This window comes from Acartia tonsa, chromosome 11 (assembly GCF_053477335.1).
Source record: "Acartia tonsa isolate MP-2025a chromosome 11, ASM5347733v1, whole genome shotgun sequence".
Classification (NCBI taxonomy): Eukaryota; Metazoa; Arthropoda; class Copepoda; order Calanoida; family Acartiidae; genus Acartia; species Acartia tonsa.
This window is the reverse complement of record NC_137270.1, coordinates 11617222-11872596: the sequence shown is the minus strand read 5'-3', so window position 1 is coordinate 11872596 and position 255375 is coordinate 11617222. Positions and strand designations below refer to the sequence as shown.

The 255375-nt window shown below is 31.0% G+C and overlaps 3 protein-coding genes across 13 annotated transcripts in view; all 3 read left to right on the top strand.

Annotated features, from left to right (window-relative positions):
* Positions 1-51491: 51491 nt before the first annotated feature.
* Positions 51492-237977, top strand: LOC145332236 (pumilio homolog 2-like). Of its 11 annotated transcripts, none has more exons than XR_013884099.1 (33): positions 51492-51554; positions 51965-52022; positions 52402-52512; positions 53086-53161; positions 54643-54722; positions 55616-55716; positions 56139-56208; positions 58245-58282; positions 58975-59039; positions 63165-63302; positions 63664-63725; positions 178237-178327; positions 180411-180473; positions 181011-181139; positions 181773-181894; positions 184363-184417; positions 206216-206279; positions 207813-208123; positions 208321-208390; positions 212918-213056; positions 217543-217653; positions 218236-218340; positions 218660-218758; positions 224098-224206; positions 227960-228073; positions 232505-232674; positions 233213-233295; positions 233718-233851; positions 235077-236104; positions 236726-236779; positions 236924-237248; positions 237530-237697; positions 237828-237977. XR_013884099.1 is itself a non-coding variant. In XM_080177189.1 (29 exons), the coding sequence occupies exons 3-28, from the start codon at positions 52402-52404 to the stop codon at positions 233842-233844; spliced, it is 2703 nt and encodes a 900-aa protein (XP_080033315.1). In that variant the 5' UTR covers positions 51492-51554; positions 51965-52022; the 3' UTR covers positions 233845-233851; positions 235077-237977. The 11 variants fall into 11 exon arrangements, 1 of the variants encoding a protein (XP_080033315.1); XR_013884098.1 differs by having other exon boundaries at positions 235077-236108; XR_013884097.1 differs by having other exon boundaries at positions 235077-236004; positions 236924-237697.
* LOC145331369 (uncharacterized) lies at positions 173359-176786 on the top strand. Its single transcript, XM_080175992.1, has 3 exons — positions 173359-173445; positions 173737-173789; positions 173956-176786. Exon 3 carries the CDS (start codon positions 174536-174538, stop codon positions 175019-175021), a length of 486 nt encoding a protein of 161 aa, XP_080032118.1. The 5' UTR covers positions 173359-173445; positions 173737-173789; positions 173956-174535; the 3' UTR covers positions 175022-176786.
* Positions 237978-249067: 11090 nt separating the features above from the next.
* LOC145331517 (glutamate--cysteine ligase regulatory subunit-like) overlaps positions 249068-255375 on the top strand; it is a 16438-nt gene continuing 10130 nt past the window's right edge. Inside the window, exon 1 of the mRNA XM_080176207.1 lies at positions 249068-249221. Coding sequence (XP_080032333.1) covers positions 249103-249221 — 119 coding nt within the window. The 5' untranslated portion in view covers positions 249068-249102. The remainder of the gene's footprint in view (positions 249222-255375) is intronic.

Sequence of the window (255375 nt, the reverse complement as noted above, 5' to 3'; positions counted from 1 at the left end):
TATCCTTGTATGTACAGTGTACCAACTTATATTCACATTATTGGTTTTCCACAGAACTTGGAACAGAATAATCATTCTTAAAAATGTTTGCAAAGAAAAGAGCTGGTGCATTATTTGCCAAATGTACCACTTTTCTGCACTACCTCTCCGATTTTGTTAATACTCTATAATTTGGTCCGTTGGGTCATTCAAGGATGCTGGATGACCAAAAAAAAGTTTCAGAGTTCCTGGATGTCTAGATATCTAGCTATCTATGAAGGTAGGTAACAAAAATTTAAAAAACACCCATTTTTTCACAATTTTAAAAATTAATTTTTTCATCCATCTTACATCCAACCTATACATTTTATACACCAAAATGATCGTTTATTCATGTAAAAAGCGCACATAATGCTATTTTGGCTAAAACTCTAATTTTACAGGGTGTCCAACAAAAAGTGTATTTTGGATATCTAGTGTAATACCCAAAATACCTGTCCGAAAAAAATCTTTTTTTTTGGCTTAAATCCTGTGTTTAATCCGTGTGCATATGTGGTATATAATGGTTCGGACCACCCGGAACTATAAGGTTGTCAAATTTCACTTTGGGACACCCTGTAAATGTGATTTTTGCGTCTGTAGAGCTAAAACTTGGTCTAAATTGGCTATTTTTTTCATATTACTCTAATATATGTCTTAGTATGTTTGGCCATAGTGTTTTCTGACCAGATCAATATTTTCATATTTTTTGGACACCCTGTATTTTCAAAAAAAGAGAAAAAAAATTTTTGGTTTTTTAAATTTTTTTTTTCTATTTTTAAGTTACTTAAAACTGTCATATAGATACAGGTTTTGACTAATAGCAATAATATTTGCCTATTTTACAAATTTTTACACTTTTGGGACACCCTGTGCATGTTTTTGAAAAATGATGGTTTTTGCCCATTTTTGGGGGGAAGGAGTCGTTTTAGGGCCATAGACTATTTCTTCATTTTTGTAGAACTTTTTAAGACACATCATTTGTTATTTATGCAAAAACCGCAAAAACCGAACCGTTTTGCCGTTATTCACCGCCAAAGGCGGAATTTTTTACGTTTTTGCCGTTCCAGAGGTTGTAATGGGCATTTGTGGTAAGAAAACGTTGATTTATCAATATCCCTTTTATTTAGGTAATATAATTTACTAAATTTCATATTAAGTAAATTTTTTTGTGCAGCGAACTGTTTTTCGTCAAGATGGATTTCAATTGTTAAAACAAGAAAATAAAGTGAATATAACATAAATAATGGAGTGGGGACAAAATACCTAATTTAAAAATGCCTAACTAAAAATGCCTAACTAAAAACACCTAAGTTTAAAAATACCTAATGTTAAAAACACCTACATTAAAAACACCTAATTTATAAATGCCTAATTTATAAATGCCTAATTTAAAAACGCCTAACTAAAAATGCCTAACTAAAAATACCTAATTTTAAAAATGTCTAATTTTAAAAACGCCTAATTTAATAATACCTAATTCTAAACTATCTAAACGCCTAATTCTAAAATATCTATTTTTTTCACTAAAATACTTAAAATTTTGATAACATTTATCCAATTGGCTGATTGTTCTTGCTAAAGGATCTCCCTAGTCATTAGCCAATATGGTTCATCTTTTCTATGAAGCTTCCTGTAGGTCATGGGAAGGTTTATAACGCTTTTGGGGAGGTTACCAACTCCTTCCAATGAGAAATCGCCCTTTGAAAAAATCTCCCCCCTCCCCTTGTTTTTTTTATATTTCTTCAATCTTTTTTATAAAACTAGAACTAAAATGGGGGATGGTCAACTATCACCCCCCCAAGAAAGCGACGCTACGGCTACTTAGGTTAGGGAAGCAACCAATAAAAATTAAAATTCATTTTCTTTGTCCTTCAACCTTTGATTTTACTAATTAATTTATTTTTCATGTGAGGTGCCACGAAGTAATCATAAAATTTTATTTTTAAAATCGAAGCTTTTCTATAATTAGGGTTTGCACGTCCGTCCAGTTTTCTATTTCAAACTATATTTTGAAATTTTGGAGGGGGTCGTACCCCCCCCCCCGACTAATTGAATTTTCCTCCGCACTGCAATTGCCCCTAGAGGACTTTAGGGGGCTTAGCCGCCGGTTTAATATATTCAACAACAGTTTTAAGATATGCTTAAAATTAGGTGTTTTTAAATTAGGTATTCTAAAATTAGGTATTTATAGTTAGGTGTTTATAAAATTAGGCATTTTAAAAATTAGGTGTTTTGTCACATTAGGCATTTTTAAAATTAGGTATTTTTAAATTAGACATTTTTAAATTAGGTATTTATAAATTAGGTGTTTTGTCACATTAGACATTTATAAAATTAGGCATTTTTAAATTAGGTATTTTTAAATTAGGTGTTTTGTCCCCACTCCTAAATAATTGCTATAACATAAGTGATAAAAGAAACATAAATCATGTGCATTTGAAATTCCTTTTGACAAAAATCGGTTGGATACACAAAAAAATTTACTTCGCATGAAATTTAGTAAATTAAAATTCCTAAATAAAAGTATTTCACAGTTATCTTGATAAATCAACGTCTTCTTACCTCAAATGCCCATTAGAACCTCGGGAACGGCAAAAAACGTAAAAAAATCCGCCATTGGCGGTGAATAACGGCAAAACGGTTCGGTTTTTGCGGTTTTTGCATAAATAACAAATGATGTGTCTTAAGAAGTTCTACAAAAATGAAGAAATAGTCTATGGCCCTAAAACGACTCCTTCCCCCAAAAAATGGGCAAAAACCATCATTTTTCAAAAACATGCACAGGGTGTCCCAAAAGTGTAAAAATTTGTAAAATAGGCAAATATTATTGCTATTAGTCAAAACCTGTATCTATATGACAGTTTTAAGTAACTTAAAAATAGAAAAAAAAATTTTAAAAAACCAAAAAATTTTTTTCTCTTTTTTTGAAAATACAGGGTGTCCAAAAAATATGAAAATATTGATCTGGTCAGAAAACACTATGGCCAAACATACTAAGACACATATTAGAGTAATTTGAAAAAAATAGCCAATTTGGACCAAGTTTTAGCTCTACAGACGCAAAAATCACATTTACAGGGTGTCCCAAAGTGAAATTTGACAACCTTATAGTTCCGGGTGGTCCGAACCATTATATACCACATATGCACACGGATTAAACACAGGATTTAAGCCAAAAAAAAAGATTTTTTTCAGACAGGTATTTTGGGTATTACACTAGATATCCAAAATACACTTTTTGTTGGACACCCTGTAAAATTAGAGTTTTAGCCAAAATAGCATTATGTGCGCTTTTTACATGAATAAATGATCATTTTGGTGTATAAAATGTATAGGTTGGATGTAAGATGGATGAAAAAATTAATTTTTAAAATTGTGAAAAAATGGGTGTTTTTTAAATTTTTGTTACCTACCTTCATAGATAGCTAGATATCTAGACATCCAGGAACTCTGAAACTTTTTTTTGGCCATCCAGCATCCTTGAATGACCCAACGGACCAAATTATAGAGTATTAACAAAATCGGAGAGGTAGTGCAGAAAAGTGGTACATTTGGCAAATAATGCACCAGCTACATAAAAATTGTGTATTTATTCTGTTTGCGCTGAAAAATATTTTAATCATCTCTCACTTTTATAAAAAAGACTTTAGATATGGCTCGTCGCCAAATAGAAAAGGAAAAATGCTTTAGCTTATGATGTAAGAAATACTTAATATTTACAGTTTTGGACGCAACCCAATCATTCCCACTTTTGTAGGAACAAGATTCCAGTGACGTCATATTTTTCTTTCCCGAAAAAGGGAAGGGGGGAAGAAAATCTCTTCAAAAGAGATGAGGAAAACCCCCTTTTCTCCCATCTCTTTTTTTCTTCCCCCCTTCCCTTTTTCGGGAAAGAAAAATATGACGTCACTGGAATCTTGTTCCTACAAAAGTGGGAAAGATTGGGTTGCGTCCCAGTTTTGGATCTTGCAACCAATGGGTGGTTGTCTGAGGAATATTTTATACCCTTTGTAGCTATAAGACTGTTGACCTGAAGGTTAAAATGCTTTGAACATTTGGGTATTGTCCCTTTCGTGACAACGCCACTTAAGAGGCGATATGTCTTATTTTCAAAATGGCTTTAGGTTGGTTATTTTAGGTTAGGTTAGATGATTGTCCCGCAGGATTAGGCAATTGGCCCTGCAGGGGCTAGAAGTAGAAAAAAAGCTACTTTCAAAATACAGAGAAACGCCCCTTAAGAGGCGTTGCCACGAAAGGGACTATAACCGAACTTTTTTTTAATGAGTATGAGTTTTAAATTTCTTTTTTCATAAAAGATGCCCCTTTCCCTACATGCAAGACATTTACATATTTAGTCAATTTTCTTGTATATTTGTGAATATATTCTCTGACTAATTGATATATTGCCTAACATTGAGAAAACCATAGTCTCTAGTAAATAAGTAATGTATTAGTTGAGTTATGTGATGGGTGGCAGAGTCTTCCTATAATATAAAGTAGTAGGCTTATTTTTGTCTCGGATCTCGCTAAGCATCAAAAAAGATCCAGGGAAGGTTTCAAAACTAATTTTGAAGAATATCTATCTCCACCCTGCGAAGAAAAATCACCCAAAGAAAAAAAAAATACCCCCCCGGCCCCACACCTCTAATTTATTTTATTTTTCCTTTAATATCATGAATGAAAATGTGGGGAGCGGGTTGAGTCAACTATCAAGCTGGCCGCTAGTATATTAAAAAATACTTGAATTATAAGGCAAAAATAATTACAGTTTACCAATTTTCTTAGAAATCCATAGTGATTATTTCGGATCTTACAATTGAAAGTTTATTATTAGTTGTGTTGTTTATAGCAAAGGATATTAATATCCTTGTTTTAGTTATCAACACAAATTTAGCCAAAAAAAACTTTTTGATTTAGTTAAATATCAGTCTCAAAAGTTTCATGTTGATTGCCTTGATGATATGTAAGTCAGGGTTCTAAAGGGATAAGACAATGGCCGTTAAAATGATGTACATACCCGATGATGTTAAACGAAATTACCCTTTCAATAGATTACGATTAGTGGTTGAAACGTTTGGGAACCCTACTTAATAAACCAACCAATCTAAATGCAATTAAAGTGCCTTAAGATTTTAATCCAACAAATAAGAAAACGGTATAATAAAATTTGGTGACTAGTGTAATAAACAGTCCAAAGACCCTTACCTCCCTGTATGTAAGTCCATTTCACAAAAAAAGTTAATATTTAATGCTTATTTGAGCTTTAATTTTCAGCTTATAAACGATGAAGCTGTCAACCAACTTTTGGCAAAACTAAACTCTCGAAATTATATTCAATATGTAAAGCTATGAAAGAAAAAAAATTATATCTTCTTGATGGCCTGGTTTTTTCTTAGAACCTGTATAACACCAGATCAATTAAGAAACATTCTTCTGCCGCATAACAAAGCTAGTTATCAAATCGTTAGATTGTTATTCTCGAAAATGTACTACAACACAATAATCTTTATATAGATGTAACAGTATCTGTGTCTGTTTGTCTGTACCGAAGGATCTCTGTAACCGCTGAACCGAAATGGGAATAAAGAAAAAAAAATATTTTCAACAATTTAGATAAATAGAATTAACATTAATGAAGCATAATTATTTTCTTTGTTTAAGTAACAAAGATTCTACTTATAAAACAATTACGTAGTAAAGCTTTTTAAAACAATAATCTAAATATCAATGCATATATTATGGGAGAAAAATTTATACTGAGAAAGCAAGAGAACCTGAGTGAAAGAATTTATAGTTACAGACAGACAAAAGGACAGACACGGTAGAGATCAGCCCTCCTTATATTCTAGGGCGGGGATTATTGCAGAAAAGCTACGCTGTTAATTCAACTTGATTGCCCAAACATACAAACATGTTTGTATGTAATGTTCAGGAAGAAATGGACATATAATTTAGAAATTTTGACTAGTAATCAATATACCAAAAACATGCATTTTTAAGTATATTTGTGAACCCTTACAGATCGGGGGGGGGGGGGGGGCTCCAAGAGCCCCCCCCCCTCTAGTTTTTTCAATCTCATTTTTTTTGTAGATAAGATGGAGTGCTGTGACTTCATGACTTTTTAAGTTTAGTAATTATACGTCGGCAAGAGTTGATTTTATTAGGATATCTGGTCTGTGTCGGTCGTGGTGTCCGGTCAAAGTCGGTTGGGTAGCACCAAAATTAGAAAAAAATTCTAAAAAAATCTTAATTTCTACATTATGACTTTTGTGTATAAGGAGAAACCTAAAATTTTTTTGGTGAATACTTAGATATCTGAAAAAAGTTGTGTTATGACCGTTTGACCGCTCCCTGACCGACTTTATGACCGATTTTTGTCCGGCTTTTACTACAGACATATATCATGAATATCGTGGCTTCTATTACAGCTAGAGACCTATAATTTTTTTTGGTAAATCCTTGAGCAACATCAAACAGATAAAAATATAATTTGGCGCCGCCAACCGCCGTTTTACCGCCGTAACCGCCGAAAATGGCGGTTTCCGTTATTTGCCGTTTTTCGGCGATGATTAGAAAAAATAATTTTTTTGTTATGAAAAATAAAAGTTCGTCCTAAAATTTGGTCATCCTAGCTGCAAAATTGGCCGCTCTACAGCTGTTTTGAAATTTAGCGGCTGGCCGCTAAAAAGCGGCTAAGGAGCGGCCTGGCCGCTATGACTAGAAAAAGTAATTTTCTTTAAAAATACACATGAACCACCAGAAAAAAATTTTATGTCTTTATCTGTAACAGGAGCCGAGATAGAGGGGGGGGCTCTTGGAGCCCCCCCCCCCCCCCCGATCTATTAAGGTGGGATTTGGGGCCCGAGCTGTAAGGGGTAATTTTTTGCTAAAGAATTGTACTTTGTTTAAAAGTAACTAAATGTCTATCTATGCCCCCACCCCCGTAAACTGTTTTTATTTAAGGAATAATATTAAAATGAGGGAGAAAATTTCCCCTCCCCCCAATTTAAATTTCTCCTAGAGTCCTCTACAAGCGTTGCCGCTAGTCTTTAATATACTTTGATAACATTTTGATTGCACGACCTTTGTTTTAAAATGATAAATTTATATAGAAACTATTTGCATTCATTTATGTGGTTTTTACAAGGGGCAAAATATTTCTCACAAGAAATGGTGAAATATCCATTGTACTGTCCCTGTGTCCCTGAAAAGAAGAAAACAATATACAGACTATTGATTGGTAATGGTAATTGTAGACATAATCACAAACAAAAATACACAGTAATGTTTTATTGCATAGCTCAAATAGCTGATCTAATCTGATGAATATACCGCACAGGACCGTTTAAGCTTTTTATTTTGAAAAGGGGGTTTAAATGAGGGTTTTCAAAGTTTGAGGGAGGTAATCAACCCTTTACCCCCACAACCCCCAGGACTTCTACGATACCGAAAGTAATTATTATAACAAAATTCACATAAGTATGTGTTAAAAAGATTGAAAACATTGAATATCAATAGTATGTCAGTCAAATGCATTTATTAATGTCGACTATTTATTCATATTTAATGTAAATTTGACTTTAACGAAGCATTTGTTACTATATACGAGTAAGTATTGGTTACAACGCAGCTACTTTTTTAATAGGAGTAAATCAATTTAATTAAATAGGCAATAAACGATGTACATTATACATTTAGAATAACAATGAACAAAATTGTCTATTCTCTAGATTAAAATCATTGATGGAAAAGTTTAGACAATGCTAGATTGAAACAACCAATCGAGATACCAAGATTTTAAAGCTAACAAATGAAAGAGCAGGTGCAATCAAAAACTTTGGGTACCGGTATAATTAACAGTCCGATTCCCTATTCCTCCTCAGGAATAAGTATATATAAGACAGATTGTGATTGACTTACCTTATTGTTATTATTATAGCAGCTTTAATACTAAGGACTAAAGTTACAGAAATATTTGAGTTATGTCATTGTCTGCTTAGTTTTGGACAAAAGAAAACTTTTTGCCATAATACAAACAGTTTAAGGCATTATATTTTTTATTCCTATATTGCTTAAAACTAGGTTGAATATGGGCTAGTAGAACATTTTAATGATAGGGCCGCCTGCAGGGTATAAATATATTTACCCAGCAGTTCTTGACTTGTTCACACAGTGACGTTGTTGTACGTACAGAACACAATTTTAGAGTAGCTTCACTTCTTCTAAATCACAAAATTTAATTCAGATTTCACCAAAAAAAATCCGTGAAATAATATTATTATAAATCACATAAAAATCTGCAAACAAAATTCACGAAAATCCGCGGGCTGCATAAATGGTTTCCACTCCACTGTTTGATCCACAACTAACTGTGGATTCTGTGTGAATATATCTGACGGAATATTATTTGATCCTCTTTGGATCGTGGTGCGACCAGAGAGAATCAAGTAGTATTACAGTCTCTTGGTCGCGATCACGTGTTCATGCAAAACACCACAATTCAAAATATTATGTAATATATTATTTAATAAGATAAAACAATAAACGATTTTCAAACAAATTTATTTGAGGCAGATTTTTTCCTGCTCTTTTCAATATTTTAAGATAGAAAACAAATGTTTATGATAAAATGAATGTAGTTTAAAATATGCTTTTATACGCTTTTTGACAGCAAAATTTTTTCCTATACTTGTTATTAAAGCTTCCGACGGTTCTAGACTTGGTATTTTTTAAAAATGCCAACCAAAGGTTTTAGGCTGTTTACTGTTATAAAATTTAGATTATAGTACATGAACACTCTCTTCATTCTAACCCAAATCCTGCTTTGTAGCGAAGGGAAGGTTAGAAAGAGACAGAAAGAACGAAGGAGAAAGAGAGAGGGAGTAAATAGGGAATAGTCGTATCTTTCGTTGGGAGTAAAATATATGTTGCTCCAAATCTCCCATTCCCACTGTAATACTCCCCTGGTCCTACACACACCCAAAACACACCCATACACCCACTCTCGTTCAACCATTACTCCTCCTAAAGCATGCTTTAAGTCTTACAGTCGCCATTTAAAAAACATTATTTGACATAATCTAAGTTGCATAAATTAGCCCTGTTTCTCCATTTACTCGGCTGAAATCCAAGATAGACTATTGAATGATAGATTATTTCATAATTGTATAAATAAGAAGCGCGACAATAAAAAATATGTATGTTTAAATAAAAAACTCAAATAAAAGTTAGACAAACTGACTTAAGCCATTACTAAAAAAAATTGGGGTAATTATTAAGATTCATGTTAACCAAATTGGATATAATCCATAATTATCCAATTCTCTTTAGTGGGTAGTATCCTTTAAACATTGGGTGGTGTCATAATCAGCCCCCTACCCCTACCACTCTCTTGATTTGTAATACTTATATAAAAGTTACAGAATCTGTGTCTGTAACACCTGCCCCCACCCCTCTTTCAAAAAAAGATACACCCCCCTTGAAATTTTATTTTCAATATTGAAAGAACGGAGTGGGAAAAATAAGGGCCAATTATGCTTAGAAGAAAATTGTGTAGAAATCTCAGTAATGGTATTTAATGCATTTAATGGTTCAACAATATGTAGACCAATTACACTTTTGTCCTCAATAATTGTAATTTATTAACAGTTTATCATAAGCTCAATTGCTCTATTACAGCTATCTGTCCGTACACTATATTATACTAGCGGCTACGCCTCTAGAAGCCTCTAGGTGCAACTTAAGGTAGGGGGGGGGGGGAAAAGTCGACCTCATCCCATTTTAAATTTAAGTTACAAAAGAGTAAAAAATATTTTTTTTGGGGGGGGAGGCCGAGGGGGATGAAGACAACCTCCCCAAAAATAGTTTAAAACCTTCCCAGGACATATAAGAAGCATCACTGTAAAAGAGAACAATATCGGTTCAGCGGTTAGTGAGATCCTTCGGGACAGACAAAAAGCGCTTACTACTTTATATAATAGGATTGTTCTTTCCTTCTGTAATATTCCTTGATTCAATTTCAGCGCTATCCTGTATAGAGCATGATATTTCCTTGTTAAAATACCTTTTAATATTAAGGAAAAGTTTATAGTAGCGGAGCTTCTCTATTATCTTAAATGTCCATGTATCAGTTACTTTAAAGAGGAAACTTGAATTTATCGGCTGCTATTTAAGATAGACAACTAAAAATGTTTGTGAATATAACCTTTACCTTTGTTAAATTTAGATAAAATATTGATCAAATATAATCAAGATTGTTAGTAATGATCTGACGGCCATTTTGATTATTTATACTTAACTTGCTTATATAGATTGATGGCTTATTTTTTGGGGTGACAATTTTTTCTGATCGTTGAGCATCTACTCTATACCTCACTTGTTTTGTTCAGTTAGTCTATACTGGATTACATAAGATTTTTTGATGGAAAATAGTTTTTCTTCTGATATGTAAGGTATGTAAATATATCAAATTGTCAGTCGGTCAATCATTACTTCTCTTAAATGTAACTTAGCTTTTATTAAAGATAAACTGCTATAACTTTGATACAAATTTGAATGAGTATCGTTACTAAATTTCGTTCTGTCTGTCTGTTTCTCCTTTTCTTCTTTTTGCTTTTCTATTTTTACTTTTCAATTAAGATTTTTGCTACTTATGGATTCTGTCTTCCCTGTTTGAATCTCTTTAAATTCGCCATGAAGCCAGAAATATTTCGGTACTTAGTGAACTGACGAACGTATGCCTATTAAAAATATTTCTTAAAAATATATACAGGTTTACAAAATTAAGTTATACTTTTCTTCAAGTGTAATAAAACTCTTACTCTCTCTAAGAGTGTAATTTAATTTCATCTCTAGAATATAGTCATATAAATATAGGAAAAATTGCTATACAAAAAAATTAAACATTTTGATCAAAATTGATTAATTGTGTAAGACATAGCTCCCCTGAAATTATCAGCTGTAGAAATAAATGATAAATTTACTTTATAATTATTCATTTGAAATATATTTCTGTGAACATGGCATCCCCTCTAGTCTTTTACAGTTTAGATGCATGTTAAATAAAGTTTAAACTATTTATCAGAAGGGAAGACGTACCCTCCCTCTTCCAAATAAATAATCAAAAGAAAACAACTAAACCCCAAACCACTTCATTATGCAATCTATATTTTCCTGGATATTTTGTCTATGGTAGTCCATAAGTATACAGTTTTACAGTACATTGTTTCTATTTGTTAAAGCAACACGTATGATAAAAGAAAAAGATTCTTTTTAAAGTAAAATGCTTATATATCAATTGAAATCTATATTTTTTGATTTTCTACTGATCCACTTCATTATGCAAATCAAAATAAAATCAATGGGAAAACGTTTGTTTTGAACTTTTCTCCACTTTTCAAAATTGATTATGATAAAATAACAATTTTTTAAGGGATTTATGCATTAATTATAATGAAAAACAGTTTAAGGTAGATTTTAATGATTTTTCTAACTAATAGATAATTTTAAAAATGAAATTCAATCCCTATCACTTTAGAGGACAGCTGCTGACCCCCAGTCTTATGGATGAAGCTAAATACATGTTAAAGATAAAAATAACCCTCAAATGTACACAAAAATGTTTTTTGATGTGTTAAAAAATTCATTTTAAAATCTTTATTTTGAGGATGATGGCCTTAAAGATGTTTTTACTGGTGGTGATGGTGAGCCAAATGTTATCTAAGTACATGACCATTACAACAAATTGTCTATTAACCTATGTACCATTTTTTGTAGTCATAGCAGCCTCCAATAGAACCTCACGACATGAAACATAACCATTATCAAAAAACTACATTATTTACTTTATGAATTTTAGTAATTAAAATTGTATTTTTTTCTTTTTTAATATTGCGTGGCTGGAGGCTGCTATGACTACAAAAATTGGACCATAGTTCAATATATAAGTATTCATTATGGGCATGCACTTTGATAACATTTAGCTCACCATCCCCACCAGTAAGAGCATCTTAAAGGCCATCGTCCTCAAAATCAAGATTTTAAAATGGATTTTTTTAACACATCAAAAAACATTTTTGTATATTTTTGAGGGTTATTTGTATTTTTAACATGTATTTAGCTTCATCCATAAGACTGGGGGGTCAGCAGCTGTCCTCTAAAGTGATAGGAATAGAATTTCTTTTTTAAAATTATTTATTAGTTAGAAAAATCATTAAAATCTACCTTAAACTGTTTTTCATTATAATTAATGCATAAATCCCATAAAAAATTGTTATTTTATCATAATCAATTTTGAAAAGTGGAGAAAAGTGCAAAACAAACATTTTCCCATTGATTTTATTTTGATTTGCATAATGAAGTGGATCAGTAGAAAATCAAGAAATATAGATTTCAATTGATATATAAGCATTTTACTTTAAAAAGAATCTTTTTCTTTTATTATACGTGTTGCTTTAACAAATAGAAACAATATACTGTAAAGCTGTACACTTATGGACTACCATAGACAAAATATCCAGCAAAATATAGATTGCATAATGAAGTGGTTCGGGGTTTACCTCCCCCCCCCCTAATTTTTTTTATTACTAGACAAAACTAACCAAGAAATGTAAGTAATAATATAAAGCTCTATATCTTTCTCTTTATTCTTGATTTTCTTATCTTCCATTTGCACAATATAAGAGCTGTTTCTTTTTATCAGCTCAATCTAATATAAAATTCTATTACTTCCTTTATTTGTACATTTACATTCAGATGGAAGCATTCTTTTCTTCACAAATTACCAGGCTTAAAATATTGCACAGAGTTTATATTATTTTCCTTAATTCAAGTGTAGTGGCGTGCATAGGGTTTTCAACAAGAAAATTTTGACATCCCACTTAAACCAAAAATGAAGTGTTTTTGAAATACAGACAACAAGTTGAGTGTTATTGTCAGGGGGGTGGACAGACACACAAAATAAATTAAAATTTTTCAAAAAAAATTACTTGTATAAGACTCAAGTGAAGATAGAAGCCATGAAAGGGCTCTGTTTCAATTGGAACAGAATTCCATGTTAGTAAAACTACAGCAGTATCCAATCTCTACCATTCATAGGAAGGTCCATGTAGATTTTCAAATGATATATTTTTTCAATCTCAATGTTTTTTATTTAAGATTTTTATTAGTATCTGAACTTCAATGTTTTCTTTGCTATATATTTATTTTTATACAGAAAAAAGACATACTTTAAATTATATTAATGAATGATGGACATTAACATTTATTTATTAAATTAATGAATAAGTATTTATCTCTTTGTATCCTAGGTATATTGACCATGTTTTACACAAAGCCATACTAACTGTAAAATATGTTGCAAATCTTTACAGGACAACTTTTTATGTTGTTCCTAAGATTAACCAAGGAAAAGTTTGCTAGGTTGTTAGTACAATACTGATAAAAATAGGGCAAATTAAAAGCTTTTAATTTTAAAGATCTATTTTAATTTATCTATACTTATAATTAAAATTATACTATAAACTCTACAAGGATCGATAGTAACAACCATTGTTTAGACATCTATCTTTAATATTTAAGAGGTAAGTAAATTATATTTCCAATATATATTTCTGTCCAGACAGACAGATATTTGATATTGTAGAGTTGCTTTGAAACAAACAAATTGCTTTTAAAGTCTGGTGAGTCATAAGTAACCCAATTTGTTAAATAAATTGAGAAAAAAGAGGCATGACAGTTTGTGCTGTTTGGTATTTCAACACAACGTTTGACATATTCCTTAAAGTGCCTAGTTGAGTATTGAACCCCTCCCCTCATTTATTTAAAAAATAAATTGAAAATAAGGGCGGGAAGTTAATCTTAAGATAGGTTATATTGGGTTCTGGGTAGCCCCCCTCCTACAGGGGTGAGGCATAGGAAAGTAGAGAGAGGGCGGGGTTAAGTGCTCAATAGATAATTTAACGATAGAACCAAAAGTTTTTCTTTGTATATGTAAAACAAGATAATGTTCTTTGCAGAACTATATAATACACCATATTTGCAAGAAGTTTGAATATTAAGAAAAAATAATATTATACTTATTTACACATTTTGAAAGTATCTTGTTATCCTAGAAACCAATTTAACAAATATCAGATGAATAGAATAATTACATCATACAAAAAGTTGTTGTTTAAATTCGGTGTGTTTTAAATGGATGTACAGGCTTTCTGGTAACAATTATAAAGTTTCTACGCTTTCTAAATTGTACCTAACTCTTACAAGAATTATCATCCAAGATGTCAATTTAAAATGTTTGAGGGACTATTCTATCATGCCTAAATTAACGAAAGAGCTGACCATTACGTAAGGATGAATGGACGTACAGTATCTAATTACAAAAAGCTTTGCTTTAAAAGTGTGGTATTTTTTACTAGTCTGAAAGATATTTATACAACACACTAATCAATAGCTATTAATATCAAATAAACCTTTCTATACGTATTTACCCATGTATTAAATAAATATTCAAACACACATATCATTGTAGTGGCGTAGTTAAGTTCTAGATTAAGAATGTCTTGACAAAAACATATTAAAAGTTGAGTTATAAATTAAAAATACAGGTATATTACATTCTTAATAAAAAAAATAGGGGAAGAAATAGAATAAGAAGATAGTATTTTGCATGCTCTTGTGTAAGAGGGATCTTCACAAAAAAAATCAGTCTAAAATAGCAGCCAAGAAAAAAACATTTCCTACATAATAGTCGTGCTATTAAAAATATAAAGGTTAAAAATATTTATGCAAGATTTCAATTACAATGTCAGTAATAATTTGTAATAGAAAAATTTTATATGTAACTATTAAATATTTAACCAATGGTGAAAAGGGGTGTATCCACCCCCTGGAATGATTGTGGGGGAGAGCGATACATCCTCAAAGAGCCTACTCCCCTTGACAAGAGTCTACACTACTCTCAATTCTAGTTTAAGACTTTTTCAAACATTAAAAGGAGGTGTCAAAATTATTACCTGTGTTTGGAATACCCCCTGACAAAAACCTATGAATGTTCCTGTGGAAACAACCTTTTATAACATAGAGCTACATCTATCTTTTTCACATTACAGCCAACATCTTGAAAGTTCTTTTACAAGATTTTGTGACTGTGAATCTAACATTAAGAGGGGGTAACAAGAAAAAGATATTGCATTATCTGCACAACAAAAACCTTACATACACACACACAGCATCTGAATTTATAGCCAACACAACATAAACATTTGTCTTATTCTAAGTTTTCTTACAATAACATTAATTCTTTCTTATTTCCATTTCATTGAAATGAACATTATTAGAATAGAAAAACAAACTTTAATTATTTATTTGATAAAAAAATACCAAAGGTTACTTTTGAGAAATAAAATATAATATCTATTTGACTTTCATATTTGTATAGTAATAGTAAAATGAAAACAATGAAATGGGAGAGAGGCACTAAAATAAACAAAAGTCTAAGAATTAATTACATTCATGGTAATTTAGTCAATCTTATTTTACTTTATAAAATTGGACCAGTAATTGAGTGATCTAAATAACCATATGAATGGCATAATGAATTACCACTAAAATTAAATCTTGACAGCACATCAAAGACCATGTATGTTTTTGTTTTGATTTATCCATGTCCTGACTTAATGACTACAATACAGCGCAGACTTGCAAAACAAAAGCTTCAAAATAGAAAAGAATATTAAATAGTGTCTGTCCGCCTTTGTTCTAACTTTAAGCTTCAACTTTCTGATTTTAAACTTTCCTAAATTAAAATGAGAAATTAAAAAAAAAGTTTGAATGAAAACATTTTCTATAGCAGCTGAATTATTTTTGTTCTAAAGTTAAGGAGACAACAAACAGTTATCTCTCAAGTTTTGATACAAAATGAAAAATCATTTAGAATTATTAGAATTTTTAATGATAAAGTTCTTTAAACAGATTTCTAGATTACTTTTGATATTCAAAAGTAATCTTTTATTGTAAAGCAATGTATAATTGTTATTATTAAACAATGAGGACAACACAGGGATCTAAAGGGATAGAACAATGGCAGATAAATTGATATATCCCCAATCATTAATACACAAGATTATTATCTTCTGTAGATTACATTAGTGGTTAAAATGTTAGAACAATCAACTTTATAACCAACAAATCAAAATTAACTAAAAGTCACCAAAGTTGTTAAGCCAACAAACAAGAAATCGTTATTATAAAACTTTGGAGACTTGCATAATAAACAGCCCATTGTCCCTCTCTCTCTGATGACAACATCCATAATAGCGAAGATCTGAAATGGTACAACAGACAAGAGTGTCAGAACTAAATAAGCAGTATGTAAATGTATAAGTCTAAACAAAAATGTCAGTAAATTTGTTTCAAAACTGAGTCAAAACAGGGTACCATTTAAGGACATACTTATAATCTTAGGACTTGATTATAGAGATGTTGCGCTTATAACATTTTAACTCGTTGTAATGGAAATATTTATTACAAAATCAGATTAATAGAATAATTATATCTTCCAAAGAACACATGGACATTCTAGTAATGACTATTGTGTCACTACGCCTTCAAAATCTTATCTAACTGCTATGGAAAATTTATGTCTAATTTAACTATAGGAGCTATCCGTTACTGACGGATGGATCGACCATATTGAAAGAAAAGCTTAGATTTTAAAGATAGCAAATAAGCAAAATGTATATAGAAAAAAAAATTCAATTCTTTTTTAATAGTTAAAAGGTTGATTAATAAGTTGTTCAAAAATTTGTATAAAGTCTCTACGAGGTTTACTTTAAGTTTAAAGTTTTCTGATCTTGCTAATATCCACTCTATGACAAACATACAAACAACTAAAAAAAAAACTTGCAGACTTGCTGCAATTTGCTTGTCTTGGTGTTCAAATACTTTACTTCTGAAAATATGTAAAGGAATGATAAATTTCACTATTATAGAGTAAAATAAAATCTACATGATTAACTTGTTATTGCTCTATTGTTTTTGGAAAAAATTGTCTGTGCTCTACCTAACTAATGCTATGAATACAAATACTCACTAAATATAACCCATTAGTGCCGAACCGGGTTTTAAAACCCGGTTCCAGAAAATGTAAAAAAAACCGGTTTTCGGCTTCATAATTGCATCATTCTCAGTATGAATCCCCCCTCTACTACCCTGGCTTTCATTTCCCCCTGGAGCAGGTAGTTTTGCTTACTTCCGTTTGCCGGTATAGATCAACAAAGTTTGAAAATCATGAAAATTCAAAATACCCCATCTAACTTTTTTGTTTTTATAGTAAAGTCGCTGATTTTTTTCGTTAAATCTAAAGTTTATTGACAAGTACATCTATTTGTGAATTCGTTTTATTTAAATTATTATTTTTTATATGATTTTTTTATCGTTTTTTTACGCCCTATATAAGCCCGGTTCGGCATTTCCATTTGGAGTCTGAAATTTTTATTACCCGGTTTCACTAATAGATCTTTTTTGACAACAACAACAAAACAGGGTTTTTTTACCCGAAATCGCCGGCTAAACACTAAATTTGAAATAAATCGCTTTGTATTATACTTGTAGCTCTATAGATTACATGAGGTTGTGTAGTTTTCAATTACGGATCGTATCAAAGTTATAAAAAGTGTTCATCTCACTTTTGGCGTTCAAAAATTACATTTTTCGATTTTTGGTCAAAATAACCGGGTTTTTACAGGAAAACCGGGTTTTAACGCCGGGGGAAAGCACCAAAAACGGGTAATAATGCCTGGTTGGTATTTATGGCCGAGCCGAACCGGTTTTTTTTTGCAACTTTCCTGTGCACGCCACTAGAGCAAAACAAAAAAATATGAATTCCGTTTTGACCATTATAAAGCTTCCCTGAAACTTTCAGCTCGATCGGCCCATAAAAGTGGCGCTCGGCACTAATGGGATAATGTACATCCACCTTTTAGAGCATAGTTCAAACATTGCAAAGAAAACATGTATTAGGTCAGTAAATTTTCAACCTGTTTATATATTGTTAGCAGTCAGGTCATGATCTTTCTGCAGAGTATTTTACAACAACTAAATTGGGTTTACTACATAGATACACATTTCTTTTTTTACACACTGGACTGAGTTTATTACATAATGCTCTTTTATTCTGCGTCGCTAGACTCTAATAGCTTTAAACCTGAATGGGTTTACAGGGATCCTAAGGGATAAGACAAAAAATATTCATGTACATTCCCAGTGATGATACACAAAATTTGATTACAATTAGATTACAATCAGTCGTTAAAACGTTTAGAAACTCAAACTACCTAATGAGTAAACCAATCAAACTTTAATAAAAGTTCTCAAAGTTTTTAAGGTAACGAATAAGGAAACATTATTAAAAAACTTTGGGGGCTAGTGTAGTAAAGAGCCTATGTCTACAAGGGGATTTCCCCGGATTTTTTAGAATTTTACTTGGCAAAAGACTTTCCCAAGCTATTTAAACTTTAACACAATGGTTTTCTAATTTAAAGGTATATATTTCCCTAGTAATCTCTGTCTCAGCAATTTACCTTTTTTTGTGCTTATATAAGCATTTTTGTCAGATTTAAGTAGGACGTGCTCACATCGGGAAAGTCCGCACTTTACAACAAAAGTGGCTTACTTAAATCGGACATGTCGGACTAACGAGCCATTTTCGTAGGTTAATTGCTTACTTGAAGAACTATTATTGCCCTATAAACCCCTAAAAAACCCCAAAAATAAGGGTGGCTGATAAGAATCAGCAAAATCGGACGCTTTTGAGGTAAATGTCTTACAGATTAAGATTTTAATCCGGATTATTTTTCCTCAAAATTTAATCCCTTCTCAGCCATTTAGGCTATATTTGTAGTTGATTGCTTACTTAAACAAGCCATTTTTGTGATTAATGTCCTACTTATATCTTCCATTTTTGCTACAAAATCCTTACTTAAACAAGCAATTTTTGTGATTAATGTCCTACTTATATCTTCCATTTTTGCTACAAAATCCTTACTTAAACAAGCCATTTTTGGGGTTGATTGCTTACTTAAATCCTCCATTTTTGCTGCAAAACCCTTACTTAAGTAAGCCATTTTTGGGGTTGATTACTTACTTAAATCATCCATTTTTGTTGCAAAATTCTTACTTAAATAAGCCATTTTTGGGGTTGATTACTTATTTAAGTAAGGATTTTGCAACCAAAATGGATGATTTAAGTAAGTAATCAACCTCAAAAATGGCTTATTTAAGTAAGGATTTTGTAGCAAAAATGGATGATTTAAGTAAGCAATCAACCCCAAAAATGGCTTATTTCAGTAAGGTTTTTGCAACAAAAATGGATGATTTAAGTAAGCAATCAACCCCAAAAATGGCTTATTTAAGTAAGGTTTTTGCAACCAAAATGGATGATTTAAGTAAGCAATCAACCCTAAAAATGGCTTATTTAAGTAAGGATTTTGTAGCAAAAATGGATGATTTAAGTAAGTAATCAACCCCAAAAATGGCTTATTTAAGTAAGGATTTTGTAGCAAAAATGGATGATTTAAGTAAGCAATCAACCCCAAAAATGGCTTATTTAAGTAAGGATTTTGCAACCAAAATGGATGATTTAAGTAAGTAATCAACCCCAAAAATGGCTTATTTAAGTAAGGATTTTGCAACCAAAATGGATGATTTAAGTAAGCAATCAACCCCAAAAAAGGCTTATTTAAGTAAGGATTTTGCAACCAAAATGGATGATTTAAGTAAGTAATCAACCCCAAAAATGGCTTATTTAAGTAAGGATTTTGTAGCAAAAATGGATGATTTAATTAAGCAATCAACCCCAAAAATTGCTTATTTAAGTAAGGATTTTGCAACCAAAATCGATGATTTAAAAAAGCCATTTTTGGGGTTGATTGCTTACTTAAATCATCCATTTTGGTTGCAAAATCCTTACTTAAATAAGCCTTTTTTGGGGTTGATTACTTACTTAAATCATCCATTTTGGTTGCAAAATCCTTACTTAAATAAGCCATTTTTGGGGTTGATTGCTTACTTAAATCATCCATTTTTGCTACAAAATCCTTACTTAAATAAGCCATTTTTGGGGTTGATTGCTTACTTAAATCATCCATTTTGGTTGCAAAAACCTTACTTAAATAAGCCATTTTTGGGGTTGATTGCTTACTTAAATCATCCATTTATGTTGCAAAAACCTTACTGAAATAAGCCATTTTTGGGGTTGATTGCTTATTTAAATCTTCCATTTTTGCTGCAAAATCCTTACTTAAACAAGCCATTTTTGTGATTAATGTCCTACTTATATCTTCCATTTTTGCTACAAAATCCTTACTTAAACAAGCCATTTTTGTGATTAATGTCCTACTTACATCATCCATTTTTGCTACAAAATTCTTACTTAAACAAGCAATTTTTGTGATTAATTTCTTAATTAAGCTAGAAACTAATGACAAAAAGGACTTGTAGATATAAGTGACAAAACTGGAGGACATATGTAAGAAATTAATCACAGAACTAGCTAGTAAGGATTGTATAGTAAAGATAGAGGATATTATTAAGAAATGAATCACAAAACTTGCTTGATTAGGTAAAGGTTTCCAATAATAATAATGAAGGAAATAATTAATAAATTAACCAAAAAGATAGTTTGTTTAGTTAAGGGTTTTATAATATAAACAAAGGACATAATTAAAAAATTAACCAAAACATTTGCTTACTTAATTAGAAGCTTGTAGCAAAAGGGGAAAAACTTAGCCAGTAAATAATGATAAAAATTGCTTGTCTCAATAAAGCTTTTTTAGTAAAATTCTAGGATTTTTACTTTAAAATTAATTAAAACTTGAATTTAAAAAAAATCTTGACTCAATTATGGCTTACTGAATTATAAGACCCCTTATTGCTGTTAAAAAATCAATAAAAAAGCTTTTAAAAGTAAAATTATATTAAATTATATAGTAAAATATTAACAAAATTTAGACTGATGAAAATTAGGTTGAAATTTATACAATTAAATTATATTTCTACTTAAAACTCACTAGTTTTCAGCATAAATCAATCTGATGTTTCTAATTTAATGTTGTGTTATAAAAGGTCCAGCAAAACCACTCCAACAACAGACTGAGACAATCTGCCCTTAAAGTGATCCTAATGTCCTCTAATGATATTTTTGATTGATTTGCTCAGCTCTGTTCTCCACTGAAAAACTCATAAGAAAAAATTATATATATATAATGAATATGATATGATATACATAAAATACTTCTTAACAAACTTTAGTAAATATTTTTTACATAAATATCAATGAATGATTATGAATTTTTAGAATCAATGAATTCTAGTTAAATATAGAAAATATGACCACAAAATATCCCAATAACTTTTTGCTATTGATAAAACTAAATAAATATTTTAAATAGTATTTTTCATTTAGGGTTAGACTTTCATTTTAAAAATTTCAAAAATATAATACAAGTGCAGTGATGTCCAAAGGGGGGGGGGTACTGGGGTGATTACCCTCCCAATTGAATTTGGGGTTGCCTGTAGGCACCAAAACATTTTTAGAAATGTTTTTTTATTTTATTCAAGTTATAGTTTGACCGCTGAGCAGTGAACACCTGGATTAAAGGTTAAATTACAACATATGTGCTAAAGGTTAAACTTATATACAGCGAAATATTTTCAAGTGACAGCAAAAATGCCAGCCCAAAAAATAACTATTAGTGAAGATCAATTAACCAGACTGTCAAATATTCTTCTAAAATTTGGTCTGAAAAAAGAAATAAGTAATGGCAACCAAGCTTTTGAAGGAATTATTTGTGCCTTTGAAACCATCTTTGAGCAGCGTGAGAAGGACTTTCACCCAGACGAACGAGGAGACACAAAGCAACAAATAAGAGGCCTGAAAGATGATAATGACAATCTCTGGCAAAGAAACCTGAAAAGCAACTTTATCTTGCACAGTCCAGACATCCCAACTAAAAATCTACAGACAATAATCAAATCGGACGAGACCCTGAAAAAAGAAAATAAAACCATCCAAGAGCATTCCAAGGAACTTATCCTAGAGCATTATGGCATCGAAATTCCAGACAGCGACTTAGCTGCCTGCCACAGACTGAAAGGGCCGGGTTCTATTCTGATTAAATTCAACAACCGCTGCAATGATAGTGCCTACAGCAAGCTGGTCAAGTCTGTTAAGAAAGGTGGGCTTAAAGGAGATGAAAAGCGAAATGCAAAATCAAAAGAAGAAAAGGCAAATATCAAACTTCCCAACTTTTTCATCTGCTTTCATCTGACGAAGCGAAGGAGTATGCTTATACAACATCTGAAGAAGCTCAAGAGAAATGGAGACATCAACGCATTCAGCTCAGACCAGAACGGGACCATCTGCATGCAGGTCAAGCGGGACGGCGGCTGGGAACCCATCACTAAGCAGTTCGGAGATGATGACAGTAAAGTGACCATGACTGAAAGTGAGGTAGACTTATTAATTCAAAAAATCAAAAAGGACAATTATAATAAAAATTAGGACTTTATGTGAATTATCAGAATATTAAAAAAAAATTGCTATCTATATTACTTCATAGTTACAAAAGATCCAAATTTCATTATTAAAGTTTATAACTTTCCTATTCTCAAATTTTATCAGCATTGTTAAAACATCTTAACTTAAAAATTTTCACATCCCTGTCATGTGAAATATTTTGCCTGTATATATATCCTTGCACATTACCAACTGGAGCATGACTCTCGTATTTTTTTCTATTCTCGTGGCATTAAACTTAGCTTACTGGTCTCATATTGAAAATGATTGATAATTTTGTAGATGAAAATCTTTTTAAATGTTCTTACTTCAGCTTGGAAGAATTTAATGATCTGTATAAGGAAAAGACAGAAATTTGCTCCTTGTTATCATATAATATAAGAAGTCTTAAGAAAAATTGTAAAAGCCTAGAAAGTCTTTTAAAAAATATAGCAAATGAAAAATTTAATTTCTCTGTTATTTCACTTCAAGAATTATGGGCTATAAATAATAGACAGGATGTTAGAATTCATAATTATCAAACTATAGTATACAAAGGGAGGGAGGGGAAAAAAGGGGGCGGTGTCGGATTCTTAATAAGGGAGGGACTTAATTTTCAGGAGTTAAGGGATTTAAATCTCTTTAAAGAAGGTTTTCTTGAGAGCATGTTTATTAAAGTATTTACACAAAACGGCAGATATAAGATAATAGGAAACATTTATCGCCCACCAAATAGTAACATTGATATCTTTCTACAAGACTTAGAACTTATTCTCAAAAAGCTTGACTGTAAGGAATTTAAAAATGCAGAGGAAATTTTAATTTCTGGAGATTTCAACATTAATGTTTTATCACATCTAAATCATGCCCCTACAAATAGGTTTTTATCATTGATGCTTACCCATTCCTTTATGCCTACTATAACTTTACCATCTAGAATAAGTGAAAACACAGCCACTTGTATTGACAATATATTTTCTAACAAACAAAATTTTAATTTTCAAAGTGGGTTAATACTAGAACATATTACAGACCATTTACCTGTCTTTTTAGCACACACATGTGAGGGGAAGGAGGAAAGGGATGGTATAAGTGAAGATAAAGTCAGAAGTATGTCTAAGAAAAATATTAATATTTTTAAAGAAAAATTAGCAAAATCAAATTGGGACAGTGTTATGAATGAAATTAGGCCGGAAGTAGCTTTTGAGTCATTCCAGAATAAAATAGAAATGGAATTTAATGAAAGTTTTCCCTTCTCAAACAGAAGAAAAAATCGAAAAAAACACCCCCAAAATCCATGGATGACACAAGAACTACTTTCTATCAGAAAACAAAAAGATAAGTTATTTAAAAAACGCATAAAATGCCCTAATGAAACTAATTTTAACGATTGGAGGGACTTAAATCGGCTTTACCAAAATAAATTAAGGAAGGCAAAAAAAGATTATTATCACAATAAATTTCTAGAATTATCAAATGATATTAAGAAAACTTGGACTCTTATCAACTCAGTTATAAATGGAAGAAAGCATAAGGAAAGTCTACCTAACATCTTTTATGATGACATAAAATCATATTCAGGGGCAAAGTCAATAGCTGATGGTTTCAACGACTTTTTTTCAAGTATTGGGTCTAAAATTGCAGAAAATATACCAAATTCTGAATCCAATTTTCATAGCTTTCTTGGGGAGAAAAATGATACTAATTTCAATTTTGGTATTGTAACTAAAAAGAACTTGTTGTATGCTCTAAATAAACTTAAAAGCAAAAAGAGTTGTGGGGAGGATAACATCTCAATCTTTCTTATCAAAGAAGTTATAAATGAAATTATTGATCCGTTAGTATACCTATTTAATTTATCATTAAAAACAGGATTCATACCACAAAATTACAAAATTGCTCGTGTAGTACCTATTTTTAAAGCAGGAGAAAGAAATAAGTTTACTAATTATCGTCCAATTTCTATTCTTTCAGCATTTAGCAAAATTTTAGAAAAAGTTGTTGCATTACAAATGATCAAATTTTTATCAGATTGTAATATCCTATATAAATATCAATATGGGTTTCGTCCTAATCATAACACAACACAGCCTTTATTAAATTTACTTAAGCATATCTATGAAAATCTAAATAAAAAGAACCCTGAATATACAATAAACATTTTCTTAGATCTTTCAAAAGCCTTTGATGTCCTAAATATAAAAATTCTTTTAAACAAACTTGAACACTACGGTTTTAAAAATACCTTGAAATGGTTTGAAAACTATTTAATAGGACGGCAACAGTTTGTTACAATCAATGGTGTAAATTCAGCTAAAAAAATCATTCAAACAGGGGTTCCACAGGGAAGTATTTTAGGCCCCCTCTTATTCATTCTATACATAAATGATTTACCAAATGCAACATCCTTTTTAACAAATTTATTTGCTGATGATACTACTTTTAGCAAATCAAACAACAACTTAAATGACTTAATTGCAGATTCTAATTTAGAACTTGATAAAGCAAAAAATTGGTTTAGAGCAAATAAACTAGCCTTGAATGTATCAAAAACTAAATATATGATTTTTCGCCCACATAAAAAGCCATTTGATCCAGAGTTATGCACATTGAAAATAGGAGGGGAAAAAATTGAAAGAATTGGCAGAGATTGTATTACTAAATTTTTCAAGTTTGTTGGTGTTCTTATAGATGATGAACTTAAGTGGGACAAACATATAAACTATGTAGAAAATAAAATAGCAAGCTCAGTCTATGCCCTATCCCAAACAAAAAAGCTCTTTCCAACCACTACTTTAAAAACAATTTACAACAGCCTTGCTAAGCCCCACATAGAGTATGGCTTAATTGTTTGGGGGGCGGCAAAGGATGAGCATATCACAAAAATTCATAACCTACAGAAGAAAGCTGTAAGAAATGTTTTAAATGCTAAGTACAATGTGCATGCCGAGCCCCTGATGGGAAAACTAGATATTCTTAACATTTTTGACCTAAGGGATGCAAATGTAGTTGAATTTGTCTCTAAATATCTAGAAAACAAACTTCCCAAATGTATGCTTAATTTTCTAACACCATTGCAAAATACTAGATCAAAATGTCTTAGAGTAGAGAAGCCAAATTATAAAATCTATGAAACTTTTCCTTCAGTAAAAATCCCGAAAATTTGGAATAGTTGGGCAGGTGAGCTAAGATCATTAAATTCATCCAAAGCTGTTAAAAAATATGTAAAAAATAAGTGTATATCAAAGTACAAAACATTTCAATGCAGGGAAAGAAAGTGTTATCCCTGTGGAAAAATATAAATATAATTTAAATATCGCAACCAGTAAGCTACTTTAATGCCATACCCTGTAAATAGCTAATATTATTTTATATTATTTGTGAAACTTGTAAATATTTTTAAAAAATTAAATGAAAAATGGGCCGAAGGACAGTCAAGATTGACTTTAAAGGCCCTGTAGTACAGTTACCCTAATTATGTCAATATAAATAAATATATCTATAAAAATGATGTAATTTAAAATGTATTTAATTATTTGTAAAATTAATCTGTAATTTACTGCTAATAAATCATATCATATCATCATAAAAAATCTTGTTTTGTTTTGAAAAAGTTTTGATAAAGTGACTAAGGAAAAAGTAACTTAACATGAAAGATTCTTTAAGCAAAATTTAGGTAAAAATAATTTTTTTGTTACTGGCAAAAACTTTTTACAAAATTGTAATTAAAAATCTAAGTTATAAGCACTTCTTTACACATATTGAGTGATTAAAGATTGATGATATTTTAAAAATATTACTTTGGGGTAATAAAAAAATTACACCCCCAATAACTACCCCATTTTTAAAAGTGTATAACTTTTCCTTACATTGTTTTTTTTTAAAGCTAATATACTTTTAGGCAAAATTTTTATCTTTAAATTGCATTAACTACATCTTACAGACTTGCCAACTTGCCAATAACTAATGCATAATACCCTTGATAAATTGGTAATTTTACAGAATCAAAACTTTGAAATGAGAGAAAAGTAACAAAAGTCTTATACTACCTATATACTACAGGGTCATTCAAGAGAAATGATTTTAAAAAAACTAAATTAGGCATGGAAAATAAAAAAAATTATATAAAATGCTTTATAGATTTGGAAAACCCATTCTGGGACATTCATGTTTCAAATATTTAAAAATGATTTTTTTGACAAATTATGCCTACAAAAACGGTTTTTCTAACAATTGTGTAAAATGCTTTGTATATTTTGAAAACCTATTCTGGGACATAAATGTTTCAAATATTTAAAAATCATTTTTGTGACAAATTATGCCTTCAAAAACGGTTTTTCTAAATGCCTCATTTTTGATGATTTTCTGATTTAAACATAATGGAAAAAATGATCACATTTTAAAAATTCAAATTGCGCAGCTTGCTTTAATAGTAGAAAAACGTTATGCATACTGTTAGAATTGTCATAAACTTTAGTTTTTGGATATATAAGAGCCATTCATGTGCTATGTATAGTACAGAAGCTAAGTGTTAAAATGTTCCAACTTACTTAAAACTTTTCAACCTTTCCCACACTTTTCAATGTAGCTCCTAAACTACAAATACCACAAAAATAGTACTTATATTTTCAAAAACTAGAGTTTATGACAATTCTAACGGTGTGTATAACGTTTTTCTACTATTAATACAAGCTGTGCAATTTGAATTTTAAAAAGGTAAGCATTTTTCCCCAATCTTTAAATCCATACATCTTCAAAAATAAGGCCTTTGCAAAAACCGGTTTATAAGGCATAATTTGTTGTAAACATCATTGTTAAATATTTGAAACATAAATGTCCGAGGATAGGTTTTCCAAATATACAAAGCATTTTACACAATTGTTTTATTTTCCATGCCTAATTAAGTTTTTAAAAAATCATTTCTCTTGAATGACCCTGTGGAATAACATTTTTAAAAAACTTTAAAGGATGCCTGCAAGAAATATAACGCTATAACTGCTGAAAGACTGCCACAAGTAGACCCAATATCCCTAAATTTAAAGCCTTCAGCTTCAATAACAAAAAAATTTTTAGGCATTTCAAACTGACATTTTATGTACAATACTCAATGCTCATGTTAGAAATTAAGAAATTAAAGTATGTAACCTAGATTCAAAATTATATTCATATATTCATAAAACAAATTTAGGTTGCCAGTAACTAATTATATATTTTTCCAATAAAAATACCCCTTTTTATGAAATGAAAATTTTGAAAGGTTTCTATTGCTCATAATAGAAATTAAAATATTAAATTATGTGGCATAGACAAAATATTATAACCTTATCTTTTTTCAGTTATTCATAAAATTTTAATATCATGTAGATGCTAAAGTGTTCTCAGAAGAACAGGAAATATCATTTTGCTACTATTATTTACAAAAAAAAACTTTGAAAAATGGACTGAAAACTCCAAAAATTGGGAAATATGTAAAAAATCAAAAAAGCTACTTGTACTTTCATCTTTAAACACTAAAATTGCTTGGAAATTCCTTGAAAATTTATTTTTAATACTGTAATCTAAAAAGAATTTTTAAATCAGACCATAACACCAAAGATATTTAGAAAATGTAAAAAATAAACAAAAATCTACTAAAAAGCAGTCTGATCACCACAGATGTTTTCTTAGAATGACAGGCAATTTTATTTTGTAAATAGAACCAAGAACATTGAAGATATGGGGGAAAATGTGAAAAATATAAAAATAGCTGGGGAAAAAATCGGACTGAATGGATGTTTTATAGTTGATTATGCTTCTTAACAAGAAGTTTCAGCAGTCTATCTTTTATAAGAGCCAAGAAAAAAAAATATTCAAGGAAATTCAACTCTAAAATTATGTGTTAAATCATATTTCAGGCACAGGAAATAAGAGAAAACAGAGGTGGAGGGGATCCTTTGTTAAAATTAGAATAGTATATTGTTGCTTTCCTACTTATGCTTGATAAAATTAGTATGGTATAATGTTTCTGTGCTACTTATGCATATACCTGTCCTTGTTAAAATCAGAATAAAATAATGTTGCTGTACTACTAATAGATATAACTGTCCTTGTTAGAATTAAAATAATGTTGCTGTGCTACTAATGGATATAACTGTCCTCGTTAGAATTAGATTATTATAATGTTGCTAATTCCCCTTGTTAAAATCAGTAATTTACCAAAAAAATACTTGATCACAAGGGGAGAGATTACTAGGGATATTAAGTTATAATACTGCCGCGCTATTTATGAATATACTTAACATTTTTAAAAAACAATATTGTATAATGTTGCATACTTGTCCTTTTTAATACCAGCATGATCTCTGGGGCTCGGTGACGCTATTTAATTGCAGTGTAACATGCTTAATCGCCAAGTGTATTTAGTAATGTAACACCTCTGTAATAGACAACCAACTCTTTGTTTGCACGACCTTTGTCTAGAAGTCCTAACTGTGCATGGTAATGAGTTGCGCGTTTTAGTCCAAGGCATTTCCCCTACTCTAATTATTAATGTCGAACATCTGAAAAGCATCAGTGCAGTAGGAACCATTTTTAACGTCCTTAGTTTTGACGCAGTGTTGAACCGAGACTTGATCCCATCAATTCCTCGACAATGAGTGGATGCCCTACGTGTTAAGCCATGGTTGCGCGTAATATCAGTATAGTATAAAGTTTTTTAATAGAATGTTTGTCTTTCTTTAATGAGAACTAATGGCGTGTCATCACTTCCTCCATAATTTATAAAAAAAACAAGGATGACAACATACATAAAAGCGAAGCACTGTAACGGTAGGGACAAACGGACATTAACACTTGTATAGTTTCAGAACTGAATAATCCTAATATAAATGTATAAGAGTCAAAGCAAAATTGTAAGTTAATTTGTTAAAAAACTGCTTGATACAGGATAATGTTTATGGACATACTTACATTTTTAGGACTTGATTATAGAGTTGCTTCGTTTATTACATTATACTTTGTTGTCCCAGGAATCAATATACCAAAAATCAGATCAATCCGATGATTAGATCACATAAAAATTTGATGTTAAAAAAGTAAAAAAATCAACATGCTTAAAATGAACGTACGGACATTTTGGTAATGATTATAGAGTTGCTACGCTCTCTAAATCGTACCTAACTGCTAAAGGAATCACCATGAAAAATTTGAAATCGATAGGACGATTCTAACATGCCTAAATTAACGAAAAAAGCTATCCGTTACGGACGGACGGAGTGACGGACGGAGTGACGGACGGAGTGACGGACGGACGGACCGACCCTAATTATAGAAAAGCTTCGCTTTTAAAAATCAAACCATTAACATCATTACTGCACAAATAAATTTACTAATTAACCTCTCTCTAATATAGATGTTATTGTGTTATTTGGCGAGTATAAGATTGCAAATATGAGAATATGCGGAAGTGAAGACCCAAAAGATTTTTTTTTTGATAAAGGATATGAAAATGGATGATTTTTGTACAACCTAATCAATTTTTTCTAAGTATTTAAAGTTTACTTCAACAAATGAGAGATTGTGTTTAAATAACGTGGTAAAATCTTCAGTCCAATGCTCCCTCCCTTTACAAAGCTCCTTTAAATTAATTTTTTTACAAACAAACTTGAACATTGATTGGTTGGTTACAAACAGAAGTGTCCAAACTTTTAAACCAATAATTTTATCTGCAGAAGGGTTAATTTGATGACATTAAAATATAATATGGAGGGAGAGGACAATAGCAGATAAACTATGCATATAAAGTGATAAATAAATATAATTGCATCGTATCATAGGCAGCTTTCAGCGGACATGAAAATATAAAAATGAAAAATCTAAGATTAAACCCAGTTTTTTTAGACCCTAGATGCCGAAGGTCCGGCCTATCAAAACTGGTAATAATTTTATGATTCTTATTCAAATATTCGTGAATAATTATATGTAATAAGATGCTATACATAATTTTTCAGTATTATTGAGAACATGTTTTACTTCAGCGGATATTATTCGGTTACGAAGCCATACTGGAAACAACTTGTATTTTAAAAAGGGCTCGGAAGCCGTACAGTAGCCTCAAATACGATTCAAGTTTAAACCTGCTATTGTGACAAAAAATCGAACAAAAGGATGGTGTTTTTAGGAACAGGTTAAGACTTCCAGCTTTATATTAAAGTTGTAATATGACGATTTCACTGAGGTTTACACGCGGCTGCCGAGCCCTGATCTTAAGCTGTGAGGGACAGGCATTTAAAGGGATACGATAATAGAGAAAAATTGTATTACATCCCTTATGACAATAAACAAGATTACTCCTTAAAAATAAAACAAATAAGATAAAGTTGTTATAAAACTTCGGGTATCAATGTAATTAACAGCCTAATGTCCCCTTTCTACCTGGCAAAAGATTATTTATCAAATAATAAAAATTTCAAAATTATTACAAGATTTATCCCAGACTTGCTGGACCTGAGGGGACCGAAGGCCCTGGCTAACAAAACTGGTAAAAAGGGAGATATTGTTTGCTCGAATTTTCCGTAGAGGTGTGACTTTTAAAAATTTCTGTCCCACTTTTGAGCAAGACGATTCCCTTTTCTCCCATCTCTTTTGAAGAGATTTTTCTCCCCCCCCCCCTTCCCTTTTTCTTTTTCTTTTATATGACGTCATATAAGAATCGTCTTGCTCAAAAGTGAGACAGATTAGGCTTCGTCAATACAAACTTATTAAGACATCATTTTTATTATTTATTTGACCTGCACTTAAGTTTTTGGATTTTAATTCTAAGAAATATTATAAAATCATCAGTTGAAAAGTTTGTTAACTAATCTACCAATGATTTAGCCGATAACTAAGATAAAGTTGGTTAAATATAATTTCCTGTCCAATAACACCTTCTTCTTTGTAACTGCTCTATGATATGCATCATATAAAAATGTTTTAAGTAATAATGCCTCCCCCCCCCCCCCTCCCTACTTATATAACCTAACCTAACCCGACCCAAAATTTTCAGGTTCCATTGCTCAAAAAGGTACTTCAAGTGAAAGAACCAATATTTTTGTTTTAAAGCATTGCTTTTATAGATGATTTTTTTCTTTACTTCAAACTTAATTTTCGTTTATAACAAGAATTGTAAGGAATAAGACAATGGACGATAACAAAAAAGTACCCAAACTGACCAATGAGCGTGCGTTTTTCAGGGAGGGATGGTAAATTGGGCTGTTTGTGAAACAAGTCCCCAAAGTTTATAAACTATAGTTTCGAAACGTTTCTAATTCTAATTGTAATCTATTAATTTTTGTTCACTGGGGATGTAAATTAATTTATCGGCCATTGTCATATCCCTTTAGGTTCCTGCGATTATAAAACTTCGATATAAGTACCGAAAGCTTCTGGGCCAACAAATAAGATAACATAATCCTATTATATAAAGTAGTAAGCGTTTTTGTCTGTCTCGAAGGATCTCGCTAACCGCTGGACCGATATTGTTCTCCTTTACAGTGAAGCTTCTTATAGGTCCTGGGAAGATTTTAAACTATTTTTGGAGAGGGTGTGGTTCACCCCCCCCCCTACTTCCCCCCCCCCCAAAAAAAATATGTTTAAAATATTTTGAAACTCAAATTTAAAATGGGATGAAGTCGACTGTACCCCCTCCTACCAGTGCCCTTAGAGGCTTCTAGGGGCGTAGCCGCTAGTTATTAAATATTGTGTGTAACTCGCAATCGTGGCTCAACACGTAGCGCATCCGCTCATTGTCTGGGAGGTGATAGGTTTGAATCTCGACCCGACATCGTGTCATGACTTAAGACGTTAAAAGTGGTCCTTACTGCTGATATGTCAAGTGTTAATGAACATTTACAATTGTAGAGTGTCAGAACTAAATTAGCATGATACTGTATAAGGACATAATTAAATTTATGGGACTTCATTAAAGATATGCTTTGCTTATAACATTGTCCCTTGTTGTCATAGGAATCAGTATTCGAAAAATAAGATGATTAAGATCTTTTAACAATTATAGAGTTGCTACGCTTCCTAAATCGTACCTACTTGTTATAATGTAGTGTGTTTTAAATTGATAGGACAATTCTTACATGTCTAAATTAACGAAAAAAGCTAACCAGTACTGACGGACAGACTGACCCTGACTATAAAAAGGTTTTCTTTTAAAAAGTTACAATCCATTTTCCAGTATGGCTTTGAAACTGATTAACTGCTGGATTAAGACCGGTTCTCAGCCGAGAGATAAGACAATGGGCTTTTTACAATAGTCCCCAAAGTTTTATAATAACTTTTCCTATTCTTTGGCTAAACAACTTTGGGGACTTTTGATTTGAATTTTGATTGGTTGATTCACTAAGGAGAGTGTAACGTTTAAACCACTAATTTTAATATACAATAGGGTAATTTTGTGTTTCATCATTAAGGATCAATTTATCGGCTATACTGAATCATGTTTAGCATCAAATTACAGACATTTTTTCATGAATATTAAAATAAAATCATAAAATTAATACCTTCCAGTTTTGTTTTAATTCCTATATTTTTTACTAGCGGCTACGCCCCTAGAGGCCTCTAGTGGCACTTTAGATGTTTATATTTGTTAAAGTCTCTACATTACTTCTTTATTTTACGATAATTTTCTTTATATTACGTTGAAGTCTCCCATATATTTTTTAAAACTTCGATTTTTTGTCATTTCTCTTGGGAGGGTGGTTGTACCCTCCCCCAAAATAGTTATAAACCTTCCCAGAAACCATGAGAATCTACCCTGATAAGGAGAACCCGATCGGTTCAGCGGTTAGCAAGATACATACACACAGACAGACACACAGACAAACAAACATTCTTTTACTTTAGTGTAAGGATTTTACTTTACACTGAAAGTTGTCTATAATACGATGCAATAATAATGTCAAATCCCGGCCTGGTGATGTAATTTCAATAATCTTATTTGTTTATGATAAGGGTCTGTGCGTCCGTCTGTTCATACACTATGTCGATTTAGAATTGTCCTATCAATTTCAATCTGTAGGTGGTGATTCCTGTGTATTATTTAAGAAGCGTAGCAACTCTATGAACAGGAAGTTTGTACGTCCAATTGAAATATGTTGATTTTTAAATTTTTTTACATTTTTTTTATGTGATTTTAAACCAGTTTCGTTAGCCCGAGATTCCAAAGGCACGGGTAAAAAAAAAATGGTTTTAATCTTATGTACATTTTTGTATTCATAGAAAACAGGATATAATGTTTTTTCAGTATGCCCTAGTACCGAAAATATTCTTTCCAGTATGGCTTCAAAACCAATTAAAATCCGCTGAATTAGAACCGGTTCTAATCCATACTAAAAAATTCTATATAGCAACTTATTACAGACAATTTTCCACGAGTATTAAAATAAAAACCATAAAATTAAAATCAGTTTTCTTTGCCAGGTCCTTCGACCATTCAGAGCTAACAAAACTGGGTTTAAACTTTTAAATTTTTAAATTTAATATCCGCAGAAAGCTAACTATAATACGATGCTATAAATAATTCTAATTTTTAAATTCATATACTGTTTTTAAAAGCGAAGCTTTTCTATAATTAGGGTCGGTCCGTCCGTCCGTAACGGATAGCTTTTTTCATTAATTTAGGCATGTTAGAATTGTCCTATCGATTTCAAACTTTGTATGGTGATTCCTGTAGAAGTTAGGTACAAGTTAGAAAGCGTAGCAACTCTATAATCATTACCAGAATTCCGTACGTCCATTTTAAACATGTTGATTTTTTTTACATTTTTAACAACAAATTTGTATGTGTCCTAATTATCCGATTGGTCTGAATTTTTGTATACTGATTCCTGGGACAACAAAGTGCAATATTATAAGCGAAGCAACTCTATAATCAAGTTCTAAAAATGTAAGTATGTCCATAAATATTATCCTGTATCAAGCAGTTTTTCAACAAATTTACTTACAATTTCGCTTTGACTCTTATACATTTACATTCTGATTATTCAGTTCTGACATTATACAAGTGTTAATGTCCGTTTGTCCTACCGTTTCAGAGCTTCGCTTTTATGGATGTTGTCATCCTTGTTTACTTCAATTTTATTTATCTTTAACTTAAAGTATCACGCTTTCGCAATCTTCAGAAAGATACTGATTTTTAAAACATAATTAGATGATTTAAAAAAAAATTTAGGCGATTTTTCACCATTTTACATACTTCATAAAAAATACTAATTTTGAACAGCTACATTCTTCAGTTTCTGAAGAAGGTGATATTTTCTGTGGATGCACTTTGAGAAAATTTCAAGCCGTTTATTGAGAATAGATTCTTTGTCTGAATATAAGATTGTAACTTTTCAACATATATTATTCCTCTGATAATTTGTTGGGCCAGAAGTTGATTTAAAAATTAATTCCCTGGGGTCTTTGTTTTCATAGCAATAGAGAAAACAAGGATGACAACATCCATAAGTAGCAAAGCTCAAAAATCATGGAAGAACATCCAAAATAAACTATAGAGTTTTTAAACACAAAATAAAAATTTACATAAAATCACGAAACCTTTCATGATTTATAATGCAATGTGGAAATCTAGGAATCGATCTAGCACCACAACCAATAACTAAATCTTAAAAAAACTTTGTGGAATTATGTAAAAGTAACTATGTAACTAAGTAAGTGAGGATACCACCACCCTCCTGAGAGAAATCGCCCCAAACTCCCCCCCCCCCAAAAAAAAAATACAACCACAAAATGACTAATAGTTTCGAAATTGCTAGAGTTTTGAGTAAACGAGTGAGATAAAGATGTAATAAAACTTTTGGTACCAGTGTAATTTACAGACCAATGCCACATCCCTTCTTTAATTACTCATAAACATACATCAAAACGTGATATTAACAAACATTGTTCTTTTTCTTCTATTATCTAAGTGTAATCCAAATATTTCTAGAGAAAACCTCGCACCTTTCTTATATTTGTTAAGTTAAAACAAGTAAATGTAAATAACAAAATACTTAGCTCAAAAAATGTGAAAAGGTTTGTGTCATGTAACGGACACACTACTATATCTTATGTATTTCATTTATACTGAAATAAAGTAAATGCTCAAATGACGTAAAAAAAATTATATAATAATCTTTTAGATTTTTCATACAACATTTGCTGTAAATTAAAGAGTTGTTCCTTATATACAAAAAATGTTTCCTTTCAGCATTACAATAGTTTGCAACGCAAATATCAAATGTTATGTAGTATATAATTGCCAGAATAAAACTAAATATTTGATTTTGACGGATTTTTTAGCATTTACCATATTTCAGTAATATGTATATGATCATTTTAAAATAAAGAAAACAGAGTCTAACCTTGTAATATGAATGCCAAGCATAGTTTCCTTTCAATAAATATTGGCTTGGTTTAATTTGATGCGTAGTTTAATTTTAACTTTACAATTTTCTACAATTCAAATATTCTTTAAAGTATCATTTAATAGTTGAAATTGTTGAAAAAGGTACAGTTAATATGAAATAGAATTCACTTGAGAATGTTTTTTATTTATCAAAACACCATCACTATAAATAAAAAGTACATTGCACAATGCACATACACATAACAATAACATGTTTCTCCCTCGCTAGCCTTAAATGTACTGACGCCTGGTCGGGTCAGCCTAGTCAACCCTCGCGCTCACACCACACACAAACACGCCCACACTCACGCACACACACACACACACTAACACAGTCACACTTAAACACCGATTCCTGGAGTCGGTCGTCACTTTAAAAATCCGAAAAAAGAAATGACGCAAAATTATGCAAATTTTATAAGTCAATTTCCAGTATGGCCTCAGAACCAATTAAGATTCCCTGGATTGGAACCAGTTCTCAACAATACTAAAAAATCATGTATAGCATTATATTTTAGAAAATTTTTGCGAATTTTATAATAAAAATCATAAAATTAATACCTTCCAGTTTTGTTAGCCCAGGGCTTAAAGAAGCTGTCTATAATACTATTCGAAATAACTATTATCCATATCCATTTATATAAAGTAGAAAGGTTTTTTTTTTCTGAAGATTAAAGGGCTAATATAGGTTTGATATAATATGAGCTTATTTCAAAGGTGCCATTATATAGATTATAAATAACTTAAGGATATTGACATATCTAATTGTATAAGTCTGTTTATAGCTTAAAACCTTTCTAACTCAAGATAATATTATGTAATAAGTGTGGTTCCCTAAGAACTCAATTACCCTAGCATCACACAAGGCTTCGTAGCAAGGTTGAATTAAAAAGCTTTCGTTAAAGGATAGTCGTAATAACGTGGAAACCAATTAATCAGGGGTAAATATACCCATCTTCTACCTTAATACAAATTATATAAAGTAAAATATTTAAAAGTTAAAAAAAACATCAAACAATGAAAAAAGTAAAAAAAAATAATTGATAAAATTTTCTTGGAGGAAGAATGATTTCAAATCCCTGTTTTTTTAAGGTTTGTGTGTGTGTGTGTTAAAATTGCGTACATCAGGGTTTTTATATTTTCCAGAATTAACCAATGATCTTTGTACAGAAAATAAACTTTAAGACGTATTATTTACCCTAGTCAAAACTTTTACGCAAATTATTTCTACGCTTTTTAAAAATTGAATTAAAGAGTATATAATCTAAAATAATAAACATTTAAATTATCATTTAAGATGCGTGCCATTGTAATAGTCAATCAAACTTAAGCAAAATAGTCAAAAAAAAGTCTTGTAAAGGGCTAAAATAAACCGTTTGTCGTCAATCTCATTTATCATATGTTCAATTGAAACAGAAAATTGCAAAATTTACTTAAGGATTTTTTTGAATTTTTAAATTTGGCATAGATATTCTAAAAGTATGAAATGGCACCTTTCATATAAGCTCATATCATATCGAACCTATATTCGCCCTTTAAGATTTCAAAACCTTATTGTTGAAATATAAAGTAGGGTTGGGCCGGATATTTTTTTGGCCGGATACCGGATATCCTGCTGATTTCAAATGCCGGATATCCGGTATCCGGCCGGATATCCGGCCAACGCCGGACATCTGGCAAATATCCGGTTACCCGGCCAAATTACCGGATATCCGGCCGGATAACCGGCCAAATTACTACATATTAAAGTATCAAAAAAGGATATAGTTCCTTTCGTGGCAACGCACCTTAAGGGGCGATTCGTTGTATTTTTAAAATTCCTTTTAATAGGTTATTTTAGGTTAGGTTAGGTTATATTTGGTTAGGTGATTGCCCCGCAGGGTTAGGCAATTGGCCCTGCAAGGTTTGAGTCCCCCGCGAGGGGCTAAAAAAAGGAGGAAAGCTACTGTGAAAATACGAATAATCGCTCCTTAAGGGGCGTTGCCACGAAAGGGACTATAATCGCAAAAAAAATTCTTCATAAACTGGTGTTTTATATTATACTAGCGGCTGCGTCCCTAGTATCTAGGGATATTAGAAGGGACATGAAAGTGAAGAAAAATAACTTAAAACTTTACAACGACTTTTTTTATAAAAATTAAACAGCCTAAAACCACCCTGGGACCTATAAGAAGCTTCACACTAAAGGAGAACCATATCGGTTCAGCAGTTAGCGAGATCCTTCGCTACAGACAAAAAAAGCTTACTGCTTTATATAATACTAGCGGCTTCGCCCCTAGCCTCTAGGGGCTTACCCCAAGAGGTTTGATCAACCTAATTTTTCATATTTTAGATTTAAAAAGAGAAAGTAAAAAAAAAATTTTGGGGTATAGTCCTTTCCACGACATCCCTCCATAAGGAGCGATTCTTCATATTTTCACAGTAGCTTTTCTCCTATTTCTAGCCCCTGCGGGGGACTCTAACCCTGCGGCGCCAATTACCTAACCCTGAGGGGCAATCACCTAACACAAAATAACCTAACCTAACCTAAAATAACCTATAAAAAGCCATTTTAAAATTACAAAGAATCGCTCCTTATGGAGAGATGTCGTGGAAAGGACTATACCCAATTTTTTTTTTTTTGGGGGGGGGTTGGGGGTGTACAACCCCCTTAAAAATAGCTTAAAACCATCACAGGACCAGTAGGTATATTCCCTGAAGAGTAGAGCCCAATCAGTTCAGTGGTTACTGAGATCTTAAGCTTCAGACGGACAGACAGACGGACAGACGGACAGACAGACATCGTTCTACTTTGTATTATAGATGATAAAATTAAGGTTAAAACTTAAAAATCAAGTAACTATAAAATGATCCTTCTTCTTAGCAAATAAATCTAATTAACTATTAATACCCTCAATCTGTAATATCAACCCCTAACGGTTGGAGGATGGGCAGGGAGGTGGCGTTGAATGCCTGCCCCACTCCCCTCTGTTTTTTCTATCCCATTTTCTGTGTATAAAAGGTACAGGGCTATAACTGAGATACTTTCGAAATTTGGATATGACACATAACTGAGAGTTGAAATTTTTTTAATACCTCCTTCCTGGCGGGCACAGGATGCCAGCAAATCTGGTAAGGTCATTCAGGTAAAAAGTAAAAATATTTTTTTACTTAAACAAAGCATTTCATGTTATCTAATACTAAAATATCCCATAGTCGTACATCCTCATATATAATTTCAGGTTCCTCCAGGTCTCCAGAAATCTTTAAACGGTTCCTGTGACCACAATTTATTACTTGAAGATTTCAAATTTTTTTATATATCTTCATGGCATATTACAATTTCATAAAATCTGTTTACCTGCCAACCGTCGGTTTGCGGCTGGCAGCAGTCAAGTACTGCTGCCACCGCCAAAACTTATGTTTTGAGATTTCTAATATAAACAAAAAACATAAAGATAAACATATTCAGAAAAATTGTTCTTTTAGCTTCAATAATAAGAAAATCACAGCTATTTAAGATTAAAAAAACAGAGATTTTTGTTAAAAAATATAAAAGATTTTATAGCCGGATATCCGGCTTGATAGTTTCAATATCCGGTATCCGGCCGGATATTCAAAATGGCCGGATATCCGGCCACACCGGATATCCGGCATAACCCTAATATAAAGTAGTAAGTTTTTTATGTCTGTAGAAAATAACCTCAATAACAGCTGAACCTATAAAATTATCTTTTACGGTGAACCTTCCATTAGGTCTTGAGATGGTTTTAGGCTATTTTATTTTTATTCCTTATAACAAAGTAACAGGATCTTTGTATTTATGTATTATGTATGTCTGTCTGTACCAAAGGATTGATCCAACTGCTGAACCAATATGTTTCTCCTATACATGGAAGCTTCCTATAGGTCCTAAGATGGTTTTAGGCTATTTTATTTTTATTCCTTATAACAAAGTAACAGGATCTTTGTATTTATGTATTATGTATGTCTGTCTGTACCAAAGGATTGATCCAACTGCTGAACCAATATGGTTCTCCTATACACTTATAGGTTTAGAGTTTTTTTATGTGGCTTATAAAGACCTTTCTATAGACGCCTTAATAAGATTTCTCACCCAATCCTAGCCAATTTGGCATTCAAAAGACAGACCCATCAAACATAGAGATATGACTGCTCTGTCTAAAAAAAAGAACAGACTGTCTTATGTACTTAAAATCTCGTAGATAAACCCCATGTTTAGAATTTTTGATGGGGCACGTCAATATCTTTCTATAGACACCTTAATCAGGTTTCTAACACAATCTTAGCCATTTTGATATCAAAAAGAAAGATCTATCACACATCAAGAACTGTAGAAACCTGTCATGTCTAAAAGTTTGATGAGTCTATCTTTTTTATGCCAAATTGGCTAGGATTGAGTTAGAAACCTGGTTAAGATGTCTGTAGAAAGGTCTTTACATGCTCCATAAAAAATTCTAAACATTATGGGGCCTTTCTACAAGATTTAAAGTACTTAAGGCAATTTGATTTTTAATCTCCATGTAAGGAAAAATTCTACACAAGGGCTAGGACTCGAGCTGTAGTATTCAGGAGAGGTGAGTAAAAATCAAAATTCAATTCTTATGGGACACCCCTAACCCCCTAAATAATGAAAAATAACCCCCCCCCCCAAAAAAAAAAATTCTCTAAAATAAAAATTTAAATAGTGGGGTCCCCCCAATAAAAAATCAACCCCCCCCCCCTCAAAACAATTAAAAAAAAAAATTTTCTTAAATTTCTTTTCCAATCGGTTCAGTGGTTACAAACACACAGACATCCTGTTACTTTAGTATAAGGATTACTAGCTTATATGACTATTTAATATGTAACAATGTACAGCCATAAGTAAATGAATTTCTATAATAAGGGCCTTTCTGTCCTTACTCATAAAAATAGATAAAAGTTATCATTCATTCCAATGGACAGGCCCCTTTTCAGCGGTTCAGCAATTAGCAAGATCCTTTGATGCAAACAAACAGACAGACAGACACAAAGGGTGTTTTTAAAAAGAACCAATTGCTTCACTCTTTTCAATATAAACCAACAAAAAATGACACAAATCATGTCCAAGCAATGACAATGAGAAAGCACTATTTTGATTTTTACTCACCTCTCCTGAATACTACAGCTCGAGTCCTAGCCCTTGTGTAGAATTTTTCCTTACATGGAGATTAAAAATCAAATTGCCTTAAGTACTTTAAATCTTGTAGAAAGACCCCATAATGTTTAGAATTTTTTATGGAGCATGTAAAGACCTTTCTACAGACATCTTAACCAGGTTTCTAACTCAATCCTTTGTTATAAGGAATAAAAATAAAATAGCCTAAAACCATCTCAGGACCTAATGGAAGGTTCACCGTAAAAGATAATTTTATAGGTTCAGCTGTTATTGAGGTTGTTTTCTACAGACATAAAAAACTTACTACTTTATATATCAACAATACTTGTGAGTTAAAAGAGGGTGGATTAAATAAATACTCAGTCATTTACAGTAAAAGTCGAAGGGAAGAAAGAGAAGGAGGAGTAAAAATTAATCCCTTCCTTCCTGTAAGCAGTTTATGAAAAAAAGAGAAGATTTGGCTGATATAAGCCAAATAAGCAACAAATGTGAGTGATTGCTTGTAAGTAATTTATCAAAAAATTGGATGATTTGGTACATAAGCCAATTAAGCATTTATTGTGATTGATTGCTTGTAACTAATTTATCAAAAAATTGGATGATTTGGTATATAAGCCAAATAAGCAATAAATGTGATTGATTGCTTATAAGTATTCTATCAAAAAATTGCATAATTTGGTATATAAGCCAAATAAGCAATAAATGAGATTGATTGCTTATAAGTTATCTATCAAAAAATTGCATGATTTGGTATATAAGCCAAATAAGCATTTATTGTGATTGATTGCTTATTAGTAATTTATCACAAATTGCATGATTTGGTATGTAAGCCAAATAAGCATTTATTGTGATTGATTGCTTATAAGTAATTTATGAAAAAATAGCATAATTTGGTATATAAGCCAAATAAGTAATAATTTTCATTGATTGCTTATAAGTAGTTTATGAAAAAATAGCATGATATGGTTTGTAAGCCAAATAAGCAATAACTTTCATTAATTACTTATAAGTTATTTATAAAAAAAATTGCTTTATTTGGTATATAAGCCAAATAAGCAACTTTTTTCATTGATTACTTATAAGTTCTAATAAAAAAATTGCATGATTTGGTATATAAGCCAAATAAGCAATAATTTTCATTGATTACTTATAAGTAACTTATAAAAAAATTGCATGATTTGTTATATAAAATGCAATAATTTTAATTGATTTCTTAAAAGTACTTATAATTGTGGAAGGAATTTCATAATTTAATTTTGATATTCTTAACTACAACAATTTTGAAAAGTTAGAAATAAAATTGTTTTTAGAAAACATGAAATTTAACTAATTTAATTACTTATAAGCAATCAATCATAATAAATGCTCATTTGGCTTCTATACTAAATCATGGAATTATTAGACAAAATACTTATAAGCAATCAATGAAAATTATTGCTTATTTGGCTTAAATACCAAATCATGCCATTTTTTCATTAATTACTTATAAGTAATCAATGAAATGTATTGCCTTTTTGGCTTATATCAGCTAAATTTTTCTTTTTTTCATAAACTGCTTCCAGGAAGGAAGGAATTAACACCTATATTTTATATAAGCATGTACTACTAGAGGATAATTTAATAAAATGCTTTGTTTAATTAAAAAATTATTTCTGCTCTTTACCTGGATAACCCTGCATTTTTGCTTGCATCCTGTGCCCGCCTGGATGAAGATATTAAAAAAATTCCAACTCTCAATTATGTGTCATACCTGTGTTTAAAAACTCAGCTATGGGAGGAGCATTTCTTACACACAAAGAAAATGAGAGAAAAAAAACGGAAAGGGGTGTCCTGAATGCCCCTCCCCCCTAACCATAAAGGGTTAACAAGCATAATTAACAACAGTGTGTTTTTTTTTATGAGAATTTTTTTGAAAGCAATTTTACCCCACTTATAGTTATCAGAATTTAATGATTAACAGCTTATTTTCTTCGTTTTTCATAACCATTTATAGAACATCCAAAAAAATATTTCAGTTTTTATTTAAAAAGTACAGTAAAATCAAAAATTCAAAACTTAGGTGTCAACATCTGAAATAGGTTTTAGCGCATTTTTCTTAAGCTAAAATCTTCTACACTTTGCAAGAAAAAAAATGGATTTTGAGTAGTTCACTTTGGGGGGCCAGTACTCCCTCCCTGGTTGAGATATGGCCTTTGATATGTTCTAGTACATGTCCCCAAAAGTATCTGTATCAATTTTTAACTATGTATCTTTACTTTGAAGCGTTTTGGAGCCATTCTTGCAAAGGGAAGAAGATTTGAGCATGAGAAAAATACGCTAAAAACCTATTTTAGATGTTGACACCTAGGTTTTGAATTTTTGATTTTACTGTACTTTTTTAATAAAAACTGAAATATTTTTTTGATGTTCTTTAAATGGTTATAAAAATCAAAGAAAATAAGCCGTTAATCATTAAATTCTGATAACTATTAGTGGGGTAAAATTGCTTTCAAAAAAGTTCTCATAAAAAAAACACACTGTATAAATCATCCAAGCTTTTTAACTATTTTATATTTTTCCTCATATCTTTGGTGTTTATGGTCCAATTTTCAAATTGTTGTAGTTAAGAATATCAAAATTAAATTATGCAATTCCTTCACAATTATAAGTACTTTTAAGAAATCAATTAAAATTATTGCATTTTATATAACAAATCATGCAATTTTTTTATAAGTTACCTATAAGTAATCAATGAAAATTATTGCTTATTTGGCTTATATACCAAATCATGCAATTTTTTTATTAATAACTTATAAGTAATCAATGAAAAATGTCGCTTATTTGGCTTATATACCAAATCATGCTATTTTTTCATAAATTACTTATAAGCAATCAATGAAAATGATTGCTTATTTGGCTTATATACCAAATCATGCTATTTTTTCATAAATTACTTATAAGCAATCAATGAAAATAATTGCTTATTTGGCTTATATACCAAATCATGCTATTTTTTCATAAATTACTTACAAGCAGTCAATCACAATAAATGCTTATTTTGCATATATACATAATCATCCAATATTTTGATAAATTACTTATAAGTAATTAATCACAATAAATGCTTATTTGGCTTGTATACCAAATCATGCAATTTATTGATAGATGACTTGTAAGCAATCAATCACAATAAATCTTCATTTGGCTTGTATACCAAATCATGCAATTTTTTGATAGATTACTTATAAGCAATCAATCACATTTAGTGCTTATTTGGCTTATATACCTAATCATGCAATTATTTGAAAAATTACTTACAAGCAATCAATTACAATAAATGCTTATTTGGCTTATATACCAAATCATGCGATTTTTTCATAAATCACTTACAAGCAATCAATCACAATAAATGCTTATTTGGCTTATATACTAAATCATACAATTTATTGATATATTACTTATAAGCAATTAATGAAAATGCAAATTACTTATAAGTAATCAATCACAATAAATGCTTATTTGGCTTATATACCAAATCATGCAATTTTTTGATAGATTACTTATAAGCAATCAATCACATCTATTGCTTATTTGGCTTATACACCAAATCATACAATTTTTTGATAGATTACTTATAAGCAATCAATCACAATAAATGCTTATTTGGCTTATGTACCAAATCATCCAATTTGTTGATAAATTACTTACAAGCAATCAATCACAATAAATGCTTATTTGGCTTATATACCAAATCATGCAATTTTTGGATAAATTACTTATAAGCAACCAATCACAATTGTTGCTTATTTGGCTTATATCAGCCAATCTTCTCTTTTTTTCATAAACTGCTTACAGGAAGGAAGGGATTAATTATTACTCCTCCTTCTTTTTCTTCACTTCAACTTATATAAGCCACTTTTACTGTAAATGACTGAGTATTTATTTACTCCACCCTCTTTTATCTCACAAGTAAGACCAAATTGTTGTAGAATGCTGATATAAGTAAGCAATTAGTATTCTTTATGGCTTATCAGTAATTTACCACAAAAATGGCACAATGGCACATTTAAGTAAGCCAAAAAAAATGTTAATTGCTTACTTACACGTTTTGAGATTACTAGGGTTTATTTCAGTTGATTTTCTTTTGATTTGCGTAATGAAGTGGATCAGTAACAAATCAAAAAATATATATTTTGATTAATATATAAGCATTTTAGTTTAAAAAGAATCTTTTTCTTTTAGCATACGTGTTGCTTTAACAAATAGAAACAATGTACTCTAAAGCTGTACACTTATGGACTACCATAGACAAAATATCCAGGAAAATGTAGATTGCATAATGAAGTGGTTCAGGGTTTAGGACAGACGGACAGACAGACGGACAGACATCATCCTACTTTGTATTATAGATATGAAGCTAAACTTTTTGGTAAAGATTATTAGGACCTGTGCTTATCCAGTATATGCATTGTCTTGTCTGTCAGTAATGCTACGAAGGTCACTTCATTTCTAAGGGTTAGTAAGATTTACTTGGTAACTATTTAGGAAATTAAGCTGAAATTTTGGGTGAAGCTAGGCGCACCCATTAAAATATTTTGATTAGTATGAATATACATACATTGCCTTAAACTTCCTGTTCAGTCCATCTGTTTGACTTTTCTAGATATTTAGCTAAATGTTTTAACACGCAAAGTGTGTTCTATAAAGTTTACCCCATTGTAAATATATCTGTAGGTTAGGGACAACGTAAAAATCAAAAAAAGTTGTGACTGTGCCTTTTGCAAAATAAGCAATTTATAATTTACTAAAAGATTTTTAAGTACAATTAAACAAGGATGACAACATCCATAAAAGCGAAGCTCTATAATAAAAAGCAAGGACAACCGAACATTAACACTTGTAGAGTATCAGAACTAAATGTATGAGTGTAAACAAAATTTTAAGTACATTTGCTGCAAAATTACTCAAATACAGGATATTGTTAGGGACATACTTACATTTTTAGGAATTGATTATAGAGATGCTACTTTGTTTTCCTAGGAATAAGTAATCCCAAAATTAGTGGGTAAATTTGCAAGAGTGTGTACACCATTTTACCCCATCTCCAATACATATTTTTTTGAAAATAGATGAGAAATCAACATACCTACCTAAATTAAATGATTAAACTTCTAGAAAATTATTATAGCATTGCTACTGTTTAAAATTCAATATACTATAATACTGACTTAATTAAAACATAAAGTGGGTAAAGTAGATTAACAGAAACTTTTATTTATTGTATAAATAATTTACCTACAGACATTGAGTGGGGTGGGAAAAGTAGTTGTAAGAGCTGATGTTCCTTTGTAAGAGCTGATGTTCCTGTAAGAGCTGATGTTCCTTATGGTGACCTTCTTTCTGATTTTGGTGATAATGCTCACTTCATTGCTGCTGGATTTCACTGCAAGCGTGAATGGAGAGTCCATTATAATGACATTGACAGCCCAGATTGGTTCCTGAACACTATGCACTTGGCAGATGGGATGATCTTTAAATCTGGGCTGTCCATTTACAGGTCAATTTGTTTAACAAACGGCGTCAACCCTGACGGCTGGGCCACCAACACACTCTTCTTCAATCAAACAAAGAATACAGCAGCTACAACTCCAAGAAGATTCTATGATATGCGAGAGTATGGCTACCCTATGGCCTCTAATTTTTCGGATCTAGCTAATACTACAAAGATGGATGATTCAGTTAACACCGTCCATATCCATGACAATGAATCCATTTCTGGCTCGTCTGATTCCGGCAGTCTTTCAGACTGGGAGGTCGAGGTGAACAACTTTATAGCTGAATTAGACCAGGGTGCCAAAAACTAAAACTAGCAAGGTGAAATAAGGATTACCTTTTGTTATTTTGTTGTTTTTACTTGTTTTTTTACTTGTTCCTATCATGGCCTTATCATGTTGCCTAAGAAGTTAATCTCCTTCATAATATCTTAAAATTGGAACATTGCTCATTAAAAGGATTGTACATCATATAAATATTGAATTACAACAAAATTAAGTTCTTAAGTCTATAGTTATCTATATGTCTTTGTGAATATTATGGGCCTAAAAATTTGTCTAAATTTGTGTATCAACCAGGATTACCTGTGTCACTCCTTCGTCTACACTTCTATATTTATACTTTCTTTGTTGTTTTTATACTGTATTACTATCCACCGTGAATTTAAATTTCATCTGCCTAACTTAAGTAATGGGTTATGGTAATAGAGTCAAATTAAATTGATTACACTGCTCACTCTATTTTTGTTATCATTTATCCTCAATTAAACTCTCTGATTACTTGTGAGTTAATACCTTATATTTCATTTTTATTACTGTTAATTATAATATTGATGAGGGTCACAGTAAAGTCAAATGGATGTCCTTAGTTTGTGCTTCATAGTAGCGTCTTATTTATGTATGCCATGCCCTCCCATAAGGGTACTAATTGTTTAATCTAGGTGTTTTTTTTTCGTAAATCTGATCCCGCATATTGCCAACCTGGCGGCTACCTCTCTTCCATCAATCTTTCAGGGCTGGTTCTATACCCCATGGTAACATTCTGTTCACGGGTCACCAGCTTTCAACTTATTTTAATCCAGGCCTATTCCCCCCCCCCCCCACTTCCTTATGTTAATATTGTTATTCTCATTTAATTATAAGTATCGCTAGCCTCGCAAGTTATTTTAATCTGTATTTCTCAACAAATCATTACAATATATTGTTATTCCATACCCTGTCTGGATTCGCTGATAATACGGCTTTTTTTAACCTATGCGTCGCCGCTCTTCTTAACACTTTATTACTACGTGCTACACAGTTGCGTCTTATTTATGCATGTCATGCCCTTCTATAAGGGTACTAATTGTCTTATCTAGGTGTCTATGTCTATATCTTGGTTCTAACTGATCCCGCATATTGCCAACCTGGCGGCTGTCTCTCTTCCAGCAATCCTCTTGGGCTGGTTCTACACCCTATGGAAACAATCTACTCTCCGTTCACTGATCAACAGCTTTCAACTTTATTTAACTCAGACTTTTTCACCCTACCTTCTTATGATTTTGTTCTTCAATCTTCTAACTCATATTTTACCTTTCATATACTTTTCCTACCTAAAAATGCTTATGTAATTCTTCTCCCAAGCCACCTCCTTCCCCTCCCCCTTTTTTTTATATAAATTCTTTTTTGCACTATTTAATCATTTTTAATAAAGCAACTTTAATATTTCTGGCTTCTCCTTCCCCACCCCCCATTTCTCGTGTCTCTTAACTACTTTTCTAATTGATTATCCATGTATTGTATATTATATGATATTTTTGTGAATATTGCTGTCATTGGATTATTTGTATGTTCTCTTTATTTTTCAGGTGAAGCTATTCCAATTTTACCATTGTTGTTCTATTGTTAATATGTCATTCTTGGAAATATTGTTAAACTTTATACTTTCTGTACACATAAAAATTAAAAAACCCAATAAATAATTAAACCTTATGTATTTGTTAATACTTGGATCTCACATCAGATTTTCATGTTTTCTCATAGAATGAATTTTGTAGCAGGGTAAATAGCGATCTCCCCAATCCCCTCCCCTCCTACAGGATTAAAGAATTAGCCAATGAATGACAGGGGAAATTGCAACCTAAATTAACGTCAATTTTTCACCTGTCATATTATCCATTCTACATCCATTAGTATTTTTGACTTCTTCAAACCTGTAAAAAGGAAAATATATCCATAATAGAGGTTTTTAAAAAACTTACATACATTTATATTCAATTTATTCAACATTATTCAATGTTTTAGTTAAATAGAAGTTAAGTTAGGGATATAAAAAAAGTGAATAATACAGGCAATCCTTTACTCAGAGGTGTGTGTAAAGTACACCTCCAAAGAACTTCTAGGTGTCGTGATGTTGAACAACATTACATGAAAGAAACTTCACCCTGAAACATTAAAATGGTTGCAATTAATGAACACTAAGAAGTGCATTACACTGCCTCCAACCCCCCCCCCCCCCTCGTTTATATACAGAGATTATATGAGCTTTTCATAGTTAAATGCTTGAGAATTCTAGAAAAAACATAAGATAATCTCATTTAATTAATTGATGATGTGTTCATTTTCTTAAATTACAGCCCTTTATTTATCTTCTGGCGAGTACATTGTTGGATATTAGTAATAGTTTCAACATTTAAATGTTTGTTAAATAGCTGAAGCCTTTCTCCAATTATCTTATCCCCAATCGCATTCGCGACCGGCATATGATTCATATTGTTTATTTACATTGCGCCGAATGCCGCTATAATTATACAGCTTCAATAAATCCGACAAAAACGACGACCTTTTAAAAAGCTGCCTAAAAATTTGGAACAAAATGTCGGACATTCTGACAAATATCTTATTAACAAAACTTTAAAAAGTTTTTTACATTAGTTTTAAACTTAAAATATAAAACTTAAAAAGTTAAAACCATAAAATGTATTGTAAAATTAGTGAAAATTAATCAAATATATGTTTTACGGCTCAGTTCAAGTGGGTTCTTTGACCCTAATGAAAAAACATAGCTGCCAAATTCTATATAAAAAATAACAAATCTAATATTGTTGTTATAAATACTATCAAGGAATTTTATTTTTATTTCTTTTCTAAATTTCAGTGATGAAGAAATTGGATGTATAGCTAAATAAAAAGATAACGAAAAAAAACTTTTAAAATTTGTAATTTTTTATTTAATTCTTTACCAATTAAACAAAACCACCTTAAATTTAAAGAAACATAACCTAAAATACTTTAAAATTTTTAAATTGTTAAAAGTATTACTATCTTTTTGTTTTAGAAAATAAATTATATGTTGGCTATCATGGTCTGAATGTCTGCTTTATTAAACTCGCAATTTTAGCCGATTTTTTTGTCAATCGGAGAATTTTGACGACGAATTCAGAATTTTTTTTCATTATTGCAAAAATATTTCTTATTTCAATTTCCATTTTTATTTCAAAAGTCTGTTTGAAAATGCGCAAAAATAATTTTAGAGGAAAAATTGCGCCAAAAAAAGTGTCGACGACTTTTTATTTCGCGGATTTATCAAATTTGTTGCTCAGTGTCGCCGCATAAAAACAGTTGGATTCTCAATTTTTTGTGGGAAATTTTTATTCGTAAGATTTTCACTCGTCTTTCTTTGCCGCACGTAGTTGTAATACGTAGCAGCGTAGCTGCTCTTCAATATTCTGTGTATGTACAGCATTTTTGTATGTACGTCTTGTACAGATTAGTGATACTTTTTTCTTGTGAAATTTTTAGGGCAGCTTCTTTATAAAGATATACCCAATCTTCTTGTGAATCTATTAATTTATTAAGGAACGTATATAGTTATAATATTCATATCTCAATATTTATATATGTGAAAATATACCATTTAGCTGAATACTTACAGTCAAATACCTCGAAATAACCCTTAGGAAATGTTTTTTGACCAAGATCCAGTCATTAATTTTGGGACAAGAAGAAAATTAAAAGTATCCCCTGTTTAGTAATAAAAACAGCTGATTTATACATAGAATTGAGTTACAGGGTTCTTCTAAAGTTCTAACATTAAAGAATTTTAATAAAGTATGAACAATATAATTATATAATAGTTGGTTGAGAAAGCCTTGTGTTGTTTCGTGCAATACAAATTTAATTCTGCCTTGCTTTATGATTCTCTTTATACACTCTTATGGCTAAAGATTATTAGCTCCACGGGTAACCCAACGTACATTGAACGGACAGATTAGCTAATAAGGCACCCTCAATTAAATTTCACCAACCATCGAAAGTTAATTTACTGAAAAAAACAGTCTCATTTTTTTGTCCAGTCTCTATATTACATTACGTACCATATATTATTCGATCATATATACGATAGAGTCGAATCTTATTACCTATTTTAAACGTAGCTAGTAAAACCAGTATTTATTTATTATACTTATCTTTTGCTCTTTGGGCTTGCTATTTTCTTTGTGATTTTTGTGACTCTTGTTGCAATAGGTAATGTATATGTACTAAAGACCTAGGTAATATTTTTCTAATTTCTACAGTGTACAATATAGGATAAATTTTTCGAAAAACTCACCCTAAGAAAAACTTGCTTGTCTTTCATTTAAGATGCCTAGTAAAAAATGTATTTGAAAATATAGGTAGGTAATCTGTGTTCCATTTCATACAGGCTTGTTTATAAAATTAAGAAAATAGATTTAAGTTATTGGCATCGTTTTATTAACTTACTTGAATGTCAGAAATTTTTAGGTTAAATGTTGTTTTTTCTTCACAAAGTAATATTATGAAGTTTATTTCCTAAACTTCTAAGTTGATGTGTTTAATATTATTTTTTTCAGAATATGTACATAGTGTAAAGTGTTTGTAGTGCCTCTGTAGGTCAGGATAACAAATATTAACAGCTACGATTCTTTACACACATGTTTCCATGTAAATTTGTTGATTACAATTTCAATTCAAATTATTATTTAAAGTAAAAAATTACTTACTACCAATATATACATCCTCTTACCCAAAATTTTTCACCGTTCTTTTATAAAAATACTTTGTCGATCTTCTAATAGGTATATAATATTATTATTCAGTTCATTAGTTTTCAATTTCTTTAACTTGTTAAGTTCTAACCGTAAATACCTTATAGTTTGTTTTAAGGGACACCTGTCATATTGTGTCATTTTCTTCATATTATTATTCTTATAAGACGTGGAGCTTATGCCTTTTCAAATATATTTAAAGATACAAGCCATTTAAATTTTTTCTTAAAATTTTAATATTTGTTAATGATTTAGTGAAACTTTGTGTTCTCGTTGTGTATATTCACCTTTGTAGTTGAGTATTTTAGCCCAGGTTTGCATTTTTCATTATGGCCTTTGCCAAGTTTCTACCTTTATTACTAGGCGGTGTTCGTTGGTAATGATATGTGCTAACCAGTAAGATTGATTATTGCCATAGGCGTCTATATTTTTGTTTTAATTCCCTAAACTAAGCTATGAGGCATAAATAAGCTAAATACAGCCCTTTCGTCTGTCTGAATTATTTTATTTCTTTAAATTAAGATAAGCGAATGCGCCTGTATCATATAGGGACTTTATGTTCTATGTGGTATGAGGGATATAAATAGGTAAGACTATCCCAATTCAACTAGAAGGACATAAGGCTGGATAAACACCTAGAAAAGCTGCACCACTTCAAATAATACCATCTGTAAACTTAAAATTTTATTTAGATGACTGGGGGTAAATTGTGGGCGGAGCTAGATGAGAAAGGGGGCGCAGACCCCCATCTGTTGGCCGCCGACCAGAATCTGAATATGTGGAGGGAAAACTCAAATCAGCAGGTACAGTATTACTGCATAAAAAAGTTGTAATACGATTTATTAATTTTACGATATATTTGTATTATTAGACACCCTGACCCTTTTTAATTTTAGTTAAAAAATAAAAAAATAATTTTGGGGGGTTGGGGGTGTCCCACCTCCAAGAAAATAGTTATAAACCTTCCCGGGACCTATGAGAAGCTACCCTGTGAAGGAGAACCCGATCGGTTCAGCGGTTAGTGAGATCCTTCGGTACAGACACACAGACAGATACACAAACATCCTGTTACTTTAGTATAAGGATTGTTTTTGTATATTAAACATATTTATTGAACAGAAAACAAACACTCTCGTTACGTATATATGCTATTCGTCCAGGGGTGTTATACATTCAGACCAAGTGAAATTTCTACATTTCTTTCAAAGAGCAAATTAATAATATTATATTTTTTTTACCTAGAAATTTTACCTATACAGTATACACCCATTTGAATTAATAATTTCTCTATTATTGTTATTCTAAAAGTCTAACACTCAATTCAACTGGCAAATGTAATATCCACATAGTTAAAAATGATCTTGTATTTATTACAGGGCTGGAATGGAGTTTCTATGGGGCGGAGGTCAGGCGGTCAATACCAAGGCATGGAGCAGCATATGCCCTCCCAAGGTAATTGTTAGTTGTCTAGCGTCAAGTGTAGCATGTGATTTAACTGTCTGGGGGTTTGGGTTTGTATTTAATACACTGTGTCATATTAAGAGATATTTCAAGTTGTGATAAATGCAAATATGTGGGTGTGTATAAGGGATTTTTTTGTAAAAAAAAATTTCTCCTATGTATAATGTATATTGTATATTAGCCTGTCCCGGATTTGAAAAATTTTGTTAAAATTTTTGCCCCCAGCCATAATATAGTTGATTTATGCAAAATATTGACCCATGCAAAATATTTTTTTCTGTAATGCAAAAATTGCGATGGTACAAGCACTGCAAAGTTTTTAAAATTTGCAAAAAAGACCTGTTTTTAAAGCTCTTGTACCATCTCAATTTTAAAGATTTTTACAAAATTTCAATTCTAGTGTGTCTATATAAACCTGAAATTTACCAAAAAAATGGGGGCAGTCTCAATGTTAACATATAATGGAAGAAGGTGTAGCAAGTAATTTTCCAAAGTAAAAATTGCGAGATTTCATACATAAATAATGGGGTTGGGCTGGAATCGATAGATACAGATATCCGGCTGATTCATAATTCTGGATATCAAGTATTTAGGGTTATATTGACACACTAGAATTGAAATTTCGTAAAAATCTTTAAAATTGAGATGGTACAAATTTTTTAAAATCTGCAAAAAGACCGTTTTTAAAGCTTTTGTTTCATCTCAATTTTAAAGATTTTTATGAAATTTAAATTCTAGTGTGTCTATATAAACCTTAATACTTGATATCCAGAATTATAGATCAGCCGGATATCTGTATCCATCCAATCCGGCCTAACCCTATTATTTGTGTATGAAATCTGGCAATTTTTACTTTGAAAGATTACTTGCTACACCTTTGTCCTTCATATGTTAGAATTGAGACTGCTCCCATTTTTTTTTGGTAAATTTCAGGTTTATTTTGACACACTAGAATTAAAATTTTTTAAAAATCTTTAAAATTGAGATGGTACAAGAGCTTCAAAAACAAGTCTTTTTGCAAATTTTAGAAATTTTGCAGTGCTTGTACCATCGCAATTTTTGCATTACAGAAAAAATATTTTGCATGGGTCATTATTTTGCATAAATCAACCATATTATGGCTGGGGGCAAAAATTTTAACAAAATTTTTCTAAAACGGGACAGGGTATTGTAAATATATTATATATGATTCAAAATTGTGTAATTTGTTGAGAAAAAGCAAAAAAATAACCAAATTAAGCTGCGAGAACCAGCGGTTTCGCTGCAGTTTCTCATTTTACCTTATTAAAGCAACTGCCATGACAAATTTCGGTGCTGTAACTTTTTTAGTTAAGTTCCTTTGAGTTTTAAGTTTGTTTTCAAAAGTGTCTCATTTGCCCTTCCTAGTACAAATACAAAATCAGTACCTAGGAAATTGTATCATAATTTATATTGAGCCTCCCCAATAACTAATATATATTTTTATATTTCAGACCGCCATTCTCTGTCACCCCGTTCCAACCCAATGAACGCGATGCATAATATTGGAGAATACATCTTCGGATCTCACAAGGTAAGCACATGTGGAACAAAGAACGTCCCAAGTTTTCATTCAATATTCTTAAGGGGATGAGTTTTAACAAAACCCATGGGTGTTTATTCTGCACAAGATTAATTTTTTCTCCCTGCTGTAAAATATAAAAATGATCTGGTTTGTAAAAACTAAGGGAATTGAAACTAGGAGCGTAGTTAGGTCAAATTTTTGTCAATGCAATGCTTCTTTTGTGAATTATGTTATTATTTAATCAAAAGGGTTAGCAATCTGTAAATACATGATTAGATTACTACCCAGGGTTTTGGATCCGCATTGATTTTTTGCGGATCCGGATCCTCAAAATTTGGTCAGTGCGGATCCGGATCCGGATCCGGTTCCGGATCCTTGACAATAAAAAAAAAATCACCAAACTTTTCAAAAAATATTTATTCTTTAATTCGAAGTCAAAAATACTTTTAATTTTCAAGTCTGACCCTAAACCTTAAAGATTGGCTCTCATCAAGAGAATGTCTGAGATTTTATATAAATTTAGGTAGATTTTTCCATTTTTTCCGCATTTTTTTGAGTCCAAGGATCCCGATCCACATTTTTTTGCGGATCCGGATCCGAAACCCTGTTACTACCTATATTCAGCATGTGATTTTTTATCGTTTTGTACACATATTAAACGAAGTATTGTACTCAATATTTGCAAAATTCACTTTCTCTTTTTTTTTTGTTAATTAAACCCAATTATTACCTACATATTGAACTGTTTACTTTTGTAAAATAAAGATACTTCCAATACAAAGATACATCGTTGCTGTAAAGTGCTGAAATCCCTTGCTAATGTTGCTATTGCTCTTACAAAGACTTTTTTTTTTGAAGAAAGCTAATTTTGTTTATCATATACCTACATTCTTTTATTTTAGATGGACAACCCCTATGAGAATATGGGTGGACTGGATGGAAGGGGAGGTCCAGGTTCTAGTGCAGATCCAAGCCGTACTGCTCTGGAGGGAAAACTGAACAGGTAAAAGTGAATTGCACGTGTCAGGCCACCTGAATGACCTAAATGCGCCGGTTACATACTAGCATTGATGTAGCTTTACTAAAAATACATTAGAAATAATTTCATGTGCCTTTTATTACCTAACCTTCTAAATGCATGGCAGGTGCCCCAAGTTTAGTCACCGTAAAGAATAACTCTTTCCGCAGAGAAGCTGGATTGAATGATATTACTAATATTTATTATGTATGGTATCCAAACTAATCAATTGTACTAGGTACGACGCCCTTTATTTGTTTCTAACTCGACTTAACTTTAAGTGCCCTTGGAACACACAAATTAGACCTAGTAAGATATATTCCAATCACCTATTTATTCCTTTCTTCTTTTTTAATAGTTTGGTTGTGTTTTTCTTGACAGTTATTTAATATAAAACTTTTCTTTAGGTTGTCCTTGGCTGCTTCAAATGCTGACGACCTTAAGTCTGAGCCCAGCCCTCAGTATAATGAAAATAAGGTATTTATATTATATACTACATAAGGGATGAAATAGTTTACCTCCAACTTTTGCACCTGTCGAACCATATGATTTTTATTACACTTCATAATTCAGTGAAATAATACATTTGTCTCTAGTGTTAATTTTTGACCAACGGAAATGTTTTGATTAAAAATCTATCAATAATGGATGACATTTTATTCTTTCATTCATCTTTTATTGGGAGTAGAAAGGGTTGTAGAATACTAGGTATAATTATCATTTTGCCATCCCTCATTAAAAGTAACAGTGTCATAAATATTTGTTTAGATAGAGTTCACCTTACTTGCTCAACTGTTATTTTTGCTACCATTAAATTGAATGGCTTGCAATGTTAAAAGTATCTTTATTTTGGTGCACCTATCCAAGGATTTTTACTTCAATGTTACAAAATGTTTTAAAAGGGATAGAATTATTATTAGTATGTTAAAAACTATATTACTTAGTGGTGCAAAACTTACGCCCCCCCCCCTCCCACCCCCTCAATTTTAATCTAAATTTTTGGGTGTTCGTATCCAATTTTAGAAATAATAAAATGAAAGGTATTCAATGACTTAATCGATATGCAATGAATTTTGATTTCATTTTAGATGTTTTTAGGAATGTTATCATTCCTAAGGGTTACAAACATTGCGCAATTTGATTTCATGCCAAAACCTTTAAAAGGATTATCTTTGCACCTTCAATACTCTTTTTGTTTCTTTAACATTCCTCTTGGAAAAAAATCCTCCAATCTTAGATTGGAACATATTTTATCTTAAAAATATATTTAAAACCTAAAACAAAGTCAAAGATGAAAGGTCTTTGCTATCAGCTTACATTCATTTTTACTAGGTATATATTTAAATAGCATTGTATTTTTTTTGTGGAATCTTGATGAAAATTTTGGTAGTAAGAATTTGTGTTAAGTTTAATAGTTATTGTAAACTTTCTCTTCATCTAAAGATGACATTATTTCTAAGGACTATTTATTACAGCGGTATAACAGCTCAGTAGCAGGACTAGCAGATGCTGTTATTATAGTGTGATGTTATTGTGTCAAAATTTAGTAGACCCCTGTTAAACCTTAACCTATTTGCTCATGTGCGCCAGAGTTTAGGATCCTGCTGAAAGGTGGAAGGTTATACTTATATACTTCAAACTTTCTTAAAGTAGGTAAGGCCTATGAAAGTTGAAAATCTGCTCACAAAATAGTGTAACACCTGCCATACGTAGGTTAGAGCTTTGTAATAGGGATATTTGATATATATTGTCTAATTTTGCTGTACTTTCCCTCAAGCATCGACTCCCTCTTCTTATTTTTTAGCTAGATTGAAAAAAAATGTTTAACTTAATGTAGTAGGAGGGGGGGGGGGGGGGGAGAACTTAGCCCTGGGGAGCTACCCCTTTAAACCTATTTCTAAGACCAAGGTTTAGGTCCGAACCTCTGGTTTGTGAAAGTTATTTACTTTTATGACATTTTCAGTCAATGGCTGGCATTCTAGTTTGTATTGAAAGCAAAATTTGGGGCTCTCTATAAGTATTTATTTGAACCTAAACTTAATATTTAGGTTAGTTACCTAAGTATTCTATACCTACCAATACCTACCTACATTTTTCGTTGCATTAATTTAAAAATGATTTGTTGGTTTAATTTATTTCTTGGGAAAAGTGCCTTAAGACTACGGCCAATAATCGAATTAATAGGATATGATAAGGTTTTATTAAGCAAATGATATCAGAAACGATTGGGCAGATAATAGTATACTTAATTTTATGCTGGTACTTGGTTTTTCATCAGATTTAAACCCTTTTTAGTAGGTATTAAGCTTATTTTTGGGTATGATGGGTGTCAAACCAATACGGGGGCTTTCCCTCAAATTACATAGTGATCACATAAAAACATTCCCTTTCTTAAAATGTGCCTAAATTAACCACTACGGAAGTGGGGGGGAGGGGATGGCATTAACCCTGCGGGGCTACAGGGTACCTAATTTAACCTAAAAATAATTCCCTTTAATTGTTTTTTTTTTCAGGTTGAAGAGAATGGAAATGATGGCGAATCTGGATTCAGGGATATTTTTAAATACACGTTTTCCTTTTTTATTTTTATATAACCTTAAATTAATAATGCCTCCGGATGCTAGGGGCACAGCTGTTAGTTTTGTAAGGACGTAATTTTTATTTAATCCTTATGAAAAATCACGAAACCTTGTAGGTAAATATTTTGTGTAGAATTTTTGGAAAGGTCTAAAGAGCAGAGTTGTTCAATCTTGAGCACATAACTCGTCTTATTAAAGACATTAAAAGTATTCATGATAGGGTTATTTACTGAAGTAACTTCCGACAGACAACCAACTTGTTTCATGACGTCGTCTGTAATGCACGATAATGTGGTTAATGCTTATCTGCAAAGGCACACTCCTTGCCTAACTATGATTTACACGCTTGACATAACACCAGCAGATATATTTTTAACGTCTCTAGTATAACACAAGCACATTATCCCCTAAAAAGAGGGGTAGGGGTGAGTTTGACACACCACCTTTACTTAGCTTTAAGAAAATTCTTTTAAACATTATTGTCGGATCAATTTTTGTTAGAAAGGAAGATCGGCCGAGCGGTTAACGATGTATTTCGGTACAAACACACCGATAGACACACATCCTGTTTCTTTTATATCATAAATACTTTGATATTTTTAAATGCTATTATTTTTGTAAATGTTGAAAGGACTCGTGTATGAAAATATTGGTTGTAATTTAGAAATCTGGGATCAAAGCAAAATTCTCCCCATAGCTCTGAAAAGGATCACTCCAGTAAAGATCAAGGTACGTAGGCATATAATAGTTAGGTAGTTAAGTAGATAGACAGATATTTATTTTATTTTACAAATCATAATTTTTGTCATTTGTACGCTTTTATCATTTATTTCCATGTTTCATAGTTTGGTTTTAAATTACCTACTGTTTTCGGTGATTTCACTCATAAGTCTAGTGCACTTAAACCTAAACTTCTTTATTACTTGGTCATATTTTAGGCTACTTTACATTATATCAATCTCTTTAAAAAATATCCCTTAGCTACTGAGGACGAAGCCATTAGTAGTCTATATTATACCATGAAAGGAAAGAACAAAAAAGTTTGAATGTTCAAACAGTATTACGGTATTTTAAAGAATAAATTTAAGTGTTCGATTATAGGTTGTATCTAACAAAATAAAGGGGGGGGGGGGGGTGTTTAATGCAACCATATCGTAATCAGTAATTAAATGGCACTTAGAGTTCGAATTTCGATCTGAAATTTTTCATGAGTAATCCTTGGTAGGTCTATTTTCCCTAAATCGAACAAAAAGTTGGAAATGTAACGGCTGGCGGCTCAGCCGTTTAGCCGTTTTTTGCCTATTTTCAGGGCAAATTCATCATTAATTACGTAGGAATCAACTTTTTAAAACATATTTTTGGTTTAATTCATGTAAAATGATAGCAGATGATAGCAATAACCATATTTTAAATTTCTAGTACCAACAGCTACCGGCTAGAACCGTTTGATAAGGTTTTTGAGAGAGAAAAAGTATTATGTGGAGATTGGTTTCGTGACTAATATGCTCTTAAGATTGGCAAAAATTGGCAAAACGGCTGAGCCGCCAGCCGTTAACCGTTACTATTCCAACTTTTTGTTCGATTTAGGGAAAATAGACCTACCAAGGATTATTCATGCAAAATTTTAGGTCGAAATTCGAATTCTAAGTGTCATTTAATCACTGATTACGAGATGGTTGCATTAAAAACTCCCCCCTTATTTCCATACAAGAAGTTATATTTTTTAGAGTAATAATCCAATCCAAATCAGTTCTGAAATAGTTTTACACTGTTTAAATAATTCTTATGTTTTGTTGGTTTTCATGATACCCAAAGTTTTGCCTTTAAGAATAAGAATGAGAGATATGTGAAAACTTTTCTCTTTACCGTAGAGTTAATACCACTTTAAGATGCTTGCTAGCTTTATATATACCTAAGCTAAGTAAGATCAATTTATATTAGTAGTCATACAAACACTTTACTAAGTTACTACTATTGTAAGATGCTTGTTAGAAACTTTATTTTAAACTGAAAATTCTACGGATTATTAACAAATAAAATCTGTATTTATTTAAACCTCAGACTAAAAAAAGATTGAATTGAAAAAATTGAAATTCTTGTCGGTGTCCTCTCTAAAATGACATTTTATCACTTACTCTTATGTTTCTATGGATTTATTATTACTTGGTTCTAACACCAGATTGTCATGTTTTCTAATGAAGTGAAACTTGAAGCGGACTAAAATAAAGATCTACCCCGTTTACCCCATCCCCTCCCCTCCTACCGGACGAACCAAATGACTAATAATTGATGTTCATGTCAGCAACCTATATTGATGACAATTTATTTTTCCACAGTCACATAATATCCACCATATTCTATATCCATTTTTGTATGAAATTTTTATCACCAGAATAGTATTTTAATACATCAAGATAAACTGACGCGTATTTTTTCCTTTATATTATAAAAAGTCCTCCCCGTCATGTTTTTGCTTTTGTGTCCTAAGTTTTGCGATTATATAACACTGCGGATGTAATAATATGTGGAAGTGATTATACATCTTTTCTTTCATCTCTATTAATCAAGTTAACTTTTGATGAATTTGAATGATTGAGAAAGAAAAAAACTCAAGCTAAACTTTATCAGATATTTTAAGATCTTAACTATTTAACATGTCCCGTTATTTAGAAAGTATATAAACAAGGCCAATGTTATCCATAAGTAGCTCTACTCTTACTCTAGGAAATAATTATTATTGTTTTTGGATAGATTATTTTAATTGTATGATATAAGTTTTGCTGAAGGGGGAGTGGTTTTATCCCATGCTGCGTTAAAATGGAAATCTCCAAGTATTTACCCGGGGGAAATTTCAAACTTTGTATCCAAGAAGAATTTCATACATTTTTCTATATAATTTAAATGAGGCATTAACCCCCCGCCCCCTCTCAAACCCCACACCTAACCCAACACGCTTTTCCACTTTTGTTAAATCAGCAAGGCACTTGATATCTATTTCATTGAAGTTAAATGATAAGGAATGCTTTAATCGATTTTGCCTTATTCTAAAAACTTCTATTATATCTAGTGAATTTATATTTATTAAACATCGATATATAGAAAAGCATTGTTAAAATATTAAAAGAGTGGGTTGAGGTCTTTTTAAATTTGAGGAATATTGTCGAATTTTATTCTCTGATGAGATGGGAAAATATTTTGATATTTACCTGAAACTTTGATATTGGTATGCTTCGAAATAGCAGGGGAGTACATATGGGGAGTGTAGTGGAGACAAATAATGTAAATACAAGGGGGGTGGGGTCGTATTTTTTTTTTGATTGTGTGGAAATAAAAAACTCACATTTTTAATTTTGCTTTAAAAAGTAAAAAATAAAGAATAATTCGAGTTAATTTGATTTTTAGTTGGTAATTGGTAGATGTAATCTACAATATTCTAAACTTAAAGGGCATTTGGCTATTATTTTTAAGGCTTAATTTACCATGATAACTTAATTATAATTTATTTTAATTAAGCAAAGGTAACTATGCGCTAACAAGAGCAAGTGATTTTAAGCACCTTCCAGCTTTCAACATTTATAAGTTTTATTCATAGAAAACCATAACGAAACTTAATTTTTTTAGTCGATATCTATAATACAAAGTAGCTTGATGTCTGTCCGTCTGTCTGTCTGTCCCTTAAGATCTCGGTAACCACTGAACCGATTGTATTCTACTCTTCAGGGAATATACCTACTGGTCCTGTGGTGGTTTTAGGCTATTTTCTTGGGGGGTGGGACATCCCCAACCCCACCAAAAATAAAAAAAACCAACCCCCCAAAATTCTTTTTTTACATTTTTTGTAAAATCTCAGTAACTGCTGATCAAATTGGGCTCTACCCTTCTGGGAATATACCTACTGGTCCTTTGGTGGTTTTAAGCTATTTTCTTGGTGGGTGGGACACCCCAACCCCCCCAAAAATAAGAAAAATCCCCACTTCCAAAATTTTTAATTTTTTAAAATTTTTGTAAACAAAAACCAGTAATTAGGGTGGGGGAACCCTACTGCAACATGGGGCGAAACCCCCATGAATCCACCCTCCCCCCCCCGACAAAAAAAAAAAAAAAATATTTTTTTTTTCAATTTTAATTTTTGTGTATGCGAACAACCTAGGTTTAATTTTTACGAATTGAAATTTATGTGTATACGGCAAACAACCTGGGTTTAATTTGTACAAATTAAAATTTTTGTGCATAAAGCGCACAACCTGGGTTTAATTTTACCACAGAGTAATTAAACAAAGAATATTTTTTTTGAATATTTCTATTAAGGAGGGTTGACTTACCATAACTATATAGGGCGAAGCCCCTAGAGGCTAGGGGCGAAGCCGCCAGTAACTATATAAAACATAACCCTAGTATATTCACCAAAAAATATTTAGATTCTCTGCTGGAAGGTGCTTAGAATCACTTGCTTTCGTTCGTGTTTAGTCCCCTTTTTTGCTCTGGCTTAAAAAAACAGAATGGACCCCAAAGAAAAATGATGTGCACATCCTTGCTTCAAAGTATACCTATAGATTAAGGAGAATATCTCTAAATATAGCAAACCTAAATTTAATCTCAATTTCTGAATTAAGTGCATTCAAAATTTTGAGGAAAATTTACATATAACTTTTAAATATTATAATGTTGAAATATTCTTTAATATTTTATTTTAGTTCGTTTTTAAGAATGTTTTACCTTAGGAAATGCTTTGGTGCATAAACAGCAAGTATTTCAACATTAAGTGCTTGCTCTTAAACTGTTTGTCTTTTGATTTATGATTTTATGAATCTCCAAGATGGTAACTCTCAATTCTGAAAATAATATTATTTGCAGGTCATGACAGTGGATTTCCTAGCGGCCTTCTGGAGGCCGGCGGACCGGGCGGTCACGGACATGGCCATGGCCACGGTCATCAGAATCATCAGTTTGCGGAGCAGGGAGCCGGTCAGGATCACCTGTCGGGATTCCCAGGTATCATTTTCTTTAATATTTCATTTTGAAAATATTTCTTGTTCTTCATTAAAAAAAACACTAGAGGTTCTGCCCCTAGAAGTCTCTAGAGGAGATTTCTCTTGGGGAGGGTGGAGATACCCTCCCTCAAATAGTTATACACCTTCCCTGGACCTTAAAGAAAATTTACTGTAAAGGAAATCCATATCAGTTCAGCGGTTAGTGAGATCCTTTTCTAAACACAGCACACTCCTTACTTTTATTAAGGATAATTTATGAAAGTTTCGCAGTGGCTTTAAGAAGTAAATATCCTTTAGTTCGGCCTGCAATTATAACATGAAACAAAATGTTAGGCCTTAATAATAATAACGTACTTTTTCAGGTGGGCCGCTGCAGAATCTGCCAGGCACGCCCACCCCGGATCCTGGCTTTCCAGATGATCAGGTAAGCGATTTAGTTCTTCACCATGTTCAATAACACATTTTTTAACAAATTGTACTAAAAAAACATATGTTTTGGCGATATATTGATTGATATTAAAGATATATTTTATATTTATTATTGATATTATATACCGCATATGATGTTATAAAAGTCACCAAACCTAATTAAGTTTTCGTGTTACTTATTATATCCAAGTTTTACCTCCCATGGCCATTAAGATTTTTAGTTTTAAAGGAGTAGGTACTATTAATAATTTCTGTAACGTTGAAAAATTGCCAAAGTACTTACCTATTTCATTGTATTGTAAAATATTAGAAATGTGAGATTAAAAAAATAATTTCTCTTAATTTTTAAACGGAACCAACGAACGTACATTAAATTGGTATTTCAATTATGTTAGATCTAGATACCTAACCAAAAATCTATTAAAAAAATATATCCTTTACCTAATATGAAATAAACCTTGTGTATTTGTCGGCCTATTTCTCTGCCTGTCTTATTTTATCTTTACTTTTCTCAAAATGCAATCGATAGCTTAAAATACAAAATACTGAGGCTTATATAGGATTTATCCATTATAATAACAAATCCAATATAATTCTAAGTGGGTTGGTATTAGATATTAGTCCCGTAGGAATAACATATCAAATAAAATGTTCCCTCGTTTCAACATAATAAAATAGTAGAACAGGACAAACAAAGCTTTACTTGCACTTTCTAGTTTACACTAGCGGCTACGCCCCTAAAAGCCTCTAGGGGCACTTAAGGTTTGAGGGGTAAAAAAATGATTCCCAACTAATTCCATTTGAGTTTTAAAAACAAAGAGTATTTTTTGGGGGTTGGGGGCATTTTTACTGGGAGTGTTTAGATTCGAAGCTTCACTGTAAAGGATAACCATATAGGTCCAGCGGTTAGCGAGATCCTTCACTACAGACAAAAAAAGATTACTAACTTATCGTATAGAGGAAGAAAGTTCTGGTTGGTTCTGGTAAGGATTTGGTCTGATCTAAAGTGGGGGAAATTCACTATAAAAGGTGTCCCCTAGTAAAACTGCTGAAATGTAGCAACTCTCTGAGTCTATGACTCTATTCCCTTAACTATCTCTTTGAAATCTCAGATGATATTTTGGACGACTAAAGTATTCAGAATAATATTATTAAAACATAAAATAGTTTGGTATGAATTTTCTATCTTAATTTTTAATTTATAACATACCTACTATTAATAATACGTCTGTCCAAACTTTTTTTTATGTTTTATCTTTCTTACAAAAAATTCTCATTCATCTGTCTTTTCTATCCATCTATCTGATGTTTGAACATTTTATCTAAATTAGGAATTCGTATGCATTTTCCGCTAGAGTAATGATATCAAAAGTTAGGACGTTAAATAGAGTTTTAGAATTGAGTATTAAGGGTGCATACTGCAAATATAAGCAACTTTTTATTTTCATTGATTAAAATTCCTATTAATAAATGAAACCCATCTTGCGGGGTTATAAGTTATAACCATACGGCGCTAACCCATTATTATCCAATTTAATTCAATTTGCGCTGACTTACAGTAATAGACAAACATAAACCTCTGCAAAATAGCCTAAAACCTGTCTTAGCCAAATACACCGGTTTCCTGCAAAATATGGATCCAATATTGCCGCAGGCATACATTTGTACACAGGATATTGCAAGCCTCATCATCTAAAAGCTTAGAATTCAAAGGATTAAGTAAGCAGGGGGGGAAAAAAATAGCCTAAAACCATCCTTGGATCTAAGTTACTTTAAGCTTCCCTAAAATGTAGAACGTAATCAGTTCAGTAGCTATTGAAACCCTAAGCTTTTTACAAGAAAATCCTTACTACTTTATGCAATAGGATATGGTTATAGATAGAGTGTACAATGACAAAGACTGGCACAACATGAACTCTATTCTAACCACTCTTCTAAGTTTTGATGTGAAGTGGAGATGAGAGGAAAGGATTTATCCTGGGATGTAATTCAGGCATATAGACATTATTAGTTTAAGGTGGATGTTTTTGTCCGTTCCATTTTTAATTTCTGGTGAAAATAACATAACCAAAGTAAAATAGCAGCTGCAGTACTTACATTTTCCAATGTCCTTGCGTTGATCTAATAACATAATAAAGAACTTTTAAAGAAAAGGCGACAAAATTACAAAAAACCGCCACTCCTATCATATTTGTTACCAGTACGTGTTCATTTTTGGCAGCAACAACTCTCAAGCCACTGTTTCTTATTTTCATTTTGTGCAACTGCCATGCTATGTCTCAGAAATGTTGGTTTGAAAAAAAGATACCCAATTTACACAATCGTTTATTTCTGAAGACCAGAAAGAGATGGAAGTTAAATTTTAAAATGATAAAAGTCAAAATTGTTATATAAAGAATAAGATGTGTTTAAGAAACATCTCAGATCTTAGAATAGTAACTATTGGAATATATTTTTTTTGTGGACAAGTAGGTAATTCAAAATTACATTTCAAAAAAATTCTTAAACAAAATTTTTTTTGGACTAGGTACCTAAGCTGGATCTTTAAATCGTTTTTATAGTGCGCTGAATCGGGGCGATTCAGAGGTGAACCGTTGGTGCGCTGGTGGTTAGCCACAGCGCGCCTATAAAACATAGATATTTAAAAGATTTTCGGCACGGTGTTGTTAAATCGCTTGCGACACTCAATAAAATATCGATCCGCGCCAGTACAACTTTATTACATAAGCCGTGTCAGTAAGGCATTTTATGTAAAATTCCGTGTCAGCATGGTATTTTATATAAAACATTAATATATAATTTATTTTAAAAATAACTATAAAAATGTTTTCACGATAGTTTTGCAATAAAATATTAAAGTAATTAAAAAAAAATAGTTATTTATTAAATAAATCACCCCGATTTGAACCGGCAATGACACTCGGTGAAAAACTAAAATAGCCTTGAAGCATCCTACGATTTAAATCTAAAAAATAATTTACCCTTAAACCAACCCGGAACCTGTATGAGGCTTTCATATAAAGGTTGAACTCAAATCAGTTCAATGGTTATTGAAATCGTAAGCATAATAAACTACTACTTTATATCATAGGATATTTTATGATATAAAGCTTTATTAAGAATCAATATGAAGGGCTTGTAAACACACCTACGTACTGCCAGACAAATTTATAATAGAGTAGCTTTGCTACTTTGAATATCATGCTCTAGTTTAATTTTTGTGCAACTTTCAACATGAGATTGGGACAAGATTAATAGAATATATATATGAGAACAGAGCTGGATCTTTAAATCGTTTATAGGTGATTTAAACCGGAGCGATTCATTCAGCGCGCCATCAAATTATTAAATACCAATCTTTAAATTGAAATGGCATGGGCGATTCAGCGCGGTCAGTTGCGCCGAACCGGCGGGGCAATGGTACTCAACTAGTGGCATTGCCGCGCTAAATCGGGGTGATTTATATTTATTAAATAAATATTTTTTAAAATTAGTTTAATATTTTATTGCAAAACTATCGTGAAAACATTTTATAGTTATTTTTAAAATAAATTATATATTTTTTTTTATATAAAACACCTTACTGACCCAGTTTAAGTTAAAAATTGTATCGGCACGTATCGATATTTTAGTGAGTGCGCAGGCGATTTAACAACACCGTGCCGAAAATCTTATATAAATCCATGTTTTATAGGCGCGCTGTGGCTAACCACCAGCGGACCTACGGTTCACCTCTAAATCGCCCCGATTCAGCGCACTATAAAAACGATTTAAAGATCCAGCTCAGGGTACCTTAAGTTTTATAATAAGATAATGATTTTATTATTACTTGTATCTTATACCAGATTATCATGTACTCTGTGAAACTTATAGCAGGGTAAAATAACTATCTTCCCAGTCAACCCCATTACCATATTCCCTCCCCTCTTACTGGATGAACTAACTGATTAACAAATCATGTTCTTATTGGGAATTTAAATTGACAATAATTTTTTCCCCTGTCATAATATCCACGTAGTCGTATATGCTATATCTATTAACGGTATAAAGTAAACGATCAGGCCATCAACGTTATTATGTTTATTCAGGAGATATTAAGTGATTCTATTTGTTACTAATCTAAAACTAAGTAATCCTTGATTAGGAACACTTATTATAAACCATTTACTTTAGTTTTAAGAGTCAATTCTAGAAAAAATTAAAAGAAGGGACATTTACTTTTTATCCGTATAAATGACCCTTGGCATGGGATTAAAATGGTTCTTGATAATTAAGATTGAAATAAATCATTTGAAAAAATTGAAAAGTGTTTTGTCTGTTTCTTTCCTAATGTGTTTTTCTACTTTTTAAAAAGAGACCGCACCTTATTAAAAATTTGATGTATTTAATTCTTTTGAATTATACCTAATAATAGATAATTTCTAAATTCAGAAAAGTTTATTCAATATTTTAAATTAGAATTTAATCTAAAAATTTACATTTATATAAATATGCATGTACTGTACATGAATTTGTAGGGTGTCTAAAAAAATATTATAAAATATGTTTGCAACCTTAGGTTATATTTGTGTTCGCCTAATGATTGGTTTTCAAAGTATCCATATGTCAAAATTTCATTTATATCTTTGGATTTTATTAAAGATTAACCGCAGAAAGTTTCTTGAAGATTCCTATAATCATACTAAGTTCTTACTTTTTAACTAACCTTAGGTATTTGTTTTCTTGCTTATAATTTTACAATTCTTTGAAGTGTTTAAATGTATATATATATTAATCTGAGGTGGATTCTTAAAAATAATTTGAGTCACTTAGTAAGGCAAAATTATTTTTGTGGAAAATCCTCCAAAATCGCATAAAAAATCTACAAAAATTGAATAAAATCACAAAGGGTTATTAACATAAGATTTTGTTTAATTCTTGTAGATTTTTATGTGATTTTGAAAGATTTTTTTACAAAACAATTTTGCCTCACTAAGCGACCCTAATTTTTTTTAAAGAATCCACCTCTAATATTTTTCTTTTGATGATTTCTATGATGCAGAAGAATTTATTTATAAATATCTGCCCCTTCATGTTTAAATCTTATTTATCACTACAAAATACTCTAAAATTTAAGAATATATATATTTATTAACCACCATGTACGTTACCCCGTCCCGGATTTGAAAAATTTTGTTAAAATTTTTGCCCCCACCCAAAATATGGTTGATTTATGCATAAAAATGACCCATGCAAAATATTTTTTCTGTAGTGCAAAAATCGCGACGGTACAAGCACTGCAAAGTTTTTAAAATCTGCAAAAAACCCTGTTTTTATGGCTTTTTTGGGGCTTTTGTACCATCCCAATTTTAAAGATTTTTACAAAATTTCAATTCAAGTGTGTTGATATATACCTGAAATTTACCATATTGTAATCAACAGAAAGGGTAAGTTTGTGTATTATCATGGGGTATTTATCAGCTATTGTCTTCTCTATCTAGATCCCTGTACCCAAAGTTATTCAAAGTTATTCAAAGTTATTCAAGAATTTAAAGGGATAAGACAATGTCTAATAAATTGATATACATCCCCAATAATGATGCAAAAAATTATCCCTTCTGTAGATTAAAACTAGAATTTCTCCAATGTTATAACCCTAATGTAAGAAAACACCGTTATAACACTTTGGGGACTAATTTAATAAACACCTCAATGTCCCCTCCCTTCCTGAACTATACAAGAGTGTATCACAAGTCTAATAATAACTAGGGAGGGAGGGGACATTGGGCTGTTTAATACACTAGTCCCGGAAGATTTATAATAACATTTTTTTTATTTCTTGGCTCAACAACTTTGGAGACTTTTATTGAATTTTAGTTGGTTGGTTCATTAGGTTTAGTGATCAAACGTTTCAACCACTATGTAATCAACAAAAAAGGGTCAGATTGAGTATCATCATGGGATATACAAATAAATTTATCAGCCATTGTCTTATCCCTCTAGATCCCCGTACCCAAAGTCGTATAATAACTTGAACACTTTAATTTTTATTACATAACAAGAAATAACATGTTACCGAGGGATCTAAGGGATGAGACTATGGCTAATGAATGGATGTACATCCCCATTAATAATACACAAAATTAACCCTTCTGTAGATTAGAATTAGTGGTAGAAACGATTGAACATTCAAATTAATAAACCAATCCATCAAAATTTATTGAAAGTCCCTAAAGTTATTAAGTCAACGAATAAGAAAAGGTTATTTTCAAACTTTTGGGACTAGTGTATTAAACGGCCTATTTTGTCCCATCAATTTCTGATACTTAAATGCAAATCTTTTCTATAATATGAGTCTGAACAAACTCCGTAAAGGTTAGCTCTTTTATTTAATCTAAGCAAGTTGAAATTTTTTGATTGAAAACTTTGGTTGATGATTCCAGTAACAATAAGGGTTTAGAAAGTGTAGCAACTCTGCAATCGGTACTTCTGCTTTATAGCTTTCGTTTTTGATATATTGAAGACGTAAGTTTAATTGAAATTATTGCCAGTTTCCCAAGTGCCAAGTCGAGCACATACCCTCCTCCCCCCCATCTCCCGACCTTGAAAAAAGGAAGGGATACTTTCTAGTTTTTTTTTTTTTAATTATATAGGGTCTAGTTTGGATAGTTTATATTGGGTACCAGGGACCCTTGCAAGTTAATATAAGGAGGGAGCGGTTATCAGGGATCAAAAGACACTTTAAGGGAAAGCACCGAACATCTTTTATAATCTAAGACAGTTCTTTCCATTAGGTCAGTACAAAATTAACAGAGATGAACAATGAATAATGACACATAAGAAGATAATGTTAAAAATTATCTAAGTTTCACAAGAAGAGCTTACCCATAGTACTTTCTAGCGGTAACACTTCTAAAGGACTCTTGGGCACCTTAGAGAAGGGTCGATCCTCTAATTTTATCTAAGTGGTAATAACTGAAACATTCCCTGGATCTATCAGAAACTTTACTGTAAAGAAGAAACAATTGCATACATATATAATAGGGTTGGGCCGATACTTTTTTGGCTGGATACCGGATATCCGGTTGATTTCTAATGACAGATAATCGTTAAATGGCAAATTACCGGATATCTGGCCGAATAAAAGAACATCGGCCGAATAACCGGATAACTGGCCGGATTACCGGATATCCGGCCAAATAATCGGATATCCGGCCAAATAACCGAATATCTGGCCAAATAACATATATTTGCCGGATATCCAGCATTGTAAATCAGCCAGATATCCAGTATCTGTCCAAAAAAGTATCCGGCCCAATCCTATTATATATGTATGCAATTTGACAATTTTGTATTTGGAATATTACTTGCTACACCTTCATATGTTATAATTGAGACTGCCCCCTTTTTTTTTGGTAAATTTCAGGTATATATCAACACACTTGAATTGAAATTTTGTAAAAATCTTTAAAATTGGGATGGTACAAAAGCCCCAAAAAAGCCATAAAAACAGGGTTTTTTGCAGATTTCAAAAACTTTGCAGTGCTTGTACCGTCGCAATTTTTGCATTACAGAAAAAATATTTTGCATGGGTCATTTCTATGCATAAATCAACCATATTTTGGCTGGGGGCAAAAATTTTAACAACATTTTTCAAATCCGGGACGGGGTAATGTACGTATCTAAAATATCTTCAATATTTACCAAACTCTAAAATTTGAATTGAGCCTAATGCAACACATAGGTTCGTAATATACATAGAATGCTGAAATATGGTTTGTAGTGCTAAAGTATACATATGTAGCCTTAATATTGGTAAATAGAATGCTTTATATGGTTGCAAAAGACGTTTCAATTGGCATTTCACCTTCACGAGATTGCACTCAATAACCTAACCCATTGAAGGGGTCTGAATCATGCCACTTCACCATCCTAAACTAACTATAAAAACCTTAAAGATCGAACTTAACCTAACGTTTTTTTGTGAAAAGGAAACCTATCAGATAGTAAATATTAACTGTATTGCTGGCCCACTTTTTATTAATTCACCTGTCTATTTAAAATGAAGTAAGTAAAGTAAATATTTAATCATACATAAAATCTCCAATAAAATGCATATGTTTAACTTATATGCTAGATAATCATTTTCTATACAGTCCCACCTTAAATTTTTTTTGACCATATGTAAAGAACATAGTAAAACATTTTTGTCCTTAAATTCGAGGTTGTAGGATTTTGAGTGTTGAAGGTGCATTTGGTAACGCCTGTCTGCATGGTAATGATGTTATTCGTTTTATATTTATGTAGAATCATTTTTACCAAGTCTATATTTTAATTTTGTGAGTATATCTAAACTTTATTTAGACAACTGTTTAGATGCCCAAGTATCTTTCTCTCTTAGATTCGTCTGTACTACTGTCTGTTTATAAAAGTCCTTTCAATATATATCTTTAATTATATTATAAGGGTTTGTCTGTTTCAACATTTTACAAGTAATTTAACTAAAACCCATTATTAAATAGAAAAAGGGGTGCGGAAAATACAGACTATTAAACACCAGAGCAGATCCTGTAGTTTTCAGTAATATTTTGTTTTACAATAAGCTTTCTGTCTGTCAAGTGTTATATCCTGCTGTTATAATATTGGATAGAATTATCTTTGAAAATTGTCTAAAGTTTGAAACCTAGAAACAAGTTGTTTTGAAACATATAAATTTTGTTATGACCGAAAATTAGAGCCAACTAGGATATGATTATTCATTAATAGCGATTTTTTATTAAAGTTAATTGACTATTTTGGCAATAAAGATTAAAAGGATTTTATATTGATACAATAATAATCCGATCATAGAAAGAAAACGAAGTTTCGGGTTTCGTCGTATTTTAACTTTAGCTTATAATAGGTTATTTTAGAATAGGTTAGTTAAATCTTAATAATTGCCCTGGAGGATTGTAGCCTCCGCATGGGCTAGATAGGAGAAATTCTACTCTGAAAATGCAATGAAACTTGCAACTTCGTTTTCTTTCCACGATCCTAATAATCTTTAAAAAATATTTTCTAAAGTAAGATTAGGGCAATAGGCTTAAAGTTTAGGTGTCCAAATTAATACATTCATAAAATGACGTACTTATGTCTGAATTGTTACTAAATACATTTTTAAGAGAAGCTACACCATTAAGGGAAGCTGTAGGCAAAAGGCTTGAAGTTAAGGTATTAAAAACACGCAATAAACAAGTTAGAGGAGGTATTCATTTACAACTATTTTTCATTTCAAAACTTTGATAAGAACTGGGCCAGACATAAACATTCTGAAGTTTTATTGTTCTACTTTGTAGCATGGAAATAATCTTGTTGTTAATCTTTTGATATTTTTTATTACATTAAAGATTTTTCAATTTTTCAAAAATCTCTTTTCCTCAATATACTTTACATTCCTTAATATACTTTACTTTCCTTTTGATAATAATGGCTTATAGACATTCTAAATTAGAAGATTTGTTTAAGAAAAAACCTGAATTTTTTTTAAAAACATAATTTTTTTTTTGGTGGGGGGGGGGGGCTACCCCCTACTCTCATGGACCTCTCCGTTCAGGACATTGTGTATTCTATTATTAGTTGTCTATTCTATTTATCTTTTAGTAGACATAACTAAAGTATAATGTCTACATTTTAATGTTTATTTTAAAAGTTTTAATGGTACTTTACCCCGGTAATTAAAATTAAAAGCTAAAGTAATCTTTCTGCGAATTTTAATTCCTAGTGAAATGGGTGATTAGGTGTATTATTTCATACCAAAGTAATTCGAATTTTTATTTTCCTAAATGGGCTTCTCTTTAATTGAAACCGGTACTAAATCGTCAGAAATTAAACTGAAAATAGAAATATACTATATGGGTCAAATGCAACAACGCTAATTGTCTAAAAACTTTAGAATAAGGGGGGTGGGTGGGTTTAATGCAACCATCTTGTAATCAATGATAAAATGGCACTTAGAATTCGAATTTCGATCTAGAACTTTGCATGAGTAATCCTTAGTGGGTCTATTTCCCTAAATCGAACAAAAAGTTGGTAAAGTAACGGCTGGCGGCTGGCAGCTCAGCCGTTTAATCATGGATTACTAGATGGACACATTAAAACCCTCCCCCTTTAGTCCAGAAATGAAATTTCAATAATGTCAAGTTAAATTTTAGAAAAGCCAACGAAAAGAAAAGGAGGACCAACCCACAGAAAAATTATGTGGAAACTTCGCTGCTAAAAAGGGTTGTTTATCCTGTATTAGATTTCCCACTTTGGATTGTTTCGCTACACTTGAAATTTAATACTTGAAAACAATCCAGGAAAGGGTTACAAATCTAAATAATGAAATAATACTTCAATTGACTTGAAACGCTATGAATCAAAATGTCCTGGCTCTTTAAACAGATAACTATATGCAAAGTTGATAGAGTGCCTTCACTTTGAATTACGAAGTCTCTACAAAAATATCTCCTCCTTTTTTTACCACTATTAATTTTGACACATATGTTAGAAATCATGGTGCTTTCATACTAAGTTTGCAAGTTAAGCACTAATTCTAACCCTTCCTTAATTAAAGAATAAATTAAAATGGGGTGGAGCCGGGTTGATTTTTTTCCTAAGCCTGGCCCTGTGGGATTACCCAGTAAGCAATATAACCTAACCTAACCTAACCTGACCTAAAGGAATAAACAAACTAAACTATTTCCTCTTATTTAAATTTATAAAAAGTAATGGCATGTTGGTTTCAGGGTACTTTGTGTGAAATTACCCTGCTTTAAAAATCTAAAACATTCATTCCTTTCTCTCTGAAGGGTATGTGAGGTATTCTAGATCACATACCAGCTTCAATTTGTCAGATCATACAAAAGATATCAGTATTAAAGGGATATGATCCTGTGAAAAAGACTGATGTAGTAGAATCTTTTTTTAAAAAAGGAGGTTTTTTCTTGAAGGTTAGGTAAAATAATACTGAAGGGGGAGGTAGGTTGTGTTAAAAATCCGTAAAAGTGTGAGTCAGCTGCCAATCAAAAGCGATTATTAAGTCTAATTGTTATTAAAAATGCGTTTAATTCTAATACAATTTTTTTTCAATATTAGGAACAGTTAGACTTAATAATCGCTTTTGACTGGAAGCTTACTCACACTTAAACGGATTTTTTAACACAACCTACATCCCCCTTTTTAATTTCTCTAGTCTGGTATAATGTGTGGACTGCCATTAAAAACAGTAGGTCCCATAAAAAACTAGTGTACATAAACCTTCACATATTAGGGTGATGCCCATAGATATGATTAAGTTGCTATGATTCCTAGTTTTACCTTTTTTTTTCAAATGTCTATACCCCAAATTTCTGTATTATTTTTTCAGATCATAGAAGAGATATGAAAATTAGGAGGGGATAACATAAATATAGGGATAGGTATCTTTTGAATAAAAACTTTTTTTTTTTGCTTCTAACATCAAACTACTTATGAGTGTTATGTATTCACCATAGAGAAAATAGGCTTATCACTGGTTTTCCATAAAGTACCAAGTCGAGTACAGACCTCCCTCCTTAAATTACGTTAGCTCAGGTTAGGTTATATTAATCGGTAGCCCCGCAGGGGTTATTACACAATTTCATATTTTATAAAAAATAATGGGGGTTCAGTGCCCGATAATATCTTTGAAGGAAGGCACCATAATTAAGCCATCACTTATGAATTACTGGAATGAAGTGTTTTTATTCCGAGCATGTTTTGAAATAGGATTCTAATTAAGTTCTAGTGTTTTGTTTTTAAATAACAACTTGAAATTTTATAGTTTTGCCAAATGACTTTACTTAAATTTACAAAAACTTCAAAGGGGGTATTTCCAATAAATGCGTTTTTATTATTTACCTATTTATAGTTTATTAATAAAAATGTATTTCTAAGACCTGTATTTCAAAGATTTTTAGTTTTTTACCACGTTATTTGACAATCGAACATTATAATTTCTAAAATTAATTTAGCATTGATTTGTGTTGTACAAAAATATCAATTCCTAAAAAATCTACCTGAGTGAAAAATACACAATCAAAACTAAATATCACATACAGTTGGCCTACTACAGAAAGTTATATGAAAATAAGGGGGGGTTTTTTGATGCAACCATCTCGTAATCAATGATTAAATGGCACTTAGAATTCGAATTTTGATCAGAAATTTTGCATGAATAATCCTTGGTAGGTCTATTTTCCCTAAATCGAACAAAAAGTTGGAAAAGTAACGGCTAACGGCTGGTGGTTCAGTTGTTTTGCCATTTTATTACTATCTTAAGAGCAAAAAAGTCACGAAACCTATCTTCGCATAATACTTTTTCTCACCCAAAAACCTTATCAAACGGTTCTAGCCGGTAGCTGTTGGTACTAGAAATTTAAAAATTGGTTATTGCTATCATTTAACATGAATTAAACCAAAAATATGTTTTAAAAAGTTGATTCCTACATAATTAATGATAAATTTGCCCTGAAAATAGGCAAAAAACGGCTAAACGGCTGAGCTGCCAGCCGTTACTTTTCCAAGTTTTTGTTCGATTTAGGGAAAATAGACCTACCAAGGATTACTCATGAAAAATTTTAGATAGAAATTCGAATTCTAAGTGCCATTTAATCACTGATTACGAGATGGTTGCATTAAAACCCACCCCCCCCCCCTTTCATAACGGACGGAATGACAGACAGTTGAGTTACAAGTCATACGTACAGAGGAAGATGTTATTTAAGAGAAGCTTTGCTACAAAAAAAATATTTAGCGGATGATTCTATCATTTTTTTGTTTAATGTTAAAATGTTATATTTTGTTGAAAAAGATTTATTGAAGATTAAAAGATGATTTATTTTTTGGTATGTAGCATTTTTTTTTTATCTCATGAATGATTCTAGAATTGTTAAGACTTTATATTATATTTATATAGGTATGAAAGTTTTAGTTGAGTATTATTATCCTTAATGATTTTAAATAGAATCTACAAAGCTCTCATTAAAATTAGAAACTGAATAAAATAATCATTTTCTTTTCTATCCTTTATTCTATAATTCAATGAAATTAAAAGATGAAGGATTGTGGATTAAGGGTTTATATATTTATGAAGCTTAATGACAGGGTGTCGGAGCCGTATAATTTTGATGCGGCTCCGGCTCCAGCTCCGGCTCCGGCTCCTACCTTAAAATTAATATATCAATTTTTTTTTCATTATTGAATTTGATAAAATAAAATAAATAATATAAAATATTTTGCTTTTATTTGATTAAAGCTATATAAAAGTAGAAGGATGTGTGTCTATTTGTTAAGTAACAATAGTTTTTCAGTTTATTATATGGAAATAGACCGTTGCCAAATTATAATATTACTTTAAAAAATCATATTTAGCTAGTCCGGAGCCGGAGCCGTTTTTAACGAAAAATACGGCTCCGGATCCGGCTCCACCAAAAATGTTGCTGCTCCCGGCTCCGGAACACTGCTTATTGATATAACATGCTATCTGGTATCAGTCGAACGCTTTGTTTTAGTCAAAAGAACACCATTAGCGCTAAAAAAATCCCATGCAAGTATTTGACAACTTGTAGATTGCTTTAGTGACATTTGTTTGATCTGCCATGAGGAGATTTTTAATAAAAAAAAATTTTTCTTTATGACCGGTTCAAATAACACCTCGGACTAGCCGTATTAAAAAGTTATTTTTTTTTGCTTTATTAACAATTCATTTTATCCGTGTAACCTTATTCCAATTTCTACATTTGAATATGATAATTTCATATTTTAGAATATTCATTTCTTTCTACTATTCCTGCCCACTGAAGCTCTGTCGCCAACTCTGAGAGGGACTGGAGTAATATGCCTGCTTTTAATTGCTTTAATAAGAGTAAGACACTACTATTTCAAATACCCAAGGATAAATTTTTAGTTTTAAAAAGTTACTTTAATTGTTAATTACTAGGGTAAGGGGGGGGGAAGTTTCGGTAAGGGGCTATTCTCGGTAATTTCGACCTACCTTCATTAAATGACCTTTTTCTCCATGTTCCTTTCAAATGACAGAAAAAAACATAAAAGCAAATTTGTTCCTTATTAAATTGCCTACAAAAAAGTATAAAATGAATTTTTTGTGAGATGAATATTAAGGGTACTTATTGGGTCTCAAAGTCGGACGAAAACATTTTTTTTCCCAAAAATTTTTTAGTAGGTGTGTAAAGATCGACCTACACAAAAATTGGTAAGACCTAGAGCTGATCTGAAAAACTTTTTGAACTAGAAATTGCCCGCTTTTTCAAATCCGTTGAGCTTTAAAATCGGGTTAATATTTTTTTCAAAAATGACCAAAGTTGGCGCCGGGGGAAAAATCGGTAATTTCCAAAAATAATTTACCATATGTATTTCACTAACCTAACCTTAATTTTCTCAGGAACCATTTGACCAATAGAGATGATTTCTTAAACTTAAGCTTTTATGCTTATAAACTACCTTCTAGTTTAGAAGTCACCCCCTTGCCGCCAGCCCCTAGCCCTCCGGGGCTCAAAAAAACCTAAAAATTAACCTAACCTTAATTTTCTCAGGAACCATTTGACCAATAGAGAAAACTTCTTAAACTTAAGCTTTTATGCTTATAAACTACTTTCTAGTTTAGAAATCACCCCCCTGCCACCAACCCCTAGCCCTCTGGGGCTCAAAAAAAACCGAAAAATGAACCTAACCTTAATTTTCTCAGGAACCATTTGACCAATTGAGATGATTTCTTAAACTTAAGCTTTTATACTTATAAACTAAGTTTAAGTTTAGAAGTTGCCCCCCTGCCGCCAACCCCTAGCCCCCCGGGGCTCAAAAAACCCTTAAAATGAACCTAACCTTAACTTTTTCAGAAACTATTTGACCAGTAGAGATGATTTCTTAAACTTTAGCTTTTATGCTTATAAACTAACTTCTAGATTAGAAGTCACCCCCTTGCCACCAACCCCTAGCCCTCCGGGGCTAAAAAAACCCTAAAAATGAACCTAACTTTAATTTTTACTCAGGAACCATTTGACCAATAGATATGATTTCTTAAACTTAAGCTTTTATGCTTTTAAGCTACCTTCTAGTTTGGAAGTCACTCCCCCCCCCCCGCCAACCCCTAGCCCTCCGGGGCTCAAATAAAATTTAAAATTGAACCTAACCTTAATTTTCTCAGGAACTATTTGACCAAGAGAGATGATTTCTTATACTTAAGCATTCATGCTTATAAACTAACTTCTAGTTTAGAAGTCACCCCACTGCCGCTAACCCCTAACCCTCCGGGGCTCAAAATTTAAATAAGAAATTTTAATTAAGGTTAGGTTCAGTTTTAGGGTTTTTTTGAGCCTGAATATCTTACCTACTAACAACCTAGATTAACCCTATTGATGTTATAAACAACATTTTGACACAATATCATGTTATTCCTAGATAAAAATGAACAGAAAGAAATATTTAAAATGAAAATGTATGCAGGGTGAAAATGGTGAATTTTTGTCAAAGATGACACTTTTGCTTCAAATTCAATTTTTGAGGTCAATTTTTAATCAATTTTCACGTTTTTTGGGCTAAATCTATAGTTCAATGTGAGCTTTTTAAGGATCAGGCCTAAAAAGTAATAAAATAAGTTTTTTTCTTATATTAATTTTAAGTTTTTTAAACAAAATTTTTTGAAAAAAAAAATCGAAAATTCGCGTCTTTCAAAAAAATTCATTTTTAACATAGAAGGAATAGTCCGATCATTATGAAACTTTTTGTGGATAATCCCTATAACCTATACTAATTATGATTATTTATGTTCGACTGGCCGTTTGGCCGTTTTTCATCGATTTTTTTTAGGTTGAAAAAAATTACCGATATTTACCCCGGTGGTGGGGAAATATCGGTAACTTTTTTGCGGTCAATTTCGGCCAACTTCTAAAAGTCCTAGGATAATGTCCTTTTAGGACCTGATAGTCCTTTCCGTAAGCTTTCTACTGGTCTTGGTTTCATTTGAAAATATTAATATTTACCCCATTTTTTTTCAAAAAAACCGAAAAAAAACCGAAATTTCCCCCCCTTACCCTAAGTACAGTAATTAGGGAGGGAGGGGACGGTAAATCATACCGGTACCTAAAGTATTATAGACACGAGCTTTCATTACTTTACTTAAAAATATTATTACTTGTTTATATCTTGATTATCTAATAGTATCAAAGTTTTCTATCAATAATTTTTATGTTTCATAATTGGGGATGCACATTATTTTATAGTCCATAGTCTTTTTCATCAAGATTGTAGACATACAGTAATGATAATTTTTCATTATATATTCTAAAATACGGTGTAAAGTCGTTTAAGAGATCTTAACGGATATACAAACAGACAAACGTCGTTTATGGGATCTTAATGGACATACAAGCAGACTTACATAATATTATATGTATGGGATTGTATTATTTAGCTACGTTGCTTTAAGTTATAATTGTTCTTGTTCTTTTTCCATTTATGTTGAATATCTGAATTTTCTTTTCATCTCACTTTTTCCTTTATGGTATTGATTCCCAATTTATATATTTCTATAATTGGAAATTATTCATATAATACATACAATTATTTTTTGTTAGCAAGGCGACCTACTTTATAAAACAAATGACTGTCTGTAAAACCCATACGATGTATATTTCATGTAAAAAATGTCAATGACATGGTTTCTTCAATATGTATATAATAAACCTGGAATAGCAAAGGGCCATTATTTCTCTTAAAGCGCATTGCTAAGCGCTATAAGATGGACTTTGCTTCGCTGTTCACAGCCATGCTTGTTAAGGATGTGGGATCAAGAAAAAAATCTAATCGGGTTTCGTCGTATTTTTATAGTAGCATTTGATAGGTTATTTTAGGTCAGGTTAGGTAAATGTTAATGATTGCCCCGTAGGGTTAGAGCCCCCCGCGGGGCTAGAAATAGGAGTTAAGCTACTGTGAAATTACGACGAAACTCTCTTCTTCGTTTTCTTTCTATGAACCGAGATGTACAACATAAATAGCTGATTTTTTTCTGCTTAAAGCCTTAATAGTTTTTACTTTTTAAAAAGATTACTACTACCTGTACTAATTCCTATATATGTTAATGCTTAAATTATAACTCTGTACTTCCCTGATAAATGAAAATGAGTATCTTAAGCTTCTACTATTTCCTACAGCTAAGATTTTAATCTAGATTAAAAGACACAAAATTGTTAAGCATTATTTAGTTACAGTATATTTCTGCTTATGTAAACTTGCAACCTTGCTGTTACAGAACATCTGCAGGACCTGTCTAGAAAGAGAGTAAGATAGGAACAAGGATTTTAATTAAAATATGTACTCATCAAGTCACAGGGGATGGGGGATGTTTTGTGGGAAAAATATATCTTACCACCTGACTGTCATTATTATTATTTGATTCTTTATTTGTCTTAACTATATACATAAAAAGAGTTATTATAACAATATTAAATAAGGACTAATCCAAGATATTCTCTTATAGAAAGTGTAAGTTCATTGTAAAGCAGAAGTAAGCAATACAAAGAAAGAAATTTTGCCGTTTAACATAAAAAGTGTACATTTAAATTAGGTCAATACTAATTCAACATAATATCTTCTCAAAATATGTCCAATTTATACAAAAAAAAATAAAACTTCAGTAAGTTCCAGAAAGAAAAATAATCGTCATCGAGAAGTAAAATATAATATTCATGATAAAAAATATTAGGTCAATAGGTACTAATCCTTAATATAAAAATGTGTATAATGGATACACAGCTGAACTTAAAATTGCTAAGGAGGGATAAATAAGTGTGGCCTGTTAAATGAAAACTGCAGAATGCTTTAATGGGCAGATCACCAAAAGCTCCACCTCAAGATTATTGTTAAGGTTGTATACTGACCCTCTATTGGATGAGGTAATTTTTCTTGAAGGTCTAAACGTCACCATATGAAAAACAGGCTTAAATTCATATGGTTAAAGTTAAGAATCACAAGAAATAATTATCCTCGGGATCATTCTTTTTTTACTACACTTTATTTATCAATACCCACCTGTAGATTTTACAGGTGAGATGAAGTTGAGGTGAAATACTTAAGTGTGTCTAACGATTTGGTGTGTTTGTTGTAAGTGTAGAGTATAGTATATATATATTACATACGAATTTAAATAAACAAACACTTTTTAAAAATGCCCTCATTTGCAGGTAGTTTTCTTTCTATACTCAAAACATGACATTTATCCCGGGTCAAATTGAAATGTTGTTAATTTTTCATATCCTAATTTATAATTTTTGTTTTTAAACAAAAATTTTCTTTGAAAGGAAATAAATTCAAGTAGATTTGAATTTAATGGAAGCTTTTTTTTCAGTCTTGACTGAAAGATAAAAAATAACACAAGTGTAATTTCAATATTAACTACATTAATAATATTACTGGTGAGCGTTTTTGGGACTCCTAATAACAGCCAGCTTGAGTCGAAATTAAATTCCATATTCTGTAGAAATTCTGTGAAGTAGTTTGTTGTAAAGTTTGTGGTGACGGGACAGTCCAGAAAAAAGTGTTGTGTTGTTTCTCTCGGTGCGGGTAGATTCCGGTCAAGCTTACAAAGTGTACATTCTGGAGATTCTAGCCTAAAATTTGAGATATTAGCGTTAAAATAGTTATAATTGTTTATGGACCTAAATGCAAATTCTCGGATATTTATTGGTAAGAAGGAAAAAGTCCATACTTTTTGCCATTTACACTCTCTCTCTATGTCAAATTCTCTTATTTTCGCCCAGTTATACCTATTTAAGTAAGACTTACACTTTTCTATCCTCTGATCATCATTTGATAAGAAGTAACGAAAATGTTTTGACTTTACTTTTGGCTTTAAAAAAAGTGAACTGATTTTAGTTTGGGGTTTTGAAAGTTTACACCTATATAAAGCAATATTGTGCTGAACAAATCCTCGAAGTCTTAAAAATTCCATGTAATTGAAGTTGACCTTTGATTTGATGTTAAAGTTTCTATAATCTAGACATATATTATCAATATTTAACAGGTCTCCAAAACAAATTGACTTAATATCATTTTCATAGCGTACCCATGTTGTTTCTGTAAAAATTGCCCTGCTTACAATTTGTTTTTCACTATTACAAAAGAAATTATTTTTAAAAATTCTCATATCTTTTATGTTATCATGGTTTAGCCAAAATGAATTTGAAAATATTATATATGATTCAATAATTCTAGATAAAATAGGATTAATATTCTTATCTAATTTTTCATTGAAATAAAATGGATCATTTGCTTGACATCTAGTATTTTTTATTTCTAAAGCCCAAGTATCTACTATAGATAAGGATTTTTTATACATTAAAATATCTAAAGAGCGTAAAAAATCTATTACTTTTGGTATTCCTAAACCTCCATTTTCAACACTTGAAAAGATTTTAGATTTTGCAATTAGTCTACTTTGACATAAGAAGGAAATAATGAGATTTTCAATTTGCAAAATTATATCTTCAGATGGAAAGACAACTGCCCCTACATAATTCAGTAAAGGTAACATGAATCCCTTTATAATTGCAATTTTTCCAGGTGTAGTAAGGTAGAAAAGTGCCCAAAAATTTCTAACTTTTGACATTTTAGCGACAACTTTGTTCCAATTATTTTGCATATTAGACAGTTTTGAATCAAAATGTAAACCTAAAATATCAAAATCATCAACCAATTCAATACCAATTAAATCCAATTCCAGAAAAAAATCATTTGATGGCTTCCTTCCTATAATACAAATTTTGGTTTTGTTTACATTAGTTCTTAAATTAGAAACTTGTGCAAAGTAGGTAAGAATTTGAAAAATAGTTTGTAAAGCAATGGCAGTTGGAGTAAATGCAACATTACAATCATCGGCAAATGCTGATTCAGGGTCTGGCTGTGTATCTGTGTCTGTCAATTTAAAAGGTATAGCTCTTGGTATTACAATTTCATTGTTAATTGATATAATAAGTAATAAAGGGGTTAGGGCAATTTTAAAAATGTTAGGACTTGGCCTATCACCTTGCATATAACCAACTTTCATGGGAAAGTTAGGTGTTATTCCAGTATCGGTCAGAATGTGGGCAAATCTATCATTCATGCATGTTAAAATCATATTTATCATATTTGGGCCAAAATTCATAAATTCCAATACATCTCTTAAATATCCATGTCCAATACAGTCAAAGGCTGAGTGAAAGTCAATTAAAGCAATTGCTAGAGACGAGTTGGAAGCTAAAGTTTTAGAAATTAGTTCATAAATTTGAATCAAATTTTCCTGAATAGTGTATTTAGAAGAATAGGCTTTTTGAGATCTGATATTTATTTTATCAATTACTTTTTTTAACCTATTGTCAATAACCCCAGAGAAAATTTTGTACACAGTAGACAAACAAAAAATTGTTCTCCAAGATTTAATTTTTGAAAGGTCAGAATTTTTTTTGGCTATAAGTCTAATTTTACCACATCTTAGCATGCCTCTTAACTGTTTTTTATTAATCATTTCTTTAAAGCCTCTCAGTAAAGGTAAGCTTAAAATGTCCCAAAACTTAACCAACATTCTATAAGGAATACCATCTGGTCCTACACTAGAATTTAAATTAGCTGAACAAAGTGACTCTTTTAATTCATTAATAGAAATGTCTGCCTCTAATTTTTCTCTATCTGTGTTATTTAATTTATGTTCTAATATTTTTGGGTGATTTACATTATTGCCCAAAAAATCAAAGAGAGAAGAATTGGAAATAAAGGCTGTGCCAAATTTGTTTTTAAAGTGGTTTGTTAAAAACTCATTCCTTTCATTCTCACATGTAAAAGATTCACCTAAGTCATTCTTAATTTGTGAGATAGAGTCAGCTTTTTTTGAATTTTTTAGCAAACTACTAAATGTTTTTGAGGCCTTTTCTGCATTTAAAATGTGGAAATACCCAGAAGTCTCTAACCTACGATAATTTTCTTCATCTTCCATTTTACTCAGACTGTTTTCAATATCAATGATTTTATTAAGTACAGTTTTATCTGTGACATTTCCACACTTCAATGCGTTTAATGACTTTGACAAATCTTTTTGTATTTTTCTACTGCTCTTAAAAAAGTTTGATTGAAAGCTTATTATAGAATTTTTAACACAATTTAACAAAACTTCAAGGAAAGCATCATGACTAATATTTAAAGGCATTTCATACAAGTCATTTAAAGGAGGAAGTAAATCAAAGAGATAATTAATAGCCTTATCTTTTTGTTCAATCCAGAACAATATTAGCCTATCATTTTTAAATTCTGTCAAACTTAGGTCATTCTTTAATCTGAATGCTAAACTTATCTGAGAAATGATGTCTTGTAGATGTAGCTTGTTAGGAACATCACAGTGTTGTAGAACCAGCTCGTAAACATCGATTCGGACACACTCAGTAAGACCATCAATATCTAATAATGAAGAATTAATAGTACATTCACGTTTAGAAGTATTTTGATATGTGTTGAAAAAAACTTGCTTGTGGTCAAATATAGACGCTTTAAATGGCTCATACTTGCATGAGTTAAAAATTGTTGAAAGCTGTGGACTAATAAGAACCTGATCAATTCTACTTCTGTTTGTTTTAGTATTTGAAAAAGGAACATAACTAAATTCTAATTTAGTCGGATGAAGCAATCTAAATAAGTCCACACAAAAATTTTCTTCTATCCACAAAGAAAGTTCTTTACAATGTTCAAAATTTGGTAATGAATTTGTATTTATCAAGTCTAAGTGTTCGAGACCTTGTTCTGGTTGTATAGTTGTAGGTATTGCATTTAAATCCCCTGCAATTATGTAAAATGTATTTCCAATGCTCATTATTTTCTCCCTTAATTGTTTAAAGAAATTTTTGTTGTTATTTTGAATTGGCCCATAGCACGATATCAATGAAATTCTACATTCATTAATTTTTAAATCTAGAATCAAAATATTTTCATCAGTGGAACAAAAGCTTTTAATTATTTCATATTTTAGTGTTTGTTTGATTAAAATCGCTACACCCCTATCTGCCTTTGAACTATTGCAATAAGATATATAACTGCCAGCCATATTAAAACGTGCTTCTTTACTAAAAATACTTTCTTTATTATTTAATCTAATATCCTGAATGAACAGTATATCAGGTTTAGTTAATTTTAAGTTTAAACTTGTTTAATGATGCTTTACCTACATTGTAAGTGCTTATGTTGATTGAATTGCAATTAAGAGAACTAAAATTAATATCCTTAAGTAAAGAAACATCTTGTGTTGAATTAACATTTTGAATATAAATCTTTTCAACGAAACTTAAACTATTCATTAAACATAAATTTATAAATCTTAATAAAAGATGAGCAAGTAACTAAATAAAAATTAACTGAATTTAATCTGTTGTAGATAAGACTAAACCTTGTATAATTGTTAGAAGATGTTTCAAAATAGAGGTTTGAATACATATTAATTAGTAGAGGGGTAGAGAAAAAGAGGGGATAAATTGTTTGAAAAACAGGAATCTTTATTTTATTAGAACTTCTGTTCAATCTAACTAGAACTATGCAAACCATAGCAAAAACAAAAACATTCAATTGAAATAACGGTATTTTTAAAGCTTGAAGTATTCAGAATAGCATGGCTGTTGCTTAAATTGTGAAACAAGTTTAGAATCTGCTGGTACTTTAACATTTTGGAGATGTATCCATGGTTTATTAGAATCTTTTTCACGATAGGAAATAAATAAAGATCTACCAGTTTCAGTATTGGGTCTAATAAGAATATGTTTGTCTGTCAGGTCAATTTTCTCATTCTTAAAGTTAGATAGTTGAACACGTATTTTTGTAATATCGTCAACAATTGATTTAGGCCAATGAAAAGGGGTTTTTAGACCACTTTTGCTTACTTCTTTAACTACCATTGCCCTATCTTCCTTACTTTTAGTCTTAATAATAAACGGAATGGTGTTTTTACCATTGCGCAAAGTTGTTTGTTTAGCAAGTGGTATGATCTGTGCTCTAGCGATGATATCTTTCAATTCAGCAATTTCTTCCAAGGATTCCTTAGCCTTTTTAACTATTTCCCCGTGCTCTTTTAGGTTTGCCCCAAAGTCCAAATCAATAATCTTACATTGAGTGGCTGTTGCCTTTAAGTCTTCACAGCACTTTTTATAGGCAACCGAAGTTTCAACAGAGTTTACTAAATTCCCACATACTACGTTTTTGGTCAAGGTTGCCTTAGTAGAGTCAGCCGCTTTTTCTAGCCCCCCCAACCTTTCTGGCTAGAAGCATAAGCAGTTCTGCTGTATCATTCAAAATAGGCGACAGTTTGCTGACTAAACTTTTAGCTGTTTCTTGGTCAGACCCCATATTATCTGCTTTTTTTTCTAAACTTTCCATGGTAGACGTGACGTTTTGCCAATTTATCATAGCCCTCTCAACAATGTCACTAGGAGGTTGAAAATCACTATCACTTCCCTCTCTAATCCTTTTTGAATTAGCCCTAGGCCTAAATGTTCCATTATTAACAATTTCAGCAAAGGTGTTCTGTGCCATGACTTATTGAAAAAAGAGACAAGGACAAATGCTAAAAATGAATATAAAGGGTAACTAGATAGTTTAATATATTATAATAATAAAAAAAAACTTATCTAGAAAACTTGATGATATTGTTGGTTTGTTGAAACACTCAACTCACGCTGGTCACAACAGGTTTTCTGGCGGTCAAACTCTATCTCACACTTTGAAAGCAGGAGCTTATTAATGACGTCTTGACGACAAGAAGGGTTGAAACCAACTGAGAAGGGTTGAAACCACCTGACTGTCAGTTCTGTTGAAAATAATGAAATATTATATACTGAAACTTTTTGCTTAATATTTTCATTAAATCGATTTATTAGGTACTTGGATCTTACACCATATTTTCATGTTCTCTAATAAGTGAAACTTGCAGCGGGCTAAAATAACGATTACCCTATTCCACTCCCTTCACCCCATCCCTTTCGCTCCGTATATTCGATATCCATTACTGATTTTTACTTTTGTTTTACCTAAAAGTTGGTGGTTGAAACAAAGAATATAGATCTATAATACAAGAGGCTCTATATAAAGATGTGTAAATAGCGAAGTAAAGATATTTTTCAACAGATTAACTTTATTTTTTAAATGATATAGCTAAATAAAAGATATCTTAAGTAAGATTTTAATAAAAGCACAATTAGCAAGAATAGTTATTTCTCGCGTCCTATTATAAACAGCTTTCCGCGGAAATAAAATGTACAATTATAAAATTAAATCAGTTAAATAGCCTCGAGATTCCAAAGGCAGAGGCTAAAAAACTGGTTTTGATCATTTGATTGTACATTTTTATATACGTTGAAAAGTGGATATAATACGATGCTAGACATAGTTTTTTCATATGGATAAAAACCGGTTCTAATCCAACAGATATTAGTCTGTTACTAATGAATACTAGACAAGTAAAGAAGTATATAGTGAGAAATCTAAAACGATGTTTCATGTATTAAAAGAATCAGAAATAAATAATGGAACATCTGAGTAAAACAATATATATTATATTAATATTTTCTAAATTTGCTTTAAATATTTTTCTAGAATATGCCAACCCCATTGTAAACCAATGTGGTATGAAATTACACCTGTGCAACCTATTGGAATATAGGAATTTGTAAATCCTACAAAATTCAAGAAAAACAAGTATGGCAAGTAGAAAAACACGAGAAAATATGGATGATAGAATAGAATAGAATTTATTAACAATGATGAAACAAATTCAGTGTTTGTTTTTTTTGATTTCAAAACCCAGAATAACCTGTTCAGTATTTTTGGATTGTTTTTATACCAACCCTTGATTGAAAATCAGGGTGGGCATACAAAAAAACCCACCCAGGGTTTTTTTAAAAACCCAATGAAAATAAATCCAAGGTTAAAGAACCCCTAGAAAAAAAGCGTACTAATTTTTTTTCACTCCTTTTTATAACTAGACAATAAGGGTCACCAGGACACTCCAATTCTACTTAAACAAATTGGATTTCTAAAAAGTTAACTTAACTTATTAGATACTATATATCTTCTTTTATTCTTGGATAGACGTAAAATGAAACTGCCTAAATTTCCATTCAATGTCAATGGGAAAAGTTACTGTGTTTTGGAGGAGCAAAGCTGCTCTTTTAATTCTGGTATGTCTACTTTTTTCTCATTGTTTTATAATAATAACGGCTACGCCCCTAGATACCTCTAAGAGGCAATTAAGGTAAGGTTGCCTCTCATTTTTGTCTAGTTATAAAAGTTATAAAAAGGAGTGAAAAAAAATTAGTACGCTTTTTTTCTAGGGGTTCTTTAACTTTGACAGTTACCTCTAAAATAGTTAAAAACCTTCCCAGGACCTATGTGAAGCTGCACTATAAAGGAGAACCATATAATATTGGGCCGTGGTTAACGAGATCCTTTAGAACACACCGACAGACAGAGACACAGATCCTTTTACTTTTATATTAGGATTAACTATTATAAAATGTCAAAGCTTTTGGAATTTAATATTATTATTGAAAAAGTTTTGAAGTACCAAAGATAAATAGTCTTAGGTATCCAGAGATTTATTAATATTTTGTTACTTCAGATACACTAGACCTCCCTATATCATATTTTAGAGAAAGTTAGGTCATTCTATTTAAAGATTAAAGTTGGTGAATTTTATTGGAACCAGAAAATCTTATCAACTATTACATAGAAAACCACCAAACTTTTATGTGCTCAATTTTAAAGTACAGGAAATTCAATTTACTGTATGTGTGTATAGCAAGACCTTTTAAATGACTGGAACAATGACTCCAAACTTTTTAATTTTTTTAGGCTATTTTAAGGGAAATGAACCACTCCAATAAAATATAGCCATAGTCTTGTCTTCTTTTTTATATTAAAGCCAAAAAATCTAGTGTATCTCCACTTTACCCTCAAAGGTGCGATGAAATGTTAGTATTTCAAACAGTAAAAGTCACAATCGTCCAAATACGGGTAAAATTGCGTTGTAAGCATGGAAAACTATTAAAGAAAATATAATAGAAAATCACGAAACCTTTATAAAAGAAAAATAGGTAGGTACGCCTTTTGTAGCTTTATCGACGGTCCGAAACCTTATTCAGCATCTTCGCTATTAAAAAGTAAACTTAAGACACAGTATTTTATTTGCTCTGTTAATTTTATTTGATTTCTTCTATATATGACTTAAATATAATAAATCTACTTATCAGCGTGAAGTTTTTAATTCATTTGTCTTGGAGCAAATCAAGTATGAAGTATGAATTTGGATATATATAGGTTAAAAGATGTTATTGTAAAATAATTTGGCTTGTTAGTTTTCTTTCAACCTATTTGTAAAATGATTTCAAATTGCATGGGAAACCGATTTCAACCTGCCCATTAGTTGTAGATGGAGCATATAATTTTAACATTTATTAACATTTTTCACTGTGGGCTAGAATTGAATCAAGACAAAAGTAAGTGCCGAGCCCTGGGACCTATGTAGGGTGAAAATAGACATAAATCCTTGATGATTCCAGGTGGAGACAAAATATTTCAGCGGGGTCTTTTGGTTTTTTTTCAATTTTAAGTTCTGAAAAAAAAATTTAAAAAAATATGAAAATCTTTAATAAAAAACAAACAAAAAATACTTTTTAATACTTTTTTTTATTTAAAGATACAAACAACTTATATAAATACTATAAGCTTTAAAAAAATCACAATTTTCAAATTTAGACTTTCAATATAAAGATTTGTAGAAAAAACCTAACAACAAATTCTAACATATTTCTGATCAACATAGCAATAAAACGTCTTTTGCAAAATCTTTATCATCAAAAATAAATAGCACTTACTAAAGACTTTTTTTCATTTAAACTTATACTTTTCACATTAATTAACTTTAAAGATTGATTTTTTTAAAAAGAAAGGTTGCGTGATTTTTTTTATTCATAATTAATTGCCTAATTTTGAGATTCAGATAAAAAACCTTACTGCTTTATATCATGGGATACTCTACTAGCAGCGGCTACGCCTCTAGAGGCATATAGGGGCCCTTAGGTTGGGGGGGAAGACGAACCCCCCTTACAATTACAGTTTTTTTTAATGAAAAAGTTTAAAACATTTATTTTGGAGAGTTAATTCTCTTGGGATAGTGATGGTACCCTTCCCCAAAATAGTAATAAACCTTACCAGGACATATAAGAAGCTACCATGTAAAGGAGAACCATATTGGTTCAGTGGTTAGTGAGATCCCTTGGTGCACAAAGACTCACATAGAACCTGTTACTTTATTATAAAGATACATATATACACAGAAACTCTACAATCAGAGTATGTCTGTTTGTTCATCCGTCTATATTTATTTGTTACTAGCGGCTACGCCCCTAGAGGCCTTTAGGGGCACTTAGGAGGGGAGGAAGGGGTTGAATTCTACAACTAGATTTTTATTTTAGAAAAAGTTATTTTTTGTGTGTAGTGGTCCTTTTTTAAGGGGCGATTTCTCTTCTCTTTCTCAAAAAAAGTTATAAACCTTTCAAGGACCAATGAGAAGCTACATAGTAAAGTAAAAAAAGAACCATATCAGTTTTTAAGCATCAGAAAGATGGACAAACAGACATCAATCTATTTTGTATCATAAATAATGCTTTAGAGCAGAGAGAGAAATATCATCTGGAAAAAAAAAATTTTCCTATCGTTTAAAAGTTATATCCCTGTATAAAAAAAATAGGATGTCCGTGTGTTTTTTCTGTGTGTGTCTAAAGTTCTTGCTAACCGCTGGACCAATTTGGTTCCTCTTTATTGACCTATCTTTTAGACTGATAATAGGATCAACATATTAAGGATTAGTTTAGTGTCTATTAATCCTTATATAAAAGTAACAGTTTCTGTGTCTGTCTGTTTGTGTGTGTGTGTGTGTGTGTGTGAGGGTGTCTGTCGGGTCCGAAGATTCTTTGTAACCGCTTAACTGATATAGTTCTTCTTGGTTCCAGCTTTTCATGGTCCTGAGAATTTTTTAGTTTAGAAAAAAATGAGTTCCTACCCAACTTTAAAAAAAAAACTTTTTCTTTTACATACTATAAATGAAGATAGGGGAGGGGTCAACTTCCCCCCACTTATCAAGGGCCCCTAGATGCCTCTATGGGCAAAACCGCTAGTGATAAAATAATTTTTATCTTGAATTATGATTAAATTATTCTTTTTCCATTTAATAAAATATAATTGTAATTATCAACCTCAAAGAATATCAAGAATTAGGTAATTGGATTTAACAAGGGAAAAAGACAACATCCATAATTAGTGAAGCTCTCAAGTTTAAACGAATACAAATAAAGAAAATAGCAAATGTAACATACAGATACAAAAATATATTAATCAGAGCAAGATGGGACAATGGGCTGTTTATTAGACTAGTCCCCATAGTTTAATATAGCAATTTGTTATTCGTTGGCTTAACTACTTAGTACTTAGGGGACCTGTTGTGATTTTTGTTTGGTTGGATTATTAAATTAAGTGCCCAACGTTTCAACCATTAACTGAAACATACAGAAGGGTTATCCATGTATCATATTTGGGAATGTAAATCAATTTAGCGGTCATTGTCTTATCCCTTTAGATCCCTGAATAGTAATTAACAATGATCAATGGTTCTTTTTTTCTATGTAGCTTCTCATTGGTTCTTGGAAGGTTTATAACTTTTTTTGGGAGGGTACCTCCACCATCCTAGGAGAAATCACCCCCTAAAAAGGACCCCATTTCACACACAAAAAATAACTTTTTCTTTTTAAGTCTAAAATAAAAATCTAGTTGTAGAATTCAACCACTTCTTCCCCTCTCAAGTGCCCCTAAAGGCCTCTAGGGGCGTAGCCGCTAGTAACAAATAAATATAGACGGATGAACAAACAGACATACTCTGATTGTAGAGTTTCTGTGTATATATGTATCTTTATAATAAAGTAACAGGTTCTATGTGAGTCTTTGTGCACCAAGGGATCTCACTAACCACTGAACCAATATGGTTCTCCTTTACATGGTAGCTTCTTATATGTCCTGGCAAGGTTTATTACTATTTTGGGGAAGGGTACCATCACTATCCCAAGAGAATTAACTCTCCAAAATAAATGTTTTAACTTTTTTATTAAAAAAAAAACTGTAATTGTAAGAGGGGTTCGTCTTCCCCCCCAACCTAAGGGCCCCTATATGCCTCTAGAGGCGTAGCCGCTGCTAGTAGAGTATCCCATGATATAAAGCAGTAAGGTTTTTTATCTGAATCTCAAAATTAGGCAATTAATCATAAATAAAAAAATCACGCAACCTTTCTTTTAAAAAAATCAATCTTTAAAGTTAATTAATTTGAAAAGTATAAGTTTAAATGAAAAAAAGTCTTTAGTAAGTGCTATTTATTTTTGATGATAAAGATTTTGCAAAAGACGTTTTATTGCTATGTTGATCAGAAATATGTTAGAATTTGTTGTTAGGTTTTTTCTACAAATCTTTATATTGAAAGTCTAAATTTGAAAATTGTGATTTTTTTAAAGCTTATAGTATTTATATAAGTTGTTTGTATCTTTAAATAAAAAAAAGTATTAAAAATTATTTTTTGTTTGTATTTTATTAAAGATTTTCATATTTTTAAAAAAATTTTTTCAGAACTTAAAATTGAAAAAAAGACAAAAGACCCCGCTGAAATATTTTGTCTCCACCTGGAATCATCAAGGATTTATGTCTATTTTCACCCTACATAGGTCCCACGGCTCGGCACTTACTTTTGTCTTGATTCAATTGTAGCCCACAGTGTTTTTGAAAATAGACTTAGGGCCGGGTCACAAAATGGTTTAATTTCCTTGAATAATAATATCAACAACAACAATTGTGTCCTTCTTTATAACAATGTTATTTGTTGATGCGCTGCCTGAAATTGTACTTGTTTCATATTGTTAACTGTTATATTTTTTTTGCAAATTGTCATCTTAATTGTCAAAACAACTTTAGCTTTCATATTCACGGTTAAGGGATATAAATGATTTTCATTTCTGTATTGCTCATAATATTTTAAATGGCCTTTCATCATGATTTAATGCGCAAAATTTTACCTTCGTTAGATTATCCAATTTTGAGGGGTTGGGATAGAGTTAAAGGGTATTTTCTTTACCCTTCTGTGTTTTGTAAGAGTTAAATCTGGTTTATAAATGTAACAAACCTGGCTTGAAAAATGGCTTTGCGACAAAAAATATAAAATTGAAGGATACTTAAGTGCATAAGAAGCGCTAAATGCTAATTTATTCTATAAATTAATTTTGCATCTGTTATGCTTAATCTGTAGTAATATAGACATAGATATTAAGAGATATAAGTTTTCCGGAATTGTAATGTAGGGAGTAGATTTGAAATCTGCATCAAATTTTAAGGATTTTTTATAAAATTCGTTTTTTGTATAATTCTTTATCTAAAAGCGGAAATACAAATTAAGTTAATTAATTTTGGCATCTGTGATTGGTGGATTTGAAAAATCTGCGCTCTGATTAGATGTCGTACATCATTCAACTAATTAGAGCGCAGGTAGTTTAAAATCCACCTATCCTATTGGTCAAAATTAATTAACTTAAAATGTATTTTCGCTTTTAGATAAAGAATTTTACAAAAAACGAATTTTATAAAAAATCCTTAAAATCTGATGCAGATTTCAAATCTACTCCCTACATTAAAATTCCGGAAAACTTATATCTCTTAATAGATATGTTAGTTTTAGAGTAGCTGCGCTACTAAAAATAGCTCTTCCTATTAAAGTGGCTGTGAATTTGCAAATAACGTTATATATATAGGTAGATAACTAACAATTGAAGATAAATCTTTAAAAATATTGCCTACAAAAATGAAAAATATTTAATTAGATGAAAAACAATTTTCAAATTTTCTAAACAGAACGATACCGCGCTTATCATTATTATGAAAACTGAATAATAAATGCATTAAATACGAACAATTGCAGTGCATTTATAGGGAATTGTATTCAAAATAGATAAAGCATTGTGTATTTTTTTAAATGTCATTTAAAAGTAACACAACATGATTATCATTTTAATGATAAAAAAAGCAAAAAAGAAAATTAGCCGAAGTTCGAAAAGTAAAATGTTTTTTACTGGCACGACATTTTATTACCTCTCTTTCTATCTATCTGTCTCTCTAACCATCTCTCTCTCTCTCTCTCTCTCTTCTTCTCTCTCTCTCTCTCTCTCTATCTATCTATCTCTATCTATCTCTATCTATCTCTCTCTCTCTCTCTCTCTCTCTCTCTCTCTCTCTCTCTCTCTCTCTCTCTCCTTCTCTCTCTCTACCTAACTCTACCTAGGTTAGTTTTAAATTAAATATTATTTAATGTATAAAAAGATTATCATTCTAATCTTGTAATTTTATATTTAATTTATTTAATTCACTAGCAACTTTTTTAATAAAAATAAAATAGCCTAAAACCTTCGCTACAGACAAAAAAAGCTTACCACTTTATAAAATAGGATATTGTTAAATCTTTTTATTAAAAACTCGACATTCTTTCTATTCTGTATTCAGGGAGGAAATGGATATTTAGCTGTTTATTACATTAGTTCCCAAAGTTAATGACATTTTATTCATTGAATAAATAACTCTGGGGACTTTTATTTAATTTTTATTGGTTGGTTCATTACTTTGTGTGTCCAAATGTTTAAACCACTAAATATAGTTTAAAAAAAGTGTAATTTTGTGTATATTTTCCTTTTGGATATCCATTAATTTATCGGCCATTGTCTTATGCCTCTAATTCCCTGGTTTTTATGTAGCAAGTGGGTTCGTGGGTGGGGCGTTAAGTGTGTGTGTGTGTTATACTACGATAGTGTGTGTGTGCGTGTGTGTGGCAAGATAGGTAAGGTATGTGTGTGTGTGTGCGTGTGTGTATGTGTGTGTGTGTGTGTGTGACAAATTACAATAACTTTTCATTGGAACAAAAAAAATAATGTTTGTTTTTATGGAAAAACTTTAATAAAATGATTGAATTTTTTGCTGAAGTATATAGCAAATATAATACATTTTTACTTTTTAAACAATTTAATTCTTAAATATCATTCTTTCTATAGATTTAAACACTTTTTCTATTGTCTTTATACCAGCTCAAGCATACCGAAATTCGGTTAATAATTTTTTAAAATAAACCAAACTTTTTCATTACATTTTAAAGAAAGTTTGAAGACAAATATTATTAGAGATGTATTATAAAAATATTTCCTAAGTATTGTTTTTTTTGTTTTTATCTGTGAGCGAAAAAATAGCTTATTATTTCATAATTTAATTCTTGCACAGAATTTAACATTATTTTCATGTGGAAATACTCTTTGCATTTTAAACTGATTTTTTTCTAACTTAGTTGAACTTTTAAGGCATTATACTTTGAAAATTACTTTAAAAATACGAAAAGGTAAACGAAAATGCATTTTGAAAAATTAAATTCGCGATCACTTTAAGTACTTAATGTGGTTCGCGTAATCGTACAAGAGTTTCATATTTTAAAGATCAGACAATGTTGTCAAAATTAAAAACAGCAAATTAACATTTCATTTTCTTCTGTGGATTAAGATTTTATCATATTTGCGAAGCTTCACATTAGTCCTCTGAGATGGTCTTAGGTGGATGTTTAGGGCTATTTTCTTTCCTTCTTTATTCCTAAATGCAAGTTGCGCAGCCGCTAAATTTAATATAAACTAACTGTAGTAAAATTTGAATATTAAGAATTCTCATTGATAATAATCAAAAAGAATAATCTCTTGCCATTTGATTTTCATTCTTAAGATTTTTGCTTCTAATCTATTTGTTTGGTGATTATATCTGTGACCGCGCGTGCTGATTGCCTAAATAAATTGTTGGTTTGAATAAACACTAGAAATCATTTTGTTCTGGACTGATGATTTGACTCGAGTCATCTTTCATCTTCTCATTTTACACGTACACAAGGATAATTATGTCCAAAGTACCGCAGCATCTAAAATATTAAAACATTGTTTTTAAACAAACATGTCAGTAAATATTGTTACTTATTGTCATAAGTCAACAAATATGGCATATTCAATAAAGTATTATTTAGTGCAATTTATATAGTTGTTTAAAACCCGTCCTTATCTAAAGAAAAAGTAATTTTATGTTAATTGCAACGGTCTAGTGACATAGATACAGACGTACGAACATGTCCTATTCTTATAGTATTTTCTTAATTTACACTTAAATTGGTGGTCCCAACAAACCACCGAAAAACCCTCAACATAAAAATTACCTATTAAGCTTTACTTGGAAGTTGCAACTTTTTTATTTTTTGAACTTGGTTAAGGTATAAAATTTTTTACCTATTTTAGCCAAGGCTCAATAAGTTACCAGGCTTTTTATCTATGGTCATTTTTTATTCGAAATTTTTATCCGTCTTTTTCAACTTGATTTAAATTATTTTTCATAAATGACAAAACATATTTATCATAATAGCATTATCTTTCCATTTATGATAAGAAAAAAATACTATTTCATTAAAAATATGTTCTTCTATTCGGTTGCCTCTTATGGATTTGGGAAATTTAGTTATACCTAAACAATACACAATTAAAAAGAGAGGGGTTGGTTTCTGGTAGAATCCGTAAAAGTGTGTGTTTTAAGGCTTAAAAATAGTAGTAGAACGATAATATTCACTAAATATGTGTATTTCTTATTGAAAAGAACTATAGACAATTTTTAAAAGCGAAGATAGATAGCTTTCATTCGTTAATTTAGGCATGTTAGAATTGTCCTATCGATTTCAAACTTTGCATGATGATTCCTGTAGTAGTTGGGTACGATTTAGAAAGCGTAGCAACTCTATAATCATTACCAGAATGTCCGTACGTCCATTTTAAACATGTTGATTTTTCTACTTTTTTAACAACAAATTTTCAATTGTTTTAATTATCCGTTTGATCTGATTTTTGGTATATTGATTCCTGGGACAACAAAGAACAATATCATAAGCGAAGCAACTCTATAATCAAGTCCAAAAATGTAAGTATGTCCATAAACATTATCCTGTTTTTAAGCAGTTTTTCAACAAATTTACCTACAATTTTGATTCGACATTTATAATTTATGTTCCGATTTTTCAGTTTAGATACTATACAATTGTTAATGTCCGTTTGTCCTACCGTTTCAGTGCTTCGCTTTTATGGATGTTGTCATCCTTGTTTTTTTAAAGTTAACATAAATTTTTATCTTTTTACTGTTTTTTACTTTACTTTAACCTTTACGGATTTTACCAGAAACCTACCCCTCTCTTTGTAAAATCGCTGTATATCTTTTGCTTCGCCCCTAGCCTCTAGGGGCTTTACCCCATGAGGTAGTTTAAAAAAAATAAAAAATAAAGAAAATTTTGGTGCTCCGAACCATACTCTCCCCCCCCGCCAATTTTTTTTGAGGGGGGGAAATTTCATTTTTTGAGGGTTGGGGGTGTCCAACCCCCCAAGAAAATAGCTTAAATTCACCACAGGACCAATAGGTATATACCCTGAAGAGTAGAATCCGATTGGTTCAGTGATTTTAAGGGACAGACGGACGGACGGACAGACAGACAGACATCAAGCTACTTTGTTTATAGAAATATCCTGGTTGAAATAACTTAATATATTTTTTCTTATTAAAGATTGTATGATAAAAGAAACGCTAATGAAAGAAGTTAACTTTAAGCGTCCCTGGGTTCGTTACTTTAAAGTGTCAAAAGATGATAATCACTATATACATGACAAAATTAAAGTTATGAATAAGGTATAGCCAACAAGCGAAACAATCCTAAACTAATATTTGGTGGGGGGGGGGGGGGGGGGGGCAAATAAAAAGGTTTTCTTTACTATGAAACGTTGCCCTCTGAAATCACGAAAAAATCAACTGAAATTACCTAAATACCTACTTAATATTTTATTCGAATGAATTTAGTTGTTGGTTACAAATTATAAGAATTGAATTATTTTTTTAGTTTCAAAGGGGGGGGGGCGAAAGTGACACTTTTTGAAACCAAAACTAAAAGTCAAAGGAACTCAACTAAAAAAAAGAGTTAAAGGTCTGACATTTTGCATGGCAGTTGCTTTATAGGGGTACAATATGGAACTGTGAAGAAACGGCGTCGCAACCGCCGAGAAAAGGCAAAAAAAATTTCGGCGGGAAACGGCGGTTTTCGGCAGTTACGCCGCCGTTATTTCACAGTTCCATATTTTACCCCTATAAAGCAACTGCCATGCAAAATCTCAGACCTGTAACTCTTTTTTTAGTTGAGTTCCTTTGTTGACTTATAGTTTTTGTTTCAAAAAGTGTCACTTTCGCCCCCCCCCCCTTTTATTCATCTTTATTTGAGTCTGTGTCGACCCTGTTTTCTAGGTAGGTAATTGTTGTAAAAATATTTTAAGAATTGAACTCGAGTTAAAAGATATTTTTGTCCTTTGGTTTTCCAGTTGAATCAAACTATCGTGAAAATAACCACATAACAGTTTAAAAACTGTCGGGAGTGAATCTATGTTTTCTAATATTATTTTTGTAGTGCATTTACTTTAAAATAGGCCATACGTTAATATGTCAGCTATTTCATTGTAATTTTCATGAATTTGCTACTTTTATAGTATAGGTATATAAGAAAGCTAATTGAAGCATAGTATTGTTATGTTATAAGAATTATGTCTTAATTAAACTTTTTTTTGTAAAAATTATGAAGAGTATATAATAGAATATTTAGCCACTTAGAAATTCACTTATGTCCACACTTTTTATTCCTAAATTGATTCTGTTGCAATAGTGTAAAGTATTATAGCAGGAAACCCCTTGTAGTAATTATACTGTTAAAATTGAGAGAAGAAAAACTCGAGGAAGATATTTTTTGTAAAAATATATATAATTAATTTTTATGTGACAAAACTTATTTACTATATTTTTCTTTTATTTTATTATTTTCTTACAATTTTTCTTATGTTATTAAATCTTTATTGATTCTATTCTAATAGGTATTTAAATTTTTGTAACGGAAATTTGTCCTTTGATCAATGTTAGGGAAATTTTAATTAAAAAATGTTAGTTTCCATTTTAAAAAAAAATCTTAAAGTTTTTCTTCAACTTATATGTGCCTATGTGTGTTACAATTACTAATAAAAAAGAAAATTATATAACATAAAAGTTGATGCCAAGAACATGGATAAATTGAAATATACTGAAACCATAAAAGCATTTTGATAGTTTTGAAAGATTGATACATTTTTAGATCAAATTCTAGAATATGGTTTATCACAAAGAAAAATTAGTCTTCATTACTTTTTTGATTTGTACAAACATCAAACGTTTAAAGGGGCAAAAAAATGTGCTCAACCCTAAAGTTTTGACACTGCAAAATAATATATATTTTATTAAAGTGCCCAGAGTTTTTAAGTTAACTAATGATAAGCATCTTTCAGCATTGCGGAGCCCAGGGTGGGCATACAAAAAACCCAACCAAAAAAAACCCACCCAGGGTTTTTCAATAAAACCCCCAAAAAAACCCTTAAAACCCTGGGTTTTTAAGGGTTTTTGGGTCGAGTTTTTAAGGGTTTTTGGGTTGGGTTGGGCTGGGCTTTTTGAAAAAACCCTGGGTTTTTCCCCACCCTGGCGGAGCCGGAGCTGGGAGCTGCCATATTTTGCTGAAGCCGTTATTTTTGCTAAAAAACGACTCCGGGTTAGCTAAAATAAGAGATTTTTTATTGATTATAATTTGCATGGTAACTCTGTTATGTCGTGTGCAAATTCCCCTTTTAAGTTTTTAAAGTCTATTTTGATCAAAATTGAACTTTTAAAACCTTCAAAAGTAAAAAAAGTTTTTCTTGATTTGAGGTTGGAGCCGGAGCCGTTATTTTCACAGGTGGCTCCACGGAACCGGAGCCGCACCAAAATCAAAAGGCTCCGCATCGCTGGCATCTTTATATAAAACTTTGGGTACCAGTGAGATTTATAATCCAATTTCTCATCCCCTTTTGTACATTTTTTTTATATTAAATAAACCTAATTTAAAAATTACCTATTTTATTTCAACTAAGTAAAGTTTGAAGTCGTTACTTATTCCTTTTTCCAACCATATGTAATGCATTTTTGCTGTTTTTAGCATGTAATAATAAGTAATACTTTTTTCCTCATTTATTTTTAGATCAAAAGTTCTAGGTTTTTACTTTTTGCTTTAAAAACTTTTAGTATTCTCATTTTTAAAAGCGAAGCTTTTCTATAATTAGGGTCGGTCCGTCCGTCCGTCCGTAACGGATAGCTTTTTTCGTTAATTTAGACATGTTAGAATTGTCCTATCGATTTCAAATTTTGCATGGTGATTTCTTTAGTAGTTAGGTACGATTTAGAAAGCGTAGCAACTCTATAATCATTACCAAAATGTCCGTACGTCCATTTTAAACATGTTGATTTTTTTACTTTTTTAAATAGTTTTTTTTCGTTAATTTAGGCATGTTAGAATTGTCCTATCGATTTCAAATTTTGCATGGTGATTCCTGTAATAGTTAGGTACGAGTTAGAAAGCGTAGCAACTCTATAATCATTACCAGAAAGTCCGTACGTCCATTTTAAACATGTTGATTTTTTTACATTTTTAACAACAAATTTGTATGTGACCTAATTATCCGATTGGTCTGATTTTTGGTATACTGATTCCTGGGACAACAAAGTACAATATTATAAGCGAAGCAACTCTATAATCAAGTTCTAAAGATGTAAGTATTTCCATAATTATTATCCTGTATCAAGCAGTTTTTCAACAAATTTACTTACAATTTTGCTTTGACTCCTTACATTTTGATACATTCGCATTCTGATTATTCAGTTCTGACATTACACAAGTGTTAATGTTCGTTTGTCCTACCGTTTCAGAGCTTCGCTTTTATGGATGTTGTCATCCTTGTTTATACAAGATCCAACTTGTTTTAATGTTGATATAATAGGTTATTTCATATTACTAAAATGTTTCTGTTGTTTTTGTATTGTAAAGAATTTTAGCTATTTTGGAGTAGTAACTCTTATGATATTGAAACTTAACATTCTGAAAAGAAATACGCATCACAATTGTTTTATCAGAGTGATTGATTTTTTATTATCTTGGACAATACACCAAATTATTGTGTATGCTATTAAAATGAAATTTGTAGCTGGCTGAGATAACGATCTTTACGGTCAACTCCCATTACTCCTTTTCTCCACTCCTACTGGATAAACGAATTGACAAATAAGTAATGTCAATGTTAGCATTCTAAATTGATGACATTTTTTCCTTTGTTATAATATCCACGTACGGTATATTTTATGTACATTCATAGCGTTTCTATGATTATGACCATGTGCTTTCCAGGAATAACCGGTATAAATAGTGAAATAATGGATGGATCTAAGTCAATTAAATGTACATCATAAATTTAAATTATGTTTATTATCAGACGAATTGCATTACCCTAAACATTTATAAGCTTTGCTTTCCGAAGGAAAAAAGAAAACAATGTTTGTGTCTAAATTGAATTTTCGATACACAGGATATTTTGTATAAAATTAAATGTAAAGAAAATAAAATGTAAATTTTCCTGACACGCCTCATAAATATTTTTACCAGCGAAGCTGCTCTTCAAGATGTATCTGTTGGTCCTTTATGTGTGATTAAGAAATTTTATGCTACATTTAACGTCTTTTTTTGTTGTTGCCCTTTACTTACTTTTATTTTCTTACACTCCCCATCAATTTCCTTTTGTATACAGAAACGAAATTTTCTTCCCATCTAAAATTTGCCAAGAACAACCTACTGTTAGACTCCTAAAAATACTTTTTCAGTATTGCTTCGAAACCGATTAATATCCGCTGGATTGAACCATAAAAATCATATGTAAATTTTCCACTAAAATTAAAATAAGAATCATATATTTAATGCATGTCTTTTTAGCCCAGGCTTTCGTCCCCTTTGGGCTAACAGAACTGTTTTTTTTTGTTTTTAATATCCGCGGAAAACTGTCTATAATACGACTAGGTATAAATAACTATCCCTGCCTATCTTTTTGTACACACACATACAAACAGACCCCTCTACATATATACAATTAAAGATTAGCTACGCTATAGTAAAGTTTTTCTTAACTTGTGAACCCTTTTCTAAATTAAAATTCTTTAGTTTTGTTTAGAGCCGACACAAACAAAGTATGTATATAAATTAGAAATAAAGGTATAAATAAATAGAGGTTGAGGTTAATTATTCTGAACTGATTATCCGCAACAAAACTACGTCTTGAAAAAGGGCTTCGCTCAAAATGCTATAAAATATTTTTTTATTTTATGAATTGTTATGAGTTATTGGTTTTCTTTGGTTATTTATCTAGTCAAAGTTGGTCTGTAAAATTTGTAAAATAATCTATAACCTGACCTGGCGGATGCGAGATGGTCGTTATTTTAGCCAGCAACAAGTTTTACTATTAGAGTACATGATTATCTGATGTAAGATTTAAGTAATAATAAATCCATTCTTAAGAACCTTCCTTGAACCCTGAGTAAATAAAATTCAACTCATGCATATCTAATATCTTGGATAACATTGAAAAAAAAAACACATTACAACATCAGAAAGGGAAAATATAATTGGAAAAATAAAATCTAGACCCTGATGCTTAGAATGAGGAGGGAGATAGGAAATCATCTAATTCTTTAATTAAAGCATGTTTATGCTACTTATTTTAATGTTTACTCCTAGGCCATTTTAGAGATTTTAGGTTACAATTCAAGAGAAAATATGATACTTAAATTTCAATTTTCTAACATTTGTCCGTGTTTAACTTTAGAGCTTTAATTTGTCTTAAAATGTATTGTTATTTTAAATATCATAGCTATTCTACAATTTTAAATGTTCACCTGTCTTGTTATTTCAGTAGCAAAGCTACTCTATGATTGTTAATATCCGTCAGTTATAGGTTTATTAGCTACGGTATGGATAAGGTTGGTCTATTGGTAATGTTATACAACACGTTAACCCTTACAGATCGAGGGCGGGCGGGGGGGGGGGGGGGGGTTGGGCTGGGCGGGGCTTAAATAGCGAATTGGGGCCCGATCTGTAAGGAGCAAGGTACTGGTATACAAGACAATTCTATACGAAAAAGGATATTAATTGGATCGAATTTTATCTTGTGTCATTTATATATTTATGGTTACTTTCTTATTCTCGTTTCATGTTTGATATGTTTGATTTGGTCTAAAACAGTCTGTTGTTTATTTTAGGTATGTTCATTTGAGCCTAAATCAAAAGAGTTAGTTACTGTTATTTATTGCATCGTCATATGGACATAATCCACCGGATAATAATCGGATTTGAAGACATTCTGGAAAACTTCCTAATAGTGAATGATTACTTAAATTAAAGCTATAAGAGAGAAAAGAAGAACCCTTATATGTTTTTATGGGATATTGTCAAAAAATTTAAAGTTTTCTTTGAGCTTAGTTTACATATACCTGTAGCGTAGTATAATAAAGACAAACAGTTAATTTACTAATAATAATGTATTAATTCAATTACAGATTATAATATAAAAAGGTTATGATAACTATAACAGTAACAATATGCACTTTTGGTCTGTACCAATTCCCAAAGCAAGTGATCTTGCTCCAAGAGGGTAACACACAAGACTCAAGTTATATTTGTCAAATACATACATTTCTCTGACAGAGAGAAATGTACTTTATATTACATACCTATAAAATATGTAAATATCAGAGTAAATAAAGTTAGATCACTACTAGTTTACCAAATTATTTTGTCCTTTTCATTAGCATTTTTAGCGTGTTTGTGTGAATAACGTATATTTTTCTTGACATATTTCTCCTTTTGAAGAAAACCCCCCTCTTATGTAAATGGGAGCATTTCATTAGAGGTAAACCAAGGGAAAGGTAGGTTGCGGGTAAAATCAGTAAAGGTGTGTGTTTTAAGGCTTAAAAATAGTAGTAGAACGATAATATTCACTAAATATGTGTATTTCTTATTGAAAAGAACTACCTACCTATAGATTTTTTTTTTAAGTTAGCATTATTTTTTATCGTTTAACTTAAAACACACAACCTATACGGATTTTACCCGCAACCTACCTTTCCCTTTATCCTATCCTTCAGCTAATTTTTCTTCTAAAAAGGGATTGGAGGTTATCAGTTTTTTTTATTCCGGGAATCAAATAATCCCAAGTTAAGGTGTGCATTATGCACATTTAAATCAAATGGCTATTTATTATAAAAGATCTATTTTTATAAATGTATAACATAATCTTGTTTGTAGTATTTTTAACTAAAAACAAACTCAAATTTTCCCTATTTTCTAGGGTTTTAACCAGGGATCTAAAGGGATAAAAAAACAATGGCCGCTAAATGTACACTTCCAATGATGTTCACAAAATTACCCTTTATGTAAATTACAATTAGTTTCTGAAACGTTTGGACACTCAACTTAATGAGACACCCTATCAAAATTCAATAAAAGTCCCAAGGTTGTTAGGCAAACAAATAAGAAAACTTTGGGTACTAGTGTAATAAATAGCCCAATGTCCCCTTCATTCCTGGTTTAAAAGGTGAATTTCCTACTAAATATGCAAGGATAAAAATATGCATTAATATTCATTTTTATGAAAAAAGCTTTAAAGTTGAAATGATAACATTTATTTGGAAATCCATAAAGCTAAAAAATTCAAACAAGCAGTACTTTATTTAATTTAATACTTAGATAGGTATTACTTATGGAATTATAAAAATTTTGAATTAGTTTTATGTTTACCTAAACGTTGTTCATTTTTCTGAAAGTGGTAAATAGTGAATACCCTGCCTACTATAATATTTGTTATTTTTATATGTTTCTTCATGAGTGTCATAATTGTCGTTGTCCTTGTCCTAAAGATAACTGATAGGTCTCACATCCGCAAGATCAGAGAAAAATTAATTAAATATTTTTGGGTGTCAGGCACTAAAAGAATCGGAATTTTTGGGCAGGCAACATCAGTCATGAAACTGCTTTATGTTTTTTTTTTGCACATGAGCCCTAACATTGAGCCATGATTCATTACATTTCAAACATTCTTATTTAAGAATTTAGAAAAAAGTTTTTCAAAAATGTGGCACTAACAAGATGTAGGAATAGAAAAGCTTTTCAAGTAAAAATTACTTTTTCCTTTATCTAGCTCTGTAAAATAAATATATCATCAATTTTCAGGCAACAGGACATTGAAAACTTTTTGTGTATAAAATATTATACAGGGTTATAAAATTGTTTTTTACCCTTACTTTTAATCTAAATGTTGGCTTCTCAAAGACTTCTAGAGTGTATCAAAAGAGTCAAATTCTACTATTAACTTTAGTTTTGAAAAAAAATCTTTGTTGATTAGAGGTACTTTTTAACCCCCCCCCCCCCTCCAATCTTTAAAAAAAAACATTCTGGGAACTAGACAGAAAATCAGGAGCCATTTCCAAATTGCCACTTTTGTATAGGAGTATGAAGAAGAATTTTTTTTGTAAATACTGTAAAAGAAAACTTTGCCTACATATTATAAACTGTTAGCTAATGTCAAAGAATAAAAATAAATCTGAAATATCAACACCCTGTAGAAGAATACACGAATATGTAAAATGGTGAAGCATGTTTTGGGAGGAAAAATAAGACAGCTAAGATGAAGTATTATTATTAGTATTATATTTACATAAAATTATATTTTATACTTAAGTTTTATTTTTCGATATTATAACCATAGCTTTCAAAATCAGTTTCTTTTATACATGGTATTTTTAAAATTTTATTTTGCTTATTAAAAAAGCCTTAACTTAGCTTCGTTTTTGGCTTTTTTTTCTATTATTTAAAAATAATAAATACAATACATTACCCCCCCTCAACATAAAAAGCTTGGGCATTCCTGTACTGGATAGTATAATTTAGTTTTTAGATTTAAATCAAATACAGAGCCACACTAGAGCCTAGTGGCGCAGCCGCTGGTTATATAATAATGTGGTGGGAGTGAGATATGATATGCCAAGAAGAAACACAGCAGAACAATTAACCAACTCTTAACAGTCATTCTCTAGTGATACATAATATCATCACAGACTTGGCTACAATTTCTTCACCATTAAGCATCACTAACATTCCATGATATTGCATTATTCTTGCAAACACAGAAAATATAAAATATATTAAGGACGACATAATCTACAAAAGCAAAGATCTAAAATCTGTAGGTAGGATTAACAATAATTAACACTTGTATACGTTAAGACCTAAATTAATGAATTTGTATGCATAGTTTTTGTCTTAAATGCTTAAATGCAGGATACTGTTTAAGGCGATAATTATACATTTAGAACTAGATATTCTTTGTTGTCAACATAGTACCTTTTTGTACGGTTAATCATTTTTACTAATGGGGTAATTAAACTAGACAATGACATTAATCAAAAAACAGTGTTAGTTAATTTTTCTTTGATTATCTACTTGCTTACATAAATTCGTAATATTCTATAAAATAATTAAATTCTTTAATTCTAAAAATGTACTTCATGGGAATATCTTATCTAAAAAAAACATTACTATCATTTCACGATAAAGCATTAATAATGGTAACTAAATTTTAAAGTGTACAACAACATATTCTCTTAATTAAAATGCTTTATAAATTTGAAAACTTCTAATTTAATTTTTGCGGATAATTTTGTTTAAATCGTTTTAACACTCAACTTAATGAGCTGACCAATCAAAATTCATTAAAAGTACCCATAGTTGTTGAACCAACGAATAAGAAAAAGTTATTATAAACCTATGTGGACTAGTGTAGGTATTGAACAGCCCAATGCCCCCTCCCTTCTTGTAAAAAGAAACATACCTATTTGTATCTATATTTAAAAATCTTTGTAAATGCAAGATTATCAATACAGAGCAATAAACAAATTGGGTCTAATAAGAAGGAAGGTTAATTTGTTCAGATTTTCTGGCAAGGTATGATCATTAATATTATCCTTTACCAAGAGTCAAGGAGTATTGGTTTTAGGTCAGGAAATAATAGAACAGGAAAAGAAATATAATAAAGATTTGATATTAAATTAGTTTTTTTTTACAGCCCTAGGAAGAGAAAAAACTCTAAATAAATAAGTAGTCTGTCAATTAGTACCATTATGCCCCTCTGTGAGTCTGAGAAGAAAAAAATGGAAATCTCAAACGCATTTTTATTAGTAACACTTAATTTGATATACGTAACATGCAATAATTTCATGTACGCCATTTTCATCAAATGTTATGTTAAGGTCGTGAAACAAAGTAGGTCTAAAATCATATAGGAAATAAATCAATTTTAGGGTAATAATGTTCACATAAAATACAGTTATCTGAACAAAATAAAAATGATTTTCCATCGTTTTTTATTCATTTTCAAATGTTTTTAAAGATGTTTAATTAGCTTTGAATTAAGATGTATTTTCATTTCTATTCTTTGTTGTAAGTATTCTATGTTGAAAAGTGACCATACTTGAACAGTACTCTCATGCCATAATGAGGGGGGAAAAAGGAACACAAAACCATATATTATAATAAGAGAAAAACAAGACAGCCTTTACGTTCTTCCATTTGTTTAAGAAGATTTTTTCTTAAAAATGAAAAAAAAACTAAAATAGAATTATCCAACCTTTTTCCATTCATTGATTTTTGTTTCCAAAATGTAAACAGAAAAAAGAGGAAGGGGGGGGGGATGAGATGGTTTTTCTAATATTTATTTTTCAACAAGGGATCTTTAGGGGTTCTGGATTAGTTGATAATTATGGAGTTGATTTATGGGGATTGAATATATTATGCAACTAGCCACTTTTTGGGATTAAGATTAATTTATTTTCCATTGTTCTATCCCCAAACCCCAATGGGGGTAATTGTCTTGTATTGGCAATAAGACAAGGGGACACGTTATTAACCTGACTATCAGGGATTCAGGGACAGTAGTGGGAGATACATAATTTTAAATAATAGGTTAGATACCTAGACAAAGTTAATATAAAAAAAAATCTGACACGAAAAACTCTTTAGACCAGGAAGGGAGGGGGCAATTGGCTGTTTATTATACTAGTCCCCAAAGTTTTTAAATAACGTTTTCTTATTTATTTACTAAACAACTGGAGAATTTTCCTTGGATTTTGATGGGTTGGTTCATAAAGTTGAATTTACAAACATTTCAATCACTAACTGAATTTTTGTGCATTATCATGGAGGATGTATATAAATTTATCGGCCATTGTCTTATCCCTTTAGGTCCCTGCTTCAGCCTAACTATCCAAAGTTGAAATGCAGCCCATTCCTTTTCCCTGTAAATAAATGATAATCATCCCATTAATGGTTCCCTCCCGTGCCTGACTACTCAATAAATCAACCAACACGCCTAACCACACACACACCCACACACATAAACACATAAGTTTGCCGCAAAAGAAATTAATAATATTTTTTCACGGTTAATACGTTTTGTTTGGATACCCTTTATAGATAGAAGATACAAAGTACCTTTTTTAGGAGCGAGGCTTTGGTATAATATATCACATAAAAATTATCAATAAATATTATTTTCTTAAAGCAACGGTTAATCAATTAAAGTTTAATATTTCATACAAAGATCTAGTTGGTGTTAAATTAAAGATATTCAATGTTTTCATAATTAAGATAGTTTTTTTTGCTTTAAAATTTAGACAGAAAGGGATGTGAGACATTTAAAGACGAGATTACCTAAATTAAATTGTGCTAATTGTAGCTTAGCTTTTAGCCTTTTTAGGCTTTGTTAAAATAAAGGATAGACTAACCCACCACAATGAATATTTGTTTTGGAAAATGGGTGTAGGAGCCTAATTTTCTCCCAAGAAAATATAGCTTAATTCATAATTGGACCACCAGGTATTTTACCTTATAAGTACAACCTTGTCGGTTCAACGGTTATAGTGTGATCTTTAAGGACTAAAAATACTAAAATAATAGGACGAAATTCAGAAGTTTATTGGGGGGGGGGGGGGGAGGACTTAGTTAAGTTTTGTATAAGTTATTTTTCTTCAATCCATCCAGTTCTGACATCCCTAGCATGTTTTACAGAAAAGTTTTTAAACATAAACAACTGTTTCCCTCGTTGCAAGAAATAAAACTTGAACAGGCAAAAATACTTTTTAAACTTCTAGTGGTCTTTACTAAATCTAACCAAAATCTTGAGCATAACATACTTTATTTATTTTTTGGCGATTATTTTCATCGGTAATTAATTTTGACTTTAATTTGTATAAATTAACACCTGGAAAGTCACAAATAGGTATATTTAGTATAACTCTTATTGCAACGCTCGAATTTTAATTACATTAATTTTCTAACTGATTAAAATATGATTTTGTTAAGCTATTAAAATAGATTTTTGTATGAACACTTTTTAGTTACTTCCATGGCAATCAAAGTTGTGTTCATAGCTCACAAATTTTAACCTTTTTATAAAACAAAAAGCATGAAATTTGTACATTATTTTTTGTCAAAATTTTCATTTTCCCTCTCCTTAGTTTTTTTTCTAATAAATATCTTGCATAAGTATATTTTTTAAAAATCCTTAGCCAATTTCTCTTAAACATAAGATTTGGCGAACTTCGGTTCATTATTGATTGTTAAAAACTGGATCGAAACAGAAATTCGTTCCTTTAAAGACTTTTCAAATCCCTAAGGTCGAATAATTGATGTACATTCAATATGTTGATACATAAATTTACCTATTTTGTTGGTAAATAGTATGGATTCAAAATTAAGGGCTACTAAATTCTATAGATAATTTTACATCTACTACTTACTAAAAACACCGACTAGCTATTTTTTTATTAAATCACAAAAGTTAGGACACGTTCTTTCCTATTTTTTGCAAAACATTACTTTACCAAGTTTTACTAATTCTAACTAAAGCTTATGTTAGCATATTGAACAAAAATATATAGTAGTGAGTAGATTATAGAGTAGCTTTGAAATAAAGAAATATATAACAATGAAGTCAACTTTAGAGTATCTTTACTTCTAATAAAGACAAGAAGCTAATAAAGATTTAACAATTAAGCTTGCAAAACTGCAGACGTATACAGTAAATATGTTTATTCAAAATAGCGAATAATTAGGTTAGACAAAAATGAATTTGTTATATTTACAGTATTTTACAGAAATGTTGGTGGTAGAAATTTTCTTTTCTGTTTTACAGATTTTGCAACCTGATTTAATAGAAAGACGTAAGGATATAACTAAGTTTAGCTATTTTGTAAATACTGCATTTTTGAAGGAACACACTGCCCTAACCCAAAAAGGAATAAAATTGCGACTTTTGCGCATAAAAATTGGCAAATAATTCTGCATTTTAAAGTTCATTGGGAAAGGAACTTGGGTTTGGCGAATTTAACTGCGGTTTTCTATCTTTCTATGGTAGCGAAGGATAATTAAATTTATATTTTAGTCGATATATTATTACTATGAAGTTGCATCAGATTTTAATGTTCTCTGATAAAGTGAAGCTTTCTGCTGGCTAAAATAACAATAACCCCCCCCCCAACCCCTCCCCTGGATGAACGAACTTACCAAATGAGGTCCATATTAGCAAGCAGAATTGACGACATTTTTTTGTTAATACATTCACGTATATCATTTATTCATAATTATATTTAATTTCTTTTCGTGAATTAAAAGATTAGGCTAGATGTATTTTACTAACTTTCATATTCAGAACAATTCTTGTAATCACAATGATTTAAATTTGCTGATTATATGTCTTATGTTTACAAGCAATGTAAGGTATTCCAAGACTTTCACTAGGCTGCATAAGTCATTACAGGGGTAGGGGTTCCTTGTTGAGATATTCAACATAAAATGTGCAAAATTTCATGAAAATAAATATAAAACAATAGAAAAATTAAGATGTCCTGGTGCTACTACGAGTTTCAATTTCTTTGATATATTTTGATATTACAATGACATATGGAAAAAGAAAATTTTTAAGGACTGATAAAAAATGCACATTTTTCCAGGTTTTTTTCCATAAATTCATTACTAGGTACATTTTAAGCTTAAGCTTTATAAGATTTTTTTACCATCGGCTTTTTATTGAAAAGGAATTTTTGCTTTCCCTTTATAAACATTTCAAAAGATTTTGATATGCCAATATTTTTTCCACATCCCTTTCACGTGAAGGTTAAGATGTTAAAGTACTACTTCCTTAATGTGCATTTAATTCAAATTGAATTTTTAAAGAAACAAAGCATCTCATTTATTGTACACCTTAGATTTACTTATCTTTAAGTTTATTTGTATTCTTTTTGCCAGGGAGGGATACTGTTCATTATACTAATCCCCAAATTTTTATATTAACGTCTTCTCATTCGTTTGCTAAACAACTTTGTGGACTTTTATTGAATATGATTGGTTGATTCATCAAGTTGATTGTCCAAATGTTTCATACACTAACAGTAATCTATTAAAGGGTTAATTCGGTGTATCATCATTTATGATTTACATCAATTTATCGGCCATTGTCTTATTCCTTGAGATCCCGGATTTTTAGTAGCGAAGCTACTCTATAATTTGAAATGTCCGTCTGTCCGTATGTCCGTCTGTCCGTATGTCCGTCTTAGTTTGGGGGAAACGTGATTTTCTCGGCTCCTATAAAAGATAAAAGGCTGAAATTTTTTGACAATATTTCCATTATCAAGGAGCACAATTAATTATAAAACATCAATGGCGATAGGACCGCTTTTTAGCAGGTTTTAGGCTATTTTTGTATTTTTCACATTTTTCTCCATATCTTTGGTGTTTATGGTCCGATTTCCAAAATTTTTTCAGTTATAGAATCAGAATTAAATTTTCTGTCGTTTCAAGAAAACAACTATGACGTTCAGACTGCCTTTAAGCAGGTTTTAGGCTATTTTTGTATTTTTCACATTTTTCTCTATACCTTTGGTGTTTATGGCCCAATTTCCAAAGTTTTTCAGTTTTATATATCAAAATTAAATTTCCTTTCATTTCAAGAACACATCAATGGCGGTCAGACTGCCTTTTTGCAGGTTTTTTGGCTATTTTTATATTTTTCACATTTTTCTTCATATCTTTGGTGTTTATGGTCCGTTTTTTTTTTATTTTTGTAGTTAAAAATATCAAAATTAAATTTCCCGTTGTTCTGAGCATCCAGTATGTAATTTACTTTGACCGTCAGTCTGTTAGTCATAGTACTAAAATATAAATAAATATTAAGAAATTAAAAACAAATGTTGAAAAGATTTCGTGATTTTTTCCTAATATACATGCTTTTGTCAACTAATATCTAAATTCTTATTTAATTGTTTATGCTTCGCTACTTATGGATGTTGTCATCCTTGTTCTATGTCTATGTTTATTTTTTGTCATCTTAATGGCTCGGAAAGGATACAACTTAAACTGCATTACACGTTTAAAGGAAGCATGCAAGAAATACCACGCTTTAACTGCTGAAAGACTGCCACAAGTAGACCAAATCCCCCAAATTTGAAGCCTTCAGCTTCTATAACAAAAAAGTTCTAGGCATTTTAAAATGACATTTTATGTACAATGGAAATTTTGAAAGAATTGCAATGCTCATGTTGAAAACTTTGAAATTAAACTACGTGGCCTAGAAACAAAATTATAAGCTTATTTTTGTCATAAATTTAGGTTTCCAGTAACTAATTATATTTTTACAATAAAAATACCCATTTTTATAGTCAAAATCATTAAAAAAAATTAAGTTTTACTTGCGTTGTACCGAATGTACTGTAGCCAATCAGAAGGCTGAATCAGCTTAACAACCAATCACAGCTAAGCTTGTAATAGTTTACCCCTTTGTTTCCGCTATGATTTTCGTTTAAAAATGCAATTTAAATCGAATTTTTTTCATAGATTTTGACTATGAAATGTGGTGTTTTTATTGTAAAAATGTAATCAGTTACAGGCAATCTAAGTTTCTGACAAAGATAAGGTTATAATTTTATGTCTAGGCAACGTAATTTAATATTGTTTTTTCTTTTATGAGCATTGGAAATCTTTCAAAAATTCCATTGTACATAAAATGCTATTTTGAAATGCCTAGAACTTTTTTGTTATTGAAGCTGAAGGCTTATAATTTGGGGTATTGGGTCTTCTTGTGGCAGTCTTTCAGCAGTTACAGCGTGTTATTTCTTGCAGGCGTCCTTTAAGGTATATCAGTCTAAATTTTGATACTCTTGGACTGTATTGTTAAAAATCTTAATTTTCTCTTCTATCCTAGAATTCAATATTATACATTTAAGTACATATACAAAAAGTTAGTTTTAATTTTAGAAAACTTAAATAGAACCAAGAAATATAAATTACTTTCTTTGCTAAATAAAGTTTGTTTGGCATTTTCCCTTATTTTCGTTTCATTGGAATTACTACCTAAGAAAACGCATCTTTTAAAATAAAAGATTATACCTATGCTAGGTTTTAGTTTAATTTAAAGTTTGATTTTTGATATTTAAAACAGCAGTTTAAGGTTTTAATTTGAGTAATAGATTATGTTAGGATAATTTGTGCAGGAAACATTAAACTTTAGCCTCTTTTTCTTCATATGCTACTTTGTTGTGTAATTTATTATAGATCGATCAATATAGAAATACTGATAGACTTGTGTTGAGGTGGAAGGGGGTGGTTCGTTTTCATATGCATTATTAAATGGGGGAGATGAGAAATTGTGTAATTCTGAACAAGAAACTTTGAAATGTTAATGAAGCAAATTTAATTTCAAACTTTACCGTCAATTTTCAACATTTAGTTAGTCACGGAAATATATTTGATCTATTTGAATCATGCATTGTTTATGTAGATTCTGTTCTTTGTGTCACTATTTTTTTGAATGAATATTTTTCTGTAAAATGGCATTAAACTTGACAAATACGGTAAAAAACTTTTGTTTGCTCTTAGCTAATTTAGGCATGTTAGCATTGTCCTATCAATTTTAAACTTGGCATGATGATCTCTGTAACAGTGGGATAGTTTGTACATAAACATTATCCTGTATTTAAGCAATTTTGCAATAAGTTTATATACAATTTTGTTTTGATTAATTGGTATTCTGCTCAATTAGTTCTGACACTACTAGTGTGAACTTTTGTTTACCCTACAGTCTGATTTTGGAGCTTCAATTTTATGCATGTGTTGTTATCATTGTTTCATAGTGTTTGGAATTATTTTGTCATGGATAAGGACTAGAACTTTTGTATATCCACTTGGGGCAGCTTAACATACGATCAATCTAATTATGACTTTACACACGGTCACATGGGTACCCGGGAAAATAGGATATATTTCGTTTTTATCCCGATAACCTACTGAATGCACATTACACACAACCCATTACTTTAGAATTGGACATTATGTCTATATTTACATTGAATAATAACCTAGAAAAGAAAAAGCCAAAAGCAATATAATAAGAACATAATCTTGTAATAATATAGGATTATTAACATAATTATTTCTCTTTTGGGCTCACATATAAGTTAATTAATATGTAGATTAACAAGGATATAAATGTTTATAAGGATGATGGCAATAAGAAGCTTTTATTATTTTTTTTTATATTTTTGACAGTTAATGAATTTGGGTAGTCTTTTCAATAACATTTGCGAATGGAATATTATGAAGCTTCCTTAAAAGTAGATCATTAGAATATTTAGATTTCTAAGATATTTTTTAAGATTTAATACAGGGGGCGGGGGATAATTTTGGAAAATATATAGCCCTGATTTTATATTGTTTTGTATGTGTCCAAAAAATGAGGAATTTTAGAATTAGATTTATTGAATTGAAAGGTTTTATAGAGAGTATGGAAAGAATTTATAATTTTTGACAAAATTTGAAAGATCAATATTTTTGTCATCCTCCGCCCCCTACCCAAAGGTTGTAAGATAAGTAACAAGAACTTCAATTTGAATAAGGAGAAAGTAAACACAAGATAAATTAATTTTTCAGAATACAATTAAAACCTAGGAGCTTATAATATATTTTTAGCAATATTTTAGACTAGATAGTCAAGAATAGTTATTTCTCGTATCGTATTATAAACGGCTTTCCGCGGATATAGAGTGTACAATTATTAGGTTATAACTAGTTTTTTTTAGCCCCGAGGTGCCGGAGGCACCGGCTAAAAAAACTGGTTTTAATCTTATGATTGTACATTTCTATATTCGTAGAAAACTGGATATAATACGATGCTAGACATAGTTTTTTCGTATGGATGAGAACCGGTTCCTATACACCGGATTCGAATGAATACGAGAAATTTCTTTAAAACTTTCTTGATTTTCTTGAACTAATATAGACATTCAGCTTTGATTTAAACAAGGGGTATATATCGAAATATCTGCTACTTTCTTTATTCTATAATGATTCTTTTCTTTTAATATCTTTATTTGTTTCTTCTTAGCTAGCTTAAATCTGTATGATATTGTTGATATTAATCAATATTTATCTGTCTAGAACCAAAGTTAAGCCACCTATTTGTATTTTGGTGTGACATAACTTTCCCATATTTTGCCAAATATCTACCAATAGTCTGTTTTGAATTATTTTAAGTTTAAAAATTTTGAAATTACTGTTTATTGATATTCCTATATAATATGAAGGCCTTTGTGTTATTTTTGTTTTGATGTTTGATGTTATGTGGACTTGCTATTATGGTATTTATTTTTTCTTATGAGCGGTAATGATGTTTGACTTTGTATTCTATATATTCTGTATTTGTAGATAAATATGTTGATCATGTTTATATTATATTTCTATTCATATTAGTAAGTTGGGAGTATAAACATATAGTTGTTGAGTATGGGTATATTTATCTTGTTTATATTATACAGTGTGTTTTTTTTTATGAGCACTTTTTTGAAAGCAATTTTACCCCACTTATAGTTATCAGAGTTTAATGATTAATGGCTTATTTTCTTCGTTTTTTAAGGAAAATTATGAAACAACAAAAAAAATTACAGTTTTTGTTGAAAAAGTACAGTAAAGTTGAAAATTAAAAACTTAGGTGTCAACATCTAAAAATGGTTTTAGCGCATTTTTCTTATGCTCAAATAATCAACCTTTTGCAAGAATGGCTGCTAAACACTTCAAAGTTGAGATATAGAGCTAAAAATGTATACAGATACCATTAAGGGACATGTACTAGAACATATTAAAGTTTGAAGGTCATATCTCAACCAGGGAGGGAGTGCTGGCCCCCCAAAGTCGACTACAGAAAATCCATTTTTTTAAGAAAAATGCGCTAAACCATTTTTATATGTTGACACCTAAGTTTTTAAGTTTCAACTTTACTGTACTTTTTCAACAAAAACTGTAATTTTTTTTGTTGTTTCATAATTTCCCTTAAAAAACGAAGAAAATAAGCCATTAATCATTAAATTCTGATAACTATAAGTGGGGTAAAATTGCTTTCAAAAAAGTGCTCATAAAAAAACACACTGTATTTATATTCAGCATCCATAATACTAGAGATGACAATCCAAATCTGAAATCCGTCCAATTTTTGGACAATTTTGGAGTCCAGAATCTTAATCTGGGATCCGTTATTTTAATAGCAGATTCAGATTGTTAAAATTAGTGTCTCGAGTTTTTTTGGTTGGAATATATGTATAATTTTATTTTTAACGAAGTCATTTTGGCCGTGTAGGGTCTAGAAATAGGAGAAAAGCTACTGTAAAAATATGAAAAAACGCAGCTTTAGATTCTTTCCAGTACCTTCTAAAATTTAATCCCTCAATTTACAACCCTACATAATATACAATTTCTGCCTAAATACTCCACTATATTACTAAAATCTAGCACACAGTTATTTGTAGCTTTCATCTTATCAGAATTAAATAACTTTTTTGGTTACTGCCCGAACAAGATTTAAACATGAACAATCTTGTAGGTAAATCCTCTAACTCTATGGCCCTAACACCATTACCCGTAAAACTACCCAACTATATCACTAATATCTAGCACACAGTTATTTGTAGCTACCTTCTTATCAGAATTAATACCTACCTACACTTTTCCCTTTTGTTTGTTAATTATAGATACATCAAGATTTAGATATGAACTAATATTGTGAATAAATCCTTTAATTCTATGCCCATAATATACCATCACTTGTATAACTACCCAACTATAATACTAATATCTAGCAAACAGTTATTTGTAGCTACCTTATTTTTAGTATTTATCCCCTTTTCTATTGTTTATACTATGAAGATATTATGGGTTGTGCGCCTGTTTACGAGTCGAGGTATTTTCTAATCTTGATTTTAAGCGTGCATAATATACCGTAATTTTGTAGGTACAATGTTTTCAATACCTAATAACGCTGGTTAACAGTTTTGAAAGAAAGAAGCTTGTTAGTCAAATAGAAAAACTTGTTCCTGTAAAAGCATATTTAAGAAAAATAAATCTAACTTAATTTTCTTTTTTAGCTTCTTGCTTCTTCATATCTGCGACTTTCTATATCATAGGGATAGTGGGGGGGGGGGGGTATTTTTTTTCCCATAAAAAATAGGATATTGCCTATTTATTTTCCTTTTACTACACAATACCCAACATTATGAGATTCTTCATATCTTTAATATTCACACAAAAATCATATATTTTCTAATATTTTTAATAGAAATATGAGGAAAAGTACAGAAATTGTTGAATATTTGTGTGGCTTTGTTGCTTATAGTCTCTAAACTGATTGGAAATATGTTTCATGCAATTGTTTAGGGAAGATTTCAAGCCATTTTGCTTTATATTATGAAAAATGGATAATCAAATTATACTACTTTTAGTTTAATAAAAGAATAGTAATGCTTACTAATTATTATCATGAGTGATACTAAAATTTTGCATTTGGTAACATGCACAAAATGGGGGAAGGAAATGGCTGTAGATTAATTTTGCTATTAATGAATGTAAACTAATTTCCCTCCTACTCTCCCAATCAATCTTATGTCCCAAACCAATCTCGATATAATAGATTTATGGAATAGATAAATTTTAATAATATTGGTGATTTATTTGCAATGGCCCGAACGTGATTTGAAAAAAACCCAGCACTTTGTACTATCTGATTGCAAGAAAGTGTGCTTCTTAAACAATTTTATCTTTATTGTAGAGTCTAAATCTATCAACCAGTTTTTTATTTTATTTTGCTGTCTTTACGATCTTATGCAATTTTCCTAGAAAGCAAAAAATATATAAAAAAAAGAAGCATAAGAATGACCATAGCATTATGCTAAAAATAAAGTAGAGCAGTATAATCCTTAAGATTCAATAACTACCAAACTGATTGAGTGTGTTTCTTTTAAAGGATTTACATTAGACTTAGGGCGGTTTAATACTTCTTTATTTTTTGATTAAAGCCTTAGGATGGTTTAAGGCCTTTTTTTATTTCTAACCTAGTCTTAATGAAAAGGGCCCCTAGGAGTTAGGGGCTCAGCTTCTAGTAATAATATGGTTAACTGATGTTAATCATATAAGAATATAACTAAACGTTTATTTTAAAGAATGTGCCCTGTTATTAAAAATTGATAAAATTGGATAAAAACTGTCCTATTGGTGTTGAATATTTACTCAGCAATTTGTTGTATGGTCGACAACAGCCACTCAATTATACAGACCGATTCATCACATGGCGTCCATATTTTCCAGCAAGTATCCTATGGAAATTTGTTAACTCAGAGTGAATAATTTTTAGTATCATCTTATTTAGAAATGAAATATCTAGATAAACTAAAATACTGTTTAAAAGTTTAGTAAAGCTTCCCCGAAATATAAAGTTTCGGAAATCTTGCAGTAGCACAGCCTAGCGGAATTTTAATATAAATTATTTTTTTCTTTCTAGGGGTAATTTATTTTGGGGTGGTGGTGGTTTGAGCCACCCACAAAATAATTAAAAAGCTTCCCATCCCAGCACCTATGTTGTAAAAGTCGGCTCAGAACCTGTTACTTTTATCTAGGTATTAAGTTTTTATTTAAAATTCTGCTCTTTTTTTACGAACAAAATATTTGCTGAACTATTGAGACAAAATTGATCACATATATTCCTTCCCCCTTTTTCTATTACGTAGAGAGAACACAAAATAATAATAATTTCTTTTTCTATTTCCTCGCCTTACAGCCAGGACAGAGATATGTCTTTTATGTGATTTATTTAGCTGATATTCGAGCTAGACATGTCATTTTTTTGTCAACATTCCCATAAGTATGGGGCATATTTGAGTAAGCCATAGCAGTCAGACACATTAAAGCAGCTTTTTATAAAAATAATCAGATCATTGGTGTTTTTCATCCGATTGGCTGGGATTAATACAGCACTTCCCAAAATAGATGATTTTAAACAATTCATTGGTTAGCTAGGTTTTAACGGACATCCATAAAAATTACTGTATGTTAGTTTTGTATAACTTTTTCCCCCATCTAACAAAAATAATAAAGCTAAGCTTTATTAAAAATCGTAGTATTTTTTTTATAAAAGAGAAAGACATTTAACAAAATTTCTGTGTGTATTAGTTAGGTATATGTTAAAAGCTGGATAAGTTGGTCTGTTCTTTAAAATCTCTAAAACGGCTGTCATCTTAAGATAAAAATGCCAATCTTTATTTTTTTTATGTTTAGTGTTTTTAATATACCATGGATCGTTTGATATGTAACTTTTAATTTTGCTAGGTTTTAGGCTATTTTGCGGAGTACAGAGGTTTTAAACCTGATCCTTTATCAACTCAACACACTCCCCCACACCACCAAATGAAATTATATTTTATGGGTTTGGGTTCTTGGTTCACATCTTAGGGGCAGAGCTGCAATTTATAAAATATACTATAACTCAAATTAGGCTATATTGCTTATTATACTTGAGAATTTTCTTTTCCTCCCTATGTGAAGTGTGAAAGCCTTTACCGTTGTCATCCATCACCTGTCATTCATACATTCATGCATCATTCTTTACAGGGTAGAAATGGATATATATTATTTAAATTGGATGTTACACCAGATATTTACCTACTCTAAAAAAGCGATGCTTACATCGGGCTGAAATAACGCTACCCCCCATCCACCCCCTTTACGCCATTCCCTCCCCTCCTACTGGATGAACGAACTGACCAATGAACGAAGTTCATGTTAGCAACCTAAATTAACGACAAATTTTCCATTTTCTTAGTATCCACGTTTATTCTTTATCCATTCTGGTAGAATAATGTAATATAAACTAGGACAATTTATATCCTTATTTAGCGTAGCAACATCTTCAGTGAAAGTAGATTTTTTTATTCGATTAATCAGAGATTTAAATAAGGTACCATGGTAATTTAGTGCTTCTCCAAATTATGATAAACAAAATTACCTAATATGTAGATTAAAATTATCATTGGTGAAATTTTGACACTGTTACTTTATACAATTCAATGAAGATTCAGTTTTTGTATTATTGTAAGCTTGCAAATGGCAGAGCGCGTTTATAATACTTTTTTTTTTAGAAATTCCGCATTGTTAAATGAGCAGAAAAAAGTTTTAGGGAACACTGAAAAGTGTTATTTAATGTCTTTTTGACTTGAGCAAAATGTTTGACAGTTGAGTTTATTACAAAGTACTCGCAAAGTTTGGCTATTAAAATCAGGAATAGGGTCGATCATTACATAATAAGGACAATTATGCTCATTATTAACGTGGATACAACAAACCATCAAAAGCGGGAGGTAGGTTGTTCTAAAATTCCGTAAATGTGTTAGTTTTAAGAATTTAAAATAGAAGTAGAACTCTATGTCAGTTGCTCTAATATAATACAATATAGTACATATCCACGTTATACCCTATTAAAGCAATTCCGAATTTTAGAGTTCTATTTCTATTTTAAATTCTTAATACTCACACATTTACGGAATTTTAGCACAACCTACCTACCCCTTTGTGCTTTAAAGAGGACTATCCACGAACAAGAGCACGTGATTTTAAGTACCTTCCAGCATTGATCCTGAGTATTTTCTTTCAAAATATAATAGGTCACTATTAATAATTAATATATTGACGAGAAAATTTATGTTTCACCACTTCAAGTTGAAGAAAAGTAAAAAAATGTTCAGGTTTTTTAGTCAAAATTCTATCAAACGTTTTGTTGAGTTCGGGGTGTCTTTAATTGTCCATGATGTCAAATGATAAAAATTAAAAAAGTTAAAAGCACTTTTACTATATCTCATATGTATGTTTAAATTAATGCTAGTATGGATTAATTTACAATCAATATAACACGAGTATTCGCATATGTATCATCAAATATCCATTTTATTAAAAGAATTAGCTTCATCAAAGTTTTCAAAATCAATTAAAATACCTAAAAAAAATATGGTAAAACATAAATTTTCTCGTTAATACATTAATGATATATGGTGACCTATTATATTCTGAAAGAAAATACTTAGGATCAATGCTGGAAGGTACTTAGAATCATGTGCTCTCGTTCGTGGATAGTCCTCTTTTTAAGATATTATTTTTCAATTAAAAAAGTTTTAAGTGTATTTTTTCGATTATTTATCCCTTAACGATTTAACTGAACTATTAAACAACTTGTTTCTAGCAAAGCTATTCTATGATTTACATTGTTGTTTTAATATGGATGGAGCTTTAATTTGTCTTATTTAAGAGAGGGAAATATTACTTGAAAATGATGAAATGTTCCCTTTAAAAATTTTAATTTAAATTGAGGCGTTTGTTTAGCTCGATTAAATTTTATTAAAAAATTGACCGGTTAAATAATGCAATTTATCGCTCTTTCCAGCATGATTTTTAATCACTTTACACCCTAGTTTAAAAGTGACACTTAATACTTTCGTTCTTGTTTATTGCAAACCCCACTTATCATACATTTACAAAGCTTAAATACGGTTCCTTGATAAAAATAATACCTTAGTAAGACAGTAAGAAATATAAGTAGGCTAGCATACAACTCTAATGTTATATTAGTGTCATAGAATAAATCTAGGAACAACCCTCAGAACTTTGAAATTATGAAAATTAATGGTGTTCAAGTTAGCTATTTCTTTTCCCTTCTTATTTCCCTCATTTTTTTTTAGATACACATATATACTCTGAAAATCTAAAAGGAAAGAAAAAAGTAGAAATATAGCCTGTAGGGATCTCTCTTTAAGAGGGGGTGTAATTAACACTTAACAAAAAATAAAAATAAAAAAAATCTATGTACATTTTACTAAACACTATTTTTAAAAGATACAAAGGTACCTTATTTATTTTGAAATTGCTTATGTTCTATTCTATCCTTGGTTGTTTATTTTTTCATAAATCGCCTTCCTCCTTTTTTGGCCGGTCATAACACAAGGTTATTCTTATATGTACTATTATATAGTTTAAGTAGTTGGGCTTTTGTTATTCCTTAAATCTTTTTAACTACTTAACCATTTAAGTTTCTCATTTAAGGGAAGATTTTAATACCCAGCCCCAAGATGGGTTTCGGCCATTTTTCTCAGTCTACAATCAACATTCGTTTTCTGCACAGCCACTTGCACAAGATAATATTTAAGAGATGCAGCACTGTAATTTGTTAAGATATGTCTTTTTGATTTAAGGAATATATTTCTACAAAATCTGAGTGTTACAACCACTTGTAATAAATGAGAGTTTTGTAAAGTTTGAGTGTTATGAGTTGTGTTGTACGTAGGTGTGGTATTACTTACACTAAATATATCACCTTAAAAAAACTTTAAAAGTAGCATAAAACATTTCTGAAGCACTGATTACAGGAGGGAACATATGAGTATAATTGAAGTATTATAATAAGGTTTTTTAATTCATTTTCTTTGTGTACCTTTATTAAATATTGATTGGTTGATTTAAAGTTTAAGTGTCCAATTTTTTCAACCAATAATTTAACTCCACAGAAGGCGTAATCATTACTGTTTTTTTATGCGAAAGTGAATACACACGGGTATAAGTTGTGTTGTTTACAATATTTACAGGGTTTTGAGTTGTATGACTCTTTAGTAGTACAGTTGGATTTCAGGGATGTATGTCAAATTATCTCTATTGTCTTATCCCTCAAGATACTTGATTATAAGTGCTGCATACTTGAAAAGTAGATTGTATGTGAGTAAAAATGCAATCTGATGTTAAATTAGAGTTGCTGAATGCCTGTAGAAACCGCGTAAAGGCTGTAAAAGGGTAAAAACATCAAAAGTTTGGCTACTATTTATCTCTTATTTGCGAGTAGAGTCATGTAGGTAGGTAGCATTAAGCTGTTTATTACAAAAGCAAGCAATATAATAAGAATCTTCATAGAACAAGATAATTTGATTTATTAAACCTAGTGTTAAAAACCTTATTATTACCTACTAATTGTGGAGAAATGTTATTATTTTAGATTCTGTTATTAAAGTAGAACATATTAACAATATTGATATTGTTGTTCAGTGTAATGCAAGTCTATTTTTAAAATGATATTTAGTTTACGACTTAATTTCAAACAAATTACCTAAACTCTCGAAAGGGTAGGGGTGCAGGAAAAAGATTGTATTAAAAGTGTATAAAATAAGGTTAATTAGTTTCAATAGCTTTTCATTAACCTAACTCTCTCTCTTTGTTCAAAATTAATTTGATATATTGCTCTGGTTTATATTCTCTAAGGTACAACTTGACTAAGGAATAGAGATTAATATTTAAATAAATAATTATGAACATTTAACAATTAATAGGAAATTAAAAAGTGGTATATTTTCCATACTCCCACCCTAGAAAAACTTATCTTCCTCTGTTTTATTGCTTATGATAATTGCATAGAGAAAAAAATAAAAGAGAGGAATCGAAGCAACTAGAAGACGAAAATAGGCAGTGGGCCTAGAGGCCTACTTAGCGCAGTTGCCGCGCTAAAATTTATTGCTATTCCACTACTTTTCAAATGGGAGGATTAAAAATTATTTTAAAAAATATTTATTTACTTTTTACTATTTCCATATTTAGGGCAAGAATATTAGATTAGATATTTTCGTTTTAATGTTTTAATTAAAAATTACATAGAATTTTATTTTTATTTAAAAAAAATTGTTCATGAAAGATGAATCCTTCTATTTCTAAAAAGGGGGAAATTTTTTTCATAATGAACATTCAGCTGATTCTGACCGCCCACGGCTGTTTGCTAAATATCGCTTTTCTTTTTATTCACATTATTATTTATGATTGACTTACAAAAAGCCCTGGGCGGTTTTTGATTTTCGTCTGCTTCTAAATTTAGGGATGGGGAAGTAGTATTTTACCATGAAAAAGGGGTGAGTATTCATCCTCTTATCCTTTTTCCTTATGGATAATTGGAATTAATGATGAAATTTTAAGTAATCATAAATAAAAAAGGCTTTGAAATTTTTATTGTAAAATTCTGTAGCAAAAGTATTGCGGGCCTTAATGCCTAAGTTTTTTTGGACGGGTATTGATTAAAATCCAACTTTTAAGTAATGAAACCACTTTAGATAGTATCAAAGAACAAAGGAAATTCTTAATTAGAAATTAACAACGTACATTTAATATACTTTTCAGAGACATAATTACTTAACCAAGAAATTCATTTTATTGAGTATAAATTAAAAACATTAATTTGAACAAGCAGATATACCTATAAATAAAATAAATGAGCAGTCCTTTGAAGAAAATAAACAGTTTTTAATTTATTATGAAAATTGTTTCTTATTAAATAAGCAATTGGAAGTTTGTCTAACCTCTGATCTAACCAAAATGTACTTACCTATACCAAAACTTTCATCTTAGAGGTTATGAATGGTTACTAATGAATTGGGTAGAGATAAGGATATCATATACAATTCAGATTGTTAAGGTACCATTTTTTTGTATCAAAAATCTAATACTTGAGATGTCCATGAAAATGCTTGGCTATCAACAAAAATATATAATTCACTAGCTATTCCGTCCCAATGGAAGGGATATGAAAGGACATTTAAATAGCTTCAAACAATCCTAAAACTGAAAGCTAAATATAGATTAGCCTAAAACCATTATTGGGGCTTTTCTGAAAGGGAAGCTTTTCATTCCATTAGATATTGAATTTTGAAAGCTACTGTAAAAATAAAATCTTAATATTTCATATTATATAAGTCTCAAAATTCTTATATCCAACCCTGCTAAATCTAATGAATTGAACTGAACAAGCAGCCGTAATGAGAACTAAGGTTAGAAGTTGAGAAGATTCTTTAAGATTACTGAGTAGGTTTTAACTTTAGAAGTCTGATATTGTTTCAATGGAATTATTATTATTTGGATCTTGTATCCAGATTATCATGCACTCTAATAAAGTGTAACTTGCTGTTGGCTAAATTAACGGCCCTCCTTCATCCACCCCCTTTACTCTATCCCCTACACTCCAGCTGGATGAACGAACTGACTAATAATTGATGATCATGTTAGCAACCTAAATTGATGACAATTATTTGTATATTGTTCTTGTATAGACTAAAAGAAATAAGAAAAATAAAATTTGAGTTAGCTGGTGGGAATTTGGAACATAGGGGCTTAGAGAATTATATTTGACAACATGTCTCAACACTCTAAGACCATATTCAGAAACTAAAGGGATATCTATTTAATATATTAAGTATAAGAAATGATTTTAAATCAGTAATAGGCAATCTTCTACAAATGTCAAATATCTGAATTTTTGTTGAATTTCTATGATTTGTACTTCAAATCTTGTTATTTACACTCCCTTCAACAATTAAATTTTCATGGAATAATACGCCTATATTAGTTTAAAACTTAAAACTTGGTGCGTTCCTAGCGGGTGCGCTCCACCACCAAAGTATTCTGTTCTGAAAGTGGCAGAGAAGGGCTAGAGAAATAGCTGAAAACCATCCAATTTCTTAAATCTGAAAATAAAATATCCTAAAATATTACAGAAATTATGTAAAGCTTTCCTGAAATTATGATCCAGTCGGTTCAGTAGTTAATGAGATCTGAAGATTTAGACAAAAAAAATTCTTACTACTTTATGTAATAGGATTACCTAAAAGATTGATTACTTAAAAGATGATAGCAAAACTACTACAACTTTCGGGTATAGTCCCCTTCGTGGCAACGCACCTTAAGGGGCGATTCTTCGTATTTTTCACAGTGGCTTTTCTCCTGTTTCTAGTCCCTGCGGGGGCTCTTACCCTGAGGGGCCAATTGCCTAACCCTGTGGGGCAATCACCTAACCTAAAATAACCTATAAAATGCCATTTTAAAAATACGACGAATCGCGCCTTAAGGGGCGTTGCCACGAAAGGGACTATTCCCAAAGATTTTAACGAATAATTATCTCTTTATTCCTGAAACTGGAAATTCAAATCTTGTTTATTTACACTCTCCTCTTTCCATACAATATTTGCATCTTATTTCATGGAATAATAGGATATGTTTAAATAGGTTTCGTGGTAAAATAAATATGCTTTTAACACAATATAAATGTACTAGCGGCTTCGCCCCTAGCCTTTAGGGGCTTTGCCCCATGTGGTAATTAAAAAGAAATTAAGTACCTCTGGTGCTGCAACCACCACATTTTTAAGAGTAGAATCAGATCGGTTCAGTGTCTACCGAGATCTTAAGAGACGGACAGACAGCTGGATGGACAGACATCATTCTACTTTGTATTATAGATACAAACATGAATCATGATATGTTTAAAAAATCATAATAGGGGATTGAAGAATACCATAAAAAGATTTTTTTAACTATGAGATAAAAATACCTTTAGATTTAATGGCTTTTAAAGACCTCAATGATATAAAGGTTATCCTTTTTTGTTCCTGATTTTACAATAGGACAAGCCTATTTGTGTTATTTTTTATGAATACCTTGTAGGTATCTTATTTTACAATCATTTCAAATGTTCAATTTAAAAAAAAACTTTATAAGATTGACAATATTCTTTAATAGGACATATAAATTGACTGACGTAGAAAGATATAGTGTAGATGCTCGTCAATGAAATTAATGTCATTAATAATTTTTCTTGTATTCATGCGAAACCGATTAATATCCGGTGGATTATATCAAGTTTTCCACGAATATGAGTACAATTATAAGATTAAAACCAGTTTATTTAGCACGTCGCTTTGGCTTCTAGGGGCTAAGCACAGGTTCTCCGCCATAATAAATATCATGTAGTATAGCATCGCATTAGATAAATTTTCACGAATATTAATATCCGCGGAAATCTGTCGATAATACGATGTAATAAATAACTATTCCAGCCGAGTAGACTTAAAGCTAATCAAATTCTTATAGCAATTTAACTCTTTCTTAGTCTATTAAAATATTCATTATTATGTTTCTTTTTCAGGTTAGTCAATGTGTACTGCCAGTACTAGAGGGAAGGTACATTGTTCATTAAGTGAACTAAAACTGTAAAGGAAATCATATTGTAATTAAAAATGATTTTAACTATTGTTTTTTTCTTTCACGCCAATTCAAAATAGGCTATCCCGCCTAAATTTTGTCTGTGTTATATCATATTTTGAAATTAGTTATTAATAAATCTTAATAGATATTATATAGGTATAATATTTTATACCTATTTCAATTTTGGTTCACTAAATAACGAATGTCTATCCCCTTTTTAATTCATTAATCAGTATTACAGAATTTTATATCAAAACGTACTTTTTTCCTATTGTATTATATAGTCTAAAAAATAAAATGTATATGTTATAAGTATTTTTTATGATATTATAATTAAAAAGTATATGTGTAGATAGCGTGTTATTAAAGTTTTAATTAATGTACTAGTAACAATGCCAAAGGAAAAAATAAAACAGTTTAAAGTATACTAGAAAATATTTAATAGGATTAATGAATTAGTAGCTTAAAAATTAAGTGAGGATTTTAATGATTTTGGTAAAAATCTTACTTAAAAATTTCTATCTTATGTTAAGTCACTTTCTTTATTTCTGATTAGTATATATAATAATTTTATAATTACATCTACTTCTAATATTCTAATTACAGTGCTGTTTTTCCTATTACAACTTAATAAATATTATTTTTTAGTAGGTGAGGGTGTTCACCCTTTTTGCCTTCCTTTCCAACTTAGAGCTTAAAACCCAATAGTACCAACTATTCAGCTACTTTAATTAATAGTTGCTGCGCCTCAACTTCTAGGGGATAACTAAGGTATCAGAAAAATGGCCTAAAACCACTGCAAGATATATATGATTCCATGAAAAATACAAATAATCCGGACTATCAGTTTCCGAGATATTTTGCTTCAGACGAAAAAAATTGTTGGATATAATATATCTTACCTAAATTGGAAAGCTAAACCTGGCCTAAATAAAAATATTAATATTTTGACAAAATGTTTAAAAGGTTTCAGTTCATATTTAACAGTGCTTCAATATACCTAGAATGTTTCCTCAATACCTTTAAAATTTGTAATAACTTTGGCGTTAAGAGTTATTTGCCATCTATATATGGTTTGTGTCTGTTGCGAACAGGGACCTTTAGAGATAAGACCATAATAAAAAAAATAAACATACTCTATAAAAAATATATCCCCTCTGTATATTATTATTATTGGTATAAAAGTTAAGACCATGCTAGATTGTTTGTACAATTAATTCAAGATTTAATTAAAGTTTTTGGGCCAACGATTGAAAGAATGTGTATTCATTTTTTTCTGGGACTAGTATGATTTACAGTCCCAAACCTAAAGGTAGGAAGTTCAAAACGGGTTGGTTTTCTGTACTACTACAAATATTGTTGGAATTATCCATTAGGGTCCAATTCTGTTTGATTAGCTTTTAAAATTTAAGTTTTTTTGTGTCAGAAAAAATGGTTGTTTTCACAAATAACCCACCACTTTAGACCCATATACCTATTCAATATAGTTGACCCAATTTTAAATCAAAATATTGATATACAAAATTATACTTTTAATTTGAAAGTATCTACTTATTGAATTTTATACTTTTCAATAATTTAACAGTAAAGAAAAGGAAGTGGGGTTACATTTCTTTTTTAAAATAAAGAGGTGGGGGGAATTTTATTATCTTAAATTATAGTGATAGCTGACTTTGATCAATAAAGATCTTTTTAATTGATTTAAAGAATTGTACTTGTCGTTTTAGGGTTATTGAGTAGGTAGTAAACATACAAGTAACAAAAGTCTAAATATTTTTGTTTATGATTATTGCAGAGTTGTGGATCCGGATCCGCAAGGATCCGCATCTTTTTGAGTCCAAGGATCCGGATCCGGATCCTGGGGTATAAATTTATGGAAAAATCTACCTAAATTTATATAAAATAGTCACTTACAAAGACATTCTCGTGATGAGAGCCAATCTTTAAGGTTTAGGTTCAGACTTAAAAATTAAAAGTATTTTTGACCTCGAGATTAAGGAATAAATAATTTTTGAAAAATTTGGTGATTTTATTTTTATTGTCAAGGATCCGGATCCGCACTGACCAAATTTGGAGGATCCGGATCCGCATACAATCAATGCGGATCCACAACACTGAATTATTGACTTGTTTTTATATAATAGCAAGTTTTCATATTTCAAAAATATTTTCATATACAGTTCTAATAAACTAATAAATAACTAACATTGAATAGGTATTAAACTGACTGTCGTTGGTTGCCCTTTTATTTTTTAAAATGGACACATATGTATGTACTTGTACAAACATAGTAAAAGAAAGTTGTAGTAGTTTTGCTGGCATCTGTTTACAGACGGACATATCTTAATTATAGAGTAGCTGCTCTAGATATATAAACACGCACCTGTCCCATACATTGCATGACTGCCCAATCTCATATCTTGTCTAATAATCAGTCAATGTGGATATATTGTATGTTCAATTCTCAGGGATCATAGAATTGCCAATTGATTGTTTATTTTATACAAATTATAACACCCTTAAAGGTTATAATAAAGAAACAGGATCGCTGTGTAATTGTACGTGTGTTTGTACTGAAGGACTTTGCTAATAACCAATTTACTGATATAAATCTTCGAAATCTGTGCAATCAAACAAACAAAAATTGACGAATCGCGTTATTAAACTTAGCTGTTACATCTTAAATAATTTTTTTTACTTTTCATACAACATTATGTTTGTCTTTGCCCCTTACAAAAAAAATTTACAATATCCCATATACGTTTGAGTCCTGAGTGCTCCTGATTTTTAAAAGCGAAGCTTTTCTATAATTAGGGTCGGTCCGTCCGTACGTCCGTAACGGATAGCTTTTTCCGTTAATTTAGGCATGTTAGAATTATCCTATCGATTTTAAATTTTGCATGGTGATTCCTTTAGTAGTTAGGTACGATTTAGAAAGCGTAGCAACTCTATAATCATTACCAAAATGTCCGTACGTCCATTTTAAACATGTTGATTTTTACTTTTTTAACAACAAATTTTTATGTGATCAAATCATCGGATTGATCTAATTTTTGGTATATTGATTCCTGGGACAACAAAGTATAATGTAATAAGCGAAGCAACTCTATAATCAAGCCCTAAAAATGTAAGTGTGTCCATAAAAATTATCCTGTATCAAGCAGTTTTTCAACAAATTTACTTACAATTTTGCTTTGACTCTTATAATTTTTTATATTATGATAATTAAGTTCTAACACTATACAAGTGTTAATGTCCGTTTGTCCTACCGTTTCAGTGCTTCGCTTTTATGGATGTTGTCATCCTTGTTGTATAATAATTGTAATTTGGTCCATAGTAATTACATTTACTTAATTGGAATTGTTTTTTCCATATTATGCCAATTATAGTTCTAATGAAAAGGGAGTTTTGATAATACTATTTTGTTTTTTAGTAGATCAGCTACTTTTGAATGAGGGCTTGCCTGCACTTTTATAACAAAAATTGGTCTTATTTTTGTTCTAATTGTATGCTTTAGCTTGTACTTGTTTACTGTGTCAGAGTTTACTTTTCTCTTCTTTGTGCTACTTAATGAAAAAATACCTAAACTTCTTGGATTTGTTTTTTCTCCTACATATTTTATCTTTTCAATGTGTTCCATTTGTAAACTAATGTTATTTAGTCTCCATGTCATATATTTTGTGAGCCGGCCGCACAAACAAGTTGAGTGGTGTTGTATTGCATTCTTATCATAATGCTACACATCTTGTAAGTAGAAGAAACCCATTATCTTGTGAAAATAATGTTTATATTTTTATAATTTTTAATTTATACAATAAACAGAAAAAAGATTCCAAGAGAATGACAACTGTCTCGTTGGCGAGGTTGCTTTAGCCAGTATAGATGTCGATTTATTCAAAACATACGCTTGCAGAGAGATAATTTTAACATCTATTTAACACAACTTTAATTGTGCATAATTTATCCTGTCGTCTTAGCCTCTTGTAATTAATGTATTAATAAATTATCATATTTGATTAAATGGGAGTTGGCTAATTAACATTTTTCTTCTTCTCAATATTTGATTTGAATTTTTAAATAAAATACCTTAACAAAGAAATATACCTATCTATCTTGAATTACAAAGATGATTGTCACCCAATTTCGTTCTAAATTAAAATCTTAACAATATTAAAGTTATGGTTATTTTTTAGCTTGCTGTAATTAGCATCAAACATCTAAAGGGTTGGTTTTTGGCGGGTTTGATTTGAGGGGATGGAGAAATGGTTTGGTAGCTTCAATTTCATGGGATAAAAGGGTGTGGGGAGTGTTTGATAGGTGTTTTTACATAACCAATAACTTTTTTTTCATAATTTTTTAACAAATGTAGTTTATTTTTTTAGCAGTTTTATAGATTTAGAAACTTGCAAATTTACAAATGCATTTTTTATATATTTTTTCTTAAAAAATACCTAAATCTTTTTAAATTTTTTTTAGTTAGTTTTTGACAATCATTTAAAACATTTTTGCAAAAACGTTGTACACACCCCTTGGCGGCACACTTGCTCTTTCTCTCGGAGTAATTCAGACACCGGTTGGAGAGGGGGGGGGGCGAGCCTGGGGGGAATGATGAAGGGCTGGGGTTAAGGTGATTGAGACGCCGGGAGAAGGGGTAATGCAAATTTAGGGGGGGGGGGGCGGAAGGGAAGTAATTTGCAAGAAGGGGTGTAGCGTGCTAAAAATGGAAGGTTATTCTGAAAAAATCTGATTTTTGCATTATAATATTAAAGTTATAAGTGTCTTTTCTAAAGCAAAATATTTTTAAAACTTAAAAAAATTTAGGATGTTGGCTAAAAAAATTAGCTATTTTTATTTTATATAAATCTAAATGTAACTGTGAATACTTATACCTGTTACTGAAATCATAAGGGGTTAAGAGCAAAGGGAAGTGGGAATCATCGGTAAGGACCTCCGTTCAATTCTCCGTTGTATTTACTCTTGATATAAAGTGGCTCCGCTCTCTCTCTTCCTACCTCTCACTCACCCACCCTTAAATTTTATTACTCTCTTACTTTACCTTATACTCTCTATCTCTCTCTAATTTCATTATTCTCTCTCTCTCGCTCACTTTTTTGACTCCGGTAGCTTAATATTTGGACAGTAGCAATCTTAATTACAATTGAGAAGCATCCAAAAAGATAAAATAACTCTTTTTACTTCAAAAAGTTATTTTGGATATATTCTGAATTCTGTCTTAGGTGTTAGTCAGTTTTATTTATACCAAAATTTATTTACCAAAAGCCATGAAGATTTTAAAAGTTAAAGGTCAATTAAAAAAAGCAATTGGCCATTATTGATATTTAGGTACATTTTACAGACTTTTAAAAAACAATTTTTTAAAAACCATTTCACATTATATTTTAAAAAGATTTTAAAAACAATAGGTATTTCTTAATTTTTCTAAAAAATAACAAGCAATTCTATTTATCTTAAAAAATTTAATTAACTTTTTGTTTATTTTTACCCGTTTTTTAATGGATTCAAAAAAAATTGACTTACATCTAAGATAAAAATCAAAATGAAACTGAAATAAGAAAATACACTATATTAAGTTAAACATATCAAACAAAAAAACCTTAATTTGTGAAATCATATCAGATTAAAAGTGAATCTAATAAAATTAACTAGTGATTCTATATTAAAATATTATAAAAATCTTCAAGACTATTCAGGAAAAATTTGGGTAATAAAACTAAGAAAATCTTTATATTATTATTTAGCTAAGAATGTTCTTGTAAATAAAATCAAATGATTGCAGGGACAAATATACTAAAAACAAACAGTCAACTTGACAGTAATTGTTTATTATGTTTAATCTTAAGATGTCAAATTGTTTACTGTTTGGTTTTAGAATTTTTTTCCAAAAAATTATTTAGCTAGATTCATTGTTCTCCTTTGTACAATCAAGTAAATTTAAATTTAATTAATTTTCTAGATACTTTTTATTTAACTTTGTCAGACCGTCTAGGCTTTTGTTCTTGTTTCTTCGTCATATTGGTTTTCAATTGTTAATTTTAAGATTAAATATATAAAAATAAAATCTTATGTTCTATTAATTGATCTAATTTGATCTATAAAGAATTTAATTCTGAAAGTATTTAAGTAGATTAATTTTTAAAGATTAATATAAGTTTTTTTTTTGTATTCTTACATAAAATAACCAATTTAATCTAGAACATAAAATTTAGAATTAATTTATCTCAAAATAGTGAACAATAAGATTCAAAGAATAAAATAATCTTGAAATATATATGTACTGTTCAAATTTTGAAGTAGAACAGGGCATTATATTTTTGATTGTGACTTTAAAATTTAAACCCCCTTTCTTCTAGGATATTTATGTGTATAGGGGGGTTGTTTAACCCCCCCTGCAAAATTGCATAAGCCTCGACTAAGTCCATTTTGAAAGACATACAAACGCCTTAAAAGTCTGTTTAACATCTGCAAAATAGCCAAAACCCCGACTAGGCCCATTTGGAAAGTCATATTTCAAACTACTTTAATATAAGATTTAGGATACACTTGATAGAGGGGTAATTCAAAGGTACATTTTAAGGTCATCAGTAAAATGTAAAGAACATTATAAGTTTTATCCTATTTTATTGTCTTGAGATAACTTGAAATTTAATTCCTTTTAAAATTGAAACTACAGTAAGGTGTGCATTAACTTCCGCATTTGTTCCATATTATCGAAATATCATAAACGCGTATTATTACAACAGCCACTAACCTAATAGCGATCTTTAAATCTTAATTGGCTACGCGATGCCACGGCTATATGCGATCTTTAAATCACAACCACTGTTTGAAGTTTCAATAAAAACATGAAAATAGTAATAATAAAAGTACGTAACAACTTCAAATATTTAAAAATCCATGTTTTATTTGCAGCAGTGGCGACGGCTACGACTACACATTTAAAGATCCAGCTCTGAATATTCCATTTATACTTTTGTTTTGTGCCATTTGTGAAAAACTCTTTGGTTATGAAATTTATGCGGAAATGTATGCCCACCTTACAATACATATACTGCAGTTCAACTAAAGTTGGTTAATTTTCAGGGATAGAATAATGTAATAAAAATCTATCTTACCCTAGTTTTATAGCTTGTGAATTACTGGCGTATTTGGGTTGGAAATTAACATTACCTGTCGTTGTTATATCTCTTCCTCCGCAAAGTTTTCTTATACATAATGAAAAGATTTTGACAGTTGGACAGAAGACTATAATTAAGCAATAGCTGCGATATTAAAATAAATTGAAATATCAAAAAAATATCATTAAAAATACTTGAAAGCTATTAAAACTTTACTACTGCTGCAGTTACATTTAAAGTTGGTTTAAATTTAAAGTTTTATTATGTTAAATTGGTTGTGTCAGGATTATTAATTCCATGTATTGTAGTAGTATGTTTGGCTTGACAGTTAGTAGTATAATTTTTTAAGAACCTTTGCTTTTATCATGGTCAGGTTTTTGGCTGTTTATATCTCTGGAATAAACAGACCTACCTACTCAATAATATGTTTTACATAAAATCAAAGTAGGTTTTCACTTAGAATATGGTCATTAATTACATGTTAACGACATGCTGTTGACTTTCTTTGAAGATGTTATAATTTTATATGTAATATGTCTTATGTTGATACTAGCGATTTAGCACTTCTGGCGCTGCGACCTTTAATTTTACATTATGCTTAAATTAATTGCCTAAAAAATCGGGTGGTATTTTTTTGTTTTTTGGGGGGTTGTGGAAAATTAGCCTAAAACCACCACAGGACCAGTAGGTTTATTCCCTGAAGAGCAGAATCTAAGCGGTTCATAGTTACCGAAATTTTAAGGGACGGACAGATTGACAGACAGACGGACGGACAGACATCAAGCTACTTTGTATTATAGATAATACAAGTAGCGAAGTCCAACAGGGTACAACCTTCACATGGTTGCAATTTCCAATAAACAAAGGTTGTTGAAGACAGATTTATACACTGACGGACAAATACCAATATATTGGAGAATCGAGAGAGGAAAAAATTTTAAAGTCTAAAAAAAGAATTTTCAGATAATGGAAACGGAGTACCGGGTTTCGTCGTATTTTCACAGTAGTTTTGATAGGTTATTTTGGTACTACGTCAAACCCTAGATACGTCAAACAGTAGATGCGACAAACGCTAGACAGACAAACAGTAGATGCGTCAAACGCTAGACAGACAAACGATAGATACGTCAAACACTAGACTACGACAAACAGTAGAATTTGCCATTTCGCGACAAACAGTAGAATTTGTAAAGTGCGACAAACACTAGAAGCGACATACGCTAGAATATAAACTTATAAAATATTTATAAATTTTTTCGTTCATTAATACTAAATTTATATTTCTATTAATGCAGGGAACTAACTGGATAAGATAATTGCCGTAAAAATCTATGTACATCCCCTATAGCAAAAAATAAGTGGTTGAAACGTTTGAACATTCAACTTATTAAACCAACCAATCATATTTCATTAAAGTAACAAAAGTTGTTTAGCCAACAATTAAGAAAACGTTCTTATAAAATTTTGGGAACTAGTTTACTAAACAGCCCATTGTCCCCTCTCGCTCTGCTAGCATTGTCCCTTCCCTGCAGAAAATGTGATATAGCAATGAAAAGGTGATTTTGCAATACAGTTAAAACTAAACCAGCATGTGTTATTTTTTTTGTATTTATAGACATTAACAGTTATAAGTTACTTCAAAGAAGGTTTATTAAATTAAGTCTAATATGATTAAAGAGATAGAGAATTTTAGTAATTTAAATATAATTTTTATTTAAATGACATGTTTACATAAAGTTTTTTTTTACAGTTGCTTTGTTTAAACATCTAAGGGAGATATAAATGGGCGGAGTAATAAAGACTAAGGATGAGCAATATTCTATGAGCATTAATTATTTGACCATTTATGACCTCGCCTTACTACACTTATTCAACAGCGCAGCTATTTAGTAGTAAGTGTATGTATGTATATCTATAATTCTGACAATCCGTTGCTTGACTGAAACGTTTTACAGAAATCTATTTCACCTAGGCCGTGGGTTAAATCAAATAAATCCAATAAATATAAAATAATTTCAATTTCAAAGAAATTTTTCTTTTTAGATTCATACTTACAATACTTGTTTATTACAAGAGAAAACAAATCTTGCTTTCATGTTGCTGCACTACTTACATATATTATTGTCCTTGTCTTTGAATCAGTGCAGCGATTCATCTGGGGTCATTTTGGGGGAAAATAGGGGAATGCAGGGAATACTAATTCAAATTTAAATGGAGGTGTTGTCACCCCTCTACAAACCCCTACCACAGGCACTACTTTAAATAATAATCACCTTATAATTTTAGTCAGTAATAGGCAATATAATTTAAATTCCACCAAATTAGTTTAAAACCTTCTGAACCTATATGAAGCTATAAGAAGAATCATATCAGTTTAGCGGATAGTGAGATCCTTTGCTACATACAAAAATGATTATTTCATTTTCTTTTTAAGTTTTAAAAAGAAAAAAAATATTTTTTTTTTTGGGGGGGGGCAGATACCCTCCACAAAATTAGTTAAAAACCTTCCCTGGACACATATAAAGCTTCACTGTAAATGAGAACCATATCGGTTTAGCGGTTAGTGAGATCCATCGCTACAGACAAAAAAAGCGTATTACTTTACATAATAGGATAAATTCTAGCGTTTGTCGTATCTATTGTTTGTCGCCTTTAGAAAAAATCTAGTGTTTGTCATATTCTAGTGTTTGTCGCATTCTAGTGTTTGTCGTATCTAGCGTATGTCGTGTCTAGGGTTTGTCTGTCTACTGTTTGTCTGTCTAGCGTTTGTCGCATCTACTGTTTGACGTATCTAGGGTTTGACGTAGTACCGTTATTTTATGTTGGGTAAATGTTATTGATTGCCCACAGGGGCTAGAAATGTCCTTTGAAAAGTTGACAAACGTACTGATACATTACCTAATATATAACATCTTTACTTTTTCAAAATATATGTTTATATTCTCAATCTATGTAAGAATAGATTTTAAATTTAAAACCATAAACATAAATTGACAGTGTGACATCTTAACTTACTGAGATTTATCTTTGAATGATGGATTGCAATTTTTAATACAGGGATATAACTTTTGCAGTAAAATAATTTTATATTTTTCCCCCAATAAAATAATGAACATTATTAGGGCATATTAGCAGCGTTGCGGAGCCGTTTGATTTTGGTGCGGCTCCGGCTCCGCGGAGACGTCTGTGAAGATGGCGGCTCCAGCTCCGGCTCCGACCTAAAATAAAGAAAAACTCGACATATTTTTTCCTACGTCTATTTTTGACTTTTGAAGGTTCTAAAAGTTCAATTTTTGATAAAAATGGATTTGAAAAACTTAAAAGGGGCATTTCCGCATGACAAAACAGAGTTACCAAATTATAATTAATAAAAATCTCTTTATTTAGCTAATCCGGAGCCGTTTTTTAATTACGGCTCCATCTCCAGCTCCGGCAAAATATGGAGGCTCCCGGCTTTGGCTCCACAACGCTGCATAATTTAAAAAAATAATATTGGATTGATTAAAGACGAAAAGGTTTTTCTTTGGATGCAATTTTTCTTTAAAAAGAAGGGTAGGGGACAAGGGGAACTAGAAAACTAGCCAAAATTTAATTTGTATTTAGTTTTTGAGTGTTTTTTGTCAATAAATAAATATATTGTTCGGTTCTTTTTAATGCTGAATATTTGCTACCCTACTTTTAAAATTATTATTCCTAATATTTTTCCCTCTATGTGTCCCAATATAAAAAAGTTTTATTAGTAAGTAACTTGAGTTTTGGTGTATTTGTGGCAAATATAAGTTTCTGGCTTATTTTTGGGTTTGTCTTACAATGTGAATTATTATTACTATTTGAAAATAGCAAAATGTCTTTTATTCAACCAATGAGAACTATTGAATGTACCGTCAGTATTCTCCTATTGGCCCATTTAGACATTATGTCTCTTTGAATATCTCTATTTTGCTATTTAAGACTTTGGAAGTATTACAAAAACCCTGAAAGAACAAGTTATAGGTGTAAACTGTACGTGTAGAATTCTAATGTATTTTTTCCACACACATAAAAAACATTGCTACACAACTTACTAGAAATGATTATTAAAGGACATATTGGATATAAAAGAAGTTTTTTAAGTATTTCAATACAAATTGTCTCCATAATCAATATAGTTATAGATGAGGTAGGGACGCAACTAAGCCATGTAAGGGAATAAATTTTGTGTGAGTGTATTTTAACTGTTGGCATGATTCATTATATTTACTTAGTTCAAGTAACAGGTCTCAGTGATTAAAATATTCTTTATTTTAGCTTTTAAAGCAAAGTTATAAAAATTACCTTGCCCTATAATAGCTATAAATCTTCCCAGGACCCATGAGAAGATACCCTGTAAAGGAGAACCATATCGGTTCAGCGGTTAGTGAGATCGGTAAATACAGACAAACAGACATCCTGTTACTTTAATATAAGGATAGTTACTTCCAGCAAAAAATTATATTCACGTGTCTGACTTTATTTGATATAGTAAAGGATGTAAAATAGACCGAAGGGGAATGTTCAATTTTTAACCCAGTGATTTGTATTCGCCAACAGTCACCGACAATATATGCTAGTAAGCCCCTTGATTTCTAGGAGTAGGGAAGAGTTTTGTAAAAAAAAAAATAATATATCCTTTGTTTATTAGGAACGAGTTAGTTTTCGCAAATATATAATACAGTGATAATATCCTAACTTAAAAAGTTAAAAGCATTAAAGAAAAGATAAATTAACGAAATGTTTGTTAGTACCTAATCTGTTGATTTTAGGGAATTGAGGGATTTTTTTGAAAAAACGTAATTTTTGTCATTATAAAAAATTTACTCATCATATTTTAACGTTCCGCGCTAATACTCACAAGTCTGTTCTTTAATGTCTAATTTCTATAAATAAAGAACTTTAAAACTTAAAGATCCAAGTTAATTGTATGCTTGATTTTTAGCCATTGTTTTTATCTTTAGATCTAAACTTTGATCAGTAATTTTGATTCCAGTATGGCTTCGAACCCGATTAATATCCAAGCCATACTGAAAACATCATGTATAGCATCTAGGAATTAAAAAAATTAAGGGCTACATATGTCCTAAAAATTAATGTTCTTGGTGTTCTCTATAATTGACTTCCGAGAATCGAACCAGATTTTAAAAGATTTTATATATAATGATGATAATCTTTGCCTTCAAAAAGGGGAAGTTGAAAGAAAAAACTTAAGACGCTAATTTTAGCCTACCAATCAAGAATCCGAATCCGCTATTAAAAACGAATTCCGGATTTGTAATATAAAATTGACCAAAAATTAGGCGGATCCTGGATTTGGGTACGGATTGCCAACCCTATCGTATTACAGATAATTTGTCCACGCATACTAAAATAAAATTTTAAAGATTAAAACCAGTTTTGTTACCCTCAGGGATGCGGAATGCTGATGCGATAAATAACTATTCAAAAATTATCACTATTAAAAAAAGATAAAAACTCTTTAATATAATAAAATGAGGAATAATTTCATGGATTTAAGCCTCACATTGGATGACAAAAAAATAGACAAAAATGTACTCACACAATTTAGACCATAAAAATACTTTCTTCTTTTAAATATTTCAATTCTTTTGTTAATTTTATCTTAATTTGACCCAATTTCTATATTTAATGTAACATAATCTACCATAAATTCTTATTTAAACTCCAATAAAATAAAAAAAAGTGCATATTATATATAGAACCATTTTTGCATATTTCACTACAACCAAAGATGGCAACAACCATAAAAGCGAAGCTCTAAAAACAACCAGTTGACCAGAGCACGAGCACGAACACTGATAAAAGTTAACTGCATATAGATTTATTGCAAAATTGCTTACAGAGATGCTACGATTAAACTATTGTATCTGATTGTTCAAGGAATCATTGTTACAAAAATCAGATAAATAGGATTATTTATATATTATACAAAAAAATCAAACAGCTAAAAATGTCACTGCAATCATCATCCTAAGTTTGAAATTGGTTGGACAGTTCTAACATGTCTGAATTAATGAAAAGAACAAACTGACGTACGGACGGACATACAGACCATAATTATAGAACAGCTTTGCTGTTAAATAAAGTGAAGAGATGAATTTGAGCCACTCCAAGGATAGGTTTAATTGTACATAGAAAAATGGGGTGGTGAAAAAATAGGGATAATTTAAAATTTACCGTAGACTGTTTTTAAAATTGTAATAATATGTCTTGTTTAAATAATCAATCTCTTAAATTAGAGTTCTATGGCAACTGAAATTGTACTTTATATTTTGTCTGTTCTATTAAAATTTTGTTTAGATTACATATCCCTGTTTAAAACTGAGAAAAAGAGAACAATGTAGCTGTAAAAGAATATATTAAAGAATTCTCATGTATAAAAGGGGTGAAGTTCCAAAAAAAATACAAAATCTATATTTTTCTAGATGAATTTTAATTATTTTTTTTCCTTGTTCAAATTTACTTTATTGTAAGCATTACCAGAATTAAGCAATTTGGATCATTTTTTTACAATTAAATACCTTATTCCAAAGCCATATTTTATTATATGATTCATAATTAAATTTTTTTTCTTAGGAAGGTTTATCTGTAGATTTTTGATTTTTCTAACTCCCAATATTTGTGAAAGTTAGAGCTACATAAAACATTTAATGCAATACGAATTATTCTTCTATGCATTTTACTTCAGGTATAAAGTAATAGGGAATATTTTAAAATCTTAGAATTTCCTAAAACAAAAATTAAATTTTCCTAGACCTAATTCACTTTTATATTATAAGCAATTTAGATCTTATGTCATCGTACAATAAGATCCAGATGATTAAACCGTTGGTCCGTCCGTCTGTCTGAAATGTTTTAGAGGACATCAAATAAGAGAAAAATTTTTTTAGCTCTTTTCAAAGATATACTTCTCAAATTTTGTATAACCTCTAAGCATAATTACTTATTTTGAAAGTCTTTCTATGTTGCTCCCTATCTACTTTGCCTGTTCTTATTTTTACATTCAAGAGCTACGCTACGTTTTGATATTGGCATTCTTGTTTTGTCAGCTCTTAATTAAAGGTGAATTATGTTATAACTAAAATAAATATACTTAATTCTCATTTGACAAGTCCAACTAATTCATGACTATCTTTTTCATATTTACTGATTTCTTTTATTTCTGAAAGCCCCCCTAAGGCTACCAATCCACTTATAGCCATTGTGTAGAGAGAGAAAAAGAGAATATTCTTAAATAGCAAGAAATACATTAACCAAGGAAATGCTATCTAAAAAAAATACCTAATTTAATGAAATATCATATCCAAGGCTTTAATCTTAATTTAGTAGATAGTTAATACATTTTTTCATAACTCATTTTCGTGTTAAAAACCGAGGTTAAAAATAAGATTATAATGTAAAGTTTTTAGTTCAGAATATTATTTTCAATTCCTGGAAAACTCAAGAAATAGCATTGATATATGAATTTTTAATGTATAGGTTTAAAATATATGTAAAATATTGGTAAGAACCTTTCTTTGTAGTAAGATATTTTGTAGTTATTTTGGCATTTTGTGCATTTGAATCTATATAAATAATTCTTGGCCATGTTCTATTATTTTTTGCTGCTCATATTTTTACTTATAACAACGTCAAAACAATTCATCAAAACATATAATATTAACATTAACAATTATAGAGAAGCTATGACTAAATGTTCAAGATCTTTTTGTCAAATTGTTATTGAACGTTCTACCCATTTCTACAATGACTTTAGTCATGAAATTCTAAATTGCAATATCATCAAATTTAATGTTTAGGAACACATGTAATATAAAATATCCTTCAAGTATTAACTATTAAATAATTAAGATTTAATTCAACAATAACTAAATATGTAAATATTAAATTATTACATAATTTAATAATGTAGATTTGACATATTTTGTAAATGCATTTATCCTTTGATTTAGAATCTTATTTTAACTAGCTTCAATTCTGATATATTATTGTTCATTTTAGTTAAACCTTTAGTTTAAGTTTTGATTTGTTAACATGTATAAAGTATTATTACCCTTATTTATTAATTCTAGTTCTAAATGTGTGTTTTTGTACATACATGATTACAATGTCCATCTGCCTGATGATGATGACCTCAGTTAGTGTGTACAGTTTGTACACTTGTACATAGAGCTGTGTACATAATGTGATGTGTAGTAGAGTACCTGACAGACAAGTGAAGGCTGACGCACAGCAGCCACAGGGTGTGGTCAGGTTGGAACGCCTGACATAGCCCAGCTTATAAGGTTGTTTTTCACCTTTATTTAAGAAAATATTGTATCATATAAGCATGCTTTTTAAATTGTCAAGAAAAGAAAAAAAGGGTGGTTAAGTTAAGGGTAAGTTGTAAATTTAGATTATTGTAAGTCTATATTTTTACAATTTTTCAAGGACCTTTTGTAGTTTATTAGGGCAAAAAATGTGCACTGATGTAGGATTATATAGAAACTATATGTTGCATAGTAAGGGTATTGAAGAATTTAGAGAAGAGGGATGGAAGAGATTGAGCAAAGCGCCAAAATGCAGATGTAATATATTATACCATCTGATTTCAAAAGATCTTCTATCCTAACTTGTTTTTATTTCCCTTTCTCATCTTTCAACCTGACTAATGCAGTAATTTTTATCTTTTTTGTTGCAATTTAAATCAGCAAATATTCAATAAATCTTAATGCTACAAAATCATGATTATTGAATTTGTTATGGAGTTTCAAATTACAACAAGATTGCATTTCAGATATTGTTTTAGTTTGATAAATTGCTGTAAAATTCAATAATTAAACATTATTTTTATTTCATATTTTGATTTAATAAGCTAATTTTACATGTAAATATTCCTACATTTTATTACTAATAAAAGCACAAAAAATTATAGATTACACTTCAGCTAAAATGAAAATGTTATTTCTAGATGAAAGATACGACCAAACGGTATCTAAATCTGCACCAAACCTTGAGTCCACTGTTGAGAGAAACCACAAGCACAGCTGTCTCACAAGATAAGGCAGCGGTAAGTCTACTTAATTGGTCATTTAATTTGGGTTAAGTTGCTATCTAACAGCTTGACAAGGAAAAGATACATATAAGTTAGAAAAGAAAAAAAAACCAGTAACATTATTATGATATTAGTGTTTTTGTAGGTTTTGCAATTAAGTAAGAAGAATAAAGAAAATGCTATTGATGTTGTAAAATTGTTAGAAAATCTATAATTTAAGTTTTAAACAAAATTTTGTTTTATAATGTTGCTTAAAATATAAACTTGGACATTAGTTATTTTATTCAAAGAAAATCAAATTAAACTCACTATTCCACTATGGTCTATTTAAGGGGTTTAGTGGAAATTTGGTATAGCTTTAATCAAATTTAAATTTTTACACTTCTACCAGTCCGAATTCATTAAAATAAAAAGTTATGAGTAATATATTACATTAGGCAACTTTTTAAAGTTGGTCATGTATAGGTGCGTGCACAGGAATGTGATTGGGGGGTAACCAAAAAGGGGTGATTTTTAAAATATAATTTTTGTTACTACTCTGTTATTTTTAAAGATAATTGAACCAAATTTTTAACCTGATTCAATTACTACCCTAGATAAACGATTATTAATAAATAATAGGGATTTCCCGCCGAAACCGCCGTCTACCGCCGAATTCCGCCGTGTTATTTGCTACCTCATTCGGCTGTTTGGAGTCAATAAAAAAAGTGATATATTTAAATAAAAGTATTATAATACACCTTTTACTATCCACTTACAACTGCTTTTTAATATTTATAATTTATTTAAGAGAGGTTAGGTCGTTTTAAACTTAAAGAAAATGAATATTGAGACTGGATAATCGAGCTTCCCATTAAAGATATTGATTAATTTTTTTTTGTAAAGTATCTTATGTGTATTTTTCTACTTGTATAGTTTACCATTATAAGTATCTACTAGCGGCTACGCCCCTAGAGGCCTCTAGTGACACTTTGAATGTTTTTTTTTTATTTAAAATATCTAATTACAGAAATAATTGGTTTATGTTTCGTTGAAGTCTCTTTTTCGGGAGGGGTAATTTTTTTCTAGGGGCGATTTCTCCTGAGAGGGTGGTGGTACCCTCCCCCCAAATAGTTATAAACCTTCCCGGGACTTATGAGAAGCTACCCTGTTAAGGAGAACCCGATCGGTTCAGCGGTAAGCGAGATCCTTCGGTACAAACACACAGAAATCCTATTACTTTAGTATAAGGATTTAAATTTAGTACTGTCCCTCAAGGGCCTACAGGGGCCAACACCGCCACCCCCACCGCCCTTTCTACTACCAAATTAGAAGTTAAAATTTTACTGTTTTTATAGGTATTATACTGAGTTTAAAAGGAAAAAAGTATTCTCATAACTGACCAAAATATTTTTTTGTATCTATGCCCCCCCTCCCCCCCCCTCCTATCTAACCAAAAATAAAATAACCATCATTAAATTGATATCAAACAAAATTTAATTCATTTTAGAACAGTAAAGAAAAACCGGTAGACCAAGTAATAGACTAAAACAGTATTTGCCAGCTAAATCATAACATATCTTACAAAAAAAAGACAGAAGAAACGAACACATTTACTCTTTGAAATCCTTATGTTCTTAGAGTTTTACAGACAGATGAGGGGACCAAGTGAACTAAAGAGTAGATGCTTGTTAGTGAGCTTAACCATCACCAAAAAATCAGCTTTCTTACAAAATAAAACTGCTTAGTAGATCAAATTTTCCCTACAGATATCTTATGTCTGTAAGAGAATTAACAACAGTCCGACGGACCAAATAAATCTTACACTAGATGGTTGTTTGTACAGATAATGTTCATAAAAAGATTTTCTTTCAACCGTCTTGAGTCGTAGCAAAGAAATTCAGGATGTTTACATATCGATTCATACAGACTGACGAACTTTGCGAATTTGAAAGTAGCTACGCTACTACAAAATTTATTTTTGCACTTTCCTTTTAAGGACTAGAGTTGCAAACACCTTCCCTAAACACTAAAATCAAAAAATAAATGACCTATATGCAATAAATGTTTTGTTTTTTAAAATCTGCGTGCGGCGGCTTTTTTTGCGGAAACTGCGGGTAAGTCGCGGTTTTCCTTTAAAATTATTGTTCCTCTAGTAATTACTGATTAATTTTAAAAAGTTTTACTCAATTATCTTTAATAGTAATGGAATAACAGAGAAATTAAGATTGCTGTTATGGTTTGTAATTCCCTCCCCCCCCCCTCAAATTTAGGTTTTACAGGCAATTTTCAGATTAAAAATTTTTAAAGTTGCGCTACCGACCCCACTCTGGAAACTTCACTTAAAGTTGTATTATATTCTCAAAATTTAGAATCATATATGGTTTGGTATGGGGTCGGTAGCGCAACTAGGTGTAAAATGAGGAAAACTAATTTTTTTTGCTAAATTTTTCAGTAAAAAAATGACGAAAATTTTTTCATAAATTTACTTTCAAAGCATAAAATTAACACTTTTAAGGTAAAATATATAATAAAAATGTTTTTATTTATTGATTTGGTATATATATTTGTAAAGAATATGAACGAAATTAGTTTTTAATAGATATTTATGCAAAAAAAAATTATTTTTCATATCTAGGTAGAAAATAAAAAGTAGATTTTTGACCTTCAAAAAATATTGATTTGACCCAACTTTGAAGTAAAAAAAAACTTTGTTCCAAACGTCATTTTTTCTTTTCCTTGTCCATTATGCATGGGCTGGGGTATGTAAATCAATAATATCAAGTTAAAATAAGAAAATTTGATCATGACTTTTTTGCCAAATTTCCACCCTTAGACCGTTGTGTATTCAAAAGTTCTAGAAAAATTTTAAACATAAAAATTAAAAGGATTTAAGAGATTACTCTCTTGCTTCTAAAGCTTCTTTGATCCTTAATGTTATAGAAGAATTGTTTAGTTTTTCTGAAAAATAAACATTTTTTGACAGCTATAACTCTTTTGTCGTAATATGCTAAAAGAAACATACTTAGGATATAAAGAGGGGATTGTTCTAGATTTCTTGTGCAAAGAAAAGGACACATAGTACTCATAATCTTTAATTGTCACATAAAAAGGTACTAAATTCACAGAGAAACCAGTTTTCCTCTTATTCAAATAGGACCCATCATATATTTGAAGATAATAAGTTGTCAACAAAAAAAAAAGATTTTTGTGAAAATATTATTTTTAGATATTTTAATGAAATACAAAATATAGGGTTCAAATTAAATGAAGTGGGAAACTTATTAAATTCAAGATATTCTTATGGAATTGTGTAAAGGAATATTATATCCACTAAACCCATTTGTGCGTTTACATGATATTTCCATATTTTGCATACATATTACATTTAACCCACCAGTCCTGCTGGGTTATCATTCAGAGGAGTAGTTTACATATTCTTTACAGCTTTATGGAGGGGAGGGAATAGATCAATGGCAACTTATTTTTATTTCCCAAAAATCTACAGTAAAAGAAATAAAAATTAATTTTTTAAGATGGATTATTTTTTTATAATAAAAGATTAAGATTAGATTTTTTAAGGAGTAGAGTTTATTAGATTAGGTGAAATATTTATAATCATTGGGTTAATGAAAAATATACCTTTCTATTCATTTGTTAGCCTTAAATAATGAATGGGTAGCTTAAAACCAAATACAGAATTTCTGGATTCATCTTGTAACATTTGTTAAAAATTAGATATTGTAAACAAAAATAAACATGATAAATTCATAAACATGTTTAAAGTGGAATAGAAAACTTTGTAAACATATTCATATTTGTTTATTCCTCTGAGCAAAGGATTTACATGAAAAATAGAAATCCTTTCTCTGTATTCAAATACAAGAGGTTTTCTAAGTTTGCATTTTTCTTTTGATTTAAATTATTTAGTTAAATTCACTGGTTCCTATTTCAGGATTGAATAAATTCAAACATTACCATCTATTAATATTTCGTTTAAGTAAGCAGATAATGAAAACAAAAAATGGGCAATTTGGTATTTCTTTGGTTGTTCAGATTACTCTCTAAATTCTTCTTAGATGAAATATATGAAAGATAATCTATCTCAATAAAACTCAATTCTTGAAACAATGAATACAAATGGCAAATATAGGCAACCTGACTATATGTATCAGCCTTCCATATTTATGCAATATATAAAGAATTTACCTATACACTATCTACATTTTTATCTCAAATATTTGAATCTGTTTTCCTACACTATATAATTCTTTCATTGAATTTAGAGAAAAATATTTATATTTTTATTTTGCAAGATACAATACCTTGTATATATTAGGGTGGGACGATTTTGGAATTTCACATTAGTAGACATTGGCAAGGGTTACTGGGCCAATATAAAACCCTGTGAAACTTGAAAGAGGTTTTTTAATCCAAAAACAACGGGCGCGCAGGGGGTATAAAATGTGCCCACCCCCTTATAAAACCACAAATTGAAATTTCTTCAAACACAGGCATGTTGCACATCAAAATGACCGCATTGAAATGCTGATTACAGATCTGAAAACCGTTTTGAAATATATTGATTCAGTCTGAAATGATTTTCAAATAACTTACCAAAATAAACAATTTTGACCAAATCAGCTGTTTTTAGGTACTTAATGAGATCTTATTCGAAATAGGAGCACAATTTTTTCAGCATTTCAATGCGGTCATTTTGATATGCAACATGCCTGTGTTTGAAGGAATTTCAATTTTTGGTTTTATAAGGGGGTAGGCACTTTTCATACCCCCCGCGCGCCAGTTGTTTTTGGATTAAAAAACCTCTTTCAAGTTTCACAGGGTTTTATATTGGCCTAGTAACCCTTGCCAATGAATCCCAAAAAGCATGCAAATCGACCCGCCCTAGTATATATATTCATAAAGCACATGGAGATTTTTTGTAAATTGAAATTGATTGTTTTGATTTAAAAGAACAGATTGTATAGGGAAAGTATAAACTACATTTTGTGACCAACCCATAATTATATTTACAAACTAAATTGGGATAAATTGATTCATATGATACACCCTCTTTTGATCCATATGTAATGTAATTTTCTCACAATATTTGGCTACCATGTCACATATAAATGAAAGTGGCTACTCTGTTATCTTCCAAGTGTGGAATCTAAATCCATATCTCTAACACAGGGACATAAAAATCTTTTGGAAAATTAATTTTAATTAAAAATTTTAAGTCCAACCGGACCCCTAAATTCTTCAAAAGGAGGAAGGGATTGTTAAATTTTGTAATAAAGATTTATAACCACAATCTCTCAATCCTTGTCTTTAAAATGTAGGTTATATTATTAAATTTTTTTTATGGTTTCAAACTAGAAGTCTATAGTTTGGGGAATTTTGATCTTTATTTGAGATGTTTGTATGATACAAAGAAATTTATTTACCAAAATAAAAATATTGAATATTTGTCTCTGGTTCTTTGACTGAGATAAATGTAGTAAGAGACAACTATTAATCAGTTACAAAGCCTTCTTATCACTCTGTGAAACAAATGGTTACAATTCTACTACACTTAAAACTATTTCTTGGCTTATAGATTTTTTCTAATATAACAGAACACACAAGGGTTTAAATTTTGCTGCAAACAATATTAGATGTAAAATGTTTTTATTAATTTTGTTATAATAATATAAGAGTAGGCAATTAAACTAAAATTAGCATAAAGTACACTCTTTAACACCATATGAAAATTTTAAATATTAAATATATGAGCCATGTTGTGAACCTGTTAATTACTGTTTTCAATGTTATACAACTTTTAATTTCCATGTCCTTGTTTTAAATGCATGTCCCAAACATTCTAAAAGCTTATATTACTCAAAACTACTTAAAATTGTTGAACAACAAAGTTTAGATGTAGTAAAGACATGTTCTTTAAAATCATAATCCATGTAATTTTCTTGTTCAGGGCTGGGTGGCCCAGACTAAATACTTTTAAATATGATGGCTTTGGACAATTTGCATAACCTAGGAATTTAAAAATAAATTAAAAAATATATTCTGATTATGATAGAAGTAAAAATTAACATTTTCTTAACTAAACATTTCCTTTTTTCGTCATGACACTTAGTTACTATGAAATATTAACAAAATAAATATTTGATTAAAATACACTTTTTTGCAATATTCTACAAGATCTCGTTAGATTTCTTTAAGCTTTTATTTATCTACCCTATATTTTCTTAATTAACAAAATGTGTATCCTTGTCCAAATAGACACACACCTAGACAATACAAGAACTACATGTATATAAAATATTTTTCTAGCATCTTAAGTAAAAAGAAAGTTGAAAAATGAGTGTAAATTGTCGCAAAATTTTGCCCAAAATTTCAGCTGTGCCAAAATGGGTGTGTTTAAAATATTAAGTTATTTTATGTTTTAAATAAATAGTTTAAAATGTATGTTGTAATAAGGATTTATAGATTCTTAATAATAATACATGAAATAATAACTTATGTAGATTATTATTAGTAGTTAAAACGTTTGGACACTTATTAGGGATCCAACCAATCAAAATTTGTCAAGTCCCTAAAGTTGTTAATCCCACGAATTAACAGCCCAGTGTCTTCTCCCTCCCTTATTATTTATAAAGTGAAAGTTTTAAAAATTCTTATTTTTGTAGAAGATTATTCTTGTTTTGATGTTTTACCTTGATTTTATAAGGTAAACACATAAAATTCTATTAACCTTTTGAGCTACAGGATGTCTATTTCTAGTTTACCTTTATATCTTTGTCACAAATATAACAAAAAAAAAATTTTGGAAACATGGATTTACAATTTTTATTTTAATTATTAAGAGTTTGACTTTTATGAAACTTTAAAAAATTGAAGGACACCCTGTGTCTAATACAGACAAACGCCCAATAAAAAACTACAAAGCATATGTTGTTAAACGTCAGGAATTTAAAGATCAGTGATAAAATAGAAATTTAATTAAAAGCTATTAAGTACCTATGATTTTTAAAAAAAATTTTCATCAAATGTTGGTTTCTTTTTCTTACTTTTCCTGATTTATTCCCGTAGTTTTCATATTATTCTTTAATTTCTCTTAAAAGTGTAATAATGACAGCTTGTTTTTTTAAATTCTTAACCCTATATTGCTGGATTTAAAGTGTCGTATGAACTTCTTGGAAATAATAAAGATTCTTTGTCTAACAGAAATGTTACTTAATCCTTAATAAAACAGGGATAACTTTATTCATTAGTAGCGTATCAATATCTACAATTTAGCATGTACTATCTATTTGCAAGCTTTATGTGAAAAATCTTCTGCTATGTTTTTTTTGATGGGACATTTGATTTTAAGATAATCTAAGTTCCCAAAGTTATAAACTCAAGTTCTCTCATTCGTTGGTTCTAAACTCCAGGAACTTTTATCTCATCTTGATAAAGCATTTTGTTCATCATAATTTGGGATGTCTAGACTCATTTGATCCCTGAAATTCACATTAACAGACAGTTAGCCTAGATTATCTTAGATTTAAAATAGCTGCGCTACTTTTGTATTTTACATTTGTACTTCATAAGTCACTTAAACGATCCCTGTATCCAATTTGATATTGTAATACTAAATATTTTAAATTGCTAGAATTTTATTTAAGGAACAAACAGATTTATACCTAAATTTCATCGTAGACGTCATACTAGAGACTATAAAAATGCTTAAAACTTTCACATAAAATTTAATTACCTAGGGTTAAAAGTTGTGAAATCAATTTATTCATACCCGAATTAAAATCTCTAAAACATGAGAAGCAAAAAAAATATTATTAGCATCACAGCTACTCCTATAACTATTAAGAATTATAGTGTAATGTATTTAAATATTGAATTAAAATTGAAAAGTATCCTTGACCCTTTCCATCAATGGAAAAGTTTTCAATAAATATTAAAAGTTTATCAAAGTTCATATTATTAAACTTCATTATAGATAGTTGAGTATTTGAAAATATATTTATTCTGATAAATATATAGTAGTTAATAGCAAATCTGTTCAAATGACGTCATTAGTGCTAAATTTATGGTAAGGTATTGTCAATTTTTTATAAGATGCAATTAATTTTTAATTTCTTTAATAAACAAGAAACCCTAAGTTATATTAGTTAATCTGTTCTATAGTTAAGCAATTTAATTTTACTTTATTTTCTACTTCTGCTGTCGAAATTGCAAATAAAAATCCGCAATAATTTGCGTTCTTTGAATAAAAGTTTGCAAGTTAAGGGTATAAATATTTTTAAAAAAAAGTTTGTAATGTGACAAACTACTAAAGATAATTTTTCACGAATAATTAAATATAAATCATAAAATTATTCCCTATTTTGTTGGCCTGAGCCTACGGCCCCACGGGGCGACCTAACTGTAGTATTCTTTTTTACTTTACTTTCAAGAAGCGGGTATGTACGATGGTATGAATTTTAAGTTTATTTTATTATTCATTGAAAATACAATTCGATACATGATTTTTCAATATGGCTAATTGCTGATTATAATCCCTTTGATATTTATCGGTTTTGAAGTTATGCTGGAAAGAACGATTACTATTTATTTTGTCTTATTTATTGTATCTTTGTCTGTCCTGTTGAAATATTTGTTTACTTGTTAAGAATATAAATTCTTCTTTTTTTAAAATGCAAAATTGTGCCGTCCCTGTTTAATATCAAACATGATGCAGCAAGACAGTTTTAGACACCAGGGATACAGGGATAGGACATTGGAAAAAAATCCTGGTAAAACATTCCATTTGTCTGTTCATATGTCTATTGTGCATTCATTTAAATTGCATTGAAACAATGATTTCTACTACTGACATGTCAAGTGGGTGATACTATGAACAAGTTTTTGATTACCTAAAAATGTCATTTGAATATAAAGGATTATTCATTATTGTCTTAAATAAGGAGGAGTAGGTTGCGCTAAAAATCCGTAAAGGTTGTGAGTTTTAGGTTAAAAACAGTAGAAGAACGATAAAAATTTATGTTAACTTTTTAAAAAATTTGTCTATAGTGCTTTTCAATAAGAAATACATATTTAGTGAATATTACCGTTCTCCTACTATTTTTAAGGCCTAAAACTCACACCATTACGGATTTTTAGCGCAACCTAATCCTCCCTTTATCTTAACTAGAAAATATTCAGCTTGGTTTTATATGAAAGTTTTTTTAAAATCAAAATATCTCTTTATTTGACTCGACCGTTTATGCTGTGCTTTTCAGCAAAGCCTGATGTAGGTCTTTTGTGTTGACAATTTAACTAGATGAAATTCTAAAAAACGTACATACCATAGTTATGGTTATTAGTAAACTTTAGAGAAGTCTTGCTTCCTAAAATGATAAAGAAAAATATTTTGCGTAAGCAATTATGTCCCATTATTGCAAAGTGGTTTAGAGGGTCTTCAAGGTAGCGAAGTCACTCTTTAATATTTTAGGTTAGTTCCTCATTTTGACTGTTTAGTTCCTTTAAATACCTAACTATTTCTAAATATAATTGTCTTTAAAATTTATGTACCTATCTTTACTGAGAGGAGAAATTTGCATTGATAGGTTTGTCCTAACTAGCAGTGTCAAAACTTTTCAACCAATATACACCTACAGAAGGGGTGATTTTTATATTGATCATGTAAATGTAGATCATTTATCATCCTTGACTTATCCCTGCAAAATGAATTGTGTTTTCCTCAATAAGATGTTACTCTTCTTATTTCTGCGCTACTTATAAACATAGTTGTCCTTGTTAATAACGCTTTTAAGGGTCATTATTTGGTGACAAAAATGTCAATGAAATAATCCATCTTACTATTTTTCTTATCATATTTTTGGGTTTATTTTCAAATGTTCTTTTTTTGGTACACAGAGTACAATTGTTAAAAATGTTCACCACGTATTTATACGTGCAGAAAAAATAAGTTAATCTGAAATCTGAGATTGTTATTTCTTAAGGGATATATCGATTTCTTTATTATTTAAATGGAAAATTTCGTCAATATTTATGATTGATTTAAAGCCATTCATATTGGGTACAGGGTAACCCCGAATGGTTGGTCCTCGCATTTCGCAGGGGTTAGGAATTAAGAAAGAAAGCACCTAATTTAAACGTTTTATCCAAGTTAACTATTCACCCCTGTAAAACTAATCAAATCAAAACAAGGTGTGAGTGTGTTTGTGTGTGTGATATCGAATTTCATCGCATCAAAAACACTAAGCTTCCATTATCAAAACCGCAATTAATCATAAAAGCAATCTATCTCAATTTATTTTTTTGGGATGTTTATGATATTAAACAAATAATTTGCTTTAAATTATATTTAAAGAAAAAACTTTTTGCTGAAAAATTATTGAAAAATAAAAAATTTAATATTTGAAAATCATACATGAGAAAAGATAGATATGTTAGTGAATAAGAGATGGATGAATAGACATAAAAATACAAAGTTAATAAGGTGAAGTAATATGAAACCAATTGCTCCTGTGGACAAAGAATGCTGATATGCCGATAAATAAATATAAATGTTCATTGTTGGTTATTTTTCTTTTTTCATCTAAATATATACCTACTATGATTTTTATATTACTTCTTTCTTGTCTTCGAGTATTGAATTTAATAATAATGGATGTATTTACTTATTTAAATGTATGTGAAGATTATAAAATTTTTACACATATTTTTATGTTTAAAGTACTTAAGTAATGTTTATTCCAAAATTATATAAATCTTTGGCTGCTCTTTTGTAAAATGATACATCCATTGTATATTATATCTGGTATATTAGTTTGTAGATTATATGAGCTTTTTTCCGATATATCGAGGTGTTGGTTTATATGTATGTATAGTTTTTATTTGTACAATACGAATATTTATTAGTTTTTTATTAGTTTTTATTATGATAGTGGCTGTGTCTCTAGCTTAAAGAATTAGATAATGTGTTTTAGCGTAGGTATATTTTTAAAAGCGAAGCTTTTCTATAATTAGGGTCGGTCCGTACGTCCGTCCGTAACGGATAGCTTTTTTCGTTAATTTAGGCATTTTAAAATTGTCCTATCGATTTCAAACTTTGCATGGTGATTCCTGTAGAAGTTAGGTACGATTAAGAAAGCGTAGCAACTCTATAATCATTACCAGAATGTCCGTACGTCCATTTTAAACATGTTGATCTTTTTTACATTTTTAACAACAAATTTGAATGTGTCCTAATTTTCCGATTTGTCTGAAATTTGGTATACTTACAATTTTGCTTTGACTCTTATACATTTACATTCTAATTATTCAGTTCTGACATTATACAAGTTTTATTGTCCGTTTGTCCTACCGTTTCAGAGCTTCGCTTTTATGGATGTTGTCATCCTTGTTTAGATAAGAGTAGTTTTGCTACAAAGGTCAAAAGTCGAGCTTAAATATTGTGTCTTTCTTGAATTTCTCCAAAATTTATATCAGTAATAGGGACCAAAATTCTACAAATCAAAAATACATGAAAAAATGATATACGATGGTCCAGCCGTTTTCTGTATCTTACTGGACACGCGAACAAAAACACATTTTTAAAAATTGCTTACAAAGTAGACTTACAGGGGTAGGTTTTGATTAGGGTTGGCAATCCGAATCCGGAATCCGCCCAATTTTTGGCTAATTTTGGAATCCGAAGGAATCCATTTTAATAGCGGATTCGGATTCTTAATTAGTAGGCTAAAATTAGCGTCTTTAGTTTTTTTTTTCAACTCCCCCTTTTTTGAAGGCAAAGATTATTTATTATCTTTTAAAATCTGGTTCGATTCTTGGAAGTGAATTTTAGAAAACACCAAAAACATTATTTTAAGACACATTTAGCACTTAAAACTTTTTAATTATTTAAAAAAGCCTTTTAAAATATTGCTAGAATCCGGAATCCGAATCCAGAATCCGCCAAAAGTAAGAATCTGGAATCCGTGAGAATCTGCCATTTTTTTTGAAGGATTCTTGAAAGAATCCGAATCCGGTCCAAAAATTTGACGGATTGCCAACCCTAATTTTGATACACGAATCTTAAGGTAAAGACAAATGACAAAAAGTTGATTGACCTCCTTGATTGCTCCCCCCCTCCCTTATTATAGTTCAAAAAATTACCCCTGTTGCTAAAATCATAGGTTATATTATGATTATGATCATTTTCAATATGTTTTGCCCTTCGCTCTGGTTACATTTTTTCTCACTGTCTATCTAGCATTGTGGGAGTTAACCACCCTCTATTTCGTATATGATTAAACATGGGATCTATATAAAGCTTTCCTGGAAAAATATTGTTCTGAATTCGTTGTCTTGCTCATTGTTTGAAATTAGATCTTTTTAGATTACACAATGAATTCCTTATTTGCAAGGAGGAAACTCTGGGGGGGAATAAAAAAAACAGGTAGAAAGATTTAGCAACTGTAATTGAGTCATTGCTGGGTACTGTAGATTTAGTAATTTATATGCATTTGTACATAAAACTGGATTATCCTCTACTTTGTGATCCTCTGACAGCTTATTGACAGAATAAAATACAAGAATTTTATCTTCATTTATATCCTGAAACGCCTTTATGAAAGGGAGTCCTTAAAATAAAGAAAATAGCCTAAATTAGTTACGAGTTTTTTGTGTAATCTTTTATTACGTAAGCTATAGATGGCTCAAACTAATTTTGAAAAAAATAACATAATATTTATAATTTATTTTAATTCTACTTATGTATATTGTTATTCTTGCTATTAGAATTAGGAAAAAATAATAAGTCTGCAAGAAGGTGTGCATTTATTTCCACACTTCTATTAGTTAATTAAATCACTAGACTTGTTCATTTTAACGACAACATAAAATGCCCCATCAATTTTGCCTTTCTTTTGGGTTTAAGTCTTTTATTTATTGGCTATTGTTTTTGTTAATTTGTATTATTTCTTAATATCTTACCTGAATGAAAACTTCTCTCTTCACCCTTGTTTTGAAATTAAGGGGAGTTATGCCTAACCCCGGTAGGGTAATCAAACCCTGTGGAGCCATAATCTGTGTTGCCCTTACCCCGTGGGGCTACCCAGTACTCAATGTAACCCAACCTGAAAAAAAGCAAATTAATGTGATGGCGCCTATCTCTTTGCTGATGTGCTAATATATGCGGAAATGAATACATACCATGTAAAAACAACTTATTACATGGATTAAAAAAAGGATTAAAGCGCGACATTGATTAGACAATTAGACTCACAAAATTGACTTTCAAATTTGTCCAACTGTGTAAATAAAACAAGGAGACTGCGTAAAAAAGTAGCGGTGTTATTTTTTTAGGTAATAAATACTAATTTTAATTAGGTTTCATTTTTATCGATAATTTTGTACGAGGGGTAGGCGAGTCCAAAAGTTGAAATGTATAAAGCCCATTTTTTGGTTTTGGGGAATTTATTACCTAAGTTCAAGATTTGTAATGGTTTTGGGTAGGTTTTAGATTTTATTTTTCATTAACCTCTCCCCACAAGATTTAAACATAATTCCTTGGCCAAATGAAAGTAGCATGAAATTAAAATCCTGAAAAACCCAATAGCCATGGAAAGCAAATATATTTTTTCGGGGACAGTGATAAATATCATGAATTTTAAATCTATAAATACCGCAGCAATAACTAGTACAGCTCTTTTTTTAAAGAAATCTTCTTTCATGTTTTTTTTTGGATTTATATTAATCTGTATAATTGTTCCTAGGATAAACGCAGGAGTGTCAAACGTCGGAGTGGACACTCAACCTAACCTATTTCAAACAGTCTTATAGGTTTTTTAAGGCCTAAACCCTGTGATGGGCTTATTTGTATATTCAACTTAAATAACTTGATATTTTAGACATTCCTGCGTTAGTCTATTACAACGTTTGTCACTTCTTCTTTTTTCCTTGAAACGTATAATACTCAAATGGTAATGTGAAGTGACCTGTGGTAAAATTATGTGTTTTTTAAAAGTTTTGATGATCTGAAAATAAATTAAACTGAATACTTATTACTTATCCCTACACTCACCTATACTTAAAAATTCATTAATTTGAGAATTTGACACAAAACTCGCCCAAAATTGAATTAAAGAAAATCACTGTCTATATGTATTAATAGCTGCTGAGCCCATAGCATCGTTGGGCTCTGTATTCGATGTTGGGAGGTAAGGAAAATAGTCTAAAACCAGCCCAGTACCTGTTTAAAGTTACTTAATATAGAGAAGGTTAACAATTGAGTCATTAACTGACAAAAATCCTTACTTTTTAATTTACTAGCAGCTGCGCCTTTAGCATCTAGGGGCTCTATATTTGGAGGGCACAAAAACAGCCTTATTTGAAGAAAACAATAAATAGCCTATAACCCTGTGAGAGCTTATAAGAGGCTTCACTATAAAGAAGAACCATATCGGTTCAGCGGTTAACGAGATCCTGTGCTACAGACAAAAAAAAATTATATGATTAATTTATGTCGGAAAGTTGAAAATAAACTTAAAATTCTAAAATTCAAGGGGAAATTGAAATAAAAAACGTGTTCTATATTAAGTTATTTGCAAGGGTTACAATTACACTGGAAAAGATTATAATAGAAAGGATTTTCTTCAATTATACTAAAAAGAATACAGTGCAAAATGTAATAATTTTTACTTTTTAAAATAAACATTGGCACTCAGTTTGATAAAGTCCATTTCGTCAACTTTTTATTGAATGTATTTTTAAAAGCGAAGCTTTTCTATAATTAGGGTCGGTCCGTACGTCCGTCCGAGATAGATAGCTTTTATTCGTTAATTTAGGCATGTTAGAATTGTCCTATCGATTTCAAACTTTGCATGATGATTTCTGTAGTAATTAGGTACGATTTAGAAAGCGTAGCAACTCTATAATCATTACCAGAATATCATTACGTCCATTTTAAACATGTTGATTTTTCTACTTTTTTAACAACAAAGTTTTATGTGATATAATTATCCGTTTGATCTGATTTTTTGTATATTGATTCCTGGAACAACAAAGAACAATATTATAAGCGAAGCAACTCTATAATTAAGTCCTAAAAATGTAAGTATGTCAATAAACATTATCCTGTATCAAGCAGTTTCTCAACAAATTTACTTACAATTTTGTTTCGACTCTTATACTTCTATATTCTGATTATTCAGTTCAGACATTATACAAGTGTTAATGTCCGTTTGTCGGACCGTTTCAGGGCTTCGCTTTTATGGATGTTGTCATCCTTGTTTAAATCCTATTTGTTATTTCGAAAGTTTTTTTCTGCTAGAATGTGACAACACTCGTATTGCATGATAATTTAATGACTAAACATTATGAGCACAGCAATAGCTTAATTTTGGCTAGGAATACACAAGGTTCAGGCAGAAAAGTACTTTTCCCCCAGTCAAAATTAACTTTTTCTTTTGAAATTGTCACTTTACTGTATTGATAATAAATAAAATAAATCATATAAAATACCTGTTTAATACCAAGTTTTTACATGTTTATGAATCACTCTTAATTTAATAATGCTTTCAGTAAGATTATCATCTAGTTCAAACGAATTAAATCTTTATAAAGTATACTTACAACATGTCTAATTAGGGAGGAAGGTACGATATTCTTACATTCGTTGGTTTATAAACTTCTTTATACTATAATAAACACATCAATTTGTCGTCTTTTATCTTATGATCCAAGGGTTTTAGAGTAGCTTCACTAACAAATAAAAGAAAATAAAAATCTCTTTTTCCCGTATTTTATTCAACTTTTTAATAGAGTAAAACAAACTATTACCAGGTATTTCTAAAGTCAATGAATATCAAGGTATGGCAGTATGATTTCAATCTGAAAGCCAACTTCTATGCTGTCAAACTGCTGAGTCATTCATGTTTTTAAATTGCTGTTTTTTTCCTGTTTTATATTTGTAATTGTATTATAAATAAAAAAGAATAGAATATACAATTGAACTTCTTGAATTATCAAAAATATTTTTTTTTCAAAGTACAACGTTTCATAAATCTTAAAATTCAATTAGTTATTGTTATTGTTAAACTAATTCATAAGAGAAAACTATTACTATTTTATAAAGTTTGCTATTTTATTTGATATTAAATTGAAATAAAAGCAGTCCATCAATTAAAAGAATTAGCAAAAAAGAAGAAAAAAACATTGTATAATTTCCTTTTTTTAATTTTAAAGGTGTAGGTTTTTTGTTGCCTTCTAAGTTCTTTTTATGGAAGCCTAAGTCATTGCAAACACTTATTGAGCTTTCCCTTTTTCTTTCTGTCAATATTTCTTTATTCGTGATAATTCAGGCATGCTTACACTTCACATAAATTCGTTAAGAAATACTTTGCAGAACTCCCATGTTTAGGTAAAGAATAAAAATAATGTTAGATTGGTTTGTTAAGGGTAAATGGGTCGAAATATTGGGGTTACGTGTTTCAGATTTTTTTTGGAATGGAATAGACACTGGATTTTAAATTATACTAGTACCCAAAGTTTTCAGAATATGCTCTTCCTTATTAGCTCAATAAATTTAAGTACTTTCTTTAAATCTTGATTGGTTGGTTCAAACTAGTAGTGTCAACACTTGTCAACTAATATTTTTAATCTACAGAGGTGGGTGGTTACATTGGGGATGTGAATTAATTCATCTCTATTGTCTTATCCCATGTCTTATTGTCTCTGGGATAATTAAAATGTAAGTATTTATCTGTTGTTACTAAGGGGGGGGGGGGAGTTTGTACACTTATAGGAAATGAAATTCAGTACCAATGTTTGGGAGGGTCGTATGGGCTTGTTTTTAAAGTTATCAACCTAATTCTTTTTGTAGGCTCTCTTATATGACTTGATATACACGTATTTCTTTGAAAATTGAATTTCGGTACTTTCCTTCTAGGGGCTTGTGGAGCAAAAGACCCTCCAAAACACTAAAAATATGAGTTCTGACCTTATTTTTAAAGATATCGACCAGGCTTTTTCTTTATAATTCTTTTTTAACATACCCAAATCAACAAACCATTACAGATTTCATTTTGGGACTTTCCTTCTAGGGGCTTGATGAGCAAGAGACCCCCAAAACACAAAAATATGAGTACTGGGCTTATTTTTGAAGATATCGACCTGATTTTTTTTTATAATACTTTTTTAACTTAACCGAATTAACGAACCATTACAGATTTCATTTTGGGACTTTCCTCTTAGGGGCTTTTGGAGCAAGAGACCCCCAACACACAAAAATATGAGTACTGGGCTTATTTTTGAAGATATCAACCTGCTTTTTTTTATACAAAAATAATATTTAAACATAACCGAATCTACGAACCATTACAGATTTTATTTTGGGACTTTCCTTCTAGGGGCTTGTGGAGCAAGAGACCCCCAAAAATCATAAAAATATGAGTTGTGGGCTTCTCTTTTAAGATATCAACCTTATTTTTTTATATAATAAAAAATTCTATTTTAACATAACCGAATCTACGAACCATTACAGATTTCATTTTGGGACTTTCCTTCTACGGGCTTGTGGAGCAAAAGACCCCAAAAACACTAAAAATATGAGTTCTGAGCTTATTTTTAAAGATATCAACCTGATTTTTTATATAAAAATACTATTTTAACATAACCGAATCTACGAACCATTTGAGATTTCATTTTTGGACTTTCCTTCTAGGGGCTTGTGGAGCAAAAGACCCCAAAAACACTAAAAATATGAGTTCTGACCTTATTTTTAAATATATCAACCTGATTTTTTTAGGAACACTTTTTTTAACATAACCGAACTAAGAAACCATTACAGATTTCATTTTGGGACTTTCCTTCTAGAAGCTAGTGGGGCAAAAGACCCCCAAAAAATATTTTTAGAGTTATTGAGCTGATTTTTTTCATGAAAACTTTTTTCACATGTTTGAACTAGGTAGCCACTAATAATTTTATTTTGGCACTTTCCTTTTAGGGGAAAGTAGGGTAAAACACCTCCAAAACAAAATAAATTGAGTTCTCAGGTTATCTTTAAAAATAAGCTCAGAACTCATATTTTTAGTGTTTTGGGGGTCTTTTGCTCCACAAGCCCCTAGATGGAAAGTCTCAAAATGAAATCCTTAATGGTTTCTTAGTTCGGTTATGTTAAAAAAGTATTATTTTAAAAAGATCAGGTTGATATCTTTAAAAATAAGCTCAGAACTCATATTTTTAGTGGTTTTGGAATCTTTGCTCCACTAGCCCCTAGAAGGAAAGTCCCAAAATGAAATCTGTAATGTTTTCTTAATTTGGTTATGTTAAAACAGTATTATTTTTTATAAATCAGGTTGATATCTTAAAAAAAGCTCAGAACTCATATTTTTAGTGTTTTTGGGGTCTTTTGCTCCACAAGCCCGTAGAAGGAAAGTCCCAAAATGAAATCTGTAATGGTTCGTAGATTCGGTTATGTTAAAATAGTATTTTTATATAAAAAATCAGGTTGATATCTTAAAAAAGAAGCCCACAATTCATACTTTTATGATTTTTGGGGGTCTCTTGCTCCACAAGCCCCTAGAAGGAAAGTCCCAAAATGAAATCTGTAATGGTTCGTAGATTCGGTTATGTTTAAATATTATTTTTGTATAAAAAAAAGCAGGTTGATATCTTCAAAAATAAGCCCAGTACTCATATTTTTGTGTGTTGCTGGTCTCTTGCTTCAAAAGCCCCTAAGAGGAAAGTCCCAAAATGAAATCTGTAATGGTTCGTTAATTCGGTTAAGTTAAAAAAGTATTATAAAAAAAAATCAGGTCGATATCTTCAAAAATAAGCCCAGTACTCATATTTTTGTGTTTTGGGGGTCTCTTGCTCCACAAGCCCCTAGAAGGAAAGTCCCAAAATGAAATCTGTAATGGTTCGTTGATTCGGGTATGTTAAAAAAGTATTATAAAGAAAAAATCAGGTCGATATCTTTAAAAATAAGGTCAGAACTCATATTTTTAGTGTTTTGGGGGGTCTTTTGCTCCACAAGCCCCTAGAAGGAAAGTACCGAAATTCAATTTTCAAAAAAATACGTGTATATCAAGTCATATAAGAGAGCCTACAAAAAGAATTAGGTTGATAACTTTAAAAACAAGCCCATACGACCCTCCCAAACTTTGGTACTGAATTTCATTTCCTATAAGTGTACAAACTCCCCCCCCCCCCCCCCCCCTTGAAGTATCACCGTCTTATCTGTCTGTCTTTGAAGCTGTTAGGGAAACCAAATTGATTAGCTGCTATGTGAGATAGAATTTTAGAATTTCTTGACAAATGAGCATTTACTCTATAAGTTGTCCTGTTTTCCAAAAAAATACTGTATTATTTACTCATATGATTTATTGTTCTTTATCCATATCAGACTAAGCATTTGTCACATAGGGTTTTAAGAAATCTAGTTAACCCGTCTCTACTATTATTAGTATTGAAAAAATGTGAACTTACATATTTGTCTTTTTTTCTGTTGTTTTACTTTTTATACAAAATAGTTAAATATACGTAGCTTTTTTTAAAATTGTTCTTAATCTCATTATTTAAGTTAATGTTAATTGTCTTTCGTAAGATCTCATTAACTACTGAACCGATTTAGTTACTTTTTTAGTTCACTTAGCTCATGTGATGGTTTAGGCCATTCTATTTTCAAATTTAATTCTTTGGGTAGTTTTAATCTTTTTTTCTATCAGTTCTCCGCCTTTTCTAATACAGAGTCGCTAGGAGCGTAGTTGCAAGTTTATTATAAAAGCTGTCTAATACTAAAATTCCCTAATTATAGAAAATATTCGATTTTTACAAGAGCCGCCTTATGTTAGTCATGGCCAATTAAACACAACATTTTAGCGTTAAGAAATTATTTTCTCTCTAAATAGGCATTTTTAGCCAATTTTCCTAGATGTCAACAATTGGTGTGCACTAAATTACGCATATGTATCACAAAACTAAATAATTTTTAATACAGCACAAAATGATTCTTTCTCTAAATTGTTAATCCATCACTCACCGCAAATTATTCATTTGCCATTGTCTTATTGGGATATTAGAGGCTACGCCCCTAGAGGTTTATCTTTTTTGAGGGAGGGGGGGGGGGATAAGTCTACTTTTAATTTGTTTTTAAAGGATGATATTATGCGGAAGACATTGCACAATCACATCTTAACAAATATATGTACATGTATTCAGAAAAAGTAATATGTCTTATTTTTTGTGACATTCTTTATATTACAGCCGTTATTGAGATCTAATTAGGTCTGAATATTATATTCAATCACCTAGACCTTAATAATGTTCCAATAAAGCTTTAATTATCAATTCACCGAAGGATAGCATAACTAGTTTTGCATCTAATAGTTCTTCAGCAATTGCTGTACTAACGAAACCAATTAAATATCATATACTGACAGAGCGTAACTATATCAGCTTTTCTTACACAAATGCATTACTAGACCTATTGCTTACATCAGTACCTACCTACAAAACGTCTGATAGTTGTTAGAAGAGCTTCACAACTAATACTTTGTAAGCTCAGGTGGGAAATACATTGCAGTTTAGATTAATTCCTCTCAATACTTCAGGGTTTAGCAGTTGTATTCTACGGCTTCTCTTTTTTTAGCTTTTTCTGCCGCAGCTAAATGATGACTAATTCACTTTTAATCATGCTCTAACTGCAGCTTTCTTGCAGCTTATGAAACTGCTATACATTTTTAGTCCTAATGTCGTTGCAATCGTTTTCTTCTTCAATTTTCAGCTGTCAGCGATTAGGATATGCGCTTTCGTAATTGGCCCCCATAGAAGAGGTAGTTTGCCGAGCCCTATTTAATTTTCTTATTATGCATCTATCTATAATACAAAGTAGCTTGATGTCTGTCCGTCTGTCCGTCTGTCCGTCTGTCCGTCTGTCTGTCCCTTAAGATCTCGGTAACCGCTGAACCGATTGGATTCTACTCTTCAGGGTATATACCTATTGGTCCTGTGGTGGTTTTAAGCTATTTTCTTGGGGGGTGGGACACCCCCAACCCCCCCAAAAACAAAAAAAATTCCCCCCATTTTTTTTTTTTTTTTTTTTTTTTTTTTTTTTTTGGTGAAGAATTCTTTTGTAGAAATATTCTTTTGAAGAAGAATTCTTTTGTAGAAGATTTCTTTTGTAGAAAATTTCTTTTGTAGAAGATTTCTTTAATTCTTCTTTTTTTTTTTTGAATTTTTTGTTGTTGTCATCTCTTGGGGCAAAGCCCCTAGAGGCTAGGGGCGAAGCCGCTAGTACATCTAGAAAGCAATGACTGTTAAACTAATCTACAGCCATCTCTTCTCCCCAATATATACAAAGAATTTTGGACATGGGAGGAAGATTTTTTTGTGACCCATTGTCCTCTCCCTGTAAACTTCCAACTTGTGCAAAATAAAAAGAAAACTTAATTTGTGTAGCGAGTATTTCTCATGTCAGGAATGTTAGTAATTGAAAACCCCCCAAAAAAATCTTTCAAAACGAGAACTTCTAAGTCTCAGGTTTGTCAATAACCCGGGTTTTTTAATTAAAAGTTTGACCCAACACGGGTACCCGCATAAAAACCGTTTTTTTTTCTCTCATAAAATCCGGTTTTTTTTGTGTTTTAATATGTTGAATGAAATAAATATTTTGATTTTAATGTTATATTTTCTGAGGACTAATCCTTTATGTTCTTTGTTTTACTGCATTAATCCTTTCCTGCAAGCCAAAGTTACCGGGGGTCCGATTATTAAAACATTTGGTTTCCAATCCTTAAAAAGGTTGGCTTGCCTTTCAAATCAATTAAGCCTAGGTAGCTTTTACAGAACTCGCTAGTATTAGCAAAACCGGAGCAGCCATGTAAGAATGAAAATTTTACATTTTTTTATTGGTGGATAAGTAAAGACACAAAATTGTTTATGAATAACTTGTTTGATTTTATTATATTAATATTATTTTATAATTTATTATTAGGTAACCATGTATATTTTATTTTTTGTTTAACTTTTTAGGTTATTTTGGTATGGGGAAAAACATTACCACTCTTTTTTTACACTAATAGATTTTTAGAATTAGAGTATCACTATAATTATATTATTAATTTACTGCTTGAGAGTACCGTTTAGCGGCTTCGCCCTTAGATGCCTATAGGGGCACATAAAGAGAATGGGGCAATGCTACTTAGAAAGAAAGTTTGGGGTGGATTGTTTTTTTTCCAGGGGCAATTTATTTTAAGAAGATATAAAGCTACGTGGGACCTAAAAAATGATTCTGCAAAATGATTAAAAATTATAATATAGATTGTATTAAAGTATTACAAAAAGTTGTCTATTATAAATATCTATTTGTACACCTCAATTGCGCATTACAGATAGCTTTTATGGGCTGATAAGTTCTAGAGACATTATACAAACTTTTAGGAGAAAGGCTGCTCGATATTTTCTACTCATCTTTTAATTAAAAGTTCTTATAGTGCTTATTAGATTAAATTGAATTTTAACGGAATAATCATTCATATGACAGATCCAAAAAGTGAATAGAGTCCTTAAAAAAATACCAATTGATTACACTTAATGAGGAGTGTTCATAGCCGAATATCTAAAAATAAATAATATCTGCTACTATAAGGAATTTTACCCTTTTTCCTATGAAGAAAACATAATGTGTAAAAGATGCAGTGATTTAAAGGGATAAGACAATAGCCAATAAATTTATGTACATTCCTTATGATTCATGAAATTAGCCGATCTGTAGATTACAATTAGTGGTTGAAACGTTTGTACACTCAACTTAATGAATTAATCAATATATTAGAAAATGTTATTATAAAACTTTGGGGACTAGTTTAACAGCCCATTGTTCCATTTCTTCCTGAAAATAAAATGTGTTAAGAATGGGGGGGGGAAATTATGATGAACAAAGCGACAGGGATAAAGGGATAGGACAATTGCATCAATAGGCAGTTCAAGGCAGGAAATTGGCTGCCTGCAGGAAATTTCCTGCCTGCCTAGGTTTTTCCCAAAAATTCCTGAACTGTGAGCTGGTTTGAATGAGTGATTTGTAGTATGAATGGTTGTGTTACATTTTATGTATCACTATATGGGAAGGAAAATTTCTGGCTTTATAATCATTTATAAATTTGCTCAAACGAGACTGGTTTAGAATTAAATAACTTTAGGTACTAGATGTTGTTACATCTAAATAGTTGAATTTAACTTTTTAGGAAAGCTTACCTCTCCAAATCCATGGAAAACGATGCACTTTTATTTGGTGCAGTTTTTCTTAACATTGCATTGATGTATATGTGATGTATAGTCCCTTTCTTCCTGACTTGAGAGCAATGTATGTATTTTGTATATTAGCTTTTAGTTCTTGTGTCAACCGTTTCGGAGCAAGACATTGCTCTGCAACACGACACGAACATAAAAGTGAATAGTTGCCATAATATTTAATATTATTATTGTATGATTAACTTGTCTTGAATTAATACACTTTATTAGAATATTTAGCTGTTTGTTCTTGCTATTACTACACGTCATTTTGGCGCAGTAGTGTAGTACGAATCTATAGCTCAGATTTTCTTTTAATTGTATTATTTCTTTGCTTTTGGTTTTTGTTCAGGATGTTTGCAGTGACCAGGATGGACATTGCTGAGTGGAGGAAGATGTCTCAGGAGGAGAAGGATGTGTATATGGTTGTGTATAAGGATGTGTATATGGTTCATGCGATTAATGCTCTTAGGACTAAAATTGATAATGTGGCGGTGGAGTTGGGTGGGCGTATAGCGCCCCTGGAGACTAGCATTCAAGAGTTGACGGATAATGTTACTACTAGTGCTGCGGTTACTGGACTGGCTACTCGTATGGACGATTTAGAAGATCGCCTTAATAAGGTGGTGGTGTCTAGTGTTGATAATGATATCAAAACCGAGAATGTGACGGTTGTTGATGAGTTTATGACTGGCCAGCAGCGAATTTTGGATAGAATTGCCCAGCAGAATAGTTTGAATACCCAGCAGAATAGTTTGAATAACTCTATGCCTTGGCAGAGGACGGCTGGAGGATCTGTACCAGAGGAGAAGCCTAAATTGTTTGCTAGTGGTTCTCGAACTATTTTTGGTGGAATGCAAGATCATGAAGATAAGATCGAAGCTCGAACTGCTAATGAAAAATTTTGTTTCCTTGAACAAGAAAGTTTGGTGGTGTTGCCAACACTTTCTATGGACAATTTCAAAGCTCCAATTGCTAATGAAAAATTTTGTTTCCTTGAACAAGAAAGTTTGGTGGTGTTGCCAAACAGGTTAGGGGGGGGAGAGTGTATAGGTGGAGAGGACCAGGTAACAGTCAAGGAGATGGTGAACCAGGTCGAACCTCTGGAGGAGGAGAGACATGTGATGCTGGACCAGGTCGAATTCCTGGACCAGTTATGCTTGAAGAATGGAGAGATGGTGAACCAGGTCGAACCCCTGGTGAAGGAGAGATATGTGATGGTTAAGAACACCATGTCACCATTCTGTCCATTGAAGGACACCACGACACCATCCTGTCTAGTGAAGGACAACATGTGGGTGGAGGACACCAACATAATGTCCAGGGAAAGATATGTGCCGCCCTGGACATGTACTATGTTGGTGGAGGACACCATGAAAGGGGAAAAGGTGCCGCCCTGGACATTGCAGGACAACATGTGGGTGGAGGACACCAACATAATGTCCAGGGAAAGATATGTGCCGCCCTGGACATGTACTATGTTGGTGGAGGACACCATGAAAGGGGAAAAGGTGCCGCCCTTGACATGTATCAGCAGGGAGAGAAGGATAGACATGTGTTGTTAAAAAATACATCCTTTTATAGTTTGTTTTTACAGGGAGACGAGGACAGTTGAGTATTGTTAAAAATTGTTAAAAATGTCTCTCTACAGTTTATTCCATGTCATCCTTTTATAGTTTGTTTTTACAGGGAGACGAGGACAGTTGAGTATTGTTAAAAATTGTTAAAAATGTCTCTCTACAGTTTATTCCTTTCTACAATTTGCAGGGAAGCAAGGATTACATGTATTGTAAACAAGGACAGACGTATATTGTTAGACATATATTTCTTTCTATAGCTCATTCAGGACAGACGTGTATTGATTAAACGAGTATTTCTTTCTACAATTTGCAGGGAAGAAGGATTTTCTCTACAGTTTTGGATTGTATCAGCAGGATATACATGTACTACGGCGATTTGACGGCGGTGTGGCGGCGATCGATTTTTGTAGTTTTGCAATTAAGATATCTATAATTGAATAAGTTTTGTATCTGATAGATTTGACGGCTTATAAAAATGTATAGAAGTTGTGCTTCTGGAAGTATTTTTATTGAGGAAATAAAACTCATTATTTGTGGAGCAACTTTTTCTATAATGAACGAAAATTTATCTGCTATTGTTATATCCATGTATATTACTGATCTAACTTGGAGATGTTATGTTACAAATCATATAGATTATTTGTGGAGCAACTTTTTCTAGAATGAACGAAAATTTATCTGCTATTGTTATATCCCTGTATATTACTGATCTTACTCGATTTTTTGGGAATGAACGTCAATTTATTTTCCATTGTTGTATCCATTGCTAATCAATGTAGATCTCTGATACTATTCGAATTAGTGGGATAAATGTTAATTTATCTGCCATTGTGGTGTCCATGCACAAGGTTAGAATTTATAACATATAATTTGGAAAGCGCTGACATTGTTTAAATAATAAGGAGAGAAACGAAGCAACTCTATAAAGTTTGTGATGGAAAATAATTTGATTTATGGTAATTATTTGAATTCTGGAAATATAACATTTTGTTAACTATTGAATACGAGTTTATGAGATTATGTTATTATGAAAATCAAAATATATGCATTTATTTTTTTTTTGTTTTGTTACACTGGAATTGGATATTTGGATATATTTATTTTTGTTTCAGACTATTGTGGTGTCTAACAGAGATAAGAATAATAAAAAAAATTGAAGATGGATTAATTTCAACGAAAATAGAAATACAATTTTGTAAAATTGTTAATGGAAGAATTTGATTTCATTAAATGTTAAAATCGTGATTTTATGAAAATTGGATAAAAATTTGAAATTAGATACTTTAAAAGGTATTAGAATTTTGATGAAAGGCTGTAAATTGTTTTAAAAGTTGAGTCAGTTATTATGGTTCTAAGTATTTAATTTTAAAACAATTATATTGCGGTTTATGTATAAATAAGAGTAAAGCTACTCTTAAGTTTATATGTATGGAAACAAAATATTTTGAATATGGTTAAAATGTGCTATGAATAATAACGATTGTACTTGCGTGAAGATAGATATGTGATCTTTGATCTGTGATATATTATTCATAGTACGAAATTTCTATTATAGATAGAACAGAAATTTTGTTTGTTTTGTTTTTGAATTTACGTTGATTTGGATTGATACATACTTGTCATCATGATCAGTAGAATGTGATATTTGATTGGTGGGCGGAATTTTTGTGGATTTAACTAGATTTATTTTAAACAATTAAATGGCGATTTAAGATTGGAATGCATAACTCAGCAAAAATTTTTAATGAAGCAAAAATTGTTATTCAGTATTTGATTATGATGTGAGAAAGAGAGAGAGAGAGAGAGTGAGTGAGAGATATGTGTGTAGAATTGGATTGTACAATGGACATATTATATGTGGATTAATTATGATATGTGTGCAGAATTGAAATGGACATATTATATATATATGAATAAATTATCGGAAATATTTGTATAGTAGGAAATGAATGTTATTGGAAATATTTGTATGGAGAGAAGAGAAAACTTGTTGATGTGTGTACAATGGATATGTTATTTATGGATTTAGAGAAAACTTGTTGATGTGTGTACAATGGATATATTATTTATGGATGTTTGTTGAAAATAAAACTTTGTGCAAGTTTTGACAATAGATCTATTATATATAGGATTGTGTAGGGAAGAGATGTCTATTGTGTATATCTATATCCAATGATGGGTGATGCAATATAGATTAATACTAAATGTGTTGTTTAGACTTGGTGGTTAAATGTGCAAGTTTAGTTTGACTTATATATGACTTCTATTGTAATTGAAACGTTTTCGGATATGATGTATAAAAACAAAGATGACAGCATCCGTAAAAACGAAGCAATGGAATGGCAGGACAAATGGACATTAACACTTGTGTAGTGTCAAAATTAAATAATCAGAATATACGCGTATAAGATTCAATGCAAAATTGTAAGCAAATTTGTTTGTAATAAACAAGGAAGACAACATTAATAAAAGCGAAGTATTGAATGGTAGGACAAACGAACATCAACACTTGCATAGTGTCAGAACTGAATAATTTTTGTAAAAAACAAGGAAGACAACATTAACAAAAGCGAAGCATTGAATGGTAGGACAAACGAACATCAACACTTGTATAGTGTCAAAACTGAGAAAATAAGTGTATAAGAGTCGATGTAAAATTGTAAGTAAATTTGTTAAAAAAGAACTGATTGATACAGATTGATGTTTTACTTACATTTTATGAACTTGCTTATAGAGTGGCTTCGCTTGTAAACCGCTTAACACGTAGCACATCTACTTGTCGTTGGGTAGGTGATAGGTTTGAATCTCGGTCTGACACTGAGTCATAACTAACAAAGTTAAAAATGGTTCTCACTGCTACTATATCAGATACTTGAAGTAAATGAAGTAAATAGTTAGAAGTAAATAGTTAGAGTGAGGGAATGCCTTGGGCTAAAACAGGCGCAATTCAATACCATGCACAGTTAAAATTTCTCGAAAAAGGTTGTGCATCTCAGAGTGTTGGTTGTCTGAAGGGTGATTGGATGCTTGACACTGTAATCATAAAATATTGTACTTTGTTGTCCCAGAAATCAATATACATCAAAACAATCAGATAAATAGATCATATGAAATTATTGACACCGCAATCATAAAGTATTGTGCTTTGTTGTCCCAGGAATCAATATACACCGAATCAATCGGATAATTAGATCATATAAAATTATTGGATAATTAGATATTTTAACTGTTTCGATTATAATGTTGAATTTTGTTGTTCCCGGAATTAGTATACAATCGGATAATTAGATCATATAGAAATTTGTGGTCAAATCAACATGTTTACAAATGGAAGTACGGACGTCATAGAAATGATTATAGTGTTGCTACGTTTTCTAAATTGTACCTATCTGCTGCAGAAATCACCATGTAAAGTTCGAAATACAAAAAGTAGATAGATGTAAAGTATGGATGGGCGGACCGAATCTAATTATAGAAAAAAACAAATATATCAATAACACAGGGTGGTGAATCAAAATGGTCGTATGGATGGGCGGACCAAACCTAATTATAGGAGAAGCAATTATATAAATAACACAGGGTGGTGAATCAAATTGCACTCAAACTTGAAATTGGAACATTATGTGTTGCTCAATTTTGGATGAATCAAATTAAAGTGAATAGATGTGGGCGGATTTCAATCTATTTAAAAACTTGGAATATAATGAACGTATTGCGAAAGTTTTGGTGGATCAGAATAAAATGGAAGAATATTGAGGGGCGGATTGAAATCTACTAAAACTTGGAATTATAATGGATGTGTTAAGTTTTTGTTTAAGCTTAAATTTTATTAAGGACACTCGATATAGAATAGTATATATTGCGATTTAGTGATGTTGATTCAGCAAAATTATTTATGAAGCTTAGAATTTCATGAAGCAAAATTGTTATAATGCATTAGATATTTGAGTGGAGCTGTCTCTCTTCATGGAGAAGGGGGGTGGGCAATAATTTGGCAAGTAAAGTTTGCACTGTCTCTCGGAGTTGGTATGCGCAAGATGGGGTGGTGCAGAGAGGTAGCAGCAATGATGAGCAGGAGTTGGGCGTTGTATGCGCAAAAGTTGAGCTGCGCAAGAAAGTGCTCTCAGGTATAGAGAAAAATAGTTAGTTGTGCTTCAACTTTCAAGATTCTAATACATAAAAATAGTTGTGGATGATATAAGTTATTATTCAGATATTTCATTGAATAATTAGGTAAATTTTTTACTGTATTAGACTAATATATTGTATTAAGAATTATTTTTATGTTGCTCGATTATTGACAAACATTTGATTAATATTATATTTCTTAATACATTTTTAAGAAGACATGTTGAAATTTTATTTGTTAAGTGATAACATTTAAGTATGGCATCTAAAATAATTGTATTATGTTTTAGATTGGTCGAAAAGAGGAGTAGTTGTGGTGGTTGAGATACAGTATTACCTGTTGGTGAGTTTTAGTTTGTTAAGATTTTAATGATGTTCAATATTGATATACATTTGATTAATGTTATATATACTAATACATGTTAAAGAAATTATTTTATTTTGTTGAGTGAAAATAAAATATGTATTAAATAAGTTTTGGCATCTAAAATGATTGTATTTTGTTTTAGATCGGCCGCAAGAGAAGTAGTTGGTGGTGACTGAAATATAGTTTTGAATTTGGCCATTGTTTTGTGTTGACATTGGTATTATTTGTAGGTGAGTGATTTGTTTTGTTTTATGATATAGTTAAAAGGTGTGAGAGAGAGTGGAGGCTGGTATATGATACACTTTGCTCTGACCGATTATATGTTGAATTGTTGGTGGAGAGAGAGTGGAGGCTGGTACAGGATACACTATGGTACATGACCGATTATATGTTGAATTTTATCGATATTAAAGGAGCATTATTTATGATTGTTTAGTAATTGGGTCAGTAATATTGTGAAACATGCTATTGCTGCTGTAGAATCTGTTTATAGATTAGATGTGAAGTCTGTTGAAGTTCAGAATGCTAAACAGGAAGCTAAACAATAATGCGGTCAAGAAGCTTGGAGTATCACCAGGAAGGTAGATATTAAGTTCAAGGTTCCTGTATTCTCTGGCAACTATAAGGAGATTTAGTGATCATGAAAAGTACCTGAAGCTAACAACTGAGTGCTTGCACAAAACTCCAAAGGAAGCCTGTGCTGGATTGACAACATATTTGGAATGTATGGAGCTGCTGGAGTTTATGGATTTACTAATATTCTGTCTATTGTGCAACAGAATATGTTTCCTCATGATGTACTAGAGCTGATGATGTTACAGATTAAATACTTGCAAACAATGATTGATGAAGCTATCTTTGAGCTTGAATATGATATCTTGCAAACAATGATTGATGAAGCTATCTTTGAGCTTGAATATGATATCTCTATATATGGGAAGACTATTACTGATCTTGGCAAGAAGAGTCTTAAATCAACCAGTAGTGGCAAATCATATGCAACTAATGATAGTACTGGTGATAGTGATGATCATAATCCTACTGAAGCAAGTCAATCTGTTGGTACTGGTGATAGTGATAATCATAATCCTACTGAAGCAAGTCAATCTGTTGATACTGTTGTTGCAACCCTTTCTCAACCTGTTATAAGTACTCCAATCAACAGTCCAACTGCTGCCAAGGAGAAGAAAAGTAATTTAGATTTATAGATTGCTAGATTTATAATAACTGTTGAAAAGTTTTGAAGACTTGGAGGTGTTAAATTTAAGCATTTAAGCAACAGTTGTGGATAATAAGACGTCGGAGAGTAGTTTTGAAGCTTAATTTGAAAATTGAGGATTCGTATGTCAAGGATAATGAAATAACATTGAGTTAAATGAAATATGTTGATATTGTAACATTTTGAACAGATGTGCACAGTGTGCCAGAATAACGTAAATAAATGCACAGTGAGTCAGGTAGATACAAAGAGCTAAACGAATTATGTTGATATTTATTTTGAACAGATGTGCACAGTGTGTCAGGATGATGCAAATAAATGCACAGTGAGTCAGGTAGCTACAAAGAGATGTATTTACAGTTGTCAAAATGAGAAGTATTTAGTTGATAGATAATAATAAACAGATATACACCATGGGCTAGAAGCTATTGTGAAGTTGTGCAGAATTTTAAAATAGCATGCATTGTATCTTAAATATATTTATGACTGATAAAACGGATATTTGTAAGTTGTTAATACAGTGGGCAGTCAAAGTATAATGCTGGTTAGTGAAATTTTAGCTGTTCTAAAGAAGGCGGGGCTTAAAGATGATGTGGCTGTTGTAGATTTGACTGCCAGGTTGGATATCTTACTTGTCAATAGCTGGTGTTTTTGTCGATAGTTAGTATTGAAAAACGAAATGGATCAGATTTCGAATCAATCTATGGCGAAGGTTTTGGTTGCTTTTGTTCGGCTGCAGTTTTCTCTGTGTTTGTTGTTTCTGTTCATTGTTTTCAACGTTATCATTGGTTGGAGTGTCGACAGTAGCATCATTGTTATAACGAAAATCATTGGCAGTTTCTGTATTTTGAATGACATGTCGATTTTTGGATTCTAACAGAGATGTTAATAGCAGTTATTGTGGTTGTCATTATTAGGCTTAAGTCATGCCTGACTATGCAATAGATATAATCTCCTGGATGATAAATGTGAACAGCAGTTCTGATTTTTGACCTGAGACCTCAAACATTTGGCAGGTTTGGCTACTAGAATGGTTGAGTTAGATGCTCGGTTGGCTAACCTGCAGGATCAGCAACGTATTTTGAATCAGGAAAGGGTGAATTTTGGGAAGTAGCTAGAGTCGATGCTAGAAAGGATTCGATTCCAATTTTTTGAAGAGATTGGAGGCTTCTTGTGGTGGAGGTGAATGGCTGTTGTGTTGTTTGAGAAAATCACAGTTGCTAAGTGGAAACCAGTTTATAACTAAGTTTATAACTAAGCTAAGGTCAACTGGTATGGTTATATCGTTTGTGGTGTTGTAGCATTGGTATGGTTATGTCATTTGTGAGATGATTGATGGATTGATGGATAATGATGGATTGATGGATATGAATGATACTACTATTATCAAGAAAAATTTGGCAAAAGAAAATGAATATTATGATCAATGATTATGAATAATTATAGTTTTATGTGTGTTAATTCATATTTTATTTTATTTTATGTATTAAATATTTGTTGAGGCAGTAGTAGTCTCGAAAAGGTTCAAAATTAATGTTTTATATTAATGCTCTATAATGCCATGTTTTAAATCTGATGGTTATATGTTAATCAGTGTTTTTTTTTTATATCATGCATTTATAATAACTATGTTAATCAATGTTTTGTATGTTAATCAATGCATTATATGTTAATCAATGCATTTTCAGTGATTATATATTAATCAATGTTTTTTTAAAAAAAAAAATATTAAAAAGAAACAAAAAAAAAAAAAAAAACACATAAAGAAAAAAGGAATATATAAAAAAAAAAAAAAACACAAAAGAGTTCTAAGGAACCAAAATAATAAAAAAAAATGTATATGAAGTGTTTAAAGATCTGGAAATAAAATAAAAAAAAATAAAATAAAAATATGGCAGGTGTCATACCAGATCAATTATTATCTATTTAATAAGCATTCAATGCTACTTATAATATATATATGTCAATTAACATGTAATAAACATATTGTTATATTCAATCTGAAATATTACAGTTTTGAAATCCATGTTCATGTTAAAGCCAGGGAGAAATGTGATGTATAGTCCCTTTCTTCCTGACTTGAGAGCAATGTATGTATTTTGTATATTAGCTTTTAGTTCTTGTGTCAACCGTTTCGGAGCAAGACATTGCTCTGCAACACGACACGAACATAAAAGTGAATAGTTGCCATAATATTTAATATTATTATTGTATGATTAACTTGTCTTGAATTAATACACTTTATTAGAATATTTAGCTGTTTGTTCTTGCTATTACTACACGTCATATATGCGGTGTTTCTACTTTCTAGCAAAACAACAAGCAAGTTACAATATCAATATTTCAATGTAGAAACCTAATATTACAATTTATGCCAGTTTCCTTATTTAAATGATATCCATCCAGAGGGCTTCTCCAAAGTTTTATAATTCGTTGCATAGTTATTAAATCTTTAATGGATTATATAACAATGTAAAAACATTACAACAAATAATTTTAACCCATTAAATTGGTAATATAGGGTGAAAATCAATTAATCGTCCAATGTTTTATTTTATAACGTCACTGATTTGGGTATATATTTATATTAATGGTTAATTTGTGGGAATGTCGTGGATATTTTATATTTTGCACTGTACGTACATACTAAAGTCAACATGGTGTTATACAGATCATAAAGTAGCGAAGCTCATAAAATAGGTTTGGACGTTCGTACACAAATTGCCTAACTATACTGTAATAATGTGTATCATATTTTATTTTTATACGTGAGTACCTAGTAATTTTACAAAATATTAATATAATTATTATATTTTAAGTAAATATTATTTTTGTTCCAATTAAAAATTATTTGATATAGAAATATATTTTTTGTACTTATAATTGTTATAATTGTACTTTTTTTTACAGTATCGAAGTTTGATTAAATATTTAAGAAAACCAAATTGATTTCATTATTTTGTTTATATATTTATAAGTTCGAGTACATTTCAATGGATATAGAATACGTGGATATTGTGAGATTTTCGCATACCCTAATAAAAGGTTTCTTCCAGCTGGCTAACGATACCCCCAATCCCCATTTCAAATATCTAAGTACTATATTAGCAACAAAAATTCCCCTGTAGTAATATCCACGTAAATTATATCCATTAGGTAATATGTTTAATTTGACAAAGACCTGAAATATGTTTTTATTTTCAGTTGTACCGAGGTGGTTTGGCCAGTCCCGCAGCTCAGCATTTGCAGTTCATTCAACAACAGTTTTTAGCCAATCAGCATCTAGCTAATCTAGGTAAGGACCTAGGGAATGGGCAATTAAAGATAAGTTATTCATCGCATCGTATTATAAAAAGCTTTCCGCGGCACCTAGGGGCTAAAAAAATGGTTTTAATCTTATGATTGTACATTTCTATACTCGTAGAAAGCTGGATATAATACGATGCTAGACATAGTTTTTTCGTATGAATGAGAACCGGTTCCTATCCACCGGATTTGAATGAATACCAAAAAAAAATTATACTTTCTACTTGTATACCTAATGATCAAAATTCCTTCTCTGGTAGTGTTAAATTATTTTGGGTTGTTGTGCAATATTTATACTGTAATCTGTGGATATAAAAATAAGAGATAATTAGATCAAAACCAGTTGTGTTAGCCCCAAGGGGCCAAAGGTTCTTGCTAACAAAACTGGTATTAATTTTATGATTTTTAAATACAATAGCCTTTAAATAGTTCCCCATAATCAAGATTAAGCTCTCAATGACAATATTTAAACAAAAATATAGATTAGTTTTTTTTATCCCGTGTCCCCAGTCGTTGGATATTTTTGTAGCAATTTGTTCAATATATGATCACACAACCTTCTATGTTTGTTATGAGGGAGTTTATTTAATCTACTACCCCCGTACCAAGTACCAGCAAAATATCTGAAATCATTAGTGCTTAATCAGGTTGACTTAATGAAGAACATTTGCCATAAACGTTGAGGAGATATTGATGTAATATTTATTTAGCTTCTATGAGAAATGTGAAAAAAGCATTTGATTATTAGTTTTTAGAATAAAAAACAAGAGCTAAAGGGTAGCTAAGAAAAAAATCTGAATAGTAAAAGCGGCTAAATCCTCTAAAATAGTTTTTTTTCTGTTTAGGTATATTAATTTGATTTCTAACTTTAATAAGATTAATCTTTAGAAAAAGATTCAAACTTTTTTATGGTATAAGAAGGATCGTTAAGAAAACTTTTTTCTCCCTTACTAAAGATTCTTTTCCCTTCATAATTTAGGCATTGATTTCAGTGATAAAGAAATATTTATATTTTTCCTAGATTTGGTAACACTGCGAAGTTCAAAAATACCTCAACAGTCTAATTAGGGAATTTTCAAGGAGTAAAGTAACAATGCCAGTTGATTTAACCTACATCTTTGTCTCTCACTAATATTTACCAGTTACCAAAGGCAGAATTGAGAGAAGAAAGATTAATTTATTGTCCGATGTCCAATCCCTCTATTTCAGTATTTTGATCAAATTATAAAGAGTAGAGGTGTTGGGGGGGGGGAGGGGGGTCCTAAGTTAATCAGTGTAACATAACATTAGCTGTCAAGCTATAGCTTTGATTCTAATGTTATTTTCACGTCATGCAAGATCTGTGGGAACCAGTTTTGATGTGAGTTTGATCAGTTAGCCCATTAAATCTAGGTTTATATCTCAACGGGATTAGATAAGAATCAGAATATCGAAAGTGTTTCAGCTTTGTTACTAATAGTAGAATAGGGGGGTATAGTCACTTTCATGGCAACGCCCCTTAAGGGGCTATTCGTCGTATTTTTAAAATACCTTTTAGTAGGGTTATTTTAGGTTAGGTTAGTTTATATTGGGTTAGTTGATCGCCCCACAGGGTTAGAGCCCCCCACAGGGGATAGAAATAGGAGAAAAGCTACTGTGAAAAAAAAACGCCCCTCAAAGAGCGTTGCCACTAAAGGGACTATACCCGAATAGGGATGAAATGAAAACGAACAGTTTATTATAGTACAGATAAAAATTAAATTGGTTGCGAAAATGTAAAGATAATGGAAATTAAAACAGTTTAAAACTTTTTTAGTGTGTTAGATTGTATCCTGAATACCAAGGCACCTATAATATAAAAATGTCTCAAAAGGTGTTGATACAAATCAAATCAATTATTACCCCAATACACTTCTAAAATAGTTAAAAACCTTCCCTAGCCCTAAGAAAAACTACCCTGTACCCATATCAGTTAAGCGGTTCGTGAGATCCTTTGGCACAAACAGACAGACAAAAGATCCAGTTACTTTTATAAATAGATATATAGATGAGAAAAGTGAAATTATATCTTAATAACTTAGGTGTTATTTCAGGTAGTTACCCCGGCACCCCACCTTATTTGATAAACCCAAGCGAACCATATCTGCTTAATATAGGTAAGTTAAACATCTTTTTTTTATGCCAATTCTTCGTTGTTTTTCTGTATTGTTTGTCAGACTTTTTACAATTATTTTTGTCAAAAACTTGAATTAGATGGATGGATAGATAGATATGTATTTCATCATAAGCATAGAAAATAATAATGATATTATTACAAATATTCTTATATTATTATGCATAGTTTTGTACTTTCATAACCTGGGTTGGCCGTTGCAATAGCCGAAAATACCAGTAATGTATTTTTTTTCATCGGTGTTCTATAGATCACTGGAACCGCTGGAGGGTCGCCTAAGCTAATTCTTGGGTTGATTTTAACCCAGCTGGGCTATTCCAACAAAACACTCCCTTGTTATTTCAAAATAAGGAGAACGTCAATTCGTTTTAATCTAAAAGGGACAGTCAAAAATAAAAATTTTAGTATCATGAAACAAAAAAGCGGTATATTATTCAGTTTATACATAGCGCCTAAATTAATTCTTTTTTTTTCATTTACTGCTTTAATGCCTTCCAAAATATATCCAATATTTTTTCAGCCGGACAAAATGGAATGCCCATGTTGCCAATGTCGTACTACGCCGCGGCCGGCCTGTCCTGGTATCCGCCACCCGCGGGTGCCGCAGCCGCAAGTGGACTTATACCCAACGGAACACCCACTACACCAGGCAAACTTGCATTACCTCAATTATATTCTGAAGTACTCGTGGCATAGCCTCTAGAGTAAGATATATAAGTTTTCTGGAATTTTAATGTTAGGGGGAGATTTGAAATCTGCATCAAATTTTAAGGATTTTTTATAAAATTCGTTTTTTGTATAATTCTTTATCTAAAAGCGGAAATGCATTTTAAGATAATTAATTTTGACCAATAGGACAGGTGGATTTTAAACTACCTGCGCTCTAATTGGTTGAATGATGTACGCCATCCAATCAGAGCGCAGATTTTTTAAATCCACCAATCACAGATGCCAAAATTAATTAACTTAAATTGCATTTCCGCTTTTAGATAAAGAATTATAGAAAAAACGAATTTTATAAAAAAATCCTCAAAATTTGATGCAGATTTCAAATCTCCCCCTAACTTTAAAATTTTGGAAAACTTATATATCTTACTCTAGAGGTCAATATGGGCACTGAAGAACATTTTTTTATGTGAGAAAGTAATATACAACCCTTATTTCCTTTTTAAAAATATTTCACGGATGATATATGTATTAATCCTGCATTAGTAGTAAAAACAATAAATATATAAGTTATTACAAAATATGAAAAGTAATGCAACTTTCACATTCGTATCAGGACCGCCTGCTACCGGCAGTTCCCGAGGAAGTTCCAGCGGCCGACCGGGCAGTCCCGCCTCGCAGAACGGCGCTGGCACCCCGGGGCCGCAGGACAGCATTGCCTCCCCAGCTTCTTACCAGGTAAAAGAACATAGCTATTTATCACATCGTACTATAAACAGCTTTCCGCGGATATAAAAATTAAAGATAATTTTATCAAAACCTGTTTGTTAGCCCCAAGGGGCCAAGGTCCTTGCTAACAAAATTGGTATTACTATTAATTATATGATTTTTTAATATTCGTGGACAAATGTCTGGAACACGATACATCATATTTTGGTACGGATGAGAACAGGTTCTATTTCATCGGTTACTAATCGGTTCCGAAGCCATACTGGAAACGGTATTATTTAATGTCCGATTTTTATGTAACACAAATAGAATATAAATAAGAAAGAGGGTGGTACTGGTCAACTCAGCATCTTAAATTAAATGTTTGAAAGTGAAATAAAAGAAAATGTTGATTCTCTTGGGAGAATGAAAGTATCCCTCTCCACACAGAAAAAGATTTGCATATGCAATCAGAAAGAATAAGAAAACTTTCTAGGAGTTATATCTAACCTCCATCAAAATTGAACAAAAAAACTTCAGTGGGACCCTAAAAGAAGCTTCACTAAAAACCTAACTTATGTTGTATTGAACCTCAAACAATGACAAGATATAGATGTTATTTCCATTGCCTATCCAATCTAAATCTCTATACTAAAACTATGTCACTCTCTAAAAGTGATTTTCTTAATGTCTTTGCTCAACTTGAAGTTAATTCGATGTCGCCAAAAAAAATCTCCTGTAATAGCAAAATAAGCAATACCTTAACCTATTCATATATTAATAAACTTACCCCACCAATAGATATATTATTACTTGAATCTTACACCAGAATTTCATGTTTTAAAAGTGAAACATCCAGCGGGCTAAAATAACTATTCTCCCCTTTCACCCACTTCCCACACCCTCCCCTCTTACTTGTTGAACGAACTGACCAATACATGAGTTCCTTGTAAGCAAGCTAACTTGACGCCAATTTTTTTCCCTGTCACAATATTCACGTTTATTCTAAATTTATTTATCCTACCTAATCAGACGATAACTATATCCGGCTATTTTGAGAAATGGATGCAATTGAATAAGAGTAGATTTTCACTATTTTAAGAATGTGAAAATTTTGCTGATATGTTTGAACATCCTGGCCAAGATAATCCAGTGTTCAGTTGAGTAAATCTGTATTTCTAATTTATTACTACAAAACTTTGAATATAAATCTAGCGGTGTGCAATCAATTCCGTTAAAGGAAGAGGGGGGGGGGGTCTATTAAGATATCTCCTAAAACAAAGTGTTTGGAACATTTGAAACATCCTAGAAAGTTAAAAATCATAATTTAGCTTCACATTTTATTTGTTTAAAAATTAAGCGGAACTTGATTTTTATTTTTATACTAGCTTTGATTTATTGGGAATAGTCCCTTTCGTAACATCGCCCCATAAGAGGCGAATCGTCGTATTTTTAAAATGGCTTTTTATAGGTTAATTTAGGTTAGGTTAGGTTATATTAGGTTAGGTGATTGCCCCACAGGGTCGGGGAATTGGCCCCGCAGGGTTAGAGCCCCCCGCAGGGACTAGAAATAGGAGAAAAGCTATTGTGAAAAATACGAAGAATCGCCCCATAAGGAGCGATGTTACGAAAGGGACTATACCCGATTTATTTTATTACTTTTACCAAATTTTTTAATCATAATTGCTGTTCTGTTTTCATCCAAGCTATTCTTTTTATTTTCAATGCTGTTCTATTTATGAACATAATTGTTCTTCTTAAGGGTATGGTAATATGTGTAAGTGATAGAACACTTTATCTAGAACAAAATAGATTGTTCTCGCGGAAAAGGGGATAGGGCAAAGGATGACAAATCTCTTCTTGGTTATTTCTTTGGGGGAGAAAGATAAATAATTTTTTTTATGGCCAAACTTAAGCATGAACTGTATAAAAACTTTGGACTATAAACCGTTTTATATATCAGATATTAAATGGTTTTAAAGCCATACTTGAAAAATAAAACTAATTTTGCAGTATGGCTGTAAAATAGATTAATACCAGCTGGATGAGAACCAGTTCTCAGCCATTCTTAAGTTTTACAAAAATGGTTTTAATATATGTAATACTAGCGGCTTCGCCCCTAGCCTCTAGGGGCTTTGCCCCAAGAGGTGATCAAAAAAAAAAGTTAGGCGAAATTCGTAAAAGGACGAAGGAAATCTTCTGCATAAAAAAAGGACCAAGGAAATCTTCTGCAAAAAAAAGGACCAAGGAAATCTTCTGAAAAAATAAATTGGGGGGATTTTTTTTATTTTTTGGGGGGTTGGGGATGCCCCACCCCCCAAGAAAATAGCCTAAGACCACCACAGGACCAGTAGGAATATTCCTTGAAGAGTAGAATCCGATCGGTTCAGTGGTTACCGAGATCTTAGGGAACAGACGGACGGACGGACAGACATCATTCTACTTTGTATTATAGATAAGCAAGAAAGAACTAATATTAAAATTAATTTAATGTTTAGGTTATTCCTGCCTACGCATATGACACCAATACCCTCAGGCTTGGCCCGGGACAAGGTAAGAATTTCTTACATATAAGTAACAGGATGTTTGCCTGTCTGTCTGTACCGAAGGATCTCGCAAGCTGCTTTTTTTACACCTTCTCATTAAATGAGGCCATATTATTATTAAGTTATATCAGGAATAAGCTATAACTATTAACTAACAAGCAAAATAAATTGACAGATCAAAATGAATAATAAAATAATTTGTCTTTTTTATGAAACAACAATGTTTTCTCTTGAAATTCTAATTCCTCAAAATTTGCGGTTTTCAAACCTAGTTTCCTATGACCCCTGAACTGTTTATAAAATAAATCGCCTATTGGCTACACTTTTTTATGTTATTTATACAATACACTAACGGCTACGCCCCTAGAAGCCTCTAGGGGCACTGGTATAAAGGGGAAAAGTCGACCTTATCCCATTTTAATTTTGAGTTTCAAAGTTTAAAATATATTTTTTATTTGGGGGGGGGGGGGGGGTTGGTGAAGATACCCTCCAAAAATAGTTAAAAACATGCCCAGGACCTATAAGAAGCTTCTCTGTAAAGGAGAACAATATCGGTTCAGCGCTTACTACTTTATATAATAGGATTGTATTACATTTCGTGATCATTATGCTACGTAAGGTAAATTATTCTTAAACCAGAAATGTGAAAGTGTCGTATACTAAACAGTTTCATATCTAAATATATGTGTCAAAGGCCACTCTTAGGTCTAACTGCTTAAAATATGCATATTTTTTAACCAACAAATGTTTGCGATATTAAATATGATTAAAAATAATTTATTCTAGTAGTTTAAATTTAAAAAAAAACACTTAAATATTTTATACGAATTATTTTGGATTTTACTAAGAGTGCAGGAATATACTCTTGCAGTATTTTAAAAATTATTTATGAAATCCACCTTTGAAAATTGATAAAACATATTATGAATTAGGAACGTTGTAAGTAAAGAGGGATGGTGGCGACTTTGGTTTATTAGCTAAAAAAATTCGGGAACTTGTTTCAAATTAGTTTGGTAATTAAAATCTAAGTGTTTAGTTAATCTTTTCCATCAATAATTTCAATTTACAGAAGAAGTAATTTTATTAATCCCAGTTACAAAAATTTTTTGTCTCGTCTCTTAAGATCCCTGCATATAAAGTAACAAAATTGAGACAGATACTGACTTATTGACCTATAGAGAAGCTACGCCATTAAACAACAAAAAGAGGAATGCAGAGAAGATAATTGGCTCCACAAAGTTTTATGGTTCATCCTTGTCAGATTATGTTTGCATAATATATGGGATTAATGCGGTATCTTCCCTTCCAACTAGAAGTGGACCTCATTCGTACTACAGTAAAGATTGTTTAGAACTGATTAGGTTAGGTTAATTGGGGTTTAAGCAAGATCATGATTTTGAGTAACCCGCAGAGACAAAGAGCCCCTTTACTCATGAGCTCAAATTAAAGGCTGGGACACTTTTATTCTGAAAATAACAGGGGGTGGGCCGTTTGTAATTTGAGAGATTTTATATTTGATGCTACAAAAATCCTAAGAATATAGGGATAGGTCAATAGGCTATAAATTAATATTCCATACAATTAAAATGTCATAATTTAAGGTTGTGCGTATAATGTTGTATAGAAGTAATACTTGAAAATTGGACGCTTTCGCCACCTTACCCCCTTCTTTGTTAAAATAAATTTAATATAATGAGAGTTGGGGTTTTAGTTTATTACTTGAAGTTTAGTTAGATTATATTAGGCACCACATGGTTAGGGATTCCCGCAAGGATTGTGCATATGCGAGAGAAAAAAACTAACCCTCTCCCCCTTATTTTTTAACTATTTTAAAATCAGTGGGGGGTTTCATTGCTTAACATGTAGTTTGTGTGAAAGCAACGAAAATTGTCGAGGAAACCGTGAAATGTAAACTGAAGTTTTCAATACCATAATAAACATATTTGCTATTAGACTATCAACAAATTACAATTAGATATATCGAACATTCTCCCTCTTGTATTATACCCAGAGTTAATAAAAATTAAAGAAGAAAATAACAAATAGATTCTCTACTAATATATATTTCTCATATAAAAATTAATCCCTAGGGTAGCAAGTGTAAGTAGGTTTTTGATTGCTCTTCTAATAATATAAACATCTAACATTTTCCTTTTACCTTCCTCAGATATCTAAAACATGGTTAATATCGTCGCATAGCAGAAAATGAAAAACATTGAATTTTACTTGTCGCTATGATTTCGCTTTTACTTAATCGTTAAATAAACTGGTTTTAAGCTGTTAAAAACAGCAATGCTTCGCATGATAACAATCGTAAATTTAAAATAATAAATAGAAAGATTAAAATAAATTAAAATCTTTAACTTCCCTCGATTTTGAGAGTTCCTATAAATTTAAACCTTTAATAAGCACATGTTTTTTATTTAGATTCAGTAGGAAGGAAGGGGGAGTTATTATGAGCGTTCTTCTAAAAACTATGGATGTTGTCCTAATTGTTTTCTGGTACCCAAAGTTCTAGGTACTTGAACTATAAGGTACAATAGTAAGTAATTCTCAAGTGCACTTTATAAGTATGTAACAACAACAATCATTTAGGGGGAAAACATTCAACTTTATAATGGCTTTGCCCCTAGCATGAAACCTGTTTTGGAACTATCATGAAAATCTAGTCCAACTAGTCTAATTAATATAAAAGAAATTAGAAATACATAACAGATATATAAATAGGGATCAGCGATTTAAATATTTATTTTATTACTTTAATGTTTTTTTTGTATTAAGGGCATTTAATTTCACCTTGCATGTGTGTGTGTGTGTGTGTAGCCATTGTCTCTCTTAGTGTTTGGATCTAAGTAGTCATGACTACTTCACCTTGCATTAATCCTGTTGTATAAAGTAGTAAGGTTTTCTGTAGCTTAAGCTTTTAAAAACCACTGAACCGATTGATTGCTCCATTTTAGGAGAGCTTTACATAGGTAAAGGGATTGTTTTTAGCTATTTCATTTTTGGAATTAAGTCTGTGGATGGTTTTAGGCTATTTTTTTGTCCTTTCCTTTAGAGCCACAGGGACTCTGATCGGAAATTGACAACATATTCATATGTGCTGTACTTAATCAATCATTACTTGGACTAATTTAACCAAATTAGGTGTTTTTTTAGGTTTTTGATAATTCATACAACCCCCTTAAGTTATTCATTACAATAAAATACAATTACAAAATTTATTTACTGTGTAAATATGCATAAATATGACGTTTTTACTGACAATTATGTTGATTTTTACTCAAAGCATATTTCTTGTAGACAATAAAATGATTATAACTTTCGTTCTATTTAAGATAAATTGGTGAAATAAAAAGTATTTTCAATTTTATTATGCTGAGAAGTCACTTATTGATTTTAAGAAATAATAAACCCCTTTGAGTGGGGGAGGGGGGGGGGCGTTGAGTATCGAAATAAGAAACTAATGTAAATTTCTTTTCTATTGTGGGTTTTAATGATTCATATAGCAGCCAAACTGTTTTTAGGCAATACCCATTTGTCTGTCTGTCCCTCTGTCTGTCTGTCCTTTTGTCTGTCTGTCCCACCACTTGTCTGTCTATCTGTCTAACTGCCTCTCTTTTGGATTTCAATGAATCATCTAGCATAGCCTAATTGTAATTTGTTAATGCCTCAAAGACTGTCTGTTACTATTTACCTGTCCCTCTGTATGTCTGTCTGTCCGTCTGTCTGTCTGTCCCTCCGTCTGGCTTATCATTCACAAGTTCTCTATTGGATTTTATCTAATCAATTGTCTATTATAGTCAAACTTTGATAATTCTTCTTGCCTGTCTGTCTGTCTATCTGCTGAGTTTCTACCCTTGGTCTAACAGACTGATTCACTTAATTTATAAAATATTAGATTTAACTAATAATATGGTGGTATCTTGTACCAAGAGATACACAAATAACCTTGTGTTGAAAAAAACAAATAAAAAATTATTCAATTTCTTCTATGAAAAAAAAGTGTAATACATGTTCCTTTAATATCTTTGTACATCAAAAATATGTTTCAAATCTATAATATCAGGTTATATTCCATTAATTTATTAACAACTAAATTTTTTGACACCCCACTTATGACTTTTAATAGCCCCCTTTAACTATTTTATTAAGATTTTACCAAAACTACTTTACATAAGAAATTTATTACATTTTAAATTTTTTTATAAAAAGAGGATTGGGATATATCTCCCTCCCAACATTAACTTTGAGCACTATTGTTAAATATATTAAAAGTTATAAACATATATCTATCAAGATCATTAAAGGAATAACCTCAAGTTTAAGGGGGGGGAGGGGGTTAATGCAACCATCTCGTAATAATGCGCAAATTGAACTTAGAATTCGAATTTCGTTTCAAAACTTGGCATGAGTAATCCTTGGTCAGTAGTTGGTTCAGTTAGTAATCTATTTTCCCAAAATGAAACAAAAAGTTGGAAAAGTGACGGCTAACAGCTGAGGGCTTAGTTGTTTAGCCCTTTTTGGGCTATATTCAGGGCAAAACTATCATTAATTACATAGGAATCAACTTTTTGAAACATAGTTTTGCTTTAAATATCCATTTTTAAAATTTCTTGTACCAGCTGCTAAATGGCTAGAACTGGTTGAAAATGGCTGGGAGCAGCTAAGAGTATGAAGAGTAGATAGGGCTTGTGACATGTCTAGGGGTAGGTTTTTATTGGTACTAAGCTCAAAAATACTACTATAAATGGTGGGGGTCCATCCATTTGGCAGCTGGGGCTGTTACACAGACTGTTAAAAACCTACCTAGAGACACGTCACAAGCCCTATCTACTCATCATACTCTTTACTACTCCCAGCTGTTTCAGCCAGTTCTAGCTAGTAAGTGGGTGGTACTGAAAATTAAAATATGGTTATTGGTATAATTTAACATACATTAAAGCAAAAGTATGTTTTTGAAAAAACCTACCCTAGACATGTCACATCTTCCAAAGTCAAAATTGCATACATATATAATACAATATTTGAGGTCATAATTTACTATAAATATTAAACTGTTTTTAACCTATTTTTGAATGGGGGGTCAAAAATATACTAGGACACCTATAGAATCAGACTGCAGAGCCCAAATTTGAATTAAGTCCCCAATAAACTTTTTTGGGGGGATTTAAAAATTAATTTTTAGTGTTGCTGTAATCATTTTGACTGAAGCAAAAGCTCTTTTTTTACTTCAGGTAATATTGTGGCTTACAGAACATTTTTATATAATTCACTTTATATTGATACAATAAAAAAAACATTACTCTGTTCATTGGAAATAATTTTATTTTCCAAAACAATTAATTTAATCGAAAAATCTAACATTTACGATAAAACAAATAATTCTGAAATCTAACCAATAAGAAGTCTTGTTTTATTTCAATTCCTAACAATTCAAAAAAAGAGTGTTTTCACAAAGTGACTTATTTCCAATGTAGTTAAATAATTTTTATTTAACCCATTAGTGCCGAACCGGGCATTAAAACCCGGTTCCGAAAAATGGAAAAAAAATCGGTTTCCGGCTTCATTATAGCATCATTCTCAGTATGAATCCCCCCTCTACTACCCTGGCTTTCATTTCCCCCTGGAGCAGGCAGTTAAGCTTACTTCCGTTTGCCGGTATAGCTCAACAAAATTTGAAAATCATTGTAGTGTGTGTCTTTTAAAACTTCAAGCAGTGGTTTTTTTTACCCGAAAACAGCGGCACCTATAGCCGAAACACTAAATTTGAAATAAATCGCTTCGTATTATACTTGTAGCTCTATAGATTACATGAGGTTGTGTAGTTTTCAATTTCGGATCGTATCAAAGTTCTAAAAAGTGTTCATCTCACTTTTGGCGTTCAAAAATTACATTTTTCGATTTTTGGTCGAAATAACCGGGTTTTTACAGCAAAACCGGGTTTTAACGCCGGCGGAAACCGCCCAAAACGGGTAATAATGCCTGGTTGGTATTTATGGCCGAGCCGAACCAGGTTTTTTTGCAACTTTCCTGTGCACGCCACTAGAGCAAAACAAAAAAATACGAATTCCGTTTTGACCATTATAAAGCTTCCCTGAAACTTTCAGCTCGATCGGCCCATAAAAGTGGCGCTCGGCACTAATGGGTTAATTAAAATGAAAAGAATTAAAACCATACACATAAAAGATACATTCTTTTTAAAATTATTTTAAAAAATAAGTTTTAATAATCTTATTTATAACGCATTTGTATATGTGACAAAAATAAATTTGTTGTATTGCATAAACATTTGTTGTCATTTAACCCTTTACAGCCATTTTTTATGTTTTTAAAATAAGTGAGAAAACACAAACATGTTAATGTTAATTCGTTGATATATTATAAAGTTTAACTTTTTAGTGAATTTTTATAGTAAAATCATAAGGCCTAATTTTACTCTATACCAGAATACAATATTTATGAAGCAAAACACTCTAAAAGCTACGAATTTTACCCAAATAAAAAAAAAACCTTTTGCTTCGGTCAAAATGATCATGGCAACAGTAAAAATTAATAATTAAATCCCCCCAAAAAAGTTTATTGGGGATTTAATTCAAATTTAGGCTCTGCAGTCTGATTCTACTGGTGTCATAGTATATTTTTTATATACGTTTAAAAAATAGGTTAAAAACAGTTTAACACTATCTGTGTAAAAACTTTGAGGGAAACCCTAAATAAAATTAATGGTCTTCTTATCAATAAAGGGGGGGGGGGGGGGTTGGTGCTGGAAGGTGAGCAAAATTGATTAAATATTGAGGTAAAATTTTGAAACTGCCTGGTCCAGTAGTTACTGCATCTAAATGAAAAACAAAGATAGGTAAGAAAAACTCTGCAAAAATGGAATTTGACTTTACAGATTAATTGCTACACCTTCATATGTTATAATTGAGACTGCTCCATTTTTTGGTAAATTTCAGGTTTATATTGACATACTAGAATTGAAATTTTGTAAAAATCTTTAAAATTGAGCTCACACAAAAGAACTAAAAAAACATTCTTTTTGCAGATTTCAAAAACTTTGCAGTGCTCGTGAGGTCACAATTATTGCATCACAGAAAAAATATTTAGCATGGGTCATTTTTTTGCTTAAATCAACCACATTTTTACTGGGGGCAAAACTTTTATCAAAATTTTTCCAGTGCGGGATGATTTAATCTACAATATATACTTTTGGCTGTTGACAGCTGTTCTCAGCCATTTTTGGCAGTTTTCAGCTGTTATGACAGCAAAATCTAGAAATTAAAAAAGTGTTTTTATTAATATGTCCATGACATAAAGTTATAATGTTAATTAAAGTTTAATTCCATGGAAATATTAAATTTTTTTATATCCTTATAAGCCATTACCCAGCTGCCACTATTTTTGGTAGTATTTTTCAGCTCAGCACCCATTAAAAACTTTTCCTAATGGATGATTCCTAGGTAATTATTGATGGATTTGCCCTGAAAATAGACCAAAAACGGCTAAACAGCTGAGCAAACAGCCATTAGCCATTACTTTTCCAACTTTTTGTTCCATTTTGGGAAAATAGATCTACATTTGTGCTTTGATTATGTGATGGTTGCCTTAACCCCCCCCCCCTTAAGCTTAACTTTTTGTTAAATTTTGAAAAATAGACCTACCAAGGATTACACATGCCGATTTTCATACCAAAATTTGGATTAATTGATTATGGGATGGTTGCATTAACTCCCCCCCCCCCCCTACATATGTATGAGAGCTTCCTCATGTCTCAATTTACTAATTAAAAGTTGTACAGTACAGTTGTACAGAATATTGCAAGATTTTTTTAGTAAAGTCAGGTAATTAATTAATTTATCTAAAAATAGATAGCATAGAATTATCTGAATATGTGACTTGCTTATTTACACCCTCCTTAAACACCCCCAACCCCACTTTATTTTCAGGGGTGTAAATTTATTTCCTTTACACCCCCTTGGAATTTATAGAGGGGTGTATCTGAGGGTGTAGGCTCTTGTCAAGAGGGTGGACAAGGGTGGACACCTAGGGAGGTGTATCCATCCCCCTTAATTTTACAAGGGTGGTGTAAACAACCCCTATACCAACCTTTTGCACGCCTTTGATCTTAACTATACTTTCAGAGTACATAAAGTTGTAAATTCTGTAATTATTCTACAAAAATTATCTTCCAAAATTGATATATAATTTTCGGGGTGACGTGGGGTGGACTAAACATTAAAATTTTATGGAAAAAAAGATATCTTTAGAACATTCATGACTTGAAATTATCCCCCCTTTGTACTAAATACGCATTTTTTATTCTAAGTGCGTCAATTTTGCGTCTAAAGATACCCTTAGTTTAAGCATTAATTTCTCCAAAAAATGATGAAAAAAGATAATTTTTTTTTGATAAAATGATAAAAGTATATGTAAAATAAAATAACCAGCAAAAAAAATTATAAAATTACGTTAAATAGAACGAAAATTAGAGCGTTTTGCAAGCCTTGTAAAATGCGTATTCTTCTTAAAAATTGTTACGATTTCGTGAGTTGAGTAAAACTTTTATAAGTTTCCCATTTCTATAAGTGAGCGAGCCGCGGTGGAGCACAGGTAATATAGTTTTATATATAAGTCTTTAAGGTTTTAAGGTTTTATACAATATCAAATTCTTTCAACGCATAGCCCCTAGATGTTTGGGGCAACTTTTTCTGTTAGTATAAGTAAAATTGTTTCAACTGCCAAATACAACTAAGATCTTATTGGTTTAGTCTAAATGTTAGATAACTGATAAGCCTGTCCATCCATCCATCACTTATTCTTATGTATTATTTATATACATTATTTGATTAGGGTTGTGAGTTTTCAAACTCCATAATACTTTTTCTCCTTCCTATTTCAAAGAAGTGGGATGTATGTATGTTTGTCATGTAAGTTCATTAACTAGTGGTTGTGCCCCTATTATCTAGGGGCTCTATATTCGAAGGGATATGGTAGGGAAGAAGAAGCACAAATACATCTCGGGACCTATAAGAAGCTTCAATGTAAAGAAGAACCATATCGGTACAGCGGTTAGCGATATCCTTCGCTACAGACAAAATAATTTGTACAATAGGATATTACGCAAATTGTGCAATTGTTGGTCCTTGGTTGTTTATCAGTAATAGTTATATTCCATAAGAAATTACTTTTCCCAGTGAATAAATTATGATGTTACATTAAGTTTAATCCTATCCATATTCACCTCATTTGTTTACATTTTTTTCATAGCAATACTACTCTACACAAATACATGTGTTAGTTATTAGCTCAATTTTTATTCTAGTGTACGTGTAATTTAATTAACAGCTTGATTAGAACTGGTTGTAAGTTTTAATGATAAATTATGTTTATTATCTTATTACATAAATTTTCATTAATATAACTAATACCGGTTTTGTTATAGTCTCGATGGGCCGAAGACTCAGGCTTTTAATCTTATAACTTTTCATTTTAATATTCGTTGAAAGCTATCTATAATACGATGCGACAAAGGACTAATACGTAATCTAATTAGTATATTGTAATACAAAACAAAATAATGTTAGAGGTAGTTTCCTTCAAGAGTGGTTGGCTTTTTAGCAGATTCTTGGAAATTTGGGAGTTACTTCCAAAATAATTGGGTGATTTGGATGTCAAATACCCTCCGCTACCTCCCCTGCTCGAATGGACCCTTCACGTTGTTTTGTAGATTCAATTTCAAAGTCCAGTAGACTTTAAAATTCAGAACTTGATTAAAAACATTTGTTTGTTTGCCAAATTTTTGTCCCTACATTTGAATTTACATTAGTTGATATATTATTTATTCTCTTTGAATATCACAATAATTTAAAGTTACAAAGTGTAAATAAAATATTCATTTAACTTGAAGAAAGAGAAATAGAACTGAAATACATTAAACATATTAAATCAAGGGTGTTCAAAAAATATTCAGCTAAATTGGTATTATAAACCACAATTAAGATAAATGTTTTTAATCATGAAGAAGATAATACTATGAACAATATAATAATGAGCTTTTAAGTATTTTCAAATTAAGATTGAATTTGTAGAAGAGAAATATTTTTAAATAAGACGGTTTTAAACTTTTTTTTGGAACACCATGTGTGCTTTTGAAGAAACATAAATGCTGAATTTCTATTGACTTTACATTCAAAGGGATTTTATATACATGCTGTTCCTACATTACCACCTCCAGTAAATGGTCTGTTTTTAGCAATATTTCATTCACCAATATTCAACCTCATACAGAGTCGGCTAATTAAGGTTTATGTTTGGCATGATTTGCATTTATTCTCTATAAATGTTTATTAAACTAAGAACAAATGGGTTTTTTTTGTTAATGAACACTAAATACGCTTACCATGTCAACTTTTTTATGCTATAAAAATTTTCAACTTTTGAGTAGAGTTATGGTTCAGGCAGTTAAAAAATATAAAAAATCTTTTTGACCAGTTTCTTAACCAATGTGAGTATCCAAGGCTTGTTTCTTTGAGCTGCCTTTAACCATTTCCAACATAAGATTCAATTTATATGGAGGGATTCTGGTATTGGAGCAAAATTTTCATCATATAAGTTTGTTTACTAAAACTCAAAATTGAAGTAAAAGTATTTTAGGTATTGAATTAAAAACGAAATTAAGATCAAATTAAACAGCTTCTATGTCAGATGCATATTTTTTCAATATTTGGGGGAAAAATTCTTGTACCACAAAAGCCTTACCTAGGTTTTTGTTATGTTACTGAAAACAGGGGGACTTAAAAAGCCTTCCATTTTGTCATTATAATCTTAAATTTCAAATTTTGTCGATACTCTTAGATTTACAGTTTGAAAGATCTATGTTGAATATGTAGTGTAGAGCATGAGTTTCCTCATTAATTATTCACACAGTGTGTTCAGATTTACCACAGGAATTACAGGATACTTGTCATCACCAAATAATAATCAATTGATTTTTATTAGAAGAAAATTTAGATAATTAAAACTGTGTTCATTAATAGGAGAATGTCAATTTTTCCCCATAACCCCTGATTCTACCATCTACTTTGCTTCAAGAAATGTTTTTTCAATCCAGTGAATTTTCTTATTCAAATAGAAATAGAATTAAAAAGAACTGGTTCTATTAGTTATCATATAGCTGTAGCAAAATGTACCTAGTTCAAGTGTCTGACTCTGATTATGATGTAAAAAAAATTAGCCAATGAGAGGCCAGTATACACTGTAATTGACCAATGGTAAAATTTATAGTGGCCTCTCTTTGGCTAATTGTTTTACGTCATAATCAGAGTCGGACACTTTTACTAGGTTCATTTTGCTACAGCTATGATGACACTTTTACTAGGTTCAGCAAAATGTTATTCAAAGTATATACTTAAATATAGGGATCCAAATGGATAAGACAATGGCCGAAACTTTCATGTGCACATGATGATACATAAATTTTAAACGGCTGAGCCGCCAGCTGTTACTTTTCCAACTTTTTGTTTGATATAGGGAAAATAGACCTACCAAGGATTACTCATGCAAAATTTTAGATCGAAATTCGAATTCTAAATGCCATTTAATTATTGATTACGAGATGGTTGCATTAAAACCCCTCTCCCCCCCATATGTATTCTTCATTGGCTAAAAGTAAAAATTGAAATCATCACATGAACACTTCTTTGGTTTTCTGTATTGAAGTTAACATGGTAAGAGAGTTGTGTGTAAGATTAAAGGAATTCAGATTTCCTCAGTTTTTTAAAGGATTAAATAAGAATTTGATGCAAAGTTAGGAATCAAACTACACAACTTTGTTAAGGTTATAGCAGATCAGGAGGTTTTAGCAACAGTTAAATCATGGGTTATTATTTAATTATTTCATTTACTTCTAAAGATATCTTTGATTGAGCTGATGTTACCTATACATTATATAAGTCTAATATAGCATAAAACTGATCATTAACCTTTAAACAGCAAAGGTAGACTTAGACTTATCAAACAGGACTTAACGCAATTCAGCATTTACGCAGATACAAAAATTACACTATGTTTTTGTATGTGCTTTAAACATAAAACAGGACTTAACGCAATTCAGCATTTACGCAGATACAAAAATTACACTATGTTTTTGTAAGTGCTTTAAACATAAGTGGGGGGTTCGTAATGACATCTATTTGTAAACCGTGAGCAAAATGGTCTAAATATTTAGCTAGACCCTTCAAACTTGGTATATAAGCCTAGTCCTATAGGTATTACATCTAAATGGCAAAAAAATCCAAAAATTTTTATTTTAAAGTTAGGTTAGGTAAGAAAAACCTTGCGGAAATGGGATTTTTAGGCTTTTTTTGGTCTAATGTGGAAACTTACCTTAAATTGTTTTTTCTTAGAGTTTGGTTCAGCAAGTCTTGAACCGACCCCAGGGGGCTAGGTGGGTGGCCCGCAGGGGTTAAGTGCATTTTTTCCAATATATATGTTGTGATACATCAAATTATAGGTTTTTTAGGTCAAGGAACTCAAATTCAGAGCTAAAAAAAGCATTAGACTAATCTGAAGCTAGTTCCAGCGGACTAGGTTGGTGGCCCGCAGGGGTTAAGTGCATTTTTTCCAATATATATCTTGTTATATATCAAAATATAGGCTTTTTAGGTCAAGAAACTCAAATTCTCAACAAAAATTACCTTTAAACTAACCTGAGGCTAACCCCCCCAGACTAAGTTGGTTTTCTGCAGGGCTTAAGAGCATTTACCTAACCTAACCTAGAAACTTACTTATATTTTTACAGGTTTTTACAGGTATGACAAAACATACTTTAAAAAAATGAATTTAACCCCTGCAGGCCACCGACCTAGCCCGCTGGGGCTAGCTTCAGATTAATCTTATGCTAATTCTAGATCTGAATTTGAGTTACTGACCTAAAAAACTTATAATTTGATGTATCACAACATATATATTGGGAAAAATGCACTTAACCCCTGCGGGCCACCCACCAAGCCCGACTTGCTGGATCACCTTAAATAAATTCCTCATTAATAGACACAGTTTATTCAAGAAAAACCTGTAAAAATATAAGTATATTTTTTTGCCATTTAGATGTAATACCTATAGGACTAGGCTTATATACCAAGTTTGAAGGGTCTAGCTAAATATTTAGACCATTTTGCTCACGGTTTACGAATAGATGTCATTACGAACCCCCCCCCCCCCCCCCTTTTATCCTTATTTTATTATAAAAGCTTATCAGGGGTTGTTCTAGGGTGAGGCTCTTTTAATTGTCTATGAACAAATTAATCCTGGTTTAGTGTTTGGTAATTTAAAGAGATTTTTGGCCTATTGAGGAAATGTTAAAATATCAGATTCCATTATGTTGTATTCATTAAGTTGTAAATCATATTTGCTCATTCTTGATGAGTATAAAATTTATTCATCTAATGTATCAAAATCATATTTAAAGAAATTAAATAATGAATTTGTCTTAATCTTATACTTTTTTATAAGAACCATATGTTGATGTAGATATTATATCCCCTGAAGGTTCAGAATTGAATCTAAAAGTCAAACAATCCTTAATGTTCCAGTCCTTTGAAGAGTCTTGGAATAAGAATCTTACAAATTAATTGTCATTGGTTGCATACATTTTTTAGTTCTTGCCTCTTTTTAAGGAAAGAAGGGTCTTAATATTACCGGTTACCCTAGAGCTTAGGAGTGATTTCTCACAGGAGGTTGGTGGTTCCTTTCCGTAAAATAATAAAGAACCTTCTTAGGACCTATGAGAAGCTTTACAGTAAAGAAGACAATAAATGTAGGTTCATTCCCAATAGTGATATAAAATATATCTTCTAAAAATCATTATTATTGGTTGAAAAGTTTGCACAATGATAGTTTAACCAACCAATCAATATTTAATAAATTTTAAGTTTTTAAGCTATCGAATAAGAAATCAAGTATATAAATCAGTAGGTACCACTGTTTCTTTCCTACCTGGTTATTCCATTTTTAAAGCAGAATCTTTATCCCTACTGCAGTTAAGAAATGAATATAAATATCTCTAAAACTGGAAAATAAAATTGCCATGTTAAACAAATTGAATAGGTCTACAGAGATTGTACACGTATGCAATTTACCAAAATTAATGATAATATGTCTTAAACTTTTAATTAAATGCTAACAGGCAGTTTTGCGGAGCCGGAGCCATGGAGCCGGAGCTGGAGCAGTAATTTTCGTTAAAAAACGGCTCCGGCTCCAGACAAGATAAATAAAGAGATTTTTTATAAATTATAATTTGGTAACTATGTTTCATGTGCAATGCCCCTTTAAGTTTTTCAAGTCCATTTTTATCAAGAATTGAACTTTTAAAACCTTCAAAAGTCAAAAATAGACGTGGGGGAAAAAAATATGTCGAGTTTTTCTTGATATTAGGTCGGAGCCTCCATCATCACAGACGGCTCCGAGGCGCCGGAACTGGAGCCGCACCAAAGTCAAACGGCTCCGCAACGTTGTTAACAGGGATTTTAAGGGATAAGGCAAAAAAAATCTGTACCATGCCAATGATCAATAAAATAACCCCGTCTTTACACAAAGTTTGAACACTGCTAGTTTAAACCATCCAAATAAGATTCAACAAAGGACCCATAGTTTTAAAGCTAGCGAATGAGAGATCATATTATTAAAAATTTGGGTACAAGTATAAAGTAGTCCATTGTTCCATCCCTCCTTGCATTGTTCATCATTACACATGAAGTTAGTAATATTTTGAAGGCAATTTCTCCTTTCATTTCAAAAGAAGTTACTTAGTTTTTTTTGTAAGATAAACTGAATAATTTGTAGATGTTACTAAATTGAATATGTGTTGATCTTTGTCATGGTATAAGTATCACTAACTTTTAATAAAACTGGTTTAAATGAAAATAATAAATTATTATACACGTTATGTTTACAGAATACATGAAAACGTTCATAGATTTTAATTGCTGAGCAAATGAATTTCTAGCTAAAATAAATGACTTTTCAAATACAATTTGATATGAATTGTGATTTTATAATTTTTTGTTGTAAGATCGTCCATTGTTCTGTAATGGGTGACATTTTTATTAGTTTGTTGCTGTATCCCATCTTGTAACTTTCATCTTTTCAGAACTGTTTCATCAAAATCCCTTATTTTTCATTTTTACAACACTTAATGTCCTAGGTTGTTAACAATTCAGCAAGGATGAACCATGATAGTTAAGTGTTTCAGATACAAATTTTTGCGTTTTGTAACGGGCGTGTGGGTCTGAATTTTATAGGAGGACCTTTACCTGAATTTTGAATAGGGGTTACACAACTGATATAAATGTGTTAAAGGTGACAAGACAGGAGGTGGGGGGGAATAAGGTTCAATGTGAATATTATGGACACTCCCAGCAATATCCCCTCTGGTAGTTTTCTTTCCTATTTACATAAGTGCCATTCAATAGATAATAGGTTTTAGGACAAATACTGGGGAGGGAGAGGACATTGGGCTATTTAATACACTAGTTTCCAAAGTCTTACAACGTTTTCTTATTTGTTGGCGTAACATAGGGGACTTTTGATTGGTTGGACCATTTAGTTGAGTGTCCAAACGTTTCAACCACTAGTTGTAATCTACAGTAGGGTTAATTTTGTGCATCATCATTAGGGATGTATTTCAATTTATCGGCCATCCCTTTAGATACCTGACAAATACAAACAAATTTGGGGGGAAACATGTTTTTTTAAAGAAATTAATATTTAAAGTATAGATGTGGTGCATTATTTGCCAAATGTACCACTTTTCTGCACTACCTCTCCGATTTTGTTAATACTCTATATTTTGGTCCGTTGGGTGATTCAAGGATGCTGGATGGCCAAAAAAAAGTTTCAGAGTCCCTGGATGTCTAGATATCTAGCTATCTATGAAGGTAGGTAACAAAAAATTAAAAAACACCCATTTTTTTACAATTTTAAAAATAAATTTTTTCATCAATCTTACATCCAACCTATACATTTTATACACCAAAATGATCGTTTATTCATGTAAAAAGCGCACATAATGCTATTTTGGCCAAAACTCTAATTTTACAGGGTGTCCAACAAAGTGTATTTTGGATATCTAGCGTAATACCCAAAATACATGTCTGAAAAAAATAATTTTTTTTGGCTTTAATCCTGTGTTTTATCTGTGGGCATATGTGGTATCTAACGGTTTGGAGGACCCGGGACTATAAGGTTGTCAAATTTCATTTTGGGACACCCTGTAAATGTGATTTTTGTGTCTGTAGAGCTAAAACTTGGTCCAAATTGGCTATTTTTTTCAAATTACTCTAATATGTGTCTTAGTATGTTTGGTCATAGTGTTTTCTGACCAGATCAATATTTTCCTATTTTTTGGACACCCTGTATTTTCAAAAAAAGAGATAAAAAAATTTAGTTTTTTTTTAATTTTTTTTTTCTATTTTTAAGTTACTTAAAACTGTCATATAGATACAGATTTTGACTAATAACAATAATATTTGCCTATTTTACAAATTTTTACACTTTTGGGACACCCTGTGCATGTTTTTAAAAAATTGATGGTTTTTGCCCATTTTTGGGAGGAAGGAGTCGTTTTAGGGCCATAGACTATTTCTTCATTTTTGTAGAACTTTTCAAGATACATCATTTGTTATTTATGCAAAAAGCGCAAAAACCGAACCGTTTTGCTGTTATTCACTGCCAAAGGCGGAATTTTTTACGTTTTTTGCCGTTCCCGAGGTTCTAATGGGCATTTGAGGTAGGAAGACGTTGATTTTTCAAGATAACTGTGAAATACTTTTATTTAGGCATTTTAATTTACTAAATTTCATGTGAAGTCAAATTTTTTGTGCAGCTATCCGTTTTTTGTCGAAATGGATTTCAATTGTTAAAACAAGAAAATGAAGTGAATATAATATAAATAATTGCTATAACATAAGTAATAAAAGAAACATAAACCATGTGCATTTGAAATTCCTTTTGACAAAAATTTTTACTTCACATGAAATTTAGTAAATTAAAATGCCTAAATAAAAGTATTTCACAGTTATCTTGAAAAATCAACGTCTTCCTACCATCCAGCATCCTTGAATCACCCAATGGACCAAAATATAGAGTATTAACAAAATCGGAGAGGTAGTGCAGAAAAGTGGTACATTTGGCAAATAATGCACCATATATATTATACAATCACTTTTTTTGGACTAATAGAAATACTGGGTAGGAACAAGCCGACCTCATTATTATTTAGAATTTTCATATCTATGAATAGAATAGGATGAAGTCAATTTTTAGTAGATATACAAATGTTGCTTACCTTTACATTATTACTGTTGAATATTATTACAAATATTAATAAATAAGTTAATAAAATAGTAAAATAAAAGAATATGACAAATTTCCCCAGTTTGTGGTCTTATTAAATGATATATGGTTTGCTCTAACAAGCTTAGGGATGGTTTATATATGGCTACCATTCTTAAAATTGGAAGATTTTTATTCTTTTATATCACGTTTTTTTTTATTTAACTGAAAAGGACAAAAATATTTAAATAAAGAGGGGTAGGTTTATCATTTTATGGTAGAATCCGTACAGGTCATGTGTTATAAGTTAAAAACAGTAGAAGAACGATAAAAATCTATGTTAACTTTTTTTTTAAATGTTGTCTTTAGTTCTTTTCAATAAGAAATGCACATATTTAGTGAATATTTTCGTTCTACTACTATTTTTAAGCCTTAAAACACACACCTTTACGGATTTTATCAGAAACTTACCCCTCTCTTAAGCAAAAGATTTAGGGTTATGATTCAAAGAGTTTGAAGTAAAGGGGGTGTTAAACTTTTAAAAATTAAAAAGTAATGATTTTTTGTCAATTTATATGAATGTATCATTTTTCCACGCCCCCAAATGCCTTTAGAGCCCTTTAAAGAGGGGTTGATTGACCCCCAAACTGTAATTTTATGCTTTTTTCGGAGAGTTATTTTTCTTCGTACAATTTCTGACATTGTGCAACTTTTTAACAGCCTTTAATTATGAGATATTCTAATTACAGAGTAGCTGGCCTGCTAAATAAAAATCTAATTTTGGATAAAATGTAAATAGAAGAGAGAGAGAGGTATAATCAAAATAAATGATGGCTCTTTTCTACCCGATACCAAAATCAAGAATTAAAGGGATCAAGCATCCAAAAAAGAATGATTTGTTTTCACATTCTTCTGTTTATCCTACAATCGTAAATCAAGGGGGTTGGTGTTATTATTGTAGAGGCGATTTATCTTTGGAGGGTGACTGTACCCTTACCAACAATAGTTATAAACCTAGCAAGGACATATGAGAAGCTAAACTGTAAAGCACCACCATATAGGTTCAGCGGTTAGCGAGATCAAAGGTAAAAAAATATAATATACTACAGTATCGCTTATTGAAACTGTTTTCGACTTTTTCCTTTTGAGTGTAAACTTAAACATCTTGAAGCAATATCCCGTTGCATTTGGATAGAAAATACAAATCTGAAATAGAGATAATGGAAACAAGAATATTACAGAATAAGGTTGCAAAGGTTGTTTCATAAATGTTTAATAATTAGAAATTTTGGGAATAGTCCCTTTCGTGGCAACGCCCCTTAAGGGGCGATTCGTCATATTTTTAAAATTGTTTTTGATAAGTTATTTCAAGTTAGGTTATATTGGGTTAGGTGTTTGCCCCACAGGGTTAGGCAATTTGCCCCGCAGGGTTAGAGCCCCCCCCCCCAAGGAGCTAGAAATAAGAGAAAAGCTACTGTAAAAAAAAACGAAGAAACGCCCCTTAAGGAGCGTTGCCACGAAAGGGACTATAACCGAAATTTTAGTTTAAAGATCGTGTTTAAATAGTTAGTTCTGAAATAAAACTTTATAAATGATATAAAACCGGTTGTTTTCCGATGGATATTATTTTGGGAAGGAAGATTCAAGTATCTTAATTCTCAATATGATAATAGTTATTTCTCGCATCTTATTATTAACGGCTTTCCGCTTATATAAAATGTACAATTATGCACCGGCTAAAAAACTGGTTTTAATCTTATGATCGTACATTTTTATATTCGTAGAAAACTGGATATAATACGATGCTAGACATAGTTTTTTCGTATGGATGAGAACCGGTTCTAATCCACCAGATTATAGTCGGTTTCGAATGAATAACCGGATTATTTTCCTATGGAAATTATTTTGCGAAGTAACTTATTCCTCAATATTATAATCATAGTTCTTTATAATAAATCTACAAATCCTCTAACTTTTAAGTAAAAATCCTGGAATGAAATAAGCTTTTTTTTTCCTATTTTGTATTATTTGGTAAATTGAGGATAAAATTAGTCTAATTATCCTGCAAAATAGAAATATAATCTCAAAATTATAAGTAGAACAGCCTAACAGGGTAAATACAGATAAAAACAGGATGTAGTCTGTCTGTCTGTTTGTACCGAAGGATCTTCCTAACCGCTGAACCGATATTGTGCTCCTATATAGCTTAGCTTCTCATAGGTCCTGGGCAAGGTTTATAGCTATTTTGGGAGAGGGTACCACAACGCTCCTAGGATAAATCGCCAAAAATAAAAGTGGATATTTTTTTTGTAAATTGCTGTTTTTATCATAGATTGAAAAGAAACAATTGTATGTGCCCCTAGAGGCCTTTAGGGGCATAGCTATGAATCATCTAGATATATTAAAATAAGTAAAAAAAGGCATTAATTTTATTTTTAGATTGTTGTACGTACTTAGTACTATTTCTAATTTTGTATTTCTGTCTACCAAATAGACTATAATTTAATACACTTTGATTTTTTTTATAGCATTTAACAAACATACTACTACGCTTTAGTGTCGAAGCTACTCTATATCTATTGTATGTACGTCCTTCTGAAAACTATAGTTAGATATCCTCGATTTTTAAATAATTTGTTTTTTTTCAAAATAAAACTAGCTTTACTTTTGTATAGAAGTGTTTTGATTTTTCCAATGTAGATTACACTAACTATATGGTGTGACGGTCGTTTTATTGTAAAATTGGCAGCTTTATCTCTTTCTCTTTTTTATATTTCTTTCCATTTCCACTCTTTCTCTCTCCACCTCTCTTAACCTTTCTATCTAGAATATTGTTAGCTTTGACTGTTTAACTTCGCCTAGATTTACTTGTCCTTGTTATTAATAGAGCTATCTATTAATTTTGATGGTCAAATAAAAGTGATTTACAACACATATTCTTTCAAACTTAATTAAAAATATATTTTTTGTACAAAATGAAAATAATAATTAAAAATATTCCGTGAAAGAGACATGAATTGTAATAAACAAATATTAGAATAGGACAGACTTATTTTTGTATAAAAGGTATCATATGGTTATACTTTACAGTGAGGCTTCTAATAGGTCCATGGATGGTTTCTAACACCCTTTATGAAGAGAAATAACCCCCCCCCCCCCCCCCAATTTTATTATGTGTATGTTTGTCAATGTCGCTGAAAAAATAATAAATATATTACTTTGTTAATTACAAATTAAAGATAATATATGTATTTTATTGTATAAAATTTGAGAGAATTTCAAGAATTCCTAAACAACTATGGTCTTGTCCATAAGAAGCGCATCAAAAACACTTTACATTAAACGAATGAATTAAACGAAAAAAAATACATAATACTTTGAGGATGATGAAACTGGTGACTTAACAGTAAAACACTGTTAACTATAAAAAGTTTACCTCCTGTTTAAATTATTTTAGCAATATTCCATAAATCAAATCAAACTTTTCAAGGGATTAAAAGGATTGTTTCTGCAAGGAGGTCCAAGATTTTTATTTTGTGGGGTGTTTGCCATCTTCCCCAATTTTTTTCTCCCGGCGGTGTTAAAAGTAACACGAGAGAGTAATTACCTTCTCTACCTAATTTTTTTTTTGTGGGGGGTGAGGGGTAATATTTATGTTGTGAAATATCAAAATATTTAAAATTCGTATGGAGAAGGGGGGTGGGGTAAACACATACTTTTACGGAAAATACGCAGAAAAATTGGCGTGTTTTAGAAATTTAAGCAAACATAACATGATTGAAATTAATAGTTATCTATCCCCTTTCCCTGCTAACAGGAAAGTAAAAAGGAAATTTGTAGTTGAACATTTCCCAGTATTGGAAAATTTATTATTTTTTAAGTATTCTTCAATATTTAAATTTTTCTAAAAGATTTTAAATATTTTAAAATTAAAAGTGATTCTTTAACGTTTAAAATTAATTTTCATAAATATCATTTATTTTATTTTTTGAATTAAAAAAATAACATTAAAGCAATTAAGGGAAAAATCTTTTTTTTGGTCAAGGCATTCTGTTTATTTAATAATGACTTCACGAAGCTTTATATATAATCTGATTATTTTTGGAGGGAGGGGACATTAGAATTTAAATTATATGGTTCCAAAAAGATTTATTAACTTATATATTCCCTTATTCGTTGGCACAAATCTTTGGGGTATTTATAAACTAATAGATACATTGGGGATATTCATCAATTTATCTCTATTATCTTATCCCTTAAGATCCCTGATACTCTGTTCTATAATCGCCTTTCCAGAATGGCTTCAAAACTATTAATATCTGCTGGATTAGAACCGGTACTCGGCTATACTGAAATAAACTGGTTTTAATCTTTTAATTTTTTTATTTTAATATCCGCGGCAAGCTGTCTATAATACGATACGATAATAACTATTTTTTAATTAAAAGTTAATTAATGTTGTTAATTTCAGGTGTGCCACCGGTAAGATTGATGCAGCCAGGCATTCATATGAATACTCTCGGCAACTATGGAAGGTAAGATTAATGCAGCCAGGCATTCATATGAATACTCTCGGCAACTATGGAAGGTATGTATTTTTGTTTTTCTTCTCCAACAAAATAGACTTGCCTTCATAAGATTGGATGACAATAATGCAAAGTATAAGATATGACATGGGTCAATGATTTCGGGAGGTTGTCATCCCCCCCGCCCCCTCTGTCGAGAAACCTCCTAAAATCATCATGGTACCAAAAAGTATTTTTACTGAAAAGCACCAAAGGTTTTTTTGTTCTTGTTATGGCGTGTCCTTGAGTACTTAGGGAGTAGTAGGGAGGGGATATAGCACTGTAAGTTATGCTGGTACCCAAAGTTTTATAAACACGTTTATAAATCTAAATTAGTGATTTGTAGAATAAAACTTTGTAGATTAAAACTAGCAATGTTCAATTTTTCTAAAGTTTAATTATGTTTAACATTTCGGTTTGAATATTTATTAATTTTTTTATTGTCTTTTACCCTTTTGATTCCTAGTTTTCTGTGATTGCGAGTTATCGCTAAACTCCCCTCTCTTTATTTTGTCCTTGTTTTTTCAATATTCTAAATCTATCTGGTATAAAATCTGTCTAAACTTATTGTTTATCCCCAAAATTTTAGATGATTTATTTTGTTTGTTAACTAGAGTTGCGTAGAAAATGCGTCAACCCATAGATAAGTTCCCTACCTCCAAATCATAACATTCAAAATCGTAATATTTTCAATTTTTAAATGTAGCGTAGTTTCTAAAGATTTTGTCTTTCTATAAGAAGTTTTTGAATATATCCTGAAAGTAGTAAAAGAAGCTAAAGATCTTGGAAATTACTAGTTTTATTACAAAATCATAGTATTTAATTGCAGGGAGGGAGGGGATATTGGGCGTTGTTTTTACACTAGCCCCCAAAGACTCGTAATAAAGTTTTATTGAATTTTAATTGGTTTGTTCATTTAGTTGGGTGTCCAAATGTTTAACCACTAATTGTAATCTACACAAGGGTTAATTTTGTATCTCATCATTGGGGGATATACATCAATTTATCGGCCATTGTCTAATCCCTGGTTTAATTGTGTTGTTCTTTTTCTTATTTAAATATTTTGTATATTTTACTGATCTAACTTTCTGTTTGGCTTTCATTTATACTTCAATTTAATAGTTATGTATTCTATTGGAGCCTTCCAAGTTCTTATGTTGACTTAGTGCCAGAATTTTGTGACAAATAATGTTTATAAACCATTACTGATATCAAAACTTTAAGATAAATAGTTGCATAGGATTTCTGGGTATTTTAAAACAAAAACAAGTTTTGGCAGGTAAACAAATTAATTGATTAATAACAATAAGAGCATGCTCAAGATTAATTGCAAACCGAATAAACTTTATCTCATTTTCAAGGAAGTTAATTTTTATTGGCGCAAAATTTTGGAGCAAAATATCTATAGGTATGAGAGTTGGGTAACTGTAGGTCAGTGGCAGCAATTTCAGAGATCTTAATACTAGGAAAACTACTAACATAATTGATACAATATTTTTTCAGACGTGATAGCCTAGACCGCACACCAAACTCTCTGTCCGCCCTGGATTTCGGCAAGGCTAAAGGCTGGCCGCCAAGCTACGGCAGTGTCGGCTCGCCGACCCTGAACCTAGGGGCTGGATCTCAAGCCGGAGGCGGCTCCCTGACGCCGCCGCCCCAACTGTCTCTCTTTCCAGGCATGCCAAACCGTCTGGGCGCGGGCAGCGCCGACGCCCGCAGTTTTTCTGCGCTGAGCGCGGCGGCTGTGGCCTCTGGGCTGTACCAGCCGCGAACACCGACGCTCAGTGGTACCAATCTTCTATTTGGCTTCCAGGAATGTGAAATGTTTAATAATATGTATATTACAAGCTCAGCTAATCAATAATTGATGACTACTGTCCTACTTTAAATAAGACAATACTTGCGAATCTAAAAAATCTTACAAATTATTTGTAAAAATACTTCAATTTATTTTAAGGACATATTATTTATATGGTAACTAAAATTTAATAAGCATTGCCATTGAAAAAGGGAGCGCGTTCACGTGAGAATTCTGGCAGCGTTGTGGACAGACAACGGTCAAGACTTCTGGAGGATTTCAGGTAAACTTTTTATTTGTTAAACAATTATTCATTACATAAGCATCAACAAGAATTTAAATCGATTATTTTCCTTTTCCACAATTTCAAGTATCATAACTCTTCAAATGTCCATTATAGAACTACTCTTTTTTGTGCTTGCTATTCCTGTTGTATTTCATACCCATATCCCGTTATATCCCAACCATTTATCTTTCTATGCTAGGTTTATCTAGAGATACAAGGATAGGTCAGTGAATGAGAAATAGTCTTTCCCAAAAGTTTAAAATTTGCCTTTGGTTCAAATTTGATTGTTAAGGTTTGAGGATATCGCGCTTTCTGGTAGGATAAATAATCTTGCCCCCAGTATTAACTCGCCAAATTCTGCCTCTTGAAATTTTATGAATATTGGAAATGAAAGGGTCGTAGATTATTTGAGCTGCCATTATCTTCTCACCGCCTTGTTTAACCTGATGCGCTAGATAGGCTTTCATAGATAAAGGAAACAGTGGAGTTAGATGTATGTTCCCTTTTATATTTATTTAAATGTATTAGGGGTTCTAATGGTTTTTCCTTTATTGTTTCGAAACCGATTAAAACCCGCTGGATTAAAATTAGTTATCAGTCATTCTAAAAAATTATGTATAGCATCGTATTACCGACACTTTTCCACGAATTTTTAATAAAAAATCATAGGATTAAGCCAGTTTTGTTCGCCCGGGACTTCTGCCCTTCTAAGCTGTCTATAATAAGATGTGATAAACAACTAATGTCCTTTCAAAATAAAATCTGAGCATGGAACGAATATGCTGTATTTCAATAATTTCAAAGTTGATTGAGTTTTAATCATATATTGTATTTTGTAATTTATTCTTTCAAACGTTTTTTCTTTCATGATTACTACCTACTAAAAATGGTTTTTAATAACATATTGTATTAATTTTGTAATTTATGTTTTCTTATTCTTAATCACAGAAACAGTTCTAAATGTGAAAGGATTCATTTACCTGTCATTGAATTCCTGTGTGTATCTTGTTATATCCAACCATTTATCTGAGAATTTAAAGCCAATACACAACATCCTTTATAGCCGGAGATTACACGAATTTATTCACAATATTTGTTCATATAATTCATGGTTGATAATTTAAGTTTACCAACAGAATTAATATGTTTAGTTAAGTATATTGTTTTTCTTCGGCCTAGATAGGGAACGGACAAACCTCCCCAAATTTTCCTTCAATTAAAATCTCACGCTTACACAATTTTTGAAGATTATTATAGCTTTCATACCTTTCCAAAAATCTTCGAATTAAGAAAGCTTTAATTGCTGTACAAATAACTCAATTGAGTCTTGTCTTCCTGGTTAGAAATTTATACATATGTTCCTTCAAAATTGTTCCAATTATGCTAGCGACTGTGTGCTAAGTATTTTGGGGCTTTAATTTGCTATATATTATACATTAAATTTCTTTATTTTCTGATCTATTTCTCGTGAAGAACATTTCTGCAGAAAAAAAAAACAATGTTGAGCTATTTAACTAAGGTATCATTCCTAAAATTAAACAGTTTGAATTGACACCCATTTCTGTTTCTCTATACACCCCTTTTGAATATTGTATAGCTTTGGGAGGTGTGTATTCACTGCCACACATTTGTCATACCGCCAAATTTTCTCTACCGCATATTATTGCTTCATATCTATTTTTCATTATTGCTTTGCTTTAGCTTTAAAAGTTTGATTTTTTTGCTATTGGGTTTATTCGTGTATTTAAACATTATGCAGTTATGAATTGTTATGTGAAAGTGAAACTCGCAGCGTGCTGTAATAAAGATACCACATCCCCTCCCATCCGACTGAATGAAAAAAACTGACCAATAAATTATTTCCATTTAAGCAACCTAAATTGACTACAATATTTTCTCCTGGCATAATATCCACGTATATACTATATCCATTTGTGGATGTGTTAATGAATATGCGTATGTGAATGTGCACCGTATTGAGAACATAGCATATGGAATAATATAAGCCTCTCATAGATGAATCTGGAATACGGATAGTTGTTGATCTATTCAAACTATTAGGTTTTTTGTAACTTTAAAGAAGCATAACTATTCTAAAGTTTGATAATTTTTTGGGCACGTTCGTCCTTATGTTCTTATGTCATATTAGTTTACTAATTACAAATATTAATTTTCTTAAAAACCAGTAAGCTGTAATACCAAAAAAAAATAATTTTCAGTGAAATTTTCTTAATATCTTTTACAAATATATTTTTTTTTCTCTTGTTGGGGATATAATCTGATTTTATTTAGACACTTATCATTACATGATTAAAATCTAAACAAATTTTAGTATATATGTCTGTATCCCTAGATATAATATTCAAAAATAAACATTTCATTTACTTTTAAATATTGAATTTTTATTCAATTACTTTAAATGATAACTATAATAATGGAAAAATACTTTTTGAAACTCTTAAATATCATATTGTTTCACTTGAGATTTTTTAAATGGTTGTTCTATGAACTACAAGAAGAAACAAAGTTACCCCCACCCCTCAAAAATGTTGAAAAAGAATATGGGGTTGAGGGTTAAATAATCCTCCTAAAATCCATTTTGGTGGTCATACAGATTGATATACAGACACACTTTCTGAATCGAATAAACACTTGAGGATTTATCTATTCATATGTAGAAAGAAAGACAGAGAAAATTGTTCAGAAAAACATAGTGTAAGGTAGAAATTATTCTTTCAATCTCTGAAGCGGTGAGCCTTCAGTTAACCGTCTTAGAGGGTGACCACGAGTGTAGCTTTTAGCTCAAGCGGAGCGAGTAAGGGCACCCTCTAAGACGGTTAACTAAAGGCTCTTCAGAGATAGAAATTGCTTTGGGTGGATACTCTCTCTCCCCAGCAACGAGGTGGTTTGTTACCTGGGTTTTCAGTATGGGTGACACTGACACGTTATGGCTGATCTACGGGTCCCTCTTGCTTCCTATCTTCCCTTAGTATCATGCCTCGCTTCGCTCGGGTTTCAAGACACTAGGGGATGTGGATGTGGATGTAGTCTGTGATCAAGGGGGAGGGATTTTGAATTGAAAGAGAGATTTGTTTTGTGTTTTGTTGAGTTCTAATGCAAATATTAGGTTTACCCAGGGATACAGGGATGTGAACATGGATGGTAAATTAATACTCCCCCCCATAAATGTACAATAGGGTGGATGAAAGTAGTAATAAGTATTAGGTGCCGTATTAAGGAAAGGCTGTTCTTAAAAACTTATAACATTTAGTAATTTATCCATCTGATTATCAGTTCTTGAGTTGGTATTAAAAAACATCTAGTTTGAACCAACCAATCACAATGTACCTAATTTTGTAAGCGAGCTTATTAAGATATCAGAATCACAACTCTTTGGGACCAATGTAATTTACAGTTCCTTGTTCTCTGTCTTCTTGCTTTTACTGTCGAACCTAACAACAAACGGTAGTAAAGGCATTGGGGAATAGTTTTTTTTTATCGCAACGTATTATAGACAACTTTCCGCGGATATTGAAAAAATAAATTAAGAAGATTTAAGTCAGTTCTGTTAACCCCGAGGAGCCGAAGGCCCGGAATAACCAAACTGGTTTTAATTTATGATATTTTTAAAATTTTCTAGAACATCTTTTATAACACGATGCTATAATTAATTTTTCAGTATAGCTGATAATCGGCGAATATTAATCGGTTTCGAAGCCATATTTTGGAAAGATGATTCTTTTGTCCCTTGTCCTATACCTGTATCCCTGGTTAACTTCACATCCATATGCAAACATATTCATACCAAGAAAGGGAGGAGTAATAATACATCAGAAGGAAAACTATTTTGCATCCAAATTTTCTGCTACTTGATTATATTAACTTTATCATATCGTAGTATTTTTTTAATTATATTGAACAGTACTCATTTATGAAAATGTTTGTTTTTCTTCGAATGAGTTTTCTAATAGATATAATAATAAATTAAGTGTTCTTTTTTTATTGGCCATAATATGATTTCTTGTTCAATTGCTTGTTTTTCAACAACTTAAAATAAAATCCCGAAAATAAATAATTTATATTGGTTTTGTAAAAACGGATATTGGATTCTTATTAGAAGATTGATAATTTATTGGTACTTGAAATTTTGTGAGAAGAAAAAAAACAAATAGAACATTTTTCTAGTATATTTATTTGTATTTTGACCATTGTTGGAGTATAATGATTTTATCCTTAAGATAATAAATAGAAAATTATTTAAGACCTTGTATGTATGACTTACCCTAATTATAAAGTAGCTTCGCCGTATTAGTGTATTTTGTTCTTTACTTCACCTTTTATAGCAAAAATATCTTCTGTAAATGATACTTCACCCTTTTTTACTTGCTGAACTGTCTTGAATCAATTTTATCATCCAAAGGATGGAGGGAAGGGGTATAGGGTGTAATCTTCGCCCCCTCTAAATTCTTTAAATACACTAAGATAAATAATTCGAGCGGCCCTGTAATATGCATCTTATTTTAGAAACAGCCGGTACCCGAACCTGCAGCTGCGTGAGCTGACCGACCATGTTGTTGAATTCAGCCAGGACCAGCATGGCTCAAGGTTTATCCAGCAGAAGCTGGAGAGGGCCACACCCCAAGAGAAACAAGCAGTCTTCCAGGTAGACAACCTTTTTCAACCTGAAATATTTTGGCGCGCAATTTTGTAGCCAATTTGGCAGTAAATGAATTTTTCGTGATTTCCTTCGTCTGTTAAGTGGATGCAATAATTAAACTTCATAGCAAAGGATTTTTTTCGTAACAATTTTCAGTAACCTGGAATCAAAATTGTGATAATGACATGCTTTGTGGAAAATGTCTTTACTTAACTTTTAACATTTACCTAATTTAGAATATTTATATATACTTATCTTATTAATTAGCATATCTAATTTAAATAAAATATGTAAAATAAAAGCAGATTCCAAAAAGAAATACTGTAATTTGGTTTAGAATTTGGATATTCTATTTAACATACCCACTACTCTTACTCCCCCCCCCCCCACATACACACGTAATTCTAGATATTGGTGTCCCTTCATAAAATGCTAAAAATAATATAATAGCAAAAATGATTAGCTTCAGCGGTCAAATAACGTGTTAAAAATACTTATCATACTTTTGGACAGCAAAGAGAATATAAATTTTTTCTAGTTTTAATATTTATAATATTAGTTTCTGGTTTTAAAACTATTTTTAAGACCTTTGTATTTATTTTTTATTGTATGACAACTCGATATTGGATGAAATATGTAAATGCACCAATTTTGTGTCAACTCAACTTCAAAAGGAATAAAAGAAATAGGAAAAAGAAAAACTTTGAATTTTTGGCCACTTGGCCGTCTCGGTTGTAGGTTAGAATAATCATTTATTTTTAGCTAGCTGTTTTTAGCAATTGAAATAAAGTATATAATAGTTAATAATTCGCATCGTATTTTAGACAGCTTTCGGAGAATAATAAAAAAATGGAAAATTAAAACTAGTTTTGTAAGCCCCCAGTGGCCGAAGGTCCGGACTAACAAAGCATTAGTTTAATGATTTTAATTATAATATTAGTGGAAAATTGTTAGTTATTTAATGTTATACATGATCTTTTAGTATGGCTGAGAATCGGATCTAATTAAGCGTATGTTAACTGGTTTTGAAGCCATACTGAAAGAGAAAAAAAAGTTTGAGTTATCTAGTTTATTTTGATCAATAGATAGCAAAACCAATGATTTAAGACTGATTTTATTCCAAATACAAAAAAGTTTTCACTTAGTTTCATAATTTTTAAAGACGAAAACAGTTAAAATTTACAAACAAGCCAAAAAAAGTTATTTTTGACACAGAAAGTTGCTAATAAATATCAAAAAAATATTTAGGTATTATATACCAATTAAGTACTTGGATAGAAACAAATTTATATAAAAGAATTAAAAATTATAAAATATATAATTAAATAAATTATTTGTCATTATATGGTTTTTTTCTACTATTTAACCAAGAATTAATCACATTTATATTACATAATAATGGCAAATAAAACAAGGTTGATAAAATTCCAAGCAAAACAGAGACAAACATATTGTTGTATAGGCAGTATAGTGAATTAGATTGGAAACCCTACCTCGTATAGGAGCTGAGTTAATACTATTTTACTATGAGACATAATATTTCTCCCTCTTTACATTTAGGACAGATGCATAATTGTCTTGTATTGGATCATTCACAACAAATTTTATAAGCTAATGTTATGAGTCAAGAAAAATAGTTTTCTCCTGTAGTTTCAAAGTTCCCCTATCAAAGTGAGAATCTAGAGTAATAACCAATTCAAATAACAGCCAATATTTTCTCCAATAATTTCTGACAGACTAACGTGAGAAATTATAGAGAAATTTTGCTTTAATGACAATGACCATCAATAAGTTAAAAATAGTTTGTAACCATAATTCTTTTTAACCTGTCAAAAGTACAAATTGGACATTAAGATATATAAGTTGGAAAGAATTTTAATGTTTTTTATATAAAATTCGTTTTTTTGTATAATTCTTTATCTAAAAGCAGAAATACAATTTAAGTTTGACATCTGTAATTGGTGGATTGAAAATTATCTTTGCTCTGATAGGAGAAGCTTAAGTATCGCACATGATTCAACCAATTAGAGCGCAGGTAGTTTCCAATCCACCTATCCTATTGGTCAAAATTTATGAACTTAAATTGTATTTCCGCTTTTAGATAAATAATTATACAAAAAAAATAATTTTATAAAAAATCCTTAAAATTTGATGCAGATTTCAAATCTCCCTCTAACATTAAAATTCCTTCCAACTTCTATATCCTATTGGACATTATATAAATGTTGTACTATCAAACAAACAACAAGACAAAACCTCAAATGTCATTGTCATCATTGAAATAAACAACCACAAATAAAAAATAAAAAAATTGTATAAACAATATTAAAAGTTCTAGTCTGACAAGAGTTTGGTTTGTTGTCACCATAGGATAATAATTCTCTGTAATATTCCAAGGGTATTTGGTAATTTTTAACAGCCAGCTGCAGCGTTTCAGAGCCGTTTGATTTTGATGCGGCTCCGCGGAGATAACGGCTACATCTCCAGCTCCGCCCTAAAATCAAGGAAAACTTATTTTTCCCCCGAAGTCTATTTTTGACTTTTGAAGGTTTTAAAAGTTTTATATGACCCTCATTTTAACTTGGCATCATATGTATAAAAATACACCTTGTTTTAGATGATTTTAAATGTTCAAATAATCATTATAAACAAAATAAAAATATTCATAAATTGTAACATGTGAACTATATATATTAGACTTAACTTTATTTAAAGTTGATAAGAATCCCTTGCACAGTAGCCAGACCCCACTCTAATATATTAGCTGCATCTCCCACCGCACCAAGGGACGTTCCATCATTCCAACTAATATATAGAATATTTTTTTTTAATGATAACAGAAGTACTCATTACTTTGTCAATAATCTTTTCATATTTATTTGCAGAAATAAAAAACGTTTATGCTTAATGTCATCATATCTTTTCATAAATGTATTAAGAATAGATGTATAACCCAGACATCTCCCTGGATCCAGTGTTCGGGACTTTTTTCGTCTGCTAGCAAATTGCTTTCTGTTCTTTTGTAGAGACTTTGCTGCGTTAATGCTTCCGACGCTATTGGCTGATATTCAAAGACCCAATTGAAAGTCGGCACAGGGTCTCTTGCGTGGGGACATGTATTTATTTGACCTCTTCTTCCTCTATTGTTTTACTTTACTGTTTGTCACGCTTATTACGAAATGACAAACCTTGGCAGTCTTTCAACAGAGAAGAAACACTTCTTTGCCTACATGTTATTTCCTTTTATGTCCTATGCATATCCATCAAGTAGGAACACCTTCCTCTTTTTAATCCAGAAAGTACAAGTTTCCATACAATCTTATTATGCCTTAAATAATTTCTGCAGTTATGCTTGAATACTTGAAACCACAGAGAATACAATTTTTCATCTAGTTAACTCACTCTAATCATTTGGATTTTGTTCAATAGAAAAGCTTTTACCAAATTATTTCAAATTTTGTTAGTACAGCTACTTTATAAATAGGGTATGTAATCCATTAAAATCTCAAATTTTATTATGACAATTACAATAACAATTAGGCATAAAACAATCCCAACTACATAATCATGACTTTACAATACATCATTAAGATAAGTCTTATCTGTCATAGGTGATGGAGTTGGGTTTATCTTTTTTTTACCGTTTGAAAGTTAACTGCATTTTTCATCTACAATGGACAGCTGAATCTAATGCTACCTTACTAATTGACAAAATTGTTCTTGTACTTCCAATTAGTAATTCATGTAATTTGAAACCCTTTTGAAGTAATTTTAATTGACCAAAATTTTAATTTAAAATTTAATATATGAATAAAGAACATTTCATAAATTTTTTATTAGCTAATTAACAGAATTTTCATATTAGCGGCTGGTCATAATTAATTATTCATTTTTTATTATTTTAATGTAAATTAATAGTTATAAACCTTCCCGGGACCTATGAGAAGCTACCCTGTAAAGCAGAACCCGATCGGTCCAGTGGTTAGCAAGTTCCTTCGCTACAAACAAACAGACAGACATCGTTCTACTTTGTATTATAGATAGATATACTATTATCCATCCATTTATACATCTAACTACTTTTAGGTTAACTTTAAAATTTAGTGGTATAGAATTATAAGAATAGCTATTTATCGCATCGTATTATAGACAGCTTTCTGTAGATATTACAATGAAAAATTAAATATTAAATCCCGTTTTGTTAGCCCTGAGTGTATTTATTTTATGACTTTTATTCTATTATTCTTGGAAAATTGTCTGTAATATGATGCTACACATGACTTTTCAGTATGGCTGAGAACCTGTTCTAATCCAGCGGATATTAAAAGGTTTCGAAGGCATACTGGAAAGATTTATCTTGGGATCATACCTCTTGTAGATGTTATACCAGCCTCTCTTTGAATAGCCTAAAACCTGCTATGGAAAAATAACTTCTCTTCCCTCAAAATAGATGACATGAAAACTTGATGATAACATCCGACTTTAATTTCAGGAAATCCTGCCCCACGCGCACACTCTGATGACAGATGTATTTGGAAACTATGTCATCCAAAAGTACTTTGAATTTGGTTCCCAGGAACAGAAAGCTCAATTGGTCAGCAAGGTAATACTTTTGTAAATTTTTGAATGGAGAACTTGAAAAATGTGCAAATGCCACACATCCGTTTGTGAAACATTAACACATTTAACTATTGAGATTTACAAATGCCGCAACTTTTCACAAGTTAGATGTTGCACACCAGCATAAAGTGTTTTTTTTCCAATGGGTAGGGAAGAGCAGAATAAATACCATAACACCACCCTAAGACTTAAATTCATAAAGGGAAAAGTAGGTTGCGGGTAAAATCCGTAAAGGTTCTCTGTTTCAAGTAAAACAGACGAGAAGGTAGTAGAACGATAAAAATGTATGTTAAATTTTTAAAATAATTGTTGTCTATAGTTCTTTTTAATAAGAAATACACATATTTAGTGAAACTTATCGTTCTACTACTGTTTTTAAGCCTTAAAACACACGGATTTTACCTGCAACCTACTTTTCCCTTAATAGCCAAAACCACCCCGGGATCTATGTGAAGCTTTTTAAAATGGTAATCTCAATCAGTTCACTAGTTATAGCAATTTTAAGCTACAGACAAAAAATCATTAGAGAAGATATGTAAATGCAGCTTTATTATTTTTGTTACAGTTGCGCAAGCATGTCCAGCCTTTGGCGCTCCAGATGTACGGATGCCGCGTTATTCAGAAAGCACTTGAGAGCATTACTCTGGAGCACCAGAAAATTATCATTCAGGTAAATAATTATGCATAATACTAATAGGGCGATTCTATCAAGACAGCAGCTTTGTTTAGTTTATACAAAGAAAGAAAGTTCCTCTGTGCTCAGAGATCTCGCCATCCACCTTTACAAAGAAGCTCAGTTGTTGATTAATGAGGGGGGGGGGGGAGGATTCATTCCAGAAATTATGAGTCCTGAAACAATGATAACATTACCCCCCCCCCCCCTCATATAAATGCTCAATGCCTAGAGAAAAATTTTTTAATTTAAAACGCTTTGAATAAAGTTACCGGAAACTATGGAAAATATTGATAAAAAAAAAAAACATTTTTAGGAGCTTGATGGCAATGTGTTGAAGTGTGTTAAAGACCAGAACGGCAACCATGTTGTCCAGAAGTGTATTGAGACTGTACAGGATTCCAGCTGTCTCCAGGTATAGTAATCATAGTATATATAATATTACAGGTATAGTAACCATGTTATTCAGAAGTGTATTGAGACTGTACAGGATTCCAGCTGTCTCCAGGTATAGTAACCATGTTATTCAGAAGTGTATTGAGACTGTACAGGATTCCAGCTGTCTCCAGGTATAGTAATCATAGTATATATAATATTCCAGGTATAGTAACCATGTTGTTCAGAAGTGTATTGAGACTGTACAGGATTCCAGCTGTCTCCAGGTATAGTAACCATGTTATTCAGAAGTGTATTGAGACTGTACAGGACTCCAGCTGTCTCCAGGTATAGTTATCATAGTATATATAATATTCCAGGTATAGTAACCATGTTGTCCAGAAGTGTATTGAGACTGTACAGGACTCCAGCTGTCTCCAGGTATAGTAATCATAGTATGTATAATATTCTTGAATGGTATAATCAATCTTTTATACTTAAAAATCTATATTTTACTAATTCAAACTAAGTTCTTGGCTAAATATGAAAGGTTTAACATTGTTCTTTATTGTGTTTAGTCAAAGCACGGATTTATATAATTTATCTTTGTCTGCTTGCTTAATATGAAATGTCGGCGGAAAATTTCACAAATAAAGGAATAAGAAATTCTAAAATAGTCAAAAAAATTAGCATCGGTTGATTTTTCCTTTTCCAAATAGCTGAAAACCTATTTTGGACTTATGATAATTTTAACTATCCTTATATTCGTGAATAAATCTTTTAAATCTGTGTTGGATCAACAAGAAATAAACAATACTGAAAGGTTGCTGTTCTAACATTCTAGACATTTTATTTGGGCTTTGAAAATGTTAAATGTGTTAAAACTAATACATTTATAAGAATCGTTTAGTGCTATTTTGATATGTATATTGAACTAAAACTGCAAAAAAAAAGCAATAGTGATCTTTTATGAAAATAAGTTTTGCTAATCTGAAGGAAAAATATAAAAGCCTTGGCCCAATTTTCAGTAGGTAAGTTTTCTGTACCAATTCTGTAATTTTTTGTGGAGTAATATTTTAACCACTGGATTGTACCCCTTTTTAAATCCAAAATTAGGACACCCTTTTCACTTTACTTCTCCTAATTCGCTTTGTCCCTAATCCAAAAGGTTTAATAGTTCCCTTATCAGTTTTGAAATAGGATCTAAATGGATAAGATAATGTCCGTTAAATTAATGTACATCCCTAATTATGATACATAAAACTACCCCTTCTGTAGATCACAATAACTTGTTGAAACGTATGGACACTCAACTTAATGAACCAATCAATCCAAAATTCAATTAGTCCAAGAAGACATTATCATAAAACTTTGGGGACTAGTGTAATAAACTGCCCAATGTTCCCTCTCTCCCTGATATAAAATTAATCCTAAAGATACGGAATACATGCACAAATACATCTATTTTCTTAACAATATCATGGTTTAAGCTCCATAATCAATGGATGGGATGGGAGGTCATTTATTTCATCTTCAATTATTTTTGAGGAAACTGTGGCCAGAAATTGATAAAAATTGTGGCACATTATCTTTAAGCGTGTGTAAACTTTGGTCAAATGGACATGGGAAGTAATTCTCTCAAAAAACCTGAAGAAAAAATATCAGAAGACCTTATGATATTGAAATCAATAGAACACCTACTAAAAAAATAAACAAAAATTGTAAATTATGTGTAAAAATAGAATTTTTAGGCAGCAGACGTAATGTTTTAAAAACCTACCTATCAGATATTATCTGAGCTTTTTTATTCTTCTACTAGTCTTTTTTTTGTGAATTATGCTCTCAGCTAAAAGGTAGCAGAATTAACATTTTTCTCTCACCACTATATTGGGACTTGCACTGTTTTCTTTATTTGAGATAAAGAAAACATAATTTTTAGCTAGAAATATTATTAACAGAGCAGCTACTCAACATTTGCCTATTTTTTTTTATCCGAATATTAACCTCTTTACAAAGTACATAATACTATCTTACTTTTTCTCCCTAAGTAGGCTGGCTGAATATGTAAAAGAAAGGAAAAAGGGAAGGGATAGGGTTATGGGGGTGATCGTTATTTTCGCCAGCCACAAGTTAAACTTTTTATTAGAGTACATGATAATGTGGAGTAAGATCCAAGTAATAATAAATTCATTGCTAGTTTGAGTATTAGGCAATCAAGTCTTTACTTGTTCAATTCAAAAGTTGATCTATCATGAAAACTTTACTCTTCAAATTTTGTAAAATCAGCATTCTCATTAGCTTTGAACGGGGAGAGGTATTTTAATAGAAAAAATTGTAAAATAAAGATTTAATGTCTAATCTCTAATCTAGTGTCAAAAAAACTAAATATCTTAGCCTACTATTAGTTATTTTTTATCATAAATTACATTATATAGTTATAGAAAAGCTTTTAATAATTATTTTTAATTATTGTTAAGATTTAAATGCACAGCAAACTAATATAGCATCTATTTCTAAGGAAATTATAAAAATAAAAATTATGTTTATGTAGTATTTTTTCACAAAGTAAATAGGGTAAGGGGGGGGAAATTTCGGTTTTTTTTCGTTTTTTTTGAAAAAAAATGGGGTAAATATTAATATTTTCAAATGAAACCAAGACCAGTAGAAAGCTTACGGAAAGGACTATCAGGTCCTAAAAGGACATTATCCTAGGACTTTTAGAAGTTGGCCGAAATTGACCGCAAAAAAGTTACCGATATTTCCCCTCCACCGGGGGAAATATCGGTAATTTTTTTCAACCTAAAAAAAATCGATGAAAAACGGCCAAACGGCCAGTCGAACATAAATAATCATAATTAGTATAGGTTATAGGGATTATCCACAAAAAGTTTCATAATGATCGGACTATTCCTTCTATGTTAAAAATGAATTTTTTTGAAAGACGCGAATTTTCGATTTTTTTTTTCGAAAATTTTTTTTTTAAAGACTTAAAATTAATATAAGAAAAAAACGTATTTTATTACTTTTTAGGCCTGATCCTAAAAAAGCTCACATTGAACTATAGATTTAGCCCAAAAAACATGAAAATTGATTAAAAATTGACCTCAAAAATTGAATTTGAAGCAAAAGTGTCATCTTTGCAAAAAATCTTGACTACATTTTAACCTTAAAAAAATCGATGAAAAAAGGCCAAACGACCAAACAAGCGTAATAAATCATAATTAGTATAGGTGATTGGGATTAACCACAAAAAAATTCATAAAGATCGGACTATTCCTCCTATGTCAAAAATATTTTTTTTCCAAAGGACCAGAAATTTTGATTTTTTCCTCGCAAAATTTTGATTCAAAAAATAAAATTAATTTTTTTTTGTTTTTTATCTGTTCTATTCATTTTTAGGCCTAATTCTTAAAAAGTCCATATGGAATAATAGATTTGAAAAAAGAAAACATGAAAACATGACCTTAAAAGTTGAATTTTAATTTCTTTTGAAATTACCGATTTTTCCCCCGGCGCCAACTTTGGTCATTTTTGAAAAAAATATTAACCCGATTTTAAAGCTCTCAACGGATTTGGAAAAAGCGGGCAATTTCTAGTTCAAAAAGTTTTTCAGATCAGCTCTAGGTCTTACCAATTTTTGTGTAGGTCGATCTTTACACACCTACTAAAAAATTTTTGGGAAAAAAAAATTTTTCGTCCGACTTTGAGACCCAATAAGTACCCTTAATATTCATCTCACAAAAAATTCATATTTATACTTTTTTGTAGGCAATTTAATAAGGAACAAATTTGCTTTTATGTTTTTTTTCTGTCATTTGAAAGGAACATGGAGAAAAAGGTCATTTAATGAAGGTAGGTCGAAATTACCGAGAATAGCCCCTTACCGAAACTTCCCCCCCCTTACCCTAGTTTTTATTAAAATATTGCTTTATAAGCATAAGATTTTTCTGATTTATCACTGGATTCAAAACAATTTTGTGGTGGACAATATTTTGTATGAAATAATTACTTAATATTGATATTTGAGGCCGTGGGTAGATAAAAATAGTTATCAGGGAGTAAGGGAACATTGGGCTGTTTATTACACTAGTACTCAAAGGTTTATTATAACCTTTGGCTTATTAAATTTGTGGACTTTATTTAATTTTCTTTGGTTGGTACTTTAAGTTGAGTATTCAAATGTTTCAACCGCTAATTGTATTCTACATAAGTGGTAATTTTGTGTATCATCATAGGGGATGGACAACAAATTGTCGGCCTTAGTCTCATTCCTTTAGATCCCTGATTATTTATAGTAATTTAAGTTAATAGAAAAATTTTTTTCTTCATTCTAATAGATTCTATTTCTGTGGACAATAAATTGATATTTAGCTCTCTGCAATGGGTAGCTTTGAAATGTTTTTGAGAATCTGTCCCATTGTAATTGCATTAGAGTAAAACAATAGAGGGGGTAGGGGTTAAATAACTGTATGTCCCCACCCCGTGGACATTGTGCTGACTTTCAATTAGGTCTCTGAATATAAGCCAATAGAACCGTAAATATTAACACAGCCAAGTCGCTTCAAAAGATAAGAAAACAAATTGCCAGCAGGCGAAAAAGGTCCCTAATGCTGGCGCCAGGTAGTTATCTGGGTTATACATCTATACTTTCTTTGCCTTCATGCATTTTTGTATTTTGATAAAAGAATTTAATTTTCTAAAATTACGGTTCTATTTTTAATAAAATACAAAATATTGATCCTACACAAAGCAGCCTTGTCTAAATACCCCCTCCAAATATTGTACAACCTTCCCCTATTCTCTGCCATTCCTTTGTGATGACCTATGTTCCACCTCTTCTATTGAAATTTTGCTAAATATTGAAAATGTTACATACCACATTTTTGCTTAACAGCAAATTTCTTAGCACAAAAAGTTAATAGTTTTTAACAACAAATGTATTTGATTGTTTTATTGATCTCTAAACTGCCTTTACTTTTTCAGCCAGCCATTATTTTTAAAGAAAAAAAGGGTTGAATTGAAAATGCTACATTTAGGAGTTGACTGTTACTTTGTGAGAACAGTATTATATGTTACATATTTGATATATTTTCTTTCAAACTTGTCTTAAGTACACACTTTTTAATAAAAGATTATTTTTAAGAGCAGAATTTTATCAATTAAGCTGATTTAATCACTAATTAAATTGATATATTTAATAGCTGACAAAAGGATTTCTAGGAATCTTAGTTTTAGTCTCATAATTAATTTTTGATTAGTTTTTTAAAGATTTTTAGAGTGATATGCTCTTATATGATGAATTATATGATGTACTTAAGATAAATCATTGAAAAATAACATAACTTCAAATTGTATTTTTAAATATTTTTTTCTTTTCAGTTCATTATTGATGCTTTCCGTGGGCAAGTACTTGCTTTGTCTACCCATCCCTATGGTTGTAGGGTGATACAGAGGATCTTGGAACACTGCAAGGAAGAACAGACAGTTGGTAAGTTATTTTTGTAGAGTAGTCAAAATCCTATTATATATAAGTAGTAAGTGTTTATTTCTAAATCTCAACTACTGAATTGATTGGGTTCACTATTTTTAAGTAAGCTTTAGATAGGAACTGATGGTTTTAGGCTTTAATAGTGTAAGATTTAAATCTTTGAATAGTTATAAGCTTTTTTTCTACCCCCTTTGCTACTTAGTTAAAGTAAAGTTAAACATGTAAAGAAAAATTCTAATTTAAAATTCCCCTCTCACTCACTGTTCATTCTCTCTTTGTATCTGAGAAAAGGATATTGAAATAGTTGGAATGAGTTTAGAGTAAAAAGTTTAGAAGAAAGAATCCTTTAATTTTAGAAAAGTATTACTACAGAGTGCATTGATTGGCGTTTTATCATATTTGAATAGTTCAGAATTAAGTGAGTTTAAAAACTATGAGCAAGATTCCTTAAGAATTGCTGAGTTTTTTTAGAAGATTAAAATCATGTCCTGTAAAATTTTGAAAACCAATTGTACATTAAATTGAATATATCAACCCATGTAAACATATGTACATACAATCTTGAAGTGTACACATGTATATTTGTACACCAAATTACATCCCTATAAACATGTGTACATACAATCTTGAAGTGTACACTAGCCTGTCCCGGATTTGAAAAATTTTGTTAAAATTTTTGCCCCCAGCCATAATATAGTTGATTTATGCAAAATATTGACCCATGCAAAATATTTTTTCTGTAATGCAAAAATTGCGATGGTACAAGCACTGCAAAGATTTTAAAATTTGCAAAAAAGACCTGTTTTTAAAGCTCTTGTACCATCTCAATTTTAAAGATTTTTACAAAATTTCAATTCTAGTGTGTCTATATAAACCTGAAATTTACCAAAAAAAATGGGGGCAGTCTCCATTCTAACATATAATGGAAGAAGGTGTAGCAAGTAATTTTCCAAAGTAAAAATTGCCAGATTTCATACATAAATAATGGGGTTGGGCTGGAATCGATAGATACAGATATCTGGCTGATTCATAATTCTGGATATCAAGTATTTAGGGTTATATTGACACACTAGAATTGAAATTTCGTAAAAATCTTTAAAATTGAGATGGTACAAACTTTTTAAAATCTGCAAAAAGACCGTTTTTAAAGCTTTTGTTTTATCTCAATTTTAAAGATTTTTATGAAATTTCAATTCTAGTGTGTCAATATAAACCTAAATACTTGATATCCAGAATTATAGATCAGCCGGATATCTGTATCCATCCAATCCGGCCTAACCCTATTATTTGTGTATGAAATCTGGCAATTTTTACTTTGAAAGATTACTTGCTACACCTTTGTCCTTCATATGTTAGAATTGAGACTGCCCCCATTTTTTTTGGTAAATTTCAGGTTTATTTTGACACACTAGAATTGAAATTTTTTGAAATCTTTAAAATTGAGATGGTACAAGAGCTTTAAAAACAGGTCTTTTTGCAAATTTTAAAAATTTTGCGATGCTTGTACCATAGCAATTTTTGCATTACAGAAAAAATATTTTGCATGGGTCATTATTTTGCATAAATCAACCATATTATTGCTGGGGGCAAAAATTTCAAAAAAAATTTTCTAAAACGGGACAGGGTAGTGTACACATATATAATTGTACACCAAAGTAAACATATCAATCTTTGTAAACTTATGTATATACAATCTATAAGTGTACACATGTATAATTGTACACCAAATTACATCCCTATAAACATGTGTACATACAATCTTGAAGTCTACACATATATAATTGTACAACAAAGTACATCCCTATAAACATGTGTACATACAATCTATAAGTGTACACATGTGTAATTGTACACCAAAGTACATCCCTATAAACATGTGTACATACAATCTAGAAGTGTACACATGTGTTGTATAATTGTACACGAAAGTAAACATATCAATCCCTGCAAACTTATGCTCTACTAGTTTGCAAGTTCCTTTATACAAAAAAGATAGAAAATTGAATAGTTTGAATTGTTTTTAAAAATATACAAAATAAAAGTAGCCCTAAGACTAAGGGAATGTTTTGACATTCAGAAAATTAAAGGGAAAGGCTTACTTTAGATAAAATATGTATTAAATATAGTTGTATAACCCAGACAACTACCTGGATCCAGTGTTGGTAAACTTTTCATCTGTTTGCAAATTGATTTCTGCTCATTTGTAGCGACTTGAATGTGTTAATATTTTGTACGTTATTGGCTGATATTCAAAGACCCAATTGAAAGACCCAAAAGTCGGAACAGGGTCCACAGGATGGGTATATACAGTTATTTAACCCCTTCCCCCTCTCTTGTTTTTACTTAATCTTCTGATAACTTATTGATGTAATTTTTGCATCCAATATAAAAATGGTTATTGATACTGAAATATTTGTTGGCTGTTTCATATGAGGAAATCTTGATGGATATAAACTGAGGAAAAGAGTAAATAAAGAATTAGTTTTAAATCCTTTACAGCAGAGTTAACACCACTTTTCTCCCAACTTCCCCCCCAGTCCTCTTGCATTTGCCTTTTAGTAGCAAACCTTCTCTACAACCTACATTTTTATTTTCTTCTCAGTTATTTTTATAGATTTGTCTGTGGAATGGTTTTAAAGAATTTGAAATAGTTTTCTAAAATTCCAATGCATTTTTACAATTGGTCTTTCAGACCAGATATGATGATATTAGAGAATCTAAAGGAAAAAAATTAGATAAAACCTTGAAATTTAGTTTTATTACAACCATGTTATATTGTCCAATGTTTCAATATTTTTTAAAGCTATGCTTTCATAATTACCTTTATACATTAAATACCTACTTCATTTTTCCATCAAACTGGATATTTCCTACTTTTAACTTTTCAAGCTTGACTGCAATGTGAACAAACTATTCTTGTGCTCTCTCTTCCTCGCTAGATTTCATGTGTACTACAGGATAAGAAAATTACTCGGAATTGAACATGTTGGGTGGCTGCATCTCTTTTATAGACGCTGGACCAGTATTTTGCATTTTGGGAAAATTTATGTAAAAATGAAAACTTAATGGATAGATGAAGGGGACAAATACTAACCCCTGCTGAGAGCCCTAACCTTAAGGGCCTATAACTGTTATACCTTCACCCAAATGGGAATAGCAGTTATAAACTTGCATGAAAAATTACTTCCCACCACCATAATTAAATATACTCAAGACTATAACTAAAAAACAATAATTATGAGGGAGGAGGGGAAATGGATTGTCTAGAGGAGTAAAACTGGATTTTGGCATTTGTCTTGACATTATTGCGACAGCTTGTATTTCTTTTTCTCTGTCAAATAAAGATTACAAATAAGATAAATAAAAATTTACTTAAAATATGGTTCTCTTCTTAATTTTTTTTATTTGAATATTTTTTGAATAATGCTAATAACAATGATAAATTTAGGAGGTTAAGTAATTTTTTTATAGGTATGTATTTTTAAACTACATAGTTTCAGAATAAAATGCCTTGTTTTTTAATTTTTGTCTAAAATTTGGGCTTTCTACATGCACATTATGATAAAGAAACTATTAAATACTTTTTTATGTAAACGAAATTTTTAAATGCTTAGAAATCAGATGTAAAGGGTTTACATGTACAAATTTTAGTTGTACTATAAGAGATCTATGTTAATTAACTACTATTTTTTATGGAAACTGAAATTTATAAATCGGACGTAAAGGGTTGAACTTTATTTGTACAAATTCTAGGTGTACTGGAGGAGATCCATAACAACACGGAGCAACTATTACAAGATCAGTATGGAAACTATGTTATCCAACACGTTTTGGACAGAGGAAAAGAGGAGGACAAATCTCTCATTGGTAAGATTCATTTTTTTTTTGCGGCGGAGCTATGCTCGAACATGTTCTCATGAATTTTAATTCTGAAAACCCTTCTTACATTAATTTTAAATAAATTGAAAGTAAGGGAGGGATTAGTTTTTTTCCTTATGCCTAACCCCTGTGGGGCAATCTTATGGCCATTATTTTCAAACGTAACCTTACCTAAAGTAACAAACAAATGAAAATCTACCAACCTCCTAATTTTAATATTTGGCAAATTTAAGTGGGAGGTATTAATTATTTTATGTGAAAGTATCATTATTTGATTATTTGCTATGTTACTGTAGGAAGTACTCGTCCTTGCTTTTACATATTTCATAATAATTTAATTTACATATTTTGAATTATCAAACTAATTCAAATTTTATTCATTACATATTCTAATTTTTTATTTGTATTGACAGTAATCAGACATCATTCATATAGATTTGAAATAGGGGGGGGGGTGGGGGTGTTTATTTGTCGTAAACAACGAACATTGTCTGATTTTTAAATGGGGGGGATGGGGTTGGCCTCCCTGTTTAATATTTCTGTACAAAAAATTGTAATTGTGTGTTTGTAACATCATAGTTTGATTAATCTTTAAAAAGTTGAACCTTTTCGGTCCAGCGGTTAGAGAGGTTGTAAGGGGAGAGACTGGCATGGATGGACCTCTATTTTTCTATTGTATGTACAACTATATTCATGCTAAAATTATTTTTAATCTCAGTGATTACGCTTTGCTAACAATAATAATTCCCCCCCTTAACACCATTTCATAACTTGGATAAGTTTATAATTAATGTTTACACTATGTATGACATATTAACAACTAGACCAAGAATCACTATTTTTAAAGGCAACGTTAGTTGTATTTTTAAATGAGAAATAAATTAAGAGGTTTGGACTCTATTTTGGTCCGCTAAGTTATCTAAAAAACATTTTATTTTTTGATATAAATAAATATTGTAGACTGTTATACATTTTTTATGAGCCAGTTTAAACTAGCAGTGTCAAAAATTTCCACTAAGAATAATGGTTAATTTAATGTGTCTTGTTTTGATTTCTTTCTGACCAATTGCATAGGTTACCTTCTGTGTATACTGTAAAGTTTCCAAGTTAACACATAGTAGAACATGTAGAACATAATTCAAGCCTCAAAGTTTCAAACTAACTTTACCACTTCACTATGGTTAGGTTAGGTGTCCTTATAAAGCTGTACAAATATTTATAGTCTGATTATAATAAAGTTGTTGGGACCTATTTTACTAGCAAATTGGCTTCTACACTTTTGTAGCGACTTGGCTGTGTTGATATTTCTGACGCTATTGGCTGATATTTGAAAGTCGGCCATGGGTCCACGGGATGGGTACATACAGTTAATTAATCCCTTCCCCCTCTATTGTTTTACTTTAATCATAATAGGTATTACACCTCCAGATGAATATGTATGACTAATTGTTGGGCGTTTAAAAATAGTTATTTCTTTCATCGTATTATAAACGGCTTTCCGCGGATATAGAACGTACACGAAGGCACGGGCTAAAAAATAGTTTTAATCTTAAGATTGTACATTTTTATATTCGTAGAAAGCTGGATATAATACGATGCAAGACATAGTTTTTTCGTATGGATGAGAACCGGTTCCTATCCACCGGATTCGAATGAATACGAAAAAAAAACTTTTATCGTTTTTGTTACTATGTTAAATACATATTATGTATAGGACATGGAAGCGTGTTTTTGGAAGTAGGTCTCTATTTGGCACCAATCGAATAATTCAACATCAATTTAAGACACGCATTCTTAACTAAAGTTTAATCATTTTAACCTAAAGGTTTCCTAAAATGGATAGTACATTACCTAATCTTCTAAGAAAGCCCCTAAACTTCCTGTATTAGTCTCCACTGTTCATGACATAATATAGGTAAACCCTTTCTCTTGCAGTTAAACAAATACATATATTTTGTGAAGATTTTTGTTATTTTACGTGGGCGCCCCATCTGGTGGCTTGACTCTACGTGGCTGGGATGCAAAATCAAATTATTCAAACAATGGATTACATACAGTTTAGGAAAGTGTAAGCAAATGTTTCTTGAGTAAGTGTGATTGCCTCTTTACATATTTCAAGCATTTTAGTTACTGTTAACTTTATTACCTATCATCCCTATAAGATTTTTAAAAGGGGAAAAAGTCGAAAGAAATTGACTAAAATTAGAGTTACAGCAATAAAATTTGAGGTATAATGTTGAACTGTGAAGAAACGGCATTTTCTCGCCAAATTAAGAAATATTTAATCATTTGAGACAAACTTTCTTTCCAACATCAATTTTTTTTTATTTGCACTTGACATTTGTTGAAAATGTATAAATATTAAAAAAAAATCATGTGTCAAATGAAAATATAAGGGAAATTTTAAGCAAAAAACTTTTTTGTCATAGATGATTCCAAATTGTCTGATGTGGTGAGAAAAGGTATAAAAATGAGACGCAAAGCGGCGGTTTTCTTAGACGGTTCTGCCGATGTTTCGTCACAGTTCCTCTTAATAGCTGCCGCTATGCCTAATTTCAGCCATAACATCAAAAGAGTAAACCCACAAATAATGCTACCTTCCCCCCAATTGCTGTGGTAGAGAAATTGGTATATCATGGGACTTGATCCATGACACCCATTTGATGAAAACCAACATAGAATACTAAAACAATATAAACATAAACACAAGTTAAAACAAACACAAACTAAATTCTATTCCATATACCTACAAATTCCATTTATTTTGAGGATTGCAGCTTCTCAGAACTTTTTGTTTACATTTATTGCATGTCTTTCATACTTTATTTAATAACTAGCAGCTTCGCCTCTAGCCTCTAGAGGTAATTTTATATAAAAAAAATTAAGTACCTCTGGTGCTGCGACCACCACTTTTAAATTAATTGCCTAAAAATAATGGGAGGATTTTTTTTGTTTTTGAGGGGGTTGCTGGTGTTCCCCCCCCCCCCCCCTCCCCCTCCCAAGAAAATATCCTAAAACCACCACAGGACCGGAAGGTATATTCCCTGAAGAGTAGAATTCAATCGGTTCAGTGGTTACCAAGATTTAAGGGTGGACGGACAGACATCAAGCTACTTTGTATTATAGATATGAAGTAGGATTTTTTTTTGAAATTAGCTAACATAGTAACTCTTAAACCAAACACGGATGACAACATCCATAAGTAGCCCAGCACAAATAACAACATGTATGAGAATACGGACAAAGTGATTTAAGGAACAGATATTCAGTTGCAATAAATGGAAAAAAAGACGAAATCTGTAAGTATGGGAATCTTCAGAAGAAAATTAAGCAGTCTTTCTTTTACAGCAGCCGAGAAAAAGAATATCGTCCGAGCAAATTTACCGACCGACAAAAACACTCTCGTTGATTTTGTTATGTCTTTTGAATTCATTTCTTTTAAAGTTCATCGTCATTTGTATGGTTTCAAGGATCTCTAGAATAGTAGATTTTATATCCAACACTTATCCATTGTACAGAATTGTCCTTGTTTTTGCTAAACCCAAGACAAGTAAAGTTAATTGCTACTTTGTGTTTAATGAACAACAGGAGAACAGAAAAATAAATTAGTTGGAGGATAGAGCTTGGGTTTTTGTGTTATTGAAAATAAATCAGAGACGTCTAAGCTTTTTAAAGTAAGATGTGATATTTCACTAGGGGTTTGTCTACTTTCCTCTAGCCTCCCCCCCCCCCCTTAAAAGTATTAAATTATATTACACAGACTTTTTTAATAACTTGTCCCTGTGTTATTTTTTTTAGTTTTAATTAGGGATTTTAAGGGATAAGATATTAGACGGTAAAAATGTATGTATATCCCTAATCATGTCAAACAAAATTATCCCTTCTCTAGAACAAATAGGAATCTACTAGTTTGTACCAACTAATCAAGATTGAGTTACCCATAGTGGGAACTGATAATAAAACTTTGGGTACTAATTAATATTTAGTTCAATGTCCCTTTCCTCCCTGGTTCTAATTTAATTTAGAGCTGAACCTATACATTTTTCACCTCACTTGATAAGAAAAATAAAATTAGATAACTTCATCAACAATCTTTTTGGTGGATATGTAGTGAATGTTTGAAAGACATGATCTAAATTAAGTTTATTAAGTGATAGGATGTGTTCTGTCTATCTGTACCTCCTATTATAGTACCTTTAAAATGCCTCTAGACGCCTACCTGTAAAGATTCAATTACAGTTGTTGATTGATTATCCCGATATGAAATAGGTATGATGTCTAAGTCTCTCATTTACAGTGGAACTTTCTATATGTCTTGAGACTCTTCTTTGTCCATTTTGGAGAAATATTCCATAGAAAAATTTTGGTTTCGTAAAAATCAGCAACACAAAATTCTTATGAAAATGTTTTATTTTTTAGTGAACGCGGTCCGCGGGAAGGTGATGCACTTGTCGCAGCACAAATTCGCCAGCAACGTCGTGGAGAAGTGTGTGGAGAACGCCAACAGAGCGGAGAAACAGTTCCTGATTGAGGAGGTCTGCACCGCCAACTCGGACAGCCCAACCTCTGCCCTCCATATTATGATGAAGGTAAGGGAACTCGGGTTACTGAGTACAAGAAAAAACATATGAATGTTTACCTATGTATTGCTGAAATGAAAAGCCCAACATCCGCTCTTCGTATTAGTGTGAAGGTATTTTTTCCACGAAAAGGGTTAGGTTACTTTGTAATATAGGACACTTATAATATGTAAGGGTTTATATCATTAAGAGGACTTTACACGTAAATTTCCAGGACAAGTTCAGCATAATAGTAGACGTTCAATAAAAAATGTTCAATATTATCTGTTGTTGTTAAGGTTTATAATTACATCTTAATAGCAGTTCCGTTTATGTCTGTCTCATGAAGAGGATATTTTCTTTTGAATTTAATTTCAAAATAAATCTTTCCATTAACTTCATGTGAATACTAACTATGCAGATAAAAGAGGTTTTTAAATTTTGAATTAGACCTTCCATTAACAGTCTCAACTCTATTTTCAAGATCTACATGCTATATATGTCCGAAAGTCTATTAGAGAGTTTTATAAAGTGGATCTTCCATTAATTATATCATTTATAATTTCAGGATCAGTATGCCAACTACGTAGTTCAGAAGATGATAGACGTAGCAGAGCCTACCCAACGCAAGATTCTTATGCATAAGATCAAGTAAGGAATATATTTTTATACTTGAACTTCTAGAAAAAAAAATTACAAGGTTTAATCGAAAACAACAATTTGAAAGTTTAAAATTGCCGAGAGATTTTGCAGCAATGCTTTCTGCAATCTGCATACCTATCTACATATAATCTCGACCCCTTTTACACTGTACCAAACTACGTTTATGTTTCAAAATGATTTCTTAACTTCAGTTGCCTATGAAGAAAACATAAAAAAGTAGCAAGTTAAGTAAGACCATTAATACAGTCATTTCATTCTAATTGACTAATGGAAAGGCCATATATGACTATAGTGTAGCTTCTCCACTTACAGACTTAGTGACCTATGGAAATGCTTTTGTTAAAGAGTGCCTTGGCTTCTTAAAAGCAAGAATGAATGAACACAATTAAGCAAGAATGCATATTTTTCAGGCCGCACATCTCCACACTGAAGAAGTACACGTACGGAAAGCACATCCTGGCTAAATTGGAGAAATATTTCCTGAAGACCAATTCTGAGCTTGGACCCATCGGCCCTCCACCCAGCATTCCTATTTAATGGACAGGTAAATTTAATTGCGCTTTTACAAAATTAAAATTGATGTTATCTGTCTTTATCTTTTATGTACATTCACTTGCATACATCATTTATGTTACCATCAAAGTATCAGAACCGCTTATTTTTACAACAGCAAAAAAAAAACCCGTTATTTTCATAAGCTTTAAGTAACCAACATCTGAATTATTTAAAGTTTCGTGATATGTTTTGGGATACTCTTAGTAGTACCTAGTGTCGACTCCTTAATGTTTTAATTTATAATGCTTGTTAGTTATACTTAGGGAGGGAGGGGATAATGGGCTGTTTATTTCAATAGTCCCCAAAGTTTTAAATATATATTTTCTCATTCGTTGACCTAACAAGTTTGGGGACAATTATTGAATCATGATTTGTTGCTTTATTAAGTTGAGTTTCCAATATTTTCAACTACTAAATGTAATCTACAGAAAAGGTGATTTTGTGTATAGTCATTGAGGATGTACATTAAAATAATAATTAGCGGAAATGACCGCACACCAAGTCTGTCAAGTCAAACAAAACTTTAAAATTGTATTCAAATTTAAGTTTTAAAAATCTCCATTCTAAACTTTGATCAAAAGAATTTATCTTTTCATTCTAAGGGGAGGAGAAATATGAAGAAAATTCAAATATCAATTATTACCCAGGTTAAATTATGCCTGGTTTAAGGTTGTACCTTTTTATGGGCCGAGGCATTTTTTCTAACGTTACTGTTTAGGAAACGGATACAGTTGTTATATGTAACTTTTTAGCGTCTCTAGTATAACTTTGTTTAGGGATAGTTTTGTTCTGATATTTGTTTGTAAGTATGATTGTTCCAAATCTTGTTTTGGTTTTGAGTTTTATGCATAACGATGCTGAGATAACTTTATTCAACATTAAATAAAACTTGCAGCTCCGCCCCTAGCTTTTATCTTTGGTTTCTCAACTATTCTCTAATAAGGGTCTGACTAATGCTCGCTAATTCATCCGAGTAAAGTTACTTTCAAAACTAAACTCGCACTTTTTGTATGTATTAGCATCTGCGCATCTAGCATCTAAGGTATCTGAATTCAAAGAGGTAATTAAGAATGGGAAAGAATAATAGATTAAAGCCGGAAACTAAGTAAGATCTTCCTAAAAAGTGTGACTCAAGCGGTTCAGTGGTTATTGAAATCTGACCTATTTTATATAATATAACTTAGCAAAAACTTACTTGAATTCATTACTTTCAGGACTACAGCAAGCCCTACTGATCTTCCTGAGACACAGCCCTAACGAGATAAAGATTACCTAACCTAACCTAACCACCGGAGGGTTGATCCTACCTAACCTAACCCTACTGCACTTTAACTACAGAGGATTCGAAAACCCAAAGCATTCAACCTGCTTCATCCTAATTAAGAAGGGCCATCCTTCCCCCGTTCTCCAAAAAATGGGCTCCAATTATTTTACCACTAAAGCTTTGGTGTTTCGTAGAACCGAGTGAATGAAATTATTTCCCCGCGAAAATGGTATTGCACCTTTCTCAAAATGCGATCAGAAACTCTATAAAAAAAATATGCTGTACTTAAAAAAAATAATCTGCCAATTATTGAAACCAGTTTTAATCTTATTTGCTCTATCTGATCGCTTTACTTTATGTATGTTAAAAATTGTGTAATAATTTAAAGTACACAGTTACAATCTATCCTACAAAATATTTATAAAAAGTAGTACAACCATTTTATATAAACAGTTATTCTTAAAAATAGTCTGCATATCAATTGTAACTCATGTTTCTGATACAATCATAACATTGAATGAGAAAAAAAAACTAAAAAAATGTATAAAAAATATGTAAAACCTTATGTACATAAAGAAATTCTCTTGGTGCTTTGTTTATTAATTCTAAATGTATGCAAGAAATATCAGCTGATTTTTTTTTAACAAAACAAAGATGGCGCCATTTTCCTCCCGCCAAATTTTGTACTGCAACAGCTGATAAACAAACTTTTTCCGCGTTTTTTTGTTTTGCTGCAGAATTATTCTCGCTCAACTTTTAACTTTTTATTATTAAATTGTTGCATTTTTTTCTTGAAATAAAATCTTTTTATCTATTGATATGTATTATTGTATTAAACATCCAATTTTTGTTAACATTGTATTATTATCTTATTAGCTGTAAGTATATTTATATATATATTCAATGGAATAATGATAGTTTTAAGATTGTATTGATATATTGTCAACCTTATACCTTGTATTATTTTATATTCTCTTAGTTAGTAAGGTTCATAATAGTAATGTTAAATGTGAGGGGTGAGTCATCAAGTATGCTGAAATTAATTTTGTGATTATGAGACTTACTTGATTCACCAAATTTCAGATTTCTTAATTACAATTTTAATTTTGCCATACGTTGTTATGAATACCCACTACCCTAACACAGTTTACTGAAATATAGTGTATCATATTTACATTAATTTTGCCATTTCTGCATTTAAGTTCTTTAAAAATAGGACAAGAAAACAATAAACTTCCTATTTTTCTGTAAATATGTAAAAATAAAAAAAGAGAAATATCCAAAGATTTATACATACAAGTTACCTTTATAAATGGCTAATAAACTTCCCTTTTTTTCTAACCATAATTTGACCTTAATTTTTGTCATGATCTCAAACTCATGTTTAGGTTAAGTTTAGTTTATTCTCCTGTTTAACCAAAACGTCCTTTTTTTAAGGATTGACCGAATCGTCAAATTTTTAATATTTTTTAAGGATTGACCTTACACAACTGTAAATAATCAGAAAAAGGAGAAGTATATGAATAAATAAGAGTAAAACATTAATTGCCAAAGGTTTAATTCTATTTTAAATGATAAGAATCTTACTAAAAACCATAGATAAAATTGCGATTCTTGTGTATTAATTATTTTATATGTATATTAATGGATAAGGTGAAGTTTTTTAGGAAATAAACAGTATAACAAATTATACAAAGATTTGAGTAACTTTAGGTTCAAATTTTTGTTCTTTCTGTTGTACTATTTGTTTCATAATGCCACACCTACCCCATGTGTAAATTATGTATTATTTTTAAGTTTATTTTGCCCTGGCTTAGATGTAGCTTAGAATATTTTTCACCCCTGTCTTGAATCATTTTTAGGTTAAAAATTACATCAGTTTTGCTTTGGTATTTCGAGCCTTATACAAAAACACGAATTTTTTTGCCTTATTAATTTTCAGGACAGGTGTGAGAAAAAAAACATTTTTGATATTTTTATCATAATTCATCTGTATAAATACCCCAAAAAAGAAGAAAATTTCACTTTTTCTGTTTTATTTTATTTCAATTTTTAATGTCTATATGTAAAATGTTAAAATGTAAAAATGTAAAAAATGAACAAAAGTCAAGATACATTCAGTGTAAAAAAAACAAATATTTAAATATTCTTTTTTTTTAATTTCATACTTTTAACTAGATGAAAACAGTAGGCTACTTATTTTTTAGGTTCTATTTTAGGGCTGCTTTCGTGTTTTATGCCAGATTTTATTTTTTGGCTAATCAAACTAGTTTAGTTTGTTTGTTTCTGCTATTCTTAGCCAAATCTAGACATTTTTTTTCAAGCTGTGAATCTTTCCAATTTTTTTTCAATAATTGGTTTTAAGTTTTAACGATTGAATGCGTTTTTTAAAATTTTGGTAAGCCCCTGAAGTATTTTGAACAAAATTTAAGAAGTTTTATTTCATATTTTTTGTGTTTAATTCTTGCTTTTTATAGATTTGTAGAAAAATCAAAAATGAAAAAAAAAGCAAGAAAATTAACATTTTTATGTAATTTTATCATGAATTTATGTATAATAATCGGAAAAAAGGTACATAATGTCGTTCAATTTTTTTATCCATTTTATCAATCGATTTTTTTTATGTTTTTAACCTAAGCTAACAAATATTATCTTATAATTAAATTAAGCTACGACATTAGGTATTTTTTATTAAAATCAGATCAGAAATGGAATGAATATGAAAGTAAATGATCTTACTAAATGAAATAATATTAATATTATTATGTATTTCTTATTATTAATAAAACTGATGCTAAAATTATTCTAAGACATCGATATGCTTTGAATAAAATAAATGATATAATTCCAATTTTTTTACGTTCTTTTTGCCTACCAATCAAAGCTTCTGAATTAATCTATGTTGTTGGTTTGAAAATATTTGGAAAATTAATCCTTGTATAAAAGTAATAGAATCTCTGTGTGCCTGTCCGTTTGTTCCGAAGTATCTCGCTCACCGCTGAACCGATCTGGTTCTCATTTACAGTGTGGTTTTCCATTAAGGCAGGTTTATAATTATGCATTATTGATTTATGGCTATTCCAGATTATTTGTAGGCTTTTTTATGCCGCTTATAACAGTGTGCCGGCATGATCTGTACGTTCAGCCGTTTGGCAGCTAGCAGCCTTTAAAAGTCATTGATTTTTTGAAATATTCGTTACCAGGAATATTTTACTGTGAACTGCAGTTGATCCTAGAAACCTACTGTTACCACATTATTGGTAAGTAATCCGCTGCAAGAATGTGCCTTCCATAGCAGCTTATACCAATAACAAAATTAAATCGGCAAAAAAACACTAAACCAATTCGTGTTTTTCAGCTGTCGTTGGGGGGCAACACATCGTAAAATTAACGACCTCTCCATTTGCCCCCCGAATATTATTTCACTTGTTGGTTATACCTTTTACCTGACTTTTACCATTCATAGTCCTATCCCTGAGTAAAATAGAGATATCTAAATTAATTTCTATCTCTCCCCGCATCCCATTATCATAATGGGACGTACATTAACTACCGCATAAATATATCAAAAAGGTATTTTATTACAACAGGGATAACTTTATGTACATCTCCAATAATAATAAACAAAATTACCCTTTCTGTAGAGTCAAATTATTAGTTAAATCGATTTGACACTGCTAGTTAATGAACTAACTTATCAAAATTTGATTTAATTTAGGTACCAATTTTTAGCCAATAAGTAAGAAATGGTGATTATAAAATTTCGGGTCCTAGTTATAGTGTAATTAACAGTCCAATGTCCCCAGCTCATACCAATAACGAAATTAATTCGGGAAAAAATCACGAAACCTATACGTGTGTTTCAGCTGTCGTTGGGGGGCAACACATCGTAAAATTGACGACTTCTCCATTCCCCCCCCCCAAATATTATTTTAGATTGAATTCCCTTGTTGGTTATACCTTATTCCTGCAATGTCCCCACCCTCAATGCTATATGAAACTAAAATTAAAGTAAAAGAATAGAGGGCAGTATGTAACTCTACCGACGGGGTTAGGTCCCTGTGCCGACTTTCAATCGGATCTTTGAATATCAGCCAATAGCGTTGGAATTATAAACACAGCCAAGTAGCTACAAAAGACCAGTAAGTAATTTGCTATCAGACGTGAAAGCTCCCCGACACTTGTTAAATGAATTATACTATACTTATACATTTATTACTGATGTGATGCTATGCGGATGTAAATGAACACTTCACATAATGGTGGGACATTAATTTCACATAGAAATTAATTAGGAACACTCAGGGACAATTATTCTTCATTATTTATCGGAGAACAAAGCAATATTTTTATTTATTCATAGTCATCAATTGTGACAAGATTTTAATCTGTTACAAAAAATAGATTTAAAAGACTTTTCTCGTATTCATTCGAATCCGGTGGATAGGAACCGGTTCTCATCCATACGAAAAAAACTATGTCTAGCATCGTATTATATCCAGCTTTCTACGAATATAGAAATGTACAATCATAAGATTAAAACCAGTTTTTTAAGCCGGTGCCTTTGGCACCTCGGGGCTAAAAAAACTAGTTTTAATCTTATATTTGTACTTTCTATATCCGCGGAAAGCCGTTTATAATACGATGCGAGAAATAACTATTCTCGTATTCATTCGAATCCGGTGGATAGGAACCGGTTCTCATCCATATGAAAAAACTATGTCTAGCATCGTATTATATCCAGCTTTCTATGAATATAAAAATGTACAATTATAAGATTAAAACCAGTTTTTTTAGCACGTGCCTTATGTCCGCCGTTTATAATACGACTTTTCTCAAAACCTTAGTGAAAATAATAAAAAGAGAGGCATTTTGCGCTATTGCCGCGCTGAATTTCATTAATATTCCATATATACTTTGAAAAATTGGAGTATTTTAAAAATAGATGTAATTTCACATAGAAATTAATTACAAACACTCAGAGACAATTATTCTTAATTATTAATCGTTGAATAAAGCAATATTTTTATTTATTTATAGTCATCAATTGTAATAAGATTTTAATCTGTTACAAAAAAATAGATTTAAAAGACTTTTCTCAAAACCTTAGTGAAAATAATAAAACAGAGGAATTTAGCGAACTAAAATAGGCAGTATGGCCTATTTCATTATTATTCCACCACTTTAAAAATTGGAGTATTTTAAAAATAGATGTAATTTCACATAGAAATTAATTAGAAACACTCAGGGACAATTATTCTTCTTTACAAATCGGAGAACAAAGCAATATTTTTATTTATTCATAGGCATCAATTGTGATAAGATTTTAATCTGTTACAAAAAAATAGATTTAAAGACTTTTCTCAAAACCATAGAGAAAATGATAAAAGAGAGGAATCAAGGTATTTGGAGGACTAAAAAAAGGCGGTGGGCCTAGGGGCCTATTTGCGCTATTTCCGCGCTGAATTTCATTATTATTTCATACTTAGATGTAATTTCACATAGAAATTAATTAGAAACACTTAAGGACAATTATTCTTTATTACAAATCGTAGAACAAAGCAATATTATTATTTATTCATAATCATCTAACATTAGTTGTGACAAGATTTTAATCTGTTACCAAAAATAGATTTAAAGGACATTTTTCAAAACTCAAACCTAACATTGGATTTGTGACCTTTATTACCTAATATTGTAAGGTTTTTATATCCCTTTAAAATCTTGATATCAACGGATGTGATATGGCTCTTCATTTTAAGGAAGCTTCATATAGATCCAAAAATGATTTTAGGCTATATAATTTCAAAATTTTGGTCTCAGGTGATGGTCTTATAGTATTTTTCAGCCTCCCCCACTTTCAAATACAGAACTGCTAGATGATGGAGGCAAAGCCAAAATTTTTGCGTAAGAGAAGAATCGAAGCAATTTAAAATGCAATTGCTAAAGAAAACTACCGAACCTGGCGACGACTTACAAATTAGTTATAGGTTGTGTAATTGCACGACTTTTGTCTTATATTTCTCACTGTCTGCAGTTAGTTAATGTTACCTCTTAACACATACTAATAATATCAAGAGACCAACTTAGCACCGACAGGAATTATTTTTCAGGTATGGCTTCAAAACCAACCGCTGGAATAGAACCTGTTCTCAGCCATACTGAAAACTCATGTATATCATCGTATTACAGACAATTTCCCAAGAACATTAAACTAAATATCATAAAATCAAAACCGGGCCTTCGGTCTTTTGGGCAAAACTGGTTAAATTTTTCAATCTCATTATTTTTAAATTCAATTTACGAGGAAAGCTGTCTTTAACACGCTGCAATAAATAATGTAATATTAGTATATTTTTTTCAAATGTTTTTGAGTCAAATTTCGAGACTTGTTTTGCACCTTCTTATAAGGTAACCCAAAACTTTGATTGCACAACCTTTGTCCTGAATTTATGCTGGTGACGGGAGTAAGTTATTTCGTAAACTCAGATTGGCAATTACTTACATATTACTAACATAATTTCATCATTTCTACATACTTAATTGTGTTAATATGATATCTACTCAACACTTTAAAAGGCATTAGTAAATTCTTCTGCATGACTTGGGGTTCATGACTGATTAGAACCCGACAGCTAGCGGACACGGTGTACTAAAACTATAGGGGAATAATTTCTTTCGTGGCAACGCCCCTTAAGGAGCGATTCGTCGTATTTTTAAAATGGCTTTTTATAGGTTATTTTAGGTTAGGTTAGGTTAAATTTGGTTAGGTGCAGTTGCCCCACAGAAATAGGAGAAAACCTACAGTGAAAAATACGAAGAAACGCCCCTTAAGGTGCGTTGCCACGAAAAGAACTATACCCAACTATAGTAATGGTGAAGCTGGCTATTTAAAAACTATTTGCTATAAAAGTTTACAACAAGCAAAGTTCTTACTATTTTTCAGGGATAAATATTAACATCAGAATTAAAGTTTTTAGTAGCGCAGCTACTTTATCATTTTTTTCTATACTCTGTCAGAGTAAGTTACATGATTGTAGAGTCTCTCTAGACATATTTAGCTCTCTCTTTCTGTCTCTTTTCTCCTCTCTCTCTCTCTCTCTCTCTTTCTCCAACTCTCTCTTAATTTATTAAACGATATCGTATAATAATAATAGTTGTTATAACGTATAATAAAATAGCCTTAAACCAACCAAGGATATATATATATATAAAGCACAATGTATTCGGACCATCTATTTGCCCCGTACAGAAAAAACCTTACAACTTTATTTATACTGAAATTATATAAAAATTTTAAAATAATTCTTTATCAAAACGTAGAAGAGTTTTGCGAAGGCCTAGCCTAACAAAACTGGTATTTGTTTTATGATTTTTATCTTGATATTCGTGGAAAATTATCTGTAATACGATGCTAAACATGATTATTCAGTAGGGCTGAAAACCGGTTCTAATCCAGCTGATATCAATCGTCTTTGAAGCAATACTGGAAATATTTATCCCTGTTTAAAAAGATCGTCCAAAATTTAGAAAACTACATGTTCAACTTTTCCTTAGAAAAAGTTTAAAAATTTAAATTGCAAAGATAGAATAGTTGGGAGAATAAAAATAGTTTATTCTCTTTAAAAGTTTAGATTTTTAAACAATAAGGCATAATTCTAAATTTATTTCAACTCTATAAACATTACTACAAAGTGTGTCTGGTCGTTTGTTCTTCCTATTGTCAGATTTGATGAGCTTTGCTTTTGTGGATGTTTTTATACTCGTTAAATTATATTTACGATTTTCTTCTTTTGCTAATAAAGAATAAACAATAATTTTTTTCCTATATTTTTAATCAATGATATTTAAAAATCTTCCAAATATAATGGAAAAATGTTCGAAAATTGGAAAATAAGATTTGTTTTAAAAGTAACTTTTTTTACTGCAAAATGTGGATGTTGAAGATAATTGAGGAATGTGTTATGATTTTCAATAAAAAGGTTAATTTAAAAGCCGTTTTGTTAGTTGTCGAGTAAACAATTTCGTTTAATCAAAGGTGTGACATAACCCCCCTCCCCCTGATAAAACTCTGTGTTCGCCCCTTATTTGTAACAATTGTGTTATCTTTTAAAGTTCTCTAAAGTAAGACGACAAATGGAGGCACAGAAATATATTGCAAAATCTATACAAAAAAAAACATATCTTATTTGTAGAGGATCTGCGGTTAGTTTAGTATTTTTTTTTGTTTTCATTTTAGCTAACTACTGAGAAAAAAAACGGGCTTTAAGTCCGATATCAATCAGTCCACTATGGAGTAAATGGAGTCCTCCCGGTTGCTATTTAAGGTAGACTGCTGTTTTTTATTACAAAATAACCTTTACCAAAAAGCATCTAGCATTAGACTTACTTGCTTCGTAGTTTTTGCAACCATGCTACAAAAGGCATAAATATTTATTTTTGAAAGGTTTCTTGATTTCTATAGTTTTTATCACATATTCTCTTTCTGACTTTTTTCTTATTTTTATACCAACTGGACTACTGTGTTTGTCCATCCAGGATGTTTGTGCCTCGCTACTTTTGGATGTAGTCATCCTATTTTCTAAAATAAGAGCAATCTTGTTTCAACTAAAGTATAGTTATTCAACTTACTATGAGGCACGTAAGTACATACCCAAGTTATAAAGTAGTTGCTCGGCAAGAATAGTTATTTCTTTCATCGTATTATAAACGGCTTTCCGCGGATATAGAATGTACAATTATAAGATTAAAACCAGTTTTTTTAGCCCCGAGATGCCGAAGGCACGGGCTAAAAAAACTGGTTTTAATCTTATGATTGTACATTTCTATATTCGTAGAAAACTGGATATAATACGATGCTAGACATAGTTTTTTCGTATGGATGAGAACCGGTTTCTATCCACCGGATTCGAATGAATACGAGAAAATGATATTTTTCTGTGGTTTTCATACGAACAAGAATGATTTCATCCAATAGTTGCTTTTTTATATTTTAGAATTTTACAAATTAAAATCAATTTTTATGTTGAACCATTATTTTTAAAGAAGGTGTATCAACTTTTTTTTTATAGCTAGCCGGTTCTTTTAGTAAGTAGTAGATGTAAAATTTTTCATAGAATTCAGATATGCAATCGGTTTTTTTGTAGACCTCTTATTTTTTAAGTAATTTAAGTTTAAAAAAAAAAAATTAAGTCGATTTTAAGGTACTAAAATGCAACAAAAAAAAGAAAGAAAATGGCCATTATGAACAAAAATAGTAAGATCTTTAATTTGACACCTTACTTTTTCAATTCTGTCAGGTAATTATTGAAAAAATCGATTTTTTTAAACCCACGAGAATAAAAACTTTGAACTTAATTTTATTATTTCACAGATAAAAAAATATGGGTTCATAAATACCTTTAGAATCAGAAAAATATTACGAATTCATTGTAAGCAAAATTGAAAAAAAAAGTTTACAATATCTATAATACAAAGTAGCTTGATGTCTGTCCGTCTGTCCGTCTGTCCGTCCGTCTGTCTGTCTGTCCCTTAAGATCTCGGTAACCACTGAACCGATCGGATTCTACTCTTCAGGGAATATACCTACTGGTCCTGTGGTGGTTTTAGGCTATTTTCTTGGGGGGTGGGACACCCCCAACCCCCCAAAAAAATAAAAAAATACCCCCCCAATTTTTTTTTTTTTTTTTTTTTTTTTTTTTGCAGAAGATTTCCTAGGTCCTTTATTTTTTTTTTGCAGAAGATTTCCTAGGTCCTTTTTTTTTTTTGCAGAAGATTTCCTTAGTCCTTTTACGAATTTCACCTCAATTTTTTTTGATCACGTCTTGGGGCAAAGCCCCTAGAGGCTAGGGGCGAAGCCGCTAGTAGTATATAAACTACAATAAAAGGAATTATATGAAAATATCATATTATATTGTACAGGCAACGTCTTAATTCTTGAATTGAGTATAAAAATGGGAAGGGGGTAAAGAGGGGGTAAAAAAGGGAAGACTATAGTGTTGCCTGAACAAAAAAAATAATTGGCCATTTTTTAATTTTTTAATTTTTTTACTTTTTTTCAATTTTGCTTACAATGGATTCGTAATATTTTTCTGATTCTAAAGGTATATATAAACCCATGTTTTTTATGTCTGTTTGAGAAAATATTTAGGTCTAAAGTTTTTATTAAACCGAGGTTAAAAAAATAGATTTTTTCAATAATTACTCAACAGAATTTTAAAAGTAAGGTGTCAAATTAAAGATCTTACTATTTTTGTTCTTACTGGCCATTTTCTTCTTTTATTTTGTTGCGTTTTAGTACCTTAAAACCGACTTAATTATTTTTTAAAAAAACTTAAATTACTTAAAAAATAAGAGGTCTACAAAAAAAACGATTGCATATCTGAATTCTATGAAAAATTTTACATCTACTACTTACTAAAAGAACCGGCTAGCTATAAAAAAAAAAGTTGATCCACCTTCTTTCCATAGAAATAGGGTTATAAAATTAATTTTCCTCAAATCTATTTGTGTAAAGGACTGCATTTGATCATGAATATGAGATTCATTATTTTGTCTATCTAGATTCTAGAATCTTGGTCACTATTGGCTGATTTTTAAGACTTTTGGTACTAGCGAAGAATGTCGTTATCTGTTTATTATTCTATTAGCTTTCCCAATTTAATAACCAAGCCTCTAACATTGAATAAAAGTATAATAGGTCAAAAAATACATACGCAAAGTCTTGACGCTTTAAACTTTTATTTCATTAATTTTTTGGTGGATCAAAAAACGAAAAAAAAAGGCAGGATGTTTGTCTCTCTCTCTTTGTTCTTTAAGATCTCGGTATCAGCCAGTCTGCTCGGTTTCTTCATGGAAATGTCTATATTTGCTTTGATTAGGTTTTAGGCTATTTCATTGGCTGTAGATTAATTGAAAAAAACTCTTTTGTAAAATATAATTTTTTACAAAAAAAACTCTAAACTTTACCATAAGCATAATGTTAGTTTAATTGATTTAAAACTCACCAGCAACAAAAAGCAAAATTAATACATAAAATATTTTTATAAGTCCATTGTCTTATATAATGTTCCAAGTCGAAACTGCTGACATTCTAGCAATATACAATTTCAAAGATTTATGTCGACTATATGTCTTTAATTAAAGTGATTGTGATTGACTTTTTAAAAATAAATATTAATTATTACGCGTCGACTAGACTAACTTTACAGATTTAATAAAAAGTGTGCACGGGAGACATAAGACCTAAAAATGTATAGGCTAATGACATTATAATTAACTAGATACTTATGTTGACTTAATGACAATACAATTTTTATACCTTTAATATTATAATATTTTTTTAGATCCGCCTATAATTGTAAAGTATGAATGCAATAAAGTGAAAAAAAGGGCATTTTCCCATTATTTAAAATTGACTCAATAAATAGACCCCCATACAATACCCTCCAATTTGTTTATAATTTGTATTGAGATCTTAAGGGACAAGACAATGAAAAGTAAATTGGTGTGCAATCCATCCCCAATTACCCTTTCAGTAGATAAAAATCATCGAGTGAAATATTTTGAAACTGCTATTTTGAATCAAGATTTAGTAAAAGTAGCCAAAATTTACAGCCAACGAATAAGAAAACGTCACATTAAAACCAGTGCAATTTAAAATCCAATTTTCCCTCCCTCCCTGGTCAAAATGAAAAGATGGGAAAATGTCTAAAGAAAGCATTTGATATTGCTTTCTCAACTCCTGGATACGACTAGAATTTGGAGAAAGAATATCTTGTGCTTTAAAAAGCAGAAATACTTGTTTATATGTGAGTAACAAGCAAGGCATGGGGAGTTGCAGTTTTACACTTGTTTCATAATCAATTAAATTATTCATTAATATTAAAACAGACAGTATGTGATCAAAATAATTAATGAAACTATGAAAGAATGCGATTATAATATTTTTTTAGATATTAGTGTTAAAAAAATCAGTATAAGTGTAAAAAACAAAATTCTTACCTATATAAAAACATAAAGTGCAGATCTTTCGTGTTTTAGTGTTAACATAAATAAGTTTAGTTTAGATTTCTTCATTACAATTACTATTGAAACAAGGATGACAACATTCATAAAAGCGAAGCTCTGAAACGGTAGGACAAACGAACATTAACACTTGTAGAGTGTTAGAACTAAATGATCAGAACATAAATGTATAAAAGTCGAACAAAATTGTAAATAATTTTGTTGAAAAACTGAATGAATATAGGATAATGTTTGAGGACATACTTACATTTTTAGGACTTGATTATAGAGATTATAACATTGTACTTTGTTGTCCTAGGAATCGCTTCGCTTTTAAAAATAATAATCATTTAAAGAAAAAAAATCAATTCTTTTGTAAACGTTTGTAAATTGTAAATTGTGGCTTTTTTATAACACATTTTATTGGTCGATATTTTTATTTACAACTATATAGAAGCTTTGCTTAAAAAATCAAGTGTCAGAAACCAACATGAAACTTCCTTGAAGAAATAAACCTGAAATTTTTGTACAAGTCAATTCAGTTATTAATAAATATAAAAGCAGACAGAACTTCTACATTTTGATTTATCTTTAACAATTTGTTTCTTGTATTTCTTGTTTTAAAATTTTGGTATTAGATTTGAATTTCGTAATCTTTTTATGTTTCATAGCAACTAGATATTTAACTAGCTTGTTAGTTAAAACATATACAGTAAACTTAGACACTATAATAGTGTAAGATTGTATATATAGGTTTATAGTAGCAATACTTTATGTGATATAAAAAAGTCAATAATAACTTTTATTACAACAGTTAAGGCCATTTAGTCGATACTAACGATTTTAACCTAATGCTTCAATGTTCAAAGCACAGCTACTATAAAAATACTCTTTCGACCGAAAGGAAAAGCTTTTTGCTTAAAAATCTAACATGAGGGCCACTCTTTTGGTTATAATTATTTTGCTCTAAGAAAATTGCTCCATAACTTAATCTATTTAACAGTAGTGTTCTTAATTTCATATCATTAGCCTAAAACTATTCTATGACCTATGTGAACCTTCTCTAAAATTTAGAACTTAACAGACAAAAAACCTTACTACTTTATACATAGAATCGTCTCTAATACATTTTACTTTAATGGCCAATTTTTAAATTTCAATAATTAAGAAAATTGGTTAAGATTCATCAGTTTAATACATCAATGTTATAAAAGCCTTTTAGGACTTCTTAAGTTTACTTAATTTGTACAGTGCCAATTGTTTTAAGAAGTTTAAAGAGTCCGGCCTTTTTTTCAAGCGGTCAAATTGTCATGGTAAAGGAGAAGCGAGAATTGAGGGAGTAAAAGGGAAGGATAAGTACGGACGGAGCGCGTCAGAGAAAAGTAAAATGTGTGCGTTTGAGAGTGTATGTGTGCGTGTGTGAGTGAGATAGAGTGGGATGTGTGTGTGTAGCTGATAATGTTATCAAGTAACCCTAATAAACAGATAATTAAAAATTAAACAATAATATTAACAACTTTGTTTTATCATTTAATACATAATGTATTTTGGTGAAAATTAATTACTGTTAGTGAACTAAAAAGATTTTTATTTATATTCATGATAGAAAATTGTTTGATTTCTGTTTGTCTGTCCGGCTGTCTTAAAAAGACGGGTTTAAAGTTAGACAAACGGATTTCTCCTCTAATTTTGGAAAGATTAAAAAAAATCTTTATATTTCGGCTGTAAAAGTAAAAAAAAGCTAATGGAATTTTATTGGAGTTGGCAAAAAAACACCCCTCTTTTTGTCTGTTTTAAACCACCCTTGATTTTGGATTAAGGGGGGTTTTGAAATTTATGAGTGCGCCCCTGGCAAAATCCTGTGCACACCACTTTATTCAAATTATGAATGGATTTTAGTAATACGTGATTGTAGATTCAGAATTAGATACACGACCATTTGTCAATAGTGAATTTAATTTTAGAATAAAATGGAGAACTTGTATATAGTGGGCGGCAATTTGGTGAAAGACGCCGAATTTCGGCGGAAAATGGCGGGTAGAGACGCCGGCGTTGAGTTACAGCTGGTCCTTGAGGACTTATTACAAAGGTGAGTTGCAATGCTTGCGTTATTATAGTAGCTGTTGTATTATAAAAAATGAAAACAAACTAGACTACCTGTGGCAATTAGTAGCGCCTGTTTATGTGCACAGGCATTTCGCCCATTTTCATTATTATGTTAATATTTTTTTAGTTAGCTTGCAAATTTATGATGTGTAAAGTAAGAGATATAAGTTTTCCGGAATTTTAATGTAGGGAGTAGATTTGAAATCTGCATCAAATTTTAAGGATTTTTTATAAAATTCGTTTTTTGTAAAATTCTTTATCTAAAAGCGAAAATACATTTTAAGTTAATTAATTTTGACCAATAGGATAGGTGGATTTTAAACTACCTGCGCTCTAATTGGTTGAATGATGTACGACATCCAATCAGAGCGCAGATTTTTTAAATCCACCAATCACAGATGCCAAAATTAATTAACTTAATTTGTATTTCCGCTTTTAGATAAAGAATTATACAAAAAACGAATTTTATAAAAAATCCTTAAAATTTGATGCAGATTTCAAATCTACTCCCTACATTACAATTCCGGAAAACTTATATCTCTTAGTGTAAAGTCTTCTTATAACATATTCTCATTTGTTGGCCTAACAACCTTGGGGACTTTTATTGAATTTTGATTTGTTGGTTTATTTAGTTGAATGTCCAAACGTCTCAACAACTAATTATAAATTACAGAAGGGATAATTTTGTGTTTTATCATTGGGATGTACATCATTGTTTCGGAACGCATGCCTTGCCGTTCTCGAAATCTTATCTCCAAGCCCTCCCAATGACCAACATAGCGAAGTTTACAAATGTGTATTTATTACCATGAAAACAGTGAGTCTAAAACAAAAATATAAAAATTAATTACATAATATTAATGGTTTATTATTTTTGTAAGATCGAGGTTGCGTGATTTCAATTTAATTAAAAATATAAAATTTCTAAAAAACTTTAAATTGGCACGAAACATATTAAAGTGATCGCGAATTTAATTTTTCAAAATGCATTTTCGTTTACCTTTTCGTATTTTTAAAGTAATTTTCAAAGTATAATGCCTTAAAAGTTCAACTAAGTTAGAAAAAAATCAGTTTAAAATGCAAAGAGTATTTCCACATGAAAATAATGTTAAAATCTGTGCAAGAATTAAATTATGAAATAATAAGCTATTTTTTCGCTCACAGATAAAAACAAAAAAAACAATACTTAGGAAATATTTTTATAATACATCTCTAATAATATTTGTCTTCAAACTTTCTTTAAAATGTAATGAAAAAGTTTGGTTTATTTTAAAAAATTATGAACCGAATTTCGGTATGCTTGAGCTGGTATAAAGACAATAGAAAAAGTGTTTAAATCTATAGAAAGAATGATAATTAAGAATTAAATTGTTTAAAAAGTAAAAATGTATTATATTTGCTATATACTTCAGCAAAAAATTCAATCATTTTATTAAAGTTTTTCCATAAAAACAAACATTATTTTTTTTGTTCCAATGAAAAGTTATTGTAATTTGTCACACACACACACACACACACACACACACACACACACACACACACGCACACACACACACATACCTTACCTATCTTGCCACACACACGCACACACACACTATCGTAGTATAACACACACACACACTTAACGCCCCACCCACGAACCCACTTGCTACATAAAAACCAGGGAATGAGAGGCATAAGACAATGGCCGATAAATTAATGGATATCCAAAAGGAAAATATACACAAAATTACACTTTTTTTAAACTATATTTAGTGGTTTAAACATTTGGACACACAAAGTAATGAACCAACCAATAAAAATTAAATAAAAGTCCCCAGAGTTATTTATTCAATGAATAAAATGTCATTAACTTTGGGAACTAATGTAATAAACAGCTAAATATCCATTTCCTCCCTGAATACAGAATAGAAAGAATGTCGAGTTTTTAATAAAAAGATTTAACAATATCCTATTTTATAAAGTGGTAAGCTTTTTTTGTCTGTAGCGAAGGTTTTAGGCTATTTTATTTTTATTAAAAAAGTTGCTAGTGAATTAAATAAAATTAAATATAAAATTACAAGATTAGAATGATAATCTTTTTATACATTAAATAATATTTAATTTAAAACTAACCTAGGTAGAGTTAGGTAGAGAGAGAGAAGGAGAGAGAGAGAGAGAGAGAGAGAGAGAGAGAGAGAGAGAGAGAGAGAGATAGATAGAGATAGATAGATAGATAGAGAGAGAGAGAGAGAGAGAGAGAGAGAGAGAGAGAGAGAGAGATGGTTAGAGAGACAGATAGATAGAAAGAGAGGTAATAAAATGTCGTGCCGGTAAAAAACATTTTACTTTTCGAACTTCGGCTAATTTTCTTTTTTGCTTTTTTTATCATTAAAATGATAATCATGTTGTGTTACTTTTAAATGACATTTAAAAAAATACACAATGCTTTATCTATTTTGAATACAATTCCCTATAAATGCACTGCAATTGTTCGTATTTAATGCATTTATTATTCAGTTTTCATAATAATGATAAGCGCGGTATCGTTCTGTTTAGAAAATTTGAAAATTGTTTTTCATCTAATTAAATATTTTTCATTTTTGTAGGCAATATTTTTAAAGATTTATCTTCAATTGTTAGTTATCTACCTATATATATAACGTTATTTGCAAATTCACAGCCACTTTAAATAGCATCAGAAATTGATAATTTTAGATTCAAATGATCAATAAAATTAAGGAAAATATTCATATGTCAAAAGTTAGCAGTTAAATGGTCTATTTGTTGAAAAATTAATGTTTTAAATTTCTTCGTAAAAATATACCATACTACACTTATTATTAAGAATTAAAGATAAATTCTTACCACATATGATGTCAAACTAAGCAGGAAGGCTTATTTGAGATCTTCCACGGATTAGAGCGCATGTATATTCAACCAATACATTATTTTCATTTACGTAGCTCTTCACATGGGAATCATCAAAGGAAAAATGCGCGGCTTCTTGTTTGTTTACAAGCGACGCGCGGAGATAGTTAGGAATGCCGCGTAACACACTCATTCTCTGGTGTAAGGAAAAGGGAATTAATGGGTTCGAACTTGCCAGGGAATACAAGAAAAATCATTCCAACACACACCCGTCTAGTCACTGGGAATCGAACACAATAACTCATCTTAGCATCATGCGTGCAGACAGTGTCCACAAAATCACAATCTCATAACGCATAAATTACAAGAGTTTAAAATGGCATGGCCATCAGGCCTAAAATTAATTATGGTAACTTACGAACACCACAATAACTCAAACCGACTCCACTACCACATAAGGATAGGAATAAGGAATGGGAAAAGCATTCAACATTCATGAAATGCACATTTACCACTCACACATCTCATTATATCATGGCCTCATAATCTCAATTAAAGTTAGAATTACAGACCATGTAATTGCGAATACATGAATTAATAATCAATAGTACCTAAACTTTGATTAGGTACCTACATAATAATAGGCAAATGATTTTTATATTAAAAATCGCATCAATAATTAAATAATCAACTCAAACTTTTAAATCAAAAGAAAGAAAGATTAAATAATGACATTTTTTCTACTAAATCTTTTTGCTAGAAAAGAAAAGTAAAATTTTCATAAAAAACTTCTCAAAAATTAGCATTTTCTCCAGCAGAAAAATACTCGGGCTTACATCTAGACATTTCTTAGATAAGATAGGTAAGATCCTTAAATCTAACATGTTTTAATAAAATAGACACTTAAATCTAAATAAAATATGACTGTAAAAAAATCATCAAACATCGGAAAATTAAAATTTCATAATTTTAAATCTTCGTGAATCAAAATTGCGTAAAATAAAATTGCAATTGAAATATGCAAATTAAATTACCAAAATAAAACAAAAGCTCAATTATAAGAAAAGAACTTCTCTAAATGCTGAGTTTGCAATTTCTCTCTGTTTTAAGAAGAAAGCAACTTGTACATATTCATACAGTCAAAATTAAGGCAATTTGGGGCCTCAGTTAGAATGAACCCCTCAAGATACAAACTAACCAATCTTTCAAATATTAATAATGCCATGTTCCAGCTATCCTGACGGACGTTATGTCTTTCCATCACAATTTTTTGATACTGCATAATTTCCGACAGGATTTCTGGCGCAGGGCTCCATCAACTGAAAATAAACATAATTAGTGATGTTTAAATCAAATCAAAAATTAAAAGAATCATGAATAACTCAAGAAACTTTAAAATCATCAATCAAAGCAATCGAAATAAAATTAACTTATGCTTTAGTTTTGCCGTTCTGTAGTATGTCTGGCCGAGGTAACAGAGCTAAGATACACTATAGAGCGGTCTTATTAAGCTTAAATCTTCGAACTCAAAGAATCTACTTAATTCAAGGCGAAAAAATCTGCATTTTTCTTTAGGTACATCGGTTAAAAGGTAAATAGAAATAATTTTAATATATATGTAATATTAAATTATCTAAGTGATTATAATAAATCTTAAAAAAATATTTGTATGATGTAAAAAAATCTCATTGTGTTAATTTTTTATCATATCGAATTTCAATTAAACAAGGATAAAAATGTTCGTATTTGCGTAGGTACCTAGGAAAATTTCCGCGAAAAAAATCCCTGGTCCCGGAAAGACTTAAATCATTGAAAAAACTTGCGTAAACGTATAAATAACTTAAGTTTGCATTTCAAATGAAAAAATCTTGCGTTGATTTGAAAGTTTAAACGAAAATGCGTCAAAATTTGCGTTTTTTGTCTTTCGAAAAAAATATCTGATAAATCTACCGTAAAAATAAAATTCAAAGTTAAACAAGAACGATACTTATACTAAACTTTGGGTAGATTGATCTTGAGCAGACGTCTTGCGGAAGTCTCGTTACTCGTGGCGGCTGCGTCATCTGATAATTTGTACTTGCAAACCACGGTCCTCCCACCTGGGCGCACTTCTTCCACACGCCCCAATCTGAACTTCTTCATCAAACTTGTGCTATCGTCGATCAGCACCACGTCTCCCGGCTCGAGCAGCACCTTGTTGCTGCGCCACTTGACGGACTTGAGTAGCTCAGGCATGAGCTGCTCCTTGTACACCTGATGGAACTGACGGGTCAACTCCTCCAAGTTCTCCAGCCTCCTGGTGATGGGCTCTTTACAACCTGTCTCGAAGGTGCAGATTGCATCGTTGGTCCTGCCGCCTAACAGATCAGCAGGTGAAATTATTCTCCAGCAATTGACGTCATCTCCTTGGGTGGCATAGGTCAATGGCTTAGAATTCAAGACTCTTGCAGTCTCAGCACACAACACCAATAAATCATTGAAGGTTACAGTAGCACCAGCCAACTTCTTGTTCAACACACGCTTGACCAGCCCAACCTGCCTCTCCACAGTACCTACGAACGAGTGTGCTGCAGTGGGCACAAGGTGCCATTCAAAATGCATCCTGGTATCCTTCAAAAGTTCATCCATAATTCGTTTGGCACCAGCCATATTGGTGCCTCTGTCTGTAGTAACCCTTCTAGGCATATTGTAAAACGCCTGAAGTTTTCTCAAGCCGACCAGCACGGCTTCAGTTGAATAATCGGTCAACACGTCAACAAACACAGCCTGCGTGAATCTACAGGCCACAATCAACAACCAAACTTTGTACTTGGTCTTGGAACTCCTGGTGCCGACGCCAGGCTTCGTAACTTCTATCGGCCCCGCAAGGTCCATATGCACCTCCTTGAAGGGCACAGAGGGCTCGACACGATCTGGCAGAATATTAGCAATTGCGGGACTCGAACGCTTGGCATATTCAATGGAACATGCAGCACAACTCTTGACCACTTTCATAGCCTCCATGCGGCCATGTGTGATCCATGCATACCTGGGGCTTTGCGCCAACGTCTTACGATGGCCTCCATGCCCCAATTCATCGTGGGACTGTTGAAGGATGAGCCGCGCCAGCCTGTTGTGGCGGCTGAGCAATACAACACCTGGGCTGTCCTTCATAATCTTCCTGGGGCCTCCAGCAGCGGCCTCAAGAGCCTCATCTCCTCTCCCGGACATTTTTAATATTGTAAATGTCCTAAGAGGAAAACATCCATCATGACCCACTATGGGCCAACAAACCTGGACCTTGTGAT

Excerpts from the sequence above, each read along its gene's own strand:
- LOC145331369 (XM_080175992.1), top strand. The coding sequence starts at position 174,536 with ATGTATGGAGCTGCTGGAGTTTATGGATTTACTAATATTCTGTCTATT.
- LOC145332236 (XM_080177189.1), top strand. The coding sequence starts at position 52,402 with ATGACTGGGGGTAAATTGTGGGCGGAGCTAGATGAGAAAGGGGGCGCA. Across the intron at positions 56,209-58,244 it reads CTCAGTATAATGAAAATAAG|GTTGAAGAGAATGGAAATGA; the intron begins GTATTTATATTA and ends TTTTTTTTTCAG. Across the intron at positions 213,057-217,542 it reads AGAAACAAGCAGTCTTCCAG|GAAATCCTGCCCCACGCGCA; the intron begins GTAGACAACCTT and ends CTTTAATTTCAG.